Source organism: Sabethes cyaneus, chromosome 3 (genome assembly GCF_943734655.1).
Source record: "Sabethes cyaneus chromosome 3, idSabCyanKW18_F2, whole genome shotgun sequence".
NCBI classification, from domain to species: domain Eukaryota; kingdom Metazoa; phylum Arthropoda; class Insecta; order Diptera; family Culicidae; genus Sabethes; species Sabethes cyaneus.
The window spans coordinates 54,195,995-54,484,352 of NC_071355.1; the positions used below are offsets into that span (position 1 = coordinate 54,195,995).

General features: G+C 39.7%; 5 protein-coding genes across 5 annotated transcripts; 1 reads left to right on the plus strand and 4 right to left on the minus strand.

The window, feature by feature from the left end:
• The first annotated feature begins 10,539 nt into the window (after window positions 1-10,539).
• Window positions 10,540-146,196, plus strand: LOC128742964 (mucin-5AC-like). Its single transcript, XM_053839462.1, has 11 exons — window positions 10,540-10,584; window positions 54,867-54,930; window positions 138,441-139,001; window positions 139,304-139,432; window positions 140,150-140,653; window positions 140,715-140,912; window positions 140,975-144,831; window positions 144,893-145,027; window positions 145,090-145,286; window positions 145,346-145,657; window positions 145,731-146,196. Exons 3-11 carry the CDS (start codon window positions 138,481-138,483, stop codon window positions 146,004-146,006), a joined length of 6,129 nt encoding a protein of 2,042 aa, XP_053695437.1. The 5' UTR covers window positions 10,540-10,584; window positions 54,867-54,930; window positions 138,441-138,480; the 3' UTR covers window positions 146,007-146,196.
• Window positions 146,197-159,939: 13,743 nt separating this feature from the next.
• On the minus strand, window positions 159,940-160,769 carry LOC128739590 (uncharacterized). Its single transcript, XM_053835084.1, has 3 exons — window positions 160,655-160,769; window positions 160,413-160,571; window positions 159,940-160,352 (listed from the first exon to the last, which is right to left on the minus strand). Exons 1-3 carry the CDS (start codon window positions 160,767-160,769, stop codon window positions 159,940-159,942), a joined length of 687 nt encoding a protein of 228 aa, XP_053691059.1.
• A 1,133-nt stretch (window positions 160,770-161,902) lies between these two features.
• Window positions 161,903-179,298, minus strand: LOC128742608 (MFS-type transporter SLC18B1-like). Its single transcript, XM_053839019.1, has 8 exons — window positions 178,368-179,298; window positions 168,979-169,296; window positions 168,593-168,923; window positions 168,364-168,529; window positions 168,200-168,295; window positions 163,066-163,386; window positions 162,566-162,694; window positions 161,903-162,495 (listed from the first exon to the last, which is right to left on the minus strand). Exons 1-8 carry the CDS (start codon window positions 178,476-178,478, stop codon window positions 162,411-162,413), a joined length of 1,557 nt encoding a protein of 518 aa, XP_053694994.1. The 5' UTR covers window positions 178,479-179,298; the 3' UTR covers window positions 161,903-162,410.
• Window positions 179,299-189,301: 10,003 nt separating this feature from the next.
• Window positions 189,302-232,969, minus strand: LOC128741710 (circadian clock-controlled protein daywake-like). The gene is made up of 5 exons (XM_053837696.1): window positions 232,918-232,969; window positions 224,186-224,478; window positions 190,731-191,105; window positions 190,512-190,661; window positions 189,302-190,448 (listed from the first exon to the last, which is right to left on the minus strand). The coding sequence occupies exons 2-5, from the start codon at window positions 224,268-224,270 to the stop codon at window positions 190,294-190,296; spliced, it is 765 nt and encodes a 254-aa protein (XP_053693671.1). The 5' UTR covers window positions 224,271-224,478; window positions 232,918-232,969; the 3' UTR covers window positions 189,302-190,293.
• Window positions 232,970-255,380: 22,411 nt separating this feature from the next.
• On the minus strand, window positions 255,381-271,385 carry LOC128739591 (protein takeout-like). The gene is made up of 4 exons (XM_053835085.1): window positions 271,217-271,385; window positions 256,175-256,267; window positions 255,711-256,045; window positions 255,381-255,623 (listed from the first exon to the last, which is right to left on the minus strand). Exons 1-4 carry the CDS (start codon window positions 271,383-271,385, stop codon window positions 255,381-255,383), a joined length of 840 nt encoding a protein of 279 aa, XP_053691060.1.
• Window positions 271,386-288,358: the final 16,973 nt, after the last annotated feature.

A 288,358-nucleotide genomic window follows, 5' to 3' on the forward strand; every position in this document is an offset into this window, starting at 1 on the left:
CTTATTACCGACGAAGGGGTTTTTTTTCTTGTGTGAACTCAACACAACATAACTGGCGTGCGAAGCGCTGTTCTGCGCATTTGGATGGGGCGTATAGCTTCCTTCTTAGCGGTTAGCTTTTGTGTTTGGCCGAGCGCGGGGCCAAATATTTACTCCGATCAGTCAATAAGTCTAGATTGTTTTCTATTATAGTCAACAACAATGAGAAAAACCGCGATGGGCCTTGCTTGGAATGGAACGGATGCAGAAGAAGAACACGAACGAACGGTAGAAATAATTTGATGGGCAAATATTTTTTTCATAAACTGGGCTGTGACTGATTGAAGGTATAATTAATCTGTTATTCGTTAATTGCTTGCGGTACGGAAGTGATTTGACAGATTTTATTTCGCATTTTTCTGAATTAGTAATTTAGCTATATCCTGTGTAAACACGCGATTAGTGATAGGAAACCCGTATTTCCAGGAAATCATGGATTCATGGAATATTCATTATTCATCAAAATAATGCAAATTTGAGAAATAATTTATTGAAATAAAATGAATAAATTCGGTTAGTTAAGCTCCACTGCCCATAACGTTGCCTTAAAAGTAATCTAAAACATGATAACACATCGATAATAGTTTTTGCAACTCCTATTTTACTTTGATGAAACACCTTGGGCTTTTGTTTATGAGTTAACAAAAAATGCTACACTATCAAAAGCAAAAAAAAAATCTTTTCCTAATGAACCTTTCAAATTCCTCATAATAACCGCAATAAATCTACCTGGTCAGAGTATTACCATTCCAAAAACACTATAAAACTATGTATTGCTGTGCTACGTAGTGTATGCATTTATCGCTATTATATTGGTTATGCTGGCAATGGACCAATTCCATATAATAGACCCTTGCGTACAATTTAAGCAATCAATGCCTTGTACTTGTAACAATAAATTGAAACAGAAAGAGTTAAACGTAACACACATTTTTATTTATAAAATATTCGCTGCATATGCGTTACTAAAAGCTTAATTTCTAGTCGACATTATATGGTAACTATCCAAAAAATATTATCAGTGCTGGACCCTCACACGTAAACGGACTGGAATTCCCGTCATGGACCTGGTTTTTCTATTTTAAACTCCACAGGACTATAAAATGATAACAGACTTGGATTTTGTTTTGGAAAATGTGTACAATTAAAAGATTTTCTTCATAATTTGATTCTTTATTTAATTAAATCGAATATTTCATATTACCAGTTAAAAATAATGCCAGAAATAGGGCAACTCAAGTATTAAAGGGTCTATTAGTGGTTATTGTATACTAATAGAAACTGCTTAGCTGTTAAGTTTTATTGTATCTTGACAAGCAGTTGCTACACGCTCAATTTTGTATTGCTGCGCTTTATCGTAGTAATACTAGTAGTTGTCCTATAAGAAATGTTTCATAGTCAACCGCAACAAAATCAGGAGCTTGATTTTATTCCAATTTTATTGGAGTTAAATAGTCAGCTATAAGTATTTTATATGATTCGTACACAGTTCTACTGTAAACGCCGATTATATCGATGTGAATCCCAGAATCATGTGAGATTTCGTAACTAGTGAACCGCTTCTCTGCACACCTGCTCTTCGAATAGCAACTTTTAATGCTACCGTTGAATAATAAATTCAACAACCCGTTATTTTCCCTTAAACCATCCAACGTCACAAACAAGTAAGTTCAGTATCTCACATGCTATCTTGACGATTGATGTGAAAATATCGTGTTAGGCAAAACAGTTTTACTATTGAAAGCTGTGCTCAAGTCCAATCGGTCACAACTCAACTCGCTTAACTGAGTCGTACGCTCCCTTGAAACCTACGAACAGATAGTGAGTCTGTTGGTTGAGTTCCCGAAATTTATCGAGCATTTTTCGCAAGGAATACATGTGGTCCATTATAAAGCGTCTTTCTTCGAAATCGCTCTGGTATTGGCCAACAAAGGTTTCCTGTGACTTTAAGGAAAACGACGAGTATGCCGTCCGGCATCCTCGTGATTTGGCCGGAGCACTACGACATTACAGGAGTTATGACAAAGTTATGGGTTTCAAAACTTGACCCTTCCCAAGTAACAATTTGGGTTTTATTACACTCTTATGGTGGCATTTAGGACCAAAACCATAAGAGTAGAATAAAACTCACATTGTTGCTTGGGTTCCTTATCGACACAGATTTCACAGCCGATTATTGCAGTACAGGACAATTACGGGGCTAGTGCAATGATCCTACTGACTCCAGAAGCACCGTTCAGCTATGATTCGAACATACGACTATTGGCTTGTTAGACCAGCATAGACTACCTCGAAGCTAACTGGGTGGAAAAATTCCGGACTTCCGGGTAACACCGGTAGGTTTTTTTAACAATATATTTCATAGAGGAGACGGGACGCGTGCCCCCGTCTGGGTACCTGAGTGGACCTGAAAGTAGATTTAAAGTTAACATCAAGTTTGTCTTGATTAGATTTGTATTTAAATTTGAACTGGATATTCGAACTTGAACATGGAATTGAAATTGGTCTTAACTATGAGCCAATTTCGACTTGAACCCCAGGCTTGACCTCAAATTAAATTGAAAATTGGATTTTAAATTCGAATTGAAACCAATCATAAAATAACACTTAAGATGGCACATAAAATCGGATATGAAATAGGACTCAAATTGGATTTGAAATCGCATTTGAAATTGATCTTAAAATTGGAGCTGAAATTAGACTTCAAATCGGACATGAACATTTACAAAGGTGGATATAAAACTGGACTAAAAATTGACTTTGCAATTTAACTTGAAACTGGACTTGAAAATTGTGCTTGAAATAAAATAAGGCTCGAGATTGAAATTAAACTGAACTTGAAATAGGACTTAAAATCGAACTTATAATTCCATTTGCTGTTAGACACAAAATTTTATTTAAAATTAGACTTGAATGTGGACGTGAAATATGGCTTGACATTGGACTCGAATTTGAGTTGAAATGGGAATATGAATTGGACATACAATCAAACTTGAAATCATACTTACAATTAGATTCAAAATTAGACATGAAATTGGACTTAAAATCTCAAGTAACAATTCTAAAGCCACTTGGTTTTACTTGAATTTTATAAAGGTTATGTTGGTGTATTAATCACTACCCTTGGTTTTATTATAGTATTACCCAATACCAAAAAGTAGCGAGTTAAAACACACTTTTAAAACTATAACTGTTGAAAAAGGGGTCAGTTCCGGCGTAGTGGTTAGCTCTCACGCCTCTCACGCCGAGGACCTGGGTTCATATCCCAACCCCGCAGAAGTCACGAATGACCCAAGCTGGTTAAAGTGACTATAATCTAACAAAAAAAAAACTGTTGAAAAAGCAAATTTATTGTGGTTGTTTATGTTGCTACAATAAAACTAGTTGGCTGCGCCCCATTTCTTACATACTTCCTACAAGTGGAGCGTAGCAATACAATATGGCGTACATATACAAAATTGATTTAATTGCGGTTACTTGTCATAAGTCTGTTAGTTTTATATTGTGAGTTTCACTGAAATTTATCCTCCGTACAACTCAAAAATTGATGTTACTGGAAGAAATTACACAGAAATCATAAAGTTTTAGTTGCCTTTGGCAACACAGTTATGTTAACAACACGTTTGTTTACAACATTCTAGCGCGGTGTTTCCTTTAGACCGCGTTTAACTTTGGGTAAAGCTCTCAATAGTGCTATTAATATGGTAACATTCAGACCAAGTGAAGACTCTCTTTTGCCCAGTTCCTCTGTTGTTAAAAGGTTCATCGCTACTGGCGATCCACAGGGCCTGGAAGGACGAGTGGGTTCGAGTCCGGTTATAATTAGCTCCAATCACAGCTTGGCTCGATCAGCGGATCCTCCAGCTTGGACAATAGATTCCGGAACAGAATTTTTTAAGCTTCAATGACCCTCCTATATCTCATCTTCCGCTCCTTCCCCTTTGTTACTTTCTCCTACCGTTCCCTTCGTTAATTGCAAAAAACTAGCGTTGTTAAAATTAATTACATGCCTGACATCATTTCAAGGTTAAGATAAGAACAAGAGGTTGGTCTTTGCTGCTATTTGGAAGAATATTGGAATTAAACACCGAAAATATTTTTTTATGCGAGGCCATACCCAAGTAACAATTCTAAAGCTACTTGGTTTTACTTGAATTTAATAAAGGTTTTATTACGGTATTAATCATTACCTCTGGTTTTATTGTGGCATTGCGCAATACCAAGAAGATACGAATCTAAACACACTTATAGCTAGCTAGAAAATCATAATAAAACTATTAATAAAGCAAATTTATTGTGGTTGCTTATATTATCACGTTAAAACTGGTTGGCTGCACCACATCTCTTTTAAACTTATACCATAAGTGTGGCGTAGCAATACAAAATGGCGCACCAATCAAAATTGATCTTATCACGGTTGCTTGTCAAACCGCAATAAATCTGCTAGTTTTACAGACCTATTAAAATGGTTACACCCTGACCAAGCAGTTTTTTGCTGCTATTATGAAGAATACTAAAGTTCAACACCAAAATCATTTTTTATGCGAGGCCATATTGCCATATTCTAGTATTTTATTTTAGCTCGCAAACAAAATCTCATCAAAGCAAAGTGTTTTACAAAAAGAAAGTTATTATCAATCGATTTTCCTGTCACAGGAAGCAACCAAAAAAGATTTTGTTAGAAATAGATTTTGACCAACTAAATATTTTTATTTTATTAAAACAACAAGTTTTCGAAAATTGCAAAATTTCAGTGGCGCGTTGATTTGATCAACCAATTATATCAATATGCACGATGAAATTAAATGCGCACATGCTGTAAACCAACGGAATTGCTTAAAATTTATTAAATTAAATTAAATTAAATTAAATTAAATATTCTATGGGATATTTTATTATGGTCGCTATGAACCAAATCGATCAGACCAATTCTGCTCACGGATATATTTTCAAGATGACAAAGCTGGCGAACTGATATTTAGCTTTCACCAGAGCGAAAAGCGTAAAGCTTTATTAAATTATGACGGTGGCTGTCAAGCAGCGAAAGTTTAATCGGCTTTATTGCTGCTTTCGGCAGAGCATGATACGACTACTTGAGTTTATAACCTGATTCTTGTAGAGGTTATGAAAACATTCTGAGGAGTGGGCCACTTGGTCAGAAATCGGTTTTATATTGATTATCAGAAAGTTCTGGTGGAGCTCATAGTTTTATGAAATTGGTCATGAAAACCAATATACGAACGTAATAAATCTTGAAATTGTTACTTGGGTATTGCCAAATTTAGCTTTTTTTTAACTGCAAACAAATCCCCGCAAAGTGCAGAAACGAAGTTTCTGACTTAGTTTAGACGAAGTTTCATGTCACAGCTCACAGGAAGCACCTAGAATGATAAAATCTTGAAATTGAAATTGACTGCTTGAGTCTATTTATTTAATTTCAACCACTAGTTTTCAAAAATCGCAAAATTTCGATGGCGCGTTGATTTTACCCACTTATTATAGCAATATGCACGCAATAATTTAATGTGCAAACTGCGGAATCTGTAGAAAATTTGTAATTTTTTTTACTATCGGATATTTCATTATGGTCGTTATAAACCAAACCGTTAACGTAGCTGGTTGACTGATATAGCTTATTTGTCAAGTAACAAGCAGTGGCTGTCCGCAGTGGCAGCGAAGAGCACAATCGGTTTTGTTGCTGCTTTCAGCAGCGGTTTTATTGTTGCTTTTATTGCAGGGTGTGACAGGACTATTTAAGCTTATTACCGATTCTTAAAGAAGTTATAAAAACCTCCTGAAGTATGGACCACTTGGACGGAAGGTAGTTTTATAACGGTCAATAGAAAGCTCTGGTGCAGCTCAAGAATACAGAAAAAACCAGCTGGACGATATCTCAATAGATCAAAATATTGGTCGTAGTGATAATGTTCATACAGAAAAAGGTACCTATGCTTTGCTTTACTTTCAACCATTTCACGTACGAAGATGGTTCCACAGTGGCTAGTATACATGTGTCCAGCGCCGTAGCGTACAGTTGGCCAGACTGGTCCCCGTCAAGGGGACGCTAGCTTTACGCTAAGGAGCGCCCAGAACGTCCTGAACCTCAGTAAGGTACTTTCAAGTGTAGCGAAGTACTGGATATAGAGAGCTGTACGAATCATGTATGACAATCTAATTCCAAAAAGTAATAAACTTTGAAGGAATACTGAATTAAGAAACGAGGGGACACAAAATCGGGTCCTAGTCCAGGTCCAAAATATGATTAAGTTCCAGAATCTGGTCCAAAGTCGGGTTTCTGGTTTAAAATCTGATTAAAAATGTGGCCCAAAATATGCTACAGGTCCAAGATCTGATCAAAAATGTTCAGAATTTGGCTTATAATCTGGACCAAAATCTAATAGAAAATATCCAGAATCTTGTCCAGGCCCAAAATCTTGTCTAGGTGCAGAATGTGGTTCAAAATCTGGTCCCACTTTTGATCCAAAATTTGATCAAAAATGTGGTCCAAAATATTAGCCTGGTGCAGGTTTTATAAAACTATAGTCCAAAATCCAGTCCTGAAGCTGATGAAAGTCCAAAATCTGGTTCCCGTCCAGAATCGGGTCTAAAAATGGCCAAATTTAATAAAAACTGTAGTCCAAATCTGGTCTAGAGTGTAGTTTAAATCTGTTCCAAAATTTGTTACAAATCTGGTTCAAAATCTAATCCAAAATTTGGCAAGTTCTGTTCTAGTGTGCTCAATATTTGATCCAAAATCCGGTTCAAAATTCGATAAAAAATGCGGACCAAATTGTAGTCCTTGTCCAGAGTTGGTTCAGGTCCAAAATCTGGTGTTGGTCCAGAATGCGGTTCAATATCCGGTCCAAAATCTGTTTTTAAATCTGATCAAAAATGTGTTTTAAAATCTGGAATAAAAATTGTCTAGGTCCAAAATTTCAACCTAGTCCAGGTCCAAAATACGGTCCAGGTCCACAGAATCTCGTTCAAAACCTGATCCAAAATCTGGTTGGTGGTTTAAAATTAGATAAAAAATGAGGCCCAAAATTTGTTCTATATTTTGGTCTATTTCCAGAATCAGATAACAACGCCCCCCGCCACCCTGGTTCAGAATCTAGTCTAGAATGCGGTCCAGACCAGGTCTAGCATCTGGGTTCAAAATCAGACCAAACATGTGTTTCAAAATCCAGTCTAACTCCGTCCCAAATCTGTTTCAAAATCTGAAACAAAAATTGAATAAAAATGTGGTCCACGATGTATTCTAGGTCCAAAATATACTACAGGTCCAAGATCTGCTCAAAAATGTCCAGAATCTGGCTTATAATCTGGACCAAAAGCTGATAGAAAATATCCAGAATCTTGTCCAGGCCCAAAATCTTGTCTAGGTGCAGAATGTGGTTCAAAATCTGGTCCCACTTTTGATCCAAAATTTGATCAAAAATGTGGTCTAAAATATTATCCAAAACCTGGTCCAGGTTTTATAAAAATATAATCCAAAATCAGGTCCTGAAGCAGACTAAGGTCCAAAATCTGGTTCCCGTCCAGAATCGGGTCTAAATAATGAGCAAATCTAATAAAAAATGTAGTCCAAATCTGGTCTAGAGTATAGTTTAAATCTGTTCCAAAATTTGTTACAAATCTGGCTAAAAACCTAATCCAAAATTTGGCTGATTGTTTAAAAACACCAAAATGTGCTTCACCAATCTGACCCAAAAAAAGTTATCAAAAATGTGGTTTAAAATCTGGTTTATAAAGTGTGCTCAACATTTGATCCAAAATCTGGTTCGAAATTTGATAAAAAATGCAGACCAAATTGTAGTCCTCGTCCAGAGTTGGTTCAGGTCCAAAATCTGGTGTTGGTCCAGAATGTGGTTCAATATCCGATCCAAAATCTGTTTTTTAATCTGATTAAAAATGTGTTTCAAAATCTGGAATAAAATTTGTCCAGGTACATAATTTTGAAACTGGTTCAAAACGTGATGCAAAATCTGGTTGGTAGTTTAAATAGAGATCAAAAAATTGTGGCCCAAAATACGCTCCAGATTCAAAATCAGGTTAAAAAACTGATCGAAAATGTGATCCAAAAACTGGTTTATAACGTAATCATGTTCGAAAAATCTGGTCGAAAATGTGACTCAAAATTTGGTTCGAGAGTTGATAAAATGTGGACCAAAATATGGTCCAGATCCTGAAAAAATCTGATCGAAAATGTGGTCCGAAATCTCATACATGATCTAGTCCAAAATCTGAACAAAATGTTTCAAAATCTGGAACAAAATTTGTCTAGGTCCAAAATTTCGGCCTAGTCCAGGTCCAAAATACGGTCCAGGTCCACAGAATCTGGTTCAAAATCTGGTTGGTGGTTTAAAATCTGATCAGAAATGGGGCCCAAAATTTGGTCTATATTCTGGTTCATTTCCAGAGTCTGAAGCCCCCCCCCCTGGTTCAAAATCTGGTCCAGAATGCGGTCCTGACCAGCTCTAGCATCTGGGTCCAAAATCTGACCAAAAATGTGTTACAAAATCTAGTCTAAATCCGTCCCAAATCTGTTTCAAAATCTGAAACAAAAGTTGATTAAAAATGTATTTCAGGTCCAAAATCTGGTCCATGGCCGGGATCTGGCTCAAAACGTGATCCAAAATCTGGTTGGTAGTTGAAAAACAGATCAAACCTGTGGCCTAAAGCTAAAATACGCTCCAGATTCAAAGTTTGGATCAAAAACTGATCAAAAATGTGATCCAAAATGTGGTCCTAGATTTTCCAAAAAAAATGTTGTTCAAAATGTGGTCCTGGTCTAGAATTTGGTCCAGGTCAAAAGTTTGGTTTTTGTCTAGAATGTGGTCCAATATCCGGTCCTAAATCTAATCAAAAATGTGGTCCGAAATCTGATCGATTAATGTGAAAATCTTGTTAATCCGCCAAGAAATGAATGAGTCACAAGTGCTCAAAACTATTCCACAAGTTACAAGCGTCCACTTTTCTACCTTTAGATTTTGATTTTAGACCTTTATCATCCTGTAAGATGTATTCCAACGTAAAAAAACTTTCAAATGTAATGATAGTACGTCTGCATATGGTAGTTATTAGAGCGTAGGATTTCTTGCTCAATAAAAATAATTATCTCTTTAAATTGAAAAAAAAAAACAATTTCTGTTGTTAAAATAGTAAGAAAATTCCTACCCGATTGCTTGATATTACCAAGCACACAGCAAACACCTTCCGAGCGGGGCTGCAGTCAGATATCCAATCAACGCCAAAGTACATTCCAGGCTAGAATTAAAAGCTCTCCACACTTTCAAAATGTCTCGCGCCTGCCGTAAACGAGACACTAGGTACATACGTAGTGTAGGGCGAGTACGGTTGCCGGTACACAAGGTGCACCGTCGCAGTCTTATGGGGTACCTACCAACCTACCAACCATAAAGTAAAAGGTGAACCCATTGAGCCAAGGAGCCGTGAACGTGGTAATGTGAATGTAACTACCAGAGGTACGTACTTCAATAGAGTACACACAGCGAAAAAAAAGAACACTTAGAAACGATCTCAAGCTGGCACGGGGGATACTCTGGGCTCTGACCCGCGCAGCCCCAGTCACTGTTTGTCGAATGTTCTGTAGGTGTGTAGGTTTCGCCAGCTGGTTGTAAAACATGGTTCTGGGGTTGGGTGGTACTGTTTGGTGTTTCCTCATGTACCTACACAGCTGCTGGAGTTTATTTTTGCAGCTTTGACTGCCAGCATGAACTTTGTCTAGAACACTGGCACGTACCTAACGTTTAATTGTGACATTGCTTAGCCCGAACAGTCAGTGGTGCGTTGCGTTGGTGGGTTGATCTAGCTCGTGCAAAGTGCTTCCGTTAATCTCCTAAAGTGGCGGCAGTTGGTGTGATTTCACCATCGCGCAACATTCCTGCAGGATTTACGTATTTGCTCATCGAGTGCCAGAAGAATTCCACATGACTGGACTGCAAATAGTGCTATAATACTTAAGAATTCTTCGGCTAACTTGCAGTCGGCAATGCCAGGATCTTGAGCAGCTTGGAATTCCAATTCAAATCAACGATTACATGTGATGAATATTCATAGGTGAACAAACGAATTCAAGAAAGAAAAAAAAAAACATTGTGACTCTTAAGTCAACTGCAAACCAGACAGCTCCGGTAGAACGTCTCTTGGCTGAACGCGGTGACGGTGATTGAAAGTGAAAAATAACCTTTAACGGTTGGGATTCGTGCCTGAGCTAGCGCGCGATTTGGTCGGAGTTTGCGCGGGCGCGCGCGAAGCGGTTTGACTTTTTACCAGTACCTCGGTAACAACGTTCTTTGGGAGAGTTGCAAAGTTGTTCGAGCGTTGTTGTGCACTGCAACGCATACGGCACAGACAAAGCAAAGCCGTGGTCGTCGTCGTAGTCGTCGGAGTGTCGCGATCCTTGCTTGCTAGGTTTCTTGGTGGTGAAAAAAAAAACGTTTACACCTACCTGCCCCTGGCCGGCCGGTGTGTGCGGTGGCAGAGTTGTGAGGAAAAGGCGACTATAAATAAACTTGTGCCAAGGTAAGTGAGATTTTGTACTGCCGATGGTAATGGTACCCCCGTAGATTGGTTTTATGATTCAATTAGCTGGCATGCAAGGGTTTTGTGATGGAGAGACAATTATGGGTTTTGCTAATCGGGGACCACCACCAAATACGTTGCATTGACGGGGAATTAAGTCTCAGGTGCTCGTTAGAACTGTCAATAATTATAGTATCTAAGTGATTTTTCTTTCAAGTAGAAATGTAGAAATGTTTTGTAAGATGCTGGAAACATGCCCCAGTAGAAAGGGAGCGTTCCATGACCGTGTTTTGGTTGTGGAATGCCATGAAAGACGCAGCATGAAACTGCTCATAAATAAGCAAAGAAACCGTTTTCGAATTCCTAAAATACTCAGCCAAGTGTCAGATTTGCCTCAATCCGAGGCCCTCGGGTGCCACAATACCGACCGGCGCGGGTGTCGCGATGCCGCATTGCGGCACCTTTTTGGCCCAGTTGTCGTTGGCGTTGCCGGTGCGGTGGAGTGGTGGAATGCTTTGGAAATAAGTTCATGCTGCAGCAAGCAGCTCCATAGGCTAAGCAGCCTAAGCGAAGTCTCTCCAACCAACTAAAACCGGCTGTGCAGACAGCCCACGAAGATTGCCACTGCTAGATTCGAGGTCTTATCATAAATAATGCATTGTTTCTCACATTAGAGCCGTGTCTAGCGCACCCGGACTGTGAGATTGCACTTTGGTGAAGCTGCTGCTGCTGCTGATGCTCGGATAAGCGTCTCTTCAGCAGTACATAATTAACTGTTTACCGTCGATTTGCCTCGCATCTTCCATGCACAGCCAGCAGTGGATGGTTACAATATAGGGGTCACAGTATGTTCAGAGCAGTCACCGGCCATGCTCAATTGAGCGCGGAAAGTTGTGAAGGGTTACAATCGGTGGCTAGATTATTGCCGCGACGGTGTGGTGGACCCGGGTTGGGTGAGAACCACGGGGCAAAGGAGGAGTGGTCATACACTGTGAGTCAAGAATGTGACACCGAAGGTCAACGCTGAATAGATTGCTCCAAATATGCGGGGTGTGTGGCCAACCTAGCGTAGCGTGCGATCATGTTTTGGTTCGATTGTTTCCTACTTCTGCAAAACCAAACAGCCAACCAACCAACCAACCAACCAACCAACCACCCACCCACGACCCACACCAGGCGACGACGGTGGAGGTTGCGCGAGTGGCACGGAGATTGTGAGATCGGCCTGACTCTATTGATGCTGGAGCGGAAGTGATTTCGGATTGTGTTAGCTTTTGCTATTGCTCTGTGATTGGTAATTGGGTTTAGCAGCTCTGCTAAATAGAGAAACTTTCAGCACGTTTTCAAACTATCTTTCTGGCGGAGAGATGTTGCTCGTTAGTTCAACTTTTCGTTCGCAGTGTTATGAAATTTAAACCAGTTTTTCGCACGATTCCCATTGCTTTCCGGGAACTGAACGAAATAGCCGACTAATGTATTCATGTTTAGTTGCGTTGAACTTTTACCCAAACACTTTAGCAGCTCAGATTGAAGCTTCCATCAAATGAATATTACAATGTATCCAATTATTTTGAGTTGCTGTTACATTTGTGATCATTAATTAACTGTAACAACATTTTCTAGAGGCCTTTTGATCACTTTACTGCGGACATTTTGATCAATTCTTTGGTAATGTTGGTCATAATGATCGAGCATGACAGGGTCTCTTTTCGTTTGTTTGTTTTTACAACTACGGGCATTGAATGGGAAAAGTCGTTTTCAATCGTTGCAAAAGTAATATCATTGATGAATGAAATCCTTGTAAGTGAACGAAATGCCGCGAGGGCTTAAATAAAAGCTTATAGCATCATTTATGAGATGGTAAAGGAAATGCAGTCCCATTTAGTACGTGCTTTTGAAAGGATTCAATGCTTTTTTTATAAATCCATTTATGGTTTTCAGTTTTACTAGTTAAATTGCTTTTTTCTTGGGCCAAGGGATATCAATAATTTGAATCAGGCCACTGGATAACAACTTTAGGATTACGTTTGGTTTCCTTACAATATTGCATTGGATTGACTACCTTATTTTTTTACATAAACGCTCTGATAGATTAAAACAGCAAACATCTGTCATTAGTGTATATGGTCAAAACTAAGAAAACTAACAACTGCCTATCAATAATTTAAAAAGTAAAGCTTGTTTATTAAATATGAGCATCAGTATTCCGCGTAACTGGAAACGAATGAAAGGTACCTTACCTAAAGGGGTTTCAGCAGAGCATAATTTAGCGGTTTTCTGTCTTGTATCATGTCGCTCATCGTTTTACATTTACAAAAAATGGTAATGACATTTTCTTTCGTGCGTGAGATCCAAATCGACCAATCGCTTTCCTTTGAGGCATATTTAGGGATGCTTTACCGGTTTTACCGAAACCGGTTTTACCGGTATTACTGGGCTATTTTCCAATACCGAATTACCGGTTTTTTCACGATCGAAAACCGGTATTTTCGGTATTTTTTGTATGATCAAATAACAACTCAAGAAACTTGAATCGCTGGTAAAACTTTTAAATTATAGGGTGAATTAAATTTCATGATGGAAGGTTCTACAAATACTAACTCAATAAGCTTAGCTCGGGATTCATAAAACTTTTCCGCCACTCTTCGCTATCAGTTTGTACTCCGCCAAATGTCATCCGCAGCATCTTCTGGTCAAACACGACAAGGGCGCATATTTTCACTGTGAGCGACATTACAGCTTCAACTCCGTAAAGAACTAAGGGTTAAATAAGGGTTTTGTACATTGTCAGCTTAGAACGGCGGCGTATGCTTTTTGATCGTAGCGTTTTGCGACAAAGTAGGTCCGATTTCATGCTTGAATACGTCAATTAATTAAGAATATTGCGCAATACAACAAATGTGCGATATACAGTGAAGCTGTTCAGAAAATCTTCAGTGAAAATTAACGGATTACTCTAGAGAAATATCAGAACACACCACGGAAGAAGAATTTGTTCGATTGCTTGTACAAATAAAGAAGAATAAAAATTTGCTTAGTTAGAATAGCCTGTTGACAGGGCTAAGCCAATTATACGGGCTCTAATCATCGCTTCGAACGTCTCTGTCCGATCTAAGAAACAAGCATACGTTTTACTTAAGCGATGCCTGGACTGTCAGTATTAATTTATCATAAGTGTCAGTATCAAAGCCGCTCATTGAAAGTTCTTGAACGTTTTCCTACGTCACATGTCAAATTTACCGCTGGGAATTGCACTTTCTTTTTCTGTGGACACCGAATTCTGTACCTCCGAAGGTTTTTTCTTTAAAATTTAAGATGACACTGTGAATTCTTTTCGCGTTCTTAAATATTATTTTTTTTAATGAACTAATCAATTATTTATGTCAAAAGAAATTGAGTACCATTGATTATAGAGAGATTTTCTTCAAATCATGTAATTTGTAAATGTTGTTTTTAAGTATCAACTTATACCGGTTTTCACCGGTTTTACCGGTATTGCATTTATCAATACCGAAAAACCGGTTTTCGAAATACCCCTCGGTATTGGCATCTCTAATATTTACTGATAAAATATTTAAAAGTGCGTTAACTTGTGATAAAATCAAATCCTCAAATTTAAAGCGAAGTTTAGTTGCAACGCAATGCATTGATGGATTTACAATATTAGTACTGGCGAACTGATATTATACAGCTATTCTATGTTCGACTGCACAGTAACTCGCAAGCAAGCAATCACTTGCCTACAAGTAGTTTAATATATATGTATTCCAGTGATAGATGATTTTTAAAGTGTGTTTATTTTATGAATTTTCGTGTTCTTTATTTAACCTTTTCCTCGTATTCAGTATCCGCACTCGTCATTGAGTCTGCGATGCCATATAAATACTAAGATTGTTGCTTTTTACAATACACTAAACAAAATATTAGCTGACGATATGGGAATATCACTTTAGGAATAGAAAACTAGCGGATTTTTCGTAAAGTTTTTAGTGACTTAAGCTAAAGTGTTCATCATAGTTTAAATAATACGTACCCCGATTTTTCAATAACTCCCCAATTTATATGTATGCACACAACGTATTTGATTATTTGACGAGTTTACTTTCTATTATGTTCAGAGACTATCACAAACATAAAGTGATAATGTCTCCATAACCATAACCATAACCATAACCATAACCATAACCATAACCATAACCATAACCATTCATGCTCCTTCTTAATTACTTCCCGAGCAGGAGCGAAGAGCAAAATAATATCAAAATGTGTTATTGGAAATCGAATAACTCATATCAAAATTTGGTCTTGTTTTGGCTGACATAGTTGGTAAAATAACAAAAAATAATATCAAAATTTTACTCCTTTAAGGCCAAAAGAATAATTACTTGTGTTATTTGAATAACAAAGCAATAACATGACCGTATTCAGAGTTTAGAACAACATATTTTAGTATTATTGAGGTATTGAATTACAAATGTAGTATATGAGATATTAAAAAATCATTTTATAAAATATTTATAATCTAAAATCCCTTTAACTAATAAAAAAAAATTTATGAAATATATCGAATGCCATTTTAAGGCCAAAATAAGATATGATAACAAAATCAGTTATTAAATATCTACTCAATAACAAAATGTGTTATCAATGTATATCAATATCTATTCAATAACCAAATATATCATTATAACACAGTTTGATATTGTTTTTATATTATTTTGCTCTTCGCTCCTGTTCGGGTTCTTTGAGATAAAACAAAACAAAAATGCTAATACAGCAACACTCCCCGCACTCCTCCGTATACGCAAATTTCCATTTTCAGCCTTAATTTTTCGAACACGATTACTGATCTGTTGCGCTCAATCAATTGACTGAGCTAACTGCCTGCACCTTGGATTTAAGGCCGAAGCAGCGCAAGCACCAAACACCATTGGTTCTATCGAGATAGATAGCATTTTGAAAATCTTAAATTTTTCTTAAATAACGCTACATCGTCGTTTTTCGAATACATCATTGTTTGTAAAACCCGTACCTGATATGATAAGGCTTGTTCGAGACAAAATCTGGACACCTCAATTTTGCAATAAAACAAATTTGCTAGAAGTTTAATCCATGAAACAATTTTATATCATTTATGTGTGTATCGTTAATAATTATCAAACAAATTAACATGATTAACTGCATGAAAAACTGGCGAACTTTGGAGTTTACCCTTGCCATGAGGGTCAGTGCAGACTTGTCGGCAACCAATTTAGCTGCGTTTGTCCAAGATTTTCGAAAGTTATCTATAGTTGTTGCTTGTTGTTTGTGCTGGGACAGCTCTGTCTTCACCCAATGCCCAATACTGCTCGATGGGGCGTAACTCTGGACAGTTAGGTGGATTCGCCTCCTTCGATACAGTATGGACTCCTTTAGCACCATAGGTACCATTCCAAAACATCTTTGGCGTAGTGACAGGAGGCCAAAACAGCGAGTGTACATCATGGCTGTGTAGGAACGGTAACAATCGTTTCTGCAGGCATTCTTCATGGTATATTTCCTTGTTAACCGTTCCCGTAGTGATGTAACTTTTGCTTTGCTCGACCACAGCTGCATGTGGCCTGCCATACTAAATATTTTTTGGGGAAATTGGCTTTCTTATTTGTTCTGAAATGCTCTGCAACGCCATTCCGTTTCATGGCAGTGTAAAAAGGCATACCAGGTAGCTGTTTAAAGTCTTCTGGGACATACGGTTCATCGTCCATTATAACGCATGGAAGCTTCGTTAAATATTTGCGATAAAGCTTACGAGCGCGTGTTTTGGCCGTCGTATTTTGCTTATCATTACGGTTTGGCACAGTCCTCACCTTGAAAGACTTCATAGCTTGTCGTTGCTTAGAAGCGTGCACGAATGTTGGCGACATTTTTATTTTACGAGCAATGGTACGTACAGAAAGATCTGGTCTCCTCCGTATTTTTTGTTTTTTTTTTTTTTTAATTCTATATTAGAGAGGTTTTCAGCCTGCGGCTGGTTCGCCTCTCCCGTAATATTTGTTTTACCTTCGCATCCTTGTGGTGCTTCCTCAGTTCCGTTTTTGTTTCACTTCCCTTCTTCCTAGCTGTTGTCAAGCGAGAATCGAACGATTTTAAAACACTGTGAACAGTGCTTGGAGGAAACCCAAGCTTTTTGGCAAGTTTTCTTAACGAGAGATTCGGATTTTCATTGCGACCACACACAATTGCTTTTCGCTCCTGCTCTTCTTTCGACGCCATTTTACGCTGAGCGTTTGTAATATAAACAAGTGTTATATTTTTAGAAAGAACAGGCATACGTCTACCACTCTGCAAAATATTTCACTCATTGTTAATGTATTTCCGAAGCTGTGTGTGTTTAGGGGTGTCCAAATTTTGTCGCGAACAAGCCATATGTCACTACAGTTAAGTATTCAAAACCATCTAATAAAAGCGCACTCTCATTGAAAATTTTGCTGCGTCTTTTTTCTCTCTCTAGTGCGCTGGCTTGCCCTTAATGCTACCCATCAAATCGAGTGCAATACTTGCGGCGCCATATTTTTTACTCACTTTCATTAACTCCTTTTTCAAATCCTGGTCGTTTTTGAAGACCTTCCCTGTTTTCCGGAGCTTGCCCTTCAGAATCGCCCGGAAGTTTTCTATTGGGCGAAGTTCTGGTGAGTTTGGTGAATTTGCCTCCTTTGGCACAAAAACAACATCGTTGGCTTTGTACCATTCCATCACCGGTTTCGCGTAATGGCACGATGCCACATTCGGTCAAGTGTCACCTTTTTGGTCTAAAGAAATACATCGCGATACAGATTCCTGGCGCGGGATTTGGCCAGCTAGCCGCTGGTTCGTCTGAGACTCTTTGAACGATACGTGGAGCCCGTTCCGGAGCGGATAGATTCGTTGTTCTAGGACAGGTGGACAGTCAATTTGCTCAAGCAAGAGTTTAGCAAGAAATACATCTTGAGCTGTAGTATGCCTTTTTTCGAGGTTTTTGAGTCCCAGCAATTTGCACCGTGTATCATATGGAGGCAAGTCCAACGGTTTGCTTCAGGGTAGCATCCGAAGGGCATAAACAGATTGTTTCAGATTATCGGCAGTAAACCTCGTCAGTAAGGAATTCGTCCTCGTGCATTTATCTGCCATGGCTGTTTCAGTACGACTTTATCGTATCCTGCCTTGAAATCGATGATGTGTGGGTACGTTGAATTTCCGGCATTCCTTAATGATTTGTCTAAGCGTGAAAGTCTGATCCGTAGAACTGTGGACCTCGTAAAGCCTATCTGTGCTGCCCTATGAATTCTCACGCTATTGGAGATAGATGGTAAGATTTGCAATAGCACCTTGCCGACCTTCCCCTTAGTCATTGTTAAACAGCTGCAATTGTAATAATCAAGTTGATCGTACTTTCAGTAGATAAGATAAACCATCCCTTCTCTCTATTTCTCTGGTAGTTTTTCCTTCTCTTAAGTTCTGGAAATTATCTAGTGAAATGCTGTAAATCATGCTTTCGTACCACTTTTGAAGAGTTCTGCTGGGAGTCATTCTATTCCGGTAGCTCTGTTGGTCTTCAGCAGTCCGATTTCTTGCCAGATCTCATGACGATTGGGAGCTGGAATGCTATTGTTGTTTGTGGGCACTCTTAGGAGGGTTTCCTTTCCGCTCAGTACTCGTCGAAGCACCGTTTCCACCAGTCGATTACTCGCTTTTGGTCAGGTTTACCACCATCCACCATGGATTATCATCACCCTGGATGGAACTTCCTGTGGGTTTCGAATGAGCTCGATAATCCACGAGTAATCCGCACAAGGTACTGCGTACCATCCATAGTAGTTTTAATTAGCGTAGTCAGCTTCCCGGGAAACTCATTCTAGTCCATAATTTTCCATAACTTTGTGTGGTCGATGGTATTATAAGTAGTTTTAAAATCTATGATCAGATGGTGCGCAGGAACTCTCCATTCACGGCGTTTTTGGAGGTTCTGCCGTAGCGTAAAGACCACCTTTGACCATAGCCGGGTTGACATAACCTTTTGCGAATCTATTGGTAATTGATGGGAGTTGTCAGAAGCTAATTTGACAGAGCACTTTACAGGCGACATTGAGAACACTGACCCATTTTCTTGTAGATCGGGAAGATAACCCTATCCTTCCCCTTCTCCAGTAGTGGTAGCAGTATCCCAAATTCCGGTGCAGACCAACTTTCCAGTATTTCAACAAAGCATTGCTTCCAACTTCTCTAGATCGTTCATGCCTTGAAAGCGTTGCAGCTGCGCCAACTCTGCATACACCTCCTTCTCTTCCTACAGGCAGTGTTTTTCTCCGGGAGATTTAGGCTCGTTGTATCTATCTCTATGTGCACCATTCCACGTGCTGACGAGTGACGCTAATCTTCGCGTCAGCGGTCTACTCATCCATCGTCCTCCTACATTCATTGTCATACCAGTCGTCCCGCTAATTCCGTTTCACGTACCAGAGGATGTTCTCTGCTACGCTGTTAATGACTGTTTTGATGTTCCAACAGTCCTCGAGAGGGGCTTCGTTCAGCGCGGCCCTTTCAGTAGCGCAGTTATGAACTACGCGACGTTCAACTGAGCACAGCGTATTACCGAATGTTGTTCATAACGGTGTTTTGGGCGTATTATAGCCATCACTGGTAGTGTTTCCGAAACACTATTTCGAGCCAATGTCGACGCTTCGATTGGATCTGACGTCAATGATGTCTGGCGTCTGGGATGTGTCGACAGTTAATCAAAGCGTGGTCGATCTGTGTTTCTGCCCAGGTGTACTTGCGTAGGACTTAACTTACTTATGTTTGGGTTTGGTTGATTTTTTTCGGTGAGGAATGAAACAGTTTTAGATTTTCTGCGTTACGCGTTTCAGCCTACTATATTTCATTCAGACATCTTCGGACGCCTATTTAGAGGTAGAATTACATTACAGGTAGAGGCTGAATGAAATATAGTAGGCTGAAACGCGTAACGCAGAAAATCTAAAACTGTTTCATTCCTCACCGAAAAAAATCAACCAAACCCAAACATATAATTGAACGGTGATCCAAACATTCGAAAAAAAAACTTAACTTACTTATCCTGGTGCGATGTCCTTTGGGATTTTACATGTATAAAAGTGTTCAGCCAACAAACTCGATCCATGTCTATCCGACTCCAATTTCTCAAATGTACCACAGTTTCCAGGTTTTGCTCCACTTGAACTAACACCATCGAGCACGCTGCGCACTTCTGCGTCTAATACCAATCGGATTCGAGGCTAACACTATTTTTGTGGGGTTCATGTCTGGGATTCTCACAGTCCCGCCCATTATACCCTTCCAGGTTTACAACTTTCTGGATACTGGGTTCGCCGAAGAGCTGCGCCAGCTCTTGGTCTATCCCTCTTCCATATGTGTTTTAAACTGGGTTGCTAACGCGCTCGATGCCCTCCATCGTGGTCTTAATCAGTCTTGTCAGCTTTGCGTGGAAGCCGTTTTCGTCCATAATTTTCCATAGTTCTTCCCGGACGATGGTAGCGTAGCCGGGTTTGAAATCTATGAGTAGGTGGTGCGTAGGGACCTGTTATTCGGGACACTTTTCGATCGTCCGTCCACAAAACCGGCTTGATAACTTCCCACGAATTTACTTGGTAGCGGTGATAGCACCGGTTTGTGTAGGAATTTGTGCTAGATGAAGGTACTACGTGCCTTACAGGAATGTGTATTTATTGGTATGAATCGGGTGTTGTAATTCCCTATGACGATATTGAAGTCCTGTTTGGGGCAGTTGTCGTATTCACGCTACAACTGCGCGTAGAATTCTACTTTGACCACATAGGGACTTCCGAGATAAGGGATCTGCACATTAACGATGTTTATCTTGAATATGCGGCCCCTGATTCTCGATCTACATACTTGAGGACTGATTGGCTCGTTTTTACATCTCGTCGAATACTATAAAAGCTGTACCCAGCTCATGTGTATTGGTGCAGCTCTGGCAGATGATCGTCCGTCACTTTTCTGAACGTATCGATCGTTGAATGTTTCCAGCATAGCTCCTGCAGCTCTACGACCTCGAACTTTCTCTTCAATACGTTGGAGAACAGTTGAGTTCTCCCTAGGAAGCAGAGTGATCGGCAGTTCTATGTCCCCAATTTCCAATTCATAGCTCATTTTCGTCGCTTTAGTGTTAGTTTAAGTTCAGGTGACTCCGGAAATCCCCAAGGAACCGGCCAGTTTCGAACATGAACATCAACTCTTCATACGACACTTCAAGTCACACTAATTAAACTCTGAATAGAGTTGGCTTTCATTGATCTAGTTGTTGAATTCCAATGTGATTTAAGGTGTCTCACGGTGAGTTTTTCTTAATGTTCGAAACTGACCACTTACCTAGGGGTGTCCAGAATATGTTTAGATATGATTAATGTGGTCCGACGTAGTTAAGTTGGCTTCGGTTGGTCGAGTTTTTTTTTATAATTCTAGTGTGGTTTAAGGTGTCGCATGAGGCATTTTAGTTCAGGTCGCAAAGTAGCCATTTCCCCTGGGACTCTCAAAAACCTAAAATTGTCGCTAATGGGTATATGATGCAAAATATTCAATACCAACTAAGGTTTACGTTCGTTGAGCAGTGCTGAAAGGGCATAATTCAAACATTGCCCAACGATTTTTTTTTAAATTTGGTTTAGAGGTGTAGGAATCAATACAAGGTCAATACAAATCAGCTGGCATCCGTGAGGGCATTTGGTCATCTACGAGAAGTAATCAAAATCCAGAACTATGAAAAAAGTAAGACAACAATCATGCTCAGCCTTTCTATATTTTTTTATATTTGATAATAACAAAAAAATCGTTGGTGCCGCACATTCTAAATCGATAATAAACGTGGAACTACACAAGTTATTATTCTTTAATATGTTATAGTAAAAGTTGCCAATCGAAACGTCTATAAAAGCGGTATAAATAGTCTCATTTTAATAGACACTGAACCAGTTGTTATTGTACTCAATCCACAATGCGTCAAATATCGCAAGGATGCTGGAATCACTACGGGAATTGCGGCATATCGGCCTGGCAGTTCGTGAACAGCAAATGCGCGCTTGCGATAAGCGCTTGCCGGCTTGCATGAACGACACGTAATATTTCCCCAATGATGTACAATCTGAACCAGTAATGTTGTCCGACACTAAAGCTGGTTAATAGTTACGTTGACATAGGTTACAATAGACGCTCGAAGCGTGTGAAACTATTTTATTCAACTGGAACAAATAGTCATTGTGGTACTCAGTTTATAGCCGGCATCATTTATCGTTATTATTTTAACAGATCGGATTTGTATGGGCTGTAAACTTCCGAAGCAGTTGATGGGAACATTAGTGAACTAAAGTGGCAGCAAGTAATTATTAGTCCAAATGGATGTTTCTACTTAGGAAAACAAAATGTCAAAATCGACTGTTTTATTTTTATACCTATACGTTTTGATATCCAACTTCCTTCATCTATTGTTACCATAGTCCTATTATCTCATGTTATGATGCTACCGATAATATAATCGATAAATACCGGTGCACTACCGGATTTTTCGCAATATTTTCTTCCACTGATAAGCAGCAACCCGATGACCACAAAATAAGCATAACAATGGGAAAATTACCCCTTTTCTACGTACTCAATTTGTTTTACGCAATCTCGTTTTTATCTCAACTGCTCGAAAGTGAACACATAACACCGCGCCAGTGTGCAGTGATGCCATCAGCAGCGTGTCATCACTGCTGAGAGCATACGAGAGTTTGACCGGCACGGCGGCGCCGTCGTAAAGCCACGCTGGTTCTCAGGCAACCGATACTCATCACCAACGATACGATCTCTTGTTCGAATGACCCATTGATGCTCTGGTTCAGAGCAGCGGATAGGGTAGTGACGATACAGTAGCAGCCTGAAGCCCCCGCCACGAAGTGAGAGTACGTCCACGCGATTTTTTTTCTGTTGATTCGCGATCGTCCACATACCTATGGCTTTCAACCAGCGCTGGCCAGTGGATCGAGAAAAAAACGCGTAGTGATCGGCAAAACCCTCAAACATTAGTCGGAAGTGAAAGGAACCTGGAAAGCTTTGACCCGGGTTGGACATTTCTTCAGCATTCACTGATGCTCTGCGGTCGACAGCCGTCGCATAATGCCAGGACACACGATTGAACTGATCCTGTATTGCTTGGACTATTTGATGCGCTGGCTGCTGAACGAAGACGATAATTTTTTGGTGCTTTTCCTGTACGAGAAAGCTGTCTACAAAGCGATGCAACATTTCTACTGAAGTATCGTGGAATAAGTGAGTTAATAGCGTGACCGCTTCCTTTGTGGGTCACTGAACGTAGCCGGACAGAATAGATGAAAATGAAATCATATATAGGAAATTTGATTCCGAAAAATTTGATCCGGTTTGGTTAGCCATGTGTTGTGTTATTTTGCTGTTGTTGCTGCTGCTCACTGACGTGTGACCTTATTCGTCTTGTACTCGATGGTTCCCTTCCAAATCATCATCCGTGCCACAAAACCATGAGTCTAAAAATGCGAGTTGCCATGCCAAGGTATGGCATCATCCGTTTGGGTTTCAACTTGATTGGATTTCAGCCGGAATCGAGAGAAGCAATGAAATCAATGAGTAGCTGTTTACTATCGCAATATCGCCGCAGCCGCAGGTTTGAATGACCTTAGAAGGTCAATTCCGGTACGGTTCGAAAAAAACTTCCTGTCGCGGTTGTTCAAGTGAAACGATTACTCATGTACTTTGAGGTTTTTGGGTGGAGAACCTCCACTTGTCTTAATATATTTCAACTAACTAAATATAAACTCCGTTTATTTTGGAGTGCAGGGTCTTTCCGTTTTTTGAGCATACATTTTCATCGCACTATGCGTTAATTAAAGTTAAAAGATTTTTGGTACTAGCTATTGCTGTTAGATCAAAATGGCGTAATTATACTAACATCATCAATTATTTTGTCGACGTCACAGTTTGTTATCGTTAAATTTCAGCATTGCCATCAAAAAACGGAAAGGCTCTGTATTGACTTATAGAGTTTTGCGTGAAATGATTACTGTCTATTAAAAGTTTGATACATCTTTATACATCAAAATATACATTTTTCCTCAGATTCCTGCTCATTGTTTATCTTTGTTGATTGATGACCGTGCCATCCGCAGGAAAAAGAACGTTGAAATTTTCTGTGGTTTGTTTTCAGCGAATTGGTTATTTGTGTTTTTAAATTATTTTGATTAAAAATTTCCTGTAAACAATCTGCGGCACATAATTCGGGGTCTCAAAATATCTGCCGATGTTTGTGAGTATTTATTTTAGTTGGTATGTAACATCGGTCATTGAAAATTTTGATATGTATTATCAAAACGTGCGTGGCATTGGAACTAAACATGAAGATTTCAAAATGCTTACCTACTTACTTAGTTGGCCTCACGTCGACGTCCGTAATTTCTCCATCTAACTCGGTTAATGGCCGCTGGTTATACGCCTTATAATTTCACGGTTCGTATTGTTTTCCTCTGTTGCCAATGAGTCAATGTACATGAATGCGTCGACTACCTCAAACTCATCCTCGTCTATTACTACGGTACTGCCTAAGCGGACCCTGTCACGCGCGGTTCCTAGCAATCTTCTCTGCTTCGCGATTTAGGTTGATGTACTGATCTTCCACCGCCTCAAATATTCTGCCGACAGCATCCATGTCCAGCAGATAAATTGACTGGATTTGTTAAAAATCGTGCCCCACATGTCGATCGCTGCTCGTCTTATAACACCTCCAAGCGCAATTACAAGAAGGAAAGACCATCTCCTTGTCGAAGTCCCCTGCGAGTATCGAATGGGTCCGATAATTTACCCGAAATTCTCACTCGGCACTGGATCCCATCTATCGTAGCCATGATAGGTCTATTAAGCTTCCCTGATAAACCGCTTTTATTTAAAATTTTTCATAGCTCCTGTCGGTTTACACTATCATATGCGGCTTAGAAATCACTGAACAGGTAGGGTCTGTCCCGGCGTAGTAGTTAGTATTCACGCCGAGGACACGGGTTCATATCCCAACCCCGCAGAAGTCACGACTGACCCAAGCTGGGTAAAGTGACTGTAATCTACAAAAAAAAAATGAACAAGTGATGCGTGGGGACTCAGAATTCGCGGCACTTTGGAGGATCTGGAGTATTTTGTAGGCAGTATTCAAACTAGTGATTGCTCGGTAGTTCTAACAATCCAGCTTTTCACCTCTCTTGTAGATAGGCAAATAACCCTGTCTCTCCACTCTTCCCGTAATATTATCCCGTTGCATATTCCAATTCCCAATTGGTACTCACAGCTGACCAACTTGTCCGTGCCCATTTTGATAAGTTCCGCTACACTACCATCCTTTCCTGCCGCTTTGGGCCGCTGGATGGCTTCTTTAACTTCGCCTATCGGTGGGGGTGGCACATCTTCGTAGCTTGCTGCACCGTTCAAGTCACTTCCGCCATTCAAGTGTTCAGTGTAATGCTGTCTCCAACTTTCGATCACCGCGCGGGTGTCCATCAGAATACCTCCATCTATACTTCTGCACATTGCTGCCTGCAGCACAAGACCCTGCTTGAGCTCCACGCACTCTTTTTCTTCCTGGTGGCGCTACTTTTCCTAGATTAGTTGCGGTTTGCTGTCACCGTTTCTGTTTGTATCGCTTCAGATTTTTTACGTATGCGAGAAATTGAAACGGCATTTTATATCGCTAAACGCTTCCCAGTTTGGTGGTTTATCGGAAACAGGGATTAAATCTGCCAAAACTAACCACCAGCGGATTGTTGGAAATGTGCGACTTGTTTATGCTGATGATTCTGTTTCGTCGTCCAATATTCGAGGAAAATGCTGTCTTTTCAGAGAAGACATTCACACATTTAATTGTTGGAACGGTTGGACAATAATCATCTCAGTTTAACGGATATTGACCAGTAAGCAGATGCCTGTAACGAAATTGGTAGGTTGGAACCCCAGTAACATTTTGGGTTTTATTACACTCTTATGATGGCATTTAAGACCAAAATTAGTCATAAAGACCGCCATAAGAGTACAATAAAACCTACATTGTTGCTTGGGAATCCAAGATGGTCAAAATGTTTTGGCTATTTTGCATGAAACTGCTCATAAGCAGCAAATAAAATTTTGTATAAATGTTTAGTAATATGTTGGCCTCCGAAATTCATTGAGATCACCTCGGTTCAGGTCGGCTCTATTTTGCTAGACCGTATTGAATATTGAAGTAAAAATTACCATTTTACTTACCAAAATCCCATTTTTTACGTAAATAGAATGGATTAAAAAAGTGAAAGTGAAAGCAGTTTTTACGTTGTTGACATTTGAAAAAACCATATTTTTTAGAAACCATATTTTTTAGAAAAAATGCCTGTAGCTTGAGAACCGAAGGAGATAGCGACTTGATTCCTTCAAACAAAATGTGAGTTTTCCATGTGTGTTAAAGTGCTGAGAAGGCATGATTTCTAAGAAATAAACACGAAAGAAGATATAAAGAAAAAAACGGACTTTTTAGGTCCACTCCTACCAAAAAACTTTAAATAACTCCAGCCCATCAATCATAAGAGATAGAACTTTAATTTTTTTAGCAAAGTTACTTAAAATTTAATGTTCTTTAACTTTGCTGAACATTTTATTCAGCTAACTTAAGCCATAAAAAAGTTTATATTTTGCACTCGCTTACTATGATGGTTACCCTACTGTCATATACACCAAAAAATGTGGAAGTTAAAATAACAAGTTTACTCCAGACATACTATATACCTAGGACTAACGGTTTTATGATTTGGTTTTAGTCACCGTGCACTTATGAGAATGTATTCAAATTGATCACGATCGGTGAAATATCAAAAATTTTAGTTAGTGATAAGATTATTCCCTTGTAAGTTTTGTCATTTTGTTTGTTAAAATATATAAATTAAAAATTGTTTTATTTCTGTTAACAATAGTATCTGATGATGACTGAATAAAAGACAGTAGGCCGAAACGTAATCAACTGAGTTTTGATACTTCACCGATCGTGATCAATTTGAATACATTCACACTAACGGTTTTAGCGTAATTACTTTTGTCCACCTAGGTTTGGGTTTCATCTCACAGTGCGGCTGTTTGAAGTTGCAAATAGATGTTTGACGCCATTTTGGAATCCAAGATGGTGAACTATTATTTAGCATTTTTCATGAAAACCTCTTCAATTTGGATTTTTTAGGAATGGGAAGACTGTCAAAGGTCAGAGGTTGGGTGCCATTTTCAAAGCCAAGCTGGCGAAATATTATTTCATATGTTGCATGTAAATACTTTCAACATAGGCTCTTTTAGAACGTGGTTGACTGCTAGAAGTCGAAAATCGATGTTTGATGTCATTTCGAAATCCAAGATTGTAGACTATTTTTCAGTATTTTGCATGAAGACCTATTAAATATGGACTTTTTAAGAATGGGAATGACTGTCAGCGTTTAAAAATCAATATTGAACGCTATTTTAAAGTCCAAGACTGCGAAATGTTGTTTAGTATTTAGCATGGAAGCCCTTGTAATGTAGACTTTTTTGAAACGGGACTGGTTGTTAGAAGCCGTAAATCGATGTTTGACGCCATTTTGGAATTCAAGCTGGTAAATTATAATTTAGTATTCAATGTGGACTTTTCATTTCATATTGTGCCTGTAAAAACTTTCAATATAGGATTTTTTAGAACGGGGCTGGCTGCTAGAAGTCGAAAATCGATGGTTGATGCCATTTTGAAATCCAAAATGGCGTCAAAATATTTAGCATTTCGCATGAAAACCATTGCAGAAAAGAATTTTCAAAGCGGGGCTGACTGTTAGAAGTCGTAAATCCATGCTAGACGCTATTTTGAAATCTAAGATGGCGGATGGGCATTCAGGAAGTTTTTACTTTGCATGAGAACCTATACATATGGACTTTTTTGGAATGGGCATGACTGACAGAGACCATAAATCAACAGCTACATCTACATCTACATTAACAAACAACGATTTTCGACTTCTAATAGCCAGCCTCGTTCTAAAAAGTCAATATGGCAGGGGGTTTCATGCAAAATGCTAAGTAATAGCCCACTATCTTGGATTTCAAAGTGGTGTTCAAGGTTGATTTTTTACCTTTGATGTCATTTTCATTCTAAGAAAATTCATCTGCATATATAAAAATGAATTTCTGTCTGTCTGTCTGTATGTTCCTTATAGACTCGGAGACTGCTGAACCGATCGGCGTGAAAATTTGTATACAGAAAATAGTTGCTACTAACACGATCAATAGGCCTCGCACCGTATAATAAACGTAAATCATTCGCGCTTAGGGGAAGACACAACTATCAATCATCTAAACTATATCTACCAAAATAAAAAAAGACGTATGTCTTAGAGTATGTCTTGTTTTTCTGAAACTAAGGTACAGAATTTTACGAAAAGCTTTTTTCCTTCACCTATCATTGACGCTGCTCATCACAGAGCTGTGAGTGGAACAAAAGGCAAGTGCAACAAAAGAGGGGAAAATTTTAAAGATCTTTCAAGGGGATGTTTCCAATTCAAGTCTAACAAAATGAGCAAAATTCGGCCTTTCATGATTCGGCCTTCTGTGATTGTTGTTGGAATTCGGCCGTTTGGATTTCGGTCATTTGTTTTTCGGCCATTCGGTACCAGCCTTTTTTTCTATGGTGGTTTAAAACCCCTACCCCTCTAAGAGGGGGGGTTTCAATACAAATGAAACATAAATTTCCTCATAACTCGAGAAGTAATCAAGCAAATGGAACCAAATTTGGCGGGGGAATGGACAGCAGACCTCTGTCTAGGTTTATTTGCTTTCCTAAATCTACCGACCTCTATTACTTTCCTTTTATTTGAAGTAATTCCTCTTGAAAGTAGTAGACTCAAATTCTTTTCATTGTAGAGAAAAAGTTATTTAAGAAACCGTTATTAAAACTATGTCTTACTTCGAAAACCATTGCAAAAAATTGTGGATGTTGGACAGGCTGCTGTTGTTTAATAAAAGAGAATCAGCGAGTGTTGCTGTGTCAACACAAAACAGTACCTACTGTGTGAAATGCGAGAGTAAAACTTTGACGTAATGTCTAAGATTATCATCAAACTGTTTTCAGTTGCATGTTGGTGGCGACATTCGTATTTTTGTATGCTTCTATTACGATATGAATGAATCATTTGTGTAATTTAACTATAATTAAGTAGCTAAAAATATGCACAATCTGTTCTACATTGTTATTCTATGTAAAACTAATCAATAAATATGAAAGACATTTAAAAATTTTGAAATGGAAAAGTAAATTATTAAATACCAAGAACAAAGTTTTTGAAATGATGACAATTTTTTATGAAATATTTCTTTTAAATGGTTAATTAATTATAGCTCATCCGATTAAACATAAAATGTACTTCAGTGTTTTGGATAGCAGATTCTTATTCGAATCGCAAGGTCCGTAAAAATCCCTAAACCGGTCCGAATTAAGTTTTCCACTTCCTGAAAACGTAACTCTTAATAACCGTATCCTAAAGTTTCCACCTGTATGGAATTGAAGCACATACCACATCCAGTAAACATCACATTGATTTGATTCGTACTTCCAATGGGCACATGAATAAACGAGTTATCCAAACAACTCGATCAATTAATTCCATTTCTAGGTTGGTCGTAACGATTTATACATGAAGTGTCACATGCCCACATGTGAACGCCGCGCCGCAGCTGTTGGCAAAAGTAGTTGGCAGAAAAGCGTCAATAAACGTCCTTCGTGTTGCGCAACTTCTTATTTTCAAAGACTAGCAGAGCCGTGTTTATGAACCCGCATGCACGTTGGTTGGAGGGATAAATAGCTTTGCAAAGGCGCTGGCTGGCTGCATGCATGCGATGGATAGAAATGCACTTTCGGTTTTTCTCTGTTTCGGTGGCACTTGTTTAGGGCCTAATTTTGTTTCAATGAAATGTTTAAATTCTTGTAATGTAACCCTACACAGAACAATGCGGGAAGGTTCCCACCTGCCGGCTTAAGGCAACGACTTCGCGAGGACGAAGCGTCCTCCGGTCATGATCATGGTTCGATCGATTTTATGCACTATTTTCGGGGCCATGAAATCAACCGTTTTGTCACGTCGAGCCGGCATTTTAGTGCGTGGATGGAAAATCCGCACATGTGTGCAATGGCTTTGATTTTTGCGAACAGTTTGTACTATAAAATACGAACAAAAAAAAAACAAGTTCGATTCTTGTTTTCCTTGAAACAGAAAAACGGCCAGCGATCGGTATCCGAATGCTCGCGCGCGCGTCATGCATACTTAATCGCGATCGAATTTGAATATTCAACGGCCGCGACGGGTGAAGCTTTTTTGGTGTCATGTGAGGCTCCTAAAAGCTGCGCGATGTTGAGTCAGCGTTCCGACAGAACTGCCCGTCGAGAATGCGATATTCTAGAAGACTTGGGCTGTCACCAGTCGGTTGCATAAATTAGATGGAAATATTTGCTTTTTTCGAGCAGCGCATAATAGTTCAGATAGTAAAAACGATTATAAATTGGAATATCGAAAATCTGGTTGTTCAAGATTTGTTCAATCACAAACCCCAATCTTTTGGACATCGATGTATCAGTTGTTGCAGTAGGTGGGTACCGTGTCTCCGTAATGGTGTGCCAGTAAAAACAGGTTCGTATGGTGATTTTTATCTCCGTTGAAGGAATTTGAAACTTTTTTTTTATGAATATCAGAGACACACATTACGTATTCAGCCCGTTTTAAGTCGCAGTCTTCGATTGATCCAGTTCCAGCAGATAGTCGGTACAGCTTTCCGTGGATATGACTGTACGTAAATGCTGTGCTTTTCCCTGGTGTTGCACATGGAATGAGTTAATTAATATGAAGTGATTCATATTTAGTTAATTCAATTCCAACGCCTCCAGCGAACGGAACTTTAGTCTAACAGTGCGCTGAAATGAACAGGTTCTTTTGCATGATGAGAAACACAGAATTTCTGGCTAGTAAAATAGCACAAAAAGTATCTTTTGCTTTTTATATGCAAAGTCAGTACACGAGGATGTTACGAGGTTTTGTTAACAGTAACGAAAAGTGCTTGTTCCGCATTCATCGCTATCAGCATAAACGTGAAATTCATTTGACAAAATGCAGCGTGCTTTCGTTTGTGCTCGATTACACTCATGTTAAAATTTTTTCTAATGTTGTTTTTGATGATTTATTTTTCTTTTTTTCTTAACAAAATGTGAGCGTATTTGAAACACACAACGTGAAAAGTATTAAACGTTCACATTGGCGACTAAACGATGCGGTACTTTTGTTTGAGCCTCCCAGTTTGCATACTCCATTCATGGTACAACTCTAAATGTCATTGTTTTTACCTAAATAACCTCCCTCTTCACCGCATAAATTGCAAAACAAAAACTTTACCTTCACAAACACTCCGAAGGTTCAGTTCGGCAGGATCGCCAATGTGTAATTCGGTATTTTAACCATCTTGCATAACTGACTCAAACTCTGTTTACCCGGGAAGCTGACAGTGCGTTATTCCACTTTCTTTCTTATCCTGTTACATTCTATAAGTAGCTCTCCCTAATATTTCTATATTTTCTATACTATCTTGGGAAAAACCTCTTGAAGTGTTACACCTTTCGAACAACTTCTTTGATTGGTATAAAAACCATTTAAAACCAGAAATTTACATTTTGTAAATTTTGTAAAAACTATTTAAAACCAGAAATTTTCAATTATACTGATTATAATAATTGCACTTCCAGTGAGCTTACGCTCTTTTAATAATTCATAAAATATATATTATTTATATCAGCATATTGAATTGGAGAATAACCGAAAATCTCACGAAACCTATGCTAAATTATCGAAGATTGTATGTAGGATAGTTGAATTGCAAGGAACAGGGTTGCAGGAATGTCAGAGATTATGGACTCAGGATAAACTGTAGAGTTTGCTAATGACTACAGTGTTATCGGAGGTGTCGTGAGTTTTGGAACCGTTAATATTCTTGATTGGAGGATCTATGGCTTCGACCAGACGCAGGACCGCAAGGTTGCTGAAGATCAAAAGCAGGATAGTTGGATGGCATGAATCCAGCACCAAGTGGTGAGAGCAACAGATGACTCGGAAATCATGGACCTTGCAATGTTTTGGCGCAAATGAATTGGTAGCAGAGCTGAAGAGATCATTAAGAGTTCTAGTTCATGATAAACAATTTGGGTTGCAAGTAGCAACGGTATTGCCGATCAATGTTCCTTCAAAATTTATTTTTTTAGAATTAGATTATCATTCTAAAAAAATAAATTTTGAAGGAACATTGATTTAAAAAACGTGGGGACGCAAAGTCGGGTCTTCGCCAAGGCCGCCACAATGTCAGGCTGCAATGCTATGGAATCAGGTTTACAATTTGATCCAAAACCTAATAGAAAATGTGGTCCAAACATGGTCTACAATCTAGTTTAAATCTGTTCCGAAATCTAAAATCAAATTTGATAAAAAATGTGATCCACGATATAGTTCAGGTCCAAAATATGGTTCAGGTTCAGAATCTGGTTTAAAATCTGATCGAAGATCTGGTTGCTGTTTTGAAATCTGGTCCAATTAGAGACTCTGGTTCAAAATTTGATCCTAATTCTGATAAAAATGTGCTTCAGAATCTGATCCAAGCTCAAAATCTGGTCTTGTTCCGGTAAGTGGTTCAAAATCTGGTCCCACATCTGATCCAAAATCTGAACAAAAATGTGGTCCAATATATTATCTAAAACCCTGGTCCAAATTTGGTAAAAGTGTGGTCCAAAATCGGGCCCAGAATCTGATGGACGTCCAACATTTGTTTCAGGTCTAAATAATACCAAAACCTAATTAAAAATGTAGTCCTAAATCTGGTTCTAATCTGTTTAAAAATTTATTACAAAATCTGGAACAAAAATTGATAAAAATATAGTCCATCTAGTCAAGATCCAAAATACGGTTCACGTATAGAATCTGCTTCAAAACCTGAACCAAAATCTGATACAAAATTTGATTCAGAAACGGGGCAAGATCAGGTCTAGAATCTCGTTCAAAATTTGATCGAAAATGTGGTTCAAAATATTATCCAAAATCTGGTCCAAATCTGATCTAGAATCTGATGTAGCTCCAAGATTTTGTATTGGTCCAGAATCTGATCTAAAATGATCCAGACTTTGATGCAGATCCAGAATGTGGTCCAGACCAGGCCTAGAATCTGGGTCTAAAATCTAACCCAAAGTCTGATTCAAACCTGGTCAAAAATTTGGTCAAAACGTGGTTCAAAATTTGGTCCAGAATATAGTGCAGATCTGTTTTAAATAGATTTTGAAACAGATTTAGACTAAATTTTGGACCAAATTTTGAACCACGTTTTTGACCAAATTTTTGACCAGGTTTTGAATCAGACTTTGGGTTAGATTTTGGACCCAGATTAGATAAACAAGAGATGCAAAAAAAAAATGCGGCTCGAAATCCAATCCAGTTCCAAAATATGGTCCAGGTCCTGAATCCGGTTCAAAACCTGATCCAAAATCTGGTTGGTGCTATAAAAACTGATCAAAAAACTGTATCCTAAAATCAGCTGCAGATCCAAAATCTGGCCCAAAATCTGATAAAAAATATGGCAAAAACCGAATTCAGAATCTAGTCCAAATCTGTTTCAAAATTCGGGACGGTACGGGAGCCCCTATTTGGAAAACGCTGTCTGACAATATAACTAACCACGCTTTCATAATAGCCCGAGTGCATAGAGCCATAACCATGGGAAGCTGAAGAGTACAGTTGAGCTAGCCAGATGATCCGATTTCTACTAATGAAATAGAAATGTCTGATGAATTCTATCTATTTTCGCAACACAGCGTTTCTAGGAATCTTCTAATCCAACGAGGTTTCTCCCAGCTAGCATTTTCATATGTATAAAAAAGGTAAAAATCAGCATTACGTACAGATATACATGCTAAAAAAATCGTATTTTATGCGCAAAATTGGCATATCCGTACTATTTTGGAGGCGATATACGTGATTACGAATAATTTTGAGCGTTACGACTATATAAGTATTTATATACGATAATATCCGATTAAGAGCGAGTCGCTCCGTACTACTCTACGATTTTGTGCTGAAAATCGAATGTATGTCAGTCACTATCATTATATACGACAGAAAATCAACTTGATCCCACTTTATCAAGCTTTAGTTACGATTTTGAGTTTGTTAGGAGATACCCAAGTAGCACACTTTTGTCACTTCTGGTTGCTAAAACCTATTTATGACTGAAATCAGTCATTAATCGGTTATCACATCTAGTTTATAACAACTGTGCTAGTAGGGTATTTACGATAGTTTTCGTACATTGATATACGAGTTGGTGCTAGCTGGGCTGTCATGACCCAGTACGATTCTGTTATAGCAACGAAAAAAGCAGCATTTTGAGTTTTAACCAGGCTTCATTTTGCTCATCTTATGCATACAGAGGCAGAGCAATCTGCTTCTCACAGCGTTCAAGTTGCTTTCGTTTTCTGTTCAACCGTTTCCTCTCCCTCCGGACGATGCCTGAATACTGTTTTCTCTTACGACCACTCATTTTGAGCAGTAGGAGCACATCGACAAGCAGAGCTAATATTTTTTTCGCACACTGGAGACACTCGACTATTCGCTCCGTGTCACAAAGAGAATGTGCGATAGGCAATTATATGGACTGGAACAATTTGCTCCGTGACCTTGAGAGCATGCATTCAGTAGCGCCCCGGCCGAAAAAGAAAGATGAAACCAAACTGATGCTCACTCGCCGGCAGAGTAGAGCAGCAAAGCACTGCAAAAGCAAAACAAAACTCGTCGCGCAGGAGAAGGTAACATCCGACTGAGAGAGGGCTAGTCGATTCTTCTTCTGTGCTTTGCCAATAAAACGCCGTGAATTGAGATATTTTGCAGAGCACGACAGAAGCCTGGTTCTAACACCACGCTCGTTTTGACAATACATCAATAGTATTGTCTCGTTTCATAGTTCAAACCAGGGACGTTAAATGTACTGGTTGGTGACAAAAATTTGGAGACTTTTACCATTTAATCTTGCTACCAGTCTTGCGACATGTTACTAGTACACAAGCACCGAAAAGAAATGCAAGAATAACGAAAATATCTGTTCTACATGTCAGACACTCTTCGATATGGGGGAAAAAGTGTCACCAGTCTTGGAGACACTTTTTTGTATTCTCTTTTGCTGCTTTGCGTCCGTAAGCCAAACATACAGCTTTCCCCCAAACAACACGGTTTTAAATAAGAAGGTTCCCAATACATCTTATTCTCTATCACTTCACTATACTATTTCAACTATAACTGTAAGTAAAAAGCGGCGAATGCATGTCATTTCTACACGACATTTTGTGTGAATGGTCGGCTAACGTATGAAAATGTTTGCTTATTATCATGTATATATTCTGGCTAGTCTCGACACTTATAAGATAGGCACTGCCGGTACAGAAACAGCACAGAGCGATGGCATTGGTTAGGAGTCTGACATGGCATTGCATGCTGGTAAATGTAACAGAAAAAGTGTAACCGTTTCGGTCCCTGGTTCAAACCAACTGAAATAGCTGAAACTTACATCAAGCTTCTTCCTGGTAGAAAAATTTAACATGAACCCAGATATAAAATTGTACTACTATGGTAACCAGGAGGCTCAAAAATATCACACAAAAGGCGTACCGGAGATGAATTAAGCTCTATTCTCTGAAAATCTAAAGACTTATATTAAAGGGTCTATAATAAAAACAAAAACACCAAAACAACATTCGCCACAGTAAGCACTATTTGTGGAGGAATCTGGAATGTGTTAAGAGTTTCATAGTCTCTTCTTTTGTCAGTGGTTAGTTTTGTTAAAGTTTATCTATGTATATAAAGGGAATTGTATGCTTATATGCACCGCCATAACTCCGCAACGCATGGACTATTCTTCATTAAACTTAGTGTAAAGTTTATATTATTGGGAAATGGAGCGCTTTCGAATGCATGTATGTTTTAATCATTCTTTCAATCGAAATACTTACCAAGAATGAACTAAGATAATAATGTTATACAGTAGGATGTCGAATTTGGCATGGTTCGATTTTAGTATGGTTCGATTTTGGCAACAAAAGTATCCGTTTTTAGCAACATAAAATATTTCCCTTACAAAATATGCTTAAATATTAGTCAGTTTTCGCATACATGCTTTAAATGACGCACAAATGATACCCTCAGTGTGTTCTTGAAAAAAAGATTGCTGTTATAGAATGTTTCGAACAATAAAATTTCTATTGCCGTAGGACTACGTCTTACCGCAGGTTGCCAAAAACTAACTTGCACCGGACGGATAGCTCTTGGCGGACTTTTCAAGCATAAAATGAATGCAATCGTTGATTGATAATATTTACTCAATTTCTAACGCATTTACATTCAATTTTTTCATATCAAAAAAGCGTCTCGATTTTGGCACGGTTTCGATTTTGGCAACATAGGCGACAAGCATTTGGTGCCAAATTCGCAATCCAACTGTATTTAGTGAAAAAAATACATAAATGAATTATTCGTCGTTTTTTTCTAAGAAATTCTCTCACTTTACTGTTGATACCGCACATCTGTCGATGCCAGGTTTACCATGCTCTTTTCGCTTCAGTTTTGAACTTTTGATTACTACATCTCATCCAAGCAGAATGTGAAAAAGTGGTGCGTGGGGTATTTGTAGAGCTAGTAATTGCCTACAATATTGCAGAAGAAAGTAAAGTTTAATCTTTTGTGTTTTACGGCACTATAGGGCTGCAATGGAGCTGGTAGCAAAAAGAGCGCTCTTTTTACTTCCAACGGGCTAGCAGTTTTATGGAGCTATTAATACAAATAGTAATTCTTATTTATTTAAACAGAATTGCAGATTATAACTAATTCTACAAATGTTCCATACACCACTTTTTGCTTGGCTGAGGAGGTGCAGTAATCAAAAAAGCAAAATCGAAACAAAACGAGCGTGCCAAACCTGGCCGATGCACACTTTTTCAGTTACGATCTTGGCCAGCCAGTTCCACCAATTTAACCCTATCAATGTTGCTGGTGAATACTCCATTCATCGTCCGCTTCCGCTTTATTATCACCCAGTGTACTCTTTTGTTGAACGGATCTAAGGACAATTTAGTAGATTCAGCTCTTTCGGGACAAACTGGACCCCATTGTTGTTGTACCATTGTAGCATGCCCTTGCTTGCAAGACTTAACCAGCACGCTTGTTGAGGCAATCAACAAAGATTCCTTACGAAATCATGAATTTTTTCGCGAAATGATCCGCGTAAACAACATTGAATCTATTAAGAACCTTGTAGAAGTTGATTGCCAGAATTTGGCTGAAATCAGGTTTTCGTCGTTGCTCAAGACACAACCATCGCGTTTCGTCGTCCAGCTTATGAATGCTGACTCTGGTCACAACTGGGCAGGCTTCATTTTCGGGTTTTCGCTCAGTAGATACTCATTAAACTACAGTCTCAGAACTACAGCGCCTCAACGAAACAGAATTCGAAAAAGTAGTGTAAGGGGCAATTGTAGAGTTTATTGTTATCTACAATATTGTTGAGGAAAGGATAGTTTTATCTTTTGTATTTACGGCGTTATGAGTCTGCTACCCCGTTGATAGCCAAATCAGCGCTCTTTTTGCTACCAATGGGGTAGCAGCCCAATAGCGCCGTAAATACAAAAGATAAAGTTATACAGCGCACTGGAAGTGTCGTTTTCGTCAAAATAAAATATCCCATTTTTATTATGTAATCTAATCTTTACTATACGAAAACAGTACCGGGTTAGGGGAACATCAAATAATTTTAGTTTTTTTGTTACTCTTCCGTGTTCAAAGTTTCGGTTACCAAACCGTCTTTTTTGATAAGAAAAAAAATGTATAGGAAGCCTTTCTTTGCGTGAGAAAGGCCAAAAGCCAAAATCGCCTTTCTTAACACTCATTCGACGATGATGATGGTTGCTGCTGCAAAGCTGCAGGCTGCAGTATCGTGTTTTTTTTGCTTCATCTATCCCTCTCGCCTTGGAAGCAAACAAAAAAAAGCAAGACTTTCTTACACTCTCACTTTCGTTTTGGGGTGACAGGTTTCAATATTATGTTACCGGTCAAGCCATCTGTAAGTACTACGGTACAAAGCCGGTTACGTTGAACATGCATGCATGCCGCTCTAAGGGATCACTTGCGGCACCTGGCAGATGTCCGCCAGGAGGGTGCTCTCGGGTGAGGTAATGCAAGGCGGCATAATATCGATGGGTGATAAATTAAAAAAAACTGGACTGAAATCCATTGCGTGACAGTGATGGATTGCATTGACAACCCACATGATATGGGATGAATATCGCATTATTGCCTGTTTATTAGTTGCAGATTTCTAACAGCTACGGAATAGTTTTAAACAAGTTTAAAATTTTGCTAATTACGTACGATAACTATGAATTACCGAAAAGGTTTGAACTATTTTTCAGCTCAACATGTGAGTTCGGTAAAAGGAATTTCGCACCGAAACGGTTAGAATAAGCAATTAAACCTGTTTTCGTTCGAGTAGGTAAGGCAAAACAGTACAATGTAAGCTAGTGAAAAGAAAAATGCGGACTTGTTAGCGAATGTTTTCCTTTTTCAACGAGAAACATTGGAAGCAATCGCAATCTGCCAAAACCGAAAGCATGTAGGTAGGTGCTCACGCCAAACCAGACAGAACTGATTATTGGCACACGTGTGTCTCCTTGCAACAAGCGGTTCCTACTACTGTGCGCGATCAAAATTCGCAACTGTTGGATTAGAAAACCCGGTGTCTATAGATGCAATCGGCATCTGAGCTGAGCCCGATTGCAACGCTGTCGTCTGTCTCGTCGTAGGCAGCACAGCGCAGCCTTGCCTGCATTCAGCAGTATGGTGGCTGGTGGCCGAATGCAACTCGAAACCAGTCAGCAATGAAAGTGAGCTGGCCTGATGCTGATACAGGTTACTTCACCGCATTCGCGTCAGAGACGCAGACTACCTACTAGTAGGAATGGTCGACGAACGTTCACCATACAGAAACAGAAATGCTGAGCTGCACTTTGGTGGCGATCGAACTGGACACCGAACGCCGGCGAGTCTGCCATTTTGTCGCATTGCGGTTTCTTAAAACAAACTTTCAAAGGCCAGAACCAAACGATTACTTTAGAGTGATCTACATCCGATCTGAAGGGTTGTGTTCGTGCACATTTGTAGCAATTTATGTTATGAATATTAGCCCCGTTTCAGGGGAGTTTCGCAGGTGTCATTTTGCAATCCATTAACAGAGTTATGAAAAATTTCCATCGGCTTATTAGCACGTTATTCAACATGGTCAATGTTTTAAAGACATTTAGCAATTTCACATATTCGTTTTTTGTCGTGTTTCTCTTATATCACTTTGGCTTTATTGTCACATGCAATTCCATTGCATGTTTGCAAAATTGCTTGATCTCATTACCCATTCTAAGATTATCTTGTTAAATTAACCAAGCAACGGGACACTTTCATTTAGATAGATCTTCGTAGCAAGCACCACATCGCCGGTGGTAATATGCAATGCACGACATTAAAATTGAAACTGCCAACATTTATAATTTCAACTCGTTATCAAACAACGTAATGAGTCAATCATTTGACCAACAGCAGAGTAAACGTGATGGTGTAACACGCAAACAAGTGCTCTTCATCTCAGTTGTCTCCCGATGCGGTGCGTCGCCGCTTTGACAGTTAATGAAACTGGCCACTAGGTGTAGGCAGGCTAAACCGGTAAGTTAGTGTTAAACGGAAACTGTCGGCATCCATCGGCATGAACGGCAGTGTCACATGAAGATGCAGATTTCTGTCCCTCTCGGGGGTGCGACTGCGACCGCGACTGACAGGCGGCGAATAGAGAGAGGGACTGGTCATGTATGGCGTAGCACTTTCGATTTTCACTTCGGTGTCAAGATGGAGAGATGCGATTAGCGACGTAATTTTTAAATATTTACCCAACACTAGAGGGATCGTGTTGATAGCGTAATTCTTTCTCAATATTCCCAAGGGCATACAACTTTGTAGTATCACGAGTCACATTAGTTCAGTGATTCGATTCACCGTGCAACAAAGCATACACGAAATAAAAACAAAAACATAATTTAGAGTCCAAATATCCAACAAGAAACAAAGTGAATTTTTTAATCGAGCAAAAAAACATGGGTTTTAAGAAAACGTGAACGTGAAAACCGAATCTATTCTTGCTAATAATATATAATTTATTATTTTCTATGCAAAAATCTACGACAAAATGACAAAAACGAAGGAAAACTTTTTTTAAACGATTTTCGGAAATTCCATTGTTCGAATTTCCATTTCTGTTTCGTGCTAGAAGCGTTAATTCAACTCGTACACTCGAGCATTTTTCGTGTTTTTCAGACTGTAAAGCCCACAGACAATTGATTTTATAAAAAGAAATTTGACTCATATCCTACAAATTATTTTTTTGCCCCCCCCCCCGATTTTTCAAGTCAATTTCCAAGGGGGGGGGGGGGGTGACAAAAACTTTAAAAATGATTTGCAATGGCATAATTGGTTGAAAAACGCGCTAAATCTATATTATTGTATGTTCCATCATAACTCCGGAGCGCCAGAATGGTTCTTCAGTAAACTTGGCTTACATGTTTTCAAAGAGCCTAGCCAGCACCAACTCGTATACCAAAGTACAAAAATTATCGTAAATATCTCTTTATAAACTCGGAATCGTAACTAATGCTTAATAAAGTGCGCCGAAGTTGATTTTCTGTCGTATATAATGACAGTAACTGACACACATACGATGTTCAGCACAGAATCGTCTTGCAGCACGGAACAAGCCGTGCTCAATCGGATATTATCGTATATAATTACTTATATAGCTGAAACGCGTATAATTATTCATCATCACGTATATCGTCTCCAAAATGGTACGAATATGTCAGTTTTGCCGCAACAAATACGATTTATTAGCATGTATATATGTACGTAATGCTGATTTTTAGCTTTTTTATGCATATAAAAATGCTAGCTGGGAGGTGCGTTTCTCTTGGCATTTGGTACGATAGCAGTTGTAAAAGTAGATGGATGACAAGAGAGAATTATTGGAAGGGAGGAATAGGGTGGCCTTTGATAAGCGAGAGGTGCAAAAACGTAAAAAGGCTTTGTCTCGCTTTATAGCGATTACTAAACAGACAGGCTTATAAGCTGCTGGGGGACAACAGGTTGGGGAAGCTGACAAAGGGTAGACACATACAAATGAAGAAAAAAGGCTGTTTCTTGCATTATGAAAATTTTCGTTACAATCACAGATGTACAAGTGGCTGAGAGACCAAGAGACCCCATGTAAGATCGAGCAATGAACAAGGTGCTTTCCCAGATTTTGTTGCGTCGTCTATCCTTTATATCAGTGTTTCTCAAATAGGGGTTCGCAAACCTCCAGGGGTTCACCAAAAATTTATCTCGCATTAGGATGGTATACGGAATTACGGCAGGAGGTTCGCGAACAAAAAAAGGTTGGGAACCGCTGCCCTATAGCTAGAGAATTCGTAGGGTAGCACCAGGCGGACTTTATGGGGGCCCGTCCTACTACGTATCAAATTTTACTCTCTGGCAAATCCTCCAGGAATGTCGGGAGTACAACGTGCCCATGCAACATATTTTCGTGGATTTCAGGGCAGCATACGATACAGTTGAATGCGAACAGCCATGGCAGATAATGCACGAGCACGGTTTTCCGGACAAACTAGCGTAGCTGATCAAAGCTACCCTGGAGCAAGTGATGTGCTACCTGCGTGTTTCGGGGATACTCTCGAGTCCTTTCGAATCGTGCAGAGGGTTACGGCAAGAGGATGGACTGTCCCGTATATTATTCAATTTCGCTATTGAAGGTGTGATCTGGCGAGCGCGCATCGAAACGAGAAGTAACAACAAGAGTAGCCAACTTCTAGCCTTCGTAGACGACCTCGACATCATTACTAGAAATCATGGGACGGCGGAGGCAATCTATGCTAGACTAAAAACGGAGGGTAGGAGGATAGGATTACAAATCAATGCGTCGAAAACAAATTATATGGTAGGAAGAGGCTCAAGAGAAAGCAACGTTTGCCTCCCAAGTAACAATTTGGGTTTTATTGCACTCTTATGATGGCATTTAAGACCAAAATTGGACTTGAAAACCGTCATAAGGGTGCAATAAAACTCACATTGTTGCTTGGGCTTCTACCCCTCTGGTCACCGCCGGCATTCATACGAGTAAGGAGATACAACAACGCACTCAAGCTGGAAATCGAGCCTACTTTTCCCTCCGCAAGACGCAGCCATACAAAGTTGACGATGTACAAAACGCTAATCAGACCGGTAGTCCTCTACGGACGTGAGACAACAACTTTGCTTACGGAAAACTTACATGCACTTGCCATATTTGAACGAAAAGTGTTGCGGACTATTTTTGGCGGAGTACAACCGGAAAGCGGAAAGTGGCGGAGGCCACCAGGTTGAAACCGGCTAGGCAAATAAATTGGCACGAAAAAGAGAAAAACGAAAGAAAATACGTGACAGAATGGGAGGGAAAACGGTACATAAAAAGAGAAAAAAGTGAAAAAGAAGAAAACGGCAAAACATGAGGATACTGGACGGAAAAAGAGGGACAATAGAAAAGAATAGAAGAGAGAGACGAAAAATGAGTGAAAAGAAGGAAAAGCGATAAAGAAAATAAGAAAGAAAATGAGAAAAAACGGAAGGAAAAACAGAAAAAATACGGAATTATGAAAATGAAAAAACGAGAACAGATAAAGATGGAAAACGGGACAGAAAAAATGAATAGAAAAAACGAAAACTTAAGGCAAACGCGATAAAACGAAACAGAAAACTAGAATGTGACAGAAAAGTTGAAAAAGCAAGCAAGATAAGCATAAAAAGCATAAGAGTCAAAATAGAATAGTTGAAAACGGGCTGGAGTTAAAAAGCGAAAAAGTCGGAAGCTCGGACCTAAAAATGAAAAACTTGAAATGGACAGATAGGAAAAAATACAGACAGGAAAAGACGAAAAACGGATCGAAAGAAATGGCGAAAAATGGGACAAAAGAAGAAAAGTGGAACAAAGAAAGAGGAAATAGCGACAAGAAAACGGTAAAAACGTAGCAATGAAATAGGAAATACGTGACAGAAAAAAAGAAAATCTATAGGGAAGGAGGAAAAATGGAAGAAAAAAGGAAAAATTGCGAGCTGGAACCAAAAAAAGCGACAGGAAAGGAAAAAACTGAAAACTGAATTAAATTGAATTAAAACTTCAAGTTCAAATTAATCCAAATTCAAGTATGTCCAATTTCAAGGTCCATTTTAAGTTCATTTGCATGTCCGATTTTAAGCTGAATTAAGCGATTTTAAGTCTAAATCAAGTCTAATTTAATTCCAACTTTGTGTTCAATTTTAAGTTAAATTTCAAATCTGATTTTAAGTCAAATTCTAAGTCCTATTTCAAATCCAATTTTAAGTTCAATTACTAGCTTAATTTCGAATCTATTTCCAAGTCTAATTCAATTCCAATTTCAAATAAAATTTCAAATTCAATTATAAATAAACTCTCAAGTTCTGTTTTAAGTCCGATTTCATGCTTAATTATAAGTAAAACGTCCAGTCCAAACTGCGCTAAATTTAAGTCTAATCCAATTTTCATCATCCAGTTTTATGTCTAATTTCCAGTTCAATAGGGTAACCAACGTATTTTAGACCCCATCAGCAGCTGTACATAATTTGAACACTTTCATTTGAATTTGCTGTAAGTATCCAAATTATGTACAGCTGCTGGTGGGGTCCAAAATACGTTGGTTACCCTATATAGAGCAAAGGTTCAAACTTAAATTAGTCCAAATTCAAATCGAATTAAATGTCCTATGACAAATCCGATTTCAAGACCAATCTCTGCTCTAACTTTTAGGTTAGATCCAAGTCTACATAATTTCTAGTCCACTTTCATATTTGATATTAAATTCAATTACTCCGTAAAGTGCGGAGTTTTTAACCCCGGGTCGGGCATTTTTATGATAAGTAACGGCGGGTATTTTTCCTCAACCCCGTTTTGCCTTTTTTACAACGCTTACGCGAAAGTTGCCCGGTGAACAATTTCGATTCTACTAGGTGCAAGTAACGGCGGGTATTGTTATGATAATTAATAATAGATTCGCCATCCTAGCAGGGTTGCCACATGCTCAGAATATTCTGTGTTTAACAGATATTTGAAAGAAATCGCCTGTGCAGAATCTGTATGCATAGAATACAGATTTTCGCCAAATTACACGAATTAAACAGATTTTTTAACTTTTACATGAGAGTGAAAGAGACGAAAATAGTCAGCAAAATGACTCTCCGTCTCTTTCACTCTCATTGTTTTGCATTGGACAGATTTTTGCACCGTTCCCTCGCTCGCTCCCAGATTTTTCCAACAAAAAACACAGAATTATATGTGGCATCCCTGCATCCTAGATGACTCCGTTTTTCTAGGACAAAACGTTCTTCTGAAATGTCAGGGGCCTCACCTTTTATATATGTCTGGGCACGCTAGTGAATATAAGTCTCTTTCCAATTGAAAATTTGCCTGGTTCATATATCAATTAATAGAAAAATAATAAGTATATTTGGTAATGATAGACTTGAAGGCAGCTGGCACCAAGTTGTCTAAGACACATTCCAGCGTTACGGGACACAATTAGCACCCATTGTTACCGTGTAAATCGTCTCCGATTTCACCAATTTCTTGACAAACACCATGTAAATAATTGTTTAAAGAGTACTTTATCTTCCACTAGAATGATAGGGATTTGATGAAACAGGAACCGATCTGCATAGTAGGGATAGTGTCTCGTAACGCTGTAATGGGTCTAAGCTTCGTCTAAATAACAGAAAATAAATTGGTTTGGGCTATAAATTGGGCTATGCACCCCAGGGCACACCAGCTAGAACATTTTTCAATTCAATTCCTATTATGTAATGAATACAAACAAATGGAAGATATGAAGGTACTAACAATCAGTCAAAGTTAGTTGTACAACAAAGACAAAATAAGGATTCGAATGAACGCCTTGCGTTTAAAAATCCTGATAAACCAATAACAAAAACAAAGACAAAATATGCTTTGTAGACAATATATGTATGTACCATGAATGGAATTAATTACTCGTGAACGAAAACAAAGGAAAAGCGTTTGATTAACACATCCTTAAGACACACAGATTCTCCAAGAATTTGGTTCACAAAATCCTCCACCTTTAATTGGCAACTGCTGTTATTGGCATGGTTTGATTGATTTTTTTGTGTTCACTAATCAACGCCTATACTGTGGCGGTTAACAATTCGCTTAATGACTTTATAATTATCCAATAAAATACAAAAGAGATGATTAGTAGATACAAGCATTCAATAAGTTCGATGATGAAGGCAATTAGCCGCCAACCGTTGTTCGAGGTGACGGCTAAAAGAAGAGCTAATCATTCAAACTCGATCATTGTTATTCATTAGATTTTTATTTTCGAATGAATATTTGCATGCATTTTATATGACATTAAATTTCCTTATGGAGATGTGGGGTTAAATACCTTACACCAATTAAATCGTAGTTTTGAGCCTTAACAGCTTCCTCGGTACAATAGTTTTGTAATTTTGCTTTTCTCAATTGTAGTGGATGATATTGAATGCCACAGCCGCTGCTCGATGGTCTGATCTATTACGAAATAATATTGCGCTTGACACAAGGGAGGCTCTGTAGCCACAAGGTTACTGAGTCTGCCTTGACAAGCGAGTGGTGGTGTGTTCGAATCTTAGTAGAATCAACCCATTCGATGTTAAGTGACTTTAACATGGGTTTATTCTCAGGGTTCTCCACATCTTTCATTCCTACTGAATTGTGCATTTATAATTGTAAGAGTGGTACTTGCTTGAGGTGCTTAATGAGGCCTAAAAGGGTAAATTAGAACTTTCTTTAGAGTCTTGCACTTCTTGGCTCTAAAGACAATAGTTTGTCTTCTAAAGATAATAATTTATTTAAAACTAAATCTAAAAATAATAATTTATTTAAAACACTGGAGTTTGGATGGTTTTGTCGAAATTTTGGGTTTGAAAGCCATCACTAGAGAGTAATAAAATCCAAATTGTTACTCGGGTGTAATTGCCAAAGGAAACATTGATAAAGTACGTGAATTCGTGAAGGTTTCCATAAAATCACTGAATATTTCATATCAATAGAACATAGCATATGGTATGCAACAAAACTTCTTCACAGTTGCTTGAATAAAGTTATCTCAGTAGAAAAAAATTTTAACTCTACAGTTTTATCCAAGGAAATCGAACGCCTCTTACCGGGGCTAGTTCTAGTTTGTTTTCACAGTAACTGCACGATTGGGACATCCCACAATTTTGAATGATCACAACCACTCAACAAGGTGTGCTATGTACGTTCTGGAGCTAGAGGAAATCTATTACTCCCCTTAAAAGATATTAAATGGGTCATCGCCCGGATTAGCTGAAAGGCCGAATTTTATTATTGTATTTCTAGATTTGCAAAGTTTGCAGTCACGATGACCAAATCCATAAATATATTAGTGTTACAACCGATAGCAATATTTAAATATTTTTGTTATTTTATTTAAATCTCCCACTACAAGTGGTGGGACCCATAACTCGTCTACTTGATGTTCGTCTGATGATGGAGCGATTTTTACGACTTTGTCATTTTCCACTTCGATGCATCGAACGACGGGCGGCGTCGTCGGATGCTTTGGGGCGATCATGATCAAAACAACTTTTTCCCAGGGAATAAAATACTGCTAGGAGAAAACCTTTCCTCATCTTTTTAAAGTTCACTTTGAATGATGCATTTTTTTTTTATAGATTATGTAGTTTTAGTTTTTTGCTGTTGAACATTTCACTAAAATTATTCAGACAGTAAAACAGCTATAATTTGCAGTTCCGGTTGCATTACAACTATATTGGCACAACTTAGCTTACCTAAAAAGCAAACTCATATTTTAAATGGCATGCATCTAAAATTTATTAGTGGCTAAATATATAATAAACTTTCTCGAAAAACTGCTCTGTGTTGATACTGCACTACTCAATCAATATCACTACGTATTGAGTTGCTACCGATATCGTAAAATTTGGTTGGTTTACAAGGTAAATTTCAATTCCTCAATACAATCTAACAGATTATCAGTCAAATTTCCCGAACGCAAACGTACCAAATCTGCGCAGGGCTTGATGCTTATAGAGTCTGAACTTCACCATTACTCCATTCAATTTCTCTAATGGAGGTATTACACATGACCAACTGCTTACGCACGATCTTTGTTGTATGGTGTGCTTTATAGTGTATTTTCATCAGAATTATAGAAAAATTAGTTTCGAACTGGTCAGTTTTGCATACTACTTTTACAAAAGTACCAAACCAAATCATCCACTGAAAGGTGCTTGGATTCCCCGAACCTTTTACGTCAATGGGTGGTGGTTACTGGCCACTTCCTTCATCCATCGTCGCCAGTATTCGTTACAGATGTGAAAATGGGAAAACTGCCATTTGGTTTAGTTTCCATTTTCACATCAGTTGTATTGGAATTGGCGGATTGAACATATCCAGAAAAGATCTGTTCGACTTGTACTATATTAGCTTCCTTGATGTGATCCTGTTAACCTACCGCCGTATCCAAACCGTTGCTGTCTACTGGGTATCGATACGCTCGAGTACCGTCGTAAAATGCACCAGCCTTTTTTTTATTACGAAACCGATGAATGGTTGACATTGATTCGTCGACGCTTTTGTCTCTCATAAATTTCCGTGCTTCACCACTTGCCCTTCGCTCAATTGGCCTGCTTAACTAATTATCATCGCACGTTGTTTGTTTATAAAAACCCTTCACCGCCTGCATTAAGACCTTTGAGTTGACTAAGGGAATTTTCGATTTTAATTAAATTACACAGAAATTTGTGGCGAAACGGAAGAGAAAAGGCCGGTGGTGTAATTGGAAACGCACTCTACGCGAGATTGAGAGTTGTGGGTTCAAATCCCACCTTTACAGTCAACTTTTTTTCACAGTTTGCATATCATTTTGCACAGTTCTTCCAATGTTCGTTCTTCACAAAATAAAAAAAAACATTTACCCTCTCATAAGAAGTAAAAACTAATATTTCAGGCAGTGAGAATAGATATTCAAAAAAGCAAAGCCATGGGTTTATACCGTCTTTAGACATTACCCTTCTTTATCGACAGACTTCGCAGCCGGCTGTTAGAGTACAGGAAAATTACGGGGCCAGTGCAACGATCCTATTGACTCTAACTAGCAAGCACCGCCTAGCCGAGATTCGAACACATACGACGACTAGCTTGTTAGACCAGCATCGTACCTCGAAGCTAACTGGGTAGTAAATGACTGAAGCATAGTAAGTCGAAACGTCCGCTGAAAACATTTTAGTTCTTATTTCTCACCGAAAAAGTCAACAAGAGCAACATATATAATATTTTATAAGTTTGACGCTTATCCATTTATTAAGACCATTGTTCAGATAAATATTGTAATAAATAAATGAATAAATAAACTTCCAGCTACTAATGAACTCAGGTTGGTTGTTTGCAGGTTCAAGGGTTACGCAAATTTTACGGATCTTAGAAGCCTAGGTAGAGTCACTTAGGTTCGAATCCAGTAGCAATTGGCCGGGTTAAAACGGTTTCTATCCCGGAGACCCTAGCTGCGTAATACACAATAAACTACGATCTTATAACGGACTAGTTGAGCCCGAATCTCACGATCCGGAAAATATAAATGTCTGTTAAGAATTCAGAAAACTGCGGATACATTTCATTGGCCAGTGTTTGCGAAGATTTTCAATCTTTATATTAGTTCTTTGAGTTCTTATATTGCATAATATAGCTCTAAGCTGTTATACATAAAAGAGTCATAGCAGGAAACTTAAACAAATAGTTTTTATGGTCATATTGGATTTCATTTAACTAAATAAATACATTATCTCCACTGTGCTGATTCTATAGGCGGGCAATATGGCTCTTTTGTGTGAGTGGCTCAGAACCGTCTATTGTATGCCGCAAACCGATTCATATGGCCGGCAGATAGAACCGAGTGGCAAAATTCTAACTTCAAGAAAAACCCATTCAGTTTCCTGCATTCGAAATCATCTTCTAACTCTGGCTGTTTGCAACATTTATGTAGTCTGATTAGAGTAAAATGTTGCTTAGAAAATTCTTGATCATTTGCTATCAATAACTCATTTTTTTAAATTTTCCGACTTGGTCCGGTCTGATTTAACACCGACCATATGATATCGCGACAAGCAATCGAGTTGAGCAGGCGAGTCGAGCAGTCGAATCAAGTAATCGAGTCAAACAGTTGGGTCGAGCAGTCTAGCCGAACAGTCAAATCGAGCAGTCTAGTCGAGCAGTTAAATCAAGACTTTCAGTCAAGCAGTCCGGCCGAGCAGTTGAGCCGAACAGTTGAATCGAGTGGTCGAGTCGAGCAGTCAAGTCAAGCAACTGATCGGTTTACAGTTCAATCGAGCAGTTTAATCGAGCTGTTAAGACGAGTAGTCTAGTCGAGCAGTCGAATCGAATGGTTTAGTCAAGCAGTCGGGTCAAGCGGTTAAGTCGAAAAGTTGAGTCGAGCAGTTCATTCGAGCAGTTGAGTCGAGTAGTCCAGGTGCTCGAGCTCCAGCTAAGTCGAGCAGTCGAGTCGAACAGTAGAGTCAAGTAGTCCAGTCGAGCAGTTAAATCGAGTTGTCGAGTTAAATAGTTAAGTCAAGCAGTTGAGTCGGGCAGTCGGGTTGAGTGGCTAAGTCGAGCAGTCCAGTCGAGCACTTGAGTCGAGCAGTCGAGTCGAATGATTTAGTCAAGCAGTCGTGTCAAGCGGTTAAGTTGAACAGTTGAGTCGAGCAGTTCATTCGAGCAGTCGATCCGAGCAGTTGAGTCGAGCAGTCAAGCTGGGCAGTTGAACCGAGCAGTCGAGTCGAGCAGCCCAGTCGAGTAATTTATTTGCGTTGTTGAACCGAGTATTCTAGTCGAGCACTCGAATCGAACAATTTAGTCAAGCAGCCTAGCCGAGCAGTCGAGTCAAGCGGTTCAGTCGAGCAGTTAACTCGAACAGTTGAGTCGAGCAGTTAAGCCGAGTAGTCCAGTCGAGCAGTTGAATCGAGCAGTTAAGTGGAGCTGTCGAATCAAACAGTTAAGTCAAGCAGTTGAGTCGAGCAGTCGGGTTGAGTGGCTAAGTCGAGCAGTATAGTCGAGCTGTTGAATCAAGCTGTCAGTTGAGTCGAGCAATCAAATCGAGCAATCGGGTTGAGCAGTTGAGTCGAGCAACCGATTCGAATAGTCCAATCGAGTAGTTGAGTCAAGCAGTTCATTCGAGCAGTCGAGTCGAACAATTGAGTCGAGTAGTCCAGTCGAGCAGGGGAATCAAGCAGTTGAGTCGAACAGTTGAGTCGAGCATCGAATCGAACAGTTGAGTCGTGCAGATGAATCATGCTGTCCAGTCAAGCAGCCCAGTCGAGCAGCTCAATCGTGCAGTTAAGTCGAGCAGTCGGGTCGAGTAGTAAGTCAAGCAAATGTGTCAAGCTGTTCAGTCAAGCAGTCAAGTCGATCTGTCCAATCAAGCAGTTGAGTCGAGCAATCGAATCGAACAGTTCAGTCGAGCAGTTCAGTTAAACAGTACAGTCGAGCAATCAAATCGAGCAGTCTAATCGCCCAGTCCAGTCGAGCAGTCTAGTCAACCAGTTGACCAATCGAGCAGTCCAGCAGCCGACCAGCGACTGAGAATACAACCCATTGCTACGAAAGCATGACGTGCTGTCAGCGACCTGTTTTTAGTTACCGATAAGTCTCTTATGACGTCCTGTCAGAGACCTGGTTTTCGGTACAGACATAAGCCTCTTATATAAATAGATGTTACAAATGACCCATTTATTGTCTAATTTTCTACTTTTTCCCTTTCACACATTATCCTAAACTTGATACGGGAAGAACATCCTAGCAAGAAATGATTTGGTGTCAGTACCTGGTAATCAACCCACTCAAGTGATATGAAGGTGAGCTATCTGCAGGTGAAACCGTTGCTCCAAGAATAACAGTCTCCAAGGTCTCGTCGTCTGATTTGTGAACTGTCTGCAGAATTATCCCTGTGGTGACCTTGGCCGATCGAACAAATTTCTCCCAGGCGCCACCCAAATGTGGTGTAACAGGTGGGATGAATTTCTGTGTTCGTGAAGATTAATGCTAAAGTTCCGATTTCTCCGATCTTTTTGCTTTCTTGAGCTCCCAATTTGCGCCTTGGCAGGAAATTTAGTTACGGTTGGTGCTCATTATTGTCTATGAGCAACCATGTTTTATGGATAAGACTGGATTTGTGAACTATAGAGTGGAGTTTTCCAGGTGTTCCCTGCGACTGGATACTTCTTCTTTGAACGTCTGCTTTTGAGCAATTTTCCACAATAGTTCTGCTCATTCCAACCCATTTCAGTATAAGTTCAACACATTTCAGTTAGTTTTAGTTTTGTAGTTGTACTTAATCGTCTCGTCGAATCGAAGTTGGTTGACAGCGTGATGAAAGAAAAAGTTTTATGTCATTTTGTCAAGTACTGCAAAATTAACGAAAATATAATTCTAAAAGGGGGCATCCATAAAGTACGTCACGCTTATAGGGGGGAGGGGGGGTAGACCTAATCGTGACGATTTGTGACATAGGGGGAAGGGGGAGTATGAAGTTATGTGACGTCACATGAAAAAAAGTCAAATTGAAAATTTATTCGGAAAATTATAATTTAGCCTTCATTTTAAGATACTACTATTGAAGGCTTCTATAAAATTAACATTCTGATGGGTTTTAAAACAAATAGTTAAATTTTTTGAATGAAAACTTTTTTTCAACATATATGTGTGAAAAGGACTCATTTATTCTTCTATGTAGTATGAACTCTCCATTACGGTTTTACAGAATATGCAGTACACCGCTGAAGAGCTGCTTGAGTACCGCCTAAAAGATTTTTGCAACCGCAAATAGCAGTCGCACAAACTCCTGAGGGGCTACGGGTAGCACAGTAGTCTAGTAGCACAGAGACCCATGGCAATGTTTTCCCTTGATATTCGTGCTGAACTCAATCGATTAATATAAACTCATTCCGAAGTTCCACGGCTGCTTTTAAGGTTTTTCGGTATAATTTATACTGCCCCTCACTCAAAAGCTCTCTGAAGAATAGAGTTTATGCCACTTGCGGACTAAGTTTCGAATCTCAGATAGTGTTGAATGATTGCACGATTGAATGAATACACAAAATGACAAAATCCGTCAGAAAAGTTCTTCCAAGGCGTGTTGCTGCAAGACGTCAGCAGGAGGTTCTGAGTCGTTCAACTAGATCAGACGAATTTGAGTGGATGGATGTAAAGGACGTGGATATGCGCGAAACATTAATCGACGTCACATCAGCGACTTCTGATCATCTTCAAAATCCGTGAATCGATGACTTATTAGCTCGAAAATTTGCCTTTTTTATTTGCTAGAATTTGATAGCTTTAAATAAAAAGATTGAAATGCATATCTAATTCTTTTGTTGTGAAGGGGGGGGGGTTGCCGTGACGTGACGTACTTTTTCAGGGGGGTCACCGAATGTGTGACGAAATGTGACAAGGGGGGGAGGGGGGGTTGATTTTGGTCAAAATTTCCGTGACGTACTAAATGGATGTCGCCAAAGCTGTAACCGAATTGTGAGTTTTGAATATGATTTTGATATTATTTCCGCGCTGAATGAATCAATATATTTTATTCATTGCTGTTCAGCACTAAAACCGACATCCATTACCACACGGTTACATGCAAATCGACCGGTAGCGGAATGCGCACCAAAAGCCATTCGAATTCCGTCCACGAACTCGTAATTAAAAGGATACACGATCGCAGTTTAATTTAGTTTCAATTATCCACCTGGACAGCAATGAGCTCTACACCGCCCGGCCGGGCCGGGCCGACCGTGCATGCGGTTATCCAATCGGCTCAAGTGCACTTTTTCACTAACCCTGAGGCGAACAATGATTTCGCGCGTCGCTCTCTTGTTTGTGTGTGTCTGTGTACGTGTGCATTGTTTTTGCCTTGATGCACAGACATGTTTTATTGCATCACGAATTTTGTTTTCCTCCTTGTGGCAGGAAGGCAACAACGATCGGCGGGGAAAAGAGGGTCGGGCGCGCCAGCATCCAATTCGCGAAAGAAGATAATTCCCCAAATCCTACCGCCCGAAGAAAGGTAACATGGCATCGTCGAGCCGATCGCGCTGATTGTGCTGTTGTGCTTTTGGGAAAGCTTACATAAAACATAAGATGTGGGCTGGTTTTTGTGGCTTTCGCCGCGCATTCGGTCGGAAACCGGTTCTCACAATCCAGTGTTTTCGATTCGGGATTCGCTATAGCAGTATAGCAGTACGAGAGGACAAATGTTCGGAACCAATTCGGTTGTTTTTTTTTTGGCTGCCATAACTATTGGCCTGTCATTTTCACTGCGCATATGGGTGGATTTGATGTAATCGAAATTCGCACTGCAATTTCTTTCGCCATTAATGAATGGATTCGGATGAGCGATTTTCGCTTTACATTCCCTTGGAGTTGTGGCGTTGCAGCCTGTGGCTGCCAGAGCGCAGTGTACCAGCCAACAGGAGACTGACAGGGAAGGCAGCATTCTCTCAATGGAACCTGTCTTGTCTGCGATGAACGAAGATAATCGTCTGATAAGAGCTGGAAAGGTGTTCTTCCTTGCTGGTCAGAAAAAACAAACCAGTTATGAATCGATGAAATCCGGAAATTTGAAACCGGTTTGGCTCGGTTGGCACTAACAAATTGCTTTCCCGTGTTTGGACGAGAATGCAATTTTTCAGCCGTCCACAGGACGGGCATGCATTTGTCTGCAGCGAATATTCTGTCCCGGGGAATGACTCAGTGTGACTCATTCGAAGACAATTTTGTGGATTCTTGCTTAAGTTTATAATTGAACTGAAATTATGTACAAATTTATCCCTTGGAGGGTGGTTTCGAAATTGGTTTGAAAGTGGATCAACCGGCCAACTCAAGTGAAATACATGAATGACCGATTAAGCTCATTCAACATCAGCAGAAGAATAAATTCCAGAAATCATTCAACACTTACCAGCTTCCGACTCGTTCAGACACGACGATGGATGAGTTGCCACTTTTTGATCCATAAGCAAATCAAACTACATAATCACAACCTAACAACCACGGACTCTGACCTGCCCTCCTTAATATTTTCGGAGACCACGTCGTCGTGCGTCGCGGCCAACCGGTACATGCCATCAAGCATCAACTGTCCATCCGTCCGTCCGGAGGATGAAGTGGCGGAGATATTTACAGTTACATCGCTCAGCGCGCGAGCGCGTGGACGCAAATCTGTCGATTCTACAGAGTCATCATCATCATCATCATCATCAGCATCATCAGTCGCGTTCGCTCTACGATTGTTTATGGCGGTCAGCAGGCCAGTCGCCCCAAAAGAACAAACCTTTAGGACTTCCTCTCTCTTTCCGTCTATTGACACGTGATGTGAAGTGTCTACTGGCGGGACGTGGGGACTTGGAATGAGATTAATAAAAGGCTATCATTAAGTGCGCTGGAGAAGCGCGAGCCATTCACCGACCCGAGCCGATAGAAACTGGTCGGTGAGTTTTGTAGCGATGACCCTCATTTGCGGAATGTGAATCTGTTTTTATCTTATTGAGGTTAATTTTTTATCACCAGCCGTATATCTGATCGTGATGATTACACTTCTAAAACCATTGATTCCGCTACGTCGATCTTGACTCGTCTCATGAAATAATTCCATGCCAATAAATCGAGAAGAAAAGCAGCCAACCAGCGCACCAGCCAGCGCGGTTGAGCCAAAACACAGCAATGGTCAGCTGAAATCTTCAAACAGGTTTCATTAATGCGCTGTAATAAATTTTCGTTTCGTTTAACATTTTTGGAATTCGTAATCATCGTCAATTGGGACGCACGGAAGAGTGTAACAGAAAAAATACGGTCGGCACATGAGTAGATGAAAAATTAAATTTTTGCACCTTTGAATTTTTTATCATTTGGAAATAAACAGAACTCTTTAAAAATGCGGCATTTTTTTCCTCTTGCAGATCCCACCAAATCGATGTCGGTTGTACTCTTGACAACATTTGCTAGTTGGATAATTTAAGAAAGGTAAGTTCAAGGAATCTCACTGCTATGTCAGACAAGTTAACAGCTCTAAAATCTAATTAAACAAGCTATTTCAATTCGAAAACTTGATGAACTTAATTGTTTTTGTGCTTGAATGAGCCACCACCCCGAAGACGATCGCGACCGCGATGATGAGATCAGCCAGTCTCATCATTTTTTCCAAGAACCAAAAGCTCACGTACTCTATCTATATAGTTACTCAAAGCAGCCAATTTGGATTTTACTTTGTGTTTTTTTTTTCAATGCTTTTTAGCAGTTTTACTTCTGCGTTTTGAAATTCTACTCACGCAAGAATTCCGACGGAACGGCTAACTTCAAGGTCATCTTGCCCTCCCCTGTTGGGGATCTTCTTGGAAGATTCAAACAGTGATTGTCGACGATTTGAATCATATCGGAATTTGACCGTGAAATCAAATTGAAAAAAGAAAAAAAAACGGGGATTCCACTGCTTTCGAGGTGTTTGCGTTTTTTAGGCTTCGGGGAATTCGATACCTACTATATGTAGCAACTGAAACTGCGAAACGAATGATCACGACGGGACAACTGCGCTGTAAGGTTTAATTGGCGATAATGTGCAATTTAAGTTTCGATTTGCAAATTTGTGAAATTTTCGTTGCCTGTCATCCGAATGATTAATGTAAAAGATTTTCGTATCTTGAAGATACACGGGATATAAAAGTGATGAAATATTAATATTTAGCGTGCATTTCACGCTTATTTTCTAACTTTATAAATCAAGGTATTTGAACTAAAGAATCCAGTCGAAAACATGTGTAGCAGCTAAACGACTACAGAACTAGAGGGGTCAAAATTATTGGAAAGGAATCGTAAAACATCGAAAATATAACGTATAATTTTGCCTCAGGCAATAAGTTATACGAACAAAGGATATACACTAAAATGGAGACGATAAAATAGTACGATGAGCATGGCCGTAAAAATAATGAAAGGATTATACCATAAACCCTGAATATTAAACTTTGAAAATTAGAGCGAAACTAGATTTGATCCATCTATTAAGGAACCTTTGTTATAACCTCTTATTTATCATTTAAGATAGAAATCGACACGACTTAGAATCATAACTCAATTATCTTTTATCGCGGTGTTAGTTGGTTCATGTCATTTTGCTGACAGAAAATTAAGATTGATAAATAAATAGAATAAATTGCTGGGAAATTTTATTTCGTACCATAACTTGAGCCATCATTTAAAAAGATTGCTTACAGTAATTAAAGTATATTAAATGAGAGGTTAATTCTTTAAGAGAGAAAATAATGTGATGATATATGGCGCACTATGATGTTTCAGAGCTTATACACTTCCTTATACACTGAAATAGCCTTTCATGCGGTATGTTTTTACACGAATTTCGGAATTTACGCGGTTTTTTCTGCTATTTTCGTAATTTACGCAGTTTTTTATTACGCGAATTTCGGAATTTCCACGGTTTTTTTACGCGGATTTCGGAATTTATGCGAATGTGCTCAATTAGTCTATTTTCTCGCCTAGTGTTTAAATCCACAAAGTTTTTTTACGCGAATTTTTGTTTTTTACGCGAATTTCGGAATTTACACGATTTTGATTTACGCGTAAATCCTTTGCGTAAAAAGCGACTTGACTGTACTATTACATCTTTTATGCGTATAGTAGAGATTTGTACGTTATAATATTGAAGACACTTAACAACGACACTCTTATAGCTTAAGGGAAGCTTAGAAAAGTAAGGAAAAGCATTTCTGGTTCGTTTTTGTTTAAAATATCCAAAACAATTCATGTACTCTCGCAAATTTGTTTCTTTGAAAAGTATTATTCGCCCCTGAATTTTTGATATTTTATGTAGAGAGTCTCAGCTTTCCAGCAAAAATTATAAAAATAAATATTTTGGCCATACACAGCATGAAAACACGCAAGAACAAATATTTTTGATGCTTGGGCAATCACAGAGCTTCAGCTGATACCAAAATAATAAAAATCAATTCAATGGTTGAGAAGTTATGAATTTTTAAAGAAGGAAAGCTTGGGAAAATCGGCGAGTTTTGGGAACAGTTTCACTCCCCAAGCAGCAATCTTAGTTTTATTGTACTCTTATGGAGGCCTTTAAGACCAATCTTGGTCTTAAATACCATCATAAGAGTGTAATAAAACCCAAATTGTTACTTGGGTCAACACTTTTAAGGGGGCATAGTACTTTTTCAATTAAAAAAATCGAAATTTTTTTATTGATTATTTCGAAAGATTAACATTTTGACCATATGTGTTTCAAGTCATTTTGATGAATTCTAAAAATTGACAAAGTTACAGCTATTTGTAACGCGCGTGTCTGGAGCGATTACACAGCGAATAAAAACTTCAACGTCGTTTTTCTCGAAACCAGGTTTTGAAAGTCGGCTCAAATAAATATCTCAAGAACGGCTCAAGCAATTTTCATGATTCTTTTTTTGTTTCAAAGCCAACAAAATTGTCTAGTGTTTGACCCATCTTGTTTTCAATATTACAATTTTTGTATTTTTTAGAAATGTTCAAAGTCAATTTTTTCGACTAAAAACCTTACTTTAATGCTTGAATGTCCGCCATTTTGTTATGCGTTCGAATTAAAAAAAAAAAGGATGAGTCAAACACGAGATAATTTAATATACTTTCATGTCGTTTTGGAATTTTTCAATTCGGATAAGCCCCCCAGCGCCAATCCATGGTACAGCAAATCATGTTTCTTTCGAATGATCATGTTCAAGGAGCCGTAGGGGAGAGGGGAAGAGGTTCACATATGCAAATAAAATTGTAAATATTAGTATAAAGTGCAATGTTTAGAATGCATAAAACCCGAATCGATTTGCTTTTCGCGTTATCGAGAAATAAGGCAAAAAATATGGTGTAAAAAGTACTATGTCCCCTTAAACATTGTTGCTAATTTTCATCGCGATGATAGCTCATCGCCAGCATATCAGTGCACTGTGGTCCAGAAAGCCAAATTAAGTGGAAAAAATTGTTTACTCAGTAGTCGTTGATTTTAGACTATTTACGTCTTAGCAACAAAATCTTGATTTAGGATGCCGCTTTTTTTGGCATAAGCTATTTTAGGGTGACCCTTAAATTAACCAAGATCCAGAAATTATCTTCAAAACGAAACAAGATAGAGCGATATTCACTTCAGCAATTTTATAGCTTGAAGTATTTTGAGTAATATTGCAGAAGACGAAATCCTTCTATCTCGAACCGTTTCCATATTAGAGCGATTTTCCTGAGTCAAGTTAGGGTGACACTGCTATTTTGCGATTTTTCTCCATAACTTTTTTATTTTACATTTCTCGCAAAACACTTGCTCGGATGACTTGTGAGGCTCAATAAGACGCAACTTTTGGTGAAAAAAGAAATTGGCTATCTACTTTACTTCTACACTTATATTAATTTTTATGATGAAAATAGGCCGTTTTCAAATGTTAGTATCTCAGAAAGGTGCAAGCAGAATTAAAATCGGTTAATTGCGTTTGAAAGATCGTGATTTTTTGTGTATAATATCAAAAAATTGGAGGGTGGATTTTTGTCTATCTCAAATAAATCAACTTTGAATATGTGTGGTTTTAACATATTTAAGTATATAAAAGTAAACGAGTTGCGCCATAACTACGGGACGCCTTGACTGTTCTTCAGCAAACTTGGCGTACAAGTTTCTTGATACAAGTGAATCAGCGCAGGGGGCTGACAAAAAGGGGGTGGTCGCTAAAAAGGGGGAGAAGAGGTCCAAATAAGTAAAAGTGGCTGCGATCATCTTGCATTAAGGGGCGAACCAGCCACAGGCTGAAAACCTCTCAAACATAGAATAATAATAATAATAATAATAATATCTTGCATTTGGTCTGTTAGAAGTTGTACAAGTGGCTGGGAGATAAGATGAAGAACGTGTGAAAAGATGGGAGGGTCACAACTACGGAAGTAGAACAATATAAGGAAGCCTTTGTTTCTCTTTCATTATCTTCGGAGAGACGTACAAGTTGCTGTAGACAAAATGGTCGCTGACCGAGGAGAGCTAATCAAGGGGAGGGGTAGATATGTCTAAATGAGGAAAAAAGCTTTGTTTTTTGTATTATGAGAATTTGCAAACTGAAACGTAGTGTTGTGAAGCCCGCATTCGTGTGGTCCAATTTTGTCTCACGATTTTCTTCTAACGAACACATATGCATGAGCATTTCTCTCGGATTTCTTTTCTGATATTCTCATACACTGCGACAAGTTTTTGCCATAGCGTATTTAGTTATCACCTCCCAGTTGGCCTCGAGGTATGATGCTGGTCTAATAAGCCAGTCGTCATATGTTCGAATCCCGACTGGGAGAGGCTGATAGAGTTAATAGGATCGTAGCAACTGGCCTTGCAATTGTCCTGCACTCTAACAGCTGGCTAATGCGTACCCATACATCCAAGTGTGCCGCTCGTGCTCACGACCTATGGACAGCTCGTGAGCTTTGGATTCGCGGGCGGGATGTGTAGAAAGTTGATATGAGGCTGTACACTCGCGAGTGTGTAGGTAGCAGAATGTATGCACACAGCGCAAGCAGTTGTTTGGCGTAGGCTTGCGTCAGTGGAGTAAGCTTCGGATGCTATGCTTTTCACACTCGCTCGCCTGAGATTTTCAACCTTATCGAAAACAGATGTACAAGTGTCTGAAAGACAAAAAAATGGTGGCCTCTGATGAAAGGGGAGGGGCGAATCACGGAAATCCCCGGCGCGGGTAGAAAACTATTTAAACTTCTCATTCGGTAGTTTCACTCAATGATACTATGAAACACATATGGTTTCATTACTTTGTCTACCATTCCCTCTGTTTATTGGATAGTCTACCGTTTTTAATGTCTAACCTCATTATGAAGTTTAAGTCAACAAACATGAGGTTAAGTTTATACATTCTCTTTTAGATTTGGACCACTCACACAACTTATAACGGTTTAAATGCAAGATAATTACAGCCACTTTTACTTATTTGTACCTCCCCCTCCCCTTTTTAGCGACCACCCCGCTTTTGTCAACCCCCTGTGCTGATTTACTTCTGTCAAGAAGAGTGTACGCTAAGTTTAATCAAGAACAGTCAAGGCCTTCCGGAGTTATGGCGCAACTCGTTTACTTTTATATACTTAAATATGTTAAAACCACACATATTCAAAGTTGATTTATTTGAGATAGACAAAAATCCACTCTCCAATTTTTTGATATTATGCACAAAAAATCACGATCTTTCAAACGCAATTAACCGATTTTAATTCTGCTTGCACCTTTCTGAGATACTAACATTTGAAAACGGCCTATTTTTATCATAAAATTTAATATAAGTGTAGAAGTAAATTAGATAGCCAATTTCTTTTTTCACCAAGAGTTGCGTCTTAGTGAGTCTCAAAAGTCATCTGAGGAAGTGTTTTGCGAGAAATGCAAATTAAAAAACTTATGGAGAAAAATCGCAAAATAGCAGGGTCACCCTAACTTGACTCAGGAAAATCGCTCTAATATGGAAACGGTTCGAGATAGAAGGATTTTGTCTTCTGCAATATTACTCAAAATACTTCAAGCTATAAAATTGTTGAAATAAATATCGCTCTATCTTGTTTTGTTTTGAAGATAATTTCTGGATCTTGGTTAATTTAAGGGTCACCCTAAAATAGTTCTTGCCAAAAAAAGCGGCATCCTTAAACAAGATTTTTTTGCTAAGACGTAAATAGTCTAAAATCAACGATTACTGAGTAAACAATTTTTTCCACCTAATTTGGCTTTCTGGACCATAGTGCAGTGATTGAAATTTCGACAACTGGTGATTCTCTCTTATCCTATTCCCTCGAGATGCATCGCCGACGCAAAAGCTGAAAAAAAATGAATTGATTACGGTCGTAGATGTTCACTCGGTATCTCACTCTCACACACTCATTGTTCGTCGCTGTCAACAAGCCGAGAATATATTTTGTGATCAAACGTAAACCAGTATGTTTTTTGTTTGTTTCGAAATAAAACAGTATGTTTTTTGTCAAAACATAAAAGTTTCTAGTTTATTTGACGGTTCTATGTATAAAACTTATTGTCCGATAGCGCATAGGAAATACACACACACACACACACACACACACACACACACACACACACACACACACACACACACACACACACACACACACACACACACACACACACACACACACACACACACACACACACACACACACACACACACACACACACACACACACACACACACACACACACACACACACACACACACACACACACACACACACACACACACACACACACACACACACACACACACACACACACACACACACACACACACACACACACACACACACACACACACACACACACACACACACACACACACACACACACACACACACACACACACACACACACACACACACACACACACAGGCCTGCAATAATGGAGGTGATCCAAATCAACCTCAATCACTGCGACACTGCACAGCAACTGTTGTGGCAGACGACAACTGAAACGGTAACGGTAACTGGATAGCAGACACAGCAGGAATGGCCGCGACATTGGTGACAGGCCGATATTCCATCCAGGAGGAGGTTACAAGCCGATACGAGGGTTTCGCGGTCGCCAAAATAACGGAATCTTCGTGTGCAGCTGCTATGCTCTCCCAAGATGGACGCTGGAACAGTTCCGCCCCATGCTGAACGAACTAACTGGAGAGCTCATTGGACGGAGACCGATTGTCATAGGAGGTGACTTCAACGCCTGGGCAACGGAATGGGGAAGCAGATGCACGAACGCCAGAGGAACCAGCCTACTTGAAGCACTGGCAACGCTCGAAGTAGAACTGAGCAACGTTGGAACCACCAGCACCTTCCGCAGAGATGGCCAAGAATCTATCATCGACGTCATCTACTGCAGCCCGTCGCTGGGAACCGGCATTAACTGGAGAGTGCGGGAAGAGTACACGTACAGTGACCACTAAGCTATACGGTACACTATTGGCCAACGGAACCCCGTGGCAGCACAGACAGGAAGAATTCACGAGCGGCAGTGGAAAATGGATGCATTCGACAAGGACCTCTTCGTCGAGGCACTACGACCACATAGCGAAGCCCAGAATCGTACTGCTGATGAACTGACCGAAGCGCTAACTAGAGCATGCGACACAACCATGCCGAGGAAAGTGGAGCCCAGAAACCGACGGCGTCCGGTCTACTGATGGAACGAGTCACTCAACGCATTACGCGCTAACTGTAACAGAGCTAGAAGACGCTTCCAAAGAGCAAGAGGTACCGCGACTAGAGAGGAAAGAAGAAGTAACCTCCGCGTTGACAAGGTCGCACTGAAATACGCGATTAAGCAGAGCAAGACAAACTCCTTTAAAGAGCTTTGTAGAGAAGTAGGATGCTCCTGGGGCGATGCATACGGAGTAGTGATGGCAAAGACCAGGGGCCCATCAATGCCAGCCGAAGGATTGAAGGCCTCTTCCCGAAACACGAGCCAACGTCCTGTCCCCCTACCCCCTAGCGGACGCTAAGGGATGAGAACGCCGACGAGAGAAGAATCTCCAATGACGAACTAGTCAGAATCGCGAAAGATCTGAAGATGAAGAAGGCGCCGGGCCCGGATGGGATCCCCAACGCAGCTCTTAAGGAGGCAATCCATGCATTTCCGGATTGCCGCACGGTGATGCAAAACTGCCTAAACGAGGGACACTCCAAACAAGTGGAAAATCCAGAAGTTGGTACTGTTGCCGAAACCAGGAAAACCGCCGGGGGATCCAGCGTCATATCGATCAACATGCCTGCTGGACACACTGGGGAAGCTACTAGAAAGAATTATCCTAAACAGGCTATCCATATACACGGAGGGCGAGTACGGATTGACACAAAAGCAGTTTGGGTTCCGGAAGGAAAGGTCCACACTAGATGCGATCCGGGCTGTCGTCGAGACAGCAGAGAAAGCATCCAAGCAGAAACGCAGAGGAAACCGCTACTGCACAGTGGTCACTATCGACGTTAAGAATCCATTCAACTGCACCAGCTGGGAAGCCATCGCAGCAGCGCTCCATAGAATGAGAGTCCCCGACTATCTGTGCCGAGTTCTGAAGAGCTACTTCATGAATCGCGTGCTAGTATATCGGACGAACCTCGGAAAGAAAACGGCCGCGATCCACAAGGCGTTCCACAAGGATCAATAGTCGGTCCATCTCTCTGGAACGGTATGTACGACGGCGTGCTAACCCTAGAGCTACCAACGGAAGTGGAAATCGTTGGATTCGCGGATGACATCGTTATGATGGTTACAGGCGAATCGCTAGAGGAAGTGGAGGCATTGGCGACTGAGTCAATCCGCAGGGTGAAGAGTTGGATGCAGTACGCGAAACTGCAAATAGCACACCATAAAACGGAGATTATACTGGTCAGTAATCGGAGAGCAGTCCAACACGTCCGACGTACCGTCGGAGAACATATCATAACCTCAAAACGCGAGTTGAAGCACCTGGATGTGATGATCGACAATCGGCTAAAATTCAACGGTCTCGTTGACTAGGCATGCGAAAAGGCAGCGAAAGCCATCAGTGTACTGTCTAGGATCAAGCCGAATAACTTTGGACCAAGCAGTAGCAGGCGCCTCTTAGCCAGTGTATCATCGTCGATACTGCGGTATGGCGGACCAGCCTGGATTACAGCGCTCCAAACCCAGCGCAACAGAGCGAAGCTGAGAAGTACGGCCCGACTAATGGCCATTCGAGTTGTGAGCGCATATAGGACTATCTCATCGGAAGCTGCGTGCGTAATTGCTGGGATGATTCCTATCGACATCACCCTGATGGAGGACTACGAGAGCTATAGGCAAAAGGAGGTCAAACGAATTAGAAAGCTAATGAGAGCAGAATCAATGGCTAATTGGCATCAGGAGTGGAACATGACACAGAAAGGTAGATGGACCCACAGGCTCATATCGACTCTCTCAGTTTGGGTGAATAGGAAGCACGGGGAGGTGAACTTTTACCTAACGCAGTTCCTGTCTGGTCATGGTTGCTTCAGGAAATACCTTTATCGGTTCGGGCACGCCAGGTCGCCCTTATGCCCGGAATGTGGGAACGTGGAAGAAACAGCAGAGCACGTGTTTTTTGACTGTCCCAGATTTGCTGCATGGCGGGAAGAATTGCCGTCCGGTCTTACCGTCGGAAATATGGTGGAGGAAATGTGTCGCAACGAGAGCATTTGGAATGCCGTCAATAGCGTAATCGCACGCATCATGTACATGTCTGATCTGCAGCGTAAGTGGAGAGCGGAACAGCGACCTAGCATCGTCAATTAAGTTTTTATTGGATGAAAGGTGGCCTAGGGAACAAACGTCTCTGAGCCGCATATGACGCCCCAAAGCAACTCGATCAGGGGCGCGGTAAAACCCTAGACTGGATTCATATGTGTGGGGATGGGATTTATCCCGAAATAGTCCCAATACTCAGATCGGTCCTTGTTGAAATAGGCATAGCAAAGACACCCTGCGAGGGTGGCTGTGACGGAGTGCGCGTCATGTTGGAGGGCACTTCCCAATCGGTACACGTCTCGTCAGGTCAAGAAATCCCGCGAGGGTGGCTGCGACGAGGTGCACGTTATGACTAACAGCACCTTCTAATCGGTACACGTCTCGATGGGTACTACGAGCTAGCTGCGCAAATGACCAGCAACGTTAGCCTGCGTTGATAACTGCAAAGTGCATGAGCACGGTATCCCCTCGATATGCCTGAAGGAGTAACGCTAGAAAGCGTGATAAATGGAAAAGTGCAAGATCACAGCCTCCCCCTGAAGTAATACTTCATTGTAATACTGGGGGGATCCAGGCAGAGGGTGGGGATCAGGTTTTGGTGGGCGAAAGTCCAACACAACGTCCGGGTTGGCTCCGGATAAGAACATTAGTTTTCCGAAACCTTGTAAAAAAAGAAAAGAAAAAAACACACACACATACACACACACGCACGCACACACACACACACACACAGATGGTCGCGCTTAATCGGATTTTATCGTATTGAAATACCTATAGAGTAAGGAGGGGTAAAAGTGCGATGCGGGTAAAAGTGCGATTCAACGATTTATCGGTGCAGATTTCGAGTAAATTATCTACATTGGCATGGATGGGTGACTACTTTCACAGCTTGAATTTAATGTAAACTTTGGTTGCTTACGAAGCATAGTTGCTGAGTTATGTGCAAATGTTATTTTAGGGCGGTTTTGATGTAATATTTCGTTATACGACAAATATGATATCAACAGGAGGATATTACTTGTTGAAAATTTGTAGCAGCGTTTTACATCGCTCACATATCTGATTTGAAAATACGATGAAAAGAATTTACAAAATATATTTCGCTTTTCCGTAATTTAATCTATCCCCGTCAAGCGCTTTGCGGGGTAAAAGTGCGATTCACGGACGGGGCAAAAATGTATAACTAGTTATATACAGCTTTAGGCACTATATTACAGTTACTAGAGATGCAAGATCTGCAGAAAACTGTGTACTCTACAGATGTTGGCCGAAGGAAAACAATGTTTTTCGGCTGATGAAACAAAAAACAAACGTTTGGAAAAGTTTCGATCTAACGGCGGCTGCAATACATCAGCGCAAAATAGGAAAGGTGCAAATTGAGAATATTCCTTACCGAAACATAACGCAGATTGGAGATAATATGGTTTTGTTAGCTACTGTTATGCTAATTTCATGGATTCGAGCTTCGCACTTTTGCCCCACGCTATTCGCATTTTTACCCCGCTAGTGGGGTAAAAGTGCGAATCGGCACTTGAACAGAAGAAAGAAGAATTTATTTTGCAAAACTCTATTACCGCTGATGATTTATAGTTGAATGTAAAGACATTGAGTTACTGCATCACTATAAAATATATTATGTTGCTGTCCTTCTTTATATCTCACGAAAATTGATGACAACTTCAAACATCGCACTTATGCCCCGCCCTACTCTAGAAACATATCGCATTCAAAATTGTACGTATAAGCTGATTTTGCGTATTTTTTAAAATTTTTGTTACGAGTAGGGAAATCTCTGCTCAGTACCTTAGAAGATACGGTACTATCAGACACCTGAGAGGACAACTCATGGTGTGGGCTTGGGTATCTCGACCTCTCTAATGGAGCGTGAGGATCCTGACCCACTAAAACCCTACTCGAGTATCCAGCCTCAATCCCCCCCCCTGGCACCACCTTATTCGTATTACTTCAGGGAGGGGCTATTGTGCTAACCGCATCCTCTTCGATAAGTACTGGACTATGGTAGTTAGGTTATTCACTCGCCGTTGATCGGCCCTCCAGCGGTTTTGTAGCTTGAGTACAATCTGGGTAGCAGCCGCATTGACCGCTCCCCAGACTTCCGAGACAGAACACATCCTTTGGACTAAGTTATCCGGAGTAGTGTCCTGTCCGCTTACTGCCTGCATGTTGCTTCTCGCGCCCACGAAACGAGGGCATATAAAGAAAACATGTTCTGCAGTTTCTTCTACATACACGTATTCGGGACACGCGGGGGACTCCGCATGTCCGAACTTGTGCAGATACTGTCTAAAACAACCATGCCTTGACAGAATCTGTGTCAGGTGGAAGTTGACTTCACCAAGTAACAATCCAAGAGCAAATTGGTCTTATTCATTTCTTATAGTAGTTTTATCAGAGCATTGCTAAGTGTATCAGATTTTATAATGTTTTTCCCCAAGTGAATTTTATTTTATTAGATTAATATTTCTGAAGTATCACTGAAGGAGACTTGAAGAAACACTCATAAAACTGTATTATCAATAAGTGTAATTCACCTTATAAGCAGTTTAAAGGGAGACTTGATTTATGCTTAAAAACGACGCTCCTCAAAGTTTAGCAATAGATTTGACAAAAATTTATGACATTCTTCTACAAGATTGGTTTGTCTCAACAATACTGCCATAAAACTCTCTTAAAACCGTGTATTCTTGAAAGAGAAATCATACTCTTAAGAAAGAACATTCTAGCGTAAACAACTGATCTGTCAAAACGTATGTCTGAACCTGGAGAAAATTGAAAAAATTTGGATTTTTCAAACGGAAATTAAGCAAAAATCGGCCCAATATTTTGAAAACTCTTTCCTATAAATAATCAGCGAAGTCACAAAATGAATGACGAGAGCAACAGAGCTGGGGAATGACAGTGCCGGTGATGATTTATCAGTGGTAGATTTGTATGTAATTAGATAAATTTGGTTCGATTGTGTTTTACTGGAGACGGTGCGGGTTTCCTTTAGAGTTGTTTGTATTTTTTAAACTGAATGACCTCTATATCACTAGTTAGTATCTTTGTTTGGAAAATGATTGAGGGGATCGAAGCAATTGAAGCGTGTTTTGTAAAAGCGATGGTAACGATAAAGTGTATAAGAAATTCTGTAGAATAAATTTTCCGCATGGAACTGTCGTGGACTGCACGACTTTTAATTTTGGAAATCAATTTATATTGACAATCAACATGTCTGCTGTACTTTAAAATTATCGCGCTAAAGGGAAGTATATGAATCTCCAGCACAAACATCGACACTTCGTTGACGTTTTCTTTGTTTGTACTAGAATGGTTGCGAAAAAGCTTGGTTCCCTTAAGTAATTCAAATAATTCTTATTTAAGCGCAGCTTGTCTTCTTCAAGAATACAATAAGTATAGATGAACTTATTGCCCTCTTGGAAAAGTTTTCTTTGTCTTGTGCAAGAAATGTTAGTCTAAGAATCGCTTACTGGTTGATTCAGATAAAACCATCGAAAAAATGGCGAACAGGGCTATTTTGGACTACTTTTGAAATTGTAGCCAATTGCATGTAGGCGTTTATAAATATGGTGTTTTGCAATACCATACGTGATCTTATCTTTTTGAATAAATGTTTGAACATATAAAAGGCGTTTTACCGCAATTTGTTAAAAATTTGGCAACTATCAACTTTTTAATGAAACTATTGAATTTTTTTTTATTAATTATATTTTTCAATAATCTAGCAACAATAACCGGCGCGTTAAAATTTTCTAACTTTCATGTCACAAAACATCGACAAACTGAACGTGGCATGAATTTTTTTTTATGGGCAACAAAGCAGCTGCTTTTGTTACCATAAATTTTTATTTATATCCATTTTGGAAAAGTAATATCTGTGAATGCTTTTTTTCTCTTGTAGCTCTCAGTCAATTAAAAACTTTAAGGCTGTGAAAAGTGTATGATGTCTTGCAAGCGTTCTTTGAGAAGACAACCATAAAATCAGCAACACTTGTGGTGGTTTTTTTTTAGTTTCAAGCGACTCTTGAAAGTCACTATAAATAGATATCGATAAATATTAGAAGTTTTAAAACGACCTTTGGAATTATTCTTGAGAACCTTCTTTAGTGTGGGCCTCCCTAGTTTTATAAGGGATTTATGGCTGTTTTATCGCAATTTTAAGTTTTATGATCGGTTTTAAGAAGAAAATGCTGGAAACCTCTTCAAGTGCATCTTAAAATTAACTTTATTACTTGGGCGTGGCGCTCCTCGATTTTTCTCAGTTTTTCTCGCTAAAATGCCTCTAAACACAATTGATGTAGAGCTATGTCTATACACTTTTTTCATAGATTATTGAATTGGATTCTTGGATTCAACTTAATGACAGCGAAAATTCATATGGTACTGATATGCGATTATGGGCAGTAATCCTTAACTATGCACTGTTTAGGTTCCAATAAAATTAAATTGCTTGCATATATTTCTAGGTTTATTAAATTGATACTAATAGCCGAAGGCAAAATTGGAGTTAAAACGTACAGTTATTGACGCTTTATTTCATTATATTTAACATACAGTATTGACATACACATGCCATACGGAATGTAGTACGTCAGTTTTGTTTTTATTACAACATAAAACAGAAAACGGCAGATGTAATATTATTACTGTTACATAAACGAAATAGTCACTTAATAAATAAATGTCATTTAGATAACATCATTCATCGTAACGGGATAAAATGCCGTGGGAAGAAGAAATTAAAGTCAAGCACAGTTCCACCATAAAGACTGTTTTAGTTGAAGGGTAATGAAAGCATACTGAAAATGTCACGCAAAATTTAATGCGAAATTATTTTGGTTAATTATTTCTAGAACTGAATCGTGTGGCCGGTGCATAGTTTTTATTCCTGCAGCGCCGGTAGCGACGTGCAAAATACAAATCAAATCCAATTATATCATAAAAGGAAATTAAACATATTGTATGTAATGAAGCTTATATTCGAGTTGCTTAACATTTTATATCGCTTTTATTAGAGAAATTTCAATCATCTAACTACTTTTTCCTGGGGGTTTTCCTGATAATCAGTGGGGCCAATTCGGTGAATGATTAACTTGCCTGAATAAGAGGATAATTGACACGTCAATTGTGCCGTTACTTTTGCACTTCCTCGTCATACGTTGTAATGGGCATTTGATCTCTGGGAAGCTACCAATAATTAAGCAGTCGCCGTATCGAGACCTAACAGAGCATCATGAATAACAGCATTACGGGGTGAATGCTAAACGACCCAAAGCTTAAACTTTCGTGAACGTAACTTTCGATGTGATCATAAAACTTTACCTAATAAATGGTGCTGCTTTGCATTCTCTTCTTTCTTCCCGTAGAGATCGAATGACCGGTGCATACAAGTATACCGCTGCCGATGTCATAAGAAAAATTTCTCTAAGCACAATCTATTTCCCCTTTCCACAGCCTTAGGACATCAGCCACCAGCCATCAGCCATCAGAGTTGTGTAAGTCAAACACCAAGACTTTCCATTCGAATCGGATGTCGTACAATCGCAACCTGTGCCGTTGCTGTCACAACCATTCATCGGAAGTTGTTTCCTTTTTTATTATTGTTTATCAATTAAAGCCAAATTAATTTGCGCAAAAAATTGCGATAGCTGTAACGATTCCGTGCATGCCGTTAGAAAATGGCTTCCGAACTTTTCTGCAGAGCACAGCATCTTAGAGACCCAGTAGCCGGCATCAACGTGCACGCATCGGCGAATCGGCTGTGTAATGGGATGGGATAATAGTGCTGATGCAGCCATAATAATGCACTGATAATCAACAAAAAAAAATTTTTTTCTTGTTCAACTCCTCCATTGGTTATGGTTTTAATTTGCACTCCTCAATTACATCATCACCCACATAATATGTATAAGCCGGCGCATTATAGCTCGAAAGAAGTCGGAAGCTGCGCCGGCAGTCAATCATTTCACTTTAGAGATTTTCGGATGCACTCTCACATATGTTTTGCCATGCATGTCTGAATCTGGAGAATGTTTATGCAAAGAGGTTTAGTGTGATGCGATGGCGGAACAGTTTAGAGGCCAATTGATCACGATAATTATTTTGGCCCGGTTGGAAATGCGGGCAAAATGTTATTGTTAACGATTGACGGAGAGAATAAACTGACCCAAAATGCATCGGTGCAATGTGCATTGTTTGCCAGCCCGGTTTGAAAAGTTTTCGTTCAGTTACGCTGCTGTGCTGTGTGTTGTCTGTTGCACCGGGCTAATTTTCCACTCTTTGCCATAAGAACTGTGGAAAGTATTAAATACGGTAGGGTATTGTAGTTATCGTCGGGCCACTGTTATGGTCGGGCCATCACGATTTTACAGTTTTAGTAACTTATGATATCTATGATACAATCATTGTAAAACTTCTTACTGTGATAGCTAACTTTTCACAATATTGTGAGTTTCAATCGTGTATTCAAAACAGCCGTACTGAATTCAGTGACTAAATCTTCCAAAAAAAAGTTTTCCACGCGCCATGAACTTTTCTTCAGGAAATGATTCATGAAATGCAATTATCGAGATAAATTTTGAAAATGTATGAAGTGTGTTGTGCTGCACACGTAGACTATAGAAAAATCCCCTCCAGTAAGGTGTTTGGGAAGGCTAAGGTGAAATACTAGAAAAGCGCTATTTGTACAGGTCGGGTCACTTGAGTAGTCATGGTTGGGCCACCATAATTTAAAGCGCAGAAGCGCAATAATCGCTAGAGAATGTCAGTCACATAAAATGTGATGAAATGAAGCAAAATTAATACGATAAATACTTAGATTTTTGTTGTTATTTCATTGTAGTTGCACAATTCGGAAAAGGCAATTGTAGCAATACTGATTTTACAAGATCGCCAAAATTCCGCAAAAATGAAATTAAAAATAGGGTATTTGTGCATATATGAGCCGTTGTTCACGGAATTCATTCTTTCCATGCCTCTATATACAATTCCAATACGTATGTCTTAGATTTTCTGCGGTGGCCCAAGCTGTACAACATGGCCCGACTATGACAACATTTTTTGTCTTCACGTAAATGCCTATAACTTTTTTATTTTTCAATCAATTAGTTCAAAACTTTCCGGAAACATACCTTATTCTTAGACCTTTGCAACGATGTATTTAGATTTCCAAAATTCCTTTTGAAACGAAAGTTATGGGCGAATTCCAAAACGTGGCCCAACCACGACTACACTCCCCTACACTTGATGACACTAAATACAAATCCGGCCTATCTCAATTAGAGCTAATCAAAAGTACAAAACGTTCAAGTACTCAGGCTTTAATTTTGATTGGAGGTTTGATCCCAACATAAATTCATTCAAAAATTACATAATTTTATTCCAGACAGAATTTCATTTGAATTCCATTTTCAAATCATAGAATTACGAACCCCACGTGATTGTGCTTTCCTCAGCGTACCTGGGCTTGTTTTTTTAGCATCACAGCACAGGGCTGATTTTGCCGCAAAACATTCGCTTCGGCTGAGTGAAACGTTCGCGCTTTGTGCCATTCCTCTCGGAACGGAATAGAAGGCTTGCCCTGGAGCCTGTTCTTTACGCCGCAGCGCAGCGCAGCGGCCTGAAACTCGATAGCTTTAAATTCAGGAATGCGACAGTGGTGGTTGTGCAATCAGAAGTTATTATGAGTCGAGTTTCTTGGGATGTGGAATTTTCAACAGGCCTAACACGGCCCTTACCGTGGAGGAACAGAAAAAAATATTATTACTATTCAAATATTATTATCATCATCGGCTTCAGACGAGAAGGAAGACGAGTAAGTTTCTCGCTCGATGACTAATTCAAGTCTCCTGCAAGCCGACTGTCTCAGCTCAGGACAAATCCAACAGGTTTTTTTGAGCTACTATGTATGGTATAAGTTTGCTCTTTTGCCCTATGATTAATGTTGTCCGAGGGCCAGCGGCGTTCATGGCACAACAGAGTTGCGATGAAGTGGAGCAAAACAGGAAACAAAAGCAATGTTGGTTCCGGGTAGTATTTTTCAATGCCATTTTTAATTTTCAAACTAAATGCCAATTATAAATGTTATGTTTTGTTCAATATGAACTTAGACAACGAAGTTTGCTCATTAAAGCAGCCTTTTTAATCGGCATAGAATCAACTTTTCAAACAACGTGGTGCTATAAATTAAATGTATTAGAACCTCTGATAGATTAACTCTCAACCAGGCAAAGAATGTATCAAATAGCGCTCCCGCTGGGCTAAAGGCCATGCCAGTCTGATACCTCCACTGTATTTTTAGTATGCCTTTGGCAGGTGGCAAATTTCCAACCTCTTGGAAATCGTCGTTTATGTTATAAAAAGGAGAACAAAATGCACATTGACAATTATAGTGGAATTTCCACCCCGAGCGCGATTGCTAACAACTCGTTGTATTAGACCGTATTTTTGGATTTTGCCAACAATATATTGTTGAGGAGCAGCATGGATTTATGCCAAAGCATTTTACCGTGACCCACCTTTCATCGTTTACTTCCTACAGTAACGGATGGTGGTAATCACGCTAAGCAAACTGATGCAGTTTATTTCGGCTTGACAGAAGTCATTGATAGCATCAACCATCGTCTTAGCCAAATTGGGAAAGTTAGGCAGAGCTATCAGCTAGTTACGTTCGTACCTCGTAGGTCGTTAGCACACAGTGAAAATCGGTGATAACTTTTCTGGCAAATTTACTGCTACGTCTGGAATCCCTCAAGGTAGCCACCTCGGACCATTGATTTTCATTATATACTTCAATTTTAGGCTGAGAGTTGCACGTTTGTCTTTCGCCGACGATATGATATGTACGTTTCAACAGCACAAACCGTAGAAGGTTAATCTAAGCTAGAAAAAAAGCTGATCATTTTTGAATACCAGCTTTTGGGAACCGAAAGATTTAGGCGTGTTATCATCCCACAAGCACATATCTTAGATCAGCGGTTCCCAACCTTTTTTCGGTTCGCGTACCCCCCGACGGATTTCCCTATACTATTCTGAAGCGAACTAAAGTTTTGGCGTACCCCTAGGGGTTCGCGAACCCCCATTTGGGAACCGCTGTCTTAGATAGTCGGTAAGTCCTCTGGAAATCTCGGATTTATGTTCCAAACCCCTAAGGATTTCAGCAACATCTACTTCTAAAGTCCTTATACTGCTCAATGCTACGTTCCATCCCCGAATAATGCTGTCAAGTTTGGAATCCTTAGTATCACTAATGGAGTTGACAGAATCGAAACTATACAGCAGAGATTTGTGCGCTCTGGTCTTGGGCTGATACCGAATGGCCGAAACACAAATGGCCGAATCACGAATGGCCGAAATCCAAATGGCCGAATTTCAACAACAGTCATAGAAGGCCGAATCATGAAAGGCCGAATAACAAAAGGCCGAATCACGAATGGCCGAATCACGAATGGCCGAATCACGAAAGGCCGCATGTTTTCGGAATGCCCAAATAACTATTTAATTAAAAACATGAATTGGCAAGCAGCATATGTAACACAACTATTTACTATAGTGTAAAGATAATTGAAAGCTCTTTCTTCCCCTAAGCGCAAATGCGAAACCCATTCACCACGTCAGTAGCAAATGCAAATATTTCCTAGATGATTCAGCGCGAGTGTGCGCCGGTGACCCGCCGTCGGAAGAGTCGGCCACTGCGGGGGGCAGCCCCCCGCAGAAACCATTACTATTTAGGTGCATGCATTTTCCTAGGTTTACTGACTAGTAGGGATTATCCTTTAGTTAAGTTCGAACGAGCGGCAGCGAGTAAGGACAGCATGCACCCAACGTTTGTGCAGGTTGAATGCCGTGAAAATTTTCGGCCAAATATGAAGTTCGGCCATTCGTGTTTCGGCCTTTTGTGATTCGGCCATTCGTGATTCGGCCATTAGATATATTATGCCATTTGTTATTTCGACCATTTGTGTTTCGGCCATTCGTAGGTAATCCCTGCTCTTCGACACTTTTCATGGAGCTTTATGCTATTTATGCGTCTAAAATGTTTACCGCTAATAAGAACCATTCAGTTACAGGTACTACGTGGAATTCTGCGATACCATGAATTTCTACCAGTTCTACCCAGACGAACGAATTACGAGACATATAGTAGTTAGTAGAATAAAGGGTGTTCCACATCAAATTGCACCACGGAAGAAACGCTGTAGAAAATTACCTAACTGACCGATCCTTTTCAAACTTTCAGACAACAAAATATAACCCATTAGTAAGCTTTTGGCATATTTGTTCAACTTCAATACCATAACGAAAAGTTTTGTACAACCTAGCTGCAGCTTCATCTGTACGGAAATCAACTTTTTCTTCATGGCTTCTTCAGATTTGACCTCTTTAGGATGCTTCCGTAATGCCTGCACACTTAAAAAAAAATACCGAGTTCGGTAAATTACCGTAAATTTGATCGAACTCTGAGCAGCAGAACGTTCGGTAAAAAAATTTTATGATGCCAAACATTATTAATGATCCGTAAACGTCGATTGGCACCATCGAATTTTACCGAACGTTCGGCTGCTCAGAGTTCGGTAAAAAAAAAATTAAGTGTGTGCTTCATAATAGCCTAGTATTTTTCAATGGACCTTAGTTCGTGATGAGACAATTGAGGATTTTCCAGGTGCTTGCGCAAAATAAATTCGCGACGCTGCTTTTCGGGTGACGCCATTTTTTCCTATTTTCGAATAACTGATCGCGATAAAAATAGAGTATAAACAATACACTCTAAACTACTTCTAGTCAAATTTTCAAGAGAAAATACCCAATGGGTAATTTTCTACAGCGTTTCTTCCGTGGTACAATTTGATGTGCGACACCCTTTAGTTGGACTTCTCCGATTATTCAACCGAGTTGCTGAAGCATTTGCTTTTAATTTGTCCAGGGAAGCAATTAAAGCATTCTCACACCTAACTACTGATCTAACTTGACCTGCGGTATCTTGAACCTGTTTTTAAGGACTCGCAGAAGATTCAGGAATATTCGCAGTGGCCGACTGTACTGTTGCTTCAGCCGGGATGGGAAATCTAGAATGTTTGAATTGGCTGTTGTTCGATACGTGACAAGAAAAATGTCCAGTGCTTGCCTAATGTACCCTTTTACCTTCTGAACTTTTTCGGATTGCTCGTTTGAACGTGTTCACAGATTTTCCGACCTGGCCGTTAGATTGTCGACGATAAGGGGACGGCCGTGGGGACCTGTTGTATTCCATTCTAGTCGCAGTAATGGATGAATTCTCCGCTGCTGAACTGGCTGCCGTTATTGGTGACGAGCAGTTTTGGATTACTCTTGTTAGGAAAGACCGACAAAGCAGGTTAATGGTAGTCTACAGGGTTGAAAAGATAGTAATCCCCATTCAATAGACCCGCATAGTAAGCATGAATGTGCTGCCATGCGGTGGTTGTGGACGGCCACGGTTTAGGAGTAGCCTTCGGCGAAGACCGCTTAGCCACTGTATAATACTGGCAAGCCTTGTCGAAACTGGAAATCTGCTATTCTAATCCCGGCCAATATGCAGTATACATTGCTACGGGCGATGATTTTCATGCGTTGTATTCTCGGATCCCGATCAGATGATTCTAACAAAAATATTACAGAATTGTAATTGTAGCTCAAGTTGATATTTCTGTCAAACTCCGTTATAAATGTGAAAAAAAAATTACGATACACAAAATGTTCTACCAAGATTCTATTTCATTCTGTTACTCAAAACACACTTTGTTATAATTTGGTTATACAGCAGGACAGAATTTTTTTTAACATGTCTTGATACAAACTAGATCAAATTATATCATAATTTGCTATTTTTGTGATATGCCCAGGGCAAATTTTGTTACAAATTTTGATATTTTAACTACTATTGAGATCAAGTTTATAACAAAACACAAAGGAGATTTTGTTATAAAATACTTGTTATTTATAACTCATCCTGTTAAAAATTTGATATCTTCATTTGATCGGGATGGCCCTTGTCGAGATGAAGCAAGCTCCTTTTCCAGTAGATGGCCGAGATCACGCCACCTCGGCCTGTCACCGATCATCTTTCTTGGCGATCGTGGGATCGCCGCAGCTCGCTTTCTCGCGTATCGAGCCTAAATGTTGGCGTCAGCCGTCTTAAACGAACGTGTGAACCTCCCGAAGGACTGGATCGGATTTTGTAGCTTGTTGGACCACACTGAAACTGAGAGGACGAGAATTTGTACTGACTTCAAATCTGCACACTACGACGAAATCATCGTCCGAGTTGGCATGCTGGCTGTTAGCAACATCTCGGCATTCCTGAACTTTGGGTAACCGGTTGGTGGTGTAAAACAGGATCTCCGTTTGTAGCCGAAACCTTCTTCCGAAAATGAACTTGTGGAATTTGGTGACTGCAAAAACTCTCGCCAGACCTTCAGGATCCAGCAGCGAGTATTGTTTCTCTGCCGCGTTCAGTACCCGGGAAGTCTGTCGTCAGAGAACTCATGGCTAATTGTAACTCCACCTCCAGCTGAAGAAGCGTCGGCAGACACTTTAGTCTCCTGTTCTTACTGTAGAACTGCGTCCAAGTTCCGCCGAAGCTCATCAACATCCTTGTCTCCGACGACCAAGTACCCAATAATCCAAGTACCCTTAGGTAGTCCAACGAACATGGTTGTTGGAACACTCTTGGTGCAGCCTGTGGCAACCAGTTTTTTTTACATACTCGGGTGGAAATAGTTGGTGAGCATGCGGCTAGAACTTTCATCGACTTTCATTTGCAGAAACGCGTTGGTGTGCTGAACACGCTGCAGCCGGTCAGCTTGGAGAAAATATCCTGATGATTAGTATTGATGGGACTGGAGTCGCTCGTTGAGCCCAGAGGAGTTATCTCCACATACGCGTATGGTGCCGTTCGCCTTTCTGACCACCACAATCGGAACCGCCCACGCGCGTTTGGACCAGTGGTGAAATGATGTTTGGTGGATCATTGGATCATCAATTGGATGATCCAATTGAAACTGGTCTGCGAGTACGGAAAACTGGTGTGCAGGATTTATTCAGAACTAGCTTGACTTTCAACTTATTGCGCAGCCCTCACGTGGTGCCGAAAAGCTTCGGCGGTATGCCTTGTACAAGGAATTCGCGTTAACCGATACACCACTAACCAGGTTAAAAACGTTGTCCATTAGTAGGGAACCTTGGAAGGGAACATTTGAAGACAAAAATTCGGCTCCTTTAGCCCGATCCGTTAAACCACACCTCACAAGCGAACTCGTGCTACATGTCGAGTTGCTTAGTCGGAGCTGATTTGACAATTTGTGTTAGGTATAAGAACCAACGTTGGTTGGACTAGTTGTTTCCAGACCTGGTCAAATACGATGATGATCTCCGATGTCGTATCTAAGTGTAGACGCACGCGAAGCCCGATGGTTTCCACCTGCACGAACCGTCGCTTACTCTGGTTGCTACCGTCGGAAACGATGGTTTTGGTAATCGTTGCTCTCATTCTTCGCCGGTTCAAAATCTACGCAACTTTTGTTTACCCGACTTCCAAAATTAACATAGTCTTCAGTCGATGTTTAGTGATGATGACGGTACTGCACCATGTCTTTACCGTTGATTCAGTAGTCCCGAACAACGCTGTGAGCTTCTCCTCAGCAACATAGATGTTATAACGTAGTTGTAGTGACTGCTAGATGACTAAAAGCAAAGCCTTGGGCTGAAACGTCTTTCTAAGACTTGACCCTTCTTTATCGACATACTTTGCAGCCGGCTATTAGAGTACAGGACAGTTACGGGGCTAGTGTAACAATCCTACTGACTTTATCTACCAGCACCACCTGGCCGAGATTCGAACATACGACGACTGGCTTGTTAGACCAGCATCGTACCTCGAAGCAAACTGGACGGCTAGATGACTGATAGAAGTCAGAAATAAGTCTCCTCAACTAAATATGGCAGAATCGGGCTACTGGGGCTGGACCGTGACGTTGAACTTGAAGTCCTAGGGAGCTTTCGGCAGTAATGTAGCTCACGCACCGGGAATGTTCGCCGGTTCCTAGATGATGCAAAAGTAATCTGATTTTCACAGCATCGTCCAGTCTCTGTGCACTCTTAAAGAAAAGATCTTCGTTGTGATCATAATAGGTAGTAAAGATAACCAATGTATCTTCAGCATCAAACTGGAACTTATTAAATCAGTTAAGGAATCAAAATTAGTTTCTAGATTGGGTGGAACGTTGACGTTAGTCAATGACATCATGCTCCGGAAAAGCTACTGCCACTGGAGAAGCTGGTTTGGTCCTGCCTGTTACTGCAGGAGCTGCTGCAAAATTTGGACGATGACGGTGCTGCTGGTTCTGACCGAATGGATTGGCTTCGGGATGCTATTTTTTACCGGGCAAACCGTTTCCCTGGTTCTGATTAATCGCTTAGTCCTGCTCGGACATTTTGTTGCAGATGTGCTTTCTTTTGCTCAACGGCGGCGTCATGGTTAGAATTCGATTACGTTTTTTTCTACGCAAGATTTTTCGGCGGAAATCACTTTCGAAACTCGCGTTCTGGTCGCCACTGTTGTACCGTAACGAGAGAGTGGAGTGTGATAAGTATGTAAAAATATACAATTTCACTACGTTACTAATTATTAAAATACTTTACGAGACACATTGTAAGTGTGAATAAAACAATCGGTGTGGCGACTTGACAGTTTTATGAGCGACACATGTGACGTTGATCCGGATGTCAGTAGCTTACCAGTGGTAAACCCTGTGGTAACTTCGGAAATCGGGTTGCCAGTGCTCCTAACAATGGAAGCAGGCAGGCAGATTATTTCTGGTGGTTGGGAATAGGCAACATGTAAAGTCAGTTTACTGTATCAGTGAGTATTCTGGATTACGAAAACTTTCAGCTGAGCTAGCTTATAATCAACAACGAAGATTGGATGGAAACAAAGACAAACATCGTAAAGCCTTTCAAAATAATAGAAACCGGACGGGATACTTGGGAACAAGGCGGCCCGAGTATCCGCCAGGGCTCTGTCGTTTTCTATACAGATGGGTCAAAAATGAATAGCTCTACTGGGGCTGGCATCACAGGCCCAGGAATAAATATTTCAATACCAATGGGACACTGGCCCACAGTATTCCAGGCTGAAATATATGCAATCTACGAATGTACACGTGTCTGCCTGGTTCGAAACTATAGATATGCTAACATATGTATTTTTTCTGACAGCCAAGCAGCGCTTAAAGCACTGAAAGCTTGTACTTGTAATTCAAAGCTAGTATGGAAGTGTATCCTCTCACTGACGCAACTGACGGAAAAGAATCAAGTAAACCTTTACTTGGGTTCCCGGCCATTGCGAAGTGGAAGGAAATGAAAATGCCGATACTTTAGCGAGGCAGGGTTCATCTACGGACTTTATCGGCCCAGAACCGTTCTGTGGTGTGTCACCAAGCGCGCCTGAATCCGAACTTCGGGCCTGGGAACACAAAACAATAGAGGAAAATTGGAAATCCTCTACAGGACTAAGACAGTCTAAGCGCTTTATACAGCCAGACCGTAAAAAAGCCTATCATTGCTTAATTTGAAGAAAACCGAACTAAGCATAATAATAGGATTATTTACCGGTCACTGTCCGAGCAAACGCCATCTCAAAACGATTGGTAGGCTGGACAATGATACTTGCCAACTCTGCGAATTCGAAAGCGAAACCGCAGAACATCTGCTCTGCCAGTGCAGTGCACTAACTCTTCGCAGACTAAGAATCTTCGATAAAGGAACAATGGAGCCTTTCGAAGTCTGGTCTGCAAATCCCAATCAGGTAATAAACTTCATAAGAAGTTCAATGCCGGACTGGGAGAAGAGGTATGAATTGACAATGACAAACACTTCCATCAATAGTGTTATGTCGGCAACTAATACCTAGACAAAAGAAGAAGTATACCACAATAGATCAAAATAATGGTCGCAGTGGTCAAATCTTCCGACAAAAAAAAGAAAATTCTGGATTAATCTTTCTTCATGACAGAAAAATTAAAAGCACAAAAATGCAAATTAAGGCGGAATAGATGTCCATATTCTCTATTTAGTTATTTCAATCTAATCCAAATTGCTGTTGAAAATCAATTCAAAAAAATCCAAGGCAGGGTATGTTGCTGGTTCGTCGTAATTGCCTATTCCCGTCCTAACCAACACAAATTATTAAAAATATCAGCATTTTTATGACACACTATCCAGCTTTCCACGAGCGATAATGGCGGATATTGAGCACAAGTGGGCACAATCTTTTGACATTCATTGGAGGAGCATCGAGTTCGCCCTGACGGAGTTACTATGGATACATTCATGATTGTTTGTTGTTCGAATGTAAAAATGTAAACATTGTTCAATTTTGCAGATCAGCTAAAGAGGAACATGATTGAACGGACAACAAGTTTTATGGATTGTGGCTTTCCAGTTTTCGCAAATTTCAGGGAGAATGTCCAAATACGCAACGGAAAGTTTCTTATCAAGTCGAGACGCTGTTCGAGAGCAAACTTGCCAACGGCTCGACCAACATGAAGTTAATGTTTGCGTTAATGTGTAATGTTTCGAATGTTTAATTCGCACGATTGCCTTCAGCAAATTATGGCCGCAAACCACTATAAAAGTTTGAATTCGTTTAGTTATGTTCCACTTCAGCTGATCTGCAAAATTAAACAATGTTTACATTTTTACACTCGAACAACAAACAATCATGAATGTATCCATAGTAACTCCGTCAGGGCGAACTCGACGCTTCTCCAACGAATGTCAAAAGATTGTGCCCACTTGTGCTCAATATCCGCCATTATCGCTCGTGGAAAGCTGGATTCCCTAATATTTTAGTTTTTTTTGTCTATCATACGCGATAAATCAAAGTGAGCTGAGATCTATTTAAATGTTTTTTATCATTAAAGAAGTCCTACCAGTTAAATTTCCTACGTTTTTTCGTGCGACGAAGAATAAATCGTTTTAATTTCCGTCCGGAAAACTTGCCTAACCTGCAGAAATTTTGCAGAATAACATTTGTCATGCGTCATGCGTCCTACACAAATACATACGCGTTAGCTTCGTAAATATTGTTGTGGTTTTTAGTTCGGACGATGAAAAAGTTTGATGGACGGATTTTAAAACGGTACAATGAATTTAAGATATAAAGTCAGTTGCGTAATTTCAATAATATGCTTTAATAATCGCTTTTCAGTGATTTCAAAGTTCACGGATCGGAAGGTAAGTATGCTTTAGTCAAATCAGCACAAAAACTTTTGGAGTATTCATTAAATCCATCCAACAAATGATGAAAATTAGATTGGCTTTACTTACTACGACGGGAATTAGAAATAAACCCCAATTGAAATTTTTCATTTTAACGTTTGTTTTTAGAATTTTTGTGCGGTTTACCACCTGATAAGGGTTTACAAATAATCTTCTTGGTATCATAATCTTCGAAACGATTACGATATTGAATTAATAAGTTGATGTCATTTTTTCTGCTAATTCATATTAATAATGACAACCTTGTCCTAGAACTAAAGTCAATGAGTTTATTTATGTCAGTATCTTCTTGCCAATATAATTCAAATTAGAAAAAAAATCAACAGAATTGCATTATCACGCTTCATGCCTATTCTGTTAATTCGCAAAAAAAAAAAACGGATCCCGTTAAATGTTATAATACATAGATAGAAATTAACATCGAGCGCATTCTTACGTGAACTCAATTAGTTGTTTTTTGTGGAACGCATTGTGCCCTCACAGCATGTTCGAAAATTGCCGCACGGTGATCTTCCTTTGCTGACCCTTTGGCGTGGCCGTGCGTGGATGCCGGCAGTAAATTTCAGAGCAATTTCTATGACGCGACTGAACTAATTTCAAGGCGACGACGACGCGGCGTCCGATGAATAATCAACCATCATTATAGTGTGTTGAACCGACCGATGCGATGCGATGTCATGCCGAGATAGCGTGGCCAGCCTGAGCTTACAGGCTTAGCCAGCCAGTACGGCAATCGCCGAAGAATCTCTTCGGTCAGTGTGCAAAAAAGCTTGACCGTTTATGCAGACAGAGGCAAGCAGTACATATTTTTTCCTTTAATGCGGGTACCAGGTCTCTTACTCTTTCATCGGCCGTCGTAGGTAACCTGTGTCTAGACGGCTGCTGCTCAGCTCAGTACGAGTTTAGTTCACCGATGAGATCCCTATACTTTAGTGAAGAGTATACGCCTCTTGCACCGTCTCACTGATCACGAGAGAAGTGCGCAGGTCATTCAACCGATTGCCTCATCTGCCTATTTGTACCGACGAACTTTGAGCTTCGATCAAATTGCATCTCTTTGCTAACTGCTTTGATCGTCCCACAAAGGTTGTGTAGGAATTTCGTAAATATCGCATCGTTAATGGTTTCATATTACACTGCACTCAGCTTTCAACGAAGCGACACACTTTACAAGGTTATTTAACATAAGATAAACAGTCTGCGAGTTTCGGTAGCACAGTTTGATGAGTATCTTCGACTTGAGTAGGGCACCGAGGTGGTGGACAACTTTGTGTTGAGTTGAGATGATAAACTTGACATCACTTTATAGGTAAATGATTGGAAAAGTTACGGTCAAGTGATGCAAGATTAGTTCATTCCGTATTCTGTACCGTACCGACTGCGTTGGAAACAATATGACTTTTCCAATAAAATGTTTAGATCAATTTTACCGTTCTTCGTGCAATGCGGAATAAGCTGACTCACTTCATTTTAAACGCTTTGAACCCATGCTGATCAATCAAATTAAAGAAAAATGAGTAGAAAAAAAAACTACAAATCACTACCTCATCCGTCCTCAACGTGCACCCCTGGCTCTACGAAGTGCTCATTCAAGTCTCCTACTCGATGATGATGATGATGATGATGTTGATGATGGGTAAGCTTTAGGCAGGAGTGCCCGGGTCTTCACCCATCTTTTCAGGTACACTCGTTTAAACAGGCCCGCAATGACATAACCCAATTCCGTGGAGATTGCTGGTGCTACACGTCAGAGTTCGTGTGTGCTTTTTCTGCGCTCACATCGAGCACCAACCATCACGGTTGCTGGATCTTTGCGGAATGAATCACCGATCAGGCCAACAACGGGTAGCCAGCAATGGAAAATCGCAAATGCGGGTATTACCGTGTATTGGGGCTTAGACTTGTTTACATGAATGAATGCGTTCTGGGTAATGATGTTGATAGTAAAATCGTTTCCGATTGATCTAAAGTTGGTCAGGTTGCTTTACATTTTGCTGTCATTGCCGCGAATGAATGGGAAAATATGCAATTATTCTATCTAGTCTACGCTCGTTCTCGTCCATAAAGATGCCAACAATGTTTATGGATGTGGAGTCACAAAAGTCGCGCCAATTGTACGGGATTTTTTTGTTGGTTTTTTTGTCTAGTGTTGCCTTTCGAGACATTTTACCTTTTAAGACATTTTGTCTTTTGAGCACATTGCCTTTTGAGAACTTTGCCTTTTGAGGCTGTTTGCCTTCTAAGTTCTTTTACCATTTAGCACTTTTTACCGATTTGCGATTTCTATTCTTTTAAGACTTTTTGTCTTTAAGAATCTTTTACCGTTTAGTACTTTTCACCTTTTGAGGTATTCTTCTTTTTGAAACTTGTTGTTTTCTGAGACTATTCACCTTTTAGGACTTTTTGTCTCATGAGACAATTTGCATTTTAAGACCTTTCACTTTTTGAGACTCAAATAATTGAAAGTTATTTCTGAATGTTTTAGTACCAACTCAAATATGAGGAAAGGAAATTTTCCCATTTAATAGTATTAAAATTAAATGGCAACGAATTCTTTTATTCACATTTTTGTGACTTTTTGTCTATTGAGACTCTTGGGTCTTTTTGTCTTCTAGCATTGTTTTTACCAATCGGGATGCTTTTTGAAATTTTTAGCCTTTCAACACTAAAGGGCAAAAAGACTGTTCGTTTTTACCCTTGTTTTATACTAGAACAAAGGTTTGGAAATTGCTCGAAAAACACGAAGTTGAACCAAAGCCCAAGTTAAGGTCCGACGAACTGAGGAATGCATGTGTGCGTGTGTTAGTGTGTATATAAGTACTATGTATGTGTTTGAGTGTGTTTGTTGTTTGAAAGTTGTCATTACCTTGTAGATCACTATTGAATTGTTTTGCGATCCGACGTTTCGTTTAAAAGTTTAAGCAAAAGTGTTCAAATTACGTGACATTATTTTCTTCGGACCGCCTTACCGATTTCAGCAATTTTTGGTATTAAATGATAGGTCATGCTACCACAAAATTTTGGAAGAACTTTTGTAGAAAACAAACAAACGGCTCGAAAGTTATGCTTAAAAATGTATTTTCGCTAGGCAGGGCTGTCCCGCACTCAGTGCACCTATTTTGCTTATTGAACTGTAACACCTCAGCCAAACAAAATTGGAAAATTTTATGTATGGGGCATTTGTAGAGTCAATTATTATCTATGAGATTGCTGAACTAAGTATTGCTCTATCTTATGTATTTACGGCGCACTCCCAGTTCACACTGAGTGTTGCGCAGAGAGCGCTCTTGGTGCACCACCCAGTGTGACCTGGGGGTGCGCCGTAAATACATAAGATAGAGCAATACTTAGTTCAGCAGTTTTATGGATAACAATTGACTCTATAAATAGCCCATACATAACATTTTCGAATTTTCCTTCGCTGAGATGTTACAGTTAAATAAGCAAAACAGGTGCACTGAGTGCAGGGCAGCCCAATCGCTAGGTATCAATTAGTCGCACGTATTTCACAGATGGTCGAACGGATTTATGTGTTATTAGTCTTATTTAAAAGGTAATATAGCCTCAAAGATAACTATTGATTTGTTTTTAGTGTGGGAGTTTATTTAAAAGTTAAGAGCTATCTTGTAAGGGTTACCGCCATGAATATATCTGCTGAATTTCAAAAGAATCGGCGTTTTAGGTTATTTAAAATCTTGCTCAAGAAAATTGTTTTGATATGAAACAACAGCAATTCCATAAAAAAGGCATCGAAATTCCAATATGCTGATCCCCTTATGTTCACTTATGTGCCGAGATATTAACAAAACGTGAGACACCGTTCTATAGAAAGCATATTTCGGCCTGAAAACTATCGAGTAATCGAAAAATGGCAGATATTTCTCACGTCAATATTTTACTTATTGTAAAAATATCAACCAATTAGGTTAAAAACTCTGGCGTTCTGAATCCCACTGTGTAAGATTTTTCACAATGAATTTTATAGAGAAGGGGGAAGATGTGATCCATCCTGGGCTCTTCCGTGACCTTCAAATTGGATTTGAGATTAAACCTAGAGTTCGAGTTGCCGTTAGATTAGAATGAGGATTTGCGTTTGAATTCGAATTTGAACTTGGACTAGCCGTTTTATATGAAATTGGACTCCAAATTGAACTGAAAATTATTGAAGTCCAAAAACTGGATTTGAAATTATACCGCAAATTGTACCTTTAAATTCGAAATTAAATACACTTGAAATAGGGCTTTAAGTTGGACATAAATGGAAATTAAATTTAACATGTAATTGGAGTTAAAAGATATGAAATTAAGCTTGATATTGCACTTGAAGTTGGATTTGAAATTGGACCTGAAATTGCACTTAAAATTGTGTTTGGATATGCACTTGAAATCGAACTTGAAATTGGATTTCAAAGTCGGTGATGAAACTGGAATTAAATTAGATTTTAATTTGAACTTAAAATGGGACATTATATTGGACATTGGGACATGGGACATTGACGTTTAAATGGAAATTAGTTAGACTTGAATTTGTCCTTAAATGAGACAATAAATTGGACCTGAATTGAACCTGAAATTTCATTTGAAATAGTACTTGAGAACGAAGAAGAAATTGGAATTAAATTAGACTTAAGATTGGCTTTGAAATGGGACATTAAATTGGACAAGAAATTGGACTTGAAATTGCACTTGAAATTAGGCTTTAAATTTCACCTGAAATATGTTTGAAATTACACGCAAAATTAGGCTTGAAATAGCATTTCCAATCAAAATTGAAACTGGAATTAAAATAGAATTATATTAGATTAAATTCTGGACTTAAAATGGGACATTGCATAGAAAACATTGGAGTTAAAATGGGAATTAAGTTCCCGATCAAATGAAAATAACAAATTTATAGCAGGATGATTTCTAAACAACAAGTTTTTTATAACAAAATCTTCTTTGCGTTTTGTTATAAACTTGGTCTCGTTACAAGTTAAAATAACAAAAAATGTAACAAAATCCGCTCTAGGCATACAGAATCATATCAAATTCTGATATAATTTGATCTAATTTATTACAAAATGAGTTACAAAAATACAGCATTCTGCCCAGCTTTAAAAACAAAATTCATCAAACCGTGTTATAAGTGGCGGAACGAGATAGATTCTTTGAAAACCTTTCCTATGTCGCAAGTTTTGCTATCATGTTTATAACACACTTTGATAGAAATATGAACTGGAGCCACAATTCTGTAGAATATTTGTTAGAATCATTTGAGCAAGTTGGACCTCAATTGAACTTGAAACAGGACTTGACATCGAAGATGAATTTTTAATTAAATTGGATTCAAAATTGGACTTACAATTGCTCTTGGGATTAGACTTCGAATTGGACTTGAAATTAGGCTTAAAATCGGAATTGGTATTGGAATTTGATTAGTCCTTAAATTGGACTTGAAATGGGACATTAAATTGGTCACGAAATTGGACTAAATTGTGATTAAAATCACACATGAAATCAGACTTGAAATTGGATTTCAAATCGGAATTGAAATTGGAATTAAATAAAAATTCAATAAGATTACAATTCGTACTTAAAATGAATTCGATTTGAAATTGAACTTTACATTAAAGTTAAATTGGGAATTAATTTTTAATTGAATTTGCCCTTAATATGGGCCATTAAATTGGACCACGATTTAAGACTTGAAATTGGAGTCGAATTTGGAATTAAATTAGACATGAAATTGGATGTAAAATGGGACAATTGAGTGGACACGAAATTGCACTTGAACTTCATATTATCCCGAATAAAAAAGTATAGCGAAAAAACATTAAATTTCACTGTTACAAACATTGAAAAACTTCGAAAAACCACATTGAAACAGTGAAAATCTGTGTAAAAGTTACACTGAAGTTACCATGAATACCGCTATTTTCACAGTAAATTTTAATGGAAACCACCAATTTTACAGCGAATAAGGGGGTGATTAAGTGATGTAACACTAAATTTTTCGGCTTTTTCCCATACAAATAAAAACCAAAAACAGTAAAATTTGTGGTACATTCACTATAAATTTTACACTGTTTTACAACGAAGTTACAATGAAATTTAAGGTGAGTTCTGCAAAAAAAATTGTAGGCTTTCGGATTATTAGGACAAAATAAAACTGGCTGATTAATTACGGTATTTCATGTTTTTGAAAAGATATGACGACAATGAATTTGATAGGCTTCGAACTATTATGATTTTCGAGCCGCATTCATCGCTCATATTAGGAAAGTATTAGAGGTCAGTACCCGAATAAAAATGTATAGCAAAAAAACATTAAATTTCACTGTTACAAACATTGAAAAACTTCGAAAAACCACATTGAAACAGTGAAAATCTTTGTAAAAGTTACACTGAAGTTACCATGAATATCACTGTTTTCACAGTAAATTTTAATGGAAACCGCCAATTTTACAGCGAATAAGGGGGTGATTAAGTGATGTAACACTAAATTTTTCGGCTTTTTCCCATACAAATAAAAACCAAAAACAGTAAAATTTGTGGTACATTCACTGTAAGTTTTACAATATTTCGCAATGAAGTTACAATGAAATTTAAGGTAAATTCTGCAAATAAAATTGTAGGCTTTCGGATTATTAGGACAAAATAAAACCGGCTGATTAATTACGGTATTTCATGTTTTTGAAAAGGTATGATGACAATGAATTTGATAGGCTTCGAACTATTATGATTTTCGAGCCGCATTCATCGCTCATATTAGGAAAGTATTAGAGGTCACTACACCTACTTAAACAAATTCCGCTTTTTCCCATTTACGCCTTATCTCTATCTGTTAGATCCTATCGACTCTTTATTTCATTACTGTCTTCTATCGTTCCCTCTGTCAATTGTAAACACCCTTATTCTTTTTTTCGTTCGAATGACATTCATTCGAAAGTTAAACCGATTCGTATTCTTGTTTTCGTTCGAATCAATTCGAACGTTCGAACGCCCCCTTCCTTTTGCTCATACGAATATGAGAATAGTGCTTCCCGATTCGTTCGAAGCAAACTATTCGTACGAATGCAGGATCCGGCCGTAAACAAGAATAAAGGTGAACATCTACCGTTATAAAAACTTAATTATATGCCTGACACCTCATTCGATGTCAAGACGTACACAACGAGGTTGGTCTATTCCATAGGAACGGAGGCTTTCCACGAACACCCGCGTTAAGAATCGCGGCTAATATGTTGACAGACGAACAAGTAAGTCGAAGCGCCTGCATAGTGTCGTCGTCCCGTCAGTAAAACGAATTAGATTAAACTTCTGGCTCGTCGGTTTCTACAGTAGACGGAGGAAGACACAATTTGTGTGTACAAATAACTCAACCTGCCAAGGATTGGACCTTAGATAGATTATTTCCTGCTTCGAAACAATTTGCATTGTTGCCGAATTATATGAAAAAATTTCGAAGAACGGTACAGTGAAGTTACAGCATAAAGTGTTGTAAACAGTAAAATTCATAGTAACCGTAATGTTTTTACATTAATATTCGTTATGCATTCCCGAATAAAAATATATGGCGAAAAAACATTAAATTTCACTGTTACAAACATTGAAAAACATCGAAAAACCACATTGAAACAGTGAAAATCTTTGTAAAAGTTACACTGAAGTTACCATGAATATCGCTGTTTTCACAGTAAATTTTAATGGAAACCGCCAATTTTACAGCGAATAAGGGGGTGATTAAGTGATGTAACACTAAATTTTTCGGCTTTTTCTCATACAAATATAAACCAAAAACAGTAAAATTTATGGTACATTCACTATAAGTTTTACACTGTTTTACAACGAAGTTACGATGAAATTTAAGGTGAGTTCTGCAAAAAAATTGTAGGCTTTCGGATTATTAGGACAAAATAAAACCGGCTGATTAATTACGGTATTTCATGTTTTTGAAAAGATATGATGACAATGAATTTGATGGGCTCGAACTATTATGATTTTCGAGCCGCATTCATCGCTCATATTAGGAAAGTATTAGAGGTCAGTACAACTACATAAACAAATTCCGCTCTTTCCCATTCACGCCTTATCTCAATCTGTTAGATCCTATCGACTCTTTGTTTCATTACCGTCTTCTATCGTTCCCTTTGTCAATTGTAAAATCTACGACGTAGACGTAGAAACAACGAGGTTGGTCTATTTCATAGGAACGGAGCCTTTCCCCGAACACCCGCGTTAAGAATCGCGGCTAATATGTTAACAGACGAACAAGTAAGTCGCAAGCGCCTGCATAATGTCGTCGTCCCGTCAGTAAAACGAATTAGATTAAACTTCTCGATCGGTGGTTTCTACAGTAGACGGAGGAAGAGACACAATTTGTGTCTACAAATAACTCAACCTGCCAAGGATTGGACCTTAGATAGAGATTACTTCCTGCTTCTAAACAATTTGCATTGTTGCCGAATTATATGAAAAATTTTCCAAGAACGGTACAGTGAAGTTACAGCATAAAGTGTAGTAAACAATAAAATTCATTGTAATCGTAATGTTTTCACATTAATATGAAAAGTGAAGTTACAGCATAAAGTGTTGTAAACAGTAAAATTCATAGTAACCGTAATGTTTTTACATTAATATTCGTTATACATTTCTACCCGGGTACACCTACATAAACAAATTCCGCTCTTTCCCATTCACGCCTTATCTCAATCTGTTAGATTCTATCAACTCTTTGTTTCATTACTGTCTTCTATCGTTCCCTCTGTCAATTGTAAAATCTACCGTTATAAAAACTTAATTATATGCCTGACACCTCATTCGATGTCAAGACGTAGAAACAACGAGGTCTAATCCACAGGAGCGGAGCCTTTCCCCGAACACCCGCGTTAAAAATCGCGGCTTATATGTTGACAGACGAACAAGTAAGTTGCAAGCGCCTGCATAGTGTCGTCGTCCCGTCAGTAAAACGAATTAGATTAAACTTCTGGCTCGTCGATTTCTACAGTAGACGGAGGAAGAGACACAATTTGTGTCTACAAATAACTCAACCTGCCAAGGATTGGACCTTAGATAGATTATTTCCTGCTTCGAAACAATTTGCATTGTTGCCGAATTATATGAAAAATTTTCCAAGAACGGTACAGTGAAGTTACAGCATAAAGTGTTATAAACAGTAAAATACATTGTAATCGTAAAGTTTTTACATTAATATGAAAAAATTTCTAAGAACGGTACAGTGAAGTTACAGCATAAAGTGTTGTAAACAGTAAAATTCATAGTAACCGTACTGTTTTTACATTAATATTCGTTATGCATTTCTACCCGGGATGTTACTTCATTGAACTTCATATTATGTTAATATGGAAACTAAGTTAGACTTGAACTTATTTTTAAAATGCGACATTAAAAAGAACTGAAATTGGACCTCAAATTAACTTGAATTTGCACCGAAAATTAAATAATAAAAATAAAAATTTGAAATTGAAATTGTACTTGAAATCATACTTTGAACTGGACTTGAAATCGGATTGGTATAGGAATTAAATTAACAGTGAAATTCGATTTAAAATGGGACATTAAATTGGACTTGAAATTAAGCTTTGGAACAGTAGAACAGTGAATTAGACTTGAATTAAACTTCACATTGAAGTTAAAATGGGAATTTAGATTTAATTTAATCCAAAATTGGAGTTGAATTTGGAATTGAATTATACTGACATTTAGAAAATGGATTTGAGTTTGAATTCAAACTTGGACTTCAAATTGGATTCCAACAGAAAACTGGACTTCAAACTGGACTTGAAATAAGATTATACCTTTATAAATTATACCTTTAAATTCTGATTAAAATACGCTTGGAATAGGACTTTAAGTTGGGCATAAATGGGAAACAAATTAACCTTTAAATTGGCTTGAAAAAAGTCATGAAATTGAACTTAATATTTCACTTGAGATTGGATTTCAAATCGGAGTTAAAAGTGGAGACAAATTTGAATTAAATTGGTAATGGAATTGTACTTAAAATAGAACATTGAATTGGACTTCACATTGAAGTTAAAATGGGAATGAAGTTAGACTTGAATTTGTTCTTAAAATGGGACATCAATTGAATTTGAAATTACACTTGAAATAAGGTTTGAGATCGGAGGTGCAATTGAAACTAAAAAATGGAAATTAAAATTGCACTTGAAATTTGACTTTGAAATGGACTAGAAATTGAGCTTGAAATCGGAATTGATATTGAAATTAAATTAGTTATGAAATTGGACTTAAAATGTGACATTAAATAGAACCCAAAATTGGACTTGAAATTAAACTTTAAATTGGACTTGAAATTGGGCTTGATATCGAAGTTGAAATTGTAATTAAATTGGACGTGAAATTCAAGTCAAAATGGGACAGTTCCTTAAAATGGGACTTGAAATCGTTGTTGTTGAAATTGATGTAGAAGTTGAATTTTGAATTAAGGGGAGACCCTACTCTGGAAGACCGAAAAATAATAGATTTTCGTAAAAAATTTTCAGATGCTAGAATTATAGTTAAGTGTTGGGGTATTTTGATTATTGCTTAAGATATATTTGAAGATATATTTTGGATACCAGAATAGTGATTATTACGCTGGTGGCAGGTGGGCGCGTGAATGCCCTCTAAAAAATAATTCCTTGTTGGCGGTACGTCCCGGGAACCAACGGAGTATCGTAGAACGGATTTCAAGGATGATTTTGAAGGTTAATACCTAAATTGTTACGTAGCGGTTTTAGAAAATTCGAAAAATTACCAAAATGGCGGCAATTTTTCCAAAAAAAAGGAGTTTTTTCATCAAAAATCGCCAATTGAAAGCTCATAAAAAATTGAAAAATTGAGATATCAAAAAACGGCTACGTAACAATTTAGATAATTCATTTTTACATACTGAAAAAAAATTCAGTCAAATCGGTTCACTAGATTCTGAGATACACGAACCGCCAGCTAAAGAAACATGGGTCTGGGGAAAACGCGTTCAAAGTTTCGTACAGCAATGGACTTCCCTTGAGGTGACTCTACAATATTTGCCGTAAGTTTTCAACGAGTTGAGATCTTAAAAAATCCATTTTCATGACATTTCTGAAGGTGTAAGCGTCTCGAAAATGCAAATAAATAAAATTCGATTTTTCCAACTTTCCAGGGTAGGGCCCCCCCTTAAATTAAACATTAAATTAGACATAAAATGGGACACCAAATTAAAATTAAAATTGGACATAAAACCAAACACGAAATTAAACTTAAAATTGGAATTCAAATTTGACTTCTAGTTGAACTTAAAGCTTGATTTGAAATTGCGCTTGGAATTGATATGATATTTGAATTTACGCAGGTTTTTCGCACTTTTCGGTATGTATTTATGCCTTAATTTTTACGTCGTCTTTTACGTGGTTGGTTGTTTCGCGAATTTTGGAATTTTTGCGTGCGTTTTACGCCAATTTCGGAATGAACGCGATTTTTTTACGCGAGTTTCGGGATTTACGCCACTTGTTACGCGAATTATCGATTTTACGCGGTTGATTTAAGCAAGTTTCGGAGTTTACGTGATTCCACCTCGATTGAACTACAAACAGAACTTAATTTTGGGTTTTGTACTTGAAAATAAACATAAATTGGGATTGAAAACAAAGTTAGAATTGGATTTGAGACGCAATTTATTTACTAATCGCAAAAAAATCGGGATACTGAATTGACAACTCCAAATTTCTCGATTACACCTTAAGGAAGTATTTTGTTTTGCATTTGATTTTCAGATTATTTGCATTCGTAAGCGACCAGGAACAACTATCTACGTCAGTCACGTCTGATGCTATCGTTTTTTTTTAATATACTATCCACACCAAATGGATATATGTAAAGAGTTTCCTGGCAGTTAACTCTTGCTAACCAAAATACAAAACTCAAAGAATATTACTACAAAAAGAATTTTGAAATTCTTTTGAAAAAGTTCACGTGTAAAATAAGAATTCAATGATTTATAAAATGATAACGTTTATGACTATGATAACTTATTAAACTACAATACAATAAATTACAATACAAAGCTGCAGGAAACAAAAACTGGCCCGAGCTTGAAAAGCTTACTAATGCAAAATGGTTGGCACACTTAAGGAATGCATTCATTAACGTTCCTGATTGCATGCTATTTCAGCTTGCCTTTGAAAACAATTTTATTACTTATTGCCTTCAAGTCGTTAGAAAGTACATTAAGCTTTGATGGATCCATAAGTCGTTATGCGTCTAACAGATGCAAGTTTGTGCCAAGCTTGGATCCTCATTAACTCATTTGCATTTCTTGCATTCAGAAGGTTAACTTTGGTTGAAAAACTGACATTGTGATGGAAATTATGCTTGTGTAAAGTGTTATGATACAAACAAAATGGTTTGAGTATCACACAAATATAAACTAGAAACAATTTTTAGGTGTAATATGCGTAAGAAAGGTAAGTTATAAATAACTTTTATACATCTATTCCGCAGTGTTTGAATTTTTTTGATTTTCGATTTTGCAGTATGACTTCATACAATGATTAGGTATTGAAATATGGAATGCATACATGCGAAATGAAGCCGCAGGAATGCTTCTTTAGAATGCTTCTGAAAGAATGTACTCTTCTCGTTAAGCCACATAAAGCTGAAACTTTACTCGAAGCATGCTTCAGATGGAAATCAAATCCAAATATAATCCTAAATATTTCAAACCCATCTTTTTTTTCCAATAGAAAAGTTTCTTACACATGAATCAGGGTGTTCATTTTTTTACATTATGAATAAAAAATCAAGTAGTAAGATTTATTGTTAGATGATTGCCACTAAAAAGTAATCTGTAAGAGACGATAGATCTGATTCCATGTCTATAGTGGATTGAATAAGAGACTGAGGGTAGAATAAAGCCGAAGCATCCGAAAAAGTGTTCTTCAAATTTCCTTAAACATTGATGAGTTTCAGAAATAGAAAAGGGCCTATGTTACTTCTTTGAGGAGCTCCTTTATCAACTACGATCACGAGGTGCTGCGAACACCATTAGTTATTGAAAATTGTCTACTATCAGATAAACAGCTCTTTATCAAACGATTGGCCACTCGTCTCATCTCATATCGATCAAGTTTTTTTTAGTCAACACAAAACAGACTAACTTAGTTGAAGCCCACACTTTAATCAGGCCAGTGGCTTTAGGGCAACAGTATTTTGAAGAAATAACTTTCGATTGTGGATAAGCTCCTATGGAAAGATAGCTTTTAGAAATCAAAGAAAAACATACAAATCCAGCTCTTATATGTATTACAAAGTATAAAATTCACAATTAAACCCTTCCTCTCTAGTTTAGGTTCTCCGTTTCCTCCTCATGAGCACAAGTTGCAACTTGCTCCGGTAAAGTTCGCACCTGATAACACCAGAATGTGTAACACCGACCGGTGGAAAACGAAAGCCAAACCGTTGCAACCCGATTAGGAAATCGATTTACCTCCGGGCACCATTGTATGGTAAATAACTCCCAACATATCGGATTTCATTAGGCACTTGTTCGCACGCTCCGGCCCGCTGACTGGCTGCCGCGTGGAGCATTACTGCCGAAACCCTTGCCGAGGCGCGTTGCGGCAGCAGTGATGTGGGCTCAATCTCGATCTGGCTCCCCCTTTTGATTTCCGTCGTCGTTTCGCTGCGCACTAGTATCGCACAAAAGTCGAGAAATCTCCAGCCAGCATCATTTCGGCAATACCGCCCGGCCCGGCCACCACCGATTGCTGATTGCGTGCCTTTTACACGCCTTTTTTTAACCGAGCTGATCTCGTTTATCGCCGCGCGGACTCTCGTTCGCGCGCCACCGGGGCGAGGGATCGATTTCGAACACATACATTCCGCGAAAAGGTGTGAACTGGCCCAGAGCCCAGACGCTAGAGTATGGGTGTATCAGCTCAGGGTGTGCTAATTTTATTATGTGTGTACTAATGTGAAAAATTCCATCATTGCGATCACATGGCCGCGAGTGAATTCTAACTTCTACGTGCATGTCGTCCCAATCAATTGATTGGTTGACTGATTTTGAGAAAATGATATAAATGTTTGAGTTGTGATGAAGGGAAGAAGATTGACTTTTAAACAACCAAATGTCAAAACATTATTACATTCATTGACAATGTTGCTCATTTCTGCTTAATTGACTGCTATTTTATTGTTCCATCTAACAACCGCTTAGCTACAAATTGCAGAAACGAAATTAAGGAGTGCCCGGTAAATCGACGGCCTTCGACGGAACTAGCTTACAAAAATGAGTGCAACGAGAAACAAATCTTTACTTTCGTGATTGGCACCAGTTCCAGTTTGACGATGGGAGACCCGATGAATCACAGCTTACGAATTTTGTTTTTCGAAAGTTACGGTCCTCGAGGCCGCATGTCGTACTCGGTGTCGCACCCGTTTGTTAGGAGTGTCGCTAACCTCAAAATGCGTGGACTGTGCTTAAGGATAGATTTGTGACCTTCATCTGGTCGCAACAAGATTGGTTTGTACATTATGTTGATGATGGCTTTAGGGTCAATTGAAAGGGATATTGAAATGTTACATTGTTTTAAGTGTATATTTGCTTCTGGCAACATAGATCTTGGATCTGGCATTGGATATTGGATAGCAGTCCAATTTCAAATTAAATTAAATTTCAATTTCAACTCTGATTTTAAACCCTGTTTCACGCCCATTATGAAGTATAATTTCAAGTGCAATCTCAAGCCCAGTTTAAGTGCAGTATTTTGTCTCATTTTATATCTGATTTCTAGTTTAATTAAATTCCAAATCATGTCGGACTTAAAGTCCTGATTCAAGCCAATTTTAATGCCAATTTAGAGGTACGATTCTAAGTCTAATCTTAAATCCAATTTGAAGTCCATGGGTGGACTCAGGCTGGCGCTGGTGCACATTTCCGCCTTCTTTAAAATATGCATTGTAAAAAAGTTTTCATATTGGAAGTACGGAGTTTTTAATCTAATTAGAACTTAGGTACTTTTGCGATAAGTAAATTAATTGCGTAAGAAATATCTGCTATCTTACGATTAGTTAATATATTTCAGACCACTGCACAGTAGGAAATTCTTCATAAAACAAGTCCTTCATCTCTATATCTCAAAACGCCGCTGGGATGGGATCAATCTTTTGATGTCAAAAGAATGATATTTTTATAAAGATTCCAATGGTGTGATGCTTGTTTACGGCACGCATCTATTTCCAGCAGTTTTAAACAAAAGAAGGGCATTTGACCCTACTTTGCTCGACATGGAGAGATGTAAAAGTCCATATCTCCGGATTCCGCTGAGATAAAATGGATCTTTTTTCGCCATAAATAAGCTATCTTTAAGAAGAACCCGACGATACGGTATTTGTTTACGGAACATGGTTGTTTCTTGTTGTTTTTATCAATGATTATCAATAAAAATTTATTCATCTGGATTCCGCTGGGATAAATCAAATCTTTTTTCGCAACAAGAAAGTTATTCTTACATGCTTTCGAACAGTTTGGTGTTGGTTCACAGCACCTGTTTGTTCTTTGTAGTTTTGGTCAAATAAAGATCATACTACCTTAGTTTGGCAACGTTAACTAAGAAAATTAGGGTAAAATGACCGATTTCGCCGGGATCAAATATCTTGCATTCTACATAAAGTCAGCTTTCTTGTGGCGAAAAAAGATCGGTTTTATCCCAGTGGGTTCCAGAGTTATTGATGAATATATCTCTGTACTCCTAGAATAGAAGGGTAAAATCCTTTTCATTTGATCAAAGCTTTTTGCAACAACTGACATCCTGTGGGAGCACTGATAGTCCGGAAGATTTTGAGATCGTCAGCATATAAAAGTTTGCAACCTTTCGGTTACACATGGTGGACAATCTGGTGTATTCATTAAAGAATGTGATAAAAAACAACGGTCCTAAGTTGCTGCCTTGCGGGTTGCCTGAGGGATTATAAAATTCATCTGATTTCGTTGATCCCAATTTGATGCATAGTCGGGGATTAGTCAGATGCTACTCGAACCAGCAGACAAGCTTTGATGACACACCTAGACGTTCGAGTTTGGCAAGCAGAATATGGTAATATGGGGGTTATCAAAGGCTATTCCAAGGTCGGTGTATATCACGTCGACTTGAAGTCCTTGATCCATGTAGATGAGGCACCGTGATATTAACTGGACTAGATTGATAACGTTAAATCTGCCTGGAAAAAATCCGTGTTGCTCTGGGGAAATAGGACCGATGAAGCCATCCAACCACTCCTTCGGCTTTTGTCGTTGTTTCGTACAGTCGCTGGCTCCCCACTATCAGAAATTCAGCTGGAATACCGTCCTTACCGTTTCATCCCTACCGTTTTCAGTTCACCGGTTGCCTTTTTAACCTCCTTCTGTCTTGATGGCTCTACAGTTTGTCCATCACTCAATATTCTTATCCTATTTCAGGTGATCTTCGTGTTTATCCCTCCATTTAATAACGTCTGAAAATGCTCCTGGTTGCTTCTGCTGATTTGTCAGTCAACAGACATGGTGAAATCCTTGTACCTTACCATTTTGAACAAACCCGTGTGTCGCTGCTGGCAAAATTCTCATCTGCGCCGACGCACGCGTACCAGGAATAACAATATTATTTTACTAGAATGAACCTAAAATGTTTCTTTACAGGGTTTTAGTATATAATAAACCTTTTCAGAAAAACATAATCCCAAAATATTCTATCGGTGAAAAATTGAAAAAATCATGTTTAAAGGTTTTTCCATGAAATAAGCAAAACTCGTATATTGTTCGGACGACCAAATAGTTTAAATTTACCTCCAGTGTCTCTCAGCCTCTGAATTCGTGAAAATGGTATAAGAAAGATTTGTCGATAAAAAAATTACCTATAATTTTTCCAAACATGATATTGTTCTGTCTCCAATATACACGTCACCAGGGAAGAGAGACCTCTAGCGCATGTAACATGGAAACTAATTTCTAAACCTTCATCTTTTCCTTACATTGAAAAAAGCACAAATCTAACTTTTGATGAATTTCTTCCTGAAGTTCTATACAAATGCTTACAAGACTTCTTGACTTTTAGTTTTTCGTAATTTTTTTAATATAAAAATCTTCGATGAAAAACATATTTTGCGTAGGTATGGGAATATTGGGATTTAAAATCTTATAGATTTCTATACAAATGCACTTTCAATACAATTCGCCGGTAACTTCACGAATCAAAACTGCTGCAATCCTTTGCAGAATGTTTCAAAATTGTTTCAAATTTGAGAATTTAGTCATTAGGGTGAACCTTTTGGTATTAGGGCGTTTCGAAAAGCCGTCACGTGTTTTTTGTTAGAGACGTTTTAACCACTCGCGGGTTATTCGCGAAATCACTTATATTATTTAAACAAAAACAGTTTTTTAGTTTCCAGGTCGATTTTGATGATCTTCATGGCTGCCAACAGAAACAGTCCCATTAACAACTCATTTATTTTGTTATTTTCATGTTGAAATATTTAGTGGCCATATGGAATTTGTTATTTTTCCCTAAATGGTCAGAACGTTCGGCAAAACAAATCATGGATTTTAGATTGATTTCTGATGGTGAATATTTAGCCATTTTTCAATTACAAATGAAACCAAATCCGTAGATGTAACGTAATCCTTCAGAAAACTGAAACTTGAAATTCTGAGTGATATTATGCAGAATGATTACAAGGCGAATGATCCTACTTGATAACTTCATATGGGATTTCGAGTAGCTATGAAACCATTAAACGATATGTTAAAACTGTGAAGAAAATCAAAAAATTAAAATTTTTGTTCATGGGCAGTGAAATTTCTGACGAAACCCGTAAGAAAGTGGTTACGTGGTTGTCAAAAACGTAAATATAGCGCACTCTCGCTTTCTTACACAAAAATCCTCAATCAGCAAATTATATGAGTATATTATTAGACCCAAGGATGAAATTTTGTCTTTTTTGTCACGAGAGATGGCTTTTGATTAGCATTTCGATGGTAGATTAACAAACCAGCCTCCATGTTCGACTCTTACTTGTGAGGAATTGTTTGAGTAGGATCATTTGATAGTACGATCTTTGACGGTCAGATAGACAATCTCTTGGAATATTTCTCTTGGAATTAATTAAAATTCAATCTCTTGCAGTATGAGATTCAAATCTTTTGAAATTCATGTTTGCTGAATGTTGGTTTGCTGTAGTTTGAACTTTCAGGAAAAAAATATCGATTAAAATAAATAACTCTGCCAATAATACGACTTGACGTAATATTTGTAACTTTGTCTCAATTTTGTGCACTTATTATTTATATTTTTTAGAAAACTTTTGAAAACTTATTAATTTGCTACATTGTACCAAAACTTTCAAAGTTATAAGTTTTTACAAACAATAAATGTGACGATTTTTGAATCACCCTAAATAAAGAAAAAATTTTTTTGGTTTAAATAAGGTAAATATTGTTTGTATAGCGGATTTTTTTCTTCAAAATAGCGAAAAAACTACAAACCGACAAGGTTATTGAGCATGCTTTAGAACATCTCGTAGAAAATGTTTAATTTGTGCTTTTTTGAAGCACAGGAAGGAATGAAGGAATAGATGAAGGTTAAGAAACTGGTTTCCATATTATATGCGCTGGAGGTCTCGCTTCCCTGGTGACGTGTATATTGGAGATAGAACAATACCATGTTTGGAAAAATTATAGGTAATTTTATTATCTACAAATCTTTCTTACACCATTACGACGAATTCAGAGGCTGAGAGACACTGGAGGTAAATTTAAACTATTCGGTCGTCCGAACAACGTACGAGTCTTGCTTATGTCACGGCAAAAAAACTTTAAACATGCTTTTTTCAATTTTTCACCGATAGAATATTTTGGGATTATGTTTTTCTGAAAGGGTATATCATATACTAAATCCCTGTGAAGAAATATTTTGGGTTCATTCTAGTCACATAATATTGTTATTCCTGGTATGCGTGCGACGGGCACGTACTCCTCGCACTCGCGTTTTTTGGACGGTGGGTTCTTTTTTCCGCAGCTCTAGTGTCTTTACAGCTTTCTCGTTTCTGTAACCGCAATAAGCATGCGACTCCCGGCCTGGTTCTTCTCATCTGTCACTCTCTGGCATTCGGCATCAAACCAGTTGTCTTTCACGCAGTTGTTTCAATGGCACTATGGAGGTTCCTCCACAGCCCACTTATATCATCTTCTCTTTCTTCCTGTTGTTCTGCGATTCGTTGATCAAGCTTTCTGGCATATTCCGCTGCCATACCATGTGCCGTCAATCGCTAGTTGCTAAAACGTAGTATCCTCTCAGTGCGAACATTCGTTGCGTTCCACAACCTTGCGCGAATCTTGCTCGACGACGAGATAGTGGTCATATTTCAAAGACATCCGAAAATTGTCGATCGTCATCCAAGACATGATCGATCTGAGAGCTAGAGTCTCCATTTGTATGCCTCCAGGCCTTCGTCGTCGTCGTCAGCAGCATAGAGCCAAGAAGTATGTGGCTCGTGCTGTTTCAAGTAGTCGTCTCCATTCAACTCGATTTTGGGCCACTCGCCACCAATTTACCAGTAGTCTCAGAAGTCGCAAATCGCTTTTGACCTGGTCAAACCATCTCCGGGCCGAGTATCATCGAGTTTGTCCGCGGTCACCAACGATCCTAAATATGCGTATGTCTACTATTTCTAGTTCGTCGCCGTCGATGGTTACCGTCCATGGGAGGCGCGCGTTTGTTTCCTTTGAGTCTCTTCTTTTCCTGTATTTGGTCTTCGACGTATTTACTTTTAGCCCAATTCTCCTAGACTACGCTTTCAACGTGGCGTAGATTGCCTCCGTCATCGTAGAGCTCCTGGCGATGATATCAAAGTCATCTGCAAAGCGTAGAAGTTGGTTACCCTTGGTAAAAATCGTGCTTCTCGTTTCAATGCTCGCTCGTTGGATGACTCCCTCAAGAGCGATGCTGAACAATATGCTGGATAAGCTGTCACTTTGTCTCAACTCTCGCCGCGTCTCAAGGAGACCCAAGAGTGTTCCCGAGATGAAACACATTACTGCAATGTAGCTCTGCTCAATCGCGTCAGTTTATCCGGAAAACCGTGTGCGTGCATTATCTGCCATAACTGGTCTCGATCGACTGTATCGTATGCTGCTTTGAAATCAATAAAGATGTGATGCGAGAGTACGTTGTACTACCGACAGTTTTGTAATATATGTCGGATTGTGAAAATTTGGTTCGCAGTAACTGGATCTGGAAAAGTACGTTGTAGGCGGCGTTTGCTAGTGTTATGGCGCGATAGTTGTAGCAGTCGAACTGATCACCCTTTTTGTAGATCAGACAAACCAGTCCTTCCATCCATTCCTCAGTTAGCTTCTCATCCTCCCAAATCATGGAAATGGCCCAGTCCTTGCCAGCGTTTCTCGGCCATATTTATGAAGCTCTGCCGGCAGGCGGTCCTTACCAGCGGATTTGTTGGTCTTCAGCAAGCCGGGTTCTCGTTTGACTTCTTGGAGATCAGGTGGTGACACATTACTGTCTTTCATGAGCACTCCTAGGTTAGCTAAAAGATTGATCTTTTGAGCCATCAAGCGATACAAGGAAACTGGTTCTTGGAAAATACTCACCAAATCTGGCCGTGAACGTAAACGAAAGCGAATAAAAGAGTGAATTCAACGGAAACCAGATCAGTCTGGACATAAAACGTAAGTTTCTTTCGATTTTTTTTAAATTTTTTTAAAATTTTTCAAAAGAAAATTCTTCTTCAAAGAAATAAATCAATCATGAAGAATATTTTGAAAGATGATCTTCGATTGATTCCATACAAACACAACGGGTGCAAGGTTTGACTGAAAAGCTGAAGGTTTGAAATGTCGAAAGATGTCGGCAGCTGCTCAAGCGGCATGGTGATTGTGTAATTCTGTTTGCGGACGAAAAAATATTCCTGCTATAGGATCACCAAAACCACCGAACTTGTATTGTATGTATTTGAATATAGGCTTTGAGCCAGTTACCCAATCTTAACCTAGTTACAAAACATAAACATAAAAATGAATAATACATATGACACATTCCGCGGGCCGGTATACCAATCAGACATTTTATAAAAGTTGCTTTTAGCATTATTGAATATTTTTCCATGATTGGGCAATGTTTGAACCTTTAAAAACTGCCATAATTGACATTCTAGCATTTTCGTAAGTTATATAAAACGTACATCGAAAATAAATGAAATTTACAAGAAATAAATGATTTTTCGTGATATTTTTAAAAATGTTGCTACAGTGCGCTAAAACATTTAATAATATCACTTGTTTTCGACCAACTTACAGAGGAATATATGCTGAATCCATTCCAAAAATAGTTTGGATGTAATTTTGCAGTTATTTTGTATTTCAAGTGGATTAAATAGGGTCATTTTTTTGCGTTGTAACGTCACGAAAAAGGTGTACTTTTTCGCTTTCGCAGAAAAGTACAAATTCGAACAATCTAATAATCCGTATTCTCTTTGTACTCAAAAATACCTTTAAAACGGTGCCTAAAGAATGAAGATAAGTTAAGTAGAACCTAAGTTACAACTGATTGAAGCTTGCGTTGTAACGTCACGGCGGGCAGCCGAACGGATTCAAAACAAGTGCGACATAAGTAATAGCATCAAAACCTATGTCTTAAGGTAATAGTTGCATAATAGTTGCTCCAGGAAAATTTGTAGAAAAACTAATTTCAAGAAATTTCGTTGATTGCTGAAGGTTTCTATTTCTTACATGAAAGAAGTTATAGAGCCAAACTCTTAGGGACACCCTTAAAAATAGTTTTTTTTTTCGATCTATCTCTTTAATAACACTTCGTACGCCTTTTAGATGTTCTAAGAAATTGGTAATCGAATTAAATTACACATTTTCGTCGAAAATAGTAGAGATCTATCTTTTTACCTTTGTTATACTATAACAAAGGTTTAGGAATTGGTCGAAAAACACGAAATTGATCCGAGGCCCGGAGGGCCGAGCCACATATACCAATCGATAGGGTTCGACGAACTGAGCAATGTCTGTGTGTGTGTGTATGTGTGTATGTATGTGCGGGGCGCAACTTTTCTATCGCCTGTTTCTCGGAGATGGCTGAACCGATTTGTTCGCTATTACTTTTGTTTGAAAGGTATTATTGCCTAGTATATTACTATTGAATTGTTTCGAGGTCCGACATTTCGTTTAAAAGTTATAAGTAAAAACGTGAAAATTACGTGACACGATTTTCTCCGGAACCAAATGACTGATTTCAACGATCTTGGTATCGAATGAAAGCTCTTGTTAATGCTAAATTTTTCGGGTAAATTTTATCGAAAACAAACAAGTAGTTTAAAAGTTATCCTAAAAAACCTGTTTTGATAAGGTAATAATTATTGCCTGTTTCTTAAAGAGGGCTAAACTGACTTAGGCGCTATTAGTCTCATTTGAAAGGTAACATAGCCTAATAGATCACTATTGATTTGTTTTTTGATTGGACGTTTAATTTGAAAGTTATGAGCAATTGAATACAACACATTAAAATTTACAATAATTTATAACTATTTCATCTAGGATGATTTATCTAGTTTGAATTATTTTTGCATCAAATTAGAGATTTTAATGCTGCAAATATATCTGCAAAATTTCAGAAGAATTGGTTTTGCCGATCAAAAGATATTAACCCTCCAACACTCGCGCCAACTTTTGTAATACGGTTACTCACGCGCACAATGGCCCAAAGCCAAAAAGACATGCGCACTAGAGTTTTGACTTGGAAAACTTGGTTTTAGGTTTATCGAACCTTTGGAAGAATTTCTTGAAATTGAAAATTCTATCGTCTGGTGCAATTTAAATTTTGATTAATCCCCCTAAAAGTGAAATAAAAAAAATATTTTTCTTCAGTTTCAATATAACACCATGATGTGTTCTATAAAGTTTTAGAGCATATTATTACAAGAAATTTTGCTGAAGACAGTAACCCTCTTCAGCGAAGCTAGAAAAATCTTATTTATTGTATATGAATTAGTGAAATCAGTTTTTTATTTTAGCTCTTTTCGTAATTGTTGTATGACTTTTTCATGTATTACAAAGTTGCACAAATAATAAAATACATAACTTTTCTGAATATAGTATACCTCTACGTTTGCTTGTTTAGGAACTGTAGAACTTTGATTATAAAAAATACCATAATTTTGACCCCGAATTACTCGACTACCAACAGACGGATACATGTTAAATATTTTACATTATTGCTGATTGTTTTGATGCATATAGACACCATTTTTCCATATGAAGAAACGAGAGAAAATTCCAGTTGGGCCAATTCCGGTACACCTCATATACTGATGCTTCATTTCTGTGATGTCAGTTTATGCTGATCTATTTTCCCAACAATTTAAAGTATTAATGCATTGAATAATTATGACATTTTGCTCATAACAAGTTTATTGAAGAATATACGTTAGTTACACAACGAATAGTAACTTTATAACAATGTGGCGTTCAAAAACCTACACGTGTTATACAAAATACAACAGCGTGAGTAGCCGAAGGTTAATAAAAATTGATGAAATTTATTCTGGAAAACTTTATTGGTGTGAATCAAATAGGCATTACAGGAAATTATGCATAGTTCAAAAATCTATAAACTAGACCTTTACTACGCAATGTATATGTTAAAGAATAATATTTGCTCTTACAACTTACTTTTACTTGCACTTACTCAAATTATTAACAACTTACTTATCCTTACTCAGCACTTTCATGAAAAAAGGATCTATCAAAATTTATAAGTGGTCATATTTTGCTCACATTTTGTAAACTTATTCAATTTTCAAAAATTTTATGTAAAGCAACGCAGTACGTAACGTTAACCAATAGATGAATTATACTCCGAAGACGTGTCGATTTCTATCTCAAATAGCAAGTAAGACCGTATAACAAAGGTTCCTTTCACCACTAGGTGGATTAAATCGGGTTTTTCCTTTAGGAGCTATCCCTTGTTTCGTTTATTTCTACATGTTCACCTACGGTTGCCTTCATAATAACTTTTTTTAAATTTTCCACAGTGTTCTACCCTAAGTTGTACATGGTGGAATACAGCATAAATTGACTCACAAAAAACAAGTGAGTTTTGCTGCTCATAGCTGCTCTCCCTCGAGATACACCCCCTTGAAGAGTACATGTAAAAAAAACAGTGATAGCTTCTAAAGGGAAATAGATAGAGCTCTACTATTTCCGACAAAAATGGGCATTAAATTGCCAAGATCACCAATTTCTTAGAACATTTGCAAGGCATACGAAGCGTTATTAAAGCGCTAGACAAAAAAAACTATTTTTAAGGGTGTCCCTAAGAGTTTTTCTCTATAACTTTTTTCATGTAAGAAATAGAAATCTTCAGTATTCAACAAAGTTTCTTAAAATTAGTTTTGCTACAAGTTTTTTGTTGACAGCAATCATTTCTGACTTAAAATAAAGAAAATATTATTTGTATCTGCTTGAGGACACCCTAATGTCCGAATATTTATTCACCACTGGAAAGTGCATTTTAAATGAAGAAACTTTCTAGAAGCAACTATTATGCTATGTCTTAAGGTTTCGATGATATTACTTATGTCTCACTTTCTTAGAATTACTCCCACTGCGCGACGTAATTTGTGAACAACCCCAAAATTACGTAGTCAAAATGGTGAAAGACATACTAACAACACGTCTTTGGATTATCTGTTATATACAGAAGGCAGCAACAGCGATAATTAACGAATATGAACTGAACAGATTTTTTCGTGACGTTACAACGGAGCTACGACCCTCTCTGTGTAAAACAGAGCGTTGTAACGTCACGAAAAGTAAAAGCTCGTTAAAAATTAACTTCACTGATTATCGGAATTCTGTACATGGCAAGTTGTTCAGTATTCATCTCTTATCAAATCATAGAAGAAAGTTTTTAGATAAAATTTGAAAGAGAGCAGAATTTTCATGTTTTTGAACAGAAGAACCAACAGACGAATTTCTGGCGCGTTGTAACGTCACGTTACATATTTGCTTTCCAAAACAATCTAGGTAAAGCAAATGCTATTAATTTGTACACTTTTAATAGGAAATTTTATGCTCTTTCCAAATATATAATAATATTTGGGGGTTTCTCAACGATTTTCCCAGCTGAAGCACAAATACTGTGCAAAGAAGAGTCAAAACGTTGTAACGTCACGGCGGAATGTGTCATATATAAACAATAAAGACACTAATACAATTGTCCTCTAAAATATAATCGAAGCTTATGTCTAATTGTATCTGGGCTCATATTAATGGTGACAATTTCCTACAGTGTATTGTAGGCATTCATGAAGCGGGACGTAGGCTCTTCAGTGTGCAGTTCCTGGTTCGCAGCGGTGGCTCGAAGGTTCTCCTTCGCCGTAGCGATTCTGTTCAATATTAGTCGGCTGGCAAGAGGTTAGCTGACAGTTCGTCCTGCAAGAATATTCGTGAAGAACACGATGTCGGCTATCTTATGCCTCGCGAGGACCGAGTCAATGTCTACCAGGCAGCACAGGTCCTGATAAGGGGGTAGCTCTTCTCCGTTCCATCCGAGATTTCTGAGAGCAAATCTAATGAATCTCTTCTGGATTTCTTCTATTCGCTGAATGTGAGTTACGTATGGCTTCTAACAAGACCTTTGTAGACTGCTAATAAAGCATAAGGATTTTTGAGGTCACGGCCAAATCTTCTAATGAGCGAGAACAGTTTCAGGCTTTCTTTGACTACATTATCAATGTGTCTATTGAAGGAGAGCGAGCGGTCGAATGTTACACCCAGGTCACGAGCATATTCTGCGCGCGGCACTACTCTATTTCGGTACCCGTAATCGAAGATCACGGGGTTAACTTTTCTGGTGAATGTCATTACTGAGCACTTTATCGAATAAATGCAGCACATCTTTCTAATATTCCTTGGGGCAAACTGGCTGTTCAAAGGTTCCAGAATGTTTCCAGGATATTTAAATTTTATCATGACATGGGAATGTTGCTCCAAAAATTTGAAGGTTCCATTGCTGTTCATTAAATGCGGTGTTCAAACCAATACTAAATATTACATCGATAATGTTTTGAAGAACCATAGGCTTCTCATCGTCAAAAGCCACTACAAGAATGCACCAAACTCGTACCAACAAGATTCTGCACCGTCTCACCAGCCGAAAGCTACACAGGCTTCGTATGAGGACAACTTTCCGGATTTTTTTCTTCGAAAGAGTCGCCTACCTCTTCGTCTGATTTAAATTCTCTCGAATCTATGCATGGGGTTATATGCTACCTAAACTAGGGAGCACCTGAGGATTAACTGGGGGTGGGTACTTTCAAGCAATGTTTCGAGATGGTTTGGGATGAAATACCGCAAGATATCGTGCGTGCCAGCTGTGACGTCTTTCAAAAACGATTTCAACTGTTTATTAAAGCAAAGGGAGAAGTATTCCAATTGGTCTAATTTAAGACAAATGTTATCGACATACTTTACACGAAATAAACTCAAAATTAAAATTTATGCAAACGTCTGGTTTTTGTGACCATTTACTTTACTGACAGTTATTACTACTCACCCTGTAGACGTTGTTTAACGTAGATATGTTTTGAGATTACAATAAATGAGTAAGAAAAGGTTAGGGTTAATTTATTAGAATATTTTGTTCGTTTGTTTTATTTTCCCTTAAACCACAAAAAAGCATATAAATGTGACAAAGAAAAGGAAAATAAATGAAAACCGGTTGCGGCAGCAAAACTTGACGAAAAATATTTTTTGAAATTAGATTGTTGAAACAGTTCTTATAGACCATCACCCCGCATCTTAGTGAAGATAGTACATTGTCTATCAAAGATAATAGCTTGCAGCAGACGCGTAGCCGCCTACAGTCACTTTTATCTTCGTGCGAAACAAACAACCCGGGGTTGCACCAAGAAATGAAAAATTAGCTTAAATAAACACATAAGATGAGGAAGTTCTTAGCTTGAGTCTCACAGGCAGAGCAGTAAGTTTTCCTCTCTCCTTTGTAGTTTCTCAAACCTCCGGCGGGTAACCTTCAACTTTGTTCCTCAATCGACATTTGCACACTTCACCGGAGTTGTAGAGTAGAAGCATTGACACGCACTCCGACGAGTTCAAGTGACATTATAAGAAGGCAGTTGGTTTGGTTGGGGTTGTGAGTGGATTTCCAACTTAGCTATATACCTCTTTACAAAGTCAAACCAGCAAGAACTGGCCTTATAACGTTGTATTTGATGCATTGCAATGAAGAACCAAAGTAAGAGGAAATACCGAACGACTCGTCATTTGCCATTATTATTATTATTGCGTGTTGAGTGAGGTAACCTGTGCACCGCACTGGTCAAAGCAGAAGATGGATGATCTTTAAAGATTCATAATCGGCACTAAGACGATTCTGATGTTGTTTTTGTTTGAGGAAATCCCCGGTTGAAAAAATCACGATGAATAGAAACTTTCCCGAAATTGCACTCAATTGCTCAAATATAACTAATGCGTGTGAAACTCCGAACCTCAAGCGCACACTCCCAATGCCTCCACCACCTAAGCCGGCGGAAAGTGTCTCGAACCGAGGCGTGTTAAAACAATGATCACGACATGAGAAACGTTTGCGACACCGCGCTCGACCGCACCGTCGTCGCCGCTGCGCTTCCGAAATCGCCGCCGCACTGTCCTCCCGTCTTCGTCCCTGACGCGCACTATCGTGTGTTGTATGTTTGATTGTTGTGGGGTTGTTGTTACTTACGAAAACTGCCTACCGACCACCGAACACGGACTACCGACTACTGGTGGGTGTTGGGTTGCTCGATGGCTCATCGCCGCCCCTGATGAAGCGACGCTCGGCGGCGGCGACGGTGGCACACTCGAACGCACCGCGTGCAAGTGTTGTAATTACTTTTAACGGCCATCGATAACAATTAACGAGTGTGTTGCTTTGCTACCGCTCGTTGCTCCTCGGTGAGCAATCTGTTGGACGTGATGTTTAACCTAAACGTTTGCACGACGACGGGGTTTGGTCTATGTTTGAGCAGTGGATGGTGGCCTGGTTTTGCGATTGTTATTAGAGGGCTTCCAGGGTAATGCAAAAGACATGCGCCTTTTCTTATCGCTTGTTTCTAAACAGTTGTGGAAATTTTATGATGCGAGTCTGTTTTGGTTACATTTGAGATTTGCAATTCGTGGCGTGTCGTAGCCGGTGTTGATTTAGAATTCTAGGATCTATATCATCAATCACACAAGGATCGATTGCTATTTAAGTAGCCTACAAATGAGCCATACCTACTAGGTTACGCGATCCAACGCGGGAAGAATTTGTCGCACGTGCTTGCAATGAATTGTTTTAGAAATATCAATCTGAATGCTGTTGCGGTATTGTCCTAGGATGACGAACTTGAGACATCATCGTTGCTCAGCAGTACCTACATGTAGTGCTGGCTGAGTGACATATGTGAGTGATTTACGATTACGCTGGAGCATGCATTTTGTGTACTTATGGCTAATGGATTCAATGCAACTGTAGAAAAGTTGACACCATTTAAATTTACTACCCGGTAGGTGTTAATTACTTCCAGTAAATCTTACGAGTATCTTAAATCTGTCGAGCGGAACACTTTCGGATGGCTAGCGAAAACATTTTAATTGACACTAATGAATACCGAACACTAAGGGCACCTATCAGCCTGTATGGTCGTGCTGGCGAATTCGAGAAATCATTAGAACATTTGCAAAGCACCTTGCTTTTCCCAATGTGGAGCAATTGCTTTAAATGAAATAGAAAACCTTATAGTTTGATCATTTGTTTTATACCTAAAATGATTATCGAATTGTTCAACAGTATCTCGAATTGCTTAATCACGAGTATATCAAATTCCGTTACTGTTGCATGCCCAGACATATCGTTTACATTCAAAACAATTTCCCAAGATAAACACAGTGGAACAACCTTGACTTGATTTTATTTTTTTTTTCGTATTTGGTTGCCGCAAACCGCACATCAACCGGTTTTACGAAAACCATAATCACCGGAGCAACCACAACAAAGGAGGTAGGAATAAATTTGATCACGGCAAGGCGTTGATTGGCGTCTCTTCTGGTGAGGAGGGTAATATCTATCTTCGTTTAGCGAACGTAAAATTGCTCAAACGTATCCCACAAATTGTGCTGTCGTTTTAAGCTGAAGATATCTATAATTTAAGCTTTTTTTCTTGATCCCAAATGCCGGAAAATGGTTACTGTTATACCGACAGAGATTGAATTGATCTCCTAGCCCACTCGTCAGGAGTTCAAGCTGAGTCTCGTCGTTTGAAAACATATTTGGTAACGGATTACTTGCGCTATTTGTGTGGGGTATTAATATAAGATTATTTGTTTTACGCAACCTTCAACATGGTTGATTTAAATTTTGTGTTAATTTTCATTTTTATATCATTTGGTTCAAATAGAGCTAAATAAACTAATTATTCCTATATTTTTCTCCTTTCAGGTAAACACTATTCGGCTAAGAATTCGATGCAAATGGTATAGTATAACTTGATACAATTAATATTGATACAATTAATATTAATATATAAAATTTCCAACTAAAGTTCAATGGCTAACGATACTATGGAAAGCATTATCAGGGATCCACTATGTATCAACCCGGAAAATATTTACTAATCATGCTCTGAAAAGTAACTGCTGTTTAATATTGATTGGCTTTTAATTCCTCTCTCGAGTTGCTGAAGCGAATCGCCACCTCGATACTACTGAAAAGGATCTCCCCCTCGCTACTTTGAGCACTGATTTTGAGACAATTCGAAAAGTAAAGCACTCAATTTGAACATATCATACTCTAGTAAAAATATGAGCGCTTCCATCATTTGATGCCATGTTCACAATCTTATAACAGTGATAATTTGGGACCAGTCAGTAAAATTCAATACCTTGGTGATTAAAATACGTGCAGGTTGAATAAAATTATTTCCAGCGCCTCAATTTTTAATGTAAATTATCAGAAGTTTAGTTTAAAACTAGTGACTTTCAGTGGTAAAAGCTTGAAGAATTAAAGTTAACGAGAGCATTGATGTCTCCCACTTAGTCAACCCATCGCTTATAATAAGGTAAAACAATCAGTGATACGACTAGACTGCTTAAAATTGGTTCCTTACCCTACTTGATAAAATAAGCAGTGCAGGTCCTAACAGTCAAGTAAGTGGTGATGCACCTACTTATGGTACTGTAAATCATGATACACAATGATACAACTTATGGTGATATTGCGTGAATATCTCATTAGCTATACTGAACACATGAAGTAATTGGCACATTAGATGCGCTAATTATTGCACTATATACCACGTACTTAATGCTGCACAGTCTAGTGTTTACTTTTTACTTGGGTTGAGATGCGATGCTGTAAATGTTCAGGTAACGGTAGCAGTTTGTATTTGGCCCATAATTCTGCTATGAAAGCGATCAGGCTTTGAACGTTAGAGGGAGACCTTGTGAAATGATTTTTTTAGAGAAAATAAAACTGCACTGTAAATGAATAGTCGCAACTGATATTAATTGGATTTTGTATGTAACTTCTTATTAACTTGCGATAATTAACGTGTGGCATTATTGCAAATTTAAAGACACTGTAACATTATTTCTTAATCTTTTTTGCCGATATAATCCGTTCACTAAAATGTCCAAGTCTCGCTTTTGTGGATGATTGAAGCTATTCAACGTGATCAATAATATTACCGACGCATTACTTCTTCAACATCAATTTTATATGTTCGCAAACTGATGCGAGTTGAATCGCACGCCGCTTAACCCAACCAAGTGCTCTGCGATCACGTTTATGAGAAAAAATCGACTGTTACGTTTCAACTACTGGGATTCCAACTCAACAAGTGGGCCCAGTGTTGCGAAGCCCACACTCGTGTGGTCTAAGTTTCTCACACACGAGTACTCATTCTAACGAACACGCCGGCTTAAGGATCCTTTTCGGACTCTCGCTCTTATTTATTCATACACTGCGACGAGTATTTGCGACTGTGTATTTAGCTAAAAGCTACAGTCGTCGCTCTCGATCGTCATTGCGGCCCGAGCTACTGATTCCGATTACGCGCGAAGGTTCGCACTCCCGCCCGTGAGTAGAATCGAGGGCAAAGACGAAGAAAAAAGGAAAAAGTAATGCAAAATCTGTATTCGATTACGACACTAGCCCTCAAGGGCAGCTGATTACTCATGAGTTATATGACTCGCGAGTAAGGTATGTAGAAATACGATGTAAAGTTGTGCTTTCGCGAGCGTGAGTGTAGGTAGCAGAATATCTGCACACAACAGCGACTGCTGTTTGTTTTACGCTTGCATAAGCGGGGTAAGCGTTGAATGCTATGCTTCTCATACTCTCTTGCGTGAGAGTAGGCATCGTTGACTTCTCGCTCGATTCACAACATTGAGTGGACCAGGTCAAAGACCTAGGTGTGTTATTTGATATTTGAAACTAATCTTTAAACAAATATATGTTGCGTTCATTGCTGCCAACGTTTCTAGACTGCTAAGCTTAATTATGTGAATAGTTCGCATCTTCCACAGTATCGAGTGCATTCACCGCATCAAAAGCATCCAGTGTCGGGACGTACGCTACGCCTATTGGCTACGCTTCCTTGGCGATAGCCGATGAGGAATACATGATACGAGCAGGGGTGCCACATAGAATTCTGTGTTTTTGTTGGAAAAATCTGGCCATCTTTACAGCGAGGAAAGATATCTGTGCAAAAATCTGTCCAATGCAAAGCAATGAGAGTGAAAGAGACGGAGAGTTATTTTGCTGACTATTTCCGTCTCTTTCACTCTCATTGTAGAAGCTCAAAAATCTATTTAATCTGTGTAATTGGCGAAAATCTGTATTCTATGCATACAGATTCTGTACAAGCGTTTTCTTTCGAATATCTGTTAAACACAGAATAATATGTGAATGTGGCAACCCTGGGTACAAGGATCGCTGTCAGCTTATTCGAATTAACACCCTTTACCTACGTCGAGAAACAGCACGCGTCATTAGTCTCTGATATCCTGGCTTTCAACATTGATTGTCATTCATGACATTCGACATTCTTCGCCAGATAAACTTAAACGCACCATTAAGACTGTTGCAAAGGATTCCTTTGCCTTTTCATCACATCAACTACAGTACTAATAGCGCCATCACTGGTCTGCAACATTCATTGAAGCGAAGCCCAAGTCCAGGTTAAAGTTTAAGTCCAAGTACAAGTGCAAGTCCATGTCCAAGTCCAAGTCCAAGTCCAAGTCCAAGTCCAAGTCCAAGTCCAAGTCCAAGTCCAAGTCCAAGTCCAAGTCCAAGTCCAAGTCCAAGTCCAAGTCCAAGTCCAAGTCCAAGTCCAAGTCCAAGTCCAAGTCCAAGTCCAAGTCCAAGTCCAAGTCCAAGTCCAAGTCCAAGTCCAAGTCCAAGTCCAAGTCCAAGTCCAAGTCCAAGTCCAAGTCCAAGTCCAAGTCCAAGTCCAAGTCCAAGTCCAAGTCCAAGTCCAAGTCCAAGTCCAAGTCCAAGTCCAAGTCCAAGTCCAAGTCCAAGTCCAAGTCCAAGTCCAAGTCCAAGTCCAAGTCCAAGTCCAAGTCCAAGTCCAAGTCCAAGTCCAAGTCCAAGTCCAAGTCCAAGTCCAAGTCCAAGTCCAAGTCCAAGTCCAAGTCCAAGTCCAAGTCCAAGTCCAAGTCCAAGTCCAAGTCCAAGTCCAAGTCCAAGTCCAAGTCCAAGTCCAAGTCCAAGTCCAAGTCCAAGTCCAAGTCCAAGTCCAAGTCCAAGTCCAAGTTCATGTCCAAGTCCAAGTCCAAGTCCATGTCCATGTTCAAATCCAAATTCAAATCCAAATCCAAATCCAAATCCAAGTCCAAGTTTACCTCTATATTCAGATCTGAAGTTCAGTTACAAATCCAACGCCATGTTCAACTCGAAGCTCAGTTTCAACTCCAATTTCAGAGCCAACTCCAAGCTCTGATACAAATTCAAGGTCAGATTTAACTTACAGTTCAGATTCAATTCCAAATCCCGTTGCAAAATCCTGCCTAGGGTTGTGTTCAGAACACAACCCTTCTAACTTTTTCTCCTCAGGATCGTATCAACTGGTTCCATGTCCATCAACCCTTGGCCAAATTCGCCCATTCAACAATGCCAGCTAGTTTCTCCATGCTCTTTTTCTCTCTTGAACTGAGTAGTTCGATGGGGAACATCCCCTCGATCTAATCATTTCGAGGATTCTTCACCTAGCACGTTGGTTTGAGCATTTCAGCACAGAAAATAAACAGAATTTCTTGTGACAGATCGTCGATGCATTTCTCATGCATCGTCGAGGGTCGAAGCACCTTGCTCTGCAGAGGACGGTAGAATCTGGTCCGGTGTGTGCATGTAATTCTCGGCAGCTTGCAGGTCGTTCAATTGGCGGATGTTTAGTCAAAACTCAAGAAGCGTAGTTTTGTAGCAAATGGTATGTCATCGATAGTTTTGAATGGCTAAGGTGATGGTTCGAATCAGTGTCCGTACTCCGTGGCGAGCATATGTTGACGATGTCCGAGGAAAACTGCCCATCGGTGAAAACGTCGTCGTTCATAGCTTCGATCTTGATGACCTGTAGCGAACAGCTGTCTTCGTTGCCATAAGAGGCTTGCTTCTCGTTGTAGGGTCTACCGTCGTCGGACGGATAGTGCACATTGACGATAGTTTAATTGAAGAATGACCTTTTATCATCAACAGACACATCCTCGGCTTAAGTTGTCTAAGATACACTACTGAGTACGCGCCCTGCCTTCAGCCAGCACTGCCGGGTGAGGGTGAGCTAAGCGAAGCCTCTCTCGAGGACTGCTGGAATAGCGTTAAAGTAGCCATCAACAGTGCAGCGGAAGGTGCCATTGGGTTCACTGAGAGGAGTGGACGAAATGACTGGTTCGATGAGGTTTGCCAGAGGATGTTTTTTTTCATGTGTGGACTCATCACTGCGACCAGTATCGTTGATCTATTGTGATATCGCCCGGGTGTTTGCTGTATGACCCGCACTGCATAGCTTTTAGCTATAATCGCTATTGAATGAGCGATATGCCTATTAAATTTTATGCGTGTTTGTGTGTATTGGGGCTTACCCTTCCTTCAAAGCTTGATCTACTTTAGCCACTTATTCCTCACTGCCAGTACTATCCCATATTATAGCCGTCCCTGGCGAGGACTCATTCGTACCTCTGACCAGTACATTTAACTGTAGGAGGGACATTTGCACTGTCAAGAGGCGTCAGAGGGTAAATATAGAATTCAGCATGAAAAAAGGGTAAATGGAGGGGCCCGAGAATAAACCCATGCTAAAGTCACTTGACATCGAATGGCTTGATTCTACTAAGATTCGAACCCACGACCACTCGCTTGTCAAAGCAGACTCGATAACCTTGCGGCTACGGAGTCCTCCATGCCAGAGGATGGAGGAGAGGATTTAATCTGTTTCGCTGACGACGTGGACATTTTCCGAAGGACGTTCCAGGCGATTACTGAGCATTATACCAAACTGAAACGGGAAGCAGTGAAAATTGGATTAGTAGTGGTTACGTCTAAAACCAAATATCTGTTAGCATGAGGAACCGAACGCGCATAGGCAAGTGTGTGCTAGTAGACGAGGACGAGTTCATGGTAGTGGACGAATTTGAATGCCTTGGGTAATCGATGACGTCGGATATCAACTGCAGCAGAGAAATACGCAGATGTATTCTTGTCGGAAGTCATATTTACTACAAACTCCACAAGACCCTAAGGTCTGGTAAGCTTCACCACTCCCGTACCAAATGTACCGTGCACAAAACGCTAATAAGACCGGTTGTCCTCTACGGGCACGAAACGTGGACAACGCTCGACGGGGACTTGATAGCACTGACCGTTTTTGAATGTCGTGTGCTTAGGACTACCTTCGGTGGTGTATATGAGACCGATGTTTGGATGAGAAGGATGAACCACGAGCTAGCGTAACTCTTCGGTTAACCCAGTATCCAGAAGGTTGCTACAGCTGGAAGGGTATACTGGGCGGGACATGTTGTGAGAATGCAGGACAAGATCAGACGCAGAGGTGCTCAGCATGCTCGATGGTTAGATCAAATGAAGCAAGACCTGGAAAGTGCGGGACAGTCAAAAATACGGACAGCCATGGACCGAATTTGTTAGTGGAACATTATTATGCAGGTGAAATTCTAAAAGACAGCGCTCCATCTCATGATGTTCAACTTCTTCGATCCGGGGTGGAGTTGGCAGTATGAACAACACATTGAACGTAGTTGCTTGATTGTTTTCGCCATGGGTGTTATTTTTTTCTGTACACGACATGGGTGCTAGAATTGGCGATGCATATGTGGATTCACCGCCACCAGGCGGCAGGGTAATTAAAAATGAAATGATTAAATTCTTTAAAAAATAGCTTTAATGAAGTTAAACGATATCTTTACAATCATAAAATTATTGTTGGGAGTTCCAGCGTTGCTGGCATTCTCACAAACAATTGATGTGAATAGAAATGTAAATTTTTCATGCTTGGCTTGTGGAGCAATTTATTGTTTTCCAGTCAGTCTTCGGTGAGTAATTTTAATGCGATTTGTTAAGATAAGGCCAATTGGTTTGGCACGTTTCCCGCTTACCTAATACATTGGATTCTATTACACATCAAGAACAGTCATAGTTATTACCGCATAGTTCTATTCATTGCCATTTGAAGCAAGAATTTAAAAAATGTATCAGTAATCAGGTATATCAGAACCGAAGCAAAATAGATTTTTTAACCAATCCGTAACCCTCTCAAAAGCTGATGTTTTACGAATAGCTGCACTGGGGAGGATGCCGCTTTCGATCGCTATTAGGCGTAGAATACCATACCATTCCTTTGAAAGATTCCTACTCTTGGGACGTGAGGTACAGGTACCGATCGTCAAACAATGCTAATTTGATAATAACTCGACGGCATAAATGTCAAAACCAGTGACATTACCATACATCAGCTAACCACAGATAGATGATAGATGGCAAAGGCAGAAGTAGCAAATTGGTAAACCGACCGCTACCGTCGGGTTTTGTACCCTGTTTTGTGGTTCGTGATAAAAATGGATACGGCTCGAAACCGCGCGCTGAGAAGCGCACAAAAAGGCGGAACCTAATGTATGTGCCATACCGGTACAGTACAGCACCAACTCAACACTTCAGGATCAGATGTTGTCGTTAGAGAGACATTTACATAACAGAGAGCCTTCACTTTTGGTGTACGTCAACCCATAGCGGACAGCGCAAACAGCAAGCAATCGATCAAGCGGCGTGAACTTTCAAACCATTTCGTCTGAAGAGGAGGAGAACTAACAACAGTGCAGATTGGCAGCATCTCGCCCGTTTCTTACATCCCATCGAGGACTGCACATCGGCGGTGAATCACACCTAGAGAGTGCACACTGTTTTCTGTTACATTCTGGACGTGCTTTTATGGTACTTTGGATTGTTCTTGTCGTAAAATTATTATTTGTTTACATCACCTTCGCTGGCAGCGCGGGAAGTGTAAACTTTGCATACGGTGTAGACGACGATGAATGGCAAGAACATATTTCCTATGCAAACTCGGGTTGATCTGAGTGCATTCCAATCACCAGACGGAGAATGTATCGCATGTTTCTATTTCTGCCGTAACGAAAATCAGTGAAGCGTTCTAAATCTGCAGGAATTTGTTACTAAAGATTTCTTTCATTAGTTGTCAGAATACGTAGAGTTGAGAGGCACAAAAGTTATTATGGAATACCTTTTCCATATAAAATTAGCAATACGTTTTTGAAATTATATGTATTATTGCATTATTCCTGTATAAATCAGGTAAAAAACAAAATTGTGTTTTGTTGTACTTATGATCAAAAACATGATGTGTTCATTTTCTATCAAATCCAAACACAAGAAAGTACAGATTTATTTTGACGTTTTTTTTTGAGTTTAGCCAAGTGTTAAGAATCGAATAACTCAATTCCTTTAATGACAAAGTCAGCTGATGAGAAAAGAAAAAAAATGGTTTTCCCGTCGGGAACAATAAATTTCACTTCCCGCTTTCGGACCATAAAAAACACCCTAAATCCACAGAAGGTCTTCAGCGGAAGAAGGAAACAATTCTGACCTTGCTTTATCCTTAATCTTTTCTACGTCGTCGTCATAAACAAGTATACAACCTGCCTGATTGCGTCGGATCTCTGCTTTGTGTGTCCTTTTTTGTACTTCCCTTCCACAAAAAAAAGCAAAATCAAAAACCGCTCCAAGCCGGAAGGTACGGGGAATTCCGCACCGAATGGGGCACTAAACCGGCCTGTCTACTGTCTACCTAGCGGAACCGCAGGAACTTACTCATTCAGCATTGACCTTCTCTCTGTGCACTGTTGTTAGTCGAGTCTTCGTCACCCCTTCACAAGTTTGCTAGCGCGCAGTTATGAAGATGATACCTGCTGTTGCTGCAGGTTGCGATGCCAGCCAGGTGCCATGCAAACCGTCTACACACTGCGTCGATTAATTATTATACACTTTGTTCCCGTAAATTGTGCTCAAGCGATGGGAACTTTCCGATAAAATAATAGAACCGACTGCTTCCCACTAGAGAAGGCAAACAGAAGACGAACGCGGGAAGCTACACATATCGGCGCGGCACGGCCATTTGGATGTGTAAATGCTAAGTGATGCTTTTACGACTAACCGTAGATTGCTCTGGGGTGTTATTGTTCGGTTCGGAATCGGTAAAAACTGCTAGAATAAGACCCGGAGATTTGCTTCTTTTGTGGGAAACTATGCTTACCTGCAAACAACATATCATTGCAGGCTGCACTTCAATCAAGATGATTCATGCTCTCCAGTCGACAGAAACTGTTAAGAACATGATAGAGCCATTTCACTGGAAAATTTTACCTCAGCTCAGCATGGATCCGAAAATGGGAGAGATAATGACGCTGACAAGAAAGTCTCTGAAAAGGGACCCTGTTTGTTTACTTACTTCCTATTACTGTAGCTACTTGCTGTCTGTCGGGTTATATTTGTTATCAGAAACCGTAATAGCAATCGCAAACCTGCTGAGCCTCCCGTACCGGTCTAACAGAACCACAAATGCAATAAAATTATAGTTTTTTTACATCTTCCTGCGAGCGTGCGTGTGTCTTTTTTTACGTAGGTACTTCTACAAAACGTGCATTAACATAGCGTCGAAGGTCGCCAACGCAACGTTGAGGTCCGGAATTCGTTGAAGGTGTACAACGGAACTTGGTTGCTTCTTCTAGCTATGCTATTAAGAAATACCGGTTGGCCGAGCGGTCGCATTTGCATCTATCAATTATGTTCCACACACCAGACTGCTCTGTGGGTGCAAGCCAAGCCTAGGGGCTGGCAGTCGCTGCTCGTCGTCTTCCGCACGCCGCGGCGAAGAGTCACCGGGCGGCACAGCGTCATTAGTTAACACGCTAATACCGGCACTTGCTGTTTGCAGAGGTGGTTCGGTAGGTAGGTAGCTAGGTACCGACTACTACCTGCAATCTTATCCATCGTCTTCATCGTGTCTGTCATATCCGGTACCCGAAAGTGTTTCCATTTCCATTTTACGGTAAGAAGTACTGTCTCTGCAGTAGGAGTATAGAAAATTTCGTCGGCACGCAAATTAGAATTAGTTCGAAGCAGCAACAGCGCAAACTGGAAATGATGATCATCGCCAAAGTTACCCCAGCAGCGGCGTCGTTGTTCGAGTCATTAACCATTCTTTCGGCACGTCGTCATCCGGAGGGCTTAGCGAAAGGAAATTCATTTGGCTTTTATGACTGAGAAGTATAGATATAAGAGATTAAAGGAAAAGAATATGCACTTTGGGAGACCCTAAGCTGTGTTTAACCCATTTCTGGCTGAGATAATAAAATTGTCGTTCGAAATTTTTTGTGCAAGTCAAATTTGGCATCTTGAAACTTTAAGAAGAAAAATACTGCAACAATTTGAAATGAACAGTCCAGAAGAATATTAAGCCAAAATCACAGGTAGGAGAACAAGTAAATAGTGCATCATCATAAAAATGCTTAAAGTCGGTCAAGGAAGGGTGTGTCTTCTTATCTGTTTATAATCACTAACAATTTTGAGAAATTTGAACCATTTCTTTTGAACTTTACTATTTGTACTATTATTATTGACCGCCCGGTTAGTTTTGAGGTACGATGCTGGTCTAACAAGCCAGTCATCGTATGTTCGAATCTCGGCTAGGCGGTGCTGGTAGAGAATCAGTATGATTGTTGCACTAGGTTTTGCTTTTACTATTATTATTCTGACAGGTGCACGTTTCGACTCTTACTGGTAGACAGCATTAGTATCTGGTGCCTCAAGGCTCACATATGGAATCTTGTTTGTTTATTATTTACGGATACAATATTTCTTGTATTTAAAAAAAACTTAAAAGCGCTAATGTCTGCCAAACAATAAAAGGTAAAAAGCTTGCTGAAGGGGTATGTAAGGAAATACAACCTAATATTATTTTGCAACTATTGAAATTAACCTATTTTAAGCAGTTTTAGTCGTATCACTGATTGTTTTACCTTATCATAAGCGAAAGGTTGACTAAAAGGGGGATATCAGCATACAAATGTTTTTGTTAACTTTAATTATTCAAGTTGTTACCACTGAAAGTCACTGCTATTTAGCTAAATTTCTGATATTTTACTTTCAAAATTGAGGCACTGGAACTAATTTTAATCAGCCCCAACGCATTTTAATTACCAGGGTAATTCTGAAAATATGACCAAGATAATGCTTTTAAAGCTCATTTATGTTCAACTGTTAAAAATCGACGACCCCTCATTAATCCGTACATTGGATGTCGCATTCACTCATTGGTAAAATGAAGTACCGTAAAACGGGGTAACATTGATCAGTTTGACCATTCTCATATAGAAGTGAAATAAACAACTTCTGCCAACTTTCCTGAACTGATCAATATTACAATCAATCAATATCATCGCATTTGATGCAGTTAGAAAAAAGGAGTACGTAATGATTTCGAAAGGAATTCCCTTGTGCTTCCAAAAATCGGAGGCTCGCACTGGTGTGTACAGGATACAACACACTGGGAGACGTGCCCCAGCTTCTCTTTAAAATCTTATATATAAAATGGATTTCTGTCGGGATGTTCCTTATAGAATCGAAAACTACTGAACCAATCGGCGTGGAAATTTACATGTAGAGGTTTTTGGGGCCAGGAAAGGTTTTAGTGATGGTTAGAGACCCCTCCCCCCAGGGGGGCTCCCATACAAATGAAACACAAATTTCTGCATAACTCGAGAACTAATCTAGCAAATAGAACAAAATTCGGCATGTGGGTGTTTTTGGTGACAAGAATTTATTCTATGGTAAATTGAGACCCCTCCCCTCTTTAGAAGGGGAATTATGACTCCTCTCCCCTTTAAGAGGGGGGGCTTCCATACAAATGAAATACAAATTTCCTCATAACTCGAGAAATAATCAAGCAATTGGAACCAAATTTGGCATGTGAAGGTTTTCGAGGACAAGAATATTTTCTATGGTGAATTAGGACCCCTCCCCACTTTAAGAGGGGTGGCTCCTGTACAAATGAAAAACAAATTTCCGCATAACTCGAAAATTAAACAAGCAAATGGAACCAAATTTGGCATGTGGGTGTTTTCGGAGACAAAATTTTTTTCTATGATGAATTGAGTCCCCTCCCCACTTTAGGAGGGGGGGTTCCTATACAGATGAAATACAAATTTCCTCATAATTCGAGAACTAATCAAGCAAATGGAACCAAATTTGGCATGTGGGAGTTTTAGATGGCAGAAATGTTTTCTATGGTGAATTACGACCCCTACCCCTTTTAATAGGGGAGCTCCCATACAAATGAAATACAAATTTTTTTATAACTTGAGTACTAATCATGCAAATGGAACCAAATATGGCGAATTTATTTTCTGATAGTTAGAGACCTCTCACCCCTGTGGTAGGGGGATATGGACTCTCATACAAATAAAACAGAATTTTTTGCGAAACTCAAAAACTAATCGAACTCGAGAAATTCGAGAGTCTTCCACAAAACATTAGTCAATAACAAGACCACAAAAACTATCTATAGTAACACTAGATCATTCAGGACGAGATGGCTGCGATTGTTGCCGGCGACCCGCCGTCGGAAGCGCCGCCCACTGGGGGGAGGCAACTCCCCGCAGAAATCACTACTGTCTAGGTTTATTTGTTTTCCTAGGTCTACCTGGGTTTCCTGGAACGAGCGAGAGCGCGTAAGGAAATGATCGCGAAATGGTACTTCCCACAAAAAATTTTTCCGTGAAATGGTACATTCCGCTTAAGGTTTTTCGCAAAATGATATTCGGCGAAATGTTGTACAATCATGGCGAATATTACTATCCGCTTTCTGGCTATGCAATGAGGGGACAGGGGAGTTGTTTTCTACTTTAGTGTGAGGGAAAATTGCAAATTTGTATATTAAACTACCCATTCTTGGTTACTAATAAGCATTAACATAAGCAGCAAATCAGCGTATCTGGCATTTTATAATGCACGTTGTTGTATATTAGCTTTTTGACTGCATAGGTGATGTAAATTGGCATCCAAAATTGTATTCGAATTCTTCGTGTCGGTAATTAGCTGTAAATTAGCATTGTCACCACTACAAGAAGGTTATCAGTAAAGTAGCTGTATATTTTGCCAAAATAGCATTTAAGTAGCATTTAAGACGACTTAAATGCTTATTGCCCTACATTTGAATAGCATTGGTGATGCTTATTGGTTACCTGGGATGCTTTCATAGTTACGTAACTGCCAAAATGAATCATCTAAGGTTGAACTCCTCAGAAACTTGCAAAACTCGAGATTGTGATAGAGATCATCCGAGATTCATGATTTATGTACAACACAGGTTAATTTGTGGCAATACGAAGTTTGTCGGGTTAGCTATTTTTATATAAAACATAATAATTTCTGTAATCCAAAAATCTGCAGTTTTTAAATTATACTGCCACTATTTTTACGATAAGTAATTTATCTTAACTTTCTTAATTTATCTTATGTTATGTAAAAATAGTTTCAGTTTCAAGTCCAATTATAAACTATACTTCAAGTTTAGTTTTAAGACTAATTTAAGCTTTATTTCTAGTCCGAATTCATCTCTAATTTCATGCCCAAATTCAACACTGATTTCAAATTTAATTTTAGGTCTGATTTCAAGTCCAATTCCCAATACCATTTCAAATGCAATTTAATTCTAATTTCAATTCCTACTTTAAGTTCAATTTCAATTTAATTTTGAGTTCTATTTCAACTTTGTTTTCAAGTCCAACTCGATTTCATGTTTAATACTAAATTCCAGACTAGACAATTTTAATTTGTCAATTTAATAGACCAAACTCGTGTTTTTAGTCTTGACCTTGAATTCCGGTCCAGCATATATATTAATATTTTTTTTGAAACGGTGGTTCTACAATTAATGAAGGGACAGTAGGGGAAAGTAATGATTTTTTTTGGAATGGAGGGGAAAGAGCGGAAAGGTACATGGGTACCAGCGAGCCACATGCCCTGGCGGGTGTTGTGGATTCGATTCTATATATATAAGAGGCTTGTCTGTAGCCAAAACCAGGTCTCTGACAGGACGTCATAAGAGGCATATCGGTAACTAAAAACAGACCCCTGACAGGACGTCATGCTTTCGTAGGAATGGGTTGTATTCTCAGTCACCTTTCTGGTCGACTGCTGGATTGCTTGATTGCTCAACTGGTCAACTGGTCGGCTGGTCTGCTCGATTCGATTGCTTGACTGGACTGCTCTACTGAACTGATCGACTGGACTGTTCGATTCGACTGCCGATTGGACAGATCGACTTGACTGCTTGATTGAACAGCTCGATCTAACTGCTTGACAGGACTATTCGATTCAACTGCTTGACTAGATTAGTCGACTCAACTGCTCGACTGAACTACTAGACTCAACTGCCTGACTGAACTGCTCGATTCGATTATTCAAATCGACTGCTCGACTCACTACTCGTCCCAACCGCTCGGTTTAACTGCTCGATAGGACAGTTTGATTCAGCTGCTCGAGTAGACTGCTTGACTCGATTAGACCGCTCGACTCAACTGCTCGACTGAACTGCTTGACTGAACCACTTGATTTAACCGCTTGACTAGACTGCTCGATTGGACTGCTCGACTCGACTGTTCGACTCGACTGCTTGACTCGATGGCTTGATTCGCATGCTCGAGTCGATTGCTCGTTGCGATATCCACGTGCCTCATTTGAATCGGTTCGCGGCAGAAATGGACGGTTCAGAGCCACTTACACAAAAGAGCCATTTTGCCCACCTATAGAATCAGCACAGTGGAGATAATATTTTTTTTCAGTTAAATAAAACCATCAAAAATATTTGTTTCAGTTTCATGATTCTTTTATGTACAACATTTTAGAGCTATATTATTGTAATCGTAAGATATTCGCGTGCGGTGATGCAAATAAATTTAATATAAAGCTCAAAAAACTGATATAAAGATTTAACATTTTTGCAAACACTGGCAAATGAAATGTATCCGCAATTTTCTTGACAGACATTTATATTTTCCGGATCGTAAGAGTCGGGCTCAACTAGTCCGGTTATAGCTTGGGTCGACCCATGCACATTCCAGCATTGGACAAAATGTAGGAGTCACAACGACTACCTGTTAAGCGTAGCTACCAACAACCCCTCTCCCCCTCACTTTTCCGTACTTTCCACTCCATTCCAAAAAAAAATCATTACTTTCCCCTAATTGTAGAACTATCGTTTCAAAAAAATATTAATTAAATTTAAGTCACAATATTCAGGTCCCAGAATTGCGGCCCAGGTCCATTTCTAAGTCTCTGTTCGGTTTTCTATTTACATTTTCTGTTTTCAAAAAAATAGAACAGGAAAAGAGGAAAAACAGGCATCAAAATGAGGGAAAAATGTTCTGAAATACGAAAAACGAAACAGAAAAGACAAATACAAGAGGAAAATTACAACTAAATATGGCAAAAAATAGACCAGCAGAAAAAAGACCAGAACAGAGAGAGAGAGAGAGAGAGAGAGAGTAAGAGGAGAAAGTGGAATGAACATTGGGTAGAAAAAAAAGAGAAAAGGATGAATAACGAGACTAGAATAGAAGGAAGACAGGACAGAAAAAAAAGTGACAGTAAAGGTGAAAAAACGGAACGAAACGGAACGCAACGAAAGGATGAAAAAGAAGAAGAAAGACGGAAAACGGAGAAGAAAAAATTAAGAAACGAATGAAAAACAGGACGGAAAATTGAGAAAATTGGGAAAAGAAACGAAAAAAAGTGATAAAAAGAAGAAAACTTTCATGAAAATAAGAAAAACGAAACGTGTCCTGAGAGGAAAAATGGGACGTAAACCGAGAGAAAAAAGTGAAGAAACAAAATGGGAGGAAAAGAAGAAGTACGGAAGAGAACAGAAGAAATATGAGAAAAAAAAAGAAAAACGACGAAGAACATAAGAAAGAAAATGAGGACCAATTGAAAACGAAAACAGAAAAAGAAAAACGGAGAAAATACGGAAGCAGGAAAACGGAGAAATGAGAACAGAAAAAAGTAAAAACGGAAAGAAAAATCAGAAGGGTTGTGTACAAGACACGACCGCATATACAGGTGACGCAGGACTACGTAAGTCTCTTTGTAGTGATAGTAGCATGTATTCATGCTTGTAATCATTCGATTCTTCATGTATACATGCTATATGCAACATATAAACATGCTACATGCGTTGTATGTAACATTTATCAAAATAGTAACATTGCATACGTTCAATTCTCAAAAGATTGTGCATTTGAAAACCACTTAACAAAATCAAGAACACAAACTATTGCTTTCCTGCTACCTTACTGAAATTAAAGATTGTTTTTATTACCCATTGTTCCCCACGTTGAAGGGATTTTACCAATTCAATCCTATTTTATCAACAGCACATTGTCTCACTACACTTCTAATGAAACGGCAAGCATGCGTATTCATACAGAGTCGTATTGTAACCGAACACTACAGCTGTAGCACATTTTTCCAACACAGATATCAAATTCGCCTAGGTTTAATCGTCTCGCAGTAAAGAATTTGCAATCTGTTGGGACAACGAACTTGCGTCATTTTTTCTGGCATACTTCCCTAACACAGACATCAAATTGGCCTACGTTTAACTGCGTTCGTAAGAAATCTGTCGGCACGAGGGGGCTTTAGCACTCTTTCTGGCGTACTTCCCAAGCAAGGACATCAAAATGGTCTAGGTTTAACCGCGGTGATAAGAAATTTTGTTGAAATGAGGAAACTTCGTCACTTGTTTTGGCTTACTTCCCAAGCACAGATATCAAATTGGTATAGGTTTAGATCATCGTAAAGAATCTTCCAACCAATCACGAAGCGAGAATTCTGGTAAAACATAGGTTCATTATTTTCAATTTTTCAATAGTTCAACATCAAGAATCCATACTTTTCTTCATTTGGGTCAATTCTTAGAAGATTTTCCGATCGATTGGTGTAAGAATATCGAAAATCGATCGGAAACCCGCTACGCTATCAGCGCTCAAAACCTTTCATTTTTCGAGACGCTCGCATTTTTCGATTTTTTGGAATGACACCCTATTTGGAAACTTGCCGTAAGACGTAGTCCTACGTCAAAACAGAACGTGACAGAAAAGGAGGAAAAAAATTACATAATAAGAGAAAGAACAGAACAGACGAAAACGGAAAAGCTAATGGGACAGAGAATAACATAAAACGTAAAAGGAAAAGAGATAAAATGGGCTTGATAAAGAAAAATGGGAGAAAAAATAGCTTACTGAAGAGAAAAGAAAAGAATAAGGAAAAACGTGACAAATAGGGATAAAAAAAAAACATGACAAAATAGAAGAGTGAATGGGAACATAGGTCTTGCACGTCGAACGAGTGCAACGAAAATTTATCCGGATTGCTTTGTGGCATCTAAAGCAAAGCAAAGCAAAGTAAAGCCTAGGTGCTACATTCCGTTATCGAAACTTGACCTTCTGTTTGTATACGGCAGACTTCGCAGCCAGCTGTTAGAGTCCAGGACAATTGCAGGGCCAGTTGCTACGATCCTATTGACTCTAACAGCCTCTCCCAGCCGAGATTCGAACATACGACGACTGGCTTATTAGGCCGGCATCATACCTCGAGGCCAACTGGGAGGCTTTGTGGCATCTACCGTGGCATAATCCTAAGAATATCCCACCGTACATGGACCGTTACCGGCCACATGACTTGACTCGACATATTGACGTACAACTTACCAGGCAGGGCTTGTGGTTAAAATTTTGAATGGAAAATCGATTTTTCAGAACTTTTGTCACTCATGGAGTCAACGTAAACTACGATAAACTACGGTTTACTCCAAGCACTATTCCATTCCATTGGTTTCGAACGCAATGAGCCAATAATTGCATACATCAAAACCTTTTCGACAGTGGAAGAATTATACTTCCTAAGCCTAACTATATAACTTCGGACTGCCATCGCATAAATTTACACAAAAGCTACGAAACAGTTTTCTTCTTTAATTATTTAATTATGTTGTCAGATGAATCAACAAAATAAATAAATAAGCAAAAATAAATATACAAGTTCTTTTGAGTGCTTGAGTATGAAGAAAATGTCATTTACGTGTAAAACGAAAAGAAGCGGCCCCAGGTGGTAGCTCTGGGGAACCCCAGAGGTGACTTGAACAGGGTCAGCTTGTTTGCGTTCCATTAAATATGACTAATCATTTCAGGATTTGGGTTCTTTCAATTTCATGTGGATTAAATACTCAAGCATGTCTTAAAATGTGAAATTTTATTATCGGCAATTTTGGCTGCTCCTTCAGATGTGCATTAGAGGAAAAAACATTTGTAACGTTTTACGGCACAATTTTCACTAATCCAATACTTTTACGGATGCTATGTATCATTCAGTTAACAAACCAAATTAACAGTTATGGTAGATACAGTAAAATACATTGCTCATACACACCCTTTCTTAGTGGTGAACTCTGCTTTACCGACCATGAAGTCTTCCACTTCCATCTAGCCGGGGCTAATTATAAGAATGGTACTGGCTTGAGGTGCGAATAATGATGCCTTTTGTCCGACCGCCAATTAAAACTAGTCTCCTAGGCACTTCCTGGCTCTAGAGAATAAGATTGTTTGAAAAGTAGTTAAAAGTTATAGAAGCAAATGGGCGAACACACCGACACTTAAGCCCGGATAATAAGCAGTTCGTTCACTCTCTAGCAATACTGCAGAAAGAACGTAATGCGAAATTCAAAAGAAAACACCTGAACGATATCTCAATAGATCAATAGAATACTGGCCGCAGTGATAGTGTCCATACAAAAAAAACAGGCACTGCATTAGAAGAAGACGAGTAATGCTAGTTTGATCTCTTTTATATCATTCCACGTACAACGACAGGCAATGCTGGTCGTTATTTCCCTCCGGTTCCTTAGCCCTGAGTAACAACCCTCTAGGCTCTAGCAGCACATTTTCGTAACATTCAGTTGAAGCAAGTCATTTATGGTTGCTGTAGGAACTAAAAACACGCCGAATTGTGCTACTAGAGAACTGCCAGTGCCATTATGTTTACGTACTGTCTTGGATAAAAATTTAATTCATTGTACGAAAACACTAGCTATATATGCATGTGTCGCCTGTGTTTGGGATGTTGAGTATTCATGGAGAAAATATATGATGAATTTACAACTTCTCACTTAACATTAATTTTCATTGATTATTTATTGATTTATCTTCAAGTGAATCAAATGGTGGAAAAATTTCTGTTCAATTGATGTAAACTGCTTGTTAAGCTGACAAGAAGTGAATGAGCAAAAAGCATTCAAAACCTGAATGACCACATTTAGATTTAGGTTTTGCTCCATTACCGCCCTGTAAGACGTAGTCATACAAAAATGGACTCTATCGAATAAGGTCGGCAGATATTATTACTTTCATCAATTGCTTAACGGGTTGCAAAACCTCATTGAAAGTCGTAAAGCATAGTTCAACGATCCCGTATTATTTGTATGTAATTAGGTTTTAAACATCAATAGCTCGGACCAACTTTGGAAAGCAAGATATGTAGTAGATATGATTTTAGTTGGAATTTTTTATCACAATTTTTGCTGCCTTGAATAATCTAATTCAAAAATGATTCTTTCCATATTGATGGAAGAGAACAGGATTCTAGAGATGAATTGGAGTTTTTTCCCAATTCTTTCGATACTGTTTTTAAATGTACAGGATGGAGTTCATTTGCACCAGATTCTATTGCAGCAATAGAGAAAGTAAAATGCGATTCACAAAGCAAATTTATAGGCTGTGGAACACTGTCCTATGAGTTTCACCTCCTGTACCTTCCAGAAAAACTTTTCGATTCATAAAACTTTATATGTATAGGTACCATTTTGCAGAATAATATTGACCAAAATAATTATCTTGCGTAGTAGAAAATTTGGTTTAAAACACAAAAAAACTATGGTTTTAACGATTTTAATAGCAATCATCAAGAAAATCAACTGTAAAGATTTGCAACTGCGCACGTTGTTTTTGCAATGATTTATTACCTAGTTTACAAAGGAAGACGGCGTAGCTTTTTTCGTTGCACCAGTTTATTGGTCTGAAAACCCAATTCAGTTAAATTGGTTTCTTTTGACTACAGCCTCCATGGAAACAATTCGGTTTGTTTGTATCTTTGCTACATCGTTTTAAATACAAATAGGTGTTCGTCATGTAAACATTCGGCAATCCTGCTTCGGTATGTGAGAAATTACTCTTTCTGATTAGTCTGGATAATAAATGACAAAATCTTGTTGGTAGGTTAGTTCATTTGCAGTTCAACTTTTCGTCGCTCGAACGAGTCATTTTTATAACCAACGTGAATGTGAACATTTTCGCCCTGTGGACAGATGGCTCTCGATACAGCCCGTTGTTGCTGTTGTTGTTGTTGTTGCAGTCGTATCTTTCTCGTAATCGGTTAGGTAATTGCAGAAAATTGTAAAATATTTATCTCATTTAACTGGTTTGCACTGTCCTACAGCGATGTCCTGCTGTTACTCGTAGTGTTGTAGCATTGTTTCAACAGCCAAGCAGGCTGGCTGGAGCAGCTGCCCTCATTGGGCAGCGACAAATGGACGTGTATGGACTATTTTGCCATTCGCTTCCTGATCTATTTCTTCACTGACCGCATTCCTTCTTGGACCGGTCACACCCTAACGTTTAACCATGAGTGATTTTTTTCTTTATCTTGAATCAGTTTTAATATGAAGTTCGTTGTTGCTCCGTTGTGCGTCGTTTTATTAAATAACCCTTAAATTTATTTTACAATTTAAAATTTTTAACAACACCATAAAATTTTTGTACCTTCGGTTACCGTAAGGCCACACAAGCTGCAGTGCCAGGGTTTTATTTAGCACATTTTGGTGTCTCGAAGCGCAGTGCTTGCAGCAAGGTAGGTACAATCGAAAACGCAATTCATGGAAATGGAAATTGCAACAGTGCCGGCAGGACTACAAAAAACCACAACAGGTTCCCTTTCTGTGAAATCGTTACCACGAGAACCAGTCCCAGGCCGGCCGCCACACATATCAGAAGTTCAAGAAACCTGCACCATGGAACGGCTATATTGTTCATGTGTTCCAATGTGTGTGATACTGTCGCCACCGCCACCGCCATCGCCGCCGCCGCCACCCACCATAATAAATCGTTACCATGGGGTCTCGGATCTTTCCGCACCCGGTCCACCCACTCACGGCCAATTCACTTGGCTTGTCGTTGGGTCGGTTCTTGAACAGTAGAAGACCCTTCGGAGACTTGTTGCGGTTCGTAACCACGCACATCCACAGAACCTTTCGCCTTGGACTGAAGTAGTTCAGTTTTATTGTTATTATTTCGATGTGCTGTTGATCTTTTTTTGCACCACCAGCCCTCGCACCGCCCCGTTACCGTACGAGAGATTTCGATTTTCCAGGGAAGGCATGGAAGGCATGGAAAGGTTTACCGCACAACAAAAAACCAGTTTGCAATGTAATCAGACTGCTTGCTGCAGACTGCTGCAGCCGCTTGTGGACTGGGCCCAAAAGGTACAAATTACCTGCCCGATCGGATAGCGTTGGTGTGGCATGAATTCCGGTGGATGTTGATGTATGTACGGCGGCGGCTGCGCGCCGGTCGAGACGACAATAACCGTGCAAAACTAGCAAACAAACACACACACCACTGCAGCCGCTTAAGTATTGCCTTAGTTACTGGCTCGAAAGCCCTGGGGAGTATGCTTAAATTTCGCAATGGGGAAAAGTGTTGTGCTCTGCGGTGTTTCGAAATGGGTAGAATAAGCAGGCAGAAAATGGTTAAACAAAGTTATTAAATTGAAAGTGGGAGAAGTATCCTAAGGAAGGGTGTGTAATAAAATGTGACATCCCTCGAGGGAAAAAACAAAGGAAAGGTTACACAAAATTGGTTGTCCACTGATTTGTCACCGCAACATTCGAAAATCGGAAAATTTAAGGATGATAAACTTCAATTATGGAAGAAATATGTAAAGAAAATTGCGATCTAGAAAAATCTTATATGTAATATGTCACGAGAAATCTTTATGAACTGAACATCGGAGCATAAAGCTATTACTGATATCGACTTCGACTCAATGAAAAGGTTTTACAAATCATTTTTAAATGTCGACTGTGAGCAACTGCTATAGCCGATAGGATTGTCCTTACCACTTCTTACTTCTAGTAGCATGGAGTTGGGGTGGCCATATCAAGAATTCATCTCCACTGTACCCGGTCCTAGGCTACTCGTCGCCGATTCGTTTAGCGTCTCAACGCACGCAAATCGGCTTCTACCTGGTCGAGATATTGCGATTTGTAAATGGGACAAACCACACCTTCCATCTATTCCTCCGATACCTTCGCCTCCTCCTCTTTGTAATTACCTAGTGAAGTGCCATTGCTAGTGGTTCTTAGGAATTTTTGTAATGTTCTGCCGGCAGTCGGTCCATTCCGGCGGTTCTATTATTATTCAATCCAGGTTGTTTCCTTCCTCATCCCTACACATAACATGCTTCGATGTGTATCCTTTACGAGATTGTTTCACCTTCTCATAGAACTTGCGCATCTGATTAGGCTGGAATAGTTCTCTTCACGATCTCTGCCCTCCTTCTGGCGTTTTTCCTTCACAGGATTGTGGTCAACTCATTCCGTGCTTGTCGATACTTGGCCAAATTCTCCCTCGTGACAATGCTTTGGTAGTTTTTTCAAGCTCGTTTTTCCTCTCCATCGCTTGTTGGCATTCTCCGTCACACCAATCGTTTCGTGCACTCGAGGTTACTTCACCCAGTGCCGCAGTTGGGGGCTCACTGACGGCCGAGCATATCCCGCTTCGTCCGTGTTTAAAGGCTTTCATCCAGTAAGCGCGCGTAGTACTCGGTAACTCGCGGGTTGTCGGAGAAGGACGAGTTTGTCACGAGATATCCATCGATAGTTTTGAGCGTACATGTAGGTACTGCTACTAGATAATGATCCGGGTCGATGATCCGCGCAGTGAGCGTATGGTAGCGATGTTCGAGAAAAACCGACCATCGATGAGAATATGGTCGATTTGGTTTAATTTTCGTTGACCAGGAGATCTCCAGGTGACTTTGTGGATATTTCTGTGATGAGAGAAAGTGCTTTTGATCGCCAGGCTTCGGGAAATTGTAAAGTTGATGTCCTATATAATGATAATAACTAGCACACATACGATTTTCTGCACTGAATTATATAGCACTACAGAGCGAGTCGCGCTTAATGGTATTTTATTTTATCGTATATAAACACTTATATAGATGAAACGAGTATAATTATTCCTCATTACTGGCCGTTATTTTTTGTATTAGAGTGCAAGCTATGGGACACGATCACCGATCGATACATCGCTTCCCTGTCGATCTCGGTGTTCATTCCCGATGGCGATCTTAATGTCTCGTAGCCAACAGCTATTGTATATTACTCAGCTCCAGCTCCAGCCTCCAGCTGTGCATAGAACAGTTCTTTTTCGTCGTAGAGTCTACCTTCATGTGGACAGTGAACATGTATGATGATGTAGTTGAAGAAACGGCCTTCCTCAATCCTCTATATATATACAATATCTACTCGCAGATCGCTTTCCAACCCATCACGCGAACCTACGTGCTGCTTATCACTACAAAACCTGTCCCCAGCTTGTTGGTCGCTCGACGCACCGCTTTGGTAGAACTGGGGCTTGCTGCCACGGATCTTCCACATCTTCTCACCCTTGCGACAGATCTCCTGGAGTGCCGCAATGCCGCAATTTCGGGGTTTTCACTGATCGAGTAGCATCCCGTCGTCACCCATGAAGCTCAATGATCTGCAGTTCTAGGTACCAAGCATCCATTCCACGTCCTCATTTCGTTGTCCTTGACCATGCCGAATGTTCCTTGATTTTTCTTAGTGTTTTAGATTTAGGTATGTTGCGCTACCGAGTCTCGTGATGGGGCTGCCATCTTAGGGGTAGTGTCCTAGACAACCCATTATTTGATTCAGCCGCCCACTCCGGATTAGACGCTGTCTTGAGCCGCTCCTTACCTGAATTACAACCGCGCATATGAGTGCCACCTTCCCCTGTCGATATACGACCTTAGTTTCTGCCGGGATTGGTTACCCGGTCTCCACTAATGTTGCTCGTACTCCGGCTGGTACCAGGAGGAGCTAGGGATAGGAGTTACTGAATAAGAGGTTAAGAACTACTATGGGGTCTATGTTACGCATTATCAAGCTGTTCACCAACCAGGATTATCCTATCCGATAGGATTAGCCCCGTAATAATTTTCTACACATTTATTGTACACTTCGCTTTGACATACTCTAATCATTCTGCAATTCTAATGTAAGATTGACATGGATATGACTTAATGTGGACTTTCTACTACGATCTTGTGTTATCTGGGTGAACAGGCTGTTTTGCTTATAACAAAGAGAGAGCAGATTTTTCTACGAATGTGATGGATTTGTTTATTTGTTTGTTTCTACGTAAAGTTCATCTGACAATAAGTTAACATGAATGGATAATACCGTGGATCCCTGCTAAATCGAACGATTCTCCATGCAAACTGACGAGTCCACGGTAATCAATTCATAATAGTCTGCACATCAAAAGCTTTTATAAAAATTTATGCGATGGCATGTCAAATTCAAATAGATCCTTCACTATACGAAAAGTACAAATGCTGCAGGCTTAGGCTTGTTGCTGAATTTGAGCGTCTTGCGGAATATGGAATCTATTTTGAAGTAAACCTGTAGAACAGTGCGAACACTGCGAAGCACGGATATTCAATAGCGATAATACTTAAGAGGAGTCATTTTCTTCATACATAACTTTGGCGATGAACATTGATTGTTCGCTTGTGTCTCTCAACGGTGCCGATTTCGGTCAGCGATTAGGATACGATGGTCAATTCGCAGGGTCTCGTCCAAACCTTTAGGCAGGTTGGATCATTAAAATCGCGAGCTATTTTTGAGATTAAGCCAAGCTGACGTGTTGCCTTGGTGATAACTTTCGTGCGATGGAGAATAAAGGTTAGTTTGGCATCCAGCAGATCGTTAACATGATCCAATCTCGTGAGTTCTTGCTGGTCGATTTCATCATGATGACTATAGACTCACCATCGATTAGATAATAGAATATTAACAGGTTTAATTACCTGCTCCCTGACTTCACAGTTGGCTTCGAGGTAAGACGCTGGTCTAATAAGCCAGTCGACGTATGTTCGAATCTCGGTTGAGAGAGGCTGTTAGAGTCAATAGGGTCGTAGCACTGTCCTGTATTCTAAGAGCTGGTTGCGAAGTCTGTCGTATAAAAACAGAAGGTCAAATTTCGAAAACGGAATTAGCACCCAGGCTTTGCTTTAGGTTTAACTATAGGTGAATTCCTACGGCGCCCGCTAACAAATATATCCAGGAGCCCTTGTAATATCGGCGATAGTCATCAATGGATCGTACAGCGAGGTACAGTTTTTCGCAGTGATGATTCCGCACATGGAAAAAGGTACGGTTTCAGATCCCCAGCATAAACTAGTTTTACACCAGCATCAAGCAGTATGATACGTCATTAATAAACTCGACAGTATGAGATTTTGCGGCAACCTACTGCTCTGGCTGAAGTCCTACTAGGCTGATCCGGTTGTTAAAATCGGAGGATCAATTTCCAGTGAGTTTATTGCTACATCCGGTATTCCACAAGGTGGCCATCTTCGCCCGCTCAGCTTTGTGTTATATTTCAACGACGTACAGATGATCTTAAAATCAATTTCGAGGTCAAAAAAGTAAAAGACGTCATGTTCCTGCAACAACAACTGGAGCGCTTTCGAAGATAGTGTAACGAAAATAGAATAGGGCTACTCATTAGCAAGTGTTCAGTTTTATCGTTCTCCACGAAAAAACAATCCTGTCCTTTTCGACTATCATCTCGGCGGTGAACTGGTTAAAAGAGAGTCCTGCATCAAGAACCTGCGGATCCTCCTTGATTCACAGGTCATCTACAAACAGCATATCACTTATATCGTTCCCAGTTAGCACCAAGTCGTACGTCAATGTACGAAAATAATCTTATCGGAATCGTAACTAAAGCTTAATAAAGTGCACCCAAGTTGATTTTCAATCGTATATAATAATAATAACTGACACACGATTTTCAGCACACAATTGTATAGCAGTACGGATACGGAGCGAATCGTGCTTAACCGGATATTATCGTATATAAAACTTATATAAATCAAATGCATATAATTGTTCCTCATCACGTATATCGCCTCCAAAATAGTATGGATATGCAACTTTTGCGCATTAAATACAATTTATTAGCATGCATATATGTCCGTAATACTGGATTTTACCTTTTATATACATATCAAAAAGCTAGCTGGGTTGCTAAAATATCCCGCAGTTTTGACCTGATTAAGAAGAACCGCGAAAAGCTTCACTTATATACATTGCTTGAAGAATTTGTACCTCGTGCTTGTTTGTTCGACGCTGGAATATTGCTCGGTGGCCTGGTATCTACATTATCTTAGCGGCGATCATCAAATGCATTGCTGATATCCTAATGGCGAGAGCCGTTTGTCTCTATTAGTCTACGAGCTCAACTACGGCCGTTTCGTAGCAGAATGTTCCTCCAAGTGCCGTTTCGAAGGACAAATTATGCAGCAAACGGGACCACCGTCGGGCTACATTGAGTTTTCAGCCAATTGTCTGTTGGGTTCAATTTTCACCTTACTCCTAGGCAGGGATGGCACGATCACATTGACTCAATTCACATTCATTTGACAGCACCGTCTCAGCCAAGCAAAATTTGACAGAGTTTTATATGGGATAAATGAACGTTCATTTAGTTACTTATGAGGTACTAGCATTGTAGCTCCGTAACTACAAAAGATACAGCAAAATTGTAGATAATAACTAGTTCTTTTTCGTCCCATATACAACTTTTTTAAATTCTGCTTGACTGAAACGGTACTGTCAAATGAATGTAAATTGAGTCAAAGTGATTGTTCCATCCCTGCTCCTAGGACCATTCGTGGGAACTTTTTGATCATTTTTCGTACTAGTTAGACTAATGCTATCATTAATACAACAATATCTGTTGATTTAAACAAAATAAACATTGAAGCAGTAAAAAAAGACTCTATATTATTCCCTTGGGGCACATCAGAGTTATTCTCAAATTGCGAATATAAACCCAGCCATTTACGAAATTTACGCAGTTTTTTAACACGACTTTCAGAATTTACGCGGATATGCTTTACGCGTCGCTTCGGATTCTACGTGATTTTTTACGAGAATTTATTAAAAGGACTCTAATGAACGCTATACATTTAAAAACTCCAAATCAACGAATAACAACAACAACACTCTTACCGTCCCGCAGCCCAAAAGCATCCCTCGATTTAACACGTTTTCGAACGACCCGCTTTGTCCTGCTACCTGAATAGCTCTCTTCCCGGCATTTCTTTCTTCGAGTCTTTCTCACCTTTCCACCGGTTGGTTGACTGTAGTAGGTTGAATGTAGTGGAAGCCGCCCGAGGTTGTCATTACCGACCGGCAGCGGCAACAACGGTCGGTGGCAGCGAGCGGCTAGCGGCGGCAGCAGCAACGACCTGGTCTCTCGTCGCCCATGCCCGTATGGTAGGGTGAAGGAGTGCAGTGAAAAAAATATTTTCGCAAGTCTTTCCCGTTCCTTTCTGGAGTGCAGATCGTTTTGAGTTTGGTCGTCGGTCGGTCGGTCGGTACGTGATCGCGCGCGCACTCGGGAGCCTCCTATCGGTTTCCTACATATTAGTCACACGGTCGGTCGGTCGGTCGGTTGGTCTTCGATGGTAGAAGGTGTGATTTAAGGTATCCGAGCGCAAAACTGACGCGCTGTGTGTCGGATGAGAACTCGTTCTGTGTGGGGTATTTGGAGCACCAGTGACAGTGTGGATCGTACATGCATTTAGTCCGATGACGTCACCTACGACGTTGCGGTGCACCGCAGGACTTTGAAAGTGCACCGGTTGATAGTGCTGTGCGGGTTACCTAATACGATAGACTAGTAAATTAAGAAGCCGGTTTGCCGGATACAACGCGTAGACGCAATATAAGGTATCGAATAACTTTGCAGTTTCATTGTTTTGTACTTGAGAGCGAAGGAGCGAATATGATCGCCACTAAAAGACAGTTTAGCCGCGTGATTCATGGCGGCGTGGTACGGTTGCGTGACGTTTATTTAAATATGTTTTTTTCTGTTCTTTTTCTTTGTAGAATCAAAGTGCCGGCTCGCACGACAACTTTTTAACCGAAAATGGACGAGTCCACGTCGTCCAATAATGACCACTCCGCGATGACGGGAGATGGTTATGCTTTTAGAAATGAAATATCGCTTTCCATTGGAGATGAGGACCACAATTCGGGCACCAACAGTACCGCAATTCCCACTCCGTCGCCTCGGCACGTCGAAATACCCGTTTCGATGGACAGTAATGAATACACGGCTCTGAAGGATAGCAGCAAACAGGACGACGGCAAAATGAACGGTTTGGATAATCCGGCGTTTGAGCATGAAAAAGAAAAACGACCACTCAGTTCGTTCGGTCATTCGGGGGAAAAGTCACTTAGTGCAAGCTCGATAAACGGGAAACTGGCTGGTGAAAAACCTATGGCGGAAGCGGTCAATCTGGAGTTGCTGAATATGTCCAAACCAGCCAACGGTCATCAGAATGGAGGAGCGGAAGCTTTGCCCGTAAAAAAGGATACGGAAGTTGATCTCGGAGATCCGTACGATGAGTACTTTGTCCCTGTCAACGAGCATCGGAAGTATATGAGGTAAACTGTTTCTGTTTATGTTGAGATTTTTTCCCCGTACATAGGTTGCAACGAAAGAAAGGTTTTTGCTTTTATGATTCGTAATCAGAGAAAAAGTGAAATTCGATATGGAACAACTTGATTCAAATTCGTTTTTTAAATCATTCGTCCACTTACTTACGTCACCAAACACGGTTGCCATTCTACTACTACTACCTCTTTCACCGCTACTACTACTACCAACCACTACTATTACTACTACCACTACCACCACAACTGCCTATCATAATCGGTTCCTTAAACGTCTATCGTAAAATATCTAGCGTTTCGTTCCAAAAACCACGCCGTCAAGGGTACATCCATCAAGACCACGGTGTAGACTACACCGGTCACTCGGTCAATGAGCCGGCGCACGGAACAGTGGACTATAAACAGTGGACCAAGATCACGAGGTACCCCCTTGTTCTCTCTTACCTATTCTCCTGCAGACTCCGAGCTGCAGTCATTAACCCCCATCACTACCTAATAAGTAAACGATTAGCAAAACCACATACCAAAACGCCACACCTCCTAATACAAACGCGGGTTGTGATGGAAAAGTGCTTAACCTACGCGCTGAAATCCGTAAACCATTATTCAAAACACCGGTGCACTAATCTCTATGTTGTCCACGCCCGTAGTTCAAGTAAGCTCGAATAACCTGATCGGAACTTGCATCCTAATCCCAAGCATCAGCAGCCGAACATTCATGGGGTGTACCTCGCCGTTCAGCTTTCTCCCCCTACCGACTGTGTATCCTAACCCACCCCCCTCTGGAATCGTGATATATTCTGTGACAGGTAGTATCGATGTTTAGGAAATGCTTGGTAAACTGTTTCGGCTTATCCCCCATAGAACGTGCTGCAGCTGGTACACAACCAATAATGCTTTTACTCTGGTCAAGGAACCTCAATTACGCAAGTACCGCATGTGTGCACCACTCCAATTATATTTAAACGAATCGCAGCGATGTACTAACTCCGTATAGTGCTGGAAAGTGTCGATCACATCTTTTAGTCTGTACATACTCGATCTATATAAAACTTCGCTGCTGACCTGTACATATGTCATAACGTTAAGCACTGGTTCGCATGCTGTGCGGGTAGTAATCTGATTATTCGCTTTTCTAGAGGCGAGAAGCTGTACGTAACCAAGGACAAACGAGACAAGAAAAAGAAGAACTGGCTCTGCTGGCTGCTCGGACTGGGCGTGCTGCTGGCGGTGATTATTATCGCTATTCTTGCCGGATCGGGCGTCATATTCAACGAGAGTCCAACTCCGGTTGAATCGCGGAAGTTCGATTCCAACCATAATATTGCTGCTGCCGGAATACTGGGATCTGGTTCCGGTTCTACGAGTAACGGTACCTCGGCGGCACAGTATCCGGCAACACCGGGTCCGCCAGGATCAACGGTTCCGCCGATGCCACCAACAACCGAGGAGAATATTGTGTATGTTCCGAATACTATTGAGGGTCAGATTACGTTGACAAACCTGGAGTTCCTAGACGATTATCGTAATCCGAATAGTTCGGCTTACAATGTTTTGGTAGCGGAACTGGAGGAGGAGATACGGGAAAGTCTGAACGTTCCTGGATCACGCGAGGAGTTGTTCGTTAAGGTTATGAACTTGAAGTAAGTAGGACGATTGTTTTTTTGTGTGGTTCAGTTAAGTTTAATGGTTGATTTTATGCAGACCCGGCTCGGTTGTGGTTGATTATCGGGTAAGCTGGGATAGCTCGAAATCACCCCTAACTGTCGATACCATGAAGGAAAGACTGACGAGTTACCTCTCCCGGAATCACCAATATCTGAATACCTATATCGTTCCGGTAACTACGATTCGTGTTGCACGGCTTCCCGATATGTGTTACGCTGGACCTGGCGAAATGAAGTAAGTGCTGTTCATTTTCTTAGATTTAATGGACCAGTAATTAAACATTTCTTCACTTGCAGCTGTGAATACGCCTGTAGATTCAACCCTCAGTTGGGAGACTTTGTTTGCATCTGTCCGGATGGAATGCGTTTGAACAATGATGATGGAAAGACTTGCTACACACCAGTTCCGGCAATTCCAACCGAGCGCACTCCCGCACCTGAGCCGGAACCGGTTAGTGAACCTGCCCCGGAGCCTGCTCGAGAACCAGCCAGTGAGCCAGAGCCTTCAAGTTCTCCGGAACCTTCTAGCGAACCGGAGCCTTCGAGCTCACCCGAACCAGAACCGTCGAGTGGCACACCATCCGCTGAACCTGAGCCAGCGAGTTCACCCGAGCCATCTAGCGAACCGGAACCGGCCAGTGAACCGGAACCGGCGAGTGAGCCGGAACCTGCTAGTGAACCGGAACCAGCCAGCGAGCCGGAACCAGCCAGCGAGCCGGAACCAGTCAGCGAGCCGGAACCTTCGAGTAAACCAGAGCCTGCGAGTGAACCGGAGCCTTCCAGTTCTCCGGAACCAGAGCCATCCAGCGAACCGGAACCGTCCAGTGAGCCGGAGGTTTCTAGTTCAACAACGCCAGCAGTTAAAACCTCAACTGAGTCGAAAAGTTCTGGTAAACTCGTAGTCGAGCCAACGCCCGAGCCAGCGAGTGAACCGGAACCTACAAGTGAACCGGAACCATCAAGCGAACCGGAACCATCAAGCGAACCGGAACCAGCTAGCGAACCCGAACCTGCCAGCGAACCTGAGCCTACTAGTGAACCAGAACCCGCCAGTGAACCAGAACCATCAAGCGAGCCGGAGAAATCATCTTCCAACCAATCGGCGAAACTTCAAGTAACTGATGCACCATCCTCCACTGCTGAACCAGAACCAGTTGGTGCACCTGAACCGACTAGCGAACCAGAACCCAGCAGCGAACCGGAGCCAACTGGTGAACCTGAACCATCCAGCGAGCCGAACCCGAAAGGTGAAGTCGAACAGATCAAATCCACAACACTGCAATCGACAAGCGTTCGTGAAACAACCCTAGGTAACCCTTCGGAGTTCAGCTCAACCACATCGGCTGGAGTAAATCTCGAAAAACTGCAGTCCACCACCGAATATCAGACCAGGCCGCAAAGTTCAACGAACGGCGCCTCGGAAGAGGAGCACACCAAGCCTGATTTCATGATCGTTGATGAAGAGGCAACGAAGCACTCAACCAGTGCGGAGTCGATCTCGTCGACATCTCCCAAATCTGCTTCGGAAACACCGGCACCTGTGACGGAGATGATTGTCGATGATACTCCTCAGCCAACGGTCGGATCTTTTCTGATTGCCGGAAAAACCAACCGGACTCCCGTTCGTGAACCGACGAATGTTTTCGATGCGCGATCATTGGAAGAAAATGAAACCGAAACTAGCAGCAGCTCAGTGTACGCCACGTCCAGTCCCATTCGGTTGGAGGAATGGCGTCAGTCGACTAGTTTTTCCACGACCACGGAGTCACTGGATAAGCAGAAGGCGCATGAGGAAGATATGTCTCCGTTCCTGCCGAACTTTGAATCATCCAGCGCTAAAGTTCGAGGTACCTATGCTGTCACGGAAGCAGTAGTGGAAGCAGATACAGCCCCTTCAATTCTGTTACATGCCGATCAATCGCCATTCCTGCCGGAAATCGAAAATAACGCTAGCCTAGTAAATCTACTTCATGAGGGACTGGATCGGCCAGACAGCGATGACGGTGACTCCCAGCAGCAGTACCTGGAAGTTTTGCCACTATCGAAAGAGAGCGATCGGGCAGATTACAAGAAACAACTAGACGAGGCTGTTACGAAGACAGTTTACGTGGCGACCACAATCAGAACGTACATTCCTACTACGGATTCGGAAGAGATTCTTATTACGGCGGCCAGTTCAAGGAACGTTGTTGAACAGACGACTGACAGCGGTGAAGAGGTGATGACCGGTAGTACTGAACACGAAGTAGAAGAGACCACAGTTGGAAAGATAAACGCTTCCAGTACAACAACTACTCAAAAATCTGCTCGACTGGAAGAAGTTCTTGCTAAGACCGATGTTATGGAACCAACCACATCCCGAACGGAGAATGTCAAATCTTCACCAAAGTCGGAAGTTGAAGAGATACCTGTAACCGAACAGGTTGAGGGCGATCAAACAACGCTGAAGGAAGAGGTGGTCCAAAAATCCACTTTTAAACCTACCAATGATGCAGTCGACTTGGAAACGAAAACAGAAGAAGTGTCGGAAGTAGCAACAACTCCAAAAGAAGCCATGGCAGCCTCTTTGGCGAATCTCGAATTAACAGAAGAACGTGATGCCACTGATAAGAGTAAAATTGAAGAGACCACCATTGCCGTTGAACTAAAAGAGGAAAATACTGAACCACAACCTACTACGATCGTGGAGTCATCTACCAAGAAGGAAGTAGAAGAAACAACCGTTCACGTGACAGTTTCGAATACATCCTCCACAACAACGGAACCGGCAACCAATGGTAAGCTATCGGATGTAACAGTTGAAGCTAAGGAACCAGAACCAACAACAACAACGTCAACAACATCAACAACGACAACATCAACCACAACAACAACCACCACAACGGCAAAAGTGGAACCTCCAAGCAGCAGCACCACCGAGGTTCAACCGTCTTCGACAAGCTCGGCAACAACCAGTGACGTGACCAAGAACGACGTCTACGAGAAAACCCTCCAGGATTTGGATGAAAACAACGACATCACCGAAAATGACCTCAAAGTTCTTCCGCTAGGGAAGAAACCACCACCCGGACCGGATCCACTGCTGGCGGCAGTTGACTCAACTACGGCCACAGTTGCAGCAGGACAGGATTCCACCTTCGAAACGACTACCGGTCATTTTTTAGGCAAAACGACGTTTCTTTCGATTAGATCAGAACGATCGAATGAAACGTCGGTAATCGAAACACGAAATTCTGAAGGTAACAATAACGAGTTTGACGAGCTGGCAGCCGCTAGCGGAATGTTTACGAAGTGTGCGATCGGACAGTTCGAGTGTACCAACGGGACGTCCATTAAGGATGGCGGTTCGTGCATTCAGAAGTCCGAGCGATGCGATTCGGTAGCGCACTGTTCGGATAATTCGGACGAACAAGACTGCGAGATGTTGGGCTGTCCTGGGCACTTCCAGTGTAACGACGGTTTCTGTCTGGCTCGACAACATGTCTGCGATGGAATAGTGCACTGTAACGATGGTAGTGATGAGTTGGCGTGTGAGCGGTGGGAGTGTAATTTTGATGAAATACCCTGTAATTCGGGCGGTGGACGAGGTCCATGTTTGCCTGCGCAGTGGAAATGTGACGGATTGGAGCAGTGTCCCAATGGATCGGATGAATCGAATTGTCCGGACACTTGCACTAATGATGAGTACTTTTGTGTGAGACAACGCAAGTGTATTCCTGAAGCTTGGAAGTGCGATGGAAAGGCAGACTGTAGCGATGATGAAGACGAAAGATTGTGTGACTGTCCGATGGATAGCTTTAAATGCAATACGGGGGGTTGTGTGCCCGTGGACTCCGTGTGCGATGGTCATCCACAGTGTCCGGACCAGTCCGATGAATGGGGTTGCTACAGTGTCCAGGGAGGAGCACTGAGAGTTCGCGTACAGTCACCGCAGCTGGAGAACGTTTGCGGAGATGGTTGGACGAAAGATCTTTCAGACGCTGTCTGCGCCCGGCTAGGTCTCGCCGAGGCTAAGTCATTCTCGATCTCAAACGAAACTAGTGACCGACCGGTTTATCGATATAGGAATACGAGCGAAGATAGTTTGCTGTCCGCATTTGAACTTTCACCAAAATGTTCTTCCGGATTGGTGAAAATGGAGTGCGTAGAATATCGTAAGTCTCTAATTGGTTTAGCCATCGGAAATTTGAAACTAATCACCGAAAGTTGTTTTAGGTTGTGGACGCGAAAGTAATGAGTCCTCACTGGCCCAGCGAATAGCAGGAGGAGTACATTCTGATGCAAATCAGCTTCCAAGTTTGGCACTAGCTTACAGTAACAATGCAGCTATTCGGTGTACTGCAAACATAGGTAAGTGTTGGAGTCATCAGTAACTTAACCGCAATCTAACCTGTATCGTAAACTTTCAACAGTATCTCCTCGGTGGGCCATTGCCAGTTACTCGTGCATTATGGGCAAAACCGAGTTCATAAACAGCCGACTTGTAACGGAGTTGAAGTGGCAGCTATTTGCCGGAAGCTCACAGTTTAATTTTTCCCTAATCGAGAGAAGCAACAAAACCGACTCGTACCAAGTAGTGGAAGTCCAAAACATCGTATTCTATCCGCAGGTTTGTTACAGGCCGTCACAAAATAGAGCAAACATGTACTTATTTTTTCTATTTCACAGGCCAAGTACAGACAGTTCCTCTACACCGGTGATATTGTGTTGCTCGAGTTGGCCAAGCCGCTCCGGCTGAACGAGAGGGTCAGAAGTGCTTGTTTAGCGGAAAGTGCTTACATTGACCCGAGGCAGATATGTCTAACGGCCGGTTGGGGCAGTGATCCGTCGGACGTGGTCAGCACCGAACAGTACCTTAGGTACCTCCCAGTCCCTACAATACCTACAGAGACGTGCAACTCCAGTTCGCACTACAACGGATCTCTAACGGATGGTACTATTTGTGCGGGATATCTGAACAGCGACAAAACCACTTGCTATGTAAGAATTTTCATCCAGAATCCAGTTCTGAATTTAAATAACGAAACCCAATTAAAAATTTCCATTTCCATAGAACGACGAAGGAGCTCCGTTGATGTGCTACATCAACCAGAGCGAACAGTGGCGACTCGAGGGAATCCTCAGCTACCACGGCAATTGCGGCAAGCGACCACATCCGGCCCTCTACAACTCGATTACCTCGAACATCTCGACCTGGATTCGCAATACGGTCGGTAATGATTTGATGTTTGATAGCGGACGCCACGATTCCGCCGGTACTACCAGTGCAGCAGAATCCACCTCCACGACCACCAGCAGTAGCACGCTGGCAGTTGATGGCGAGCGATAGAAAAAAGTTACGCTCGCGCGTTTATGTGTAAATATTGTGTGTATTATAAAGTGAACCGCGTAGGAGAATGTGGGTAGTGAAGCAAGACATGAAGCATTCAAAGTTTGTATTTATAGCTAGCAAGTAGTGGTAAAATATGAGAGTATAATTCTGCGTTTCGGTAGTAAATACGGAGAGGATGTCTGATGAGAAAGAGAAACCCTAGTCACAAAAGTCGAATACTTTGTGCCAATACCTGAAATGGAAGAGAACAAACTCGGATTTTCATCAAATGAAAGCAAATCGCAAGCAAAGGATATCCCATTTTTGGACTGTTGTTTACGTTACCAATTTTGAATCGAAACTATGGCAAAACGCTGATAGCATCGGACACTAAAACTCGGTTTGTTTTTTCAGTTTTTATTTTTGTAGTATTGAATATCATTATTTGCTTGTAAATATCAAACGCCGTCTTATAAATTTTTATAACGATACTGAAGTGGAACATTACTATGAGCACGAACTAAATAGAAGAGCGAACAGAAGAAATTAGTTTACGCAGAAAAAATGAAAATGAATAGGAATGTTCGAATTGCAATTTTAGGGTATAGGAAGATTTGCAAATTACCTTCATTTACATACTAGTGTTACGATAGGATCTTTGTAATCTGCTTCGGTATTTGTATGGTTGTAATCAATACTCAAAATTAAAGAATCTCAAAAGTTCGTAGAAGAGATGAACTGGTTCTGTTGAGTAGTGTAAAGTTAGATTTATAAGATTTTACGGAATAATAAATCGTGAAAGTAGATAATTTTACTTTGTTTTGGTTCAATAAGTTGTCAATTGTGAAGGAATATCGTTCCTCCTCTTTCGACACCTGCTCGCTGAATACTCTCAATTAACATACAGGACAAAACAAAGCAAAGCCTAAGTGCTACATTCCGTTATCGAAACTTGACTTTCGGTTTTTATACGACAGACTTCGCAGCCAGCTGTTAGAATACGGGACAATTACAGGGCCAGTTGCTACGATCCTATTGATTCCAGCCAAGGTTCGAACATACGACGACTGGCTTATTAGGCCAGCATGATAGCTCGATGCCATAACATACACAACATACAGGACAGTCCAACCTTTATGACGTAACCCTCCGCGCAATTCGTATGCACCCGGTACGCGCACGTAGCACATCACCCGTTCTAAAGTAACTTTGAAAGTTTATCCGAAAATCCATACTCGTGCTTTATCTATCATAGTTGTTTACCTTCGACTTCATTGTATGCTAAAATCTACGAAAATATGATGTGTGGGCACGTTGTATTCTCGACATTTCCGATTGTCAAAGTGTGAAGACCTGATTCGTGGTAGCGCGGTATCCCATGAAGACTTCAGTGTGTAACTAACTTACTCATAAAACTTGAGCGTGTAATTGGCCGGGAATAGTTTCGCTAGTTCCGTATGATCTTCCCACTTCCATGTTCTTCGATATGTAGATTATCCCCGGTGGTAATGCGTTGATAGTTGTTTCAAGTTCTTTTTTGCTTTTCCATCGCTTGCTGGCATTTTCCAATAAATCAGTCATTTCATGCACTTGGGGATTCTTTACCTAGCAACTGCGACTGCGACCTTTTTCAAGTCAGAGCACACCCTGCCACATCCATCTTGGAGAAGTGTCCAATTCCATAGAGGAAAGTTGATCCTCATCCAGCAAGCTCATGTCTGTCGGCAGTACGCGGGTTGTCCAGTTGCTGAATATTTAAATGAGGAGGACGGCGTTGTCTCGAACATCCGAACATGTTGTGCTTCTAGGTAATGGTCTTAGTTAACGTCGTCAACCCGGAAGGAGCGTATGTTGGTAATGTTCGAGAAACACTTCAACGTATAATTCCAAGGATTTGGGAGGAGAACAAAATACCGGAGGATTGAATGAATGGTGTGGTTTGTCCCATCTATAAAAAAAGACCGCGGCATTACGCTGGTCAACGCCATCCACAAGATTCTCTCCCAGATTTTGTTGGGTCGTCTATCCCCCATAGCAAGAGAATTCGTAGGGCAGTACCAGAGGGGCTTCTTGGGAGCTATTATGGATCAAATTTTTACTCTCCGACAAATCCCTTAGAAATGTCGGGAGTACATCTTGCCCACGCATCATATTTTCGTGGATTTCAGGACAACATACGATATAGTCGAGCGCGAACAGCTATATGGCTATATGCACGAGTACGGTCTTCCGAAAAACTGAGGCGCCTAATCGAAGCTACTCTAGAGCGAGTGATGTGTTACGTATGTTATTATATGTTATTCAACATTACTATTGAAGGTGTGATCCAACGAGCTGGCATCGAAACCAGAGGAACAATCTTCGGCAAAAGTGGTCAACTCCTAGCCTTCGCGGACGACCTCGATTATTACTAGAAACCTTGGGACGATGGAGACCATCTACATCAGATTAAAAATGGAGGCTATGAGGATTGGGTTACAGATATATGGTAGAAAGAGGCATAAGAGAAAACAATGTTCGTCTTCGGACTGTAACTATCAACCGCGATTTACAGGAAATGGTTGACGAGCTTGTATATTTGGGCTCTCTGGTCATTTCCGAAAATAATACTAGTAAAGAGATTCAACTACGCATTCAAGCTGGAACTCGAGCCTGCTTTTCCCTCCGCAAGACACTTCGATCAAGGAACCTACTGCAAACCATGAAACTCAGTGATAAGCAATATCAGCTACCTACCAAGCTTTTATTTTATTGTTATTTGTTCCGAGCATCAGTGTGCTAAGATAAGCTCGGCTTTCATGAAAGTTATGCGTGAGAGAAAAAACCTGCTTGGGATGTGTGCTGAATATGTGAAGCTTATGAAAGTGGCCCACTTCAAAGCGGTTATGTCATCAGTAAGCTCAGCTGTCTCATCGATTAAAGACAGCCATTAGTAAGCTTAAAGAAGCTAGTTAACAAATGCAGCAGCTTGCCAAGAACCCAAGTAGCACTTGTAACTAATCATAAAAATAAAAAAATACAAAAAGGTTGCACAGCAGTTACATTTAGGATACTTGTAACGAGTTAGGTTACATAAAATTAAAAATAGTTACTTTTTAGTTTTCTAGTGACAAAAATCTCAAAAAGTTACCAGGTAGTTACCAAATGACCAAATTGAAACCTTTTTTTCGAACTGTCAACAACTTGGTCGTCGCAAAACAGTCACCTTTCAGTTACGAGTTACCAAATAGTTATCAAGTGACACAAATGAAACCTTTTTCCAAACTGTCATCAACTTGCTGGTCGCAAAACAGTTAATTTTCCGTTACGAGCAGTTACGAAGTCAAAAAAAGTCGGCTAGTAACATTTTCGCAACAATTTGTTCACTGTTCCTTGTAAACACAACGGATTAAGGAAAAACTAGACCTGAAGAATATTGCTAATGGTAAAGATAAACAATTGGTACACGGGTTGTGAAATGCTCTTGTAAATGCGTTTATTTACTTAATTGATGGTACTAAGAATCTTCTCCGCCCAGACATTGGTATTAAGTAAACAAATGATGATTATTCTCAAACGTCAAAACGATCAAGTTACATCGAAACGAAACCGGCAATGAAAATAGGTTACAGTGTAACTTAGAAATGACGACATAAGAAATAAGTGACTACAACAGATTTAATATTGGTTACCGTATAACCGATATCGTAACCAGGTCGAAGGCTAAGGTTACGTACAACTAGAATGTAACTGAAATGTAACCTTCTATGATTAACACTGGTGGTAACTGTTTTATTCAAACTGAAACTATTCTTTGATATTAAATTAACACTTTCTTTTCACAACAATCACTAAAAAATACCTTTTCCCGATATCAACAATGTGAACAATGAACAATGGCTGCTTAAAATCATTTCATGCAATATGCCGAAAACGATACAAAACTTCAAGGACGATGGTGTAGTAGTTAGAACCAAAGGCAAAATGGCTATGAATTTTACTGTGATAGAAGTGATAGCGAAAACAACTTGATTTTTAATGGTTTCTAGGTGAATGCTCCACTAATTCATTATTGCTAAGAATAAATTTAAAAAATCAAAAAATTAAAATTTAAATTTTTATATTTGATTTACAAAACATCAATTTTTCAAAGAAGTAAGTAACGAAAAGCTATATTAAATAAGAGCGCGTGAATTTTTCAAAGCTAGAATCATGCATTTCACCATAAATTTGAAACTGCATTAAAATTTGTGTTGAAATAATAATTTATACACTCTTCTATATTCAACAGTTAAATTTACTGCTTGACGTTGATAGCCATAGATTGAAATAATAAACCTGCTACATATTCGCTATGCAATAAAAGTTACAAGATAACTAATTTGCCACCAATTGAAAGTCAATTTACAGTTTATGTGTAACTTCAATAGTAACCATTTTGTAACTATACATGTTACATATTGGTTATTGAGTAACTGTTAATGCAACCAGATTTAGTTACATAAGTTGCGCTATTTCGGTTACACAACTGTTATATTTTAGGTTACTGTAACCGAAGTTTTACATTTAAATTTGTCGCATATCAGCCGCTGCGACTCAATTGTGACAACGTGTGCTACTTGGGAAGGTCACCGAGACCGTATTGACGCTACTATCTATCTATCAGAGGTGACTTGGTTTTTGGACCTTGCTACCCTGATCGGCGACGCAGAGCACATCTCCCCTTTTTGAGATATTGCAGTCTGCGTGCTATTTGTGCTCCACAATTGCAGAGCAAGTGTTCCGAGGTTAAATATCATCTTGTACGAAACCGAGATTCCGAACAAGATATTTATTCGGACAATGTCCTGTCACAAGACCGGTAAGCGTGCTGAGATCTCTCTTATTGAGACTCAGCAACTTTTGAGTAACCTTAATACTCGACGTTATAGATTTTTAGATTGTTTGAGCGATTGTACGGCCTTCCAATCAGCCATGACTGTTCGGTTCTCCCATTGTTTCAGCTCACCCTTCAGAGTTGGAGCCACCTCATCTGTCGACTCACTACGAGTCGGCCTCTTTTATGGAACCTTGTGGCGGATAGCCTACTGAGGAAACTCAATGGTCTAGGTTATCCGTCATATGGTTTTGCGGATGACTATCTCATCCTAGTAGTTGGAAAGTGCATAAGCACATTATTTGACTTAATGCAGCAGGCACTACGCGTCGTGGAAACGTGGTGCCGAGAAACTGCACTTTCGGTAAATCCGAGCAAAACATCTATCGTCTTATTTTCAAGACGTAGAAATACCAATGGAGCTCGCGCTCTGCGCTTTTACGATTCGGATGTTGATGTTGTGAACGAAGTGAAGTACCGTCGATTCGGGCGAAATTGATCAGTCGGGTGAAATTGATCAGCTTGGACTAACGAGTAAAAAACTCTTTATTCTACGTTTATACTGATTCATAAAGCTGAATATGCACCCATCCATATAAAAATTGAGTTACAGGTCAAAGTCACTTGGCTTTCAGCAAGATTGATCTTGTAAATGGCTTGATTTTTTAAAATTTACTATTTTGATCGAATCGCAATTTTCAACATGCCCGATAAAACTCCTTGCTGTTAACACGAATTTCGTTGCAGAAGGAAATTTTGATAGAACTAATTCGATTCTCTAATTATCTGGCTGTGCTTTGATAATTTCCATGAATAAAATTATGCGACAGAAATTGTTTGATTTGACCTTTTACGAAATAAAACGATTGATAACATCATGAACTGAGGCAACATAGATTTCTAGATCGCTATGGGTGCGAAATGGAGCTGCCACCTGCGAAAGTTTATTCTTTCTGTAAATCAGAATGGAGATTTATAAAAGGGTGCAAAAGACAGACAATACTTCGCACAAATTTTACAAACGCTCCATATGGCAGTTGCATGAGAGTGCAAGAGATCGGTTTGTGCTTACATAGCGAAATGCAACTACACATTCAAAGAGACAGTCAAGCTCCCGTATATGAGGAGAATTAAATTATTTGTTTCACTAGTTTGGTGAAGATTGTATACGAAAATCGTACATTTACACATATATACAGCAATGTTTAAACAAAAACAAACGATTACGATGCTAAAATTGGCTTAATATCTTTTCTATCGTTCATATTTATTTAGCAGATGCATCAACTATGCTAATGTAGAGCTGACTGTTTGATTTTTGTGCTAGTTGCTGTACGCGAGATTGTTGCCTACATACAGGCAATATCTCGATTACGCCAGATTTTATACTGTACATTAGGTTATTGCTGTCAGAGCGTATGGTTTAATAGCAATATCGTCTTGATTTCTACGTGATCAATTTCACCCGTTATTTGTAAATTTTCAATTTCACGATTACATTAAGTTTTATCTAAAATAAAACTATTTATATAAGATATAGATGATACTGTCATGTAGCCAGCACTACAGTACTTATTTTAAAATTGAATCATCTTCCTAAATATGTTTCTATTCAAAGATATTTAAAAAATACTCGAAAAAGTGATCAATTTCACCCGAATTCACGGTACGTGGGGTTGATTCTCAACTCCAAGCTCGACTGGTCCACAAATATTGATTTCCGAATTAAAAAAGCGTGCATGGCCTTTGGGCAATGTAGACGAGCAATTGGCAACTCTTGGGGGCTTAAACCCAAATACATACACTGGTTGTACACGGTCGTTGTCAGACCAATACTGGCGTATGGTTGTCTTGTATGGTGGCAGAGAGGAGAAGTTGTGACTGTCCAGACAAAGGTAAACCATCTTCAAAGGATGTGTTTAATGGCAATGTCTGGTGCATTTACTACAACTCCTACTGCCGCCCTAGAAGCTATTTTCAATATTAAACCTCTACACTTCCACCTGAAGCAAGAGGCACTAATATGTGCTTATCGACTACACGCGATTGGCCTTTGGCAGTCTGTGGACGGTTCCACTGGTCATACGCGATTGTGGTCGCAAATTGTTGCTGAGGACAAGTTTGCCCTTGCTCCTAGCGATGTAACGCTCATGCGTACTTTCCCGTATAGGACTTTCTCAAGTGACTTTCCTCCTAGAGAGGATTGGATGTCAGGCTACATGGAAAGGAAAATTTCCGACTATGTGGTCTGTTATACCGATGGTTCCTTGTACGAAGGTCGCGCGGGTGCTGGTGTTTACTGCCGTGAGCTGGAATTGGAGGATTCCTATTCGTTGGGTAGTTACTGCACCGTTTTTCAAGCTGAAATCTTTGCAATTATGTGCGGAGCTCAGTTTGCACTTCAGAAAGAACTGATAGGCAAGATTATCTACTTCTGTTCTGACAGTCAAGCCGCTATAAAAGCCCTTTGTGCGGCTAATTCTAAATCTAAAACAGTCATCGCCTGCCACACCCAATTAGAAGAACTAAGCATTCTAAATGCCGCGAGATTTGTTTGACCAACGATGCTAATTTTGGTTTTAGTGATGGCGTTTTGGTCATCGGGTTACTAGTAAACTAGTTTATTTGCTGTCTAGGCCAACGTTTCAAGGACTTTACTTCCTCTTCATCAGGCCTAGACAGCAAATAAACTAGTTTACTAGTAACCCGATGACCAAAACGCCATCACTAAAACCAAAATTCTAAATGCCGTTCATCTGGTTTGGGTTCCTGGCCATTCTGGTATAACCGGAAATGAATGGGCTGATGAACTAGCAAGATCTGGAGCAGAAAAGTCGGTTTTCGGACCGGAACCTGCTTTACCAATTGCGGCATGTTGGATAAAACAAAAGATTCGATCTTGGTTTTCATCTGAACATGTACGTTATTGGGAAAATCTTGAAACTTGTCGTCAAACGAAAAGTTTCATTGTTAAGCCTTGTGAGAAGGTTGCAAAATTTCTTTTGCAACACTCGAAGGTAAATTGCACTATTCTTGTCAGATCACTGACTGGTCACTGCAGACTAAATTATCATATGGCTACGATTCAGCGAGCTGTGTACCGACTACGGTACACCATATCACGTAATTTGCAACTGTCCTGCAGTAGCACAATTGCGTCATAGGATCTTTGGATCCTACGTCTTAAATGAATCGGATTTTAGGAAACTAAAATTACGAGACATTTTGATGTTTCTTACCGAAAGCGGTATTGAGCTATAAGCTCTTATTTATCATGAGTATACCCCCCAGGGGGTGTACTTTTGATAAGTTAACTACCAAGGATTGCAGAATCCCCTCGGGGGTACAAAAATCTCTCGGTATATATATGTTTGTGTTTGTCCAAATTCCTCATCCACCCCTTCCTATTCCTCTTGTTTTCCTTCCCGTCCTCATCAGGTAAATGATGACACGGGCAAGATGGGCAAGGCACAAATCTTCCACATGATTGTGAGGAACGTGCTGCTCGAGCCAAAGATGCTGATACCTGATACCTGATACCTGATACCACTACGAGTCGGCGTGTTGAGGATAGACGAGCAACAGGGCTAGGTGTTCCTCTCCTATTCTCCTATCCTTCTCTCCACCTCCTTCGTTTCTTTGTTTTTCGGCAGAGAGAGCGTGCTCGGTAAGAAAAGGTCCACTGCATCAGTGACCGGCTTGATGCAGTAAGGGCAAATAACTGTGGAGGGCGCCTTGATACTCCACAGGCTCCATTACGGCAGAGAATTTATAGAACCCTCGGCAAGGGTCGCGTCACAACTATGGGTTAGGGGTTTATCCATTCAAGTCGTTACGTAATAGCCATGGATAACGGCTATTAAAACCATCCTCCTTTTAGGGGCTTTGGACCCTCTGCTTTGGTTCTTAGTAGTCATACCTTCTACAGAAAACCGTCATTGCAGGCGGAGAGTTCACACTCAGCTTTCGATAGCTGTACATGTCTCGATTCCACCCTAGCGTAAAGTCCAAGGTCGTTACAGAGTTTGTTAGGGATTGCTTACAGTTTGATGATCCTATCAAGGTGATCCCTCTTCTGAAAAAGGATGCCGGCCAAAATGCAATGAACATTATCTTTTTCAAAGTTGGTTTGGATAAAAAATATCGCAGTGTTGCATCCAGGTACCTGGCCAAACGGTATTGCTTTCCAGGAATTTGATAACCACAATTCCAATAGTTATCAAGCTCCGCCTACGGCTTGAATCGTTGCTCGTGAGAGGTAACTCCGTTTGGAAATTTTTTTATCCGTCAATAATGAGCCGGGCTCTTCGCAAATGGAGTCCATCAAGATACAACGGACCGAACAATTCTCGATTCTGCTCCAGCTTCACCTTTACGACGCCGGCTTACGAGATGCACCGATATTAGCATTTTGGGAACTCCCGACCTCCCCGCCGGAGTCGCATCTTTCCTACCAGCTTTCATCAGTCGTCCCAGTCCTATGTGCGGGTGCGGAGAACGTGGTTTCCAAAATTACTCTCATGGCAAGTACAAATTTGTTAGTCTTCAACTCACCACTGACCTTAATATGACGTAAATCGGATCCGCCTAGATGCAAATATCAATGCAGTTTCCGACCTTGCTTTCCAGCTACACCACTACACCTCCAGCTATTGGAATGCACCGATTCTAGCGTTATAGAAACTCTTGACCCCCAGCCGTATTCGCACCTCTCCTGCCAGCGTTCTGGTCTCATTTACGGTTCTGGTCATGTCGTTCTGGTCTCATGTACGGTTGTGGGGAGCGGGACTCATATTCCTGCTCTATTTAAACGACGTGTTCCTCGTGCTTGAAGCACCACGATTTTCATATGCCGACGACCTTAAAATATTTCCCCGTATTTGCTTAACTGAAGACCTCTCACTCCAACACCAGCTGGATATCGTCGCTTAGTGTACCTTAAACATAATAGTTGTAAATCCCTCATGTGCAATGTAATATCCTTTTCGCGAATAAGACGAATAAGGCGGCTCGCCCAGCAAACATTTTCGTACGTATATCACAGCAACAAATATGATATATGTACCGATATATATCTGGAAAAATCGCATTCGATGCACGAAACCAACATATGCGTACTGTTTTGGAGGTGATATACGTACTGCAATTTATATGAAAACAATTCAAATTCATAAATATTTGTATACGATGAAATCCGACTCAACATGATTCCATAATGCTATACAATTCTGTGATCATTTTGTACGAATAAATGTAAACTAGGGTGCGCTTTATTAAGCTTTATGTACGATTTCGAGTTTGTTCAGCGATATTTAAGATGATTTTCACACATTATTATACGATTTGTGGTTTGCTGGGCGGTCATATCAAAGACCTCCCATGTAACAATTTGGTTTTTATTACACTCTTATGATAGAATTTAAGGCAAAAATTGGTCATAAAAGCTGCCATAAGAGTACAATAAAACCCACATTGCTGTTTGGGCTAGGTGTAATCTTCGATATAAAGCTAAAGACCCTGGGATTCATTTTTAGCATCACCAAAAGTGTCATAGACTTCTACTGATTAAAAGCATTATACTGCCCTAGTCAGACCCTGGAGTTCTGTTCTACGGTCTAGAACCCGAACTGCGTTTCGCTCTTCGTCGGTTGCCCTGACGAAATTCTTACCACTTAACGAGCTATGAAAACCGTTACCCTCAACTCCTGAGCGAATTGACCTTGATGTGTAGCCTAGATCCCTTCGAAATACATACTGCTATGCTGAGGAAGTCACACCAGCGTACGAACTACAGCAAATACGGAGCCCTCAAAACGGTCTCCAGAGGATGTTTGACAAAGTAGCAATCATATTCGTTTTCCACCTATCGCGCCAAACCCTACGTGAGTGATTCAATTGCTTCTTCAGCCGATCCAATTGATTTGCTTACCCTTTTTACCTTTGTTATACTATAACAAAGGTTTAAAAATTGGTCGAAAAACACAAAATTGATCCGAGGCCCGGAGGGCCAAGTCACATATACCAATCGATAGGGTTCGACGATTTGAGCAATGTCTGTGTGTGTGTGTGTGTGTGTGTGTGTGTGTGTGTGTGTGTGTGTGTGTGTGTGTGTGTGTGTGTGTGTGTGTGTGTGTGTGTGTGTGTGTGTGTGTGTGTGTGTGTGTGTGTGTGTGTGTGTGTGTGTGTGTGTGTGTGTGTGTGTGTGTGTGTGTGTGTGTGTGTGTGTGTGTGTGTGTGTGTGTGTGTGTGTGTGTGTGTGTGTGTGTGTGTGTGTGTGTGTGTGTGTGTGTGTGTGTGTGTGTGTGTGTGTGTATGTATGTAATGATTTTTTCTATCGCCTGTTTCTCAGAGATGGCTGAACCGAATGGTTCGCTATTACTTTTGTTTGAAAGATGTTATTGTCTAGTAGATCACTATTGAGTTGTTTCGTGATACGACGTTTCGTTTAAAAGTTATAAGCAAAAATGTGAAAAATACGTGACACGGGTTTCTCCGGAACTACATGACCGATTTCAACGATCTTGGTATCAAATGAAAGCCCTTATTAAAGCTAAATTGTTCAGGAATTTTTAATTGAAAACAAACAAGTAGTTTAAAAGTTATGCTTAAAAAACCTGTTTTGACAAGGTAATAATTATCGCCTGTTTCTTAGAGATGGCCAAACCGATTTATGCGCTATTAGTCTCATTTGGAAGATAATATATCCTAATAGATCACTATTGAATGGTTTTTTGATTGGACGTTTAATTTGAAAGTTATGAGCAACCGTAAACACCACACCAAAATTAACAATAATTTATAATGATTTTAACCAAGATAATTTACCTAATTTCAATTATTTTAATATCAAACGAGAGGTTTTGACACTGAGAATGTATATGCAAAATTGCATAAGAATTGGTTTTACCGGTTAAAAGATATTAACCCTCGAACACTCGCGCCAACTTTTGCAACACAGTTACTCGCGCGCAAAATAGCCCCAAACCATAGAAAACGTGTGCACTAGAGTTTTGACTGGGAAAACTTGGTTTTAGGTTTATCGAACCTTTGTAAGAGTTTCTTGAAATTGAAAGCTCTATCGTCTGGTGGAATTTAAATTTCGATTAATCCCCCTAAAAGTGAAATAAAAAAATTGTTTTTCTTCAGTGTCAATATAACACATTGATGTGTTCTACAAAGTTATAGAGCATATTATTACAAGAAATTTTGCTAAAGACAGTAACCTTCTATCTCTGCAGCGAAGATAGAAATATCTTATTTATTGTATATGAATTTGTAAAATCAGTAAAAAAATATTAAAAATACACAACTTTGCTGGAAATAGTATACCTCTATGTTTGCTTGTTTAGGATCTGTAGAACTTTGATTCTAAAAAATACCCTAATTTTGACTCCGAATTACTCGACTACCAGCAGACGGATACATTTTAAAGATTTTACATTTGCTGATAGTTTTGCTGCATAAATTTTCCCACCAATTTAAATTATTAATGCATTGAATAATTATGATATTTTGCTCATAATAAGTTTGTTGAAGAATATACATTAGTTAAACAACGGTAACTTTATAACAATATGGCGTTGAAAAGCCTACACGTGTTGTATAAAATACTACAGCGTGAGTTAATAAAAATTGATGAAAATTATTCATGAAAACTCTATTGATGTGATTCAAATAGAATGGCATTACAGGAAACTATGCATAGTTCAAAAACCTATAAACTAGACCTTTACTAGACAATGTATATGCTAAAGGATAAGATTTCCACTTACAACTTACTTTTATTTGTACTTACTCAGATTAATAACATCTTACTTATCCTTACTCGGCAATTTCATGAAAAAAGGATCTATCAAAATTAAAAAGTGTTCCTATTTTGTTCAAATTTTGTAAACTTATTCAATTTTCGAAAATTTTATGTAAACCAACGCACTACGCAACGATAACCAATAGATGAATTCTGTTTCGAAGATGTGTCGATTTCTATCTCAAATAGCAAGTAAGACCGTATAACAAAGGTTCCTTTCACCACTAGGTGGATTAAATCGGGTTTTGTTTATGTTTATGTTAATTTTTTAGTATTTATACACATGACCTTAGTTTTAAGAAGTTAACCCATCATTCATTGGGACCGTGTAAGTCTGTTGATGAAATAAATAAATGAGAAGTTTAGCTGCCTGGGTCCATGCCGAATTTTCTTAATTATTTGAGTAGTATCAATTCCAATTTGATAACCTTTAGTTGATACAAAAAATGTTTGATGGTAATTTTCGAATATCATGTTTTTTTTGTTAGACTATAGTCATTTAAACAGCCTGGGCCATTCGTGCCTTCTGCGGGATTGGGGTTTGAACCCGGGTCCTCGGTGTGAGAGACGTGAATGGATATCATGTTATGGAATATACTATTAAAAATAAAAGAATATTGTTCTAAATATAATAACACTTAACTGGTTTGTTGGTTATGCTAAAATCAGCGGTTGTGTCAGATTATCCAAAACTATGTTAAAGAATAGGTCTGTACGACTAGATATCAATAAAGGTTTAATAAAAGGTTATTAAACTATAAATTTAAAGAATATTCTTGATAACCGCTATTTATTTGAGATTCTTCTCTATTTGATTATCATTCCAATGGACCTATAAAAGAAGAAATACAAAACTATAATATTTCTAAAAAAAAAAGATTAGGTATTTGATTTGTTATACCTCTCATTGACTGTTGTCTCATTCTAATACAAGGTAATGACGAGAGAAGGTTTTTCCATTGTGGACAAAATTAATGGATTGATCTCAAACTAGTTTTGGAGCAAAGTAATCTCAATTGAACCAAAATGTTTGTTTGGTACTTCATATTAGAGCTGATCTTGCTCTGTTCATTACCGCAGACGGCTTTTCGAAATATTTAAATCATATTCAAGCTACCTTTGAGACGGCCGTTTATCACAGATTCGTTTCTACGGAATCTAATAATGTTGTTCTTTGGATTTTGGCATTTTGGATTGCCAAATTGAACGCAGTTGTTCGAAATCACGACTGTCGCGCAGTTGATGCGACTTTTTCGTTCAAAACCATACGGCAAATTTCCAATTGCTGATCAACTGTCTTCCTTCGGTGGGTCGCATTTATCCGAAAGAATAGTATCTAACCAATTCTGCAAACCGTCCTCCTCACTCTCCTCAGTATCAGACGTTTCTCGTAATCGATTGTTTTTCTGCTTAATGTTCGTCACATAATGCCAACTGACGATTCCAGAAGCGACCGAATAGTTCGAGATATTTGCAAACGATCCTGGCCACACAAAACAAATGTTCTTCGTTGGTCTGATTTTCAGTAGCCGGTGCACCGGAATAAGAGTTGCTTTTTCACATTCATCTTTCAATACTCTTCTTATTTTAACTGCAAAGGTGTACATTAGTTCATCGTTTTCCTCTTGATCTCCAATTTTATCCGGTAAATGGCATTCAAAATTGAATACATATGTTCCAGGTGCTAAGCCGATGGCTACTCCTAAAAATTGTACCTTTAGAGTAACTGACGAAAATGGAAAATCTCTTCATTTGAACTTACCGTTTTCATCCAGTAGAGAAAAATCCGTCTCATACCTGCTGGGTCCTACAGTTTGCTTTCTAGCACTTCCAGAATCAGAAACCGGATCATCGATATAGTGACTATAGTCGTAGGGCTCGCTATAATCCGCATTTCGACAGGAAACGTTCAACGCCAAACCTGCAACGAAACGCGCGGTTGAATTATTTCACAACATTAACACCGCATTCACGTGAAATCACAGAGCATCATTCATTACTCACCACGAATCAGCGCTGCTCGCCGGCACTTGAGCTCAACGGAAAGGACAAGTTTTTCACCGCAGTAGAATTCCTCGGCCCAGTTGTAGGGGAAACGGATATCACAGGTAAATCCCATTACTGGATTTGTCGCATTTGTTTGCTATTCTCGTTTGAACTTGTTGAACCTATCTCTTCGGTGGATGACTGAATTCTATTTCGGTGTCGAAGGGGGCTTATATCGGTACGCTTTCAGAGAAATTCGTTTCAACAGAGAGATTTTTGCGATAACTGGTACGGAGATATTTATTTCAACTCAATTGCATACAAGTTAGTACACAAGAACCATCGCTTTGATGCGATGCAGCTTTAGATTGAAAGCTTTCAATGTGCCTTCATAATTGAAGTTTCTAAAATAGTTTAACACTCAAAATTCTAAGGCATGTTCGAATACAGTTTTATTGAACACACATTCTAACCAAAAGTTAGTTAGTTTTCAAGTTATAGTTTGGACGGAAAAATTGATTAACTAGACCAGCCAATACCTATATTTCATATTATTACAATCAATTCATAATTATTTTTCAAAACGATCGTATAGGCCGGACTTAAGAAATTTTATGCACGTGTATTGGACTTAGGTATGAAAATAATTTTTGAAAAATTAGAAATTTTAAAAGAAATTTCCGCATATTCTCGGGCATCGCTTAATTCAAACATTCATAATTCTGGAACCTAGCACCGTAGAGTAAAACTTTTTCAATAAAAATGCAACAACATTTACTTAGCAATATAATGATTATAGTTAGCATTCCCTCAAACCGTCCTCCACACAAAAATAGGGTAAATTCGGTAATATTACTTGCTGTTTCTTTCCATACACGAAATTTACAAATAAATTTCGTTTTGATTTGATTTAAACTATTTCAAAATTGAGGGAAATCATAAAACTTTCAAATAAAAACGTGATAAATGTTTAAACTCGTTTTTCGAGACATAATCACTACTCCATTTTACAGTACAAACTAGTTTTATGCTAATCTGTTGTCTCTTATGAGGTAAGTACGATGATTAAAGCTAATAACTTTCATATTTTAAACAGCTTTTGCACATCGAGAGAGTACGAGGAAATCAACAGCTGATTGTTCCCGATCAGCCCTTGATGGTCGTCGGTCGAAGGTCTCGTTGAATGAAATTGAAACACGTTGTTTACATTATAAATAAAGAAATTTATTTTTTTTTTCGTTTTCGCTATCACGTTAACAGCGTCTTATCTGGTTCTTTCTTAGTATGTTTGCTGCACCGAAGATGCTTTTTTTTGCTATCATATCTGTTGTACACTTGCACGAGTTCGTTTTTCTTTTATTTTTGCCAACTTTTTTTTGCTTCTTCGCCTGCGTAATCTCATAATAACAAAGATGGTGGTCATTTGCTTGTCATGAGGGCTGCTCTATGTGTATTAAATAGAGAACACTTTTTGTTTCGTTCGACATTCAAATTATATGCGGTGATGAAAATGGTGGAATCGTATGGAAAGCAGCGAGTATAGGTTGCTATACGGAGTCGATAATGTAGCCTGTAATCTAGAAGGATGCTGCGTTTTGTGCTAAAATATCGCACATATTTTCGACTGCGGTCACGTGCCCACTAACTGCTCGGTGTCGGTTGAAACCGAAAAGTTTCGCTGCAAATGCTTTTGTGCACAAAATCCTATAGCAATTAGTTTAAATATATGTACACCTATAGCTGAGCGAGAAAAAAAAACCTACGGGTGGGACCGCTAGGCCATTGTGTCCTGGTACGCGGGCCTGGCATCGAAACTGCCATAGCGGGGGCCGTAGTGGGCAGCGTTGTTTGATTCGAGTCTAAAACGGAAGTAAAGGTTATTTCTCGGAAAGCAACAATAAGCAACGATTAGTTTGGTGCAGTACTTACTCTGTGACAGAACGTGCCCAGCGACCTTGTTTGCTACTGTAGCTATTGCTGAGGATTAAACTGTTAGCAGACATTCGCCACGATTCGATGCTGATCGAATGCTGACTACCCAGAAAACCTGATTTGTTTCTGAAAGACGGATGTTTAAGACGAGGTTAGTTAAAAAAGTATTTTTCACCAAATGAGACCACTACAGTATTAGAAAAATAATTACAGTAATTTTTGATGTTTATTGTTAACAATATGATGGTAGTTTACCAATATACAGACTATGATGATAACACATATCATTTGTAAATTAAGATGAGTTGTTAGTAACTGCTAGCCAGCTATACATGAAAACATATGATTCCTACAAACTACAAATACTTTTCTACATTGAATGATACCTAGGTGAGTGATATTTCTGAAAAAATAAAGTAAACCGAAATGGAGTATGAGCTGAATCCTCCGACGCACAATCACTAGTATCTACTCCCCGGCCTTTGGCGTATACGCACCCGCGCGAATTTATATCGAGACTACTGCTTCGGCTAGCGGTAGCACTTTCCGGCGGTTGACCGTCCTGAATTTTGACGAGTGATTCTACCGAGAGATTCTTGTACGGGCGCGGTGTGCGGTCGCACATGATGAACAGCAATATGATGGTGCCCACGATCAGCTGCAGTCCGACGATGAACACGGTCGAACCGCGGAATCCTATGGCGTCGAACAGCAGCCCACTCACCGACGGTCCGACGAAAGCTCCAAAGGCGAACGTCGATGTCCACAGGCCTGAGATGAGACCGTAGGTTTCTATGCTATCCGGGAGGCCGTTGGAACTGTTGGAAAAAAGTTTCGTAGAAATATTGGTTACATTATTTGAAGATTTATTAGTCTTATTGTAATAATGTCATGTACTATTGGTAAGCAAAATAGCATAAATTTTATTTTATGTATGAATTATTAAGGCCATTGCAAATTATTTTAAAGTTTTTATCCTCCTTACAACCTAAGCTATCACATAAGTATAGTAGAATTCGTGATTTCGAGATTATAGCAATTTTTATAACAGGTCGGATCGAAATGTACATTAAAAAGATTTGTAGAAAGTGAGTAACTTCTACAAAAGTTACACGAAGTTGCATTTTTGGACTAGTAACGATTCAAAAATGAAAGGCCGCTAGTGTAAATTGTTATTTTTCTGTTCATTACAAACGTAGAAATGGAAAAAAAGGCAATAAAGAAACGAGTCACCTAGCGAAATGGGAAAGAAACATTAGAGTCAAAGATGAGAACAGAATTGAACAACAACCAAAGAAAGTGAAAAGGAATTTAAACTCAAACAATTGTATGACTAAGATATAAAGAAACGGAAAACAGAAGAAAAAGCCGAACAAGAAATATAAGGAAATAAATAGAAAACAGAATTTTTAAGGGAAATAAGAACTGTACATGAAAAAAATGGAAAGGAAAATGAACAAAGAGAAAGAAAAGATGAAAGAAAGTGAAATAGCAATGATAAATAGAACGAGAAATGAAAAACTAAATCTGAAAAAAACAAAAGGAAACAGAAAAGGAAAAGAAAAACGGAAAAGATAAGAAGAAAAGCAAAAGGGAAAATAGAAACGGAAAACTAGAAATGGAATTAAAAAACGAGAAAAAAGGAATATAATTTGATTAAATTCAGGCCATTACAAATATTTTATAAAGTTTTTGTCCTTCCGGTGTTGGGCTACTGAAGGAGGGGGGACGAAAAAAAACAAAGAGATTTTTTAATCGAGCAAAAAAATATTGATTTTAGGCATTTTTACTTAAAGTTTAAACGTGAAAACCAAATCTATTCTTGCTTTTAATATATGCGTTATTATTTTCCATGCAAAAATCTACAAAAAAGACAAAAACAAAAGAAAAAAATTTCGGTCGATTTTCGAAAATTTCATTGTTTGAATTTCCATTTCTGTTTCGTGCTAGAAGCATTAACTCAACTCGTACACTCATTTTCAGGCTGTAGCACCCACAGACAATTGATTTTATGAAAAAAAATTAACTTATATCCTACAAATTATTTTTTTGCCCCCTGATTTTTCAAGCCAATTTCCCAGGGAAAAGAAAATGGGAAAAAAGAAAAGTAAAACCGAAGGAAAAATGTAAATACAAAACGAAAAGAGGAAGGAAGGAAGAAAAACTAACAATAGGAACAGAAAATGATCTGGAAATAGGAAAACAAAGAAACGGAATATTTGAGGAGAATAAGAAACGATGACAGCGGAAGGTTGAGCAAAAGGAAATGGTAAAATAAAAAGAAATAGAAATGAGACAGAGAGATTACAAAACGGAAAATGAGAATTTTAATAGGGAAGGAAATCTGGGAAACGGGTATGGAAAATAACAAACCGAAACTGGAAAAAAGAATAGGAAAAGGATCTGAAAACGAAATTAGAAAGATGAAATCAACAGGAAAATACTCTAGGAAAATACTGGAAAACGGAAATGGAAAAGAGGAAAGTTAATGGAAAGTAGGTATGAAAGAGAAAACAAATGGGAAATGGGAAAGAAAATGGAATCATGAAATAGGAAAAGGGATTCGGAAAGCGAAACAAGAAACAGGTATGGAAATGAGAATGGAAACACGGTGTAAGACAAAATAAAAATAAAAAAACAAAAGCAGAAAAAGATCAAAACGAAAGACAACAAAAAGAGGAAGCGGAAAATGGAAAATTGTCAAAAAAATGAAAAAAAGGAAGAAAGAATAGGCGGCATGAAGAAGCAAATGTGAAAGGGCTTGAAAAGAAATCAGATAAGGAAAAAGGTATAATAAATAGGTATTGGTACAGTAAATTGTGCAAAAACGGAAGGAAAAAAATTGAGAAGAGAGGAGAAAAACAAAGACGGGAGAGTGAGAAAGTAGAGGAAAATGGAATAACGAAAAACAAAACAGAGCTACGAAAGAGAAAAGTAAATCAAATCTGAAAAAATAAAACGCAGCACTAAATAGAAAAACAGATCGGAAATTTAAATGCGAAATGGGAAAGAAATATGGAAAAAGCCAAATATATACATAGGTGGAAAAGGTAAATACGCGAGGATAAGAAACAATGGAAAAGAATAGTAAGAAAAAGGAAACGTATAGAAAAGTGAAATTGGAATACTAAAGAAATTTAATAGAAAGAAAGAAACAAAAGAGGAAAAGAAAAGGAAAATGAAAAGGAAAAGAAAAGGAAAAGGAAAAAGAAAAGGAGAAGGAAAAGGAAAACGAAAAGGAAAAGGAAAACGAAAAGGAAAAGGAAAAGGAAAAGGAAAAGGAAAAGAAAAGGAAAAGGAAAAGGAAAAGAAAAGGAAAAGGAAAAGGAAAAGGAAAAGGAAAAGGAAAAGGAAAAGGAAAAGGAAAAGGAAAAGGAAAAGGAAAAGGAAAAGGAAAAGGAAAAGGAAAAGGAAAAGGAAAAGGAAAAGGAAAAGGAAAAGGAAAAGGAAAAGGAAAAGGAAAAGGAAAAGGAAAAGGAAAAGGAAAAGGAAAAGGAAAAGGAAAAGGAAAAGGAAAAGGAAAAGGAAAAGGAAAAGGAAAAGGAAAAGGAAAAGGAAAAGGAAAAGGAAAAGGAAAAGGAAAACGACAACGACAACGAAAACGAAAACGAAAACGAAAACGAAAACGAAAACGAAAACGAAAACGAAAACGAAAACGAAAACGAAAACGAAAACGAAAACGAAAACGAAAACGAAAACGAAAACGAAAACGAAAACGAAAACGAAAACGAAAACGAAAACGAAAACGAAAACGAAAACGAAAACGAAAACGAAAACGAAAACGAAAACGAAAACGAAAACGAAAACGAAAACGAAAACGAAAACGAAAACGAAAACGAAAACGAAAACGAAAACGAAAACGAAAACGAAAACGAAAACGAAAACGAAAACGAAAACGAAAACGAAAACGAAAACGAAAACGAAAACGAAAACGAAAACGAAAACGAAAACGAAAACGAAAACGAAAACGAAAACGAAAACGAAAACGAAAACGAAAACGAAAACGAAAACGAAAACGAAAACGAAAACGAAAACGAAAACGAAAACGAAAACGAAAACGAAAACGAAAACGAAAACGAAAACGAAAACGAAAACGAAAACGAAAACGAAAACGAAAACGAAAACGAAAACGAAAACGAAAACGAAAACGAAAACGAAAACGAAAACGAAAACGAAAACGAAAACGAAAACGAAAACGAAAACGAAAACGAAAACGAAAACGAAAACGAAAACGAAAACGAAAACGAAAACGAAAACGAAAACGAAAACGAAAACGAAAACGAAAACGAAAACGAAAACGAAAACGAAAACGAAAACGAAAACGAAAACGAAAACGAAAACGAAAACGAAAACGAAAACGAAAACGAAAACGAAAACGAAAACGAAAACGAAAACGAAAACGAAAACGAAAACGAAAACGAAAACGAAAACGAAAACGAAAACGAAAACGAAAACGAAAACGAAAACGAAAACGAAAACGAAAACGAAAACGAAAACGAAAACGAAAACGAAAACGAAAACGAAAACGAAAACGAAAACGAAAACGAAAACGAAAACGAAAACGAAAACGAAAACGAAAACGAAAACGAAAACGAAAACGAAAACGAAAACGAAAACGAAAACGAAACAAACGAGAAATGGTAAGTAAGAAGGAAGAAATGGAACGAAGGAAAAGGAGCAAAAGACGTTGAAGTAGAACATGAGAACGTGTAAAGGGAAAGGAAAAATTAAAAGTGAAATAGAAAGGAGGAATGAAAGAAGAAACAGCGGAAATAAGAAAATGGGAATGAAATGATGCGAGAAGAAAATGGGAAAGGAATATGGAAGTGGGAAAATGGGAGCAAGAAATAGGATAGAAACGGAAAGACATGGAGTGAGGTCGGAAAGGGATGAGAAAATTAGAAAGAGTTATGGGAAAGCAAAATATTACAAATTTGAAATGGTAATTGGAAAACCAAGGCAGTAATTTATGTTCGTTCCTAAAACCGCTAATAAAACTATTAGCAAAGAGTTTTCTGATGACCGCTATAAAACTGCCTTCCGACCAAATGGCCCACTCTTCAGAAAGTTTTTATAACCTCTTTAAGAATCAGGTTATGAGCTCAAGTAGTATTATCGTGCTCTGCTGATGGCAGCAATAAAACCGATTACCGTGTACCCCCGTTCGTTTAAACGATTCTTCATGTAAACTAACGGGGGTAAGTTTTTAATTTGATCAACTGGCAACCCTAAACATGCTGAATTAACTGGCCGCCTTTGCGCCTTGCGCCGCCTGTTGTTTTCATGGTTTGATCCAGTTGACAGTTGCAAGCAGCAAATATTACAACCGATTTATAGCGGTTAGTTGTCAGATCCATTTTGTACTGGTGCACCCTATTGTATTGCTACGCTCTACCTATTTAGAATATTTATTAGAGGTGTGGCGCAGCCAAGTTGTTTTATCGTGGTAATATAAGCAACCACAATAAATTTGTTTTATTATTGCTATAGAATTTTATTATGGTTTTATTAGCTAGCTATAAGTATTTTTTGGCTTGTATCGTCTTAGTATCGCGTAATACCACAACAAAACCTTACAGTATTACAATATGCCAGAAGCGTAGTAGTAATATACTAGTAGGTAATACTTACATTGCTGTCCTTAGTGAGTCGGTGAATCCCGATACCAAAACTGACGCTATTCCTAAACCATGCAGCACGAGTGCAACAATGACAAGCTCCAGTGACCTGTGTAAAATAAGTGGTGCGGGTACTGTTATAGCAAGTAACAAAGAGAACAAAATCCATTCACTTACGTTTCCGCCGGAATGAAGGAAGCTGGTCCAATTGTCATAAAAGCTCCTACCACCAGAAAGCATCCTGCAGCAGAACATACCTTAGGATTCAGGAACTTGTCAACCATCCATCCAAACGCAGGTGCCGTCAAGGCATAGATGCCACCGTTGATTACAAAGACAACACCTTTTTAGGAAAATTAGAGAATATTGCATGAAATGTTTCAGATAGGTTATAATTTCTATTTACCCAACAGAATAGGACTCAGATCAAACTGTCGAAGATGTGGTTCCAGTGTTGCACTGAGAAACCCAATCGACGCGCTAGTTGCACATATCGCTAAGGAACTAACCAGGACACCGGGGATTTTCATGACACTCCACACGGAAGCTTTTTTCTCACTGTCCTGGTAGGGTTCGTTCGAGTGTTTCGGAAGAATGCAAAGTGTAAGGATCGCTGTGATGAACAGGGCTGAGCCGAGAATTACAAACGGTAAGTAGTAGCCTCCGATGGAGTATAGGGCACCTCCCACCATAGGGCCTACTATCAGCCCTAATCCAAAGCAGGTCTCTAGTGATGCCTACAAGAAGTGTGGTAAATGATTTGCTCTGATGGTACATTTGTAGAGTACTTACGAAGGTTGTTGCCACATTGTTCGGGAACTCTTTCGCAATGATGGCAAAGGATGCTGTGAGGAAGGCAGCGTTGCCTAGTGCTTCCACGATTCGGATCACGAAGGCTAATGTGATGAACGGAATGTGTGTCGGGACTCGGTCCAGCAGGCCAAACAGAATGGCCGACGTGCCGGTGGTGAAAATTCCGCTGTTGAATAATACTTTCGGTCCAATCCGGTTGATATACTGACCGTAAATTGGGGAGATGATGAACACGACCAGCTCGAATACGCCGAACACCAGTCCGTACTCGGTAGCTGTGGCACCTTTTTTCTCTGCCTGCAAGAATACCGAACAAAACCGTATCATCAAATAGCGCATAAATCTTTGTTACGGTCATTTTACAGTATATAGTGGCTGATATGATATATGGGGTTAAGTAAATATTCTAGTGAACGACATCAACCGTGATAAATATTAGCTAGTAAGCTACAGTCGTACTTTCAACTTGCAGCATTCTCAGTACAGAACAATGATTTGCATCCCGTACGCTATCAATCGCATCGCCATGCGCGTCTGAGCGTCAGAAGCGCCAGGATCACATTACAAAACTTTGACTTGTAACTGTCTATCGGCATGTGCGTCTATAACAACAACACGACGACGACGGCGACGGACGGACGGCGACGACGAGATCAGTTTGCTCAAGGCTGGTAGCCATTGCTGGTTTGATTTTCTTTCTATATTTCGCTTGTCTGAATTTTGTTATTGTACGATGCCGCAAATTATAGTTCTGTGTATTAACTTTCTAATAATGTACTTTGAAGAATCTGATCTCTCACATAGCAACCAGCAATTAGAAATAACCATACATTCATTGCCCAAATTTTACGAACTGATATTTTCAATGAACTCCCAGTGAAACGTGATTGTTATGCAAGGATTTAGCTGAAGCTATTTTTGAAAACAAGATTAGAGGGGAAATCCTAACGTCAAAGGTACCTTCTTGACTACAAACGTAATGTTTTCACTTATTCTAGCGGCGAGTCGTAAGTAATGATGCGTTTCTAGACGCCGTACAAGGTCAATCTAATTTGATAGTCCATGCGTTATGTTGGGCTGATAAGGCTCCACTACATTGTGTTTTTCTAACTGATGAACGAACTTTATGACGTTCGGGTTCGTTAGCTTTCTATTTTACTAATTAATTTTGGTTTGTTCCGGCACTTTGTTAACCTTCGAATGATCATTGCTCTTGGGCTTGCTCAATTTAGATGCGATGTTGATGTGTCTTTTATAATTGAATTTTCAGTTAAATGTTAAATAAAAAGGTTGAGCTTTTTACTTTGAAATGATAACTTAGGTTTAAAGGGTGTAATCAGCGCAATCCATACTAGCACTGAAGAAAATTGGAATTTGCAAGTTTCTTATTTTGCTATTTTTGTAATAAGTTGTCTAACCCTATTTTTACTTGTGAACAACCGCCAGTCGTCTGTTGTTTCGTCGATTTACTTTACGATCCTGAGAAATAATCTGAAAGAAAGATTAGCTGTGTACTTAAATAGGAATGCTTCAACCAGTTCTAACCGGTTGAATGTGTACCAGTATTCATGAACTGACTTTTGCTCAACGCATTCAATTTATACCTATTTTTTAGTAAACATCCGCCCGGAAAAATCTATAGAACTGATAGCGTGTAATACTGAATTGATTAATCGGGCCCATGCTGTTCCTAAAATTGCCTGGTAAACGGCTGGATAACGCCTACCATCGTTGGTGCCAATACCACAATAGATCAAAATAATGGTCGCAGTGGTCAAATCTTCCGACAAAAAAAAATTATTGGTGCGTCATGGAGCTGTAGGTATAACATAGATTACACGGTGGTTTCCAGCCTCTTATCCAGCCACCCCTCCTCCTCGTGGTACTAGCCGGGATGCGAGCAACTTTTGGGTATTGGGTAACCAACCCCGTTGGAAACTAAGGTCGTAAGTTTGCACTCCAGGTTAGGAGCGCCTCATGACAGCGTCTGATCCTAAAACGAAGGTAGCAGTCCAAACGCGAGACTCGGTAGTGTGGCCCTAGTAAAGCAACTCCCACATTTGGCTAGTTATCAGTTTATTTGCAGTAGCCATGACAAAAACAGTCAAGCAATTGCGCTCGATGCTTTATGTATACTGCCATTGTTATTCATTTTTATTAGAGTAAATAAGCGGCAATGATTGAAAAATAATGTCATTAGTTCTATAAAGTAAATTTTTATGCAATTATGTTTGTATCTTAGTAGTGTATTAAAACTTCTCTAGTTCTCTAGCAAGAGCAATGCTGAAGTTGAAGAATGGAAGTTGGCATGATGGAAATTGTGTGGAACAGAGGAACAGACAGAGAGAGCGAGAGAGAGAGAGAGAGAGAGAGAGAGAGAGAGAGAGAGTTGCCAACTCCTATTAGAAACCTCTGGGATCTCTGGCCACCGCCGACAATAATACGTGTGAGGAAATTCAGGCTGGTAAACGGCTGAATAATGCGTACCGTCGAATTCTACGCGCAGTTGGAGAGTGAATACGACCGCTGTTCAAAACATAATATCAAAATCGTCATCGGGGATTTCAATGCACAGATCGACCAGGAGGAGGAATACAAACCGGTGATTGGAGGGTTCAGCGCACACCAGCTGGCCAATGAAATGGGCCTCACACTTAAACAAAAGCACCGAGTTCGGCAAAATTTCACCGAAATCTCAACAGCCGACCGCTCGGCAAATTTTTTTATTTCACCAAACGTTACTAAAAATCCGTAAACGTTAATTTGCACCATCGACATTTTTGCCGAACGTTCGCCTGTTGAAATTTCGGCAAAATTTTGCCGAATTCGGTTCTTTTATTAAGTGTGAGACTTTTCGATTTTGCCGCCTCCAAGGACTTGGCGGTATGTAGTACCTTCTTCCAACACAGACTCCTACACAAGTACACCACCACCAAATCAGACAGAATCACAGATTGACCACGTTTTGATTGACGGTCGACACTTCTGAGACATTATCAACGTTAGATCCTATCGAAGCGCTTGGACCACTGCCTAGTGATGGTTAAGATGCACCCAAAACTCTCCGTTGTGAACAATATTCCGGTAACATTCGGTAACAACATCGCCTCGATTAGATCTCGCACGGCTAAAACAACCAGACGTTGCCGCAAACTACGCGCATTCACTCGAGGGTGTGCTGCCGGAAGAGGATGAGCTGAACGCAACCCCTCTCGAGGACTGTTAGAACACCATCAAAACAGCCATCAGCAGTATGGCGGAGAGCTCCATCGAGCATGTGGCACGGAATCACCGGAACTCTTGATTTGACGATGATTTCAGGAGGATGATACCACTGTGCGAGCGGCCAAATTGCGCAGTGTCACATGTCAAAACGTGGAAAGACACAAACAGAAGAAAATGCACCAAATCAAATCTTTCTAGAGAAAAAGCGTTACCTGCAAGAGCATAAAGATGCAGAATTGGAGCGGCTGCATCGTTCTCAGGAAACGCGAAAGTTCTACCAGAAACTGAACGGATCCCGCAAAGGCTTTGTACCGTGAGCCAAAACGTGTCGGGATAAGAATGGCAGGTTCTGACGGACGATCGTGAGATGATCGATAGGTGGAAGCAGCACTTCTACGAACACCTGAATGGCGCCCATGCGAAAAACTGTGGCGGTTGGGAAAGCGATTTCGACGGTGCAACAAACGGGGAAGAAGTACCAGCCCCAACGATTGGCGAAGTTCAGGTCATCATGCGGCTAAAGAACAACAAGTCAGCTGGGAAACATGGCGTCAGAGCGGAGCTTATTAAAATGGGACCAGAAAAACTAGCCGTTTGTATACACCGACTAATTGTTAGAATTTAGGATACGAGGCAGCTACCGGAAGAGTGGAAAGATGGTGTTATCTGCCCGATCTATAAAAAGAGCGACAACTTGGACTGTGAGGATTATTGAACGATCACCGTTCTCAATGCCGCCTATAAAGTGCTGTTCCAAATCATTTTCCGCCGACTATCACCAATTGCGAATAGATTTGTGGGAACTTATCAAGCCGGCTTCGTCGAAGGTCGGTCTACAACGGATCAAATATTTACTCTGCAGCAGATCTTCCAAAAGGGCCGTAAATACATGCACCATTTGTTCGTTGACTTCAAAGCCGCATACGATACCAATGACCGAAAAGAGCTATGGGAAATCATGGACGAGAATTGCTTCCCCAGGAAGCTCATCAAACTGATTAAATCTACGATGGATGGTACACAGTGCTGTGGTCGGATTTCGGGTGGATTGTCAAGTTCATTCGAATCACACAGATGATTTCGTCAATGTGATGGTCTTTCATGCCTGCTGTTCAACATAGCGCTACAAGGTGTTATGAACCGAGCGGATATTAATACGCGGGGCACGATCATCAATAAATCTATTCAATTCTCTGCTTTGCCGAAGGCATGAATTATCGGTAGAGCATCTGTGACGAGGGATGAACAGTACACCAGGTAACCAGGTTTAAAGGTACATATATCTAAAACAGAGTACTTGCTGGCCAGCGGAACTGAGGCCGACCGACGCCGTTTGGGCAGTAGTATATTGATCGACGGCGATGACTTTGAGATAGTCGACGAATTTATCTACCATGCGACTAAACGAATGTCTCTGTAAAAAATAACCCTTACATATTTTGCCTATTAATAGATTAAATACAAAGGATTTAAGGGGGGACCCTACTCCGGAAAGTCGGAAAATCGAATTTTATTTTGTTGCATTTTCGAGACACTTATACCTTAAGAAATGGCACGCCAAAAGGATTTTCTAATATCTCATCTCGTTGAAAACTTACGTTAAATGTCGTGGAGTCACCTCAAGGGAAGTCCATTGCTGTACGAAACTTTGAACGCGTTTTCCCTGAAACCATGTTTCTTTAGCTGGCGGTACGTGTATCTCAGAATCTAATGGACCGATTTGACTGAATTTTTTTTCAGCATGTAAAAATGAAATATCTAAATTGTTACGTCACCGTTTTTTGATATCTCAATTTTACAATTTTTTATGAGCTTTTAATTGGCGATTTTTGATGAAAAAACACCTTTCTTTTGGAAAAATTGCCGCCATTTTGGTAATTTTTCGAATTTTCAAAAACCGCTACGTAACAATTATTAATCTAAAGCTTCAAAATCATCCTTGAAACCTGTTCTACGATACTCCGTTGGTTTCCGGCACGTATCGCTAGCAAGGAACTATTTTCTAGAGGGCATTCACGCGCCCACCTACCTACCCCGCATAATAATTACTATTCTGGTGTCCAAAAAATACAAAATATATCCTAACCAATAACCAAAATACCCCTCTTAACTATGATTTTAGCAACTGAAAAAAAATTATGAAAAGCTAATATTTTTCGGTCTTCCAGAGTAGGGTCCCCCCTTAATGCACTACCTATAGAACAAAAACGTATCCGGATTAATATCTTATTTCTAGTGTTTTTTTTCTCAATTATTTCGATTCAGCAAGTCTTACATAGTTTTGAGAGAGTGTGTCACAAAAAACTTGAATAGGGTAATTTGCCAATTATTGCTCGCTTCGTAGTGTTTGCACCTTTTCTCGATGGTTTGTTATATTAAATGTAATTTGACACCAAAATCGGTTATACATTTTCATTATCCATCCAATTTTTTCGATTTTTTCTTGTAAATTACCGTGATTTTTTTAGCGTCATAATAAATTTTCTTACATGTGTCCCAATTTTGCCTTCACCAAACGATTTTCTTGTCAAAATTGTTAAGAAAGTTGATTTACAAAACATTCTTTCACCGAATGTTAGATGCAAACAAACATGTTCCATGGGTTTCGTACCATTGATAGAAACTTATTTTACTCAATAAGTGAATAAAATTGGGGCTTTGTAACACAAATAGCCGATGAATTCAGTACCGCCATCCGGGGTGACAGGGCCACGGGGGTGACATTGTGCCAAAAATCAACAATGTTTGTTTATAAAAATAGATTAGATTTATGCAAACTGATGGCTCAAATTCAATGCATAACGTGGAATGGAATACAATTAATATCAGCGAACAGTTTTGCAAAAAAAGGATTTCAAACTTATGGTCCAAAATACTGGGAAAAACGTTGAAAATAAATGTCCCATATAAACCAACCTAAACAAGAAATCGCATCAACTTGCTATTCTGAAGATAGATAAAGTATTCATTTACTATATATTGCCCCTTTTATGACTATTTAGACTACTGTGATAATCATTTAATGCAACGTACCACATTTTGCACTGTTAATCTGACACTAGAGTGGCTTTCAGTTTAATCTACTAATGTGTTTGACTTCTTTTTCCTTCTTCCCCTTCTTTTTCCTTCTTCCCCTTCTTTTTCACTTCATTTTCTTTGAGCGAAATCGTGTGCGAGATTCGACTGTGATAATCGTGTAAATCGGGGCAGTCTAAATAGGGGCAAATGTCGCAATATTGAAATGCTATTATGCCTTGAACGGCTTCTGATTACGAAAATAATTTTTTTTCTAAACTTTGCACCTTCTGAGATTCACGAGGTGAGATTGTGCCAAACTATAACGATCGGTTAGGCGTGTCAAATTCCCTTACGCAACAAAAATATATCAGTGTACATCAATACACTTGCATTGCTTACTAGGGAACACAATATTTTGACAATTTAGATTGCATTATCTTTTAAGGACCAAACAGTACCGCAAGTCTGCTAATTAATTAAATTTCATTTTTACTTTTTCTTTAGAAATTTCAGATCCTTTGAATAAACCCTTTAATGTGAAATAAATATGTTTCACCTTATGCATACTGTCGGTTTTAAAGAAATGGCTGACTGCGTGTCCTCTGGCTGCAGAATATCGAACGAAGTAAATAATAAACTTTATTGAATGATCAAGTAGATAAGCCTTCTGAGATTTTATACCCCTTTCGTTTCCCCTTTGTACAGTCTGGAGACGCTACTACATATTTTGTAGCTATCTATAAACCACGCACTCATTACTGGTCGTTGTAGACCTCTCGAGTAGTTTTCGTCCATACATTTTATTATAATTTGTGACGTGCGTTGTTTTTGATCGTCCCCTGACTTCTAATAGCCCACGTGCTTCATGCTCGGCCCCATACGAGCTAGTTCATATTGTTAATCATGTATATTGTTCATAGATACGCTACTGTTTATTTATTAGGTACAGTGGGATTTCGAATTTGGCATGGTTCGATTTTGGCTACAAAAGTATCCGTTTTTGGCAACACAAAATATTTTACTTTCAAAAATATGCTTAAATATCGGTCAGTTTCCGCATACATACTTTAATGACGAAAAAATATTGGCCTAAGTGTGTTCACGAAAAATTGTTTGCGGTTATAGAATGTTTCTAACAAAAATATTTTTATTGCCGTAGGACTACGTCTTTCCTCAGGTCGCCAAAAACTTACTTCCACCGGACGGATAGCTCTTGACGGATTTTGTGAACAAAAAAAGGTTGCAATCGTTGATTAATAACATTTAGTCAATTTCTAACGCATTTACATTCAATTTTTTCTATCAAAAAAGGGTCTCGATTTTGGCACGGTTTCGTTTTTGGCAACATAGATGAAACGCATTTGTTGCCAAATTCGAAATCCAACTGTATTTAACTCAACTTTATGTTTTTGGCCCAATGTCACCCCGTAGAAGGAGTGAGATTGTGCCAAAGTTCATGTAATTTTAATACTATCAATATTCATAGTAATTAAACGATTTTTGTGGCAGTTGTTAACTAAACATTGAAGTATATTTTCACAGACTTTGCATCAACTTAATCGCTAAATTTTGTGTATGACAAGCTAAACAACAAAAACCTATGCTTTTTTGGCACAATCTCACCCCGGCAGACGGTAGTTCAATAGTTGGAACAACGTACGACACTCCTTCCAGTTTTATTGCACATCTGCTTTTTTCTGCAACGCGCATTTGACAGTTCATTTCTCTGCGCTGTTGCTTTTTGTTTATCAACGCAAGCGAAAGCCGTAGTTTTCGTATCGCGATTTTTCCCGTTTTTCACCGTTTCATGCAAGGTTTCCAGATCCATAATAAATGCTAAGATAATCCTCAAGTTAATTCAGGGTTTTATTGATTTTTCTCGGTAATGGAGTATTCCATAATCGCACGGTGATTCAAACTACGAAAAAGTGACTTTGATCACAAATAAAAGAACTTGGCAGTAAAGCCATTGCAAATCATTTTCAAAGTTTTTGTCACCCCCCTCCCCCCCTTGGAAATTGGCTTGAAAAATCGGGGGGCAAAAAAATAATTTATAGGATATGAGTTAAATTTTTTTTATAAAATCAATTGTCTGTGGGCTCTACAACCTGAAAAACTCGAAAAATGAGTGTACGAGTTGAGTTAACGCTTCTAGCACGAAATAGAAATGGAAATTCGGACATCGGAATTTCCGAAACTCGGCCAAAAAAATTTTTTTTTTTCGTTTTTGTCTTTTTGATCGTAGATTTTTGCATGAAAAATAACAACGTATTTATTAAAAGCAAGAATAGATTTGGTTTTCACGTTTAAACTTTAAGTAAAAATGCCTGAAATCCATATTTTTTTGCTTGATTAAAAAATTCTCTGTTTTTTTTCGCCCCCCCCCTTTCAGTGGCCTAACACCGGAAAAAAACTTTTTTAAATATTTGTAATGGCCTAATGCCAATGCAATAATGAGAAAAAGTCAAAACAAAAGCTGTGCAACAATTAGGCGTGAAGTATGCAATAATACGATTTGAAAGTTATTTTGGTGTGCAATAATTGGGTGCAGAGTTGCTATGCAAAAAACGTATTTTACACGGTTTTTGGAAGGTATTTCACTAAAAACAAGCTGCTTTCATTTGTTCAAAATCATTCAATTGCTGTAGACGAGTGCTTAGCTGTGCAGTTGATAATTACTTAAGTAAATAGCAACAGCAAGCAAGTAAGTTAGCAACTTTTACATTACTTAGGTTTTACTCTTCGCGCACAGTGATTGAACAGTACCAGAATTTACAGTTAAATATTAAAAATAATATGTTTTTTTGCTTCATAACTAATATCTTTAACTTATTAAAATTACTGTAAGTTCAATTACTGCGCAAATTTTGTTTTATTGTTAATGAAAATACGTATTGAAAAAGGTTCCTAAAAAGGCACCCCATTAGCCTAATTATTATCAAATCTAGTTTGTTTCAACTGAAAAATTAAAACAAGACTTATTACTCTACGTCTGGATTAAAAAGTGTCAGTGCGAAATTTTCGCAAAATGCTAGTTAACCGAAAAAAAATCGAGCAGAAAAGTTTCTAATATCGTACTGATTAATGATAAATCATTGTGCTGTATAACGCGTTCTATATCCTACCTCGTTGGGGAAAAATGGAGCCTGCAGACTGACGCAAATTGCATTGCAAAAGTCCGCCAGTCCCATGATCATCAGTGTGAGCCACTGTCGTTTGGTAAAGTCTAGTGCCATGTTGGTTTGCTTATGTTTCTGGGCCGAGTCACGGTGAACTAGAGAGCAGCTAGACGCAACTAGACGTAGCTAGGACGAATTACTGATTGATAAGACGAGCACAGATCGTAACGGTTACGATTCGAGGACAAACACGACAAGACGACGGTGGTGGTGGCGGCGGCGGCGGCGGCGGCGGCGGTGATGGCGGCAACAGGATGCAGCGCGGAGACTAAAACGGCTCCGACAACAAGACACAATTTCACGCACCACTTCCAGTATTTGCAATACACACGGTTACGAGAGATCACGTTGAGTGCGTTGTTGATACGACACTTTGATCCGTACGGATGAGGGCCACCACTTTTTTTCTTCTCTGCACTCGATGTGCTGCGTTGAAAGAAATTTCCTAGTCGTTTGTCTACCGAGACTTAGTGAGGTTATTTATGCTACTCCCGGAGAGTATTTTTTGGAACAATTTTTTTTTTGATTCGGTACTATTCGATCACTTTTTTCGCACTTTAAAACAAAGCAAATCGGGATTCATTGAACTTTTGCCATGTACATATAACTTATAGCTCTCTGCGGAACGTAAACGGACAGCACAACCGTCTATCTCATCGTCGGGTCACAGGTACCGATAAACGTATAACCTCCGAGCGCTGGCTTGATGATTTCATTCTGCACATTTTGAAAAATTATTCTGAACACTGATCTGGAATGTAATCGAATTTTTTTCTCACAACGATACACGCGTACTTGTGTACCACTAAATGAGCAAAAAAGCTTAATCCTTCAACAGACAAATTGTTGCACGATGGTTAGACTTCTATTCCCAGTAGACTACAACCACGTCGCTAACAGAGGACAAGATCCTCAGGCTAATCCGTTCCGTACCGATGCTCGAATAGTACTGATTGCCTGCCTGCATCCGATCAGCTCAAATAGAACTCAATTCAAGTGTTATTCTTATCGATCGGATTACTACCCGAAGTACCCATCCCGGTTCGCTGCATTATCATTTCGTCGCCTGTGAGTGAACTACGACACTCCGAACTCCGACAAATGGGAAGAATAACACTCCCGTTAGGTAGTAAGAATGTACTCCACGCTGATGCTATACGGAGAGTGAAAACAAGCTACGACTGATAACGTTTGTTTGACGTTTTACGGGTAGCGTTATCAGTAATACAGACAGAGGATATGACGTCTACCTGGTTCGTGTCGTTGGGAAAAGTGCTACTCACTGCGTTAGACTTAAAAAGAATTGTACTGGTCTTTTAATTTAATTTACGAAAACAGACTTTTTTGAAAATTTATTAGTTTATTTCGAACGTACAAGGGCAAGAAAATAAAAGATAGTTGTAATACGTCAGATTAGAACGAGACCTGGAGGGCCGAGTCATAAATTTCACAATTGAGCACTGCTTGTATGTTTGTGATACGCGCGTATTTAACGTAAAATATTGATCTTGTGTTTCCCAGAGATGATTCAAACGGTTGGCCGATCTACTAGGAGGATTCAAACTAAAAACATTCTTTGTTTTGTTATAAGAATTCTCAACTATTCAATATTGTAACGCGCAACCGATTATAAATATGCATTGTATTATATTTAAGGTCATATGGTTAAAATCGCGCAGCATCGTAGAAATCATGCGATCAAGCTATTTCTTGTTTTTTCATGAAAATACACTCAAGAGAACCTCAATAGGGTATGTTACTGCTTCGTCGTAATTGCCTATTCCCGTCCTATCCAACACAAATTATTAAAAATATCAGCATTTTTATAACACACAATGCAAAACTAGTTATTCCCTAATATTTTAGTTTGTTGTCTATCTTACGCGATCAATCAAAGTGAGCTGAGATCAATTTAAATGCTTTTTATCATTAAAGAAGTCCTACCAGCCAAATTTCCTACGTTTTTTCGTGCGACAAAGAAGAAAATGTCGACTAATCGTTTTAATTTTCGTCATACATAAATGAAAATAACTCGCAAGGCATTGTCGTTATTCTACAGCCAGGAAAACTTGCCTGACCTGCAGAAATTTTGCAGAATAACATTTGTCATGCCGTCCTACACAAATGCATGCGCATTAGCTTCGTAAACATTGTTGTGATTTTTAGTTCGGATGATGAAAATTTTTGATTGGCGGATTTTAAAACGGTACACAGTGCGTTGAACGTATGGAACTGCGGGACAAAAATCAAAACTGCTAGTTTTAGACATTTTATCAAGCTAGTTTAATGAAAAAAGTAGTTTGTGATAATCGAAGCTAGTATTTGCTTAAATGTCTCAAAATATTTACATAATGGCAGAAAATGTCCCAAACGCCAAATTTTTACGCAAGCATTGCAAGTTTTTCATCATTATATGGGTTGCCGTCGGCTATATAACTACCAAAGTTATTTGTGAAAGCAACATTTGTACTAGAAATACTTTGGTAAATTCAGCAATGCCATCTAGTGTTAGGTTAAACAGCACTCGAAGGTCAACCTTGGCTGCAATTTTGGTAATTGAAAAGTTTTCCTTCAGTGCATGAAAGCTTGGAAAGCTACGTTTATAGAAGACGTTTAAACATTTCTAAGCAAAATATACTTTCGCACTCTATATCTGTGAACAGAACTTGTGTTTAAGTAATACTTAAGCCTCAAAATTATTATTTACTTTTCCGTTACGGCTGAGAATGGCATAAAATTCTCAGCCGTAACGGAAAAGTAAATAATAATTTTCCGTGGCAAAATTTGAGACAAAGTCTGCAGCTCGACGTTCTGTTTTTGTTAAGCAATTTTTGAAAACCTTTTAATTAGATCTACGAAACGAATTTCCAGCAGGAAAACCGTTATCATTGATTATTCGTCATTATTATCAACTCGAGAAACGGGAAAAACGGCAGCCGGTATTAAGTTTATTAACTTTTTTAAAGAAATATTTACTCGCTATATGAAATTAAATCGCTTTAAGTTTAAGTTTGAACAGTAATAGCACAAAGATTTATGAACAGTGGTTTCTTCTAACAGGGATAACGTAATATAATAGAATCAACGGAAATCTGACAGTTTATCAGTGTTTGACGTTGATCTACAAATATTGAAATATCTTGCAGAGTTGCAGGTAGTTGCAGCTAAAACCTGTTCGATCTTGTAGAGGACACTTTGAACAATTATTCTGTGTATATTTTAGCTTGGAAGTCGGTGGAAGATTTTTTAAATCAGTAATCAAAGTTGGAGTTCTGTTTTTTTGAAGGACAATATCTATGTCGTTTCTATGGGGCGATTTTTTAGGAGTGAGGTCAAAATGAATTCCTTCTGTAACCAAAATTTATTCTACTAACCTTGATTGTTATTCTCCATTTTAAAGATTTTAATTACACAAACTATGAAAGTTTTACGAGCGTGAAGAATGACCTTCAAAAATGAAAGCAAAATTTGTAAGTTAAATCCACTCTGCAACTTGACAGTTTGAACGCTTGTAATAGTAGTTGTGGCGCTTTCCCAAGCAAACTAATACTTGTTTATATAGCAGAAGGCATCTATAAACAATTCTAAATACTTAGTATATCCGATTTAAAAAAAGTGAAAAACGATTTTTGTCTATGGCTCAACGCACTGTGCGGTACGACGAATTTAAGAAATAAAGTCAGTTTCGTAAATTCAATCATATGCTTTAATAATCGCTTTTCAGTGATTTCAAAGTTCACGGATCGGAAGGTAAGTGTGTTTTAGTCAAATCACCAGTTTTATCAAACTTTTGGAGTATTCATTAAATCCATCCAACAAATGATGAAAATTAGAATGGCTTTACTAACTATGACGGGAATTAGAAATAAATCCTATGTAGAATTAGCAAAATCATGAAAAGCGGACAAATCAACTGTCATTAAAGTAATAGAATTATTTGTGGAACCTTTGGCTACAGCTGAGAAGTCTAAATCGAAAGCCGTAACTCGTAGCCAAAATGATTGGACAGCTGAAAGCAGATTGAAGCAGAACCACAACCTAGAAGTGTTATCGAGATTATTCCAACACCTCTTTGATCCATAATTTTTTTTCGACTGGGTCGAAATTAACTAAATTTGATACAGTTTCTCATTAAAGTGTACTGTGAGTTTCATAGTCGCGCATTTTGTTTCGACCTAAATGGAAGCGAGTCAAGTGTAGATGTGGGAAAAATTTGGAAAGACGGGGTAAGAAGGCCCAGCGGGGTAAGACCAAATCGATTTAGAATGGAAATCCTTAAAATTTTTACAGTTATGCTACCGTACTTTCTTTGTTAACGTATTTGAATACTGTCGAAACACCCTATAGCGCTCGGCCACACGAAACGTCAAAATTAGGATGAAAACAAACTTCTCGCTCGTCGTAACTTTGTGTGATCTAATTTTAGTAGCAACAAATTTACGGGATTTGTGCAAAATAACGGAGTATTTCGCCGTTTGTCCGTATCATTGACGTTTGTAAAAATGTTTTGTGTGTGTCGAATGTGAAATAGTGTGGCTTGGGTGAAACATGCAAAATGGTAAAGATTGTAAACTAGGGGTAAGACAAGCCACTTTTCACGGGGTAAAAGAGCCATACATTGTAGTGCTAATAACGTTTGATGGTTTTCCTGTGTGATGTTTGTTTTTGTTTGCGCAAATACCTCGAAAGTATATTAGAAAAACATCGCGGATGCGGTGGACGATGGATCAGATGAATCAAGCTAAATTAGCCATTGAAAAAGGTATGTCCATCAAGACAGCATCCATCACATTCGGAGTTCCCAGGACAATTCCTCGCCGCCAGATTAAAGTACGTAACGATACACCAACCATGAGGCTCGGATCCAAAGTTCCGGTTTTTAATGCTGTTTAGGAAGAGGAACTTGTTCAGTACTTGCTGCAGCTGGAGGAGCGGTTCTATAGGTTTTCGTCATAGGCGTGATACACAAATTACGTAACGCAAAAATTCCGGTTTTTGACCCCCTTCCTCTCCTATGTAACATTAAGTAACGCTTGGCATAACCCCCTCATTAAATTACGTAACGTTAACCAAACTTCCCCCCCCCCGTACATCAACATTCAATAAAATCGGCGTAAACCGCAAGTTTTTTTAATTTTTTAGAAATTCAACCAAATTAGCAAGATTAGCAAATTAGCATATTAAAAACAACAATCAGGCATCGGCCCATGTTAAGGTGAAACGGCACTGAATCCAAACATGGGCGGAAAATGGCGCCCATGCGAGGCAATATCCTCGCATAGGCGCCATCTTTCTGACCATGTTAGGATTCAGTACCGTTTCACCTTAAGCTGAAATGGTAAAAAAGCAAAGCCATGGGTATAAACTTCCTGTTGAGAACTTGATCCTTCTTTATCGACAGACTTGGCAGCCGGCTATTAGAGAACAGGATAATTATCCTAGGGCTAGTGCAACGATCCTACTGGCAGGGATGGCACCTCCTCAGAAGAAAAAAAGAGAAGAGAAAAATTCAAACTGTGCTCAGTCTTCAACGCGATTTATTCTGCTCAGTTTCATTTTAACTGTGCTCTTTCTTGCTGAACGCAGTTGTATGAGCAACCGCACACTGTGCTACTCATTGAGGAGAATGTCAATACACTTTGAATACGTTGATGCGATGCGCTGACGTATGACAACTACGGGTAGTTTTAACATGGGTAGTGCGTTGAGAAAAAAACGACGATTGTCAGTAGCGGTCATTGCCATCAGAAAAATATTAATCCATTAATGCAGATGAATCATGATTCTTACATTTAGTATATTCAGTTGAGTTTGGCTGCCCGTGAACGCAACTGCATCATATGGTTAGGCATGTTACAACGGCAACAGTGCGAAAAATGTTATTTAGATATGACAACATTTGAATTCCCATACATTTGCTTCTTGACGCGCACCAACAGGAAAGTCCCATTATAAACAAAGGCAATTCTCCGCTAAGATTCAAAATTTAACGACTTTTGATTGTCTTGACGCCTCTGAGTCTATAGTTGCTGTACGCGCACCGGTTGTTTTGTTTCCACGTTTACTGCTGTAGCTACCGAGAAGACCGGGAGCAAAACCGAAAGTTGCTCATTTAAAGAGCGCATTAAGAAGTTTTTCTGCGCGTCAGTTTTTCTCATTGTGTTTAGTCTGTTTCTCATTGTGTGGATTTATTTCTCATTTCTGAAAGCAGTTCTGCTCATTGTGTTGAACAAAAAAAGTTGCACTTTTTGCACAATGAGTGAGGAAATAACAAGCCTGCCTACTGGCGCTATAGCAGCACTTTCCAGCCGAGATTCGAACATACGACTGCTTGTTCGGCCAGCATCGTATCCCGAAGCAAAGTGGCCAGTCTGAAATGATCTTCAACCGTAATAACTGGAAATTTAGTAAGATTATCTTCATCAGCTACAAACCATAATTTTGTATCATAATTTTCATTAGTATAAACCGATTCACTGTTTTCCACCTCCAACAATTCCTTTCCTCATTTGGTAACTGCCTTTTTGGTATTCATAAATTTGTTACGTAACTATTCTCATGACTCCCCCTCCCCCTATGTAACAACAAGTAACGCTAACTCCCCCCTCCCTCCCCGCTAAGCGTTACGTAATTTGTGGACGAAGCCATATTAGGGTAGTTGATCCAATAGTTGTGGTAGTACCAATAGTTGCGCTACTATTCATTATTAATGAATATTTTCGTCACCGTAGCATTTTAGATAAAACAATTACATTCATCATATAAAACAGGCTTCTAGAAGTATCGGTAGTTAGACTACACGATTTAAAATTAAAGCATTATTGGCAAAATTGCCAATTTTCTAACATCTAACGTGCAGTTGGAGCGCAAAACTATAGGCGCTCATGTATAGTTTTGCTACGATGTTTTTTCACTTAGCAACCTTGCAATGTATATGGAATAACACAATTAAAGGAACATCAAACTTGATTAAGGAAACATTAGCGCAACTGTTGGTACAATATAATTGAATCGGAAAATTCATTTTTTTTATAAAGCTTCTCGTACAACAAAAGCAATTGTCTTGCCTTGTGATAAATACCTTGTATTTGATAAATTTATATCCCACAAGCATTAATTCAAGCATATACCTCAATAAACAAACAAAATGAAGTTATATTGTGCTTAGTGGTGCAACCAATGAAATATCTACGCTAGTGATAATAAATTACAAATTACAAAGAGACTCAGTATGCATGACTTCAAAGAACTGGCATTTGAGTTGGTTGAGCGGAACAACTTTTCTCATCCTTTTAATAGGGCCATGTGTGTGGCGGGCCAGGACTGGTCAAATGGAATTTTACTGCGAAATCCACAGATTTCGTTCCGAAAGCCCGAAGCCACGCCAGCTGCCAGAGCGCCATCTTTTACTAAATATTTCGACCTCTTAAAAGCTATCATGCAACATACACAGTTTGAACCGACAAGAATATACAATGCCGATGAAACAGCTATCTGTACGGTACATATTGTAATATTTGGTGCTCAAACCAGTTCATTCTATATACGAAAACCTGAATTTTTAACTCAAACGTTAAATCCGTACTGTGTATGTCTGCGAAACGAGGTGCATCTCAGCGGAGACAACGCAAAAACTGCCAACTGGATATCCAATGAGGAACTCCAGCGTCGATGTCATCAACGACCGATGGCAACAGAAATTCGTAAACGTTGCATTCGGCATCGACCTAGATGACGAATGGAAATTCGTTACTTGGAATTGCAGATCGCCGTCCTTCGTATGCTACTCGAACACGTCACAAACTGAGCATCGTAGCGTTGCAGGAATTCTGTCGCAAGGGAGGTAAGAGTTGGAAGATGCGCGGTGGAAGAGCCCAGTTCTACCAAAGCGGCGGAACTATATACTAACTGAGAACGGGCTTTGTAGTGCTGGGTATAATCGCAAGATCGCGCGATAGATTGGAAGGCGATCAATGAGAGGATGTGTTTATTTAGGATTAAGGGAAGTTTCTTCAATTACAGCATGATCAACGTGCCCTACCCGCTTAGGAAAGATCCGACGATAAGGAGGAAGCGTTCCACGCACGGCGTGGGACATCAAGATCATCGTCTGGGATCGGATCCCATAAGCTGCACACCGACACGTACGATAATGACCAACAATGTGTAAACATCGCAGATTCCCCAGGCCTGGTGATCCGAAGCACCTGTTTTCGACGCCAAGATAGGAGATCTTCATATATTCAACGCATAACAAACCAGATTGACTATATTCTCATAGATTGCCGGTTCTCTACGTGCGTGATATTGACTGTGTTCTTCACCTAGTAGCAGTATATTTGCGTTCAAAACTGTCAATCATATACCAGATACGTTAAAGCCGCCCTCCTCTACCTTCAGGAGAGGCAGCTAGTTAACCTGTAATTTGCCGAGAATTTCGTCCGAATACTAAATGAGGCACTGCCGTCTTTTGAGGAGTTAGGTGCTTCAATCCTCGAAGACGTTTACGGTAAAATACACTAGGTGGAGAGCATCGGCCTGTACCATATGGATTGATGGGAAATGCCTCCAAGCGGCGAACCAATTGACCATGATCCCGAGGAGAAAAAGGAGCCTGAAGGAGGACAAAAGTCGTCAAGAGCTAGCACAACTACTCCGGGCTAATGATAGGCGCAAGTTTTATGAAAAAGTGTTGATAAAATCGTAAAAGATATACACTGAGGCCTGATATGTGTAGGGACAAGGAGAGAAATCTTACCATAAACAAGCGCGAAATCGTCTTCAAATGAAACCTGGGGTGACATTGCGATTCTCGTTTCGAGTAATTTTGGTTCGTTTCGCCCATTCGTTTAGCGTGGTCGGAACGAACCAAAATCACTCGAAACGCGAATCGCAATGTCACCCCTGGTCGCCATGTGGAGCAGTTTATCGACGGGCATCTCAACGGCGAAATAACTGAAGGAAGTTGCGCGGAAGTTAACCTAGAAATGTCTACAAACGATAACACTGTCCTGGCTCTCGATCTCGGCAGAACTGTACAAATACGACTACGTAACCATAGCGCTTCACTGAATAATTTCCGGCATTTAGGAGAAAGAGAAACCACCGGAGGAGTAGACACAAGCTGTGATTTGTCCCATCTACGAAAAGGGTGATTGGCTCGATTGCTGTAATTAGCGCGTCATTACGCTGCGCTGCTCAACGCTGCATACAAGGTACTCTCTCGGATCTTGTTACGTCATATATCTTCAATGGCAAGAGATTTTGTAGGGCAGTACCAGACTACGGTTTAAGTTTACACACTCCGACAAATACTCCAGAAACGAAAGAAGTGCAACTTGTCCACACATCCTATTTTAGTGTATTTCTGGGCAGCATACGAAACTTAACAGAAAACTTGAAAACTATCCCTCGCGTAAAAAGCGACTTCAGTGTAGTTTTGTCTTAATTTTTAATTTTCGAAAAGCTATCATCTGTGTTAAACTGGTTATTACTGTCTGGCTAAATTTAGTATCGCTTTGAGGTACTAATTGATAGTGAAAGCAAAACAAAACTATTGCTTTCGACGGAATTCTCGCTTATAATGGCGGCGAAAATATTATTAATAGCTCCAGTTCTTATCAAACTATGATTTGACCAGTCAGTGTACAAGCACAGATAGTTCCAGCACACTTCATCATAAGTATACATTGTACAAAAACTACATACGTGTGGCACCGAGCGATGCAAAGGTCTGACGGATCGTGAGCCATTTAAATCGAATCTGCATGATGTGCTCTTTTGCATGCAGATAGCGCCGATGCATCTGAAGTGCAAGCTACTGCGACGACCGGAGCACCCGGTGTTAGCCAGATGGACTGCAAACGGATTTCGAACCACTTGCTATCAGTCAGTCCAATTGACCGAAAAAGTGATTAGAGTGCAGTTTTTTATGGCGTTGTCGTCGTCGTCGTCGGACGGATGTTCCGCTAATTAATTACTCCTCGGTTGATTACGTCTGATGGGAAAATTTATTGCACACAAGACGCCATCGAATTGCCAAGGGGATGATGATGTGTGCATTTGGTGCAACGCAGATGACTTTCAAATGTGGAAAGAAACGTGCTGAAATTTTGTTGCCTCGAAAATACTAAAAAAATTATCTAAAAATCGAACATTGCCTTTCTTCCTGAAATTAATGATATTACGAACGGGTTTTGAATATTCCATGGGAAGGATATTGCTCAATTAACTTTTATTCGAGTACAGGACGGGCAAAGAAAGAAGCACATTTTTCACTTTCAGGATTTCGCACCGTTAGAGATAGCCAAAAATTCTCACCGAGCACGTGTTTTACGAAATGGAGCTAATTTGTAAAGAAAAACGCATAATCTGACTTGATTATGGGCATTACAGCTTCTTTGGTTTTCTTTTCTTACCAAACCGGAGGTCGGATGTCTCATCGCACAGTTTAGCAAATATCAATCCAAATTGGCTCGTTATCAATTTCTCCGTCCACTTGGTCCGGCACGGCAGTCACGAGTCCTATCGCCACGTTGTTGCTATGAATTTTTTCTACTGTTTCAATCGCTTGAAACTTGAAAGTGATTGAATTTTTTTGCGAACTTCCAAAAGTCTGCTAGGGCTCTGCGTCTTATGCTGTATATGAGTCTTATGAGTTGAATGTGAGCTGCTACAATCAAAGGTGTTTGTGACAAGGGGCGCCGAATAAATCAAATGAACCATTTAACTTGCGATTATGATAACCACCAGCTTTTCGTACCGTGTTTTGAAGTTGAAGGCAACGAAAATGATGTAACATTTGGCTGCTATTGCGTGAACCTTTCGGCGGACTTTCGCAGTTCGAAACATGAGAGGTAAATTTGATCTTTTTGCGTAGTTTATTTTTTCATAATATTTTTTTACTATTGCGTACAAAACTAAACGTAACAATACTTTGTTCGTATTTACAATCGAATGAACCTTACATGCTAGCTGATTCTAACTCACATTCAGATGTCTTTTGTACGTTGTAAAGGGATGCTTTCCTCCCATACCTGTCAAGTTGACTTCGTTTCCGAAGCTGCGGAGCGTTTGCTTCCGAAGAGCGATTTGTGCCTAAGAACTTTGAAGTAGCACTGTACAAGGATTTTAATAAATAACTTGCGTCAGTTGATTGGAATTTTGAAATATTTTGAGTCTCTCAATTAGCATCCGTACCTGGGAGAATTTAAATAGGCATTCTCCTCCGCTTTTTTGGATGCGGCGTTTTGAGATTGCAACAACTATGAGAAGGTCTTAAGATTATGAAAACTGAACATCAAACTTCATAAGGCAGTATAATTGAAAAAAAAAAAACGAATTCTAGAAGAACTTTATAAATTGCTCATGGTATTGAATATTTGAGGTCATTTTTTGACTTTCTTTGATTGCAAGACGAAGGATTTTAACGTGTATTTCCTGAAAGTTCGTACGGTTAATATTTAACCGTTTAATTTTTTTTCTAAATGCTTTTCCCAAACATTGTTTAAGCATTATATTGGATTTCATTTGATATTATCTTTATTAAATGTCATGAGTTTATTAAAAGGTGACATTAAAAAAATGCTGACAAAGTTTAGAACAAAATGTTCAACATTTAAAAACGTTCCTCTTTAGCAACCAAAAAAATACAATTTCTAACCTCAAATACGCGCAAAAGCACTGACTTTTTTTGTCCTACGAGAAGTACTCCAAACATTTGCTTTATATCTTCGCTGAAGTAGTTCAAATCTTACAGGTTAACGTATCACTTAGCGGCTAGGTCAATGCACTTAACATAACATTATACTGCAACACTGCATTTACACTCTCACAGCACGCACTCTCAAAAAAGAAAAGTGATCAACACTTTTTACTCTTCCAGCAACCACAACCGCATCGGGATGTTGCTGAAGGCGTCGTTCAGGAATTTGCGGAACAGCTTGGCGATACTCTGGGAGGCAGCCGGTCTCATTTCCTGGATCAACTCGTTGGCGTTCTGATTCAGGAACTGATTGATGGCTTCGCCTGCAATGTACAATTGGATTAGTTTAAAACAAACTTCCAACCTAATTGAAATAAACCCCTTACCTAGCACGCTCTGGGTGTTGACATGATCCTTCACCTTGAAGCGGGCATTTTTCATCGTGAAATCCACCAGCATCTTATCAACGCTCATGAACATTTCACCATCACGCTCAATTGGTTTTCCGAAGATTTTAGCGATTGCGCTGATGTCACCTGGAACGAACAAAAAAAAGCTCACCCTTAAAAAAAACTCACGCAAAACCCCACAAAAATTCAACTCACTAAACTCAGTCCAGAACTCGCCGTTGGAGCGAACCGGCAGCAGCAGGACGTTTCCGATGATTTCGTACTTTCCACGGGTTTCGACCCGCGGAATTCCCAGACTCATATCGATGCGAAGCTTTTTCACGTCACTGCGTACGTCCTTGATCGTGTAGTTTCCGGCCCCGTTGGCAACAATGTCGGTGAAAAGGGCCTTGATACGCACTGCACCGGCATTGTTCTCCATGGCAAGCTCCTCGATCCGTAGCGGTTCCAGCGGGGGTGTCCGTAGCTCCGTCAACCCACGCGAGATGTACGGACGGATGTAGTTGAACGAGTTTTTAATACACTTGTTAATCTCCGGGTCATTTCGCCGACAGGGCAGTACGTATGGAGCTGTTGGAAAGAGGAAAGAAAACAAGCATGATCAGTTTGTTGGTAGATTGCATAACTAGAGGCGATATGATCGGAACTTGTGGTAAACTTTAACGAACCGCATTGTGGGTAAATTTCAACAGAAACGACCAATTTTAACTGTCGAAATCAGAAAAAGGAAAACAGTCCCAATCGTCTATCACACTAATTGTGTGAGCTATTACACGTTTTCACGTCAAACGCTGGGGCTGGCCATGATAAAGAAAATCAAACAATCAACATTGCACAATCGCGCATTCCATACTTGACGGACTGCCAGAAATTGACCGTCCGTCACCACATACGGGGCGGGCAGGCAGGCAGTCGTCCATTAGCACCTAGGTGAGGTACGGTGTTTTGGTATCTTGCACGCTGTCGAGGTCGGGGCCAGCAAACATTCATGACTTTGAAAAATATTTGGAAACTTAACCATGGCTAGGAGCTGTAGGTGATGGTTGGGTATACTAGCAACTGCGACGCGGTGGCAGCGCGGCGCGGTGCGGCATGGCGGATCCAACGAAATGCTTTTGCTGTAATCGTTTCCAATGTGTGTTGTCGTTAAAATGCGGATGATTTATTAACATATAGCAGCAACGACTGACCGCAACAACGTGAACTTAATGAGCGGAAAATGAGTGCGAACTTGAGCTAACATTTTTTTTCCTTTGAAAGAAACGGAGCCAAGGCGGTTTCCGTTTTGCACGTTGCACGCGTCATTCATGCTAAGATGGCAATTGAAGGACTATGGGGGGGATGCTAATGATATCGGGCCGTGATCTCCTGTGACTGTGATGAACCACCGATGAGCAATCGGAAATGATTGACAAACTAACCTTCGTGGAGTGTGCCGCCAGAAATGAAATCCAATACTCAAGATATTCATTACAGTTTTAAGTAACTTCCTGTTTTCTTAGCTGAATTGTTCAACAAAGGCAAAGAACGCAAAACTAAGAGTGCATTTCATCGAATATCTACAATTTCGAAACAGCGCATGTCGTTATGACAAGAAAAAAATCCTTTCAGGTTTTGGAACATAGACATTGCAGTTTGTAAAAAAAGGTAATTTCACCTTTCAAAATAGGCTTGGAAGAATAGACTGATTAGGTACAACTTTGTTAAGTTTCTTGCATTGCTTTAATTCTTGATAATGTACATGTAAATATGCAACAGTTCCCAAGCAACATTGTAAGTTTTATTGTACTCTTATGGCGCTCTTCATGACTATTTTCGGTCTTAAATCCCATCCTAAGAGTGTAATAAAACCAAAAAGGTTACTTAGGTTTTTTGGACTTATCTGGGCTTATCTAGGCATCTTGAGAAGCTGATTGGTAACCTCAAACCAAGTACCGGAGGAAAGGTTGTCAACTGTCAGCTTCACAAGAATAATATAAGAAGCAACCGTCTATAATAACCCAAATAATTTGAATGACGGACTTACGCAGGCTTCCAAGGCTAAGGGGGACTCTACTCTGGAAAGTCGAAAAAAAAACGAATTTAATTTTCTGCACTTTAGAGACGTTTACACCTTCAGAAATGTAATGCCATAAGGATTTCTTGATATATGATCTTACTGAAAAGTTACAGCAAACACTGTGGGGTCACCTCAAGGAAAGTGCATCGCTGTACCAAACTTTAAACGCGTTTTTCTCGAAACCATGTTTTTTTGAACTGGCGGTAACAATTTAGATATTGACCTAAAGCTTCAAAATCAGTACGAAACTGTTTTATAGAGAGCAACCGCGCGCCCAGCTGCTACCAGCATAATAATCACTATTCTGGTAACCAAAAAATACAAAATATATCTTCAAATATACCTCAACTAATAACCAAAATACCCCAGCAAAAAAGCAAAGCCATGGGTTTATACCGTCTTTAGACATTACCCTTCTTTATCGACAGACTTCGCAGCCGGCTGTTAGAGTACAGGACAATTACGGGGCCAGTGCAATAATCCTACTGACTCTAACTAGCAAGCACCGCCTAGCCGAGATTCGAACATACGACGACTGGCTTGTTAGACCAGCATCGTACCTCGAAGCTAGCTGGGCGGTAAAATACCCCAGCACAAAGCTTTAATTCCAGCATCCGAAAAAAAATTACGAATGCATACCGCATACGTGATCATCGTTCTTGGCAACATGAAGTTCGATTTTGTGGTAATGGGCGACAAAACTAACGCCAAGATAGACTTCAGGTTCTTAAACAGGAGTTTTATATGGTTTACCGTCTGTCAGGAAATTTACGTGAATCAGAGTCTGGATAAACTTTTATTGCCTTTCCTGAATCATTAACATTGTTCCGTGTTGTTTTGGCCGGAATTGGCATCCTGCAATCATCTATATGCTTCTAAGTTTTACTGCTCAATATCCTACCGTAAATCGAAACTATAAAGGAATCATTGCAATTTAGGGTACCGGAGGGTATTTTCAGCATGCTTTTAAATTTAACCTACATTCCTTTTCATTTGCAGCTCTTTCCCAAATAAAAACTTTGCCACTGCATGATGACTGTAGCACTCATAGGCTTTAATGTGTTATAACAATTTTCATAAAAATGTAAGTAATTTGCTAATTTTTATTCAATAAATAAAACCGCTGTTTGTCCACTAGTACGTAATTAGGCCGAAAAAATAGAAGTAATCGCTTGCGTGTATCCGCTCTCGCTGATGGTTTGGAAGACATACAGTTATGTTCACGTGTACTTATTCTAGAAATTAAACAGCTGTTAATACAGTATCACAGAACAATTCTACTTCTTTTTACAAAAATTTTCCCTGGATATGAAAATATAAATCACTTTTCAATCACTAGAAATTTGCAGCATAAACCATCTGGTTCCCTTTTGGCCTGACGTTGGAGTACAGCAATCCACCGAATAGGCCCTTTAGCGATGCTATTTGCTCGTCGCAATTTTTCAGGCATCTTCAAATAGATATAGCAGGATTTTGGTAGGTGATAAGCCTTTGATAGCCAAAAGCTTTCAGACCAATTAGTCTGACATCAACGCTTCTCAAGTTGATGGAAAAAATCACGGATAATCACATCCGTAACGAGTTTCTGAAGAACTCTCCTTTACATGGCAATCAACATGCTTATCAATGCGGTAAATCTACGGAAACCGCACTTTACTACCTAGTGACGCTAATTGAGAAGTCGCTTCAATGCCAAGAGACGGCACTTTGTGCTTTTCTTGACATTGAAGGTGCCTTCGATAACACGTCATTCACCTTAATTAACACGGCTCTCCTTTATCAGGAACTGATCAGCCGACAATGAGCTGGATTGAAGCAATGCTGTCAAGCAGGGAAATCACAGCCTCATTGGGAGATACGTCGATCACAATCTCAGCGATCAAAGGATGTCCTCAAGGAGGAGTTTTCTCTCCCTTGCTTTGGTCACTGGTGGTCGACGCACTCTTGCACAAGCTATCACAGCATGTCTATGAGGTCATTTCGTACGCCGACGACGTCAGAGGTAAATTTAACGCAGTGTTGTCCAGTCGTATGCAAGGAGCTCTAAACTCCACTATTTCATGGTGTCTATGAGAAGGACTTAATATAAACCCCTCCAAAACAGTCGTGATACCATTTACTAGACGGAGGAGACATACTCTTACTCGTCAGCAATGAAGGTAAACATCTGGGTATTATTGTGGATCATAAACTGAACTGGACCGCTCACCTAGACTATGCTGTCAAGAAAACAACAACGGCCATCTGGGCATGCAGTTCACTGTTTGGCAAAACCTGGGGACTAAAACCACAACTAGCGCTTTGGTCATATATTACTATTACACAGCCTAGCCTAACTTACGCCGCTCTTGTATGGTGACCAAAGGTAAACGAGGTGACAGCGCAGGCCAAGCTAAACAAAGTTCATCGCCTGGCATGTTGGTCAGTGACCAGCGCCATGCGCACTACACTAACTGCAGCCATAGAGGCAATGTTATGCTTGCTAGCTTTACATCTTCATGTGAAGAAGGAAGCCGAACTCGGTGCACTAAGGTTGCAGAGGTGTCGTAACATACTTGAGGGGGATCAAATTGGTCACCTTCGCGTACTAAGGGAGTTCAAACTATCACTCCTAGTAACGACAATTTCTGAATGGATGGAGGCACGACCTAATATGAATGTTCCGTACAGTGTCATTGTTACTGTTCGCGCTGTATGGAGCAATGGAGGGCCTGTTCTTCCATCCGGTACCATTTGCTTCTTTATAGATAGATCAAAAATTGGGACTTGCTCAGGTTCTGGAGTCTACGGACCCGGAATAAAGGAAGCTCTTCCACTGGGCAAATGGCCCACCGCGTTTCAAGCGGAAGTATATGCAATATACATCTGCGCCAAAATATGTCTAAAACGAAAGTATAGGTATGCTAAAATCGGAATCTTCACGGACCGCCAGGCTGCACTACTGGCTCTCAAGTCCACCAAATGTGCATCCAAATTAGTTTGGGAGTGCAGCACATCCTTGAGGGAGCTCTCCGGCCAGAACAAAGTTTCATTATTCTGGATGCCTGGACACTGCGGAAGCGAGGGCAATGAGCTTGCCGACAACCTAGCGAGGCAAGGATCTGCTCATCAGTTCATTGGCCCCGAACCGTTTCTGAGCACCTCCATATCCGCTGTCAAAAGCGTTTTACTGACTGGGATAAGCTAGAAATAGCATTCAGTTAGTATAAAGCGCAGGGCTGTAGACAAGCTAAACAGTTTATCTACCCAGACCCTGCAGTAGTTAACAAACTACCTACCTTAACGCGTAGGGAACTGCGCACAATCACGGGACTCCTCACCGGACGCTGTCTCACTCTTTACTATTTAAAGAGAATTGGCAAGGTCTTAACCGACATTTGCCGCTTTTGCAAATTGGAACTAGAAAGTTCAGCGCACTTGCTCTGCTCCTGTCTAGCTCTTGCGCCTTCCAAGTTCAGCTTCTTCGGAAGCTACATACCTATTAACTCACATACTCATTAACATACTCAGTATGGAAACTTCATCCCAAGAAGGTAGTTGGTTTTATTAACCATGTAATACCTAATTGGGGCACAGTCTTACAACCCAGCTCAACTCCATCAATGGGTATGAGCAATCCGTAAACTGTGTACAGCAATCGGGGCCAGCTATAAAAGACAATCTTCGTGACTGTCGCAGTGGCATTTTTGAACCCAGTGCCTTTCTGGCATACAAAAAAGCCTTTGATAAGCGTCAACAATATAGACTAATCTCAAGTTTTTAGTCTTGACCTTGAAATGCGGTCATACATATATATTAATATTTTTTGAAACGATGATTCTACAATTGATGAAGGGACGGTAGGGGAAGAAATGAATTTTTTTTTTTTTGGTGAAGGAGGGGAAGTGCGAAAAGGAAGGGGGGGGGAGGGGTATTGGTAGCTATGCTTGACAAGTAGTCATTTTGACTCCTACCTTTTGTCCAATGCTGGAAGGTGCATGAGTCGAACCAAGCTGTAATCTGAGATTATAACCGGATTCGAACCCACAACACCCGCCAGGGCATGTGGTTCGCTGGTACTTGTACCTTTGAACCATAGAGGCGCTGGAGGTCCAGTCTCTTCAGCAGGCTTGTTATTTCCTCACTCATTGTGCAAAAAGTGCAACTTTTTTTGTTCAACACAATGAGCAATGTGCTTTCAGAAATGAGAAATAAATCCACACAATGAGAAACAGACTGAACATAGTGAGAAAAACTGACGCGCAGAAAAACTTCTTAATGCGCTCTTTAAATGAGCAACTTTCGTTTTGCTCCCGGTCCTCTCGGTAGCTACAGCAGTAAACGTGAAAACAAAACAACCAGTGCGCGTACAGCAAACTCAGAGGCGTCAAGCAGAGGTGGTATAAACCGCAGCGCAGACCAAAAGACACACATTCTTAAACAACACAACACTCGCCATGCGGTGTGTGTTCGCCCACAAATTCCCTTCAGTGTCTCTTTTGCTAAACACGCTCTTTCGTGTTTTACGCGCACCAAGAAAAGGCAGCCGCAAACGCAGAGTGATAAATTTGCTGCGTGCTTTACCACACCAAGAGCCGCACTCTGCGCGGCTGGATTGTACACCCTGCGCTGGGTCAGTTGAAGTGGTGTGATTAAAAAAAGCATTTTTACTGTTGCGGTGCCTGATCCGTACTAACTTAACATAGACCATATCAGTTGTTCAGTGCAGCGTGTATTTTCACTTTTAAAAGGGCAGAAAATTTGTAAATACAAAACAATTTTTTTGCGCAATTCCGCACGGAGTGTGGCAAAGGGCAGCACCAAGTGCTGTTTGTCACTCACTGGGCGATTTTCACCGAGTGCTGTTGTTCGCTCCCACTCCGCTTTCGCTCGTACGCTGTGTGCATATTAGCTGTAGAGGTGTGTTGCCGAATCGCTCTGTGCGACAAGGCATAATATTGGAACATTGGGCGCATAGTGTGAGCGAATGACAGCCCTGGCGTCAAGACAATCAAAAGTCGTTAAATTTTGAATCTTAGCGGAGAATTACCTTTGTTTATAATGGGACTTTCCTGTTGGTGCGCGTCAAGAAGCAAATGCATGGGAATTCAAATGTTGTCATACCTAAATAACATTTTTCGCACTGTTGCCGTTGTGACATGCCTAACCATATGATGCAGTTGCGTTCACGGGCAGCAAAACTCAACTGAATATACTAAATGTAAGAATCATGACTCAACTGCATTAATGGATTAATATTTTTCTGATGGCAATGACCGCTACTGACAATCGTCGTTTTTTCTCAACGCACTACCCATGTTAAAACTACCCGTAGTTGTCATACGTCAGCGCGTCGCATCAACGTATTCAAAGTGTATTAACATTCTCCTCAATGAGTAGCACAGTGTGCGGTGCGGTTGCTCATACAACTGCGTTCAGCAAGAAAGAGAAAAGTTAAAATGAAACGGAGCAGAATAAATCGCGTTGAAGACTGAGCACAGTTTGAATTTTTCTCTTCTCTTTTTTTCTTCTGAGGAGGAACCATCCCTGCTCTTCAGAATCCGCAATCAGCAGATTCATCTTCGATGAAGTAGCAAGGTACGAGGACGAAGTTTCTGAAGTAACAGGAAATATGATCCGAACATTTTCATTTTTGAAGATTTATCATTCTAATTCAAGAAACCGACAATTATTCAAAAGAAATGGCGGTTGACTGTGACCAGTGTTGCGAAGCCCACACGTGTGTGGGCTAATTTTCTCACACACGCGTACTCGTTCTAATGAACACGCCGGCATAAGCATTCCTTTCGGACTCCCGCTCTTGTTTAGTCATGCACTGCAGCAACTTTTGCGAGTGTGTATTTAGCTAACAGCCACGGGCGTCGCTCTCGCACGTCATTGCAACCTGAGCAACTGAAACCGATCACTCACGAGGACTCGCACTCCCACCCGCGTGTAGAATCGAGGGCGTAAGATGAAGAAGAAAACAAAAAGTAGTGCAAATTCTGAATCCCAGTGTACAACTAGTCTTCACGGGCAGCTGGCTGCTCACGAGTTGTTTGCCTTGTGAGTGGTTATGCAGAAAGACGCTACGAGACTGTGCGTTGGCGGGTGTGTAGGTAGTAAAATGTTGTTCTGGGAGCGCCATTTTGAGAAATTGCGTGGAGCGACAAATTGGCTAGCGCCGGCCCTGATTGTACCATACAAGCGCGTTCGGCCTGCGGGAAATTGAAACCACACGGACACCACAATAAAAAATAGGCCCCAAATAGTCGCAGCAAACTCATCATTTCTCGCGCCTATAACTCAAATTTAACAGCGTTTAATTAAGACCAAAGTGTACTCAGATATTCAGTAAATGTCATTCTACCAATTGGTATAGAATCGTTATAGAATGCAAAGATGTCGTCTACATACCGTCACTGGCGGATTGGTAAGGGACTTTTATCCTTTAATTTAATTATACACTTGCCATGAATAGCTCAAATAGGAAAGGATTTCCCATAGGTGCTTTGTTTGTAAAAATTGCCTCGAAAAGAGAAATAGTTTTGTTGATAATTTCGTTGTAATGTCGGGTTAATTTCATATAGGCTTGAACTTTGCATTTCCACATGTTTGAGCTATATTGGGGAATAAGCCAGTTTCCGAAAAGGGACAAGCTTCATTCACTGGAATACTGGGAGGAACAACGCAGTTACTTCATAACTATTGCCCAATGCCCCTGCCAGATGTTTTTAATTTATCGACGAAATCTTTTGTATTCTCCACTGCTCGACATGGAATTTTCTCTGGCATGGATTGAAATTCTTCAACTAGCCTTTTTGTCAAATTTTCTGTAGTAGATCCTATTGGTGGAATAATTTCTCTCATTTCATTGCCTGTCCACTATTCTTGGTAGGATCGAGTTTGGAATGCGAAGCTTTTAAGTATATTACCAAAACGAGATTTGTTCCATTGAGTTGATCGCCGCAATTCAAATTGTTTGCTTCTAGTGATCGGCGGTTTTCGGCGAAAATAAATTCAAATTCAAGTGCCAGTCTGTCCGTACGTTTCGAGCTACTTACTGGCACTTCACAAGAAGCATACAAAACGAGATTTACAAATCTAATCTTTCATGATATTTTCAAAACTTTTTACCTTGTCAGTAAGCAGATTTTTCCTTTGTTGTCTGTATGGTCCATTATTAATTTTTGCGTCAGTTGTGCATTCGTGTATCATCATCCAAAGAAAACAGTACAGATTAAGATTTGAAAAATTGTTGTTCGGATAATTATACTTATTCATCAGTTTTACGTCAGGTAGATTTATTCGAAAGATCATTCATGCATGGTTGCACGGTTTTCCAAAATGTCACATTCAAACCACCGCAGTCATGACCTAGCTACACTGAGATCTACACCAAAACTGATGAAAGACTTACTAGCGTGCGACTGATTGCCATCACTGATCCGTATCCTCATTCAACTAATGGAAACTGCCTTTCCAAATTATTTATTGTTTACGTTTTTGAAAACCACGCCAGTTTCCGGTGAAACATTTGAAAGGCCGGCTTTTACCGCCAGCTCTTGTGTTTTACCGCCCGCCTACCGATAGCAATAGTGGGTAAGAAAAGAAACTAAGAATTGTAAAATACCGGAACGTTTTTTGAATTCTAGTGAGTGGAACTTTAGCAAACCACCACTGAACATCCCATACCCTACGCAACACGTGTTATACAAGCCATCAAATGCGAATAGACAAGCATATAAAGCGCTGCTGCTCAAATAGGAAACATATGAGATTGGATTGTTCACCTGAACGCTGCACCTCGTATGCACAAAAGCTGAACAAGTGGCGAGACAAAACGTTATATAGCCTTCCGGATTTTACAACAACAACGCACGTGATCCTACCGTACAAGTGCACTAACGCAATACCCTTGAACGACTTAAAATATTTACAGCGCCGAGTGCAACCACGTCCAAGTCGTAAATAAGCTTGAAACATGAAAATTAAGCCCGACGAGCCTTTCGAGCAAAAATTTACTTCAGCGTACGGCGCTTTGTTTATCTTGATACCATGCCTCCATTTTCAATCAAAACAATCGCTAAAACAATGCCAACTTGTTGAAGCCGGCACTGCAGTTTCGATGGCGAAAAAAATATGCATTTCAGCTACGCTACTTCACGTACGAAGTCCGATCCGAAACGTAATGAGGATTTTTTCATATCCGTTCGGTTTTGCCAGCTGTTTAATCCACTTAGTCAGGGTATTTAAAGCCTCATGCATAAGCCATCTAATCGATGCAATTAGTTCATAATCATCACCTACTGGCACTACAATAGGTACTTTACGCTGCTGCCCGTAAGCATTGGCATCGCACGTGCTACTGCACGTTGATACTATCGACAACTGACCAGTTGAAACTACACCTAGTTTTGCCATTCCATTCTTGATTTCGTAAAAATTAACCAATTTGCAGCATTCGCTGTATAGGTTAATGGTGTGAGAAATGATCGCAGTCGGTTACAGCAAGCAGTTACAGTTGTGAGCATGCGATAGAATAGGGACAATTTGTATCAAAGAAACAAAATTTGTTTCAGTATCTAACGTGTCTGTAATAAGTTTACTTCGTAAGCAAATAAAATCAATAATTTATGGTTTAACACGAGTTTAAGAATAACTTGTTCTCCTGACAGATCACGGAACAAATAAAAATGTACACTTTAAGGTAAAGTTTAGATTTCAGATAGCAACCGTCACTGTAGTTGCATTTTCGCTTCCTATAAGTTTTTTTTCTTGTTAGACTGAACCACTACAATTTTCCCATAAGTAAAAGTGATTCATAAACTAACGGGTGGCAACTAAATTTTGGAATTTTTTTCTCAAGCTGTCAAGAAAAAGACAAAGATACATGAAGAAGATCTGATTTACCGAAATTAAAGATACATTATCCATTGTCGAAAAAAATAGTGTACATTTGAAAACGATCCGTAATCGACCATTCGGCGAAGCTTCCGTTTGATGTCGGAACAGGAGCGTTGTATGGCCGTCATGTCAACTTTGCGAATGCATCTTTTGATTCTAACAAACAACTGTTTGCAATATTCGTGGCTCTCCAGTTTTTTATGTACACCAAGGAACTCAAAATTCCGAAGAAATCTTCGATTAGGCGCACTGAGACAGATTCTTTGCAATTTTTATTTAGATATGATTTCTGGCATGTGACTACCTCGGTTGGCACGGAAGAAGTCCATTCACCAAATCCAATTTTCATTCAATTTTTGCAGCAATGAAAGCCGTATATCAGTAACATGATGGTGAATGCTGTTTTCCAAGGTGTGAATCGTCTGCGTTTACTTCAATAAATCAATAACTGCACGGAATGGACTCATTTGGTTCTTCTTGGTAATTGGAACTACAGATCGTTTAATTTCGTAGGCGGCGACCGGGTGCTATTCGATTAGCTTGAATTCCGCAAACTTGGCATCGTATCTCTGAAGGAAATCTGTTACAAAGGAGAGAAGGTTTGGAAGAACCCCGGTGGAAAGCTCAAGGTTGTCTCGAGCGGTGGTACTATCTACAAACTGCGAACGAGCTTTGTAGAGTTGCGTAGAACGCAGGATCGCGTGATAATTAGGAAGACGATCAACGAGAGGACGTGTCTATTGCGCATAAAGGACTGTCTAATTAATTACAGCATCATAAGCTTGCTCTGCCCGTACCAAGGAAGAGCCGGCGAAGAAAGCGTTCTATGCGCGGCTGACGGTAAAGCACGACAGCTGCTCGCCACGGGGCATCAAGAACGTCTTCGGGGATATGAACGCCCAGATCGGTAGGGCAGAAATATTTAGACCGGTGATCGGGCCTCATAGCCTGCACACCGACACGAACCATAAAGACCAACGAATTATAAACTTCATAACTTCCCGAGGTCTGGTTATCCAAAATTGTCAGCCGTATACCAGACATGTCAAGCCCGTTCCCTGCGGCTAAGCTTTATGCAGCTTGTTGATCCGCAATCAGCCGAGAACTACGTATACTGGACAAGGCACTACCTTCTTTCATGGAATTAGATGCTTCAATCCTCGAAAACAGTTGAGGCAGAATACACCCGGCCATTGAAGTGCTAGCCCTAGAGTATACGAAATGATTGATTTGATGGGAAAACAACAAGCGGTGGAGAGAAAAAGAGGCTTAGAAATCTGAGCATTGAACCACTAGGAAGTACTTGGCCAAATACTGACGAGCAAGGAACAAGTTGCCCACTATTTTGAGGAGTAACGCCAGAACGCAGATCCAGATAGAGATCGTGATGAACTAGTATACAATTCCGAGCTAATGGCATGTATAAGTTATACAAGAAGGTGACGCTATTTCGTAGAGGTTGAACATCGATGCCAGACTTGTGTAGGAATGAGAGAAGGAATCTGTATACAAACGAATGCGAGGTGGCTGACAGGTGGAAACCGTACTTCTATAAACACCTCAATGGCAAAGTTGCAGTAGGAAGTAGAAGGGAAGTTAACCTGTAAATGCCCATGGATGATAGTAAAGTCCCAGCCCCTGATCTCCAAGAAGTCAAGCGAGAAATCGAGTTGCTGAGGACCAACAAAGTCGCCGGTAAGGACCGCCTACCAGTAGTTTTATAAACATGGCCGAGAAACGCTCTAGATTGGCTCTGTCGGTTTCAAAAATGTTAAGAGAAGGAAAAGCTACCGGAGGAATGAATGGAGGGAGAAGATCTTGCAGAAATGTCGGAAGCTTAACGTGCCCACTAGAGTGTCCCAAAACAGCTCTATGTCAGAAAACTCGGGGGCTCAACCCTCAAATGATAGCTTAGTGTGTCACAACAAAACTTTTACATGACGTCAACATTGGTTGCCGGGATTTAGGGGTCGCACATTTGAGTTTTATGAAAAAATGGCATTACTGTATGAAAAAATGGCAAATGGCATACTGTATAGATGGAAATTTTTTTGACGAACAACTTTGCCGAAGAATTTAAGGACGTATCTTCAAATCTTGCTGAGATATTTACCATTTTATGAAGGCGGAACAAAACACATTTCTGCAATTTTCAAATTTTAGCAGTTTTATGTAAAAGAGGTAAATGAAAAAACTTGAACTATTTACTCTTAACGTCACTTACGTTTTTGATAAGAGGAAATATGCACCTTCCATTTGGCACCATTTAGGCTCAAGAAACACTTTTAAAAAGGGCGTATTTATTTTATTAGGTACTTTGTTTGAGAAATTGTATCTCCTGAAACTAGGTTTGCTCCAAAGTAATGCCTAAGCGTGAGTCGTTGAAAATGGAGTTTTAAACATGAAAAAATCTATACAGTATACGTACGTTACTCTGAGATACTGTTCGATACCCTGTTTTGCCGTTTATTTAAATGAAATTTCGAAAATTTTAATATTTTGCCGAATTCAATAAATTTTTGTAACCAAATATGACTCCTGACATGCCACCATAACTTTTTTATGAATGTATCAGATCTCAATGATTGTGAAAAAATAGTTAAGTACCTTGTTTCACCCACTTTAACATTTCTAAAAATATTTTTTTGAATTTACTCCTGAAAAATGCCATTTTTTCATAAAACTCAAATATGCAACCCCTAAATCGCGGCAACCAATGTTGACGTCATATAAAAGTTTTGTTGTGACACCCTAAGCTATCATTTGAGGGGCGAGCCCCCGTGTTTTCTGACATAGTACTATTTTGGGACACTCTAGTGCCCACGCATCACATCTTTATTGACTTTAATGCAGCCTTCGATACCGTCGATCGAGACCAGCCATGGTATATAACGCGCGAGTACGGTTTTCCGGACAAACTGAGGCTGCATCGGATCGAATGAGATGTTTCGTACGCATCTAAAGGATACTCTTCTTGAGACCTTTTAAAACGGTGCGAGGGTTGGTCCGACAAGCGAGCATCGAAATGAGAGGCACGAGGCCAACTCCTAGGCTTTGCAGATGACTTTGATATCACAGCCAAGAACTTTGCGACGGCAGAGGCAATCTACGCTAGACAGAATTCGGAGTATTTGACATTGTGTGGAGTGAACAAATATAAAAATAAAACGCTACAATTGAATATTCGAAACGCTCACAACCAGCCAGGACTATCATTTGCTCACATTATGTGCCCAATGTACCAATTTTATGCCTTGTCCGACCCCCCGGCACGTCGTCATTTTTCTGTAACTGAAACTGAAACGTCGAAAACACTGGGCGCGAAATCACTTCATAGAAAATCAATGCGACGGCCATTGTTGTTTGGGGTACAATAGTGAGGGGTCCAACTTAATGGGGGTACTGTCAAATTCTGTAGACCAGGTCGAGGAGGTGGCCTTGTCGCAAAGAGCGATTCGTCAGCACACTTCACCAGCTAATATGCACACAGCGTACGAGCGACATCAAAGTGAGAGTGAACGACAGCACTCAGTGAAAATTGCCCAGTGAGTAATCATGTAAACAGCACTTGGCGCTGCCATTTGCCACACTATGTGCGGAATTAAAGCAAAAAGTTTTGTTTTGTATAATATATGCTGCTCTTTTAAAATAGGAAATACACGCTGCACTGAACAATTTACATGGTCCATATAAAGTTAGTACGGATCAGGTGACGCAACAGTAAAAAGATTTTTTTCAATCACACCACTTCAATTACCCAAGCGCAGGGTGTACAATCCATCCACACAGAGAGCGGCTCTTGGTGTGGTAAAGTATGCAGCAAATTTATCACACTGCGTTTGCGGCTGCCTTTTTTTGTTGCGCGTAAAACACGAAAGAGCGTGTTCAGCAAAAGAGACGCAGATGGGAATTATTGGGAGAACACACACCGCATGGCGAGTTTTGTTTTGTGTTAGAATTTGTGTCTATCGGTCTGCGCTGCGGTGTACGCCGCTCCTGCTCACAACTCATAATTTTGATGTAAAAGGCTACGTCTTATCACAAGATGCCATTGAAAAATTAGTATTTACACCAGCGCAAAAGACGAGCCAAAAAACGAACGCGATTCAGAAGCGGTCGGCCAGCTGATAAAATATAATTTATGTGAAAATTTCCGGAGAATGGCGTGGTGCCCATTCCTTTCGTCATTCTTTATTTTACACCGAGATATATCCCATTGTGCTCATTTTTTTCCTATTGTTCAACAATATTTGAACAAATTAGATAACGTCAAGCAAGAGTTTAAGAAAAATAACTTAAAAACCTATTTAGTTTAACTTAGAACCTAATTTAGTTTAGTAAGATTGCTTGGTCGCATACAGTCAGATAGACGTAAAGAAAAAAAAACACTCGGTGGTGGTAAAATCACAAACTTGCCGCAGCGACGTTCGGCAACAGACTGCCTGTTTCTATCACAATGACCGAGTAGATAACGGCCTATTTTCTCGGCGGCAGAAACAAAGAGCAATCATACAAAGACAGGGGCTTGTGATGGGTGCCATGTTTTTGTTGCCAACATCTCAGCACATCTCGACAAAGGTTGGCAGCAAATTTACCTGTCAGACGGGCGCTTTTCCTGCAATAGCGCCCTTCGTTAAGTCGACTGTTAAACACCGTTCGTTAAGATAGGGATAGCACCCCGCTGTACAAAGATAATTATCGTCGCCGAGGCGAGTGTGTCGTGCGATTGTGGAATCCGAAAATCATGTTTTTACATTAGCGGCGTTTTGTTGCGTGAAATTGGTTCCCTGCGACACCGGCATAGTTATGCGCATGGTTTTTTCATCCATTTCCTATGGTCGGATCAGAACAAAATTAGCCTCCAAATAAGCGAAAAAGTCTGTACATTTAAAATGTATCTATGTATCCTTAAATCTACATGTCAAACATCCTCATAACTTTTCATCTTATTCGATTATTATCCAGCAATTATCAGATCTATACCTATAAAGAAGGATTTCTGTCTGTCTGTCTGTCTGTCTGTCTGTCCGTATGTTCCTTATAGAATCGAAAACTACTGGACCAATCGGCATGAAAATATGTATGTAGAGGTTTTTTGGGGCCAGGAAAGGTTTTAGTGATGGTTAGAAACCCCTCCCCCCACTAAGAGGGGGGGCTCCCATACAAATGAAACACAAATTTCTGCATAACTCGACAACTAATCAAGCAAATAGAACAAAATTTGGCATGTGGGTGTTTTCGGTGACAAGAATTTATTCTATGGTAAATTGAGACTCCCCCTCTTTATAAGGGGAATTATAACTCCTCTCCTCTTTAAAAGGGGGGGCTTCCATACAAATTTCCTCATAACTCGAGAACTAATCAAGCAAATGGAACCAAATTTGGCATGTGAAGGTTTTCGAGGGCAAAAATATTTTCTATAGTAAATTAGGACCCCTCCCCACTTTAAGAGGGGGGGCTCCTGTACCAACGAAACACAATTTTCCTCATAACTCGAGAAGTAATTAAGCAAATGGAACCAAATTTGGCATGTGGGTGTTTTTGGAGACAAAAATTTTTTCTATGATGAATTGGGACCCCTCCTCGTTTTAGGAGGGGGGATCCTATACACATGAAATTCAAATTTCCTCATAACTGAAGAACTAATCAACCAAATGGAACAAAATTTGGCATGTGAAAGTTTTCGTGGGCAAGAATATTTTCTATGGTGAATAAGGACCCCTCCCCACTTTAAGAGGGGGGGCTCCTATACAAACGAAATACAAATTTCCTCATAATTCGAGAACCAATCAAGCAAATGGAACAAAATTTGGCACGTGGGTGTTTTTGGAGACAAATTTTTTTTCTATGATGAATTGGGACCCCTCCCCACTTTAGGAAGGGGGGCTCCCATACAAATGAAATGCAAATTTCCTCATAACTCGAGAATTAATCATGCAAATGGAACCAAATTGGGCATGTGAAAGTTTTCTAGGGCATGAATATTTTCTATGGTGAATTAGAACCCCTCCCCACTTTAAGAGGGGGGGCTCCTAAACAAACGAAATACAAATTTCCTCATAACTCGAGAACTAATCAAGCAAATGGAACCAAATTTGACACGTGGGTGTTTTTGGAGACAAAAACTTTTTCTATGATGAACTGGGACCCTTTCTCACTTTAGGAGGGGGGGCTCCTATACAACTGAAATACAAATTTCCTCATAACTCGAGAGCTAATCAAGCAAATGAAACCAAGTTTGGCATGTGAAAGTTTTCGAGGGCAATAATATTTTCTATGGTGAATTAGGACCCCTACTTTAAGAGGGGGGGCTTCTACACAAATGAAATACAAATTTCCTCATAACTCGAGAACTATTCAAGCAAATGGAACCAAATTTGGCATGTGGGTGTTTTTGGAGGCAACCAGTTTTTCTATGATGAATTACCTTTTTAAGAAGCGGGGCTCTCATACAAACGAAATACAAATTTCCTCATAACTCTAGAACTAATCAAGCAAATGGAACAAAATTTATCATGTGGGTGTTTTTGGGGGCAAGAATATTTTCTATGGTATATTTTATATGGATTTCCCCACTTTAAATTTCTCAAATTTCCTCATAACTCGAGAGCTAATCAAGCAAGTGAAACCAGGTTTGGCATGTGAAAGTTTTCGAGGGCAATAATATTTTCTATGGTGAATTAGGACCCCTCCCAACTTTAAGAGGGGGGGGGGGGCTCCTATACAAATGAAAAACAAATTTCCTCATAACTCGAGAACTAATCAAGCAAATGAAACCAAATTTGACATGTAAGTGGTTTTGGACGCAAGATTTTTTTCTATGGTGAATTGAGACCCCTCTCTTCTTTAGAAAGCGAGTTATGGCCCATCTCCCCTTTAAGAGGGTGGGCTTCCATACAAATGAAATGCAAATTTCCTCTTATCTCGAGAACTAATCAATCAAATGGAACCAAATTTGGCATGTGGGAGTTTTAGATGGCAGAAATTTTTTCTATGGTGAATTACGACCCCTTCCCCTTTTATGAGGGTAGCTCCCATACAAACGAAATTCAAATTTCCTTATAACTTGAGAACTAATCAAGCAAATGGAACCAAATTTGGCATGTGGGAGATTTTGGAGTCTTGAATTTATTTTACGATAGTTAGAGACCTCTCACCCCTGTGGTAGGGGGATATGGACTCTCATACAAATAAAAGAGAAATTTTTGCGAAACTCAAAAACTAATCGAACTCGAGAAATTCGAGACTCTTCCATAAAACATTAGTCAATACAAGACCACAAAAACTATCTATAGTAACACTAGATCATTCAGGACGAGACGGTCGCGAGTGTTGCCGGTGACCCGCCGTCGGAAGCGCCGCCCACTGGGGGGCTTGCAAAATTCGAGATTGTGACAAAGATCATCCGAGATTCATGATTTATGTACAACACAGGTTAATTTGTGGCAATACGAAGTTTGTCGGGTCAGCTAGTAGCTAATAAAATCAGATACCTAATAAAAATTATAAAACAAATCAGCCGAAACGTGATAAGAAAAAATAAAAGTTTAAACATTTTTACAGATAACCGGTCAATTTGAAAATAATTTACAATTTAATTATTTGTATGGGCTGAATATGGATCATTACTTACAAAAGCAATTATACAAATTTCCACTCGTTCTTGCATTCCATCGTTGTGCAGTCCATAGTTTACATATTCCTGACAATACGTGACCTTAATTATGCCATTAAAACATACGCACACCTTGTTAGACTTTCTATAATGTGTATTTTCCTTTCACCTCCGGTAAGCAAGTTTCCGTGTTAAAAGCACGTTCTAAAAGGCCACCGGAGCACTGTGCTATGCAACCATCTGTATGCCACTCCATCAGATGCTGACACTAGAATGCCAAATTACCATATGGATTCGTTCTCATAGTTTACAGCAGTAGGTAGGAAAAGTAACCGATGCACTCCACGCAAACTGGTTACATGTTTCACCATAACCCGGCACAGTGCCGTGCACCGACAAGCTAGTAAACGGCGATATAAAAATCTCTTGAGATTACTTTCTGCCGCACTGTTTGCCACCGGCAGATCGAAATCGAATACCGATCAGGAAAACTAATCTAGACTGGTTCTGATGCTTTCTAGAAGTCTGCTCCGAGGGTCGCTGGAAACGTCGTTGCAGTTACCTACACGTTGAAAAAGAAAAAGGAAACCAGCTCGAAACCGGATTGCCAAATCAGCTGTTGCTTGTTTGCTAGTAATACTGATTCGATCGAATGAAATACGATTGACATTAGACTCTAGGTATGTTAGTCGGATCGACTAACTAACTACAGTTACTCAGACTGCCTTGGCAAAGAGCAGTAAAACCGAGTGCATACCGAATGGCACTGAGCACTGGGTTAGTGTATTTGTGATGCGATCGAGAGGAGATTTGCGCCCTACTCAAAGGCTTTCGAAAGATTTCGTTTCATGTGTGTATTGCAAGCGATGAACCCGGCCGTTGTTGGTTGGTAAGAATGACAACAAGCGCACTAGGGCATATAAATTCTGATGTTGACCAAGTGGGAGTGAAAATGTCCTAAGTCCTGCAAGAAACTTGCAACGGTATGCTTTCTAACTAAGAAACTCATGACGTATTTGGAGATCTTGAACTTGAACTTGCTTTCGAAGTGCTTGAACGATAACAACATTTAACGGCTAAATTCAGATGCCGCGTGAGCCACGTTTGCGATTGTCGGTCGACAATTCGTCGCCGTCTGAATTCCTATGTCGCGAAAACCGAGAGCGCAGCGTCAACCGGTTCAGCATACACTCGTGGTAGGATTGGCACCGCACCGCTTCGTGCCGGCCTATTGCAGAAACCAGATGAGAAGAAGGCGATTGCTTAAATCTGCTGTACCAGCATATCGTTTGATGGGGTCTCTAATAATAACCGGTTTGGTCAATCCTGACGATGGATGTCTGCTGCAACAGATGAGGTGTGACTGTTTGTTTTGTCAACAAAACTAGCAGCCGCAGGCTGCGAGGAGGCTCTACACCTAAGTGGAAAAGAACTGCGAAATAATGGTGGAAGTGAACATGCGATTTATGAGAATTTTTACCTTGACAATTTTGAGCAAGCTTTCAGAACTTATTTTCATTCTTTTGCAGTAAATATCATCCTGCACATGTTGCTTATAACCTAGATCTAATTTGCATTCTGCATTTTTGAGCGGATACAATACAAAAATGCGGTCAAAGTCAGTCTAGACGAGCCACGGATTAATCTACTATTTTTCATCTCACATCAGAATATTAATAGTGCAGTTTTAGCTGATCACCTAAGTGTGTTAGTCTTCACTAAATTTCTGCTATTAAGATTGGCTCAGCTATAAATCGTACCGTGCACAATGCTCTGCATCCTGTGACCTCAAAATTTCACAGAAGCCGATTAGTGTCGCCGCGCCGCGTTTATTGGGAGAGCTTTGGCGTAATTTTGCTTGCGAAGAAACCGGTATTTTATCTAATCATTGTTGCGATTGAGCGACACATATTTATTTAATTCGTACAGTATCCGTTGTTGAATAAATTTTCTATGCTTTTAGTCAACGTAAATTATGAAGTCAACCATGGCCGCACAGAAAATGGTGCAGCACACCTTGGAAATGTATCTTTCAATATAAATAGACGAAAATTGCCAGCGAAAAGATGAATATCTATCAATTATTTTAGTGTCTTTCCTGATGACAGCCAATGAAAACATTGGATTCAAAGTTTTCATAACACTCTGCTCTCGAATTCCGAACAATCAAGGACTGGAACCAGTGATTAGCCACAGACCTAGACTAGGTTAACCAGATTTACACCCGGTAGCCAGTCAGTTAGTCGACGACATAACACTCGATGATTGTGCGAAATCGGTGCCCGCGTTGCTGTAGAAATTATGATATCATCGCATCGCCACCACCTGTTATAGCTCCATTCTTCGTGCGTGTGATGCGGTTACCGTTCCGCGCAGGCAGTTTACCTCTAAACCATACCTATTACATTCCGTTACGGTCCACTTGGCGTCATTACTTTCGGTTTCAGCTGCTGCTGGGTGCCGCTGGTTGTTTGCCACCACTTTCAGTTTCCGCTTCTGTGATAGGAAAAAAAAAACTCTGAGAATTCTCGTTTGAATGGGAAGTAACAATATTTCCTCAAAGGGTGGGAAATTTACGAAGCGCTGCACCGATTGCGAAGACAATTCAGGACGCCGCATTCATCAGACGATTCATCCATGTTGAGTTGAGATAAACCAAGTAAATTTTACCATGATTAATCACCAACATAAAATGCACATTTCTTCATCGAGCTTACTACCTTGAAAGACCCCGACACTAGGTGCCAAGTCTTCTGTAAAACTGCATCTCCAAACCATGAAACAGCATCGAATAGCAAGTTACATTTTTGAGCACATACTCAATAAACTTATGTGTATGGATATGTTGACGGCGGCGGTGGCGGCAGCCAGCGGTGTGGAACCGTGTGCCGTCTACCGACTGACCTATTTACTAGGTGCATATGTTCGTGCAGAAAGAGTGAGAGTTGTCTGGCCTTTCTGCACACGGTGCCGTGGATTGGTAGTAGCCTTGCCGTTCCGAGCTTTTAAGTGTACGGCGATGCTGACGCGACGGTGGGATGTTGTTTCGGAATTTCGGCTAAGTGCGATGGTGGGAATTACCTTAGACCCGATTTGTGTTGAAACTGCAATAAAGTTCACTAGCCTAGAGGATTAATTGCCTTTTTAGTTTTTTTTTGCTGCAATTTGTTTTTTGCAAAAAAGGATGAGTAAACCCATAGTTTTCATATAAACCATGTTGCGAAGAGGGGAGAAAAGATGACAACATTGAACGGCTGAGCAAGGAATTTCGAATGAATGGAATGCCTGCTGAGTCACGGTGCATATCACAAACCAGCCGGGTACTTGTACAACGTTTGAAAAACCATGTGTAACTACTTATCTGGTGGGTTCGCCATTCAAAGCTGAAAAGTCGCGTGCAAACGCCATACCAGCTAAGCTAAAAATGAGTTGCGCGCTGTGCTGACGAAATCTAGACTGCAGTGTTAATGTTAGACGTTGTTGGGTGCCGTTGCCGGGGGAAGTCCCCCAGCTGCCAAGCGCAGACAGCCGAGAAATATCCGTGCCGAGCAGCATTCGACCGGCAATTTGAAGGGACGCCCCCGAAGCGAAGCGAAGCTGTTCATACCGGTCGTTGGTGTGCGGTGATAGGTTCTCAGCTGACGGCGATTGACGCGCTGCTTCTATGACGAAATATCGGTAATTTCGTTGACCGAGTCATAAATGCAATGCCTTGCTACACTGCGATCGGACGGACAGCCGGCCGAATGGATGCGGACGAACGGACGGACGGACGGACGGAACAATTGGTCGGTGCACTTCGTGTTGCTCCGCGACTGACTGCAATGGTCCAGTAAGTTATGTATGTACATGCTGCGCTCTCTGCGGCTATACTCGCGGGCCGTTGGTTGTGAACTCTGGCTAGTGTTCATTAACATTATTTACTTTTTCATGAGCAAATGTTGTGCAAAACTGTTGACCTACACATGCTAGGAGTACAATGATCTTGCACAACGCACCCAGAGCGGTTGGAGTCATAGCTTAGGATTTTTTTACTGAAGCTTCCAGTCCGTTACACGCAAATTAATGCTTTTTGCCTTTCTACTATATAAATATATAGTATAAAGGTATAGAAATCACTCGGAAAACCGGAAATGGAAAGAAGGTCCTGCGGGCCGAATGTCATATACCATTCGACTCAGTTTCGAAAACTGAGCATTTTCTGTGTGTGTGTATGTATGTGTGTGTGTGTGTGTGTGTGTGTGTGTGTGTGTGTGTGTGTGTGTGTGTGTGTGTATGTGTGTGTGTGTGTATGTGACGCTTTTTAATCTCACTCACTTTTCTCGGAAATGGCTGGACCGATTTTAATGTTCTTAGTGTCAAATGGAAGGTCTAGGTGTCCCATAGGTCGCTATTGAATTTCATATTGATCGGACTTTTAGTTCAAAAGTTATGTATAAAAATACGAAAAATATGGGACTTCATTATCTCATAGGTTCCTCAACCGATTTGAACAAAATTGATTGCATATGAAAGGGGAGCCTTGCAAACCCTTAACTTCCAAATTTCATGACGATTGGACTTGTAGTTTGAAAGTTACATAAAGAAATGTGAAAAAATAGTATTTAAAACATATTTTTGTAACATATAAGCATCAATTTTATGAAAACCATCACACATTTTATTATTATTTGAAAATTACTGCTGAGATCTATCAAACGAAACCGAGTTATTTAAAATCGGACGGTTCATTCAAAAGTTATTCAAACTTTAACATTTAAGCCCCGTATATTAAACCGTTAAAACGTGTGAAATCAAAACATATCAATCAAATGTTGATTGTATTCAATGTGTGTAATGTATGTATGTATGTATGTATGTATGTATGTATGTGTGTATGTATGTATGTATGTATGTATGTATGTATGTATGTATGTATGTATGTATGTATGTATGTATGTATGTATGTATGTATGTATGTAGGTGTGTATGTACGTGTGTATGTGATGACAATTTGCAATTTTTAAATTTGCATTGAAATTCAAGAAAAGTGAGAATTATGTCAATTGTCTGAAGTTATTGAAGCCTCTTAGTGGAATACGATTTCTGAATTTAAAGGAAAGAAAAAACTTTTACCGACTAAATTCCACTATTTAATATTTATTCGCGACAGATACGTATACGCTTTGAAATAAGACACTGATGAAGCCTGCACGTCGTAGGTGAACTACGTATCTGTTGCAAATAAATATTAAATAGTGGGATTCAATTGAAAAGCTTTTTCTTTTCTTTGATTTCAGAATTCAATTGTCATTTTCTTCACTTGCTGTTGCTCACAATTCTACAAGAAAAGCAAAAAGCGAAGAATAGCAGTTAATTTAAGCATGTAGGTATAGTGGTGATAGAATTAAAAATACTAGTAAATTGATTTTTCCAAATAAATTTATACAAATTTCAAACAACTTTTCCGTATCAATAGCTGCCCTTTTCAATCAATAGATACTAGAGCTTAGAAATGTTATATGAAAAATAAGAAGTAAACGTTACACGGTAGTAATTTTGTAAGATTTATTTTCGTTAGTGACATTTTAAAGGACACATGTCTTATGTCATGTATCATGTTTTAATAAATAAATCAAAAATGACAAGCACTGGAAATCATATCGATCATATTTCCCATTCTCAAGCATGTTTATGGCGCAGCTTTTGCACTATTTTTCGACCTCATCTTGTTTTCCTAGCCCTCTAACGGGATACATTGGAAAAACGATGCGATCAAGCTAATGACTATCTTTTCATGAAATTACATTCAAAAGAAGCTTAAGTTTTGATTTTCATGCAAAAATAATTATCTGAAGGAGCGCCAGCTAAGAAAAAGTTCAATTTCTCTTTTTCATATCTAATGCTTTATTCAGTTATTTTTTCTAATTCAGATACATATTGCAAAATTCAAGCCAAGCAAACTAATAGCAAAATATTGAGATTATTCATTTTGTTGTAGATTTCCTTTTTCTTCAAAAGCGAAGCATAATAATAATTTTTCTTAACTCTTGTTTTTCAAAGATGCTAACTTTTGAACGCATGGTAATAATATCAAAATATCAAAATATCAAAAAATCTGCTATAAACACATATTTCATATTTTCAATTCAAAACAAGTTTCGTATGTGGCTCTGAAGCCCGAAAGTTAAGGCCGTCTGTAGACCCGTTAGAGGGTTAATTTCTAATTTTCTAATATATATTCATTGAAGTCTGCAAAAATTATCTTTTGTGTCTACATTATTTTTCTATAAATCACGTAAATATTATAAAACTAAATAAGGTGTTCATAAAGTAACATAAATGACGTTTACAAGTATTTACGCACCCAAGAAAAGAAAATATAATTGCTCTACGCAATACGTTGTGAATTTTACTGGCAAATGAGGATTTTGAGGAATACGGAACGGATATTTAAAAATATAGTCAAGTTAATTATAGATGTTCCTGAGCAATTAAATAATGATGATTGTGGCAGTAGAAAGGCTAGGTCACGCCGCTAGGTGGATTAATTCGGGTTTTTGAAACTACAAATGCAATGTACACTTCCCATTTTAAGAATTTGTTTTGGAATCAAAATAAAAGTATTTATAGTCAACCAGACTTTTATGTTTTTCGACGTATTATGGCTTGAAAATAAACAAGAGAAATTCACTTATGTATATAATTAAATCCACCTATAGCAAACAGAACTTTGACTCAAAAAATAATCGAATGAACATAAAAACGGTGTTTAAAGACATTCAGACATCCAACAGCTTCCTCGGCAGAAATTTCATTATACGACAACTGGACCAGAAAAGCTGGCAGATATTTTCAAGCATATGAAACTGTCGAAGTTCGGTAAGAAATATCTAGTTTGGCAGGCTTGCTGCCACGCAACGAGAGTCTGAAAAAAACGTTTGCTGGCTTTGCACAGGATTGCACAATACGGAGTTTTGGCCGGATTTGGCATCCTGCCACTACCGAACAAAGGTCATGGAATGGCTGGCCGCCAAGAATATGCAAGACCTTCAAGCTTCTTTTACGTCTCGTAAACATGCTCGGCTTTAACAAATCAATGAAAAACCTTATTTAGAACCAAAGAGGATCACACTACAAAAGTGAGTTAAAAACAAACTTTAAAATCATGTGTATTCTTCTAAGTTTTACTGTACAATATCCAATCGTAACTAAAGGAGTCATTGCAACTTAAATGAGATCTGTTAGTAATACTACTAAGTTTTATTGTACTCTTTCAACTGTTTGTATGACAAATTTATAAAACTGATGTTAATCTCCTCCTAGTAACAGCTATAAAACCGTTTTAATGCAAAGGGGCCACTCTTCCCCGGTTCACTCTTCTTCGGCCAACGATGTATAAACTTCGCAGCTTCCCGAGGCCTGCTGATCCGAAGCACCTTTTTCCCGCGCAAAGATATCCACAAAGCCACCTGGAGATTAGAGATGGTCGGGTATTCAAATTTGAATACCCGAACCCGACCCGTACCCGATCAAGGAAAAAATTAAAAACCCGTACCCGACCCGAAGCCGCAAGTTTATTATTTTTGATACCCGAACCCGACCGCAACCCGACGGGTACGAGACGGGCCCGGGTACCCGACCATCTTTAGTGTTAAATGTGGTCAATAGAGATACCCGACCCGACCCGTACCCGGTTTCAAAGACAAAAATTAAGAACCCGTACCCGACCCGAACCCGCAAATTATTTTTTTCAATACCCGAACCCGACCCGAACCCGGCGGGTACGGGTACGGGTGCGGGTTTCGGGCAAATTTTCCGCTACCCGACCATCTCTACTGGAGATCACCTGACCAACGTACAATGAACCAAATTGACTACGTTCTCATAGAGGGCCGGTTTTTCTCTAACATCACGAACGTACGCTCCCGACGGGGTGCGGATATTGATTCTGATCGTTACCTAGTTGCAGTACATTTGCGCTCAAAGCTGTCCACCGGACACGTCAGAGCCGCCCTCCTCGGCTGAACACCAGGCAGCTAGATAACCCGCAAGCTGCCGAGAATTCTCAGGCGGGTTTCATGGGGGCTCGCGCAACTACGGACCAAATTTTTACTATCCGATAGATCTTGCAGAAATGTCAGGAGTACAACGTGGCTACGCATCACATCTTTATTGATTTCAAAGCAGCATGCGATACAGTCGATCGAGACAAGCTATGGCAGATAATGTACGAATACGGTTTTTCGGACAAACTGACGCGACTGATCAGAGCTACATTGGATCGAGTGATGTGTTTCGTACGCATCTTTGGGACACTCTCGAGTCCCTCCGAGACGCGGCGAGGGTTGAGACCAGGTGACGGTTTATCCTGCATGCTGTTCAACATCGCTCTTGAAGGGGTGATCCGACGAGCGGGCATAGAAACGAGAGGCACGATTTTTACCAAGGATAGCCAACTTCTAGGATTTGCAGATGACTTCGATATCATAGCCAGGAACTTTGCGACGGCGAAGGTAATCTACGTCAGACTGAAAGCGGAATCTAGGAGAATTGGGCTAAAAATAAATGTGTCGAAGATCAAATACATGAAAGGAAGAGGCTCTAAGGAAACAAACGCGCGTCTCCCATGGACGGTAACCGTTGACGGCGACGAATTAGAAGTGGCAGTGGAGTTCGTGTATTTGGTATCGCTGGTGACCGCGGATAACAAGACTAGTAAGGAGATCCAGCGGCGCATCCAAGCGGGAAATCGGGCCTACTTTGCCCTTCGTAAAACGCTACGATCAGGAAGCGTATGCCGCCGCACGAAGCTAACAATGTACAACACCACCCTTATTAGACCGGTAGTTCTTTATGGACTTGAAACCGTGACGCTACCCGGCTGGATATACGCGCCCTTGCCGTGTTCGAGTGGAAAGTGATGCGGACGATATTTGGTGGAGTACAAACTGAAAGCGGAGAGTGGCGGAGGCGTATGAATCATGAGCTACAGGCACTGCTTGGCGAGACTCCCATCGTACATCTGGCGAAAGTTAGCAGGCTTCGGTGGGCCGGACATGTCATAAGGATGCCAGACGACAGTGCGACGAAAATAGTCCTCTTCAACAACCCCATCGGCACCAGGAGCAGGGAGGCCCAACGTGCACGATGGCTCGACCAGGTCGAAAGCGATTTGCATTTTTTACGTTAAAAGAATTTACAATTTTTACGTTAATAGATTGAATTAGAAAACGAAAATGAAAGTCCTTAGAAGGCATGATTCATGAGAAATAAACACGAAAGGAGATATAAAGAAAAAAGCGGAAGTTTAGGTCCACCCCGACCAAAAAACTTTAAATAGCTCCAGCCCATCAACCATTAGAGAGAAAACTTTCATTTTTTTTGGCAAAGTTACTCAAAATTTAATGTTCTTTAACTTTGCTGAACGTTTTATTCAGCTAATTTGAGCCATAAAAAAGTTTATGTTTTGCACTTGCTTACTATGATGGTCACCCTAATGTCATATACACCAAAAAAATGCGGAAGGTAAAATAACAAATTTATTTCGATGATACTATATACCTAGGACTAACGGTTTTAGCGTAATTACTTTTGTCCACCAAGTTTCGGGTTTCATCCCACGGTGCGCCAGTGTATTGCTACGCCTTTTCGTGAGAATATCTAAAAAAATAAGAGATTGTTGCACGGCCAATTGGTTTAAGGTGAAACGGTACTGAATCCAACATGGCCGAACATCCTATATTCTATATCCTCACAATGACGCCATTTTCCGGCCATGTTGGGATTCAGTACCGTATCACCTTAATAGTGATTATATTAACAACCGCAATTAAACTTTGGTTGATTTTATTACAGCAATTCAAAATAGCTGTAGTAATAAATCCACCATAGCAATCTTTCGATGCAAAAAGCACCATACAATAGCAGAAGACACCGATGTAAAGGCAGGTTACGAATAGCTTTATTACAATTGCCTCATTGCGGTAAAAATGGTTTTTTTATTAACGGGGGACGACGGATGCTATCTACACCAGACTGAAAACGGAGCCTAGGAGGAATGGCACGATTCTGAAAAGTAAAAAGCGTCAAAACGACAGAGATCGTGATGTTTCGAGCTAATGACACGCGCAAGTTTTACCGGAAGGTGAACCAATCTCGTAAGGGCTACACACCGAAGCCTGACATGGGTAGGAACGAGGGAGAGTATCTGATAACAAACGAGCACGTGGTGGTCAATAGGTGGAAACAGTTCTTCGATGAACACGTACACAAGAAGGTGAAACGGAAATTTACTTAGGAGTGCCTGTGAAAGATATTAATGTAATGATCTCCAAGAAGTCAAACAAGAAATCGGGTTGCTGAAGATCACCAAAGCCGCTGATAAGGACCGCTTACTGATAGAACTTTATAAACATGGGCCGAGAAACGCTGGTAACAGTTGTATACTGAGTAATTTCCGAGATTTGGGAGCAGGGGACCTCAAAGCAGCATACGATACAGTCGATCGAGATCAGCTATGGCAGACAATGTAAGAGCACAGTTTTCTGGACAAACTGATGCGACTTATCACAGCTATATTGGATTGAGAAATGTCTTTCATACACGGGTTTCATCGCGGGGATAATTTTGAGTTCCGCGAGGGTTGAGACCAGGTGACGGCTTATTCTTATTCTGCATGCCACATCTGTCTTGAGGGGGTGATCCGACGAGCGGGCACCGAAATGAGGGGTATGATTTCCACAAAAGAGGTCAACTCCTAAGTTTTGCCAGGAACTTTGCGACAATGGAGGCAATCTACGCCAGACTGAAAGAATATTTGGTCTTCGACGCATTTATTCTTAGTCCAATTCTCACAAAAGGAAGATTTAAATCAGACAAACGCACACCTCCCACGGACGGTAACCGTTGATGGCGATGAATTAAAAGTGGAAGATGAGTTCGTAGTATTTGGGATCGCTGGTGACTGCAAACAACAACACTCCAGTGGTGCCCACAAACGGCACTTCGCGAAATGCTGCGATCAAGAAGCATACACCACCGTACGAAGCTGACAATGTATAAAACCCTTGCTAGATCGGTAGTTCTTTGTGGACTTGAAGCTGTGACGCTGCCTTCGGAGGACATACACGCCCTTGCCGTGTTCGAGCGTCAGGTGTTGCGGACGATATTTGGTGGAGTATAAACTGAAAGCGGAGAATGGCGGAGACGTATGAATCATGAGCTACAGGTACTGCTTGGAGAGATTTCCATCGTGCACCTGACGACAGTCAGTAGGCTACGGTGGATCTGGCATGTCGTAAGGATACTGGACGACAGTGCGATAAACACGGTTTTCTTCAATGATCCTTCCGGCACCAGGTACAGAGGAAACCAACGTGCTAGATGGCTCGACCAAGTCAACAGCGGCTTGTGTCTTTTGAAACACATGGGAAATTGGCAACGAGTGGCTCAAGGTCGAGCTGAATGGAGTCGACTGCTTGAAACAGTACGAGCCATCCCGGCTCTATGATGATGATGACGACGACGGCCCAAGCTGGGAGGAGGGGGGTAGAGAGGAACGTTATTCAAACTTAATAAACGCTGCTTCATTTACCCTCCATTACCTAATTTCCCACTCTTTCTCCTTCACGTCTTGTCTCGCCCTGGAGATACCATCAAGACCTTTGTTTCGTTAGATTCTTACACCGTTTTCTAGGTCTATTGGAAAGACTACAATTTTAAAAAATTAATCAATGCCTGACCGTATTACAAAAGTCAAGACAAAACATGAGGTTGGTATAGTCGTCAACATGCACAATGGGTCACGATCTTGTCAGCCCTATCATAAAGCCAGCAAGGTATTCTGATTTTTTCTGCGGATTTGCCTCTAATGGTGATGACGTTTGCGTAGTAAACCAATATGAAACTACGGTAGACTTTGGTAGAGCCGTCATGAAAGAGTCGTGAGATTAGCTTCTCGACATCCTCAATCGGGATGGTGACCGTGTCCTATGCCTAGCCTCGGTCCTGTTGCAAGAAGACGATTTTGATCTCCGTTCTCAAACTTTGGATTAGTCTACATAGCAGGTAAACACTCAGATAGGACACATGACGTCATATACCAGCCAGCTCAACTGTTTTATAGCAAATGTTTTACTAGGACACTTACCACTGACAGTAGGATCTTAACTGCCATAATAGACAGGCCGTTGCTCTATTGAATTGATTCCTAGTGTACCGGCCAGGAATCCCTTGACCGTGAAGTAGTCCCGGTTGCTTAGTCTGCAGCGCTGTTCATTGCTTGACAGGCGGGCTGGGTCGTTCCATGGTTCCCAACCTTCGGAGCGCAAAGCGAATGAACTCCCTACGGGTACACAGTATTCTTCTAAATTGCCACGAACTAACGCACAGTAGAGCGATTGCAAGCAGTATGTATCATTGAAGTTTTTGACGATATGCATAATGAATCCCAAATTCCTGTCTTGTCGACAACGAAAAAAACGTATTGTTTGATGGTCAATTTGCAGTAGAGTGGTACTTCAAGATCTTTGATGCAATCTACACGTCGTAAAGGTATACTTGATAGTCGATATTCGAAGATTATCGGATTCAATTTTCTCGAGAACGTAATGGCTCCACAATTTTCGGGGTTCAGAATTTGATAGCTTTTTACACCATTTGTAGAATATCGACGGCTACTCCTGGAGTACGAAAGTATTCGACGAGACTTTGACATTTGCGATCATTTTTAAGTGGTCTGCGAACGCAAACCGGGGACATTTGAGCGTTATGTTGACGGCGTTAAAATGAATAGGAAAAACCAGCGGTCCAGGATGGCTATCTAGCGGAATTCCGGAAGAAGCGATGAAAGCCGGCGAAAGGAACCCGTCGATAGATACATTAACAAGACGCTTCAACAGATACGATTTAAATTACTAGAGCTCCGGTCCTTCAGTGCCGAGCTTGTCCAGTTTAGACAATTAGATGGTTCAGCTTATCAAATCCAGCACTTAGGTCCGTGTAGATGACGTCTGTCTGAGAATGGTCATCGAAGCAGTTCATTACGAGGGAAGTGAGTGATGGTAAATTGGTGGATGTTGTATGTTTTGGCATGAATCCGTGTTGCTCGTCGACCATGTACTACTGGACGAACGAGGAAATTAGCACGATCACAACGAGCTCGAAGTGTTTCGATAATGCACAGCGGAGAATCCATTTATGTTTTTCTGAATGACTAAGATCTTCTGTATGACCGTAGATTTTTTGTCTGGTATTAATTAATACAATTATTTATTCTTTCCATTAGACTAAGGGAATAGTAATAGAAAATAATGAAATCAGAGGAGTTTTATAGTATCTCCAGAGTGGGGCAAGACGTGAACGGGAAAGTGCGGAAAATTAAGCAAGGTAGCTAATTATAACCGGATTCGAGCCCAATTCTTCCAGTAAGCCTCATGATTCGTCGATATTGGGTATCCCTTGAACCATGGAGGACTGGTACAGGAAATCTCTATCACCTTTATATAAGCGTGCGTTGTCTTACAATCTGAATCTCCATCACTGTTAAGGGAGCTAAGTTATTTTTGGACACAAATAGTGCCTCGTTCCCGTTCCCATGTTAGGCGCAGGATCAATAACGAACCGTTACCACTAAAGTAAAGTAAGTAAGTTACGAGTAAGTAGTAATAATTTTACGAGAATCCGCAGCTTTATTATTGCAGTAAATTCTTAATTTAAACGATCGATTGCATGGATAAGCTTAAACAATATAATTTAATGATTTCATTAAATTTAAACGACTTAATTAAATTTAATATTTGTGAAAACCTAAAAGAAACCCATAAATAAGTTAATTACGGATTCCGAGCTTGAATCTATCTCGACAAACCATAATCATGGTTTTTAAAATGATTAAAAATAAGGGTTATACAACTAATTAATTACTTTAGTTGCACTATAATGCATTTTTATTAAATTTGAAGAGTAAAAAATCATTATTATTTAAATCTAATTCAATGCACTTATTAGTTATACCGGATTGGCTTATGAAACATGCTAGACTGGCTTCAAAACAACACAGGGAAACCAGTTTGGAATAATCAAAACATGCAATGTCCCTGTATATTGCTAAGTTCAGGGTACCATGAACTTGAACACGATTCGATTACTGCATTGGGTAGCAAAAAAGTTAACATCGTTAACACCAAACCGAGCGTCACTAGGTATAGGAACCGTATCGGATACGGTACGATGGCAGGTTTTAATTAGTTTCGAAAAAACAATAGACCATGGCCTATTGCAAAGTGGTGCATTGCCCAAACTAAGCAGTGCGAAAGGTCGGCTGGGCTCTAAAATGTTGCATAGTTTTGAGTAGCAGCGGCCAGCGGGAAAGCACACACTTCCACAAGCCATTCAGCCTTCAAGATATGCTACTCGGACACACTCGACAGAACTGACAGAGCGCGCTCCGGTGAGCGGATCGGCCACAGTGACGGCCGATCGTTGCAACCTTTCCGAAAATGCCACCTCATCCATGTGCTGATTTCGAGATAAACCGTTCTTATGCGTTGGCTCTTGTGTTATTTCTGTGATCGGTGATAACCAATTCAAGAGCATCTTCGTGTGAAGTGTCTGTCATTTCAATGTCACCAATTGCAACATAACAGCTAGGCGATGACCTTCGGTCAGTCGTATCTGTTCGAGTTGGTGAGTCTTTTGCGTCGTCAAAAATAATATTTTCGCTTCGCTCTGTGAACCACCAAACGGACACCATTTAATAATTAGCACTACAACACTCGGATATTAAACTGTCACTTTTTCCCGAGCGGATTAACCTTAACCGTTTGTAGACCCCGAGAAATGGTCACCGTCATCGTCGCCGGGGTTTGCCCCAACCGACCATAAAAACAAACAAACACACGTCGCTTGCAAGTTTGTTACGAAATTTGCACCACCAAACATAAGCAAGCAAGCAGGTGTGTCTAGTAAACAACGATTCATTGTTATCTTTCCTTGAACCGACACTTTTAATACTTTTTTTGGTTGGACATAATTTGTGTTATATTATGGACAGTAATGAACATTGAAATATAATAAGTTTTTTTATATCAATTGCTTTGAGGTACTCACGTCTTTCATACGCCGCCCAGGCAGTCCCCATAAGGAAAGCCAGACATCCCAGCAGGCTCCATATCGTCATAGTAGGACAATGCATTGAACTTCGGCCTTGCAATTTTACTCCTTCAGCTTCTTCTTCTTCTTCGACGTGTTGCTTCGACTAGACACGTGCTCCCGGGTGGTTCCGTGCTGCTGTAAACGCGATCCGTACGAAGCCAAAGCTTAACTGCTGCTGGTGTGTTCTGTGCCCGTGTGCGAACGGGATCTTCCACTCTAAGCGATTCTGTTTTGCTCCCCAGGTATAGCTTGACGGTGCGACGAGATGAAAATCATGGAACAAGCGATATATATATGCAGTTTAGAGGATGTTGAAATCATAAGAGCTAAACGAAAACCAGCCACACGAACACGTTTGATGCAATCTTGTGCAGAAAAAATATACTTCAAGTGGATGGTGGGTGTGTGGTATGGTGTTGACCATGTCCACATGGCAGATAGGAGCTAGGTGCTATCGCAAAGGAGGGGCCTTCAAAAGCAGATGACTTTGATTGGCGATTGATGTGCTTACGGAGAATTGACTATTCTTTAGGATTCGAAAGTTTGGATTGACAAATGGTCACGATGGAAAGGTTTAAAACTAGTGAGTGTAAAATTTTATTGTAATATTGTATAGCAGCAAAATATCGAAGGAAGTTTAAAATAGAACATTATTTGTTCATCATAATAGTGCGTATTAATGTAAACCTTTCTATATTTCCCAAAGAAAGCACGACTTAAATATGTGTATTTTAGTCGTGAAAGAAACTATTTGTGACGAGGAATAACGGAAAGCATCTTCAAAACATTCATTTTCAAATACATATAAGCTGCCCAATATATGTTATACAACTGTACAAAAAACTTTACTTAATTGCACCGAATTCTCATACTCCGACAAATCCTTCAGAAATGTTGGGAATAAAACGTGCTTACGTATCATATTTTAGAATAATTCGAGAGGGCAGCAGTCAAATCCCTACACCTGTTTCACCAATAACCGGACGTGGCTGATCAAAGCAACCCTGGAAGTAGTGATGGCCTTAGTGCGCTTTTGGGAACACTCTTGACCTTCTTCGAAGTATGCCGAGCGACTATACGGTATGTCATTCAACATCACCATTGGGAGCGTAATTCGGCGAAATTACGACAAACTCTGTTCTCTTCAAAAATCCCTCCAAGAATAAAGGGGTCCAACAACATGCCGAATGGTTCGACCAAGTTGAATCAGACTTACGAGTAACGAGACGCTCAACAAATTGGTGATGAGTAACCCTAGTCCAAGTATAGTGGAGAGAAATTCTTGAGGCAGCACGAGCCATCTCGGCTCTAAACTGCTAGAGGAGGTTTTAAGCTTTGCTACAATCAATCGAAAGGGAAATATCAAAGTTGTCAGCGATAGTTGAACAATCTATTGTAGGATTGATGTTAAATTCCACCATTTTACTATGTAAAACCAGGTCTACACTGAATCTGCCAGGTTGTAAGGAAACAGTTCATATAATACGGCACACTACGCCCAATACTATTCGACATAAACTGAACAAAACTCTGTAAATATAACCCTCATATGCAGACAGAATCGTTTGGAAAACATCAAGCGAATGAAAAAAGGCTCCGAGGGATTTACAGGGTGATGGCGAGGCAATATATATGAAATGATTTCGAGTATTTCGCTACTCGCAGGTTTGAATCGGGTTTTGTAGAACGCTAAATCTGGTAACACCATTTTGTACGAAGAACTTATCAAAGTTCATTATAACCTACTGGACATTATTTCATGGCTCGGTTCAAAGCGAAATACTGACGCAAAAATCGTGTTCCAGCAAGATAACTCCAGTTCGATTGCAAAATCGTACTTCGACACTTGAAAATTTTCGCATATCCAGTGAAGAACACCTAGAAAATATGCAACGGATCTATGCCAACAAGAAACCAATTTGATATACTGAATAACAGCAGCATTGATGAGCTGAAGGAATACTTGTAAAAATTTTGAAATGGAACTTCCAAAGAACTTCGTTGGAAGTAAGTCCAAAAAGATGTTTCAGTTTATCATGGCTGCTCAGAGATTGGAAAGTTAGTGAATTGAATATACACACCGATCAACGATAAATCATATGTTCATGGTCATTGAGATGATGATGATGATGATGATGATGGTCCCACCTCATACCCCTACAACGGTTTGAGCAGGACGGTTTATCTACTTAAGATATTTATAATATAACAATGTAGCCAGGTGGTAAAAGCAAATAACGAGCTGGCTTCTAATACAGACATATCAAACTTTCAAACGAATATCAAAATTTCAGTAACTGTCCAAGGCTCGTCCAAAACGTTTCCAACCCGAAAATTATCTGGACTTGATTAGGAATTGAACCTAATATTTAGGAGCACAAGCTGGTCAGAGTTGGTTCTAGATAACGATCTAGAACTACGAGGGAGATCCTGCAGAACTTTGGTGCTCGATATACCACTCCGCAACAAAGCGATGGTATACGAGTTCCAAAGTCAACAAGCAAACCCAAGCCTGTCCAGCTTCCGCTCCAAACCCTTTGTTCAGGACTTTAACCTGATCATTCAATTTCCAGATTGTGTATGTCTGTTCTCGCGCGCGTGGCTCAAACATGTGTAGCCTTCTCTAAACTTTTTTAATTAATAATAATAACAATTTCAAATCCATCATCATCAGTGAACATGATAACTTACTATATCCACTAAATATACAAAAAATAAATAAATATACAATCTTCTTAAAAAATACAAAAAAATCGAATTGTGACTATAAAGTAGATTTTATGTGTGAAATACAAAGCCTTTTGAATTCCGCCATTGTTGCTGCACGTTTTATTTGTCTAGGCATCGAATTGAAATAGTTCATTCCTTTGTACAACAGAGAGTTCTGTGATCTTCCAAACAAAAAATTTGGTGTTCTTGCATCATTCGCGTTTCTAGTGTTGTACGAATGCAAATCACTTCCTCTTTCAATTCGATCACACAAATATCGAGGCAGCATCCCATTAAGAATTTTATATAGAAACACCATTGTCAAAAAATAAACTCTTTGCTTCACAGAAAGCCATTGCAATGCGTCCAGCATAATATATGAGGAAGTGTATCTATTACATCTTAAAATTAATCGCATAACTTTATTTTGCAAGCGCTGCAACTTCAATATTTGTGTATCGTTTGCGAGGAACAGGATGGATGAACAAAAATCTATATGTGGTGAAATGATTGACTTATATAAAAGAATTTTACTGCTAATCGTCAATTCATTTCTTAAACGGCACAAGACACCGTACTTTTTCGCCATTTTTTTGATGACATTGTCAATGTGAGGCTTAAAGGTTAACTTGTGAGAGAAATGATTGGTTCAGTTCGATTTGACGAATGAACACTATAATACATGGTATTGCTGCTGCCTTAAAAGCCACTAACGCCACTTTAAACAATTTTTTGTTCATGATGATACTATTGTTGACACTTCCAGGCATCTCCGAGACATCCTTTGTCCACAAAATCGGCCACATTTAATTCAATTTATAAAATCGAAAGCCGATGGATGCATTGTCGACGGAGCAGACAATTATTGTATGTTCACAAGGAATTCGATTCACATATTCATTGCTAATTTTTGAACAACTGAGGGCGCAGGATTTATTATTAAAATGTTGAGAATAACAAAAATACTGAAACATGAAATTAAAACTTAAGCACGGCTATGGTTATTTTACTATTGAATTTCAACACAAGCTTAAATAAATGTTTTATTCTACCGCAACATGAATTACAGGTCGGACTCGATTATCCGGGTGAAATTTTTTTTAAATAGGTTTTTTGAAATGTGTTTATGTTTAAAACGTGTTTAACATTACAAAAAAAAATTTTTTCTCCCGGATAATCGAGTCCGACCTGTATTTCCTGATTTTAATTTTGAACCGAAACTGAAACATAACGTTGGACTAGATATAGGGTGATTTATCTATTTTGGACAAGCCTACTCCTACTCTATTTTGGACATTTTTCATTTGATTTTTCCGTCAAAGTCCAAAATAGAGTACGCGTAACGCCTGTCCAAAATATATAAATCACCCTAGGGTTTAAAATCAAACTAAAGTTTGACTTGAAATTGAACTTAAAATTGGAATTAAATTGGACTCCAAATCTGATTTAAAATTTAATATAAAATTAAACATGAAGAGTTTGCAAATAATTGTATATGAAATCGGAAGATTTAAAATTTTACTTGACCCGGTATTTGAAAAAAAAAACAAAAAAAAAACTTAAATAGGTTTCGAAATTGAACTTAGTCAGGCTTCAAATTATACTTGAAATTAGATTTGTAATCGGAGTCGAAATTTCAAAGTTTTATTGGAAATTGAAGATGAATTAAATTTGGAATTGGACACATCGGACATTGGTATTGGAAATGAAATTGGACTTAAAATTAAACTTGAAATTGGACTACAAATTGGAACAATTTGGATTTGAAGTTAATCTTCTAATTGAATTAGAAATTGGGTATGAAACCAGATTTGAATGATTTGGTTTTCAAATTGAACTCAGATTAGTTATAAATTGGGCTTGAATTGGACCTAAAATTTGGCTTAACACCATTTGGTATAATTTCTTAAACATTCATTATTGGCCATATGGCCACTTTTCTAGATGAGAGCAAGACGGCTGCAGTGTTTGCCGGTGACCCACTGCGGCGTAGCTGTAATCCCAAGTAACAATTTGTGTTTTATTAAACTCTTATGATGGCATATAAGATCAAAATTCGTCATGAAAACCGCCATAAGAGTACAATAAAACTCACATTGTTGCTAGGGATGTCTATTACTGCTTCTTGTTAGCAAGCACTAAACAAAAAATTCCTCTCTCTTACCTCTTTCCCTTTCCCCTACGGCACCTTGAAGATAGTTATTAAAAAAACATGAACCATGGATTGGCGCAAGAGGCGTTGAAGTTGGCGTTGAAGTTTTTATTCGCTGTGTAATCGCTCCAGACAAGCGTAGTACAAATAGTTGTAATTTTGTCAATTTTTGTAATTCATCCAAACAACTTGAAACACATATAGTTAAAATGTTAATCTTTCGAAATAATTAATAAAAAAAATTCGGTTTTTAAAAACTGAAAAGGTACTATGCCCCCTAAATCAAAGACCTGCGCCCAAATAACACAAATCAGATTTGTTGCGCTCAAATAGTGGTTTTATTAACAATTTTATTTAATATTTGGGCTGCTCAAAGTGTGCACCACCGTAGCGTGCAGTTGGTTAAACTGACTCCCGCCAATGGCATTAGCTCTAGGGGGCGCCAAAACGGCCTGAATCTCAGTGGCACTCTCAAGTGTAGTGACGTACTGAACGAAGGGAGTTATACGAATCATGTATGAAGGAACTCTGATTTATGATACTACAAGTAACAATTTAGGTTTTATTACACTCTTATGATGGCATTTAAGACCAAAATTGCTCTTGAAAACCACCATAAGAATACAATAAAACTCACATTGTTGCTAGGGTAGGGAGTACCAAATCGGGCCTTCTCCAGGACCGCCATGATGTCACGCTACGGCTCTGGAACCAGGTGTAGAATCAGGTTACAAAATCTGATAAAAATGTGGTCCAGAACATGGTCCACAATCTAGTCCAAATCTGTTTCAAAATTTGGAACAAAATTTGATAAGAAAAATATGGTCCACGATATAGTCTAGGCCTAAACTATGGTCCAGATCCAGAATCTGGTTCAAAATCTAATCCAAAACCTGGTTGCTTGCTTAAAATCTGATAAAAAATTAGGTACAAAAAGTGATAAAAAATGTGGTCCAAAACCTAGTCCAAATCTGATAAAAATGTGGTCCAAAGTCTGATGCAGGTCAAGATTGCGGTCTAGCTTAGATTTAAAATCTTATACAAAATCTAATTCAAAATCTGGTCAAAAATTTAATCTGATCTAATGAAAATATGGTTCAAAATTTGGCCCAGAATCTAGTCCAAATCTGTTTCAAAATTTGAAACAAAGGTTCATAGAAAATGTGGTTCGCGACGTAGCCCAGGTCCACAATCTGGTTCAAAGCCTAATTCAAAATCTGGTTGGTGACTTAAAAACCGACAAAAAACTGTGGCCCAAAATCTGCTCCAGGTCTAAAATCTGTCCCAAAAATCAGATCAAAAATGTGGTCCAAAATCTGATTTATAACCTGGCCCAGCTCTAGAATCTGGTCCAAAATTTGATCCAAATCTGGTCTGAAATCTTATAAAAAATGTGGACCAAAATGTGGTATAGATCCAGAGTTTGGTCCACGTCCAACATCTAATTCTGGTACAGAATGTTGTCCAATATCAGGTCCAGAACCTAGTCCAAATCTGGTCCGAAATTCAAAATCTAATTAAAAATGTGGTCCAAAATCTAATCTGGAATCTAGTCCAAATCTGTTCCAAAATTTGTCCAGAAAATGGTCCAAAATTTAATCCAGATTTAGAGTCTGGTTGGTGGTTTAAAATCTTATCAAAAATAATAAACTTGGAAGGAACATTTATTTAAGACACGAGGGTATATTAAATCAGGTTTTCGCCAAGGGCACCACAATGTCACGGTACGGCTCTGGAAGTGTGTATTACAATCCAAATTATTTTTCATCCTGAATAAGACGAGAAATATAAATGTTATAGAAGAATATAACGATATGCAAAATAAATGAGTTATAATCATTATAAACTCTCCAATTGACCTCGATGTACGACACAGGTAGCAAGCCAATCGTCACACATTTGAATCTCGACTGGGAGAGGCTATTAGAGTTAATAGAAGCCTAATACCAGCCCCGCAATTGTCTTATAACTACAGCTGGTTGCGAAATCTGTCGTATAAAAAAACGTAACGCCGATTTTCGAAAACGGACCTTGGGTTTGCTTTGCTTCGAAATATGGAGATGTCTGTTCAACAAATCAGCGATTAGGTCTAGCATAATTCTCATTTCTTCTAACATTTTTGAATAGGGAGAACCGCTGCAAACAACGAAATCGACAAATTGGCAATCACCTTGACAGGTGTCAAATCGAGATTCGCTCTATTAGCGATGCTACCTTTACATAGCTTCAACATTGTCTTCAACTTTCAAAGTGGCAGGTATAAGAGTTTGTACCGCCACCAAAGACAGCCAATACTCTAATTTTCAATACATTCGAAACAGGTATGGATGAGCTGCACGGTCGTTAAAGTATTCTAAATGAGCTAATAAAACCTGTGACAATAAAAAAGTCAGTCAAAGTAACATTCTGACCACAAAACCTATAGCAATTCTATTGCAATATATGTTTTATACCTAAGAACATTGCACAACAGTTGAAGGTTTCAAAAGAATTGTGGTTAAACTGCACAATATGTTTTTATTGCGCTCTTTGAGACGGGTTAAGAGAATTTTTCACAAATTTTTTTACCGCTGCAAAATTTGTTCTTATATTTTTGTTGTAATGGATATTTTAAATTCTTTTTAAAGTCCTGTTTGACGTTTATTGAAACATTAATTAATTATTATTCAATTATACAAGTTGTCTTAACAAACTCATTACAGTGAGCGAATACCGGCACATAATGATCGTCAAAATAGTTATCGACCAGTCAATAATGAAAAAAAGATTTATACTTTTGTTTTTTTTGTATTAATAGTTTGCAAGTAAGCTAGAACGTGCAACACTGACGAGTATCCAAAAACAAAAACATATCGTAGTGCAGAAAACCACTATTTCTGAATGAATCTCTTTTCAAAACTACTCAGCAGTAAGTAATCCATCTGGATTAATGTACTTAAGGCTCGACAAGCAACAGTCAAGCACAAAGAATGTCAAAAGAACTGTAAGCGACGAACCCCTCTCTCCCAGTATGACTCCGCTAATTGTCGTGTCGGATTATTGATACCATTAGGACAATAGCTCGTCGATACAATCTGATGAATGCAACACAAAACAGACAGATTGCATAATTAAACCGTTCACACATTGCTGATTGCTAAATTTTGAGCTTTGCTTTTTCCTTTCCGTTGCTGGTCACCTAATGCAAAAACCGGCAAACCTCCCAAGCCCAGCCAACCGCAGACGCAGTCTTGCGAGATAGCGTTCACGTACCCCGCCGCCCGGACAAGATCGCTCAAACGTTCGTTTTTCGCTGGCACTAAGATAACATTCAGAGTTCAGTTCACGACGACGGACGGTGTGAAGTTCCAACGCGAAGTGTGCCTTTTTTCGATTTTCCAATATTTCGATTGGCACTGGTAACCGACTTTTCGAATCAATTGATCGATTTGGCTTGAGTGCTGCTCTCAGCTCTCAGTCCAATCCTCCGAAGCAACGTTTCCTTCGCGGGAGATCCTTCTTGTTTCGGTTTATTCTTCACCAATATTTCTTCACTTTGTGCACTTTCAATCTCGTTTCAATGCTATGTGCCAATGATGATCGTTTCCAAATGTTTCGTTTCTCTCTTTATGGCACCAACTTTTCATTCCTTCTTATGTTCTTTGAAATAGCAACCGATTAAATGCTCCAAATAGTCTATCGATTCGAAGTGGTCCATCGGAATTTATTAATGCACTAATGTTCACAAACTTCTTTTATAGATCCGGTACCCTGAGCGATTTTCGAATTCCTTTCTAATCCTTGAACGGCCGAAGCAGTTCTCATTCAGCACGGTGAAAAGAAAAACCTTGAATCTTCACGCTTCAGTAGTAAATCACACAGAAAAAACTCACTCGCAGCAACAGCACTCGGCAGCACCTTTGGACAACAAATAAAGAAGAAATTATGAACGCTGTATACTTTTATATAGATTTTCTCGGCCACATATACTAGCTTACACACGCAAGCCACCGAACGTCAAAACGAAAAAAAAAAATAATCGAAAAGCTCTACGAGCGCGAACAAAAAAGCTCGGAACGGTTCTCTCACGGATACTGAGTAAAATACATACGCGCGGTCGACTACTAAGAGCAGCAGCTGACCGCCACCCCGGAGAATGTTTTACCTTTATTGTCTCCTACTGCGAGCGGGTGGCTTAGTAGTGCATGCCGAATGCCTCGCTTATTATTACTACGCGTGCGAGATTCTTTCTCTCGGGGATACCCCCAACGAACGCTTCGATCCTCGTTTCAGAAGAGCTTGCTACTCAAAGTGATCACCGGCGGCGGAAGGGTAGCACCGGACGAAGCAGTTGATTTTGAGTAGTCCGACTGATCGAAAACACTAAACGCTTGTGGCATTTGGCTGTAGGTCCAAAGTGCAATCTGCCATTTTTCAATGTCATCAATATTTTTCGTTTCACTAAAATATTGAATTGATGATTAACAAACTTTGAAGTTTAGATTCACATCTCACATGTCATTTGTGTATGTCCAACAAATGCAATTAATATATGCAGTATTAAGAAACCCATATATGTAAATATGAGTAATTATTTTAATCACAGACTCCAAAGTCTGTTTGTGTGAAAAATATCAAACATTACAGTAAAGGAAGATAAAATTTCCTGATTCCGTATACTAGAAACAGTCGTTACTGTCCATTCACGATTGAAGTAAGATGTATCCTGATGTAGTTTCAGACTGAATTCTCACAAGGTCTTACAGATGGCACACCTTCCCTGCAGTACGGTGGGTAATAATGCTCAATCACAATCCCGAGTCAGTGAACAAATCTTTCGTTCATTACCCGCGGTGCTTATTGTAAGCAAATTGAACAACTGACATTTCCTGCGCAAATGTTCTCTTCCTTGCCCAAATAGTAACAGTTTCAATCACACGGCGCAAGAGATATAACCGGTTCCGTGGAACCACAGCGTTCCTGCAAGCTCGATTGGTGCTGCACTGCACTATGCAGATCAATGTACCGGTAGAATATCAACTATCCGTCCACTTTAAGAAATCGGACATAAAAAAGGCAAGTGGAATAACCGAGAACAACTCTCAAGCCTCCTCGAGAATGGGGAAATAAATTACGGTTTTATCGACCCCTTGGACGGCCTTCGGAAGGAAAAACTTCCGCTTTGCGGTGGCTGCTGTGCTATGTTCGGAATAATTAGCTAAGAAAAATAAAAGTAGAAAAATGCAATATTTGATACTACGGTTATGGGTAGTTCATCTTAACAGTGGTTTTTGCTTCAAAGAGATAAACAATTTATAAGAACAGCAATTTGTTATACGTTATACGCTGAACGTTTATGATTCAGGAATTAGTTGACTGAAGTTGATGTAAGACGCCTTCGAAAGCCCCTCAAGCTGTACTTTAGCTGAATTTCAGTTATTTCTCCTGACTGACGTAGTAAAAAACAAAGCAAACCCTAGGTGCTATATTCAGATATCGAAACCTTACCTGACCTTGTGTTTTTATACAACAGACTTTGTAGCCAGCTATCCTCTTCCAGCCGAGATTCGAACATACAAAGACTGGTTTATTAGATCAGAATCGTACCTTGAGGCGAACTATGAGGAACTGATGTAGTACAGAGACTGAGGTTACCAGAGATCCCAAATATACGAACTCATCAACCACTTCCAGTTCAGCCCCTTCAATAGTCACTGTCCGTGGGAGGCAAAAGTTGCTTTCTCTGGAGCCTCTTTCTACCATATATTTGATTTTCGACGCATTGATTTGGAACCCTTTCCTCCTAGTCTCCATTTTCAACAACTATTCCAGACTGAAAGCGGAGTCTAGGAGAATTGGGCTAAAAATAAATGCGTCGAAGACCAAATACATGAAAGGAAGAGGCTCAAAGGAAACAAATGCGCGCCTCCCACGGACGGTAACCGTTGACGGCGACGAACTAGAAGTGGTAGAAGAGTTCGTGTATTTGGGATCGCTGGTGACCGCGGACAACAACACTAGTAAGGAGATCCAGCGGCGCATCCAAGCGGGAAATCGGGCCTACTTTGCCCTTCGTAAAACGCTACGATCAGGAAGCATACGCCGCCGCACGAAGCTAACAATGTACAAAACCATTATTAGACCGGTAGTTCTTTATGGACTTGAAGCCATGACGCTGCTTACGGAGGATACACGTGCCCTTGCCGTGTTTGAGCGGAAAGTGCTGCGGACGATATTTGGCGGAGTACAAACTGAAAGCGGAGAGTGGCGGAGGCGTATGAATCACGAGCTACAGGCACTGCTTGGGGAGACTCCCATCGTACATCTAGCGAAAGTTAGCAGGCTACGGTGGGCCGGACACGTCGTAAGGATGCCGGACGACAGTGCGACGAAAACGGTCCTCTTCAACAACCCCACCGACACCAGGAACAGGGGGGCCCAACGTGCACGATGGCTCGACCAGGTCGAAAGCGATTTGCGACTTCTGAGACGACTAGGAAATTGGCGACGAGTGGCCCAAGACCGAGTTGAATAGAGACGAGTGCTTGAAACAGCACGAGCCACCCCGGCTCTATGCTGCTGAAGAAGAAGAAGAACATTGAAGTCAAGCAATTGGTAACACTGGTTAAATAAAAAACACATCGATCGAATGGGCCCATTTTGTGCATAATCCGTTCTGTACTGCTGAGGTCTCGTGAAATCCCGGCGTCGAAGGGGTCGTGGTACTGCATTCATGTTTATTCTGGAGAGAATCCACGGCGCGTCGATTTCCCCCAGCAACAGTTTGCCGACAAAGACCGTCCTTTGAACTTTTCTTCGCTTTTGGAGGGTATCCATTCCCAGAAGTCTGCTTCTTGTTTCGTACGGTGGTAGCGCATTTGGATTTCGCCAAGGAAGAAGTCTTAAAGCGTGTCTGATGAATCTCGATTTAACTTTTTCAATTCTGTGGATCCAAATGCTACGGAATGGACTCTGTTTCCAACACCGATCTAACTAAGTTGAAGTACAAGGCGCGCAGGCAGTATGGGTTGCGGAATTCAGCTGAGATACGGAAGATGAACCTGAGGTTCCGTCGAGATTTAGCAACGACATGACTGTAATGCTCCCGGAAGCTTAGTTCTGAGTTTATCAAAACCCCGAGGTCACGTATAACATTTGATCTTTGTACTTCTTCGTTTCCTATTCTATAACTACATAGAATTGGGTTCTTTTTCCTCGTCAACGTGATTACAGAACATTTCGCCACGCTGATAGTTATAAAATCGCTTTGGCACCAGTCGTACAACTTGTCAACCCTTATTTGCAACAACTGACAGTCTGTGAGAGCACTGATTGTTCAGAAGATTTTAAGATCGTCAGCATATAAAAGTTAGCAATCTCTCGGTAACACTTGCAGACGTATAGAATATGATAAACACCAGTGGTCCTAAATTGTTGCCTTGTGGGACACCTGAGGGATTATGAAATTCATCTGATTCCGTTGATCCCAATTTGACATACAGTCGGCGATTAGTCAAATACGACTCGAACCAGCGAACAAGATTTGATGACACGCCCAGACGATTGAGTTTGGCAAGCAGAGTATTGTGGTTGACTCTATCAAAGGCTGCTTTAAGGTCGGTGTATATCGCGTCGACTTGAAGTCCTTGATCCATGTAGGTGAATCACAGTGATGAGAACTGAACTAGATTGGTAACGGTAGATCTACCAGGAAAGAATCCGTGTTGCTCCGGGGAAATGTAAAACTTCGCAGCTGTAAAAAGATCTTTGTTTACCAATATTTCAAAAAGTTTAGATGCGGCACATAAAGAGGTTACTCCCTGGTAGTTATGCACGGGTGCATTTATCACCCGTTTTCAGCACCGGGAACATCACTGATTTCTTCTAGCATTCTGGGAAAACTGCTTGTGTAAGGGACAGATTGAAAATTGTTCTTAAAGGCGCGCAGAGAGCTTCGGCGCACTTTATTAAAGTAATTATAGGAATTCCGTCGGGTCCAGGCGAGGTTGAAGGCATCATTTTTCTAAAACCAGCAATAATATCTGCATCACCAAATACACAGTTTCTAATTGGCCTCGAGAGTGTCCCCGAGACGCGCACGAAGAACACCCGCTCCAGGGTAGCTTTGATCACCCGCGTCAGTTTATCCAGAAAAACCGTACTCGTGCATTATCTGCTATAACTGTTCTCATTTAACTGTATCGTATGTTGAGTAAAAGTCTTTAAGTCTAAGTGTGTTCAAGTTGTGACCCTTCTTTATCGACAGACTACGCAGCTGGTTATTAGAGTATAGGAAAATTACGGGGCTAGTGCTCCGACGATTCCACTGAGTCTAGCAGCACCGCCCAGAAGAGACTCGACCATACTACGATTGGCTTATTAGAACAGCCTGGTATCTCGAAGTTAACTGGACGGTCTGGGAAAAACTACATTACAGCCAAAATGCTGAATGTTGGCCCAGTGTTCTCAGCGCAAATATTGCATCAACTCTTCCCTATTAACGGGTGGCAACTAAAATTTTGGAATTTTTTTGCGGCCCTTATGCTCAACTACAAACGAGCTCAGAAAGAAATGAAAGTATCTATGTGTTAGCACTCTCTCTCTCCTCTTTTTGTTAATATTATTTGTTTTGTTTATGCTTACCCAGTTTTGCAAAAAATGGCGTCGAAACAAGTAGCATTTCGGAAGCGCGTTATACGCTTCTACAATCTGCCACAAAAATCTCGGCAAAAAGTATACGGTACAACATTTAAAAAGCAAATATGTTGCGGCCTCGACTGTTTACCATATCCTAAGATGCCCATCAACTATTCGCAAGCAAGATAGTGGAAGACCAGCCAAAATTATGGACGCAGAAGGACATCGTTCTCTTTCTCGTTTCTTCAACAACATGCCCTCTGGTTTGGCTATCAATTAAGATGCACCATACGAATGTTTGAAGAAAATTTTGATCCCGTTCCTACAAAAACAACATGCAGATAAACAATACGTGTTTTGGCCGGATAGAGCATCATCGCATTACGCCAAAAAAGCACAATCATTCCTGAATACCCATTCGATCCCATTTTTACCCAAAAACCACAACCCGAGAAATCTGTCTCAGTGCACCTAATCGAAGATTTCTTCGGGATTTTGACTTCCTTGGTGTACAAAAATAACTGGAGAGCCACGAACTGCAAACAGTTGATTGGTAGAATCAAGAGATGCATTTGCAAAATTGACATGACGGCCGTACAACGCTCCTGTACGGACATCAAACGGAAGCTTCTCCGAACAGCCGAATACGGACCATTTTCACATGTAGGGGAGAGACGTCTACAGTGAGACACTTTTTTTCCAAAAATTTTAAAATTTTTTTGGTGATAGTTACCAACGAGGTCTTCAATCCATTTGAAAGGTATATCCTTCTAGTTGTCTAAAAAAAATGTTTCAGCCCGTTTGGTTAAAAGATAAAATAGTTACAAACGCAAATGTGAAGGTGTCTTTTTGGCTCACTGTTCCCCAGTAGGTGGGAAGAGTGAGACAACGAGTATTGAATACTGAGACACATATTAGAATTAAACTTAAACCATATTTTTTGGTAACAAAGACTAGTTTAGAAGTCGTACTATTTATTTTGTGCATAAAGGATACATTATTGTTGTGCAGTATTGAAAATTCCGATTTTTCTCACATCTACATTTATATTCATATAAAGGTCAAATCCTGGTTATCTGACCTTCAACTTACACTTCAGAACTCATTTACAATCAATTTATATGGATTGGTTTACAATTCAACTCAAAAATTTTTTTTAGAAATTACCCACATCTGTTTGTCTCACTGTTCCCAATAGGAATGTTTTATAAGAAATAGTGAAATAGTGGTGTTAGCAAACAATTCGATGGTCTTATATTTTTTATTTTTATCTCTCATTCCTATGAGATGCCATGTAGTAACTTTAATTTGGATTAGTTATGCGATTTGCCGTTAAAAATCACCTGAAAATGTTCGCAATAAAATTTACTTTGACCCCCCCAAAAACGACTTTTGTTGAAAAATATACTTAAAAATTAATAAAGTTTTCTCAAACTGTATTATGTGATATAGATTCACAAACTTTACTTTGCAGGAAAATATCATGGATCTTGTACGTTTTATGGCGAAGCTATTCCCGATGTCTCACTGTTCCTGTTGTCTCACTGTTGACTACTCTCCCCTACACTAATTTTTTTCAACAATGGATAATGTATCTTTAATTTCGGTAAATCATATCTTCTTCATGTATCTTTGTCTTTTTTTGACAGCTTGAGAAAAAATTCCAAAATTTTAGTTGCCACCCGTTATATGGGAAACAGCGACATTTTGTAGAGTTCTGCCAGGATTCGGTTTTTTCCGGTGGATCTATTATTTGGTTGACTATTAAGCTGACCGATGTCTCTTTGAGATCGAGAGCCGGTACGTTGTTATCGTTTATAGGCACTCCTAGATCCACTTCCGCTTCGCCTCCTTTTGTTATATCGCCCTTGGGATGCTTATCGAAGAACTCTTTTCACCTATCGACCACCTCACGATCATTTCTGACCAGGTTTTCCTCAGTAGACTGGCGCTCTCTCCTCCTCAGGATCGTGGTCTACTTTTTCCGCGCTCGTCAATACTCCCCCGTTCAAATTCACCCTCGTGGTAATGCTTATATAGTTCTTCAAAACTCTGTTTGTCCTCCCCAAGCACCCCGTGCTGTTCGAGAAAAACCGTTTATTGATGAGAACATGGTCGATTTGGTTCAATGTTCGTTAATCCGATGATCTTCAGATGGCTTGGTGAATATCTTTGCGGGAAAAGAAATTGCTTATGCTCATCAAGCCTCGGGATGCTGCAAAGATGAAACATCGCTGACCGCTATCGTTCGTCTATACATCGCTCCACTGCCAATCCGGGCGTTCATATCCCCAATGACGATCTGTACCGTTGCGTGGCGCCCAGCTATCATACGTTGCCTCCAGCTGCGCATAGAATACTTCCTTCTCGTCGTCGGGTTCGTGCGGTCAGTGAATGTTTATGATGCTGTAGTTGACGAAATCGCCTTTAATCTTCATCTTATACAGTGGACCCCCGTTCGTTTGAACGATTCCTCATGCAAACTAACGGGGTTCGTTTTTAATTTGAACAACTAGCAACCCTAAATATGCTGAAATTTGTATGAACTGGCCGCCCTGCTCTTTGTTATTGTTTTGGTGGTTTGATTTAGTCTCGTTTGGTTGGTAATTGCAAACAGCGAATATGTTATTCTCCGATCGGATTTCTATCGTAATCGTTGGGAAACGAAATGTGAAACTGATTAAAATAGAATTAAACACGCTAGATCAGTACAAACAAATCGTGTTTATGTGCATTGTCTGCGAAGGCAAATGATGCCATATTGAGAATGACATTTAAACCATTTTTAATTTGCACATCATGCAAACCAGCGGGGTTCAAATTAAAAAGTGTTCAGATTAAAAACGGTCAAACGAACGGGGGTCCACGGTACATCCTCTCGTTATACGCCTTCCAATCCAATACGTCTTTCCGCATTCTACCCAATCACTACAAAATCAGTTTCCAGCTCTTTAGTCGCTTCAAATTGGTCAATTTGGTACCTTGCCACCACGGATCTTCCACACCTTCTCTGCTTTGCGTCAGATCTCCTGCAGAGCCACGATACTGAACTTTCGGGATTCTAACTAATTGAGCAGCACCCTGTCGCCACCAACGAAATTCAATAATCTGCAGTTCCAGCTATCAAACATACATTCCATGTCCTCATTTTGTCACCTTTGTTCATGCCGAATGTTACGAATCGAGTTTTCCTAATTTTTCGTGGTGGCTTACTAGGGCCACGCTACCGAGTTTCGTGATCGGGCGGCTATATTAGGTTCAGCTGCCTGCTCCGGATCGGACGCTGTGGTGAGCCGCTCCTAAACCTGAAGTACAACCGCGCACTTGGTAGAGAAATCGTCATGCCAGCAAGAACCGTCTCTTGAGATGGAAACAGACGCTCAAGGCTGACATGGCTTTTCCTTGTTGCTACACTAAGCGTTCACGTGAGTTCCCCTTCTTTGTCGATCGATCGGACTTTAGTTTCCAGTTTAGTTTAGTTGCGGCAGGTACCATGAGGGGGTACGAATAGGAGTTGCTGTTACGCATTATCTAGCCGCTCCATATTATATTGGAGCAAATCAACGAATTCCAGAACTATCTTCTTCTGATGATAGTTATTTTTGAAAAATCATTCGATCAACTAAACTACGAAAACATCTAGGTGCACTAAGGCGTAAAGGAGTCCCCGATAAACGATAGAAAGAACGGAAAACAGTGCACTTTCGAAGATTCCCCGAGACGTGACAGAAAATCAGATCCATGTAATGGACAAGTAGGGTATGTTGCTGCTTCGTCGTAATTGCCTATTTCCGTCCTATCCAACACAAATTATTAATGCAAAACTAGTTATTCCCTAATATTTTAGTTTGTTGTCTATCATACGCGATCAATCAAAGTGAGTTGAGATCTATTTAAATGCTTTTTATCATTAAAGAAGCCCTACCAGCCAAATTTCCTACATTTTTTCGTGCGACGAAATGAAAACAACTCATGCAAGGCATTGTCGTTATTCTACAGCCAGGAAAACCTGTCCGACCTGCAGAAATTTTGCAGAATAACATTTGTTATGCCGTCCTACACAAATACATGCGCGTTTGCTTCGTAAATATTGTTGTGATTTTTGTTTCGGACAATGAAAAATTTTGATGGACGGATTTTAAAACGGTACGACGAATTTAAGAAATAAAGTCAGTTGCGTAATTTCAATAATATGCTTTAATAATCGCTTTTCAGTTATTTCAAAGTTCACGGATCGGAAGGTAAGTGTATTTTAGTCAAATCAGCACAAGGGCTTTTGGAGTATTCATTAAATCCATCCAACAAATGATGAAAATTAGAATGGCTTTACTTACTACGACGGGAATTAGAAATAAACCCTATATAAGGGATTACTACGATCGGCAGACGAATCACCAAACAGGCTGAATCCGTAAAACCGAGGGTTCGGAAATCTACATAAAACTCGACTATAACACTTTGCCGAGACCATAGTTTTATACTTCATCGAAGGGGAAGGATATGCCTGGATCAAGGCCATTTACAGCGAAAAATTCGGCAAGAAGGTTATGGTGTGGCACGCCATATGCGAAAGTGGAAAATTGTCTCGCCCATCATTACAGCAGAGAGCAGACACAGTGAACGGAAAAATCTACGTGAAAGAGTGTCTGCAAAAAAAGCTTGCTACCCTTGATCAAACAGCATAACAATTCTGTAATCTTTTGATCTGATCTCGCTTCCTGCCATTATTCTAAAGATCCGCTAGAGTGGTATAAAGACAACAATGTTACATGTGTAACAAAGACCTGTCCATCAAACTGCTCAGAGATTTGCCCAATCGAAACTTTGTGGGTTTTGAATCGGAAAAAACACATAAAACCAAAAACGGCAAAAACGACCGAAGAAAGCAGTGTGGAAAAGTTTTTGATGAAATGAAATTAAATAAAAAGTGGAAGAAAATTGATGAAGTATTAATGAGAATAAAATAATTAAAAAATCTTTTAATGGAGAGAAATAGTGTATTTAGCGTTATTGTAAAAATTCAAGAGAATTTAGTACATTTTCCGCGTGATAGCTTCTCAGACACGGACGACAATTCCATACTCCAAGTGTGTCGCTGCTGCTGTTGCTTCTCATGAAATAGAAATAGAAGAAGAAACTTACGGCGTTTGCATAGCCCCGGCTTCTTGACAAAGACTACTGAAATGACTGGTTAACATTTTTAATCCTGGTTCTGTTTTCGGCAAGCAAAAGGCTTTGATTACTGTTTTATGATTGAATATAATAATTTGAAAATAATTGAAATTGTGCATTTCGCACCTCCTAAATTTATGATTGGAGCTGCTATTCGATGGTTATATCAACTGCTGATTGTATTGAATAATTCGAATCCCTGAATGAATGAATTTGAATTGGCTGCCACATACTATTGACCTTTATTCGCAGAAAAAAGTATCGCACTGGAACATTTGTTGCTTCAATTGTCGAACCCAATGGGCAGGCAGTTATTGGTGAAGGTAAAGGTTAAATCAAATTACATCAGTCATGCTGGTAGTACGAATTCACCATTGTTTGTTGCACGTCCAATTTAGTTGACAGCAATTTTCCGCTTGATGCGCAAATTAAAAGAACATACAAGGGCGCTTCAAATTATCCTACATAATCTACTAGCAACCAGATCTAAACTTCCCAGCCCATGAAAAAATTCTTAATGGGTTTATTTGTGCCTTGATTTATGATTTGAATTGCATTGGAAGTTATATCATTTGAAGTAATCATTTTGTTCTAGCATTGTGGCTATCATTAAAGGCTTGCCGCCTTGAGGATGAGGAGCAGAAATTGATAGGTCTAATAATAATATGCATAACTCGCCTAAACAGGAAAACTTTTTTGAAAAATCAATTGACAATACAGGCAAAATGCGTTCAACCTGAAACATCCGAAAAAGTGCGAAGTATAATATTTAGAAGGAATTAGCATTTTAACAAACGCTGCGTCCGGGCAACGGCCAACCGAAGATTGGGTTGTGCAAACAAATTTCGAACTGATCCGAGCGGTTTGCATATGTTCTGCCAAGGACAAAAATAGAACAACGAGTTGGTAGATCACTTCTTCAGATCGGTAAGGTGCTGTGGAAATTTTCGGTTGGTTTGAAGCAGGCTAATATTGACTGTGGTTTGCGTTATCGCTGGAAACTATGCTCGGGATTGTTCCGAGATTTATTGACATTTTATGTTTGAGTTAAAAATTTCCGCCAAGTAAGTTTACCTTGAGATCCGTATTTGCTGTTGCATGCTTTGCAATACGGTCTTCCACTAGTGCGAGGAAAAAAATGGTTGTACTTGACCGAAGTCAATGAATATTCCATGTCAAGTTCATATGGGGTTTCATGTTGGTTGAAACTTGCACAAAGCTTTTAAACATTCGCGGTCCGTCGCATCAGTCTGTCATCAGGATACAGTGACAGACAGGCGTTCCTTTCAAGGGTCACGAGTCGAGCTAACTTAATCACATTGCTGACCGAAGTTCAGGTTCAGGTAAATTACTCAACCTTGTTAATGCTAGTATGAATTAACAGTTGTTGTTAATAAATGATTCAAAATCTTGATAGAAAGTTCGTCAAAGATATTTTGGTAATATTGAAATTCTAAATCCACAAGTTAGAAACCTGATGTTTTATACTAATCGCGTCAACAGCGAGTTTTTTGTTTATCAAAACTTAGCGATTTTGATGGTCGAATCGTTTACTTTGACGTTGAATAATGTCGGGGTTTACACTTGACCGTTGGCCGTCCGGCTTTCGGCGTTGAAGGCGCGTCGTTGCGCCTGCTTGAGTACAAGCTCATTCATCGATCAGATTGACACCGTTGCTGCTGTCGCTGTCGGTGCAGGTAAATAAAAATGGACGCGGTTCCGCAAAGCCGAGCCGCGATGCGATAATAATAAACCAATGCACAATGATGTCAGACACCGGGAACTCGGGCTATCATCGGAAGGGTGGATGTCGGCAGGGGCGATAAGGTAGACAGAAATATGGCAGATTTATGACCGCTTAAATTCCAGGGAACATGTATTGGTACTATATACAACAATAACATACATGGGGATGTTTTCGACTGATCAATTACAGTTTTGGAGCGTTGGAGTAATTATTGAGAATATAGCTGTCGTTATATACGGCTATTTTTATTAGTTTCTCGAGACAATCAATTTATGTGACAATGGCGGAGAGGTGAGAGAGTTAAATATTTTAATTACATATCATTTGTGAGTACACTATAAATTACTTGCTTCCTATAGAATACGAATTGTGGTATAAAAAAAGATAAAGTACAATAGATTTGTATGTGTGGATGAGATTGAGATATTACTACAAAACAGCTGAGTACCGTAAAGGTCCTACAATCTCACACGAAAATTTTATGTTCTAAAATCTGAATTCACAGCCCCAATAGTTTCAACATATAATTTTACGGCCTTTCGTATTTGATAAATATCCCAACATAAAACAAATGAAATAAATAAATAATAACAGAGTAAATTTTTCGCTTAGTTAATATATCTAGGGTCTCCGTTCTGCGCATTTTCTCACGCATGTTCACACACAATTTTCTTTTCAGTACGTGATTACATATCCTACCGTAAAGTATAATCCACAAATTATTATTAGTTAGGGGTTAAAAAACTAACAGCAATAAATATCGGATCTCAGTTTCAATTAATTTGCATAATTGTTCAAACATATTGCGATCATACTAGGAGTAGGGTTAGGCTTTTCCGTGATCGCGAGCTTAAAGTCTCCGCTTTATCAATTTTAAATGTATTAATTTAAAATAGAAGATATACGCTGCCAACGAATCCAAGGTTAGGTGTTCACTAAATCTAAACGGACATGTTCATCAATTATAGGATTCCCCTTTGACAAATGCGTGTGGCGTCTTGCATTGTATTGCGTCGTTCTTTTAGAACATGGTTAGCTATCATCGCTCTAACAGTTATTTGGAATACATTATCGGAATCGCTTTACCGAGTGTCCTGCCCGGCCGGCGGAAATCATTCGCGGCTAGTGGCGCAGTATTGTAATGAATAGCACGAGGAGACATTTAGAAGCTTAAATGCGCAGAGTTCCGCCAGTCATAACTACCCCAGAGGAGGTGCTCTATTCTATTCTATGTGACCAATGACGAACAATGATTGTCGGCATTAGATTGTAGGGTCCCATAATCGAGGAGCCGCCGCAGACTGGTATGATTTTTTCGTTATGAATCGCGGATGCACCGGGTGGCCAGTCAGCGTTACGAAGATAACCTTCGCTAAACCGGGTGATTAATTTCCCGCTGTAATCACGGTGAAGTATACGGTGAACATGATTGCTAAACACTTTCAGTGCATTGTAATTCTACACATTAAACCAACGCTGATGGCATTTTATTGATGATGTTGATGGAACATATTTCATCAACATTATTCAGTTCTTTTCTTCTTTGTTGTGAAGAATGTTTACTAGGTTGGATAAGCAAAGCTCGTTGGAGACCGATTTCAAGTTTTGCTTTTGTCCAGATAAAGAACTATTTTCATTGGAATGTCGAATTCTAGCTTATTTCAATTAAGTTTACACCGGCCTCTAAAATACTTACTACTTTACTTTACTTTACTTTTTCGGCGACAATCCGCTAATCGAATCCAAGCCGAATTCAGGAGCCGTCTCCACATTACTCGGCCTTGGGCTGCCACTCTCCAGTCGCTCCAAACACCCGCTGTTCTAGCATCCTCGTCAACAGCGCTCATCCAACGGGTACGGGGTCTGCCTCGAAGTCGTCGGCCTCTGTCGGGTTCTCTGCTAAATATTGTTTTCGCTGGTCTCTCATCCGGCATCCTTGCTGCATGGCCAGCCCATTGTAGCCTGCCGTATTTTAGTCGCTTTACAATATCCGCATCTTTATACACTTGATATATTTCATGATTCAAGCGCCTGCGCCACACTCCTTCGTCTAATATGCCGCCAAAAATTGATCGCAGGATCTTACGCTCGAAAACGCCAAGAGCTCGTCGGTCGCTCTCTTTCAACGTCCACGCTTCATAGCCGTAGAGTACCACCGGGAGAATTAGCGTCTTATAGAGCGCGAGTTTTGTACCGAGTTGTAGGCTACGGGACCTCGCTGGCTACGTAATCCGTAGAAGGCCCTGTTGACAGCCGCTATCCGCCTTTTTACTTCACGGCTCACATCGTTGTCACATGTCACTAACGTACCAAGGTAAACAAATTCGACGACCACTTCAAAAGTATCTCCATCTATCACCACCGCAGTTCCAACACCCAAAGGGCTACCACGCTCTCTACCAGCCACAATATACTTTGTTTTGGTAGAATTTATGATAAGCCGTATCCTCGCAGCTTCCTCCTTAAGATGCGTGTACGCTCTTGCACAGCTCTACGGTTAACACCGATGATATCGATGTCGTCCGCGAACCCTAGGAGCATATGAAATTTCGCGATGATGGTACCCCTCCTCTGCACGCCGGCCCTTCGAATAGCACCTTCCAATGTAATCTTAAACAGCAAGTTCGATAGTCCGTCACCTTGCTTTAAACCATCTAACGTCACAAACGAGTCCGATGTCTCACCCGCTATCCTGACGCTTGATTTTGAACCATCAAGGGTAGCACGTATCAGCCTAATCAGTTTTGTTGGAAAACCATGTTCAAGCATAATCTGCAACAACTCGTTTCGTTTAACTGAATCGTACGCCGCCTTGAAGTTTATAAACAAATGATGAGTCTGCAAATTGAATTCCCGGAATTTATCGAGGATCTGTCGCAAGGTGAACATTTGGTCCGTCTTGGAGCGTCCCTCTCGAAAATCGCACTGGTATTCGCCAACAAAGGTTTCCTGCAACGGCCTCAGTCTGAGGAGCATGATGCGGGAGAGAATTTTGTATGCAGAATTGAGGAGAGTAATACCTCGATAATTGCTGCATTCGAGTCGATGGCCCTTTTTGTAAATTGGGCATATGAGACCTTCCAACCAGTCCGTAGGTAATTCCTTCTCAGTCCATACCTTTAGTATAATCTGATGGATTGCACAATACAGCCGTTCGCTCCCGACTTTCAAAAGTTCGGCGGGGATGCCGTCCTTTCCAGCTGCTTTGCCGTTTTTCAGCTCTCTCGCTGCTTTCCTAACCTCATCCAAAGTTGGTGGATTCACAGCTTGTCCATCATCCTCAATCGTTATCCTGTTTCTGTTTGCCGTTCCATCTTGTTCACCATACAACAATGCACCGAAATATTGTTTCCAACGCCTAGCCACCTCCGATCTTTCGGTAATCAGGTTCCCCTCCTTGTCGTTGCACATAACGGGAGTTGGCGCGGTCCGGTTCCTGATTCCGTTGATCGTATTAAAGAAGCTTCTTGTATCGTGCCTCTCGAAGCAATTCTCCGCCTCCGCAAGATCGCGATCCCAGTGCTGACGTTTCTTACGACGGTGAAGTCTCTTTTCGGCAGCTCTAGCATCTCGGTATCTCTATCTGCTCTGGCGCGTCACAGCTGCAGCCAAATGTCGATTCTTCTCATCAGTCACTCGCTGGCACTCTGCGTCAAACCACTCACTGGAAGTGGCTGCAGCAGTAGTACCCAACACTTCCCGCGCTGCAGCACTGATCGCGTCGTGGATGTGTCTCCACTGTTCGTTCAGGTTCTCTCCGAGATGATCATCGATCCGCTCATTAGTCTTCCGAGAGTACTCTGCAGTAACTCCCTCCGCTGATAACCGCCGAATGTTCAGTCGAATCTTCCTCGTTGACTTCGATTTGAATACGTTGGACAACCGGGCGCGGATCTTGCTTACTACGAGATAGTGGTCCGAGTCAACGTTTGGTCCCCGGAAGGATCGCACGTCTGCGACATCAGAAAAGTGCCGGCCATCAACCAGAACGTGGTCGATATGAGAGCAGGCCTCTCCATTAGGCTGTTTCCAGGTGTGCTCGTGCAAAATGGGTACTACAGATAACCATTCCTCTGGCTGCAGCGAAGTTGATTAGCCTCAGTCCATTGTCGTTTGTGGTAGGTTGGAGGCTTTCTCTACTAATAACGGGACGAAAGAACTCTTCACGCCCGACCTGTGCATTTGTATCTCCGATGACTATCTTTATGTCATGTCTTGGGCACTCTCCATATGTTCTGTCGAGAAGATCATAGAACGCCTCTTTTACGTCATCGGACTTGTCGTTCGTCGGTGCGTACACATTTATCAGACTGTAGTTAAAGAATTTGCCCTTAATTCTCAACACGCAACAGACGGTCATTGATGGGCCTCCACCTAATAACACGCTTCATTTGTTTTCCATGTAATACGAATCCGACTCCATGCTCTGCTTTATCGCCGCCACTGTAGTAAATGTGATACTTGAATGCCGTGCCCGCAATGCTGCATTCCGTCACATGCACAAATATTCTTTAAGCCCTGTTTCCTTGTAAGACAACAGTTCTGAACAAATTCTTTCAGTAGCTATATGAATACAATCTTGTAAAAGGAAAGAGTTACCGCTCTTTTCTACGACGTTTCATATTCAAGACATCAATTTGAACGAGATTCAATGTTTAAAGATAAACTCGGTTGAAAAAAGTGGTGGTTTTATACTTTAACAAAATTGTCAATTGTGGTTGTATCAAATTGGACTAGCTTCAATGTTCGAACAATAACATAACGGTTACGGTTGAAGAAGAGGGGTGGTTTTGCACTCTGGTGTACTTCCCAAGCACAGATATCAAATTGGATTAGATTTAATCGCGTTCGTAAGGAATTTTGTTGGGACGAGGAGGCTGTCACCGCTGTCACACTTTCCGGCGTACTTCCCAAGCACAGATATCAAATTGGTCTAGGTGCAATCGTCGCAAAGAATCTTCGACCTGTTGGAACGGGTAGATGTCGTCACTTTTTTTTCTAAAAATACGTTAAAACTGAGATGGCGCTTTTGCAACCAATTACGAAGCGGAGATTTCCAGGAGGACAATGCTTAATTATTTTCAATTTTTCAATAGTGCGTAATTTAAAATGAATAGGTTTCTAAATTGGGATTGATTTTTTGAGAAGATTTTCCGATCGATTGGTGCAAATATACTTGAAATTGATCGGTAAACCGCTAGGCTATTAGTGCTCAAAACCTATCATTTTTCGTGCCGCTCGCATTTTTCGATTTTTCGGAATGACATCTATCCAAAACTCTGCCCTAAGACGTAGCCCTACGTCAAAGCAAGGTTTTATATTTTAAACAATGAGTAACGCAAATGGTTTTTGGATTTGGCAGAACGCACGAGGCAAAGGGACGATAATGCAACGCTGGTCGCGAGGACCACGATTGGCCCGGCCGGTACGCTCGGCATGCCAACGGCCTCAACCGCCGCAGCCATCAGTAGAAGAAGAGAGAAGACTGATCGCTGTAACAGATATCATACTGGCAAAAACTTACTGCAAGAAATTTTAGCGCGGCTGACAAGTGTGCAAACAAATCCTGCAGCAGCATGGTGCATTATATCCACTGCAAGAATGTATCTGTCGTGTTTGTCCTAGAGTGACGAAAATAAACATATAAAAATAATTAATCAGTGTTAACGTAGAACAACGTTTTGACGCAGGACTACGTCTTACGCCAAGGTTTGAAATAAGGACTCATTTCAAAAAACCGAAAAAAGCGAGCGTCACGAAAATATGAGATTTTGGACGCTAATAGCTCTACCAATTATGAATGGATTTTCATGGTTTGGATACAAAACGACTCATTATAGATGCAGCAATTATGTGATTATCTGTGATGTGATGTCTGCGCTTGAGAAGTACGCCAGAGAGAAAAACCACCCCATTTCTTCAACTAATGTTGTCGTTTGAACATTAAACCTAGTGCAATTTGATGTCCTGAAAGTAATCAGTTTTGTTAAAGTATAAATTCATCCCTTTTGTTCAACCGAGTTTATCATTGAACATTGATTTTAGTCCAGATTGATGTCCTGAAAGTGAAACGTCATAGAAAAATGAGCTGTCATCTCCTTTCCCTAGATTGCATCCAAATAGGTACTGTAAGAATTTGTTTGGAAGTTGGAACTGTTGGCTTACATAGAAACAGTGCTGAAGGGGTATTTGTGCATGTGATGTAAGGCACCAATTCTCAAAGCGAGGAAAATCATTATCCAAGAATAGTTTTGAACGTTTCATTTGCTGCTTTGCGTCAGTTAGTTGCTTGCAATTCTTTACTATTTAATAGTCAAGCATTACATTTAGATTAATTTCTTTCGAAAATGATGGACAAGCATAAGGCAGTAAGGTACAAAATAGTTTTCAAACAAGCCCTAAAATCTGGTTAGGAGCTTATATAAAACATTATTGACTTGCAAAAATTTGGATTTTTCACCCAGCAGCAAAGTCAAGCCATTTTAACAAACTGCAAACGCAAACTGCAAAAAAATTGAACAAAATCAATAAATAAGTTAGTAAACTAAATATCAGCAGTTTGACAAAAAATATCACATTAAGTATTTGACCTTTGTACATTGACACAATAGAGCAATTCCAGCTCAAAACGCTGAAAAGAAGGTCATTTTTGACTCGACTATTTTTGATTAGAAAGAAATTTTCCTGATGTGTTAGGTACCACGCGATTGATTTGAATTTTTATATTTTTCGTCAAGAGTAACTTTTCAAAAGGGCGTATTTAGAAATGAGATTACTTTTTTTCAAAACATCATATCTTGAAAACTACTTATTTGATCAAAATGGCGTCAAAGGAAAAGTTGTAGGAAATTAAGTGTATTTTTAGAAAAAAAATACATCGAAAGAAAAATCTTTTCAAAACCATGATAAAATTTATAAAAATGTCAATTATCTCAAAACCATCCCCTCCGTTTCACATAATTTTTTTGTAAAGATAGCCCTAATATCTGGTTAACAGCTATCGAAGGACATGATTTCGGAATTTTTTTTCAAAAAATCTTTGAAATTTCAAAAATATCCAAATTCTGCAGTTTTTGGTAAAACTCAAACAAAATCAAATTCTACGCATCATTTTGAACAAATTGTGTCATACAAACTTTTTTCTTAGGCCCAGCCGTTCTTAAGTTTTATTGCAAATTTAAAATCTAAAATAAAACCTTGATAAAAATCATAAAATATCAATTTTCTTAAAAACATTCTCTCCGATTTGCCTATTTTTTTTTAAAGATAGCTTAAATTATGCCTTAAAAACTGATAAACAGCTATCGATGGACACTCTTTCTGATTTTTTTAAATTTGAAGTTAGACACATGTTTCAAAAATATTCAAATTTTCTTTTTTTCTATCAGAGCACAATCAACACTTTTCTTCTGCTGTTCGCTTATATTTCACAACACTATCCATACTATTCGTGAAAAATACGCCTTTGGTTATACTTCTCTACATTACCTGCCACATAAATTACAAAGTTATTTAAACGTTAGTGCTTTTAGTAAAGCTTCTGACAAGCTTGTTTTTTGTTTTTGAAAATTCAGTCGCATGAACGATGTTCATTCATTTAAGTTTGTCAGCATTTCGTACGAAACATAAGTTTATTTGCACTAAACAAGAATTTACTATTCTTGTTGACACCAAGTGTAAAGCAGAGTAACCGTAAACTTTTTTCTTACCTTAGCAAGAGTTTGATTTCCGTTAGTGTACCCTTTCCCAATTATGAGGCCTTGCATATAATTTTGACAATTATTGGCTTGAACTGCTTATTTTTTTTGTAGAATTGTTAAACTAAAGCAGAAGGAAGCATAAATTAGCTAAGCATTCGATAAGTAAAATTTAAATTTCGACATTTCTGGTGAACAAGAGTTCATTGTAAGGTTTAAAATAAAAGAATAAGGATAAGATAACGAACAATACAACATGTTTATGGAAATTAAGCATAGCATAAGCATAGAAATTTGATACACAGTTAGTTTTTTTTATTTTTATTTTATTTATTTATTAGGAGAAGGAAAACCCCTGGGAGTGAAGCTGCTTAGCCACTTCTCCCACAGGCACAAAACCTTCCTTTAATTACACTTCCAGTGAGAGAGAACTCTTTTAAGGAAGTGCATAATCATTACATAGGGTAACCAACGTATTTTGGACCCCCTCAGCAGCTGTACATAATTTGGACACTTACAGCAAAATCAAATGCAAGTGTCCAAATTATGTACAGCTACTGATGGGGTCTAAAATAGGTTGGTTACCATATAACAAAAAAATTACAATTCCTTAGTTGCATAACCACCGGATAAGATACACGATACAGTACGGCTTTGGTGATTCGTTCTGAGGGTTACGACTGGATCAGAGCACAGTGCCTTATTGTGTGCGTCTCGGTTTAACTCCGACAGCTGGCTCTAGCATCTAGGGTTACTGCTTAATGGTCTCTAATGGACTGACATATCATTGGAGGTACAGAATGAGAAACCCCATATACGACTCCAACCACAAGACTGGGATGACTTTGGTGGTAGGATGCAGTGTGACTATGGCGATTTGTTCTGAGGGTCAACTGGGTCAGAACCAGCAGGGATTTAGTTGTGTGCGTCCCGGTTGAACTCCAATAGCTGACTGATGAACTTTTTAATATTGGACTCTAGCGGGTTCGAAACAATATTTCTACGGGCAAAAAACATTTCAGGGGTAGAAAGATTCGGCATATTCAGCGTACTTGCCTGAAGGTACAGACTGAGAGACCCCTGCCACGACTCGGATCACAAGACCGGGACAACATTGATAGCAGGAAGCAGTATGGCTGTGGCGATTAATCCTGTGGGTCATGACTGGGTCAGAGTCAGCAAGTGCTCGTGTAGTACCTTGTTGCATGCGTCCCAGTCCACATTCGTGCAGCTAATGAGATGGTTCGTAGTATGGAGAGATATGCAAAGTACTTGGTTGAATGTTACGGTGGACGATGGTTGAACTCCGACGGCTGACTTTAGCGTCTAGGGTTACTGGGCTCTAACGGATTGGTTAACATGTCTCTGCGGGCAAACACTTTTCAGCGGTAGGAAAACCCGGGATATTCACGCGTATTTGCCTGGGGATACAGACTAAGAGACCCCTGCCAAGACTCCGACCACAAGACAGGGACGACATTGATGGCAGGATACACTATGGCTGTGGCGCTGGCGATTAATCCTGAGGGTCATGAGTCATGACTGGTCAGAGTCAGCAAATAGGTTACCTCTGTATTTTCGAATATTTCTGCCCAGTAAGAGTTATTCGGACGACACGATGTTAAATAGAAGGGAACGAAGGACGGTGTCGTAACCAGAATTTTACCTCAGAGGTGTGGTGATTTTAATATCAGTTCAAATTTCTTTATCAATGGAAAGAGTGTCTTTAAAGGCGTACACAGCTTAGCGTCGTAAACAAAAAACATTACAGCGCACAATATCACATAAAACAATCCACAGGCTTTAAATCGCATGATCTTGGAAGCAAACTTACGGGTCCATTACGTGAAATTTTTCTTTCGCAAACGTTTCAATAAATCAGTTGTTGCATGTGCGGAGTGGCATGTTATGCCGTCTTGTTGAAACTATAGCTACCCCACAGTAAGGATATTCAACTGTGGCACGAAAAAGTCGGCGATCATGGTACTGTAACGGTCATCATTAACTATTACGTCATGACTGATAAAAACATTTTTGTTGTATAGCAGCTTATGAATTGCCTGTTCCTCATAAAGTTCATCAAAAAGTGACATTTTCAGGATGAAACGTTGTTTCAGTGATGGCATGAGGATTCACTCTGGTTCTTAAATTGTTATTCATGTGCATTTTAGTAAAAAAAATATTTCGTAAATAATGAGCTGCAGTTTTAGTTTTCTGTTTTGTAGTTCTAAACGACAAATAATATGCATGTAAAACAATTTGAGTCAAAATATCTACTTAGAACTTAACTTGTACTTAACGGCTGTTATTGGTGTGCAATGTGAACATAGTTTAGCTTGCTAATTTTACGATATCTCTATAGACATCTTCATTTTCTCTAAATGTTGTAATAACAAAAATGTTAATGTGACTTTAAATGTTAAAAAACTTAAAGAAGATAAAATACATTTGCAAAAAGTTATAACAAAAATGTAGAAAAATCTGATCACCAGTCATTTATATAAGTGAGCCGGTATAGTTGTATCAATGACTGAAAGTCTGAAAGACTGAAAATAAAGTAGAATCAAGACGAATCTTTCTATTTATTCTCGTTTATAAGATAAGATCCTATAAGATATGATAAGATAGGATTCAATTATTCAGAATTAATTTTTCAAAGATGTATTAATTTAGTTATGGGAAGCGAGTGTGAGACTTATTAGTACAAGATTTGATTACTCAGAACTGACATTAGTTTAGGAATTCGTAAGACAATAAAACACACACATTGAACATGTTTTCGTGGGTTTTTAATTTACACGTAATACTTATTTACATAATTTGTATCGCCTAGAATTGGCAACATTGCATTAGAAAATTTTCAGTTCTTCCAAGAATAAAGAATCTTTACGCTTCTACTGCACGCTATACTTACAAAACGCTTAAAACATCGCTTAGAACACGCGGCATACCACAGTCAATATTTACAGGGATTGTACGTATCCATGTTTGCAAATGATCGCAATCAATCACTTAACAGTAGCTCGCAAGTACATACACAGAGTACGCGTAAACGCATCACGAAATCCACAGCTTCAAGGGCAGCTTGTTGAACAGTTCGTTCCACAGTCCGGTGAAGATATCCGCCAGACCGGACTCGAGATCCGACCGGAGTTCCGCGACAACCTCGTTGGCATTCTGGTTCAAGAAGAGATTCAGCGATGCGCCCAGGACCTGGTTGCCTTGAAAGAGGTTGTCCAAATGCATGCGAATTCCACCAACCAGAAAGGTGACTTTCATCTCCTCGATAAATATGGCGTCCTTAAATGAAACGATTCACGTTAATGAAAGAGGAAAAGAAGCAAATGCGTGCTGCTGTGCGGCAAGGAAAACTGCATTCCATCCTACCTCGGGTAAGGGACGCACACTGAACTTGGTGGTTACGGATGTTTTCACGTCTTTCAGCACCATCGTTATGTCACCGTCGCCTACCAGCGGCAACAGCAGGACGTTCCCTTTCAGATTGTACACGGCATCGATTTTCAGCTTCGGAATCTCCAGATCGAAGTTTAGTGCGTGAGTCTTAAAATCTAGATTGGCACGTCTAACGGTCGTGTTCGATGGGCCCTTAATGTTGAGCTTTTTAAACCCCCCGCTCAGCGAGAGGGCACCAGACCCCCGGGACACCTGTACCGACTCTATCCGCAACGGATCAAACGGCTGTACTCCGATGTGTGGTATTCCTGGGCAGCAAAAAAAAATATAAAAAAGCAGTTGAAATTTTATTGCTGAAGCAATTGGCGAACTATCCACGAAATGTGTGGCAATCACTCAAATTTATGGCAACATAAAAATCTATCATGATCAATTACCCTTTGCAATGGATGGAAACGTTTCTTCGAACATCTTTTTGAAGCAATTATCGTCGTTGGGGTTGTCTCTTCGGCAAACTCGCAGCCAATCAGCTGGAACGATTGAACGAAATATATGTTACTAATGAGATTGCTTGACAGTACATTTACGATTTCAAAATGGATACAAATGATGGTATTACTGGATTTAGTTACGATATTTCCAAATTTGAACTTTAATTTTATTACCAATGCTTACATAGTTAGCTGGTCGTATGGAAATCTGTATATAGTATATATTTAGTAAAGCAACCACGCATCAACATGACTTTAAAAGTTTACGCAAGCAATTCGGTCAACCTGATATGCAAATACTCTAGGTTATTAAAGTTATGCCTCTCAGCAAAACAAAGGTTTGAGTTGAAGTGCTGGATGCTAACATTGAGGGCTTCTAGCGGGTTACTATAGGGCTGCTTTTAAGTTTATTTCACTCTTATTGTAGTTTTTATGACCGATTTCAATCATCACAGCCGACACAAGTGTACAATAAAACCAGCATTTTTTTCAACAACTCCAAGTTTTAAAAAAGCGGGCCGAAAACGGTGGCAGCACCTAATTTGCAGGCAACAAATTTTCATTATATATAAATTAGTAATATGATGATCATCTGTCCTTTTGACTCTTTAAAAATATTTTTTTTTTATTGTTCTATTATTATCGGTCAGATGGTTACAGTATTTGCAATATAACTAAAATTAGACAATAAAGTCAATTAGATTTTTCGCTACTCAACAACGGGTGCTATAAATCGAATAAGCTTTTCGTTTTGTTCTCAAAGCTGTAAAGGTAAAGCAACCCACTAACCCACTTGCTTTATCTTATAAATAAATAGCTGTTATCGAGCTGTGAGGAGAAAATATCATCCCGGTCAACTGTATTTTATGGTGACTTAAGGAAAATATGTGAAAAAATAAATAGGAACTTTACGGTGATGTTTTCCATAAACGTAAAGCATACACGCAAGTCTAATAAAAAATGCTGGAATGCCAATATGGCCTGGCATTAACCCTCTAGTGCCCAAATTTTTGATTTGCTTGAAAAAATTCTAAAATGCTCATTTCGTGGCCAGAATAATGGAAAAAATATTCTCTAATTACTAAGTTCAGGAATAGTTTGATTATTTATAAAAAATCGTAACCCGCCAATTGGCGGGGTTGGGCACCTGGGCGCAAAAAAGTTGCGAAATCAAATTTTTCAATTTAATTCGGGACATTCATTTCAGAAAATCTATAACAGTGCTAGTATTTACGGAACTAGTTATAATGAGCTTCAACTGAAATTTTTCGCCATATGGCCGATTCTAGGTCCCGGACAAGTTTCTTCGAAATCCGTTCCGTGCTTGAATCAGAAAAGAAACTCTCCCCGGGCCTGGAACCGGTCATACGGCCTCTGAGAGACATGAGATGATCGCCAATCGCTATTTTGTCGAGTGCTAATGTTTTTTGACATGTGACACGACATACTTTACTGATTGTGAAATGTCCCTTTATGGGAACCGGTTTCGGATTTATAGTGTCCCCCCGGATTCGGATGGCGCGTACCATGGCTCATAACTGCAGCAAAGTAACTGATATGTCCACAGTCGATGATATATTTTCAAATATCAACAGATTTTAAACAAATTTTAAATATTTGGCAACTTTATCTAATACAGCAATGTCGCGGTCCCCCAAAGGAACTCCGGAATAACTCCGGGGCCATAAGACATATGGCCATTATCTATAGGTATTATGTAAATAGTAAAGATTCGGTAAAATTTTAGAAAGGCGAACAACAACATTAGTAGCTGCTCCCAAGTCAGGATTGCCTACACCATAATATGCTTTGGAACTGTAACCATTGAAAACCCATTGGAATCTGATAGAACATGAAACTTAAATCCTCATTTATGTGATTTGTTTGATAAATTGGGTTTTTCATTTTTGTTGTACCCATTTGTTCACTACAATCTTTTATCGACTGGTAATTCACTCAATTTGTTCATTAACACAAACTTATTAAGCGGGATAAATTAAAATTTGCGGTTAAAATGGTCTATGATAGATCCCATTTTGAATAATTGTCTTGCTTATCAAGATTTTGTCGTTAAGCAGCAAAATTCGCCGGGTTTCATTGAATCTGTTTATTGGTTATAGGGTTATGGTTTTCAAATACCACAAAATGCAAAAATGTTTTGTGATATAGCTATAAAGCGCTATATTGCAGCTCGTCAAAAAGGCGCACTGAAAATTAGGTGATAAGTCCTATAAATTCCCCTTCTGTTTTAATGCCACTGCATGTTTGTGTATTTTTCAAGGCATATAAAAGAAACTAACAAGGCCTATAACAATAATTTTTAGCTTAAACTCGAAAAAATCAATAAATACAACGGAAACAACACGTTGTCAAATTACCAAAAAAAAGTTGGCGTTAATGCCCACTCTGCAGTGCAAAATAATTTTTTTCTCAGTTTTCTGGCATTTTTCAAGTTTCGCACGAAATATCTGTTTCAAATTAATGTAATAAAACAAACAAACCACTCGAATAGTTAGATTAGACTATAATGAGAAGGTATCAGTGGATACCAACATAAAACGAATAAGCAGAGTAGATTTATAACGATTTTCCTGAAGCTCGCCAATTGGCAGGGTTGGGAACTAGAGGGTTAAAGTATGTGTTCGGTGATGAATTGTACTCGCTCTAATTGTAGTCCAGACCGTGGTTTCCTCTGCTGTACGAAGAAGTCGTCTCCATTCCACTCGGTCCAAGACCGCAATTCGCCAGCCATGTAGTCTACGTAGGGTCCGCAGGTCGCCTTCCACTTGGTCGATCCATCTTGCTCGCTGTGCGCCCCGCCGTCTCGTTCCAGTTGGATCGTTATTGAGAACTTTTTTAACCGGGCAGTCGTCCGACATCCTCATGACATCAAAGCCCATCGCAGGCGGCCGATTTTTGCGGTGTGAGCGATGGGCGGTTCCATAAGCAGCTGATGCAATTCATGGTTCATTCACCTTCTCCACGTTCCGTCTTCCATCTGCACTCCGCCGTAGATGGTGCGCAACACCTTCCGTTCAGAAAACACTAAGGGCGCGTTGGTCCTCCACGAGCATAGTCCATGTCTCATGGCCGCAAAGGACTACCGGTCTAATCAGCGTCTTGTAGATTGTTAACTTCGTGCGGTGGCGAATTTTGTTCGATCTCAGCGTCCTACGGAGTTCAAAGTAGGCACGATTTCCTGCCATAATGCGTTTTTGTATTTCTCTGCTGGTGTCGTTGTCTGCGGTAACCAGTGAGCCCAGATATACGAATTCTTCTACCACCTCGATTTCATCACCGTCTAAATGAATCCGGGGAGGGAGGTCAGAATTCACTTCTCTAGAACCTCTTCCTTTCATGTATTTTGTTTTCGATACATACATACACCCTCCAAAGCGATGTTGAACAGCAAACATGAAAGCCCATCACCTTGCCGTAACCCTCTTCGAGATCCAAAGGGACTCGAGACTGCCCCTGATACTCGAACAACACACATTACTCGATTCATCGTCGCCGTGACCAATCGCGTTAGTTTATCCGGAAATCCGTAGTAGTGCATAATCTGCCATAGCTGATCTCGATCGATCGTGTCGTACGCCGATTTGAAGTCGATGAATAAATGATGCGTGGGCACGTTGTATTCGCAACATTTCTGCAACACTTGCCGAAGCGCGAAAATCTGGTCCGTGGTGGCACGGGCACCCATGAATCCCGCTTGATAATGCCCCACGAACTCCTTTGCAAATGGTGATAATCGACGACATAAAAGTTGGGAGAGTACCTTGTAGTCGGCGTTCAACAGTGTGATTGCACGGTAATGACAACAATCCAACTTATCGCCCTTTTTGTAGATCGGACACACGATGCCTTCCGTCCACTCCTCCGGTAGTAGCTCCTCCTCCCAAATCTTTACAATGACCCAGTGCAGCGCTCTAGCCAGTGCTTTCCCTCCGTATTTCAGCAGCTCGCCGGGTAGCTGATCAGCCCCAGCCGCTTTATTGTTTTTCAGCCGACCGATCTCTTCTGCTACCTCCTGGAGGTCGGGGGCTGGTATTCTGTCGTCTTTTGCACGTGCTCCAAGATCGGTTGCCATATCGATACCTTCATGTTCGGCTACATCGCTGTTAAGGTGCTCGCCATAATACTGCTTCCACCTCTCGATCACCTCACGTTCGTTCGTGAGAAGATTATCGTCTAAGTCCCGACACATATCGGCCTGCGACACATAGCCTTTGCGCGAACGGTTTAACTTCTCGTAGAACTTCCGTTTATCGTTAGCACGGTACAGTTCTTCCATCGCCTCGCGATCTCGTTCTTCCTGTTGGCGTTTTTTCCTCCGGAAGACCGAGTTTTGCCTGTTCCGTGCTTGTTTATATCGCTCCACATTCGCCCTCGTACGGTGTTGCAGCATTCTCACACGTGCTGCATTCTTCTCCTGCACTAATTGCTCGAATTCGCCGTCAAACCAATCGTTTTTTCGGTTCGGATTCATTGTACCTAGTGCCGCTAGAGCAGTGCTACCGATTGCGGTCTTAATGCCTTTCTAACCATCTTCAAGAGTTGTTGCGCCAAGTTGCTCTTCCGTTGGTAGCGCTGCTTCCAGCTGCTGCGCGTATTCCTGGGCAACTCCGGTGTCTCGTAGCTGCTCGATGTTGGGTTGCAGCGTACGACTTCGACGCGTGTTATGCACCGTCGAGAGTTTTGAGCGCATGCAGACTGCAACTAGGAAATGATCCGAATCTATATTCGCACTGCGGTAGGTGCGAACAGTTATAACGTCAGAGAAGAATTTACCGTCGATTAGAATATGGTCAATTTGGTTTTGTATTCGTTGGTCTGGTGATCTCCAGATGGCCTTGTGGATATCTTTGCGGGGGAAGAAAGACTTCGGACTACCATACCGCGGGAAGCTGCAAAATTTACGCATCGTTGGCCGTTGTCGTTCGTTGCGGCATGCAGGCTGTTTGGCCCGGTTACCGGTTTATAAATAGCTTCCCGTTCTACCTGGGCGTTCATGTCACCGGTGACGATTTTCACGTCCCGTCGCGAACAGCCATCATACACCTGCTCCAGCTGCGCGTAGAACGCCTGCTTCTCGTCATCGGGTCTCCCTTCGTGGGGGAAGTGCACATTGATGATACTGTAATTGAAGAAACGGCCCTTAATCCTCAACTTACACATCCTTGCGTTGATCGGTTGCCAACCAATTACACGCTGGTGCATATTTCCCAGTATTATAAAGCCGGTTCCCAGCGTTGGTGGTGCCACAGATCTGGTAGAAAGTAGCCGCTCGATGCCCGCTTTTCCATACCTTCTGTCCTGTCCAGCGAAGTTCCTGCAGTGCTACGACTTCGAAGTTTCGAGGATGTAGTTCATCATATATTATCCTATCGCAACCCGGGAAGCCGAGCGATTTGCAATTCCATGTCCCGAGTTTCCAATCGTAGTCCTTATTTCGTCGCGTAGATCGATGCCGATTGTTCCGATCCCTATTTTCTTCTTCGTTGTTGGTAACTTTTTGTTTTCCAGGGCGGCTTGTTGGGTCTGCCCCTAACCCCCTGTCTTGCCGGGGGACCATCGTGCACAGCACTGTTTAGAGTCCCTGCTGGCACGAGGAAGAGTATAATAATCAGCCGCCCCTAACATGGAGAACAGACGCTGTTTGGGTCGCACCTCCTTGGTGAACAGACGCTCGTGTTTGACGAAGCATTTTCTCTACCGCCATGCTATGGTTACCGCGCCAGTATTCGCGTCGCACCTCCTCACTTCGCTATTGTCAGATTGACAACATTGCCCAGGCTACTCACATTAGAAGCTATAAATCTTTTTGGTTAGAGTATTACAGTTTTGGGAGCACTATAAAACTAATAAAACTAGTAAAACAAAAAACTAATATTTATTGCGGTTTGACGCTAGTGTATTTCCACGCCTTCTATTGGGAATACTCAAAGCACCTTACCTTTTCGCTCTTTCCCCTCCCTTCCAACAATTTTTTTATTACTTTCCCTACTGTCCCGTCGTCTATTGTAGAACCACCGTTTCAAAAAATAATAATAAATATGTCTGACCGCATTTCAAGGTCAAGACTAAAAACACGAGGTTGGTCTATTTCATAGGAACGGAGCCTTTCCCCGAAAACCCACGCTGAGAATCGCGGCTAACAATCGAGTTCTTTTTATTTGTTATTGCATATTTCTAATGCATAACTACTTGAGTTTTTACGATGCCCTATAAGATCGTACAGATCGTCGAACAAAACGCAGTTAACAGGAAAAAAACGAACGATTTGTTATCAACCGTTATTGCGAATCAAAATTTACTTCCCGGCAATCAGAATAAAATGAAGAATTCTTTGCATCTAATTCAAATCTTCATGGAGGACTGCATCAATCCTGTTAACACGTTGGATAAACTGGATAATTTTACATGCGGAACAAGAGGAAAGTCTAATGGTTTGGACTGTCTTTACAAATTGATAGATTAGTTGATCTCCCGGAAGGCTGTCTAATCGGTAGTACCGGTAGTACCGAAACCGGTAATACCGACTAATTTTTGAACACCGAAATACCGGTTTTAGAAAGGCAAACAAACCGGTATTTTCTAAGACCCTAGAATTTTTAAACTCCTTATTCGAAGAAGAACTAAGTTTGATAGAAGATTGTAAAACTGATTGAAAAACAATTTGATGTTAATGCTGATGAGATTCTTCGGCCACTACCAATGAAGAGAGTAAAATTGTGGGTCATATAATTATAGCTCTTGAACCCGTTTAAGGCACAGTAGAGCATCTTTGCTGTAAAAATGTTTCATTGTATGAACCAGACGTCGTGTTTCAATTTATTTTTGTACAACTTGATATTTGAAAGCCACCAAATAATTCGAAGCTCGTGAATAACAAATTTTGCAAACAAGATCAGGACCTAGCAAAGTCACTTACAATAGTAAAAGGTCATTCAACGATGAAGTAATGAAGTTTCGGTTTCAACTGAAGCAGCGCCGCTTCGTTTCAAAACTGGCTTCAATCAGCGTCAATGAAATGGTTTTCACTTCATCATGGCGACCGGTTTTAACGTTTCCTTTGTATTTTTCTATCAAATATTCAGTAGGAGGTCAGGAACATTGAATGCAATTGAATCGAATTTGAGTAACATTTTCTACTATTTAACGCATATTATAATTAACCTACTCAACACCGAGAAATCGTGCCTGACTGTCAGTCGTCGTCATTTGAAACAGTCACTAATTTCAGCTGAAGCTTGCTTGAAACGTTCTGTTCAAGAAATGAAACCAGTCGCTTAATGTATGAAATTGAAGCGAAGGTAAAAGACAGTCAGCTTCATTTATTAGTTTCAACAATGCCGGGCCCTGATGGCAAGAATACTCAAAAATACTGATACTGATTCATAATACGGGGTTCTTTGCGCTTTTTGAGTATTCTTGCCATCAAAGGATCTGCCGGAAATAATTTGGAATATTTTCCAAGTCGTTCGAGTGATACATTGCGTAAACAAGCAAATGAAATCTTCAAGCCACTATGTGCTAACTTGAAAACTTGAAGGAAGGCACATTGATTAATATACAGCGTGGACATGGCTTATGTTGCCCAGTTAGCTAGCCAGTTGTCGTATGGTCGAGTCCCGGCTGGCCGGTGCTGCTAGAACCAGTAAGATCGTTGCACTACCTCCGTAAATAATCTATGAATTGTATTCACTTAATCTTGATTCACGATGACTGGCTCGGGATGTTTCCTTCAGATTACACCGTTCCGCAGGCGGTTCCTATTCGTCTACCGGATTTTTTTCCTTTTTCATCCGAATTAATTACAGACAAAGATGTACATATACGTTAAATTCGTTTTGTAATTCTTTCTTTGTGCAATTCGTGTGACCTATAAACCAAAAATCAAATTCGAGCAATTCAATTAAAATATGAAAACTTTTATATTTATAATTTTCCACCGAGTCGTCTAGCTATAGAACTGGTTGATACCAGCAAGTTCTTTGAATTTCTAAAGAAAGTGTAAATAAGTTACGAGCGTTAAATTCTTAACGATCCCCATTGAATATGTAATGAATTTGGAGCAATTGGCCTATGGACGATAAGAGATATGGGTCTGTGGTTCCCCAATAAACGTGAATGCCTTTGGTTCGTCGATTACCAAATAGTTAGACATTAGTCATATGATGCTAGTTGGTGTGAACTGAACGAGGTTTTTATCGTCATAAATCATAACTTACTTAAATTTTTACCATGGACATATTGCTAAAATATTTTTATAGGGTAAATGATTTTGAAATGGACCTAGTCGAATTCTGATCTTGAATGGACCTATTTTGAAATAAGAATTTTAGGATATAACTATCAAGTCTTTGTACTGTATTTAGCTTTTATGTTTATCTTCAATCATTTCTGAACGTAAATATACTAAAATTAAATTAAAATTATATCCAAAACCACTTTATTGCCGCTTATTTAAAAGTAGCTGTTTTTCAGCGTTTTGGCAGTCACCATAGAGTATTTTCAAACTGTTACTACCCGGAACCCTTCTGGTTTGAAATAAAACAATACTCTTAAAATGATGCTAAAATATGTGTAATTTCAATTTAAGTATTTAAAAGTTCAGTAAAACCAGTAAAATCTTCAAATTCTTGAAAAATGTTAACCCCCTTTTTTGATCTTGAATGGACCTAGTATTGATTTTAGAATGGACCTAGTTTTGCGCTCCGAGACATCACTGCCGGTAGCTATCATTGCCTACCACCAACGAACACGCCGTTGTATATTCCATAAAACTGCTTGTTGTCAGTATAGTATCTCCGTTTATAATTAATCTATAAGCACGGGATATTGAAAGTAGGCTTGATTTATAGTCTAAATAAAAACTTAATTATATTGATAAAACTAACTATCACTCATCCTTTTTCGTAGTTGCTTCATAGTGTTTGTACATTGTAGCCTCTAGTTTTGAAACTAAAAAGTCTTCCTAATTAGTTAGCTAACATATGTCATTATATGCTTAAAACAATATAAACTTAATTTATTCTCAGTATTGTACAAAAATTTTAACCATCATTGATTGATGGTTAAAAATAAGAGGGATACTAACTGCCTTCTGTTAAGGGGGCATAGTACCTTTTCAATTTTTTAAAACCTAAATTTTTTTATTGATTATTTCGAAAGATTAACATTTTGACCATATGTGTTTTAAGTCGTTTGCATGAATTCCAAATATTGACAAAGTTACAGCTATTTCTACCGCGCATGTCTGGAGCGATTAAACAACAAGTAAAAACGATGTTGAAGTTTTTCTCGAAACCAGGTTTTGAAAGTCGGTACCATAAATATCTCAAGAACGGCTCAAGCAATTTTTATGATTCTTTTTTTGTTTGAAAGCCAACAAAATTATCTAGTGTTTGACCCATCCTTTTCTTGATATTGTAATTTTTGTATTTGTTCAGAAATGTTTAAAGTCAATTTTTTCGCTTAAAAACCATACTTTTATGTTTCAATGTCCGCCATTTTGTTATGTGTTCGAATTCTAAAAAAGGATGGATCAAACACGAGATAATTTAATGTTCTTTCATGTCGTTTTGGAATTTTTCAATTCGGATAAGCCCCCCAGCGCCAATCCATGGTACCGCTATTCATGGTTTTTTTGAACGACTATCTTCAAGGAGCCGTAGGGGCAAGGGGAAGAGGTTCCCTTATGAAAACAAAATTGCAAGTATTAGTATAAAATGCAATGTTTCGAATGCAAAAAACCCGAATCAATTTGCCTTTCGCGTTATCGAGAAAAAATTATTTGAAATTAGGCAAAAAATATGGTGTAAAACGTACTATGCCCCTTAAAAAAGAGCTATTTTTGCTTCATTTGCATTTAGCACAAAACCAGTTACACTTAAATTTTTCAATTGGATTTTACGTATTTGTTTTAGCACGAAGCAAAAGTGTAATCTATAAAATCTATATAAGTAATCTATATAAGTAGAGCAAAATTTTCCCAATTTGTTCGCCCTATGTAAAAAAAATTCCCAAATTATGCTAAACGGGACAATTCTTGTATCATTAAAAGTAATGCACAGAAGAATGAAACAAGTTATTTGAGAATACAATTCTGAAGATTTATATATAGCTTTATTGTATAGGAAACTCTAATATTGGAACTTCGAATTGAGTTACGAAGCTAATATTCCAAACTCAATTTAAAGTGGTTATCCCTAATTAACTATCTACGGGCAACATCGTAAAAATGGTTGGAATAAAATTTTTTTCCATGGACAAATTTAAATACTCATTTTTCGAGTTTTTCAGGCTGTAGAGCCCACGGACAATTGATTTTATACTCATATCCTCCAAATTTTTTTTAGCCCCCCGATTTTTCAAGCCAATTTCCAAAGGGGGGGGGGGGGGTGACAAAGATATTTGGCAAAGGCCTTATATTCCGCCGATAGGTAAGCAGGTTGACTTCAAATCACCTTTTGGTCGATTGACAGATAGATTAAAAATCAGTTTAGTAAAATATTCAAAATCATGCAACCGGACTAACGTTGTACTACGTCATCCGTGGTCGTATCTTATACACAACCCCTCTGATTTTTTTATTGGGGGGTGTAAAGTTTTCTTTAAGCACCTCTCCCCTCTGACTTGTGACAAAATTAATACCTCCTTGTCCACCGAAATTGAGTGACTCTGAGATCTAAAATATTCATTTTTGAAACTTCCTATTTTCTACCTGGTACAGTTCTTCATCGACTATCATTTAAAATTAAAACCTAGTATCTAAGCTCACCTTTAAACCTAGTAGAATTACCAAGTCTACCTAGTAGTATTTCAAGCACCATTTACAGTATGATTTCGAATTTGACAACAAATGCGTGTCGCCTATGTTGCCAAAATCGAAACCGTGGCAAAATCTAAACCATTTTTCAACTGAAAAAATTGCATATAAATGTATCAAAATTGAATAATTACCACTAATTAACGAATTTTTCACGATTGCAACGGTTTTATATTCAAAATGTTCGACAGGGGCTGTCGCAAACCTTTAGATGCTTTGCAGTAAGACGTAGTCCTACGTCAGTAAAAGTCTGACCTTTACAAATATGTAGTCACTAAATAAAAACTCGAACCCCACTGTACTTGATAAACTACGTTTAATACAAGTTATATTACATATTTTTAATGAATGGTTTAAATTTTTGAAACTAATAGGCGACATAATTTTTTTATGACGTGGAAATCGTTTCAACCATATCTGAACAACAGGTAATAATAAATTCCCAATATACAAATGTCACACACAGATACATACACAACGCATATCAAGTCACTGAAACATTGTTCAATTGTTGGGCTGACATAAAAACAAGACCCTCGGTGACTGTGACCGATTTCAAGTTTTTCAACCGACTTTCATACCTTTCTAACAGAGTATAAGAAAGGTGAAAGCTGTTCAATCTTGTGTCCTATTAATAAATAACAGTAGTATAGTTGTACTATTAAAAAAAAATTCTTTGTTATTATTTTGTTCATTTACATGGAAGAAACTATGACAATCCTAATTTAGGTCCATTTCAAAATCAAAAATAGGTCCAATTCAAGATCATGTTGGGTCCATTCAAGATCAAAAAAAGACTTTGGCAAAAAACGATATATTTAATAAAAGTTTCATCAATTATACATTTTTAAAGTACTGATAATGTAGAAAAAAGGTGGTACTTTCCAACAAATAGTAACATCACCACATATTATTTATAAATGACGAGTAAATTGAGCAGGAGTGCGAGTGGTGGTGTTAAAAAGCGCTAAATAGGTCCATTCAAGATCAATTACCCTATTGTTTGCTGCAACTGTTCCTTGAATATCATTGTGAATAACATAGTTTAAACGTAATTTAATAACCTGAATTTTTTCTACTAACCCGGAAAGGAAAGGACTCAGGCATTTTTTTTTGCGAAACTGAGTAGACAGCCTGCTCAACCTGCCAAGTGTTGATAGAGTTTGTAATACGTCACACGCTTAGGCGGTTGTGGAGTCTCTTGTTTGTCCAGCACCTCTGTGATTCAAAGGATCATTGCCACCAGCGAGCCGCATGTCCTGGTGGGGAGGAGTAGCTTCGAATCCGGCTGTAATGCTACGATTACAGCTTGGTTCAATCCATGGAATCCCCCAGCTTGGATAAAAGATTGCGGTACACAACTTTCTAAGCATTGCTTCACATGACCCTCCCTTACCCCCTCATCTTCTGTCTCAATCTGTTAGATTCTATCAACTCTTTATTTCATTACTTTCTTTTACCGTTTCCTCCGTAAATTGTAAAATCTACCGTCATAGAAACTAAATTATTCACAGTTTTAGGCACTACATTACAGATACTGGAAATGGAAGATCCGCTGAAAGATGCTGGTCGAAGCAAAACAGTGTCTATTCGCTGGTGAAAGAAAAAAAAGGTATGGTAAAGTTTCGATCCGATGGAGGCTGCAGTACGCCAACGAAAAATAGGAAACGTGCAAATTAAGAATATTGCTTACCAAAACACATTGCAGATTGAAGATATTATAGTTTTGTTAGCTACTGCTGTGCTAATTTCATGGATTCAAACGTCGCACTTTTTCCCCGCGGTATTCGCACCTTTACCCCGCTGAAGGGGCAAAAGTACGATTCGGCACTTTATCAGAAATATGGAGAATTTATGTTGCATAACACCATTACTTTATATATTAGTTTAATGTGAAGATATTGAGATATTGTATCAATATAAAATATATTGTATTGCTATGCTCTTTTATATCTCGTGAAAAATGATGACAACTTCAAACATCACATTTATGCTCCACCCGAGTGTATCGGTGTTGTAAATTAGAAAATAGTTTTCTATGTCGTTTTTTGTAGCGCTTTGTCTACTACTGTTTCGATTTTTGAAGACATACAGAAGGGTAAACCATTCGTATCAGACGCTTCAATATTTTTTTAAGTGCTTTACAATATCTTCCATCAAAACTGTCGAAATCATTCCCTCACTGATAAAAAATTGATTATTCCATGCTGAAAATTTAAGTTAGCTCAAATTGCGTTGAACGGCGAATTTCTATTCATTTTTCATTCTTGGATACGTTTACAGTCGAGAGAAACATTTATTGCTTAAAAGGAATGCATACCTAATGGTAAAGTTCAATAAACCAAGCTACAGTTTTCTTATTCGCAGCCCTTGAACGTTAGAAACTTCACACATGTTGATGTTACAGTTACTCGACCTGAGCACAAAATATGCTTGCAACTGCATTGATTTAAAGTAAAAAAGTAGAAGTTTAATTGTTAATAAAAACACATTTCAAAATTAAATTAGAGTGCACGCAATTTTCGCAAATATTGTAAAATGAATCAATAACACACGTAATCAATTTTTTTTGTTGAAAAACTTAACAGAGCCATGATTATAATTAGATGTTGAAAATTTGTGACCTTTTGTGAGATAATGTTTGTAATTGAACAATGGCGTTTCGGTCAACGTTTGTATTGCTCATGTAAACATTTTATTGTCAAGAATGACGTTTTAAAGGTTCATTCTTCTCTTTTAAGCTGAAATTTTAGACGTCATCGATTCTGCAAAATTCAAAAGAAGTTTTTTTATTGTTGGGGTTTGTCCCCGTAAAATTCTATATAATACTCTTGTTGACTTTTTCGGTGAGAAATAAGAACTAAAAGTTATAGAACTTAAGAGTTATAAAGGACGAGGCAGTGAGAATAGATGTTCAACGCGTAGTAAATGACTGAAGCATAGTAAGTCGAAACGTCCGCTGAAAACATTTTAGTTCTTATTTCTCACCGAAAAAGTCAACAAGAGTAATATATAGAAGTTTTTTTGTTTGAAACAAAAATTTTGTTCATGAAAATATATTTGCTGTGTTTAGATTGACAAGAAGAATGCAGTGAATACATTTCTATAAACAGAACCCCGCTTTTGGGCCCAAAAACTGCTTCCGAAATTGGGCTATTCGATGAAAAGTTAATGACTGCTAGTTTCCCGTTAAAATAAAACAAGCAAAGCCATCGGTCTAAACGTCCGGAAGAACTTAACCCTTCTTTATCGACAGACTTCACAGCTGGTTGTTAGAGTACAGGACAGTGCCACATTTATTTGTGTCTAAGCTTTCTATAAAAAATTTAAATGTTTACTCGCGATTATTCCGATTTATAAACCTAACGATACAAGTTTAGATATTTTTTGATAAATAAATGTTGTATTACTTAAAGGTTGTATTTATGTCCACAATTGAAGCTGTGAACTTCATAAATTCATAAAAAATCATTTCAATTCCTAAATAATTAAAAGAGTTATTTGGAGATTTTCATCAATGAATTATGGCAGATTGTGAGTAAAAATTGAAATACTCGTATCAGCGAGATATTTGTATATAGTGAATATTTTGTGTAACTACATATTTTCATGTACGAAGCATTAGTGAAGTGAATATTTTGTGAATTCTATACTAGTAGAATTGGATGGAAAAGTATTTTCCTTACTCGGATTAATATTTGAACCGCAATAAGCACTGTAATTATTCGAAATTAAAAAATTTACTAGCGCAAATGCTGTGTATCTATAACTTCAACTCTCAAGCTTGCTTATATTATTTAAGTAACATGTTTTACTCGGCGAAAAGGAAAAAAACGCTTACAACGGGGTTGTTCAACAAGTGGCAGTTTCAAAACACTGCTACTGGTTTTGAACCACAGACCCATTAAGAATAACAATGATCAATGGCACCTGAACATAATCGTAATTTCAATCACATTTACAGTTCAATTGTCCTGAAAGCTGCTGACCGAAACTTCTCGAGCAACAGATTATGCAATCCGGTATCGCTTAGTGCACGTAACTCGGCTGCAATGTAAGGTAAGATCTTAAATCACTTTCGCGATCCAATTACGCACATAATTACTAAACACCCGGTTGGTTTGCAAACACTTAACACATAACCGACTTACGTTTCTCCTTTAGCTGCGGGAAATCCTTATTGCGAATGACGATTTCCTTGGCCTGAACGGGCAGAGCTGAAAATCCTAGCTGCAGCGGCACCAGCAGCACCAGAATCACTCCCAGCAGCACCGACATCGAGGAGGTTGCCGTTTGTCGTCGTACCGAAGGCGCATTCATGATCAACACTGAGCTTTTTCGCGCCGGATCGGTCGGATTTTGTTTGGCACTTGGGCTGCTGACCCCAGTGTAGCTGCAAAATCTTCTAGATTGATCTTGGCTCCCCGCTAGCACGTTCTAACCGTATCCAGCAATTTGGCTTAGTAGCTCAGTTTAAGTTGCACTACCAGTAATGAGATTTTGCAACGCTTGCCGTTTGCGGGCACTGCGACTTCGGCAATGTCTAATGTTGCTATTAAACTAACCAGCAGCGTCAGCAGTGGTGGAGGCATGTATAAATCAGCACTTGCTAGAAACTTCTGCCGTTTTTCGGTTCACAGCTTGTCAGGCAGCCTAACAAAGTTGAAGCTTTGTCACTCTCACAAGGTTTCAAGTTTATGTGGTCTCCTACTCACTTGGTGCCACATGTAGATTCCTAGTGCGGAGCTTGCGAAATTTTTTCGGTTCTAGATTTTGCACCGACAAATAGAGACAACCGGACAAGAACCAACCACCGGATATTTAACACGATTGGTTCGTTAGTAAGCGACACGATTTATCAACCAACGTCATGAAGTTACAGCTCGATTACGCAAACAGGACCAGAAGTTTTAGATAACACCGAACTCTGAGCGAGCGCGCGCGCGCGGGAACTGTTGCGAGAGTCTGGTGAAACCGCAGATTGGCCCCAACTGGCACACGTCTGAATCCACGGGTAGTCGGTATAATAATAAAAGCGAAATTTTCATTGAACGTTCCATGCCGACGACCGTAGGTTAGGTACATAGTTGCCCGAACCGGCAGCAACTGCGTGTGCCGCCTCCCGTATGCAAGCGAACGTTTGGAAAGAGGTAAGATGCATGGAACGAGCGATGTTCAATTTTTCTAGAAATTCGAAAAAAATTTCGAAGGCAATATTTGAACTTGAGGTAATTCTATTATACCCAAGTAGCTATCATAGCTACGGAAACACGACTGCAATTTTTCTTGTACTTCCAATCAGTGGTAATGGCGTCTCTTTACATTTAAATCGACATTTTTGACAGAAATGTGTCCTATTTCTTTTACTTGTAAAAAACTTCTTTGCAATTTTTGCAATTAGTCTACTGGTCTAGGCCGTATAAATAAAAAAGATTGTTTTGCCCGAGAAAAGCAAAATATATTTGAGCAAGAATAGGTTTTGAATGACAAACATTTTATAATTAAATTTCCTTTGCATGTACCTTAAAAACTTGGTCTTGGTTATGATTAAAATGATGTCGAGAGCTTACAAGACATCGCAAAAAATAAACCGTAATTTGACTGTTTTTCTTTGGTCGGGTCAAAACATTTTATCGGTTAACACCACTATAACCAGATATTTTGACCAAACTTGAACTTTGTTAGAAACACAGTCATTATTCAAGAATAACAAACGTGTGAATTTTTCAAATACTGTCAATAATCTAGGTGTTATATTTACTTTACGTATTCAACGCGAACAAATTGGCATACATACTTGGTACTCCAGCATAAGAAGATCATATAAAGCACTTGCTTGCTTTTCAAGACTATTTCTCGTGAATCGAAAAAGTCCGTGATGTTATGCATAAGTCACATAGCGTTATCTTAAGAACGCAAAAAAAAACACAAATAAAAACTGTTGGAGGACCACCCTACCGACTGATAATACTACTGATAACACTGGCTCGGTGGGCTCCGTGGGCTCACCGTCTGACACTGTCTAGCGATTGACGTCTACCGTGCCTACTATTTAGCAGAGCTGTCATCACTGGTTCACTTCACGTCCTTCACATCCTGAGATACACCGCTCGAGTGCAAGCACACCACGTTTTTACTTAGGTATATCATTGTTTCATGTAAAAATAAATAGTTTTTAACAGTTCTTGTTGCGTGAATAATTACAACAAAAACAAAGACAAATGAAATCATATTTTTTTTTCCTGTATGGACTCATCACTGCGACCATTATGGTTAGATCTATTGTGATATCGCCCGGGTGTTTGTTGTATAACCCGCACTGCATTTATTTTGGCTATAGTCGCTATTGAGTGAGCGATATGCTTATTGATTTTTTTTTTTATGCGTGCTTGTGTGTAATTGGGTACCCTTCTATCAATACTTTACTCTACTTTACCCACCTCGTTCCACATGACAGCGCACAGTCCCCAATTATAGTCATCCCTGGCGTAGCAAACCAGTGCATTTTTACTATAAGGGTCTCATTTTTGCACTGTCAATAGGCCATATCGGGATAATATAGAACTCAGCATGAAGGAAGGGCGATGAGGGGCCTGAGAATAAACCCATGCTAAAGTCACTTTGACATCGAATGGCCTGATTCTACTAAGATTCGAACCCATGACCATTCGCTTGTCAAAGCAGACTCGGTAACCTTGCGGCTACAGAGCCCCTCATGAAATCATATACTTATATTATTATTATTATTATTATTATTTATTTAATATATCCATCTGACAAAGTCTTAATGAATTTATAGTCACACGTAAGGTCCACAAATAAAAATTATATCAAATCAGTGTTCCATAGTCGCTGCGTGAATTTTCCAGTAGGCTCTCCAAACTCGAAGAGTTCTTCAACCCGAGTGAAAGTCCGGACACATGCAGTCATCGGTTCGTGGAATCCAAATGTGGTACGATGAAAAACGGCATGCAACAACGATGTAGTGCGTAAAGATCTTTGCGAAGCACGGAAATTGATTTTAGTAAGTAACGTCGTTGAATCGATGTCGTTGTTTAGAATTTTTGCCACCAACGTTGCCTGCTGAACTTTACGGCGCCGTTCCAAAGTATCCAGGCCCAGCAAACGACAACGTGCTGGAAAAGGTGGAAGGTTGCCAGGATCTGCCAAGGTAAATCCCTAAGAGCCATACGAATGAACTTTCTCTGGATGCGTTCGATTCTTAACGTCCACGTGAGCTGATGAGGTAGCCAAATTACACTTGAATTTTCAAGTACTGGGCGGACTAGTGCGCAATACAAGGATTTTAGGCAATGAGGGTCCTTGAAATCTCTTCCAATTTTAGCGATGAACCCAAGCTGCCGGGATGCTTTGGAACTGATATTAGAACGGTGACCATTGAACGTAAGTTTAGAGTCGAGTAAGATGCCGAGGTCGTTAACCTGATCAACCCTTCGGAGGATACTTCCGTCACAATCGGGCTGTGAATGCGATGAAACGTGCTTACCTCACATTTGGCTATACTCACAATCAAGTAGTTTAACTTGCACCAGTTCACAAAGGCATCTAGTAAATGCTGCAATCGATGACAATCATCGATAGAGCGAACATTAAGATACAGTTTGAGATCGTCGGCGTAAACAAGTATGCAACCGGCTTCAAGTAGTAACGCGACGTCGTTGAAGAATAGGATGAAGAGTAAAGGCCCCATATTGCTTCCTTGGGGAACGCCAGATTTGTTAGTAAACACAGATGAAACGGTAGATTTCAACGTGACTTGCAAGACTCTATCACGTAAATATGAGCCAAGCCAACACAATAGTCGTTGCGAGGCTCCTAGACGCTGCAGTTTTCGCAAGAGGATGCGGTGGTCAATCCGGTCGAATGCAGTTTTCAAATCCGTGAATACTGCATCCACTTGTGCTTTTCATTTCATTTCATTTCATTTCATTTATTCATTGTCCAGTAGCTTAAGACATAAATCTTTTAAAAATTTACTACCTCCGATTACCAAAAGTTATTATACAATTTTACAACTTAATTAACTATCATACTACTACAACTACATTATCAGGATTTTTCCCTCGAATTCAAAATGAAATTAGTCTCGGTTCCAAAAGTCGATGCAGCCTCTCTTGAAATTTGCTTCCGACGATGAACGTTTAACAACGGGCGGTAACGAATTCCAATTTACCACGCCTCGAACAAACACTGAATTTGCGTAGATTGTCGTGTTATTGGCTGGAACTACCAAACTCTGCAATCGGCGTCCACGGGTTTGGATAAGCCTCCGATGTAGAGTACTAGGAGACGGTGTTTTTAACAGATTCCTCAAGAAAACGCATGACCGATAAGCATAAAAGCATTGTAAAGGGCACCCAATGAAGTTTTGCTGAAGGTGACTAACATGGCCATAGCGGCTCAATCCGTACACAAATCTCACGCAACAGTTTAATGCGACACGCAGACGATTTAAGGAGCTTGCGCTGGGACGAATGTGCAGAACATCGCCAAACAGGAAATGCGGCAGGATCAGGGATTTGAACAGATTTAGTTTGGTGGCAGTCGGTGCAGAGGGTGTGCAGCAATACAACGTTCGTAGACTAGCGTAAATCTTTCCGCATTGCTGCGCTATCAGGCCATCCCACTGCAAATCATTTTGGGAGATAAAACCTAGGTTGCTGGCACTTTCTGACCATTCGATGTTTTGACCATCCAGTACAAGTCCAGGTGCTGACAAATCGGTACCTCCGACTCTACGACGTCGACTTGCGATGAATAGAGCTTTACTCTTGGCTGGATTCACAAGAAGTTTATTTCGTCGTGACCAATCCGCAACTCGTTCCAGATCAGCATTCACCATTCTGACTAATTCGCGCGAACAAGGGCCAAGCTTACCGACATAGAGCTGCACATCGTCGACATACATTTGAATAGAACAGTACTTTATCACCGTAGGCAGATCATTTATATGGCAGCAAAAAAGTAATGGGCCAAGCACTGAGCCTTGAGGAACGCCAGACGGCACTTCCATGCTACATGAGCAGTGATCGAGTTGCGCGATGCAAGAGGAAGGGAAGTCGAGCAAATTAGTTGAAACCGACCGGCCTGGCATGAATCCGTGCTGGTAGATGGATATGTAATTCGTAGTACGATTGAGGATAGCGGTGCTGACGATAATTTCAAAAAGCTTAGAGGCAGCGGACAGGCTTGTAATACCTCTGTAGTTCTTAACATTTCGGCGATCGCCACGCTTATCGACGGGGAACATGTAAGATTGTTTCCAGATATCAGGAAATTTGCCTTGCGTAAAGGACTTGTTGAAAATGCGACCGAGTGGCACAGATAATTCTGATGCGCAACGAGACAAAATAGCAGCAGGAATTCCATCGAGTCCAGCGGAGAAAGATCGCTCCAATTTACGTGCAGCTTCGACAACCATCAATGGAGTTATTTCAAAGATATCGAGGTCGACTAGTCCTTCGGGAACGTTCAACGCGGCTAGTTCAGCTTCACCGTCAGAAGCAGACACATTCGCGAACACAGAAGAGAAGAAAGATGCAAACATTTCGCAGGAATCAGTGATGGAGCGTGATTCTGACTCGTCAAGGTAAACGTTGGTCGGGATATTGGTGCATTTCCGTTTCGAGTTGACAAAACTCCAAAACCTTTTAGGGTTCCTTCGCAGATCAGTTTGTACACGGAGAACATACGACTTGTACAAAGAAGCACTAAGCTGACGATACTCCTCACTAGTACGCTTGTATTCACGTTTTGATTCGGCGGTTCTACGGCGACGATGTTTACGTAAATGTGCATTGCGAGCACGTTTCAATGAACGTAAGCGACCAGTACTCCACGGCGGCGTGCATCGATTTTTGACGAATGGTAAATTAGACCGGAGCCATACGTTAATAGTGTCACAAAATATGCTAGCCATATCATCCAACTCTCTCGCATCGAATAAAATTTCTCAGTCGAAGGTTATTAAAAACGCTGTTAAGATCGACTGAAGTATAAAATACATATATTGTATTGCGGATTTTCGGCTTTCCAGTCAGTTTTATATTGAAAACGGCTTTTTTATACTGCCTGACGTTTCGGCCTTTGGTTTTGGCCTTTTTCAAAGGTAATACGGTTACGTTTTCTTGTCCAATCGTTGATTGCCAACGGAAGGAAGTTCGAATTTAAACAGCTCCAATTGCATTGGTTTGGTGACAAAATAATGTACACACCTAAACCTTTTGACCATAGTGCACAACTGAATCGTTTATCGTTTATCGTTAATCGAAATGTCATTCCCCAAACAGTCATTAAAGGCAAGTAACGAGATCGACAACGGGGGTGATGAGTGTCAACAGGGAGCAATGGTGCAACACACGTTTCAACAGATACCGCATGCTCAACCGAATGAAAAACCAAATGCCAAAAGGGCTAATTCTAGGATAAATTAAAAATCAGGGGGAAAGGAGGGGGGGTTGATTCTTCCTCACTGTTGCTAAGCATACTATAAGCACCTTACCTGAGAATCATAATTTTTCAAAGAAAAAAATTCACTTGATATTTATGAGGTATCGGTTTTACCTTAACAGGGTGTCGAGCTTACCCGCACTGCTGCTTGTTACGCTTGAAGATGCAAAATTTTATTTTTCATTATATATCAAAAACATTAAAAATATCAAATGAATCAAACAGGCCTCGTGGAACAAAGGATTTAGAGAAAAACTAAGCTTCTGAGAGGTTTGTTGAACAATAATTGATGTACAAATATGGAATTTCTTCACAGTTCCCCTACCATTGTTTGAGTTACGGTCGTTGCTAATAAATAACTTCCGAAATAGTGCTACAAGCGGCACTATTTTTCGTGACCTCAAACATCTCAACATCTCAACGGAGGATTTGTACACTATATAGTAAAATGGTTTGTCGAGACGGGATCTGTTGAAAGCCGTAAAAACCGGAAGAAAATGAAGCGTTAGAACTGCAGAGGTAAAAAAGATTGTTCGAGGGCGAATCGCGACCGGTCCGCACGGAAAATGGCAGTTGAGCTGAATATCAACTGGGAATATTTTCGTCGAATTTTGAAAATGGATCTGGATGTGAAAGCGTAAAAAACGTAAAATCCATGGATTAACGGAAGCAACAAACCAAAAGCGACAGGAAAGATGCGAACTGCTGCTCCGTCGGCACGGTGATTTCGAAGTGATCTTTTCTGGTGAGAAGTTGTTTGTTCTTCAAACCCCGCATCATACTCAAAATGATCGGTTGTGGTCAGTTTCGACCATCCACGTTCGAAAGCACAAACGGAATGTACCACGATACCTAAATTCATCAGCGGTCATGGTGTGGTGAGGCATTTCAAAGAAGGGGAAACTTCCTCTTGTATTTATTGGAAAGGGTGTGAAAATTAATGCAAAATACTATCTAGGAATGGTCTTGAAACAAAATTTGATGTCTTACGTTCAGGGAATGTATGGTGAAGAATATTACTACTTTCAACAGGATGGAGCTCCTGCCCGCACTGCAAATCTTGTGCAGACGTGGTGCACAGCCAATCTGACGGATTTCGTATCGAAAAAGGAATGGCCTCCAAGTTCTCCTGATTTGAACCTCTGGATTTTTGTATATGGGGATGCATGCAGTAGAAGCTCAAGAATTATAAATATCATAATTTGGATGAATTTAAGTTAGCTATCAACAAGATATGGGATGACATTCCGATGGAAGTGGTGCGTGCCGCATGTAACGACTTCAAAAAGCGTTTGAAGCGTGTTATCCAGGCAAAAGGCGATCCAATAGAGCAATGATTGTTTGTTGCGTTCTGTATCTATGGGTAAACAACATCTAAAACTAAAATTCGAAATAAAGCCTTTATTTGCAAAAATATATGACTTTGTTTTTGTTCGAATATATATGGGTCACACTGCATATTGAATTGATTTTACGCATGGGGAGGATGTGGCATCCTGGTATTTGTACCATATTAGAGGATTTGCCTATAATGTGTAATGTGCATTATTTACTCATTATTTGGGTAGTTAACGGTAGCGAAAGTGTCGGAGTTAGCTGACAGTTTCTCGCCTAAATGGAATAAGCAGGCAGTTCTGGAATGGTGAAACGCAAGACACCATAATGCTGATGGGATAAAATGGTCCAAAAAATGCCAGATGATATAACATTGCTAGACATGAGCGCTAGTTACGCCAATGAGAGAACCAAGAAGATGCCGTAGTTTTCGGGTAGACCTCGCAGTCGATGGATGTGCACCGTCGAGGATGATAAACGTTCTACTGGTGTTCGACCGGATGGGAGTACAGCAGTCCAGAACTAACAGTACTGGGGGACCATAACTCGTTCGGAGATTTTACCCGCACAATATGTGATTACGATCTGCGACAATTATCCATATGAATAAAATAGTCCGTATTGCTTTTCCCATGTACAGCAGTCCTCCGAATAAGGCGATGGGAGGTGCCGTATTCCCACGGCGATTTCTTAGTGGCCCATTAACCGATTAAGTTGATTTTTGTGCATTGTTAGTATCTGCTATAACCTAGTCAATTACAAAAAATCAACTTTATTGGACAATGCACAACTACGCGGTAGGTGTAGCGCACCATCCCTCGCCTTATTCGGAGGATTCCTATAAATCTCTCGTCCAGTTAGCTTCGAGAAACGATACGATTCTGATCTAACAAACCAGTCGTCGTATGTTCGAATCCAGGCTGGGTGGTGTTGCTTATACACACACTGTACTATACATCTCATGAGTTCGTTCAAAATCTAAACGTTTATTTGAATGTTGCATTCGTATTGGTAGTCGTATTGGTTTGCCGAGCGGCAAAAGCAGAAAGCACTTGAAAAACCTCATTGATGTGGCGAAAGTTTGAGACCGTGGTGCTGTTTTTTCGGAAAGTGCTAGTGCAACGAAATATGTGCGCAACCAAATATCTATTAACCAATTCCAGATTATACGTTTCATTAACACGTAATGATCTACATGATCCGTTGAATTTATTTTCCATTAGCAATTATGTTTTGCTGAGCGTTTGTTGATGTATACCGATGTATACCGGGTCGATAACTGGAATGGCAAGATTTAGGAAATTCTAACAGCACTGGGAGCACTGATTACGTGCTCTGCCAATGCATGTCCATTTTTAAGGCACAAAACAATACATGCATCGAACGGTAGCCATTTATCCAGCCATCTTTGAGCCATTTTCGGTTTCCTCTTAAACACGTTTCTACCCCTTTGCTTTGTTTGCTGTGTATCTTATGGGAGAAGTGAAGCAAACAGTTTTATTCATTCGTCCTAATCTGTGATTTTATCCAGACTTGAGCACCCCTACATCCCCAGTGGTGCCTCCTTGCAGTTTCGATTCAAGCAGAATAAAGTATCAAAACATAGGCATATCTGGACTTTATAGTCAAAGGCTGTTCGCACGCTTCGCTTTATGTATGCATTTCACGGTTTGGCGGTTAAATTGCAAATCATCCATATCGAACGACGGCGATAGGCGAGCATCCAACCGAAGGTTGGTCGCCTCGATTCTACCAGCACGCATAATGAAATTATTGCTAACGGGCTGCTTACAAATGAGCCTCAATTAGAATAGGTATTATTTCGGGCAACTCGTAATATATGAGGCAACTGAAGGCAGCAGGGCGTTTTAGTACAGATTGTTCATTCGAATTCCAGATTAATTTCTGTTGAAGGTATTCAATAGGCATCTGAGCTATTACATTTCTATGGACTACCGTGTTTGGTTCTTGAATACGTAATTAAACAAGTATTACTCATAACGTTAAAGAATCTGTAGTAATTTCCGATATTGTTATGAAGAATGGAATGTATGTCGTCGTGACCAAAACTGGCCATGAATTCAGTGAAAACTGCACTTATTGCTCATGGACCCCACTAAAGTAATGTTAATTGCATAACGATTCCCACGTAACCCAGCCCGGTTGGTGGAAACCGCCTAGTGGATGATTACTTCTGTTCGAACTCAACAGCATCGTGCAGAAAACAACTCGGCCAATGTTCACTTTTGGACCTCATACCATATTACACCTCCCGACACCACAACAACTGTTGGATAACTCTAACCTCCAGGTGATTACGCTCTTGCGGAGTCCTGCTCCGAAAAACACGCACAGCAATTTCAGGCCAACCGGCCTGTCTGTCCTGTCAATCGTGCCCCGCGTCGTAGAAATTCCACGCTAAGCGCACCATTTGCAAACACAAACCCACCTATACCAGCGTTAATCGCACCGTCTGAACGGCACCGAAGACGCCGATAATTCACCCAATTTCAAGAAAGTGAAAATCAAGCATTGAAACCACCAGGCAAAATCATGAACACTTAATCAACTCGCGTAAAGTGCAACCGGTTCGCCGTCAATTTTCCATCTGGAAAACCAGGTCGCGCCGTGTCTAAGGACGCGAAGCTTTTCTAGCACTTTTGTGTTGGTAGTATACAAATACAATACTGAAAAATAAAATGCTGAAAACTGGTCATGTTAATATTCCAAAAGCAATTTAAATTTTTTTTTATGTCATTACATAGAAAAAAACTAAACCAAACAATTTAAATTACGTATCTACTTACATCAATTTCTTTCGTCGAATGAAACCGAATCCAATCTTCCCACTGAAAACAGCCGTTTTACACCGACCAGAGCGCCGCCAAAAAATTGGCTAAAATTGAGGCAAAAGCATGAAAAAAATAAATAAACCACTTGAGGGCGATGCCCCAGTGCTCCACTGGCCGCACGGTGAAATGTAGGTGAAAATTCACTTTTTTTCTCGCCCGCCGGCCACGCGCACTAAGCTTCCCGCGTCTGTTTACATATTTATCCGACGCGACGCGACGACCGACCGACCGACGGCTGGTTTTGTTGATGCTGTTGACTGTTGCCATTAATGATGCTGCTAGTTGCTAGTTACGCAACAAGCTGCAATGGTCAGTCAGCCAAGTCAAGTCAGACTTTGCCGTCCGATAACTGACTGGCGCTTTCGTAATTTTTACCATTATCGGCCACGGGTAACCGCGGGGCAAACAAGGCGTCAGCTAGTGGTCATCATTGTACCGACGACCACACGTCATAATGGGTTGAAAAAAGCCTCTTTGAAGACTCTTATCGGAGGCGTAGTTCATTACGAAGATCATATCTCTGGGGAGAGCATGCGGTGCATGCAGTTACTTAGTATTGTGAAGTTACTACTAAGTAGTTTTATTGAAAGCCCCGCTTGAAGCCAGAAACGCCAGACCGGTCTGATCAGGAAGAATAAGTCAATATCTGCCTGACTAGATGAACATTGCTTTACTGAATGTTGGCATGCGTACAATTTACACTTTACGCAGACCAGTTTTATATACCATCTTTTAGCAGTTTATAAAAATCGGAAGGCATTTTGCACCCATAAGGAACTTGTTCATTCCTTAAATTCCTTTATCTGATAGTTTTAAAATTCAATTTTCTGCAAAAATAAAAAGATGTTGGCTATTTCAAGATGTTAAGCCGAACCATCTCAACCACAGTCGTACAATGATCATAGCAATGATTCGATCGAACAAATAAGATTTTTCTCATGTAAACTTAATCAAAGGAAGCTAAAATTATGATTTTCGTAAAATTATTTTCTGAGCAAATGATAGGTTAGAAATAGTTCTCAAATCGGTTTTTGTTTTTTGCATCCAACTCTTTACTCAGATATTTTTTTGAAATCAAATACACTGAAGTCGCTTTTCACGTGTTTTATTATTACTTCACAAGAATGTAAGTAATTAGGTAGGGGAGAGTAGTCAACAGTGAGACAACAGGAACAGTGAGTCAACGGGAATAGCTACGTCATAAAACATTCAAGATCCATGATATTTTCGTGCAAAGTCAAGTTTGTAAACCTACATTGCATAATGTAGTTTGAGAAAAATTTGTTGATTTTTTAACATATTTTTCAACAAAAGTTAGTTTTGGGGGGGTCAAAGTAAATTTTGTTGCAATCATTTTCAAGTGATTTTCAACAACAAAATACATAATAAATTAAAATTAAAATTACTGCTTGGTATCACATACTAATAAGAGTAAATATTTGAAAAAAAATGACAATCGAATTGTTTGCTAACTCCGCCAGTTCACTATTTTTCATAAAACATTCTTATCGGCAACGGTGAGACACAGAGTCGTGGGTGACACTGAGACATAGCTTTTTCCATGCAAATTTCTTCGAAATTTTTTTTTCATGTTCAATTGCAAATCAATCCATAGGAATTGACTGGAAATGATTTCTGAAGTGTAAGTTAAAAGTCAGATGTCCAGGATTTGTCCTTTATATGAGCATAAATGTATATGTGAAAATAATCGGAATTTTCAATCATACCCATAATAATGTATGGTTTATAGACACAATAAACAACACGACACAATAAACATGTTCTTTATTACCCAAAAATATGGTTTAAATCGATTTCAAATTTGTGTCTCAGTATGCAATACTCGTTGTTTCACTCTTTCCATCTATTGGTTAACAGTGAGACAAAAATACACCTACACGATTGTGGTTGTAACTAATTTAGCTTATAACCAAAACCACTGAAACTTTTTTTGAGGTAACTAGAAGGATACACCTTTCAAATAAATTGAAGAGCGCGTTGGTAGCTGTCATCAAAAGAAAATTAATTTTTTGGAAAAAAAGTGTCTCACTGTAGACGTCTCTCCCCTATATACATTTCGGAGTTTACGCGATTTTCGGGGTTCACGCAGTATTCTACGCGATATTTGGAATTTTCGCGGTTGTATTCCACATTTTTGCATTTTCGATTCACAATTTTGAATCACGCGAAACGTAGGGGAATGTCGTCGTGGTTGGGCCATCTTTTGGTCCACAAATCTCATTTCAAAAGAAACTTGGAAATTTAACAAAGGTCTAAAAACAAAGGTCTAAATACGAACTATTAATAAGACCTTTGTTAAATTTCCAAAGTAAATAATTAATACATGCGAGTTGAGTTGAGTAGAAAGGTTCGGTTGGAGAAAATGAGGTTGAAGAGAGTTATGAGCTCTGTACCCACTTACCCCGTATTCCCACTTGCCCCGGGGTACCTTACATCACAGTGTGTAAAACCCGTACCTGATATGATATGTCACTACAGTAGAGAATTCAAAACTATCTAATAAAAGCGCACTCATATTGAAAATTTTGCCTCGTCTTTTTTTTCTCTCTAGTGCCCTGGCTTGGCCTAAAAGTGACTATAATCAAAACAAAAAAAACTGATAACACATGAATGCATGGTCGTTCAGTTGATGCTAAAATGTGCTGAACACATTTTTCATATCCGTGATCAAAAACATGTTTCGAGTGTGGCTCTGAGCCATCAAAAGGGAAGACCGTCTTGAAACTGTCTTACCCATCAGAAGATTATTATGACTTTCATTTTTATAAATAGATAAAAAATGTGTGAAGTCGCATTATACCGCATTTATTTTGATTCACCATGATACGTTACTGTTATGTCTTAGTAGAATTTCAAACATAAGTAAACGAAACATTTTAGTTCATGGTTCTACTACTATGATAATAGTAGAATCCTACAGAAATCATTCGTTATACCCATCATATGTTATTGCCACTGCATACCGGTATTACATGGCCGCGAGTTCCCTATAAGCCTAACTGTAGGCATCTCGTTTTAATGAGTACAGTGGCCCCCCAAGTATGCATCCCTATTTGCTCAACTAGCAAGTGGTTTGTTTCGACTATTTTTGATTGGTATCAAATTTTGCTGATAAGTTGGATACCACGCAAGGACTCATTTTCCAGTTAACATAATTTTTTCGACAAGAGTAACTTTTCAAAACGAGCGTATGAGTGAGAGATTTTTTCCAAAAATCATACATCGATTGCTAGTTATTTGATCAAAATGAAGTCAAAGGAAAACTTGATGCATATTAAGTGTCAATTCAATAGTAATCTATGAGATTACTGAGATCTATTGAGATAATAGAGCATATATCGGTTTGGCCATGTCTAAAAACCGGCGTTAATTGTTACCTAGTCAAAACACGTTTTTTAAGTATAACTTGTAAACTGCTGTTTTGTTTATAAATAAACTTCCTAGAAAACTTTACTGCAGAAAGAGATTCAATTTGGCACTAAGGTCATTGGAATCGGTTGTGCGGTTCCGGAGAAATTCGTGTCACATAGTTTTTACATTTTTGCTTGTAACTTTTAAACACAACGTCGGACCACGAAGCAATTCAATAGTGATATATACTCAAGTCTTTTTTTATATGGTTTAGTTTTACGATTCTGGAATTAACGCAGTTTATAAGACAATTTTTGATTTGACACGGTTTATTTTATGACGATTTTCGAATTAACACGGCTTTTCAAACAGCTTTCTTTATGTACCACGTATCCCCTGTGTAAAAAAAGACTTGAGTATACTAAGCAATAACATTTTTTAAACATAAGTAATAACCCAAGTAACATTTTTGTTATATAACAGCTTATTAAACTATTGTACAGGTAATTCCTGTAGAATAAGTGCTCAATAAGCTATTATACAACAAAAATGTTACTTTGGAACGGACGAATCGGTTCATCCATCTCAGAGAAACAGGCGACAGAAACAGCATAACACACACAAACACACACACACACACACACACACACACACACACACACACACACACACACACACACACACACACACACACACACACACACACACACACACACACACACACACACACACACACACACACACACACACACACACACACACACACACACACACACACACACACACACACACACACACACACACACACACACACACACACACACACACACACACACACACACACACACACACACACACACACACACACACACACACACACACACACACACACACACACACACACACACACACACACACACACACACACACACACAAACACATACATGCATACATTGCTCAATTCGAACCATATCGATTGCTGACATTTGGCCCTCCAGGCAAGGTTGCCAACAGGTTTTCCCGAAAATCTGGCGAACCGAATAATAATGTCTGGCAAAAATCTGATGGTCAATTAGTCCGATGGGGAGGCGTTTTCCTGAAAAAATCTCGTCCAAAATTAGAAGTGATGACCTTTTTACCTTTGTTATACTATAACAAAGGTTTAAAAATTGGTCGAAAAACACGAAATTGATCCGAGGCCCGGAGGGCCAAGTCACATATACCAATCGATAGGGTTCGACGATTTGAGCAATGTCTGTGTGTGTGTGTGTGTGTGTATGTATGTAATGATTTTTTCTATCGCCTGTTTCTCAGAGATGGCTGAGCCGAATGGTTCGCTATTACTTTTGTTTGAAAGGTGTTATTGTCTAGTAGATCACTATTGAGTTGCTTCGTGATACGACGTTTCGTTTAAAAGTTATAAGCAAAAATGTGAAAAATACGTGCCACGGGTTTCTTCGAAACTACATGACCGATTTCATCGATCTTAGTATCAAATGAAAGCCCTTATTAAAGGTAAATTGTTCAGGAATTTTTAATTGAAAACAAACAAGTAGTTTAAAAGTTAGCCTTAAAAAACCTGTTTTGACAAGGTAATATTATCGCCTGTTTCTTAGAGATGGCCAAACCGATTTATGCGCTATTAGTCTCATTCGAAAGATAATATATCCTAATAGATCACTATTGAATGGTTTTTTGATTGGACGTTTAATTTGAAAGTTATGAGCAACCGTATACACCCCACCAAAATTAACAATAATTTATAATGATTTTAACCAAGATAATTTACCTAATTTCAATTATTTTAATATGAAACGAGAGGTTTTGACACTACGAATATATATGCAAAATTTCATAAGAATTGGTTTTACCGGTTAAAATATATTAACCGTCGAACACTCGCGCCAACTTTTGTAACACAGTTACTCGCGCGCACAATAGCCCCAAACCAAAGAAAACGTGTGCACTAGAGTTTTGACTGGGAAAACTTGATTTTAGGTTTATCGAACCTTTGGAAGAGTTTCTTGAAATTGAAAGCTCTTTCGTCTGGTGGAATTTAAATTTTTATTAATCCCCCTAAAAGTAAAATAAAAAAAATATTTTTCTTTAGTGTCAATATAACACATTGATGTGTTCTGCAAAGTTATAGAGCATATTATTACAAGAAATTTTGCTAAAGACAGTAACCTTCTATCTCTTTAGCGAAGATAGAAATATCTTATTTATTATTTATGAATTTGTAAAATCAGTTTTTCTATTTTTGCTCTTTTTGTAATTGTTGTATGACTTTTTCATGTACTACAAAATTATACAAATAGTAAAAATACACAACTTTGCTGAAAATAGTATACCTGTATGTTTGCTTGTTTAGGAACTGTAGAACTTTGATTATAAAGAATACCCTAATTTTGACTTCTAATTACTCGACTACCAGCAGACGGATACATTTTAAACATTTTACATTTGCTGATAGTTTTTCTGCATAAATTTTCCCAACAATTTAAATTATTAATGCATTGACTAATTATGATATTTTGCTCACAATAAGTTTGTTGAAGAATATACGTTAGTTAAACAACGATTTGTAACTTTATAACAATATGGCGTTAAAAAACCTACACGTGTTGTTTAAAATACAACAGCGTGAGTTAATAAAAATTGATGAAGATTATTCAAGAAAACTCTATTGATGTTATTCAAATAGAATGGCATTACAGGAAACTATGCATAGTTCAAAAACCTATAAACTAGACCTTTACTAGACTATGTATATGCTAAAGGATAAGATTTCCTCTTACAACTTACTTTTATTTGCACTTACTCAGATTAATAACAACTTACTTATCCTTACTCAGACATTTAATGAAAAAAGTATCTATCAAAATTTAAAAGTGTTCCTATTTTGTTCAAATTTTGTAAACTTTTTCAATTTTCAAAAATTTTATGTAAACCAACGCACTACGCAACGATAACCAATAGATGAATTATGTTCCGAAGACGTGTCGATTTCTATCTCAAATAGCAAGTAAGACCGTATAACAAAGGTTCCTTTCACCACTAGGTGGATTAAATCGGGTTTTTCAAGACGGTGGATCGAAAATCTGGCAAAAATCTGGCTCATTGCCAAATATCTGGAAGATTTTGAGCATTGTCTGTTTGTCTGGCGCGCAATCAAAAATCTGGCAAAATCCAGATTTATCTGGCATACTGGCAACCGTGCCTCCAGACCTTCGTTCTATTTCGCGTTTTCGACCAATTTCTAAA

Coding starts and splice junctions, on each gene's coding strand:
- LOC128739590 (XM_053835084.1), bottom strand. CDS start 160,769: ATGGGATTTACCTGTGATATCCGTTTCCCCTACAACTGGGCCGAGGAA. Junction 160,572..160,654: donor GCGAGCAGCGCTGATTCGTG/GTGAGTAATGAA, acceptor GTTTCGTTGCAG/GTTTGGCGTTGAACGTTTCC. Junction 160,353..160,412: donor TTCTCTACTGGATGAAAACG/GTAAGTTCAAAT, acceptor TACAATTTTTAG/GAGTAGCCATCGGCTTAGCA.
- LOC128741710 (XM_053837696.1), bottom strand. CDS start 224,270: ATGCATTGTCCTACTATGACGATATGGAGCCTGCTGGGATGTCTGGCT. Junction 190,662..190,730: donor CGAGTTCTGGACTGAGTTTA/GTGAGTTGAATT, acceptor TGTTCGTTCCAG/GTGACATCAGCGCAATCGCT. Junction 190,449..190,511: donor CAACACCCAGAGCGTGCTAG/GTAAGGGGTTTA, acceptor TGTACATTGCAG/GCGAAGCCATCAATCAGTTC.
- LOC128742964 (XM_053839462.1), top strand. CDS start 138,481: ATGGACGAGTCCACGTCGTCCAATAATGACCACTCCGCGATGACGGGA. Junction 139,002..139,303: donor GAGCATCGGAAGTATATGAG/GTAAACTGTTTC, acceptor TAAAATATCTAG/CGTTTCGTTCCAAAAACCAC. Junction 140,913..140,974: donor GCTGGACCTGGCGAAATGAA/GTAAGTGCTGTT, acceptor CTTCACTTGCAG/CTGTGAATACGCCTGTAGAT.
- LOC128742608 (XM_053839019.1), bottom strand. CDS start 178,478: ATGGCACTAGACTTTACCAAACGACAGTGGCTCACACTGATGATCATG. Junction 163,387..168,199: donor GACTCACTAAGGACAGCAAT/GTAAGTATTACC, acceptor TTTTTCCAACAG/TTCCAACGGCCTCCCGGATA. Junction 162,496..162,565: donor TGGGCACGTTCTGTCACAGA/GTAAGTACTGCA, acceptor CTTCCGTTTTAG/ACTCGAATCAAACAACGCTG.
- LOC128739591 (XM_053835085.1), bottom strand. CDS start 271,385: ATGAATGCGCCTTCGGTACGACGACAAACGGCAACCTCCTCGATGTCG. Junction 256,268..271,216: donor CCCGCAGCTAAAGGAGAAAC/GTAAGTCGGTTA, acceptor CAATCGTTCCAG/CTGATTGGCTGCGAGTTTGC. Junction 256,046..256,174: donor GTTTCCATCCATTGCAAAGG/GTAATTGATCAT, acceptor TTTGCTGCCCAG/GAATACCACACATCGGAGTA.